Consider the following 202472-nt stretch of genomic DNA (forward strand, 5'->3'; position numbering starts at 1 on the left):
CACGGATCGCTGCCAAACATACTCACCCATGGGCGATTCGGGTAGACTGTTTTCCAAGATGGGTAGTCTGGGCTAGTTTGCTGGGCAAACCACGTCTCCCAACATGGTCTCAGTACATATGTACTAAGTAGTACATAGTTGCAGATGCACTTTTTCTTATGGGGTAAATGACAAACGCGCAGGGCGTTAGTCAATTGTTTTTTTTTTTTTTAATATTGTCTGCTTGGAGTTTTTCCGGAAGTCGCGATAAAACGTGGTTTTCTACGCGGATATGTGGAATAAGATCCCTAAAATTGTAAATTAAATGAGAACCCATGAAATAAATTTGTTTAAATTATCTTACTTAATTTTTAATACAAGACGGAATGTTGAAATTTTCTAGACACAAACAAAATGTAAATATGTACTTATAATTAAATATTTTTACACTTATTTACACTTTTTAAAATTTGAACTTGGCGCGGTAAAAAAATGGCCGCCATAATGGTTTATCAAAAACAACTTTTTCAAACGTAATTTTTGGGGTTAAATAGCATCTTAAAAGTAAACGTTTAGAATAACTTGTTCCTGGAATCACCAGGAACAAAAATATTATAATGATTTCCTGTTTTGACGAAGATTAAGCATCAAACAATCAATGCAAAGTTTCGTCTTTTTCACACACCCCCTCCCCTTTCTAAAATCATGAAATTCTTTAATAATTATTTATGAAGAAACTAAACAGTTAAAATTGACAAATTTTGCATCAATCGATAGCTCTTATCAAGAGCTATCTAATTCTATGAAATTTATGTTAAATTTTCAGAAAAGGAAAGAGTTTAAGTGTAACATCTATTTTTTTATTTTTATCGGTTGCGTCCATTAGAACCTTAGATCGAAAAACAACAAAAACACATTTTGCGCTTAAAATTTTTTCGATTTGAAAATATTGATTACAATTACCTAAAAATGGATAGCCCTTACCAAGGGCTATCGATTTATATTATATTTATATTATTTATGTATTAAATCAGCGAATATCATAATTAATTTTGCTGACAAATAATTAAAAAATTGTTTCTCTTATATTCCTTTATTTCAATTACTATAACTATTGTACATACATATAATAGTAATATATATATTATAATTGTATGTATAAATATATAAATATAATTGTACGTATGTATAAATATATATGTATAATTTGTAATATACTGTATATATGTGTATTTATTATATTGTAGTATTTATGTACATTATCATAATATTGTAAATATAAATTTATATAAACCTAATTCATGTTATTCGCTTCGAAAAAAATTAAGACATGCGCTACACGCATTTTTGTTTAACTAGTTTAACTTTAACGGTTTAACCATTAAAGCAACCAAATCAAAGCCCTAGAGGCGACAACACACACTTTCCCCATAAAGAAAACTGTAGGCGCGATTATGTACTAAGTAGTACATATTGCCTCGCGACCAGCCTGACGTCTCCCCACAGCCATCTTGGAACAGAGCGACTTGAATGGCGCCCAAGTTAAATTAAATTGCCCTTGTTAACGTAATTTTAGCTCTAAGCACGTAACGGGAGACTATCGTGGCACAAACTTGTCTAAAAACTTCAATGAGACCGTTGCATCAGCGCAATGGCAAGTTGAGGGTATAGTTATTGGTTGAGATTTGTATATGTTAACAAAAGCTCGCTATAATATTGAATTAGAACGTATTGCAAACGATTCCCTTCGAAACTAAATTATTTGCTGCCATGACTTCGTGAATGAAAACCTCTTCGTGGCCATAAGCAAATCTTGGGTAATGGTCACGAAATATGTCGTGGCAAAAGGTGGATTTTTAATTACCGCCACGATGAGAAATAACCTGTAGGCTATCGTGGTAAGAGGCAAATATTTGTCATTGTCACGAAAGATGTCGTGGTAATAGCCAGCCTTTGTCGTCAAGCAACGACATCTTTCGTTGCAATATATTTAACTTTTCGAAAAACTGCAATTAAATGCCAGATGTCCTCAGAGTCCTGACCACAGACCGAGCCGTTGTGCTCGGTATCTTACACCTCAGGGTGTAGAAGAAAGGGAAGGATTTGACAAGTTAGGGTACCAGATAGGCAACAAGGGCTAGACAGTATCCCTCTTGCTTCTTATTATCTAGAAGGCTATGCCGTAATACAGGTATCCCTAAGGCAAAACATTGTTTTGTTTAATATTTATGTGAAGCTTGCCGATTCTTCTATTCATGCTGGTTGTTTTCAAAGCCAAAGAACCATTGACTTATACCACTAAACTTTAATAGGGCGTGTGACATCAAAGTAGTAATATTTCCCAATTTCAGATAAGCTTTGACATTTTTTGCTGGCCTCCAATTTGCGTCTCCATCCATGGGCTCTAGAAGGTAAATAATTGTTTACTCAATAAAATTTTTTAAATAGCAACAACTTGAAATATGTTAATAGAATCTCTAAAACCTGCAATACTTATGTGTTATTTATATAAAATTGGGTAGTTGCAAATGGTTTAATGGAAAGTTGACTTTCTAGGTGGTTTCATCCTAATGTATCAGGAATTGATGCAGAGCTACTGCTCTTGAAAAGAAGAGTTGATGGTAGTTTTTTAGCACGCCCCAGTAAGAGCAATCCAGGAGATTTTACCCTCTCTGTTAGGTAACATTAATATATATTGATTTTCCATAAGGCTTTTCATTTTATTTTTATTTTTAAAGGAGAAATGGTGAGGTTACTCACATAAAAATTCAAAATACCGGAGACTTCTATGATCTGTATGGGGGTGAAAAATTTGCAACTTTGTCTGAACTGGTGCAATTTTATATGGAAAATCCTGGACAGTTACGTGAGAAAAATGGTGAAGCCATAGAACTAAAGTTTCCTGTCCATTGTTCTGACCCTACTACTGAACGGTAATTTATGGTGTGGGAGAACAGAGATGTTCATGATGCCATTGTATGTTCAACTGTCAGTTGCTGACTTAAGTAACATTTCTCTTTTCCCAGTTTGTCTTTCAGGTGGTTCCATGGACATCTTTCTGGTAAAGAAGCAGAAAAAATTCTTCTTGAAAAAGGAAAAAATGGAAGTTTTTTGGTACGTGAATCACAGAGTAAACCTGGAGATTATGTTTTATCTGTAAGGACTGAAGACAAAGTAACACATGTTATGATAAGATATCAGGTTATTTTACACTAATTAAATGATATTTGTAAAATTTTGCCAATGCCTTTAATGATTATCAGGAGCAAAAGTATGATGTTGGTGGTGGGGAAAAATTTGATTCTCTTTCTGAACTAATTGAACACTATAAAAAAAATCCCATGGTTGAAACTACTGGAACAGTGGTCCATCTGAAACAACCATACAATGCAACAAGAATTCATGCCAGTGGAATAGAAAGTCGAGTTAAAGAATTGCAGGTAAAATGCAATGCAAAATAAATTTGCTTACGTTTAAATTTTATTTTTCACTATTCTATCTGTAGAAGGAGCATAGTGTGAGTACAGGAAAAGGAGGATTTTGGGAAGAATTTGAAAGCTTACAACAACAAGAATGTAAACATCTTTATAGCCGTAAAGAGGGCCAAAAACCAGAAAATCGGAATAAAAATCGATATAAAAATATTTTACCATGTAAACTCTTTTATTTAATCACAATTGGAACAAAATTTACATACCTTAATTTTATTCCTAGTTGATCACACCCGTGTTCTTCTTAAAGATGTGGATGCGAGTATAGCTGGTGCCGACTATATAAATGCCAACCACATACGGGTAAATAGACGCGTTAGTAACTTTACCGCAGCTTACTATGATGTTTCAGTATCTCACAAAAATTTAAAATACATTGTTTTCTAACACGTGTCTCGCAGCCAGAAGACGATGGAAATGGAGACCAGTTCCCACAATACATTGCTACCCAAGGCTGTCTGCCACACACAGTCAACGATTTCTGGCATATGGTGAGATTCATGTCAACAAAGACACCAATATAGTTAAACTTTCTGTTATATCATTAATATTTCGACATTTCAGGTTTGGCAGGAAAATAGTCGCGTAATTGTTATGACAACGAAAGAAATCGAGAGAGGAAAGGTAGAAACGCAAATATCCTTTCACTTGGTTATTTTTATTAGGTTTATTCATTTTTCTCCGTGTGATATACTAGTCGAAATGTGCACGTTACTGGCCAGAGGAAAATCAAACAAAAGAGTATGGTAAAATTGTTTTAAAGTGTCTTGGCGATTCGCTTTGTGCTGATTATACTCTTCGAGAGTTCTTAGCAACAAAGGATAACGAAGAGAGGTTGATACATCAGTATCATTTTCAGGTAAACTTTATATTGGAATTTCCGCCTGCATTCATTTAGAACTATTCTTTGGCTCAAAGGCATGGCCTGATCATGGAGTGCCAGGAGATCCTGGATGCGTGTTAAGTTTTCTTCAGGATGTGAATACAAAGCAGAAGTCAGTTGCGAATGCAGGTCCAGTAATAGTGCATTGTAGTGCGGGAATTGGTCGGACTGGAACATTCATAGTAATTGATATGATCATCGGCCAAATAGAAAGACGAGGTATCTTGAAATAAAACAGTGCGAGAAGACAACCAAAAGATTTAACTGCAACAACTTCTTGTATAGGATTGGATTGTGAAATTGACATTCAGCGCATGATTCAAACTATTCGTGCCCAACGATCCGGTATGGTGCAAACTGAAGCGCAGTACAAATTTGTCTATATGGCAGTTCAGCACTATATAGAAACTTTATCGCAACGCATGCAAGCGCAGCAGGTAAATGAGTGGACCCGTTATGCTTATTAGATAATCGGGATATGATAAAAAAAAATCATTGATTATTTAGAAAAGCCTACAAGCTGGCAGAGAGTATACTAACATTCGTTATTCAACCGAAGGCGGTTTGACTCCTGCTGCTTGTACCCAATCTCAATCTTTGGAGTCACCAACGGGCAAGGGTTTGTCAAAATCAACCCTTTCGCTCGCCAGTGTGTCCACTCCTTTGTTAAATTCTTTTCCTGTCACATTATCTAAGTCGGAGAAACCTCCAAAGGAAACAAAAGGGGTGGCCAATAGAACTGTAGCTGAACATCCGATACCGATGTAAGCTAGATTGCCATTTACTAATAATGTTTAAAAACACATTTGTATGTATTATTTTTTTTAAGGCCTCCGAAAGATTTCCCAAAAATGCTTTACGAAAACGTCCCTCTGAACGAGCGAAAAGGAGCTGGAAACCAAGGACCGCCACTTTTCCCCCCACCACCTACCCCACCAAGAAAAATGTAAACCGCAAAAAAAAGGCTTCTCATCAGGGTGCAGACGTGAATTGGTGTGGAATTGACCAAATTTGGGATGTCGGGAGAAAACAGTTATCCTGTAACCACGTTGGCGACCTGCAGTCGAATAAGATCTTCGTTGATTCAACAGACAATTTTGCTTCTTTTTTCCGACATTCCTATATTATGTTTGCATTCCTTCGATTTCTTGCTTTATTTTTGCCTCTTTCGTTCGTGGCTTTATTTCCAACATTGGCAAAATATTCATGCCTTTCGATTCGCTTAAGTCACACCATACTTAATCGTTGATGTAAAATGACTGCTGTATTTATCGGTCTCACTAAAATTCTCTTGCAAAACCCTACCTTTACAATATAAGCTATAAATCAGTTGAAACTGAGCCGATTCGTTGGTACTGTTGCTCTTAGTTCCCATTTCTAAAATACATTGTGCTATATATGCCCAGAGAGCTACCAAAAAGCCTCAAATCGCCTAGGAAAGATACGCGAGCAGGTGGGTTAACAGGGATGCTGACGGTAGAATTCGTCACTAAATAGAACCCTATGCAGTAGGGTTCGCTAGCAACACCGCACCGCCTTGATTCCCCCATATGTAACCACGAATGAAGGTAGTATCCCATAAGACCAAGCAAAAGCAGGCATTGAAAATGGATTGCTTCGCTGACTAAGACCAAATTATACAATTTGCAATTCTATCATTTCAGATTATCAGTTCTCCCTTTCATTCGACCAGGTTTTATGTTTAATGTTTGGTCATTAATTTGATGTAGTTCGGCGAAATCTTCTAACGAATATCTTTTCATCGACAAAAAATGATCTAATCATAACTTAATTCTTTATCAAGTCTTTATTGTTGGTAACGTTAATGGCATTTATTGGCAAAGACTGTTCAACAAAAGCTAGAATTATTCCCTGATTTTGTCCAAAACTTGGAAAATAAATTGTGTTTGACACACACGGTGGTGACGTTGCCAATAATAAAACTGGTCAAAGGGAGATTTGTTCTATAAAATTTTAGTCGTGTAAAAAGTTTTTTCACAAGGTAATTCAGTTAAGAAAATGATTAAAATACGATACAATTCTTAGTGTCATCATAGGATTTCCAGTTGAATTTTACCACTATTCCCTGATTTATATGGCGTTATCCGCGTTAACAACAGCTGAATGAATTTCGCATGAAATAGTTTTCTCGGAGAGTTTGCAGATTGAAGCGTAACATTTTTCATCTGGCTCATTTTAGATGTCAATATCTACAAAACTTCAGATAAATTAGAGCCAGAAGATTTGTCGTAACACCGTTCAAGTAAGTGGTACGACGTCAGACTGCGCACGTACCGTACGTAGATTTCTCGGCTGGCTCATGTAGGAGCGGCCTTGCACGCGTATTACAGAAGAACCCGGCTCTTATACACGCAGATTGCTTTTTATGATTCTTTTCACATACCTCGATAAGCTTGTTTCCCCCTCTCTATTCTACCCATTTTTTTTCATACTGATTCATTTATGGAATTCAAAAAGTTGTTGGTGATAAACAGGAACGAAGGGAAGACGTTCGTGATGAAACAAAAGCTAATCAGTTAATTACTATCTTCGAATGTAAATAGAGAAAATAAAACAACGAGAACGCAACGAGAACAGAATTTATTTTGTTTTACAGTTCATTTGTGTTTGTGTAGTTCTGAAGTTTTTTCACGATGAATTCGTGTATTATTTATTGTTTCAATAAAATGTTTTATGACATGAAATCTGTTGTTTTAATGTTACTTAAAATTTTCTTAGCTTTGAAATAGAAGTCAAGAATAATTGTTTTTAAAATTTTTGGTTAAGTAAACACAGTAAAACCAATGCAAGGTCAAGCTTCTTGGCCGAAATCCTTTTAAAGTAAACATACATAATAAACAGCGAAAAAACCCAAAAAATTAAATAAAGACATAAGACAATAAAAAAATTTCGGTTTATGAAATGGAGTTCAAGTTAAAATGAAACAGAACTTAAGAGGTCTATCCAATATACGTCACTATTGTTTTTAGTTTCCCACAATTCTAATTTTCTACTGCTTCTAATCCCTGAAACAATAGAAAAAAAATAAGTTAACATAAAACTTTAATCTAAAAACTCAACACTTTTCCTTCTGTAGGGGAGACTGGGGTGATTTGGGACACCTTTTGTTTTTGTTCCATAACTCCTTCACAAATTGCTTGATTTTATTTTTGACTGGATTTATATTTTTGCTGTACCTTTCTTTACCTCCGTGTTTTTTTTCCGAATTTTATAATAAATAATTTACGTTTTACAGATTTTTAAAGTTTTGAAAAATTTGAGGGAGGAGCCTATGGTGTTGGGTGAATTGGGACACCAGGGTGGGTGATGTGGGACACCCTAAGTTTATACTCATAAAATACATTAAAAAAATTGTAATAAATCAGTAGGATACTACTAAATATACTCTTTTTTTTTAAAGAAGTAAGTTAGTTAGAAATGTAACTTTTTTACTAATTAATGCAACGCTGTTTTTGTAGCTCCGCCTTTAACTCCACCCACTACTGTTCAATTTCAGGCACATTTGCTGTCCCAACCAGCCCCAAAAAAAAGTCTTTTGGTAAAAATACAATTTCCCCTCAAAATAATGGTCCTAAAATTAAATTTTTTTTTGCAAACGATAGAGAAATGAATAGACTACCTGTTTGTATGTATAAAATATTAACTACTTGTAGTATTGTGAAGAAAAACACTAAATCGCGGCGAAAAATTTAAGGAAAAAAATACCGTTTTTTTAATTTTCTACATAACTTTTGTATTTTTTCACATATTCGTTTAAAACTTTTACCCTAAATAGGAAACACAAATACTAATAACATATATTTTTTTTTAAATTTTAAATCAATTACTTCTATTTTTCCTCTAGCTGTCCCACTTCACCCACTGTCCCGGCTCACCCCAGTCTCCCCTACAATGTATTGTTATCCTACTTATCCAATATTATCTTTTCACAAATACACTTGACATAAAATTTAATTTTGACGTTTGATGTTTTGATATACGGATAAAACCGTCTGCTATGCCGTGTAGGAATACCCGGATATGTGGTTTGCAGAAAGCATAGCTGTCAAAGTAAACCTCATCGTAAGCCCCCTAGCGCCAAATCAACAAAAAAATCTATATATACATTACCCACCAAACGGGATAGAGTCTTTTGGGCTAGTTGGCAAAAGGACTCTAGGGTTTACGACACTTGGACAACTGGTACACGACGAAAGGACATCTGCCAATCGACGTTCGGACTACTGGTACCCGACGTTTGGGCGCAACAATAAATTGTTGCTGAGCCCAACGAGCGCTACACTTTCCGACAAGAGGACTCCCGTGCCATCGACATTAGGACTTAAGACCTTTTTTTTACTTGATGGTTGGGACTGTAAACGTCAAACGGACTCGCACGTAAACGTCAAATGGACTCCCGATCTACCGACAAATGGACTCTCGATACAGGTAAACATTAATTTCTTTTATTTCGTTCACCTATAGTATTGCCAAGTAGGTAGGTATTTATTAATGTAATTACTATAGTGATGTTTTTGTATGATGTAACGTTTTGTGAATTGTAATATCTGTATTATAGAAAAAAAGTATTAATAAAACTATAAGAGTTTATGTGCTCATGCCCGAGTAAACCAATCAAGTTTTTATTATTTAAATTTACTAATCCTTTCTATTATTCAAGGCACTAAGGTTTCTATTGGTGTAGTAATAGAAACCATATATTATGTTATTGAATCGTCATCCAAGACATTGTATGATATGGGAGTATGATATAGTATATGTATGATATATAGAGAGTATGATATATAGTATGATATGTATTGTATGATATAGTGTCGGTTATTAAGAAACATGGAAATAGAGGAAAAAGTAAGACCAAGGAAGAATTCTGTGAATTATATTAAGTAATTATGAACATATCCTTTTTTCATTTGCAGCACGAACTCATAATTCCATTATTGACTCAAAGTCAACAGCCACACTTGTCTCGAGGTCCCAATGTTCATATCCAGGGAAAGGTAATGCTAACAGCAATCCTTCAAATAATTTTACAAAATTGATGAATACATAATATTTCTATTAAAAGCATACAATACATTCTTTAAAACCGTATGGTGGTATCACTGGTCTAAGTGTTTGTAGTTTCTTTTCTGTTGCAATGGGAGATGATACGGCAAATCAAGTACCTTTTCGTCTGAACCTCTCTGTCTACGCCATATGTGGCATTAACTTTTAACTTACCCCACTCGTGCCCAGTTGCAGCTTTCATTACAACACTATCTTGTTCTACATAGGATTTCAAGTGCTCGAGACATTCTTCCGATTTCACGTAATTTTGTATTTATTTGTAAATAACACCTTGGTCAAACGCCATGGCCAAAAAGTAAATACACAATTGCAAGTGGCGCTAAAGTAATATAGTTTTATTAATACTCTTTTTTTCTATAATACAAGCATTACAATTCATAAAACGATACATCATAAAAACACATCACTAGTAATTACATTAATAAATACCTACCTACTTGGCAATACTATAGGTGAAAGAAATAAAAGAAATTAATGTTTACCTGTACCGAGAGTCCGTTTGTCGGTAGATCGGGAGTCCGTTGACGTTTACAGTCCCAACCATCAAGTAAAAAAAAAGGTCTCAAGTCCTAATGTCGATGGCACGGGAGTCCTCTTGTTGGAAAGTGTAGCGCTCGTTGGATTCAGCAACAATTTATTGTTGCGCCCAAACGTCGGGGACCAGTAGTTCAAACGTCGGGTTCCAGATGTCCGAGTGTCGGAAACCTGCAATCAAAAGTCGGAAACCCTGGAGTCCTTTTTGTAACTCACCCAAAAGAGTACATGCCCCACCAAACGATTAGGTACACCTCTCTTTTTTCAATGCATTCTTATGGCGCTAAGTGTCTCGGGAAAACTTAAATCTTTTTTACGGTTAGAGCTAGATTTTTTTTCTTTTTTTCTCTATCAGGAAAAATGACGCTTTACAGGTTTCACACACACGAAAAAATTGTAGGAGTTACACTAATGGTGATAACGTATCGTCCACTTGATTAGATACATCCCCTTTTCCCCCATAAACGCCATGTTAAAACCGGCGTTTTCTAAAATCTAAATAAAGAATTTCAAAAATAGGTAAAATTTAAATTTTGTGCCAAGAGATGCGCCATTCAATATTGTATTGAAAAATAATGTATGTTTTGTAATTTGTCAAAGTAAAAATACCCTTCCCTATACCTCAAAGTATGCACACTAAAATTTTTTGACGAAAAAATTATGTTTTGTGCTTGTGTCACCAGGGGAGCTGGGTATCAGTACTGACGCACTCTCGTATTTTTATTGAAAATATAAAAACATCATTCATATTCCGCATTAGAAAAATGGACTTGAACTATATTTGATGCAGAAATCTAGAACAAAATATTAATCGGCTTTTTAAAAAAAAATTACTTTGTAAGAAAAAACTGGGTAGGCATCTTGCAAAATTTACAGTTTAATCAATCGTCTTCTGGGTAAAATATTGAACAAATATTAAAACAATTGTTCCAATTGTTTTAACATTGTTTTTCTCCCAACGAAAACTTATTAGTTATCACCCGCATTCCGCAATTCAAGTAAATTCGAAAGTACTTGAGTTTTCATACCCAGTGACTCTGATGGCACAAAAACAAGTTATGATTTTTCCACAAAAAATTTTAGTTTTAACTTCTTGGGGATAGGAAGTATTTTTTTACTTAGTCAGATTATTAAAAATACTATAGATTTCAATAGAATAAAGAATGGCAAGTCATTTGGCAAAAAAAAATAAATACTAGCATGGTTTGAAGTATTTTAATCTGATTTTTAAAAACATCGATTCTTACATGGCGCTTATGGGGGGAAACGGGATGGACTAATCAAGTAAACGATACTTTATCGCCGTAAATGTAACTCTACAATGTTTTCGTGTTTGCAAAACTTGTAGAGGGTCATTTCTCCTGATAGAGGAAAAAAGAAACAAAAAGTTAGCTCTATCAATTAAAAAGATATTTAAGTTTTCCCAAGACACGTAGCGCCATTAGAATGCATTGAAAATACCGTGGTGTACCTAATCGTTTGGTAGGTACTGTATATTGTCGCGTTGGCGCCAACAGCGCCAAGATGGAGATCCCACCCCAATTATGGCCGTCCTTCGGAGCACCACCCTCGTCGTGGGAAATAAACGGAGCGATCTTGCACTTCTGTGTGAATTAATTAGTTTTTGCAGTTAGTTAGCAGTTAGTGGCAGTTGTGTTATTATACCTCTTCGTGAAATACACATTATTTTAATCTGAAGCACGACTTCTCTATCTCTGGAACAAGATCCGCACCCATGACATGATGGAGATGCAGGGTAACATTTGTTAGGTTCTTTTCGTATGGGTCTTTGTGACTTTTTGAATAAGGGACTTGGAGGCGGCTGGGTGGTGCCCAGGAGGTTGGTGGTGACTGGCCGGCTAGAAAGTGCCTTAAATTGTTTTAAATCCTTAAGTGAAGGAAGTGATAAGTAAGTAGACGACTTCTCCAGAGTTTTACCTCTCGCTACAGCACCGACTCTTGTGATGGCCCAGCGTGCTGAAATTAAAGAAAACGGTAGGCCTCACGCTCGCGCACCTGCACAGTCAGGATGATGAGCCGCTCAACGTGCACAGGCCCATCCATTGCACTATCGTGCAGCCTCAGTCTTCCGCGGAAGACCAGACGACGATGGCCCTACTAGCGCTCTGCCGTCACAGGGACATCCTTATGATATCCTTCGCATCCGAGCTGGATATCCTTTTAGACGTCCGACGGATATCACAGGGATTTCCTAATGTCCCCTCTTAGGGACATCGCAACAAGGATGTCCAATGGATATCAATCTTCTGACGTCCCTTGTCGGTTCACATATGGATGTCCTCGAAATGTCCATGTACAGACATCCCTGTAACGTCTTTACGAAGCAAAATAAGGATATCGCGCGTACTTTTATGGACATTAATCGGACTTAGCAAGGACCTTCAAATATTATTAATTAAATGAATAATTAATAAATGTAATGAAAAAATTGTTTATTCAGTTATTTTTTCGCCGCATTGAAGACATACAATCAATGTTACTCCAGTTTGATGGTAACTGAAAGCAAAGTACAAACAACTACCTGTGAACACTAAATCACGGTGTCATCCGTCTTCTTAGTTTCATGATTTAATTTAAAATTTAAAAAGCATATAGCATGCAAGCACTGTATAAATTCTGCAGTGTTCCAATGCCTTAAAAGAAGAGTGGTCTCAGCGTACTAGAATACCTATAAAGAAGGAAAGGATTACTAACTTGTTTACCTTTCAATGAATGAACATATTTCTCCAAACCAGGAGATGCAGAAGCAAAGTTGTCAAGACAGAGACCGAGTAATTTTACCCAAGAATGCTGTGCACAGAACTGAACTTGCTGACTAACAAGCAGTGAATCCACAAAACTATAAAAAATGAAAAATGAATGTCCATTACCAGACATTATCAACAAATAATTGCACTTGAAATTTTTAATTTACATTTGGCATTTACTTCTCAGACATTAAAGAATGACTTCAAATATTTAACAATAACAAGGTAATACTATGTACGTAGCAGCGAACTAAAACTAAGCACTTAACGAAAACGAGAGCAGAAAACAGTGGACACGGTGTATTGCGGTGCCTCGATAGCAATGTCCCCAATGACTGTTTTCATTGTAGCCTACCCGATGAAAACAGAATATCTTACGACATTGCCTTGATGAATCAGAAAATATTTTCAGCTAAATAATATAACTTTAATATGAAGTTTCTATGTATAATTGAAGAAGTATTTATCTGTTGATTTTACGTAGTGATGGCAACGCAAGGCTAATCACGTCATTTGACAGACAATTTTATGACAGATCAGTAGCATTGCAAGTCCTATATAAGCTTATTAGAATTCTATCATGACTGATTGTCCTGTAACATTCCGTGTAGAAAAACCGCGTGCTCAATCTTTACCTTGGGTTCGTAAAAAACTGTTTCTAAGAAAACGACAAAGTCGAAGGAGAATCAACATCTCCATTGCAAAGTTCAATAGAAGAAACGAGATGAAAAATGATGTCATTAATGAAGACGTAGAACTGAACAGGTTAGTATATTATAGGATGTGTCTGTTGAATTCCCATTAATGTATCTCTAGTTGCAGTGCTGTTGAGCCACTTCCCGTTGCCACAAATCCATCAATCCTATAAACTTTCTTTGTCCCATAGATGGTACAAACACTTAATGTTACTGCACGTTGGCGTAAAACTATTAGTAAATAGTAATACGTGTAAAATTAATGCACCATACGCAGAGAAAATGTTAAAACAATACGTGATCGCAAGTGCCAAGCTTTATGGTGCCAAGTTTGTAACCTTCAACGTGCACAGCCTCATTCATATCGCAAACGATGCACTAAAACACGGCTGTCTTGAAGACTAGCGCTTTCCCCTTTGAGAACAAGCTTCAGAAAATAAAAAATTTATCGAGGAAAAGTGGAAGACCTTTGCAACAAATTGTGCGACGCTTAGATGAGATTAACAGGTCAAATTTGAAAAGAGATCGTTTGCATCCTAGTAACGGATCCCAGTTAATAGGGGTGTATGTCTCAGGTCCATTGTTACCTCATCACCAATTTACATCCGTGGAACAGTATAAAAAATTAATTTCAAAAATTCGCTGTTGACGACATCTACTCCTGATAATTGCTTTTTCGTGATAGAAGGGCAATACCAAATTTTTGTCATAGAAAATTTTGTAAAATGTCATGGGCAAGTCTATGTATTGGGGAAAAGGTATTTGAGCTAAATGATATTTACATATACCCATTTCCGTTATCGACCATACACGAACATTTGGCATCTCAGTTGTTGCCTGTCTTCGAAGCATTCCGCTTGATTGACGTTTTTTGGAAAGTCGTTCTATACCAACTAACATTTCTAAGAACGGATTCTTCTTTGTATGCCCCCTCTTGAATCACAATGTTTTTTAATTGTATCGTGATTGCCGGCTATGACTGAATAATAAACTGCCTTAATGATGCATTATAAGCCCCTTTCCATTATTAGTCTCTATATAAGAAAACACACGCCCGGTTTTTGACGTCCTTTGGATGTGGACATTCTTATTTTTCCGGTACGTCCCCGTTTGGACATCCGCTGTATATCCCATTGTGGGACCACTACCCGAAAGACAATTTCATCTCCTTGTCGGATATCTCTGAGATGTCCAGCTAAGGATGTTCGAACGACGTACCATTAGTTACGTCCTCAGGATGCCTCAATGGCGTCGAAAGACGACGGACCTAAATCGATATACCGACGTCTCTATGATATCCCCAAGACAAAGTGTGTTAGTAGGGTGCCGCCGAATTGATGGAAGGTTTCGAGGCTACCGCCTGGATGGGGTTCCGCAGAGAAAGCGGAATACTTTGGATTATTGCTAGAAGACACAGCAAAGGATTGGCTAGCTTGTCAAATAGGACCGGTAGTCTGGGACGGCGTTGCTGCGGACGAAGCCGTGCCTGAGATGGAGGTCGAACCTGGGATAAGGGGTCTGTGAACGAGATTTTTAGAAACATTTCGATCGAGGGATTTTGAGCGCTGGCAAAAAGCTGGCTGCGTCACCGAAAGCAAAAGGCTACGGAGGCAGTCGTTGGGTATTTCTACGACGTGCTCAAATCAGTGCCGTAGGTTGAACCATATGATGCCGGAAGCGAAGAAAATAGATGTTGCGTGGGCTTAATTCGAATTTTTGGAGCACTCTAAGTTTATACTAGAGCATATGAGGATTCGGAGAAATAGAATGGGCAGTTAATTTTATGGGGCAAGCGAAAGATCCTATTCCAGCCCGGCGAGTCACGTATGCTGACTCCGAGGAAAGGCGAGGCCTGGTAAGACAGAGCTTTCATAATAGCGACGATTACGAAATGTTAGATCATACGGCGCTAAACAGCTGCGCCTGGGAGGAGGAAGGGGGAAACCTAAGCCTTCTCGTACAGGGATGGAAGGCCAATCTGCCACAGATGTGAACGGTCCGGTTATCTTGCCCGTTTTTGTGGGGCCAATTCGGGTAATACAAGTCCAAGATTACTAACTCTTCGACGACAAGAAAGGCACGACGAAAGGAGACCAAATGGACGTGAGAACATGAGGCGAGACGAAAACCAAGATGGTGGAAGAAATATTAGTCAGGAACGCTCGCGTTATAACAGGGACGATAGCAGGGAAAATCGTAGCTGGAGAAATGGATTTAGACCTCCAATGAACCGAGATGAGGATCAAATGGCGGTGGCGTTGATATCACTCGAAGAAAAGGGGAAAACGAATGGCGGGCACGAGGAGGCTAAAAATGGAGAAGAAGGAAACGGCTATGGGATGGAATCACTCGGAGAAAAGGGGAAAAGAATCGCATGCTCGAGGAGAATAAAAATAGAGAAGGAGAAAATGCACCGATCTATTTGACCTACTCTCCGCGGCTCATATTCGAAGAATATGAACCGCGAATAACTGTCAAGGCAGTTATTGATAACGGAGCCGTAATTTCAGTTGCTTCGCCCAGCTTACCAGATAAGCCAAAAGCACCTTTGGTGGAATGGGATGAACCGGCAATCATCATGGTACACCACCTCTTGATGCCATTCATCAGGAAATTGAACATCAGGGTCATAAAGCCAGTGGGAAATTCATTCTCTTAGAAATGAAGGGAATAACTGCTGTTTGGGAACAATTTCCTAAGCCAGTTTGAGGATCGGTGGTTCAATATGTGAAGACAAGGGCAGTGGCATCCCTAGGCGAATTGCCAGTGAATGCAATCAACGAGCAGACAATCACCCCGCCGAAGTTGGTAGCAGAGATAGGAAGAATGCTTCCACCGAGAAGCTTCGTTCTAGTGGAAGTAAAGCCTACCGCTCAAGAGAAAAAATATATGGATTGTAGAATGTTCGGACAATTTAGCACGAGTCAAAGGCATTACTACGGGAAAGGTACTTGTGTCCAGTGATTCCCCACTGAGCCGAGTGTTCGTCACGAATTTAACGTACCACAGAGCCTATCTCCGAGAAGGAACCGTTTTGGGGCAAGTGGAAGAAATAGAACCAGCGATTGTGACAATAGACGAAGAAGAGAGAAAGGGAATAAAGGACGAGGACGTGGAAAATCTGGCTGTTTTGGCACTCAATCAAGGAAAGTTTACTCCATCCAGCGTCACCACTATTCCTAGGGAGACATTCAGGGCTAGGATTCCCAAAAACTTATCACCTCCAAAAACAGAGAAATTGATTGACCTGTTGGTAGAATTTCACTCATGTTTCGCGTTGGCCGATAGTTAGCTGAGAGTTTGTCGTGTGGCAAAGCATCGAATCGACACGGGTGACACGCCACCAGTTCACCAACCTCCGCACAAGAGCGCATGGAAAGAATGATCCATTGTACAGCGCAGGTCGACGAGATGCTGAAGAATGGTGTCATCGAGCCTTCCACCAGCCCTTGGGCATATCTAGTTGTCTTAGTGAAGAAGAAAGATGAAAATTGGAGGTTCTGCGTTGATTATGGGAAGCTAAATCTCGTCTCCGTGCAAGATATTTACCTACTACTGCGAATTGAGGAAACTCTAGCCAGGATGGGAAACACCTGTATTTTCTCAACAATGGATTTAGAAAGCGGATACTGGCAAGGCCTATGGACGAAACTGATAAAGTCAAGATAGCTTTCATCACGCCGGACAGGCTATACCAATTTTTAGTAATGGCGTTTGGCTTAGCATCCGCTCCTGGGGCAGTGAATGATGGACCTTGTACTAGCTGGACTTCTATAGACCATATGCCTCATCTACTTAAACGACATAATCATCTATGCGTGAAACGCGAGTGAACACCTAGCAAGACGCTGGCAAGTGCTATGTGCATTACACAAAGCGGCAATGAAAATCAAATAGATGAATGTCAATTTGCAGCCAAAGAAGTGAAAGCTTTAGAAGAAGTCATTAGCGGAGAAGGCATACGCCCTGACCCAGAAAAACTGAAGGCAATAGAAAAATTTCCGTCACCGTGCTAATTGCATAAACCCACTGAACAACTGAAATGTGTTAGAAGTTTTATAGGGCTTTGCTCCTACTACAGGCGGTTTATTGCGCAATTCGCACATGTGGCTAAACCTTCAACGGACATGTTCGAACAGGGTGCATGCTTCGTATGTGAAAGATCTCAATAAGAGAGCTTCAAATTGTTGAAACAAGCGCTAATTAGGGCTGCTACGTTAGCGTGTCCTGGTTTTTCAAAGCCTTTCGAGATCCATCCTGACGCATGTGACTACGGTCTTGGAGCAGTGTTATTACAACGGATGGACAACGTGGAAAGACCCCTCGCCTACACAAGTCGTCTCCTGGCGAAAGGTGAAAACAATTATCCCGCACCGAAAAAGAATGGTTTTCGATGGCCTGGGCAATCAAGAAATTTAGAAGCTACATTTGGGGAATGGAGACCGTGGTTGTGACTAAACATCACGCGCTTTGTTGGCTGTTAAGTAAAAACGATCTGGCAGGGCCTTTGGCTCGTTGGAGTCTGCAATTACAAGAATTTTTACTAAGAATCGTACAGCGCAACAGAAGACTGCATACAGATGCAGACGCATTATCGCGTTATCCAGTCAACATGGTAACAGAGACAAATGATGCTCAACCTGCATATTGGCCGCTTTAAGCATCGATCATGATAACAAAGAAGAATTGTATCGCGCCCAGCAAGAGGAATGGGATCAGGTGTTTGTTGCAATCAACAGCGGAAAACTCCTGAAGCAGTATCGAATTAAAGATCGTTTACGATGGACGACTTTTAAAACTGTGTGTACACCAATCGTTCAAAGAAGCGGTTACGCGCTCTTGTCATCATGACCTCACGGCGGGACATCAAGTATTGAGACGCATCAGTGAAAGTTCCAGCTCGTTACTATTGGTGGATATTGGACGAAGATGTCAGTAAGTTCGTTCGCAGTTGCCGAGAATGTCAATCTCTTAAACGAGCGTACCAGCGACCAGCCGGTACATCTAAGTAATAAGAGCAGAGTTCCCACTATCAAAAACGGAGAACAAGCACGTTGTCGTGGCAATGGATTATGTGACAAAATGGGCAGAGACGAGAGCGCTTTCTACCGGTGACGCTAATGAAGTGGCCGATTTTTTAGTAAAAAAGCGTGCTGTTCCGACATGGCGCACCGCGCCAGCTAACCACGGGTAGAGGTCGCTGTTTTACAGCAGAACTCACTCAACATGTGCTGAAGGCAATGGAGGCTAACCATCGCATGACCACGGCCTATCGTCCGCAACCGAACGGCCTAACGGAACGGCTTAATCACACGCTGTCGGACATGCTCTCGATGTATGTCAGCTCAGATCATCGGGACTGGGATGAGTCGCTACCGTACGTGATCGTTCGAATACAATCACTACTCGCATACAATAAGCAGCTAAGAGACCACCCGAAAGACACCATTTTACTTGGCGTATGGGAGAGAAGCTGTTCTCCCCATGGACGCTATGTTAGGCGTGGATCCTAACCCTATGGCGCCGAAGGACAAGGATCCGAGTGGGCAATTAAACGACTCCAACAGGTACGATTGGTAATGCAAGAGCGTACAGCCCTTATACAACAGGGCCAAAAGGCGCAATACGACAAGAAAAGAAGAGAAGCACCAGTCTACCTGCCTGGAGACGAAGTTCTTGTGTACAAACCTATTCGATAGTTCGGAAGATCTGAGAAACTTTTGCATCGATGGCATGGTACATACAAAGTAGTACGCCAGACCACCCCAAGCAACTACGAAATAGGCTGAGGACGCTCGCGCTAGACGAAGATAGTGCATATCGAGCGTAAGAAATCATTCATGGATGTCGTTGTGAATCCACCACCGTCCAAGCCAGACAGCGAGGATGTACCCTCGGAGCCACCACAATCTAACTTACGTGATGCTTCGCCACCTAAGCCGGAAGAGTCCATGACCCCGGAAACAGACGATTGTCAACAGAGTCAACAAAGTAATGTATGCGTAGGGACTCCGCCAGCTGGAGAGGCGGTACCCTGAAACGGAAATGCCATCAGCAATTCCAGATGGAACAGGGTTAAGACAATCAGGTCGAGGAAGGATACCGAAGAAGCAATTCATGCTAGCGCTACCATTTTTCTTCCTGTTTTTGACGCTATACGCGCCAGTGAAGATATCAACAAAAGAAATCGTGGCCTACCATGAGGTAATCTTTAAACCAGAAAAAGAAGTAGCCTTCTCAGACTCAAAATGGATAGTAATAGTCTCCGATTTCACCTTCGACACTCTGGAAAAGGTAATTAAACAACTGTACTTCATATTGGAAGTGCGAATGGGTACATTAATTTACCGGAACGACGCCATAGAAAACAAATTTAAGGAACACTTTCGGCAGCAGGTGAATAATCGCACGCAGGTAGAAATGGAAATTTGCGTGAAAGCCATCGACAACTTAATGAGTTGAATGTAGCTGTCGGAATAAAGGATCCTAGGAGAAAAAGAGCAATAGCTGAAGGTGGAGAAAAAATCCTAAATTGGTTGTTTGGAGTAGCCACTCAAGAAGACCTAGAACATGTGAATGTGAGAGTGAACAAATTATCCACAGAAAACAAGTCAATTGTACATGCTATAGAAGTTCACGTATCGCTAATTAATGAAACAGTGTGGGAAACTCAGGATGTACCAAAGCCATCGGAGAGTTGCGGGTCGCTTTTAACCACGTTTAAGCCGAAGCTTGGAAAGTCAGCCAACAAGTTGGAAATTTCCAGCGAGAAATGGAACGACAAGCGTTAGCCACCGAGAAAATCGATAGTATCTTTCGGCCCGTTCTGAAGTCCATCTCCTCGATAGACGAGTCAGTGGTAAATTTCGCCGTTGGATTAGCGACAATGGCGACAGAAAGACTCCCAGCTACGCTTTTTCCACCTAAGCAAGTAGAGATATTGTTAAAATAAGTTTAAAACACTTTGCCAACGGGTTGGACGACATAAGTATTGTACAACCAAATTGTCAAAGTGGGATGGGCAGCAGACGGCGTATTTGGGGAATCGACGCTGGGGATTCTCAGCCATAATTACTGTCAGGGGCACCATAATTACGATATCTTGTCCAAGTAATCGACGAACGTCGAATACGATAATCAAGCGGGAATCATTTGACATTTTCAATTATGGATTTTCAAGTCAACCTCAAGGAAAATATCCGCCATTCGTCAAACAATAGAACACTCCCTTCTATTGCCGAATTAGAGGAAGCACGACAAGTGTTACAAGAGGGTAAGGCACTTGATATCACAAATATGCCAGCGCGTTATATGACGGCCTGGGACAATGCCACGTTATTATCTCATCGCACTATGACGCAAGCACGGATATCCCTGATGGCACAACACTTACGCTTCATAGAAGAAGAAGAGCAAGCAGGAAAAGGTGTAGAACGTCTCGGGACAATCGGTTACTCCTACGAATGGGTCGCCATACTGCTAGCTGTATGTCCCTGGGCTACGCCGTGGGCCACGATAATGTCGCCCTCTATGATTTCCTCACCATACCTATATTCCATAAACACATCACCACACTGCCTCTATCCCAAATTCCACTGTAAACCAACCTCCCTCATTTTCCCCTAATGACACTGAGTGACACGATTAACACGCAGACCACCCCCCTCCCCTTTACCCCTTAAGATGCTCTGGGTAAAAACGGATAAGATCCCAACACCCATAATGCTCAAAAGAACTACTCCCCTAGCCACCTTTACGCGAACACACCCCTACACCGCCATGTCATTTTTAACGCTTCCGCTTGAGTTAAAATCACCCATTCTTCGTGTAACTCCTCCCCCCTCCAACAAATCAGTTACCACCCAAACCCCCTCCCACCGTTTAGGATGTTTAGAATAAAAATGGATACAAACAGTCGTAAGCGAACGTACGCCACAGTAGCTCCATCGGCCGTTCTCCTCTCCTGTCTTTACAGTCACTTCACCGCTTTCCCGTTCCGCACCCTCACTCCACAGCAGCATTGCCATGTTCCTTCTGTAACTTCCCCATTGCAACCATTACCCCCAACTACTGTTCTCCACATATAAGCTAGGATGTTTTATATACGACTACATACAGCCACCTATGGCTAAATACAATATGAGCCCTATATATGGTCACAGCACTTTGTGTATTAACTCGAATAGACTAATACAACAAGTGGTGACAATCATTAACACGATCTTCGCACTAGAACCAACAAAGGATAAAACAGAAAGAATTTACCCAAGCTTTGGGAAACACAATGAAGACATCTAGGGAAACCAATGGAACTCAACTAAGATGAGTTTGTAACTATTTGATATCCTTCTGTGAAATACTCCCCTTCCGGCTGACGCATCCGCGTACCCAACTGTACTAATTTTAACTTGGGTAACGGCAAGAAGGTCACCCATGTTACCGTGAACTACTAACATCTATAAAACTACAGAAATGAAAACTGGTAAACAATCATTTGATCCGTGAAGGCTGGTAAAACTAAATAAAAATCGGGTTGAAACCTTCGACCTGCACAGTTCGTTTTCATTCTTGGGGCGATACCGTTCTCCGAAGTTGTTCACGTTTTCAGGTGTTTCACCGAACCACCCGCGTTTTGACGTGGCCGTCGTGCGTTTTGCTAAGATTTCTTTCGCAATCGCGTTGACCGGTACCGTCGTCTAAACCGTTGGATCAGGAGCTCTTCAAAAGCTTTCTTGTCGAAGCTAAAGAAACCGATGCCTGTTTAGGCTTTACGCCATCTGCTGGACAAGTTTGGAAGCTTGGAGATTTTTATTACAGGTTTGGTTCCTTTTTGCTATTCAGCAGTTCTTTTTTCATTTTCCTTTTATTTTTGCTTTTATCTAGTACATATCACAGGTATGAAAAGTATCGCGATTATTATTCGCAACCCTACGCGAGGCTTTTGTGGTGGCTCAAGTCGGGCGAAGATGTTTATCATCCGACTCCACGACGCTACGGCTTCTTCTCGGATTTTCTACTCTCTTCGATTGAGGCAAAGATGGAAACTCGTCTTGTCTGTCTGAAAGTTCTTTCCGACTCTTGGCTTCACTTGTATTGTATTGGGGGCAACATGACAACGTCGTGCCCTCCTTTACACTATGATTGAGCCACAGACAATTAACTGCCACTTGACCAGGGAGATTTCAATGGTAACAGACCTGTTGGAAAACAATACTACAAATGTAAAAACTACATCTATATCTTCATCTTACCCCAGTTAACGAATTACATGAACTTGCCAAATGTTTTATCGCCTATATCTCAACCAAAGAATTGCCGACGAAATTTTTTTCGCTGTTTGAAAATAGTTCTGCATTTAAAGGCAACTCACACGTTTGAGGAGTGCGCTCACAACGTATCATGTAGATAATTTTAAGGAGATAGACTTTTGCTTTGCTAAATCGAATTATGCATTATTATACAATGGGACACTTCCCAAACAGTGAAACATGTTTTACCAAATTCATCTCTAACAGAACGCGAAGATGAGATGGCATTGGGATTTCAAAAATACAAATAGGGTAAGTTATAATAATGCACCATTGCTCCTTAGAGATTGGAAAATAATTTGTTTTCCAGATAAAAATGGTGCAGCAATCCTGAAACAGAAAAGTAAAAAAGAATCCCAAAGTAAGCGATGCGAACAAATGTTCTGTTGCATAATGGAGAAATGGAACAGTAATTATACCTGCCCCAGTGAAGAAGATTTGGAAGAGTTACTCAGAATGTCACTAAGAATACAATGCATCAGTTATTACAGAGACTAGACCAGTAAAGAAATGTCATCTGAACTTGGGAAGTCTTCCATGTTTGAAACATAATCATGCATTGAATTCAATAATTTAAATTTCTTTTTTTTTTAGTTTTTCAAGGGCGGGATTCTTGTGGAGGTAATTGCTTTCTGTACGAAGAGTGGAAAATTGATGAAACACGTGCAAAGTACCGTGTTAGATGGCAAATCTATTACGGTCATTGAAATTAGTAAGTTGAAAATACCTTAAATATACCAAATATAAATGATAAAAATATTTCGCTTCTTATTAGGGTATATTTTCCAAAATGGTTTATGTAGTGTCCGTGCAGCAAAACATCATTGGACGAGTAAACGAAAAATAAAGTAGGGACATGATAGAATGTACCGACTGAGGAATGGATGTTCCCAGAGTAAACCTACTTTCGCATAAAGCCAACAACTGGTATTTAAATTTGTATTGATAATTTTTTATTATACTAATTTATTTTTTTTCTAGCTTTGATGAAAGCCGATTTCCGGTTAATTCTATCAAGACATGTTCGCACCAGAAAATCTCCTTAGTCCCAGAAGAATCAGAGAATCCCACACCTGTATTTTTAATGGATTTCGTTCCTGTCCGCTCCCTTCCCCTGCGGATCCTACTAAAATTTCTTTTCGGCGTTATTTGCCGTCTCCAAATAAGAGAAGATTCTGAAATGATATATCACTATATAGAAGACTGTGTAGAAGAACGTACAAATCTTTAGTAAAAATCCTAAACGAAAACCCCGCAACAAGTAACAAGTTTATATTGATACGCTCAGTTTTTCACACTAGCCTTTAACTTGTCGATGGACGTTCACTAAAAGTGAGGATGATTGCTCTGCTGACTCCTACGACACACGAGTTAGTCAGTACAGTAGCGGTCCACAAAGTGGGAGGCCTGCAAAGTGGGAATTCCTGCAAAGTGGGAAGGGGCGGTGCTTGCACGGAAATGAACCCTCAGGGTCTGCCTAACGCCAAAAAAGCGCGGTAGGTTTGAAACTACGCAATGTTTGAAACAATTCTGATGTTTCATGCCGCCGGAGCTTGTTTAGATAACTTAACAACTATAACAATTTCTGGTTAAAAAATGTTTCTAGAAATACATGAAATATTTTGGAGAAAATATCCCTATTTTACGAATTTATTCAGTTTGTTTTAGTCGCAGTAGTGGTACAACAGCGTTTTGTCTGCTTCTTTCGAGAACAGCAACTTACTGTGATTCCACTATTCGTGACTATCCTACAAACTGTTTACTTAAAAGAATTCTTTATATTTTCTTTTAAAATAATTTAACTTTTATAAATCTGCTACAGAAGTTTAAAATAGCTACTATTCATAATGTATTTCGCATTCAATTATACTAAAGCTTACGTAAAAAATAAATAATAAAAATTAAAAGCTGTAGCCAATATGTACAATCTACTGAATTGGTTCCGCAACTCATCTTTGGAGATGCGTACATTTGGATAGTCCTCGCTGAGCCTGGCCGGGTTGCCTAACCTCATCCATGTACTTATATGGGAACCCGCAAAGTGGGACAAACCCGCAAAGTGGGAAGGGTGTACCCTTGCACAGCATGTCCCACTTTGTGGACCGCTGCTGTAGCAAAAGTCTCCACTGTTGGTGATCAACCAGGCTACACTCTCACACCAAACAGTGTCCACAACCGACTACACTTAAGGCAAGTACTACACTACATGGAGAAAGTACGCTAAACTACACACAAACTACGTTAAACAATATTCCCAAAGGTAATACAAAACCAAGGTTGAAGACAAAAGGAACGGCAAGCTAGGTTATAATACTAACAAATAGTCACCTAGGGTTAGCAATTTATACCAGTGTTAAAAGCGATGTTTTACGACTTTCAGCATGCAATCATTCACATTATTGGAGTTTAAGTCATCCTCATTGCTGTTATATTAACTAGGAATCTGACCGGTAGATGGCGATAGCAGTAAAACTGAAAGAAAAAGGGCAATTTTTTTTTGGGGGGGGAGGGGTTAACGAATTGCCATAAAAATACAATTTCCAGCGAGTAATACAATAAACAGCAAGTTTCGCAACTGGTTATTAATTTTCATAACGGACCATCAACAGCTGACGGTTCGTTATGAAAATTAATAAAAACGCGAAACTCGCTGTTTAACGAGTACTTTCTTCAAAGATTAATTGCTAGTGACTGGGAAGAGCTGGGAATTTTCCTACGAAATGTTGTGAAAGTCACTTAACTTTTAAAGTCCCTTATTTGGTCATCAGCGACACCTTACGGGCGAAAGAATGTTCCAATATCCAACTGCCTATCTAAAAATCCCTCCTTTTTCTTGTGTCGATGTCCCAGGGTTACGTCGCGGGCAACGATATGGTGCGCACTCTAAGATTTCCTCACCTTCCCTATATTCCATAAGCATATCACCACTGCCTGTATCCCAAATTCCACGGTAAACCAACCCCTCTCATGTTCCCATAATGACACTGCATGGCACGATTAGCACACAGACCGCTCTCCTTACCTTCACCCTTTAAGATGCACTGGATACAAATGGATAAGATCACAGCATCCATAAACAGCGAGATTCACAACGGATTATTAATTATGATAAGGAGCCATCAACAAAGCGAAAGTCGCCGCTTATCGAATAGTGTCTTCGAAGACTCTGTCATTGCTAGTGACTGCGAAGAGTTGGGAATTTGGCTATTAAATGTTTCAAGCCGCGTGACTTTTAAAGCCCGTCACTTTGAGATCAGCAAAACCATGCGTGCGAAAGAATGGTCCTCTATCCAACTGCTGTTCCAAAAATTCTTTCTTTTTCGTGTGTCGATGTCCCAGGGTTACGCTGCCGACAACGATATGTGCCTCCTCTATTACTTCCTCACCTTCCCTATATTCCAAAAACACATCACCACACGGTCTGTATCCCAAATTCCACTGTAAACCCACCCCCCTCACGTTCCCGTAATAACACTGCGTGGCACGATTAACACGCAGACCACTCCCCTCCCTTTTACCCCTTAAGATGCTACGGATAAAAACGGACAAGATCCCAACACCCATAATACCCGGAACTTTCCCCTAGCCACCTTTACGCAAACACACCGCTACACCGCCATGTCATTCTTAACGCTCCCGCTTGAGTTAAAATAACCAATTCTTCGTGTAACCCACCCCCAACAAATCAACGACCACCCAAACCCCCCCTCCCACCGTTTAAGATGTTCAGAATAAAGATGGATACAAACAGCGTACGCGAACGTATGCCACAGTAGCTCCATCGGCCGTTCTCCTCTCCCGATTCTATGGCCACTTCCCCGCTTTCCCCTTCCTCACCCTCAGTCCACAGCAGTAATGCCATGTCCCTCTGTAACTTCCCCATTGCGACCGTTACCCCCAACCGCTGTTCTCCCCATATAATTTAGGATGTTTTAGATACGACTAGATACAGTCATCTATGGCTAAATAGCATATGAGCCCTATGTATTTTGTGTCCTTCATCGTTTTCTACTCTCGAGCTAATTCAAGGGAAATGGGACATTATTCAAAGCGTACGTGGATGCTTTGAAAAGCAATTCATGCGATGCAATGACGAACTATCACGTTGTTTGTTTTGTGCAGAACATCCGGCGTAATCCAGGTATTCGTTTGTTATTTGACAATCCACACGTTTAACTAGTGCGTTCAGAACGTATCGTGGGGATATATTTGTTAAAATGATCATGCAATTTCTCCTTCTATGCAAACCTACTTTTCTAAACGAAAAGGTTCCCCGTTTTCGCTTCCCTGTTTTGTGTGTGTTCAACAATTAATACAAACTACTTTCTACCCGGAGTTAAAACGGCCACTCATAATTATTAACTCACAATAATATTCATATACATAAATATGAAGAAATATGATGAATTCCGCATAAATTAATCGTTGCAAGAAGTAAAACATTCACTGAGATTACATTTCGAACTGTGTAGGCAATGACTTGCAAAATATTTATCCTTTCGATGCACTACACTAAAATGACTAAAAATTTTGCTAACATTTTTTGTAACAAATATACAATTTCCAGCGAGTAATACAATAAACAGCGAGTTTCGCAACTGGGTTATTAATTTTCATACGAACCATCACCAGTTGACGGTTCGTTATGAAAATTAATCAAAACGCGAAACTCGATGTTTAACGAATACTACTAGTAACTTTGGGCCCGTCCAGGGCCGGGGTATAGGTGGCGCTAGCGTAATTAACGCTATTATTAGGAAAATCGACCACGCCTATTTTTCACCTGTCTAATTTTAATTCTTATTACAAATGAGGAGTTCCCCTTTCTTGCCCGCCCACCCCCTCCCTGTTTCTGCCCGTCCATCACCTGACTTTTCTGCCGCCCAAAAACCCAGCTGAAGTTACCCGTCGACCTCCTCTCTGCCCGTTAAACCACTCTTTGCCCGTCAAACCTCTCTTTGCCCGTTGGCCCCCTCTCGGCCCGTCAACCCACACACTGCCCGTCAACTCACATTGTGCCCGCAAAAATGCCTGCTAGGGGACATCTTCCTTTTTTTTTTGCATTTGCCCACCTTTTCCTCACAGTCTCGGCCCGTCAAAACCCCTGCTATAGTTGTCCGACCGTTTTTGCCTCTGCCCGCTAAGAAGCCTGCTGTTATTGTCCGTCGACCATCTCACTGCCCGTAGGCTCCCTAACTGCCCGTCGACCCACTCGCTGCCGGTCGACCCACTCGCTGCCGGTCAACCCACTCGCTGCCGGTCAACCCACTCGCTGCCCGTCGACCCACTCGCTGCCCTTCGGCCCCCTCTTTGCCCGTCGACCCTTTCACTGCCCGTCGACCCACTCATCTGCCCGTCGGCCCACGCGCTTACCGTCGGCCCACTCGCTGCCCATCGAACCACCGCTGCCCCTCAGCCCCCTTGCTGCCCGTCGATCCCCTCTCTGCCCGTCACCCCACTCGCTGCCCGCCAAAACGACTGCTATAGTGGCCCATTGACTTTTTCATTTGCTTTTGCCCGTCTTTCCCTCGCAATCCCAGCCCAGAAAACGCCCGCTGTAGTTGCCGTCCAACCACTTTTTCCCTCTGCCCGTCTTTTCTCGAATAGTCTTTGCCCGTCAACCCCCTTTGCCCACCAAAAAAACCTGCTGTAGTTGCCCGTCGACTTACCTACTATAGCGCCCACTCGTTTTAAGCCAAGCCCCTAGACTAAAAAATTACATTTATCCGACCTATTGTACAGTCTCTGCCCCTCAAAAGGCCCGTTTAGTTGCCTGTCCACTCACTTTTTGCCTCTGCCCGTCAACCCACTTTGCTCGCCAAGAACTCGCCGTTGTTGCCCAACGACCCTCCTCTCTGCCCGCCAAAACGCCTGCCGTAGTGGCCAATAAAAATAATAAAAAAACTAATAAACTAAATAAAAAAAAATTAGAATTTAATTAGAATAATAATAATAAGACGCCCTGCCTATCAGCTTACGTGCCGTTGCCCACCCGTTTAAGCTAACTCCGTATACTGGAAAATTGCGTAATTCCGCAATTCCACCCGCAGTTTAGTCTTCCACAACCCCATCCCACCAATCCACTGTAGCAGAGGCTGATTTGGCGCCAGCCAATCAAAACAAAAGCACAATGTGACAGACACAGTCCTTTTCCTTGTTTTTTTATATAGTATCAACGTTGGGCCCGTCCCCGGGGTATAGGTGGCGCTAGCGCATTTTTTTTGTTACTTGTTAAGAAGACGGAAGGTGCTGGCGCGACATATGTCAAAAGTTTTTTTTTTAAATTCAGCTTCGCACCAATACATTTCGGTTCAGAGCCTTGTCTTATAGGATAATCAGGCTCGAGGGCTAATGCTATGAATGGTTATTTTATATTTCTCAACGCTTTATGCAATAAGAAAAAGCATTTTCACGGTTGAGCGCCGTCGGGAACTTCCCCCTAGGCCAGGCCGTTGCTCCTTTTTAGTCCGTAGACGGAGGCGGAAGTTAGTTCCTCGTTTTAATCATGAAGATAAAATTATCTGATGATAACTTTACGAAAGAGCTTCTTTGAACACAATGTTTTGTGTAAAAACTCTTTCGTCTTTCAGCATTTTCCCTTGCTTTGGTCCTACCGTCCATAGGACCTTTACTCCTGGGCGAGAAGTAGCGCGGGAAAATGCAACATATAATTGTCCATGGCTGAAGACAGGTTCAGGAAGAAGGATACCAACCTTATCGAACGTCTGTCCTTGTGACTTGTTGATGGTAATTGCGAAAGCCAAAAGCACAGGAAATTGGTTCCTGATTAGCTTGAAGGGAAGATCACAATCACTCGGTGACATATTCATTCGTGGGATGAAGACATTGTGGCCCTTATTTTTCCCAGCTGCTATTGTTGCATGAATGAGGTTGTCCCTAAGACTTTTGATGATCAAGCGTGTTCCATTGCAGAGCCCTTGACGCGAGTCGATGTTCTTAAGAAGAATGATGATGGCACCGACTTTCAGTTCCAAAACGTGAGGAGGTATCCCTGACACCTTTAGGGTGTCAAGAAACTCCGTCGGGAAGTTTGCAATTTCTTCTGGGTCTTCCGATTCAATCGAGTTCATGCTGGCATATCTCCGTCGCTGGCCTGGCATCTGTCTGATGATGTAATTGTTGATTTTCAAGCAGTCATCATTTTTTGGGCATAAAATAGCGCGAGTGGTAATTTGCTCTTCTACTTGCGGAAGCAATAGATTTTCGGGATCACCAAAAACATGATTAATCAGTGACTCTTCTGAATGGCCATCAAGAAGGAAGTCCTGTGGTATCTCTATCGCATCCGGTCCCAGACTTGCCGTTCTTGAATGAGTTGAATTTCCAAGATGGATGAGCCAAATGGATGAGGCAAACTGGACACGGTGTCGGCCGCGGTTCTCATATTTCGACTCAAACGAAGCTTTAAAATGTCACTCCAAGTCCTGCTGCTTTTAATGGTCGATTCAACAATTTTCACCCTGTTACCGTGTTTAATGACAGGAAGGCACTGACGAAAATCTCCTCCCAACAACAGCACCTTACCACCAAAAGCGACTGAACTTTTCGTGATCTTTCGGAAAAGTTTATCAATGGCGTCCAACGCATGTACGGTCATCATAGTGACCTCGTCAATGATGATGAGACTGGCTTTCCTGATGTTGTTTGCTTCAACATGGTGCTCTTCTATTTTCGACGTTGTTGTTTCCGTAATTGGGGGATAGATTTTGAAGCGGGAATGGTAAGTACTCCCATTAATCAGTAAAATCGAAGCGATTCCGGTAGAAGCGACAGCAATCACCGATTTTCTTTGTCCTTCAAGCACATTAATGAGAGCGTTGTAGAGAAACGTTTTCCCGGTACCACCAGGTCCATCCAAAAAGAACTGATGGTTTGCAGATGAACGACCGTGATCATTCACTGACGCCATGACACGGTCGAAGATCGCTTGCTGTTCCATGTTCAGCTGGGCAACCATTAGTTCTCCTAGTCTCCTCTTCTGAGCACGCACTTCATCCGCACCTTCATCTGCTTCATCTTCAATCAGCCGCTGAATCATTTGAAAATCAGGGACAGGCAATTGGAATTCTTCAAGATTATGACCACTCTGCCTTAACATATCTTGAATACATTTGAGCGCTAGGTTTTTTGCAATTTCATCTTCATGGCCTCGTCTAGTAAAGTCTTCCGTGAGATGTTGCAGGTTGTTGTTGAAAAGTAACTGAGCGTTGGTTGGAGAGCAATGAACGCAAATGTTTACGAACAATTGCCTTAATTGGATGGGCATTTCAAATTCAACTGCTTCCGCCATTACTCGTTCCCAAACGCTATCATCAGCCATTAGATTTCTTGCTATAGCAGCTTCTTTGAATGTTGAATGAAGAATCCCGTCGACCGTCCTCAAATATTCGAAGCTGGTTGCACCAGGAACGTTTATAAGTAGCAAACGAAGACTGTGTCTTTCGACTTGCTTGACGGAAACAGAATAAATACGTCCAATAACGTTGATCCTCTTTTTTCTCGGTTTCCATTTCCTTGCGGTCTTGTCAAACCAAAAATGATGAGGAATTTCGCGATAAAGGTAAGATCTAGATGGTGGATGAGCAGAATTTAATTTGAACCAAGCCGTCAATGTAGTTAATTGTGAGGCAGAATTGATCACAGCCTGCTCTTCCATTCCTGGATGAAAAAAAACGATTGTTCTTGAGGAAGGTGAATAGCAAGGCGAATAACAGCGTGTGAACGGTAGGAAAGCGGATACTTAAAAATCCTCCAAGTGGCTTCAGGGGCACTGACATATCTTGTGTCCAAGAACGTTGTTATTTCATCCCAAACAATACGGTATTGACCTTATTGATTTTCTCCTCTGCTTATCTGTATGTTTGCGCAATCATGTCCTTTGTATATGTACTTGAAAATATACTTTATGCTGGTTATGGAAGCGCAAAACTCCAAATTAATGTGCGAGTTGAATTTCAGTGAAAGGTAAGGGTTGTAAGGTACGACCCAGCTGTTATCCACTCGGTGACGGCTGCTGTTGTTGTTGAGCGAGTAGCTACGACCGTTATTTCTCCTTCGATAAGTTGGATATCCATTTCCGTTGATGACCGTTACTTCCGCAAATGGTTTTGGAAACGATTTGGTGCATATATCACCATCCATGCAAGGAGAATTGCGATTAATATATTTTCCGCATAGGCCGTGAATCATGTTGCTCATTACAATCTTGTGAAGTATCGGGTTCGCTTCTGGATCAGGAATTTCAGCACATATCGTCTTGTCTATATCTTCTTCAGTTGTTGGAACGTCATTCTCATCTACCCACATCAGTAGATGGACATGTGGAAGACCACGCTTTTGGAATTCGATGACATGAATCCTCGCAACAATAATCCCCACAATTTGATGTTCTTGAATATCCTTTATTAATTCTTTCAGTTTAAGATGATAAACTCTTGAAACAATTTCAGGACTATTCGATGGAATTTGGTAAGCTTGGATATTTTCTGTGACCTTTGGCCATTTCGGGTTGCAGGTAAAAGTAAGGAAAAAGGTGGGCTTTCCAAATTTTCCACAAATAGCCATCGCGTCTTGGTACCCCTATTTCATGGCCCTTGGACTTCCAATGAAAGATGATGGTAAGATGACTGATGTCCCGACTGTCATGTTCTCTCTTTCCGCTCGAGTATTCAAATAGTCCATAAGTCCATTGTACTGCGCGACGTGTAGATCTGCCTGATGTGTCTGAAGATACTTCACTCGGTTAGCTTCAACTTTAACGTACGAATCAACTATCCACTGCTGAGTGAGTGGACCGCCGTATAAGGCTGCGTTGAAGTATCCACGAATGGACATTCTGCTGCTATAGAATTCGCATTGTGTGATTCTTGACCGATGACTAACTTTTCTCACTACAGGTGCATCAGGGTCTATATCAAGGGCATCTTCCGGTTCCAGTTCCGGTTCTGCAGCGTCTGGTACAGGATTTTCTGGAGTATCGCATAGATCTTGAGCTTCACAATCCATCATATCATCTTCTTGTGAGCAATTGCCTTCATTATTTTGATAGTTATCTGAAATAGCTGGATTGGTGTGAATCATGTTTCAGCCATTGTCTCCATTAGGAAAGAGTAATGGATATGTCATGGGATCGCACATTGGTTTTTGAGTGTCGATTCGAATGAACCGATTTCCTCTTCGTGGAATCAAGAGGTGGCCGCGTATATCCCTATTTTCGGGTGGAGCCCCATCAATGCTTTTGAAAACCACTGCTATTTCTTCTCCGGTGGGGCTGTTGTAATGCCTCTCATCCTGTGTCCTACGATCATTGCGGATAATCATTCCAATTTCCAAGGATCTTCTACCCTCTATTTCGGCAAGAAGATCCTCCTCGGCTGCCATTTGACTCATATTCTTATACATGGAAGCATAGGGATTACATTGACGAAGAAGAGAATCCAACTGTTCCATAAGAAAACGGTCACAGCGAACGTTGGCAGGATTACTGGCCCGAAATTCGTTTGCTTGAGAAGAATCAATGAAATACAGTTGGGCGTATTTTGGAGCACTGTCTTCGTGTTGGTATTCAACTGATGTTGTATCGTGATATATTTGTCCGTGAATTCGAAAGCAATAAGGGCCGCGACCTGGTGGACTGTCGATTTGTGCTCCCATGGATGCGAAGGCAAGAGCGTTGTTGTAATTTCTTATCATTTTCAAGAAATGAGGAGATTTCGGATGGCTGTTGGTGAAGAGATGGTAAAGCAATTCAGGACATTCTCTAGGTGGAGGAAGAATTACCTTCCCTTTTGAACAGCAAATGCGGAATTTTCGTTCAGACATTTTCTCCCCTTTGAAATGTCTTGCGCCACAGTAATGACAAACCTCGTCCATTTGCCCACAGTGATGAAAGGGAACCAATTCTTCGTTGTGTAATGGTTTCTGAGCGGCTTGGTGTGTTTTAGTTACTCTATTACGACGATTTTGCGCAAGATATTCCAATCGATGTTGTCGCTCCTCTTCTGTTTCTACAATAACAATTTCTGCGTGGTGTTCAGCCTCATTTGCTTGTTGTAGATCCAGAATTTCTTCGTTATATTCCTCTCTTTCTAAGGAAATCTGCTCCATCATTGCTCTAGTCTCTTCTTGAAGTTGTTCTATTTTTCCATCATTTTCAACCCTTCCGTAACTAATAATTTGCTGTCTGTTAACTTCTGGTCTTTCATCTGCTTCATCTGTTGTTTGGTTGCAGCGAACATTCTGATGTTGCAATCTATCTTTCATGCGCGAAACACTTGCCTTTTCTGGAGTTTGGATTTCACGGGCTTTTCTTTGACGTACAGCATGTGCTTCTAGAGCCGTTTGCTGTTCTACAGGATCAAGTCTTTGTTTTTTTGCTTTAATCCGTTCTCGATTTTCCAGCAATCTCTTCTCTCTGACTTCAGGCGATTCAGCTGCCCTTTTTTCACGCATTTTAAGATTCTTGGCTGCTTTTTGTTCTTCAGTGAGGGGAGGGCATTTTGGAGGCATTTTCAAACGCAAGTATAACCAAACGCACTTAACTCTAACAGCTTAAAATTTACTAACTTAAACTCTAACACAGAAACCACGTCAGAACTGAAAACACGGGAAAACAAAACCTTAAACACTTTCTTATCGACCTGAAAAACACTGCAAAGAATTACGTAAACCAAGGCTTATTAAACATAAGACAACACCGCAAAAAATAACACAAAACACTTGAACACCCCTGAAGAAACGCAAGAATTACATAAAGAAAATGCAATACACCTTAATCAGCTAACTTAATGAAGGTAATAGCTAAGAAAATAAACTCTCCGTCGATTTTACCCTTTGACGCGATAGATGGGGAAGGGAAAATATATAAGAATACTCACTTACTTGGTAAATTTAGATCCAGATCCTTCGCAGTAGTGTTGAAGCTCCCGTTAATACACAGGACGGCCAATGACTCTGCAAACACACACACAAAAAAAAATTCTCGTGTGTGTGTGTTGCTTTACCTAAAGTATTTTAGTCAACGCAATTGGTCATTAAAGCTTACAACGTTAAAATTAGTATGATTTTATTAACATTGAATTATATATTCAACTTCTTAATAGGACGTTAATGACAAATACAATACTAACCCGAAATTTACATATAAATAAACCATTAACATGTGACTGACTAAATAAAAAAAATTTCCATTAACATTTTAATGAAATAGTGAAGAACAAATTAAAAAAACTTAAGATTCTAAAAGGAACGGTGAGAAACAATTCTTAAACGATATACCTTGTTTATAGAATGTTCAATGACAAATAAAATATTAAATCCAAATTTATTTATATATACATTAATAGCATCTTACTTTGTAAATAACAAATAACTGGAATAAATTTAGATAAATTAACATCCACTAAAATTGGCTAGCTTGACTTTAAAAAGGAACGTACAGAATTTGAAAACGCTTTAGAATGTTTATAGAATGTACCAGGATAAATTAATAAAATAACCAAAAAAATATATATATATACTTAAATAAAGGAAACTTTTAAATAATATAGACTTAGATAACATTTTATAAATAGGTTTTTAATTGAAGTTTTAAAATTTCATTTAAAAAAGGAATAGATTTACCAAAAATATACATATGTGTACAAATAAAGTAAAATTTGTAAATAACCTATGACTTTAATAAAATTTTAAGAAATAAGCAATGAAATGAAATGTAAAAAACTTGATTTTAGAAAGGCACGATCAGATAAAAATGTTTCACCTTATATTTAAAATGTTAATAGGTAATAAACTTACCAAAAATATATATATGTACATAAATAGTACCAACTTTGTAAATACCACATTACTTTGATAAAGTTAAAAGAAATTAAGAAATGAATAATCTTTTAAAAATTTGATTTGAAAAAGGAAACGGTGAGTTAAAAAATTGAAACGTTATACCTTGTAAATAGAATGTTTCAAGTTCAATATAAAACTTGACTATAACATATGTATAGGTATATAAATAAAATTAATTTTGTATACAGTATATGAATTTGATAACAATTTATAAAGAAGTATTGAAATAAAAATTTAAAAACTCAAACTGAAAAAGGGAACGGAGATAAGATTTGGAAACGTTACATATTTAAAACAAAGAGTTTCTAGGTAAATAATAAACTTATCAAACATATATATTGATGTGCATAAAATAAAACGAACTTTGAAAATAATAAATGTCTATGACTACTATAATACTATAACATTTTAATAAATAACTAAAAATTTAAAGAATATAATTTGAAAAGGAACGGTGCAAAAAAAAAGTGAAAAAATACCTTGCGAATAGATTCATTATCAATATTAAACTTAGCAAAAATATATATATGCTCATAAATAAACTTAACTTTGTAAATAACATATGACTATAATACCATTTAAATAAATAAGTATTGAACTTAATATTTAAAAATCTTAATTTGAAAAATGTAACGGTAAGAGGAAAATATTTAATATGTAATACCTTCATCATCAATTAAAACATTCATTATCAATATTAAACTTAGCAAAAATATATATATACTCATAAATAAACTTAACTTTGTAAATAATATATGACTATGGTACCATTTCAATAAATAAGTATTGAACTTAATATTTAAAAATCTTAATTTGGAAAATGTAACGGTAAGAGGAAAAAATTTAATATGTAATACCTTGTAGATAGAATGTTTCGAAGTCAATAATATTTAAAAAAAAAAAGTATATATAACATAAATCAAATATAGTGTGTAAATAATATATAGCTTTGCTAACATTTATAGAAATTAGAATGAATGAAAATTTAAAATTCTGAAAAAAAGGAACGAAGATGAAAATTGAAAACGTTAAACACATTGAAAATAAAATATGTTAACATAAATAAGATACTATATATATATATATATATGCATAGATAAATTAAACTTGGTAAATAATATAAAGCTATGGTAATATTTGCACCTTGCACATATTACAGTAACCATAAATATATGTGTGTAAATAAATAAAATATACCTTTAATAAATATTACATCAAATAGGATTTAAAATAGAAATAACATCTAACTATATCAATAACATAAAACTTTACAAACATTAAAAAGGACTTGTAAAACAGGAACAGTTAGGGCAATATGTAAGACTATTTGTTCTACCTAAAATTAATTATTACCGTCTTATATATATGAGGGAGGACAGAGGAAACTTGTTGAAGTTGATTGCTGAGAAGTTCACGTGCAGAAAGTAATTTTTAATCAAATGAAATAGTATTTCCAAGGGCAAAGCCAGTTTGAATGAGCACACAAAGCCAGGTCAGTGGGAATACAAAGCAAGTTAAAAAAAAAACCGTTACTATTGCGCAATATTCATTCCATTACGACATCTAGGTGAAAGTTTCTAAGATAAAGAATAGCAGTAGCCCATTCAAACTTAAAATCGTCTACTATGGCCAGCGGTATGTCTACTTATTTCTTAAAAATTTAAATGATAATAATTTTAACGTTTTAGAATTAGAAATTATTATGGAAATTGAAGAATCTGTTGAGCTCTCCATGTCTCAACATATAATCGTAACAGAAGAGGAAACAATGGAGGAGGACAAAAAAGAAAAAAAAAATGGAGAAAAAGAAAAAAAAACTGCAAGAACTACAACAAAAATTCAATGCGCTAAAGAAGAATGCTTTTCTAGCCAAAGTTGCAGTTAATTTGTAAGTATTGTATTCCATATTATATATCCATTTATTATTATGTATATTAGAAATGGTATCGTGTAGTCAAAATTTTTGAAAGCACAGTCTTTCCTAAAATTTTTTGCAGTTTGCCATTCAGTATTGATATAAGGCAGATGGAGGAAATTTAAAACAAATTTTCCTTTCTATTCCCCTTTTATCAATAACATGAATGAAACCTGTTAAAAATTTACAAAAGTTTGCACTTTGACAAATTTGAAGTAACCGTTCCCATTTTATAGCAATTGAAGCTGTAACTAAATGGATACTTACATTTCTGCAGCTCAGTTGTTTTAATTTACAATTAATATCTTTATCTTTATAGGGCGGAGAGAAATCATCTAACTGCGCACAACTTGATGGTCGACGCACGAAAAGCCCTTGCAAAAGCCAAGAAGGAAATGGCTCAAAATAAATATTAATTTGGAATAATACAAAAATTTAATGTAATAACCACCATAAAAAATAAACCAGTAATCAAAATTAAAATTCATATATTTATTATTCACATCATAACACACTATAATAAGGTTCATATGTAGGCGGGTAATATTTTAAGTTTCGGCAACACGCGTAGCTGAGAAATTACACAAACCAATTTTTTCTTCAATTTCCGCACCCGCAGTTTATTGTTCCAAATCCCACCAATTCACTGCAGCAGACGGTGGTTTTGGCGCCAGCCAATCACATTCCACCGTTCACTATAGCAGACGACGGTTTTGACGCCAGCCAATCAAAACAAAAGCACAAAGTCACATACACAGGCTCCTCCTCTTTTCCTTGTTTTTTTATATAGTATAGACTAGTAACGTTGGGCCCGTCCAGGGCCGGGGTATAGGTGGCGCTAGCGTATCCTTACGCTATTTCTAAGAAAATGATTCCACTCCATTTTTTCGCCCGTCTAGTTTTAATTTTTTTGGCAATCAAGGGTTCCCCTGTCTTACCCGCCAACCCACTCATTGATTCTGCCCGTCCACCCCCTCACTTTCTCTGCCCGTCAACCCACTTTGCCCACCAAGAAATTCGCTGTTGTTGCCCGTCGACCCACTCTCTGTCCGTCGGCCCACTCTCGGCCAGTCGACCCAATCTCGGCCCGTCGGCCCCTCACTGCCCGTCAGCTCCCTTTCTGCCCGTCGACCCACTTGCTGGCCGTCGGCCCCCTCACTGCCCATCAGCTCCCTCACTGCCCGTTGGCCCCATCTCTTCCAATCGCCCACTCGCGTGGGCCCCTTCTCTGCCCGTCGAATCACTCGCTGCCCGTGGGCCCCTTCTCTGCCCGTCGACTCACTCGCTGCCCGTTGGCCCACTCGCTGCCCGCCAAAACGACTGCTATAGTTGCCCATTCACCTTTTCATTTGCTTTTGCCCGTCTTTCCCTCACAGTCTCAGCCAGGAAAACGCCCGATGTAGTTGCCCGTCCACCCATATTTTCCCTCTGCCTATCTTTTCTTGAATAGCCTCTGCCCGTCAACCCCCTTTGCCCACCAAAAAACCCGCTGTAGTTGCTTGTCTTCCACCGTACAGTCTCTGCCCGTCGGATTACCTATTGTAGCGCCCACCGGTTTTAAACCAATACTAAAAAATTGCATTTATCCGTCCTAGTAACGTTGGGCCCGTCCAGGGCCGGGGTATAGGTGGCGCTAGCGTATCCTTACGCTGTTTCCGAGAAAATTATTCCACTCCATTTTTTCGCCGTCTACTTTTAATTTTTTTCGCAATCAAGGGTTCCCCTGTCTTACCCGCCAACCCATTCATTGATTTTCCCCGTCCCCCCCCCCCCCTCACTTTCGCTGCCCGTCAAGATACCAGCTGAAGTTACCCGTCGACCCCCTCTCTGTCCGTCAAACCACTCTCTGCCCGTCAACCCACTCTCTGCCCGTTAACCCTCTCTCTGCCCGTCAACTCACTATCTGCCCGCCAAAACGCCTGCTTTAGAGGCCCACCTACATTTTTTTCCATTTGCCCCACCCGTTTTAAACCTAGCCCGTAGACTAAAAAATTGCATTTATCCGTCCTATTGTACAGTCTCTGCCCGTCAAAAGACCCGCTTTAGTTGCCTCTCCACTTACTTCTTGCCTTTGTCCTTCAACCCACTTTGCTCGCCAAGAAACCCGCCGTTGTTGCCCGTCGACCCCCTCTCTGCCCGCCAATGGCCAATAAAAATAATAAATAAAACTAATAAAATTAATAAAATTAGAATAATTATAATAAAACGCCCTGCCCGTCACTCTTTGGCCGTCGACCCCCTCTCTGCCCATCAACCCACATTTTGCCCGTCAACTCACATTGTGCCCGCGAAAATGCCTGCTGGGGATATCTACTTTTTTTCCCCACCCTTTCGTCACAGTCTTGACCCGTCAAAACCCCCGCTATAGTTGTCCACCCACTCATTTTTTGCTTCTGCCCCTCTAAGAAGCCCGCTGTTATTGCCCGTCGACCCTCTAACTGCCCGTCGGCCCTCTAACTGCCCGCCGACCCACTCGCTGCCGGTCGACTCACTCGCTGCCCGTCGACCCCCTCGCTGCCCGTCGGCCCCCTCTTTGCCCGTCGACCCTCTCACTGCCCGTTGGCCCATTCCCTGCCCGTCGACCCACTCATCTGCCCGTCGGCCCACGCACTTCCCGTCGACCCACTCGCTGCCCATCAAACCACTCGTTGCCCCTCAGCCCACTCGTTGCCCGTCGATCCCCTCTCTGCCCGTCACCCCACTCGCTGCCCGCCAAAACGCCTGCTGTAGTGGCCCATTGACTTTTTCATTTGCTTTTGCCCGTTTTTCCCTCGCAGTCCCAGCCCAGAAAACGCCCGCTGTAGTTGCCGTCCAACCACTTTTTCCTTCTGCCCGTCTTTTCTCGAATAGTCCATCCCCGTCAACCCCCTTTGCCCACCAAAAAAACCTGCTGTGGTTGCCCGTCGACTTACGTACTGTAGCGCCCACTCGTTTTAAGCTAAGCTCGTAGACTAAAAAATTGCATTTATCCGACCTATTGTACAGTCTCTGCCCCTCAAAAGGCCCGTTTAGTTGCGTGTCCACTCACTTTTTGCCTCTGCCCGTCAACCCACTTTGCTCGCCAAGAACTCGCCGTTGTTGCCCAACGACCCTCCTCTCTGCCCGCCAAAACGCCTGCCGTAGTGGCCAATAAAAATAATAAATAAAACTAATAAAATTAAATAAAATTAATTAAAAATTAATTAGAATAATAATAATAAAATGCCCTGCCCGTCAGCATACGTGCCGTTTACGCAAAGCCCGTAGATTGAAAAATTGCCTAAATCCGCAACTCCACCCGCAGTTTAGTTTTCCAAATCCCCATTCCACCAATTCACTGTAGCAGACGGCGGTTTTGGCGCCAGCTAACCACAGCAGCCGGCGGCGGTTTTGGCGTCAGCCAATCACAACAAAAGCACAATGTGACAGACACAGGCTCCTCCCCCTATTTCCTTGTTTTTTTATAGAGTATAGATCCTCAAAGACTCTGTGATTGCCAGTGACTGCGAAGAGTTGGGAATTTTGCTTTTAAATGTTTCAAGTCACGTGACTTTTAAAGCCCCTGATTTTGACATCAGCGACACCTTACGTGCGAAAGAATGTTGTATCGTGCGATACACGTTTCGGGTTTAAATGTTCAGGGATCTCTATTTATCGTAAAAGCTCGTAATTGGAAACAAGAAACGAACTGGCTTTAACAGTATACTTTTGTTTGTGGTAATCCTGTACTCGCTGAAGGACTGTAACACGCCTGTGTATCCGAAAACCGTGTTCAGTGATCTTTATTTATCGTTAAAATAAGCGAGGTCGTATTTGGAAATAAGAAACGAGCTGGCTTTAACAACTTTTCTTTGTCGTAATCCTGTACACTCTGAAGGACCGTAACACGCTTGCCTATCAGAAAACGTTAGAAGCCTCGATATCCAGTCACGTTGTTTACTTTCCGATATTTACTTCCAATTTCAAGCGAAAATCACGTAAAAACTATTGATGAAAGAACAACAACAGCAGGTCAACAAGGTAATAAAGCCTGTTTGTATGATTAACAAAAAGTTTATTTTTGAAGTAGTTTATAAATTCATACAACGTGAAATCATGTAAAATGACAGGTCTTTTCAAAGTTGATGTTTATCTGGCCCAGCTTGATAAGAGTAAATGGCATTTTCTGATGTATGAAAGACAAAAATCTATGCAGTAAGTATTATTCATTGTATGAGGCATTGTAAGTATTATTCATTTATTCATGAATTACTTCGTCAAATGGTGGTCTTTATCTATAATATTGTTAATGGCTCTAATGTCAATGTAAATTGTGTATTTTTTGCTAGGCAATCGTCCACAACAATGTTTAAGACTAGGTGAAAATTGTTCAAGATGAAATTGTAGTTGATGATAAATTTTTTACATTGGGACCAATGATAGCAATTCACACACTTGAGACATTAGGGCAGTGTACTTATGAAGTTGATGTGCCTCTAGATCCTGATTCGCTCGATTGCAAACATATTATCGCGTCGGAAATATTCGATTCGTCACCGCGGTAGCGACAACAGCGCTAGGATGGAAATCCTGCCCCAGTTATGGCCGTCCTTTGGAACACCACCCTCGTCGCCGGATATAAAAGAGGCGACTTGGCACACCTGTTTGGCTTTTTAATTAATTGGTTAGGGCAGTTAGTTAGCAGTGGTGTCATTAAACCTTCTGGTGAAATACACATTATCTTTTAATCTGAAGCACAACGTCTCTATCTTGGTACAAGATCCATGGCCGTGACATGGTGGAGATGCAGGGTAACACCTGTTAGGCTGAGTAAGGTAAACGCAATTGTTGTTCTTTTCGCACGGGTCTTGGGAAGTTTTTGAATAAGGGATTTGGAGGCAGGTGCTGTTTAGGGGTCCTTGGGAAGTGTGACCGGCCGGCAAGAAAGAGCCTTAAATTGCCGTGGTACAGAACCACAGACCTGGCCGATTTCCTTGATTCGCTGTTAGTTTGAGACCTGTCCGAGTAAGTTATGGAAAGCGCGTAGTACAAGCCCGACAGGCCTACCATTGGGTGGGAGAGAGAGACGTAGCTCGGTGCATGAGTACGGATCCGCCTAGGCAAAGCAGGCGTTTACGAGGGTTAGCCGCGTCCCCGATAAGCAAGGAAGGACAACGCAACGTTGGTCTTGACGGAAGTCAGGCGGAATCTATAAAGAGAGTTACAGAAGTAGGGGCACAGACTACCCAAGTGATCGGCCATACCTTTCCGAGAAGAGGAATCGTATCACTGAACCCGATCGGAAAGTCGAACGCGAGGACAAGTTCCTCAGAAGTAGGGGCACAGACTACCCAAGCGATCGGCCATACCTTTCCGAGAAGAGGAATCGTATCACTGAACCCGATCGGAAAGTCGAACGCGAGGACAAGTTCCTCAGAAGTAGGGGCACAGACTGCCCAAGCGATCGGCCATACCTTTCCGAGAAGAGGAATCGTATCACTGAACCCGATCGGAAAGTCGAACGCGAGGACAAATTCATCAGATGTTGGGGCACAGACTGCCCAAGCGATCGGCCATACCTTTCCGAGAAGAGGAATCGTATCACTGAACCCGATCGGAAAGTCGAGCGCGAGGAGGCACCCGCCAAGTCCCGATCAGGAAGCAAGATCGAGAGATAGTGGTGTAGGAGAACAAACGTGTATTGATCCGAGGGAGCAACGGAAGATAGCCGAAAAGCAAGGAAACTTTTAACGAGTGCTCAAGGGAAGGAAGAGATAAGGGGTTAAACGATTTTTCTGGAGCTTCACCGCTCGTTGTAGCACCAACGCTTGAAATGGCCCAGCGTGCTGAAATTAGAGGAAACGATGGACCTCCCGCCAGTGTACCTGCACAGGCAGGAGGAGCCGCTCAGCGTGCACCGGCTCATCCATCGCAGTATCGTGAAGTACCAGTTTTCCGCGGAGGACCAGACGACGACGCCGCTGAATGGATAGAACGTTTCGAGAGGACCGCCAATTTTAATGGATGGGGTCCCGCTGAGAAAGCGGAATACTTTGGATTATTCTTAGAAGGCACAGCAAAAGATTGGCTAGCTTGTCAAATCGGACAGGTGGTCTGGGACGACGTTGCTCCGTGTGAAGCCGCGCCTGAGAGGGAGGCCGAAACCAGGATAAGGGGCCTACGAACCCGATTTTTAGAAACATTTCGATCGGATGATTTCGACCGTTATCATAAAGCTAGGCTACGTAATCGGAAGCAGGAAGCTTCGGAAACAGTCGTAGGTTATTTCTATGACGTGCTCAATCAGTGCCGTAGGTTGAACCCTATGATGCCTGAAGCGAAGAAAATAGATTATCTTTTGCGTGGGCTTAATCAGCCTTTGAAGCGAGAAATGACAATTAAACAGCCCCGGACGACAGATGAATTTTTGAGGGCACTCAAAATTTATACTAGGGCGTATGAGGATTCAGAGAAGCCGAATCAGGCAGTTAATTTTATGGGACAAGCGAAGGATCCTATTCCAGCCAGGCGAGTCACATATGCTGACTACGAAGAAAGGCGAACTCCGTTGAAACAAGAAGCCTACGAGTCCGACGCAAAGCGAGACAGCACGCGCCCAGGGTCGCATGACGAGTTAAAAAATTTAATACGCGATATGGCAGCTCGGATAGAAGAGCTGAAACGAGGCACTAAACAATTATGCCTGGGAGGGGGAGGGGAGAAACCTTCTCGAACAGTAGACGGAAAACCAATCTGCTACCGATGTGGACGCTCCGGTCATATTGCTCGTTTTTGCGAGACCAACTCGGGTAATACGAGACCACGATCACCAACACCCGATCGGGGAGGAAGGGAGGACGAAAGGGGACCAAACGGACGTGATGGAAGCCGGCGAGAACGTGAGGACATGAGAAGAGACTGAATAGCGTGGTTGGAAAAGGACGCTAACTGGCCACGCCATCTCTTGGCTCGCCGGTGAGTATTGATACTACGAGCGCTAGATGGCGTGGCGGCGGCCCCAACTTTTATTCATGGAAAATGCTTTTATTTACTTTATTCCCCCTGATAAATGAAGTCAATGTCGTGTAATTCCTCTAACCCTGTAATCCCTCTACCCCGTAACACAAATATTAGATTTTAGACTTCTATTTTCCTGGCACACGAGCGCGATCGGGACGAGTCGCGACTTAAGGAGGGGGATGTCGCGTCGGAAATATTCGATTCGTCACCGCGGTAGCGACAACAGCGCTAGGATGGAAATCCTGCCCCAGTTATGGCCGTCCTTTGGAGCACCACCCTCGTCGTCGGATATAAAAGGGGCGACTTGGCACACCTGTTTGGCTTTTTGATTAATTGGTTAGGGCAGTTAGTTAGCAGTGGTGTCATTAAACCTTCTGGTGAAATACACATTATCTTTTAATCTGAAGCACAATGTCTCTATCTTGGTACAAGATCCATGGCCGTGACAATATTCTGCCTTCCTGCTAAGGAGTACTATTTGGTTTTAGATCCTTTTCAAAAAGAAGCAATTCTTTGTTTGCAGAATTCCAGTCAGTATTGGTATCGGCCGACATTTCAGCAGGTCAAATTGTTGTTTCAGAGTAGATTATCATTTGCATTTCAATTTCACTAACATTTGGAACTTGTCATGTTTTCTTTGCTTAGATATGCCATTGCAATGTAAAAATATGAGAAACAATGTGTTATTTATACAACTCCCATCAAAGCCCTGAGTAATCGGAAGTACCGAGAATTTTCAGAAGAATTTAAAGATGTAGGACTGATGACAGGAGATGTCACCATCAACCCCCACTGCTTCATGCTTGGTTATGGCAAATGAGGTTTGTTTTTCGTTTTGCATGTGTATTAGACCAATATAAAGAGGACACCTATCTTTCCGTAGATTTTGAGGAGTATGCTGTACCGTGGCTCAGAAGTTGTACGTGTAGGGGCTTGGGTTATTTTCGATGAAATTCTCTACATGAGAGCCAAGGAGCGTGGTGTCGTCTGGGAAGAAACAATTACTTCACTGCTGGACAATGTCTTTTTCGCCTTACTTTCGGCTACGATTCCCAATGCACGCCAGTGTGCTGAATGGATTTGCCATTTGTACAATCAACCATGCCATGTGGTGTACGCTGATTATTGCCCTGTCCCGCTCCAACACTACGTTTTCGCTGGCAGAGAAGGCGAAAAGTTTATGAATGAGTTGATTTCGTTTTATTTGATATCATTCAATAAATTGTTACCTATAATTGCGTGTAGGATCAATTTTGCAAAGATACTTCAACGAAGCAATGGTGGTGTAACATAATGTTGGACATGCCGCATTTGGCGATAAGCGTAGTCGATGAGGTAGCCTTAAAGATAGCAAAATTGGCTCAAGATAATGATGATGGAGAAGAATTTTTCCCCCGTGGTTGTCTTTGGCTTTAGCAACAAAGAAGGCGAATTTTACATACTACAAATGGCTAAGTTGGATTTCAATTGGAAAGAAGAAAAGAAGTTCGTGGGCAAGTTTTCTAAGATGCCATGGAGGTCTTATCGGAAGAGGATAGCAAACTGCCACGTAACCAAGGCAGAGCAAGGACTACCTTTTCTGAAACGCGGAATCGGCATTCGTCACAGAGGTAATACATTTGACTATCATTATGTATCATCAATCTAATGAAATTTTGTTGAGAAAGGTCTGCTACCAATGTTGAAAGAGGCCGTAGAAATCCTATTCTCTAAGGGACTTATCCAGGCTCTTTTCGCTACTGAAACGTTTGTCATGAGCCACAACATGCCTGCTCGTATAGTGTTTTTCACAAATGCACGCAAGTTCGACAGCAAAGGAAATTGAAGGGTAAAACCTTTTCCATTTTCTAGATAGTTTGCAACGTTTTTTAAACTGGTATTTTCCCACTAAATTTCTTCCGGAGAATACATTCAGATGTCGGGTCGTGTTGGTGGTCGTGGTCTCGATGAGAAAGGTATTGTCATTCTGATGATCGACGAAAACATGAGCCCAGCTGTTGGTCGCATTTTGGTTAAAGGCTAGGGAGACCTTCTTAACTCGGCGTTCCATCTTATCTATAATATGACTCTTAACTTGCTACGCGTCAAGGAAATCACAATACAATATAGCCATTCCTTCGCTACCTAACTCAGCTCGAATAAGTATACTTTTTAGTCCAGACTACGTGCTGGAAGTTCGTGTTTCCAGTTTTAGCAGTGTGCTGCCATCCCACACTTAGTCGTAAGTAAGTTTTTTTTTTTTTTTTTTTTTTAACATTTTTTATGATAAATGATTTTTTTTCTTCATGCAGATGTCAGACAGAAAAAAAATCTGAAGAAATTCTTAGTTCCGCAAGAAAAGAATGTATGCTTCATCCTATTACACTATTCGACAGCAACTTGCTTACCTGAATGATGGAACTCGTTAGTACATAGTAAAACATGGTCCACATGAGTAATATTGTTCAACCTGTTTCCATAATACGATTTCAACATTATTAGGTACTTTTATTAGATAAAAACAAGGGAAATGATTTTGATATGGGCATTATTGTCGACTACAAAAAAGAAAATTTAGTGGAAAGAGCGATGACAGTACAGCGGAAGACCTTGATGCATCATACATTGTCAGCGTCCTGATGTAAATCTTCAAAGCCACTACAGAAAGTAAGGTAGTGTCAGCAGCGAAGCCTTGCGGACCCAAAGAAAATGGAGAGATGGGAGTGATCCCCTGTTTCCTTAATGTTATCACTAAGATAAGCTCAGTCCGTCTCTACTTTAACGAAGACCTTCGTCCGCTCGACAACCGTGTATATAGTGTTCAAAAGGATACAGGTTTCAGCGTTAACTTATGTTCATGCAAATTTTTTGAGTAGCCTAGATTCACGGTATTGAAATATAGGACGTTCATAGGCGCTTCCCAAACGGCGTTCAACTAGTGGACCGGTCAAGGACAGTCCACCAAATCCATCGCGATACGAAAGTTGAGTCCATTTGTCAACTCGACCACAATAAGCAAAGGGTATTATAATAAGTAAGTTGAAGTAATATGGATTACAATCTTTTCTTCAAAAACAATAGTTGGTGGCCCAATTAAAACACGCAAAAGATGAACTGCAGAAGCCAAATTGCTTTTGCAAATGACCAAGCTTAAACGTCGCAAGCGAGTCCTGCGTCGTCTCGGTTATTGCACTGCAGCTGACGTTATTGAACTCAAATGTCGTGTGGCTTGTAAATTCTCCAGCGGCGATAAGCTCTTGCTTACTGAAATGATTTTCAAGGGCATATTAAACGCACTTGAAGTAACCCAGACGGCTGCTTACTGAATTGTTTTGTCTGCGATGAAAAATCAAATAAAATGCCAAACTGTGGCATAAATTCATGGTAAATTTACAAATACACGTGATATACAGTAGTTCTTACAAATGTGTGCCAATGCATGATTGTGTTCAGAAATTACGGTGTTGTACGAACAAAAATTTAAATCGCTTCATCCACTTTATGTGATAAAGAATAAAAACAAATGGATTTGGTAACGGCATTATAGCTGTATTTAACATTTCATTTATAAACCACATTCGTATGGACCGACTAGTTAATGCATCAATGCACGGCAGGGAAATACTCAATTTGGAACGAGGACAGCAAATAATAAAACAAGATCTAATTCTTCCGTCATCGAGCTTGACGGACAGCGCAATTTCACGATTAATAAAACTTCGGCGGCTTAGTGTAATAGCTGGAAGTGGCGTATGTTGTTGTGTAATAAGCTGTAGTCTCGGTGTAGTAACTGGGAGCGGCGTAAGTGGTAGTGTAGTACTCTGGCGCTTTCGTTGTGTAGTAGCTGGGGGCTTCAGTCTGGTAGTAGCTTGAAGGTGCGTAGTACTTCATTGCCTCGGAGTAGTAGCTGGGAGTAGCATATGTTGTTGTGTAATACACCGGCGCCTCTATGTAATAGCTCGGTACGGAGTAGTATCTCGGTGCCTCCGAATAGTAAGTAGGAGCAGCATATGTTGTGGTAAAATACTCGCGCACCTTTGTAGTGTAGTAAGTGGGGGCTGCATGTGTAGTGCTGTAGTAGGATGCCGTGGTGTAGTATTCGGGCGCATTTGTCGTGTAGTACTTGTGGGGCTCGGTGTAGTAGGTAGGGGCAGCATATGTTGTCGTGTAATACTCGGCCTTCCTTGTCTAGTACTCAGGAGCCTTGGAGGTGTAGTAGGATGCCGGAGTGCTGTAGTACCCGTATGAAGACGTACTCATCGGCCCACCCATGGCCTGTCCAGCCATCAAAGAAACGACCAACAACAGCATTGCGACATAGTTAACCACAAATTAAAAAAGAATGCAGTTTCATGAGAAATTCAAATAAAAGAGCATTATCAAAATGATTCAGTTAGTTTCCGTAAAATACACGGGTTATTGAACTAGCCTTCTTTTCCCCACATTTACAAAACATAAATCCAGCAAACATAGAAAAAACTCGTCAGTTACCCCTATAGAATTTAATTGTCGTCTATAAAATCAGCTTGAAAATACGATTCAAAAATTCTTGTGATGACAATGACTTTGAAATTTTTTCGAAAAAACTAGACTTTACCAAAATATTTACCCATGACGTGAAAGTTAATTTGGTAGTGAACAGCTGAATAACACGAGTTTCTGTACTACAGTTGCTGAACGATGAGTCCACTCGATTGATTCTAACTTCGCTTTGTCCTTGTTTTATATGTATTTGTTTCTCCCTAATGCACGTCACTAGCCTATGGCATTGATAAATGGCAAGTGCAATATTATTCTTACCCCACCTTTATGACGTGTTCGCGTACCCTTTTGACATTCTCTTCCCTTTTGGCCGTTGGCAATTGCGTTTAAAGTCGCGCATTTGTTGTCTCATATTTGCATTCGAAATGTTATGATGGTTAAAAAAAAAGGAAAAAAAAATGTATCCCTTCATACTATTGCAATGTCAAGCTCTAACTGGAACGTTGGGAGTGACAATATTTGTCGGAAATAAACAATAAGGATCCCACATTAGTTCCTCTTTCAACGGGCAATTGATTGAAATGATAGAATGATATCGGACAATTTTTAATGTTAGGATTAAATATTAATCTAGATATTGAAATCTAATTGTAAATTGAACTCGATTATTAATATTTGCGATCTCATCTCCTATAATCGTTAGCGGATGCATTAACTTATTAGTGTTAACACCGGCCGCCACGAGCTATGAGGATTCTTGCATATCATTAAAGGCGTTCTCTTCGTGCGGGCGTGACAATGAATCCATACCCCATACCCTTGTGCGGTATAGCATCTCGGGGCCTCCGAGTAGTAACTTGGAGCTGCATACATGATCGTGTAGCATTCAGGTGCCTTGGTGCTGTAATACTTGTGAGAATCGGTGTAGTAAGTGGAGGCTGCATATGTTGTGGTATAGTACTCGGGCGCTTTTGTGATGTAGTATGTAGGGGCTGTATACCTCGTGGTGTTATATGTAGGAGCCTTTGCGGTGTAGTATGTAGGGACATCATACGTCGTGGTGTAGTGCGGCGCAGTAGTGGTCGTATGGTAAAATCACTACCGATCCAGACGATGAACCCCTCGTCACACCTAAGGTTTTTCTTTTAAATCACCATGGTTTTCCTTTACCTGTAATATAGCAACAGCAACGGTAGGAATAAGAGCAGGATTACCGAGTTCGGGCAAGATGTTGAACGGCTTTTCTGCGTTTGTAGAATTCCTGGACAATCGTCCTAGGCGTCGTGCTACCATGGTTAATCTCGATCAACCGTAGAACGAAAACTCCATCGCAACCCAAATAATGGATGGTAAAAGAAGGGCAATCGCTTCGCTGGTTGTCATCTTCTTCGTCGTTATTCATGCTGGGCAGTAAATAATGTTCAACGAATTCTGTGCGAATAGAAACCAAGCAGTTCTTGTAGCACCAAACTGCCAAACTCAGTCAACAAATTTTCTTATACGTAACCAAGTTTTTCAGCATTCCCTAATTTCTCACTGGTAACACAAAAGTAACGCTAAGATTAAGCTAAGACAGCAACTTAAGCTAAGACTGGTCGAGCCCCTGTCTGCTCATCAAACCACTCTCTGCTCGTCAACCTACTCACTGCCCATCAATCCACTCTCTGCCCGTAAAACCACTCTCGGTTTTGTGGCTGACACTTGCTTCTCTGGTTTCGTGGACCCTAATCGCAATATCCAATGGCTAATAAAAATTTCATCTATGTTGTTATTTTTTCTTTTAACGCATTTATTTATTTATCTCAGTTGTTTCTGATGTACAACGGAATATCAAATATGAGATATTCCATACAAAGATTTTTACATTAACTGTTCGCGCCGAACTACGTCCTCCTTACAAAATGTGTGTGCAACACAATCTGGCATAGTAAATTGAGCTTATGTCCTACAAAATATGAAGTACCTGTACCCTTATACATATTGACATCCTTTTTCCTTTCCATTAAAAATCCAATCAAAAATCCACCGCTTAACTAAAATTTATAATACAAATTTTAATAGTTCAAAAGAATAAAAAAAAAAAAATACGTGGAAATACTTTTCGTGCAGATGGCTTATTATTTACTAGCTTCAACTAACCTGCGCTATACCTAAATACAAAATACTGGCAAAAAAAATTTTGCCGTACGAGAAATGTTTCCTATCGTTTTCCAACTTTCTTTCATGATTCTATTTGATCATTTCCGATGTTTGCATCGGTTATCTTCGATCCAAGTTTCTTATCTATTACTATTGGACCATTCAAATCGGAATGCACACATTTGGTCGACAACACGTTCTTGTAAAGCCATCTAACATAAAGTTTGATTTTTATTATTGGATATATGGATGAAATGGCCTAGGATTTATCATCGGAGCAGCAATTGCCGGTGCCTTTGGTAGTTGGTTTGCGGTAGTTCATTCACAGCGAACGTCGATTACTCAGGATATTTGAATAAGACCTGACAAGGCATGTAACAACCTCAGTTGAGACCTAGTACACTGAGGACTTGTTTTGTTTAAACTGAAGCCGGATTTTCAGGCACAATGTATTGAACCCACTAAAAATTTCCTTCGCCATGTTTTAAGCCGTTAAAAACCCTTGCTGCTACAACAAATGGTTTTGATATTATATCATTTCAAAAATAGCCGAACAAATTTTAAAAAGTTGTGGATTTTCAAGCACACAATCCGTCGTTGTTTGAAGTCGGAGCTGGACAGGCAGATCCAGCGGCTCCTTGAGCGTAAACTGGGGAATTTACATAATTTCCAGTCGGTCCATAGTTACAGACATAGAGCCTATTGTAGGGAAAATCTTCTCCAAAAGTCTGACCACATCAAAGACAGGGTCAACGTCAAAGTCAAATTGCTTAAGAAGAAAAAATGTCTTACAGCAGTCGATTGATAGTAAGCCACTCCACAGCCTACGGTATAAGTAGTAGCCCATACAACTTGAGTGTAATGGCCAATAACAGCAGGTGGACTTGATCTGTATCATCAGATTTTATGAAAATTAACGCTCCTACAGTAGAAAATACGCGACTTGGTAAAATTTTCTTACGGAAAGCTTGTAACATAAGCAGGTGTCATGGCCAAAACTTCATCGTACCAAGACGTAACAGCTGCAGGCCAATTAGATGAGTCTAACGAGTCGGAAGAAGCCCCAGAAATGTAAATATTCTGACCCACTCGGAATCGAGCTATTGGTATATAAAATCCATGTCAAATACCGAAAATAAATAGACTGATCACTGGACAGAGTATAGTGTAATATAAAAATTTGACTTACGGACGTTACGGCACTTGTCGTGGTGAAACACGCACTGCTGGGCGTGTGTTTGCGCCATTACGGCCAACTCCTCATCCCAGATCTTAACAAAATACAGACATTTAAAATACCATAACATTCCAAAGGGATTTACAGTATGTTTTTACGGTGAAAAAAAAAAGGAGTTTTTTCGTACCAATTGCCTCATGTTAGACGCCGATGGCTGAGGACCTGGAATTCCGCTAGTCTCGAGACCCTTGGCAACTTTGCGCCGGTAATCATTATGCATCTGTAAAATGATGTCGATTTCTTCAGCGTTGACACTCGATTTTGTTGGATACGATGGTAAACAAGCTGCTCCCCAGGTTGAATTCTATTTGTAACAAAATGAATATCGTGAATTCATTATCATTGTCTTTGAATATGTTTAAGAGTATACCGAATATTTGCATAGGGTATTTTCGCTAGGTACGCTGCACGTAGCAATGTTGCAGTATTCATTTTGAGCTATGGGGCTCAATGTCGTGGCGGTTGGCTTCAAAGTCGACAAGGTATTGGTGCAACTACACACCGTAGTTGGCTGCAACGTCATCTGGGCCTCCTTTTCATACAAAAGTGATTAATTAAGCACCAGAATAGTTAAAAACAAATTTGAATATAAGCAAAAATGTCCTGGTAGTTTTTTTTTTTCATGAAAATTACTTACTCCGCAAGCGGATAGGGTGACCGTGATCACCAAGGATACAGCGAAAAATTTCATTTCGACGAGAGTGGAACAAGCAAACAATGCTCTGTGTATATAAGCTGTTTCATACCTCGTTATTTATACATTTCTTTTTTCCGGATTGTAAGCGTATCACAAAATTTGGAACGCAAGTGTTTAATTCGAAGCGGATCCAGCTGCATTTACTGCGCGAAGTTGTTGACTGAAATAAAGTTTGCGCTCCAATTAAAACTAGGGTACCTCAGAATACGAAAAACAAAGAAGTGTAATAAACATACTCGGGTGTCGTGTTCGTCTGTAAAATAAAACGGATCTTATGAAAATCTAGGGCGTCCGAGTCGGGGGTTGATGAACGCAACTAGGACACCACATGTTGTCACTTATGTGTCGAATAAATCCATTGCGTATGACATTTTTTTCGTCGTAGATCTCGATGAAAAGATTGTGAAACGCACCAGGCATATGTTGTTCCCTTTCTTCTCTGTAATAAATAAAGACAAGCGGCAAAAAGTTCTGTGTTAAGTTAGAATATTAATAACGAGCGACAGTATGACACTGACTAAGACATTTTGGAGTGTGATAAAAAAGAAGTGAGTACTGGCTATCTCAACGTGAAGAAGCTCCTAGAAAAGAAGCTCCTCGTGTTAAAGAGAGCAGTTGCGTTTGTTTGGGGAAAGATAACAATAATTGTTTATTCATTTGATGCATGTTATGACGGTCTAATTGCTTTAGTATGTGATTTAGCGCTTTAAGATTTGTAAGTTCTAACAGCTAAACCCAATAGGTGGACTAAATTTAATAGTTGTAGTAGGCCATGCAACTGGTCTGTAGTAATGGGCAAGAAGATGGCGGTTTGTACCAAGTCTCATAAAGTTGTGATAAGACATAACTAGTCAACTTGCAAAATCATGCATATATTCTGAATCAGCACAACAATTCCAATTTCAATTCAAATACCTACCTTTGTTGAGCTAGAGGTATATCTCTACCTTTGTTCCTTCTTCCTACTAGAGCTCAGTCCAATTCTGAGACTACTAGCGGAAGCTACTGGCGCGACATACGATTTGTTTTGTTTTTTTCAGTTTCGTGTCAGTGTCTTCTGACAGAAAGCCTATCTCAGGTTTTGCTTAATAAGAAATCGTATCCTGTGAACTTATCTCAACCCTTCTGTTTGCAGTTTTTGATACTTTGAAAAATGTTTCTGATATTCACGCATCTCCTATCCGGTGCCGATTGATGATCTTTAAATTACCAAGTTGCACTAAAATAAACAGCAGCTACGTCACTTGCCCTTAAACATCGGAACACAAGACGGCGGGGTTGTTTTTTCAAGGCTTCCTTTCGGTATTCCGTGTTCTTTCGTGATGTTTTTCCTCATCGACTCGCATACGTATGTGCCTTCTCTCCCGTTTTATTTTCAATATTAGCCTTAGCCATTACACCATGGTAGGTTACAAGAACGTGACAATTTTTTTTTTGCCTTCTCTCCCCTCCCGCCTCCTCTTTATACATGTTGATATCAGATCAAACTTATCTCTTGTTAACCAATCACTAATTGATTAACGGTTTAATCTAAGGTTTGTGTAATTAATTGCAATTGTTTTTTTTCCTACTTACTTTTCGTCTTCACCATCCATTGCTTGAGTTTCGTGCTTTAGCTTCGTATCGATGATGCCGAATGTAATTTTTTGGCTGACAGTTTTGAACGGATAGGAAAAACAGGTATCTATTTTGAAAGGATAGTGAACAGAGGTATTTTACGTTTCTCTTTCATTCCAAGTGCCTTGGAAATAAAGAACGTATTTTAACCTACCTTGTTTTTCATTGATTCAAAATATTAATTGTACGTAATTTTTCAAATTCCTGGTATATCCGCAGAAATGGATAAATTTTACACTTGTTTGTAGTAGAAACGACGACAAAAGGTCGAATATCAAATTTATTGATCGCTCAATGCTTGTCTTAATCTATCATTTCTTCATCTCTGCAAGCAGAGTGCAGCAGTTTACGGCGGATTTCTGGTGTCAACGTATGGTGCTTGTGAACAGTGTTTAGCTGAAGGAGCGCCTGTTTCTGTTCGCTACTAAGATCCGCTTTTTATCGCTGACAAAACGTCAACAGCGATTGATGCCACAAAACGGGCATTTTCCTGGAATGGAGCTGAAATCTGTAACAAAAAACATTTCAAAACGTTAACTAAAGAGTTTTATCGAATCTGCATTCGACCATAAAAACTCACTTGACGAAATGGTGAACAGCTGCATCAACTACGCGATACGGCACAGCGTATTTTTTGTCGAAAAAGATCCGCAGAAAAATTGAATTTGATCCCATGTAGACATTTCAGCTAGCTTCCATATGGCTGCAGCAAAGTGTAAGACAGGGATGGAGCATTGCGAAATGACGGAGCCCACAATGAAAGCTTCTCGTAAGGTGCAGCTGCCACTCCGGGGTAGCTTATTAGAAAGGTAAAGACAAAATAATAGTTCGAAATTTTGCTTGTATGACCTCACAGAGTGGCAGAATAAATCAGTAAAAAAACGCCACAGGTTTAAAAAGAGCTTTCCGCAGAGCTTGATAAAGATGAAATAAGTCAACATTATCATAATAAATCCATGAACTAGTAACGAACTTCAACGCTAGACAACCAAACAGAAATACCGAATTTGTTCCCAGTTCTGCAAAGGATGGATGAGTTTGATCACTTTTGATAGATTTCCACTACGATAGCGTTGTAAAATTGATGCTACACTGCGGTAAAAGGATTTTACACGTAGATCACGCTAGAAATTTGACACCTACGAATGAAAACATTCAAATGTTTAGCTTTTGTCATTGATACATGAATAACACTAACTACTACTTTCTATTTCAGAAAACTGAATTTGGATCTCAGTCTGTTTTCTGTTATTTTTCCATGATAATGTTAGTCAGATAAAGCCACCCAAAGTGAAGTGAGGCCAAGCCTTGTCTTTAAAGGCTGAAGTGGTGCAAAGAAAATTTTGTCGGAATAGCGCCAACCCTGCTTGTCTATAGCAAGCGGCAAGAGCCTATGCCGAAAGATCATGCTGTAAACAAAAGCTTTTTAACGTAGTGGTTCGGTTCTATCCCACACTACGTTAGTTGAAACCTTTTGTTATTTTACCTCAGTGGAATGTTTTGAATTTGCTAAATCCAAAAACACCATTGCATGTTTGAAAGCAGATTTGGAGAAAATGTTTGTTGCTGTAATGTTAATTCCTGCAAAAGCTTTTGAAGTTTGCAGGTATGTTTTTGTATTATGCTCAGTATTCTAAGGTATCTGTCTGATGATCTATTTAATCAGTTTACCCCAACAACTCGAGAGGTTTTTCCTCAGTGTACCTTACACCAACAGTTAAATTGGCACTTCAGTGATCTGCCTACTTACATCATCACAACTCCTTTGATGGTGGGAATTTTTCACAAGAAAAAGTTGTAATACAATGGAATTGTCAGAGGTATGTCTAAGCATATGAGTATTTTGAAAATATGATATAACATCTGTTGCTTTTTTCTAGATGGAAAGATGAGTTAGGAAAAGCCAAGTGCTTTTTATGATTTATATGGTTTTCCTTTGAGCTATCCAGAAAGACTTCTTTGAAGTGAACAAGCTTAAGTTGTTGATATTGGATGACTACCATAATGTTATGAATGACGAAGCTTTGAAAACAATATTGGCTTTATATGAAAAGCCAGCAAATAGTCTACATCCAGAATCCTGAGAGTAACTGCATCAGTTGTCAATAACATATGCAAGCCAATGGAACTATCTCATTTGATATCTATTCTGGAAAACAAATTGCAGTCAGCTATTTCCACTTCAAACAATGTTTAATCGGAATTACGGTGAGGAACCATTAGCATTAAAATTATGATTTCTTCAAGTCGCCCAACGCAGTAGTGTGAAATATCCTTAAAGTCCGAAGCCACTCGTTTCGAGCTAGAAATTATGGATAGCGTTCAGCAGTTGAACAATTATCGTCGAGACAGTCGGTACAATTCAACAGAATACTATGAGCAAAACTACCTTAAAGAAATTCCCGATTCCTGGCTTGAACCTGTGATCTACTTGAGAGTATATCCAAATCATTCAAAATTTTGGTAAAAGATATAGCATATCTTAATTAATAATTGTGGGTTACTGTTAGTGGTTGTAGTTATTGGTAATATTGTTTTGTTTGTGTAGCAGGTTTTGATTTTCTTTCTTTGTCTTTATTGATTTTCTTTATAGAAAGAATGTACCCTTATCTCGGTTGCAACTCACAACTATTTCGTTATCTTAGGTCCTTGGGGGAGCAGACCGTGCTGCTCTGGTGTACCTCATTCATTTAGAAAAATTTAAAACCAAAGCAGCTTATGAAAGACACTGTCTTCTTCTGTGCTTAGTCTTCACAGTTTTACTTGAAATGCGGTTGGCTTTCTAATGGTAGTGATATCAAAGTAATTTTCATTCTTTATATTCCATTTTGTAGGTCACTGTGCGAAGAAAAATTTCAGTGATACTCCGAATATGAACGTAGAATAGTTTAGCCACCCTAAAGTTCTTCGCCTTTTGGACGTACTCTGCATTTATCCACCGCCAATAACTTCAAAATTGCCCGGAAACAACGATCCATCAGAGCAAACCGATTCCGCCGTATTAGTTCATGCTGACGATCTCGCTGATCAAGTTCAAAAATTGCCCACGGAAACATTACAGCCCGTAGAGTTACCTGAGAATGGCCCGTCCTTTGTGCGTCGGTCAACAACTCAGTCGGGTCACATAAATCGTCGCAGTCGTCCCGATTTCCCTGCACGTCATCACCAAATTCGAGAAGCCGCTTATCAGCTATGTCGAATGATTTTCACTGAGAGGCGTACCACAACCAAATTACTTTATCATCTTGTAAAGGTTATCAAAAGATGATGTTACATTATCATTGTTGGATTAAATATTTTAATTTATTGTTGTCTAGGATGTAAGTCGATGCGACCCTCAGTTAGCGCATCTAAGCCCTCACTATATTGTTCATCGGGTTGAAGACATGACCGTTAAGAAAATAGAACGTGAAGATCGGAAGCAAGAAGACGTTATGAAACGGTTTAGTAGTCGTGATTGTAATATTCTCGTAGCCATGAGCGTTTTCGAGGATAGTATTGACATTCCAGCGTGCAACCTGGTTATGCGGAACGATTTGCCACAAATTTACTGGGCGTATGTTCATTCAAAGGCTCGAGCGCGCGCTAAAAAATACCATTATATTCTGATGGTCGAGAAGGATAGATAGATAGATAGGATAGAAGGATAGATGAATTTCTGGTGAATCTCGCTCACTTCCATGCCATTGAACAAATTCTGCCAAGCAAAAGTGGCTATCACAACTCTTTCGCCGAGTTCGTCAATCACAGTGAAGATGTGCTCAATAATATTGGGAAACCGTACACTTCTGGTGACGCTTCAAAATATTATGCGTCTTTACAAATCGCCATCATTAACAGGTATAACGCAAACAGGTTTAAAATGAAAACGACTGTAATTTTCAGAAAGATAATATTTGTAGATATTGCGCAAAGTTGCCCAGTGATTGTTTCACGCGGCTTATTTCTATTTGGAAAATATGAACAGTAAAGCGAGAATACGTTGCCTCATTTGTATGGGACAAGTGGTCCGAAATATTTCAGACAAGTAATGCAGCAGAGAAAATATGCTCGGATGTAGCTTATATTTGCTCATTACAACTACCAATAAAATTCTCCTTTGCGGCAAACTGTATCAGGTCTTCCCATGCCGTCAAAAGTTACAGCAAACGATTGCAGTGCCGGAAGCGTGTCGGTTATTGCACCAGCAAAAAAGCTGGACGATAACTTTAATCCCACTTAAAAGGAAAATCGTTGACTGGAGGAGGAGGAATATAACGCCGATTTGGAAGATAAAATTGTTTCCAACAATGTGCCACGTCCGGGCACTACAAAAAATCACCAAATCGAAGACAGTAGCGTAGCAATATCGCCTTCAACGCCGCAGAAACGAAAAAGTAAGGAAGAGAAAAAGAGCACGGGAGTTTCTTTATTGGATATCGCCTAAACAGATGCAGGATCTAGCCTGAAGAATCGCAATTCTTTTAATCCAATAAAACTAGTAAGTGCCCATAGTGTATTTTTATATTAATAAGGGGAGAATAGCAGTGTTCTGTCGAATAAAACTTTCAAATAAAATTTCGAATAGAATAACGCAAAAAATCGAATATTTTATTCGTTATTCGTCGAATAAAAATGTCCTTATTCGTATTCGTTATTCTTATTCGTTGTAATTTCGTATTTTGTCATTTCGAATACAATTTCGAATAAGTAATTTTCTTGTAGGACAGGCAGTCTTGTTTTGATTGCTGTCCTGTTTTTTTCTGAAGGTAGGCTAAATGCCACTTTTATTCGATATTTGATTCGAAAATTTACTCGTTATTCGTTATTCGAAAATTATTCGTATTCGCGAATAAAACGTCCATTTTATTCGTTATTCTTATTCGTATTCGTTTACTTGGCTTATCCGTATTCGTTTACAAACGAATCAAGTTTTTTCTTATTCGACAGAACACTGGAGAATAGCCGAAGGTTTCCACATTTGTGTGGGCTGACATCTAGCGGCGAGACTGAGCTTGTTTCAGCATGTTCCACTCAGCATTATGGAATTGATCGCAGTCTTTACGTCGTAGTCTGCGTTTATGTGTGATTGTTATGCAATGGTTCTAAAAACTTGACGATTATTTTGTAAACTTCTGAAATGGCAGCCCGTATAGCAGCTTCCGCAACTGTACGCGCAGTTAAAGCAAGAAAACCATTTCCTACTCGTGCTGCCCTTGTTCTTGTAAGTATGTTTTCAAACATGAAGTGGTCAACATAACATTCCATTGTTCCATGTGTACATAATTCCTAATGCATTAAAAAGGATACTCTTCTTAAATCATATTTTTATGCCTATTTTGGGTGGTGATATACTCAGACTCCTAGTGCAGTTAAGCGAGTCAAGCAACTTACCGAAGGCAAAGATGATCATGTGAGTTTTCATTTTATACTGTTAGATACACATTTTATTGTTGGTTTTTTTTTATCCAGGTTGGATTAAGGATAGGTGTGAAGCAGAGAGGTTGCAATGGATTTAGTTACACTTTAGATTTTGCAGCAAAAAAAGACAAACTTGATGAAGAAGTACTTCAAGATGGTAATATATAGCTTCTTACAAGCAAGCAAAATAAACATTATGTATTATTGCACTTCTAGGAGTTCGGATTTTTGTTGATATGAAAGCCCAACTTCATTTGTTAGGAACAGAAATGGATTTTGTTGAAAATGAACTCTCATCAGAATTTGTATTCAATAATCCAAACATAAAAGGGACATGTGGATGTGGAGAAAGTTTCTCTGTGTGATAAAAATGAACAGTAGAACCTTAATTGACTGTACATATTTAAAGGGTTAGTACATACATAGATAATAACAGCAATACATAGTCAAATACCAGAGCTTTTTAAATTTAATATACTGATCCGACAGCAAACACTAATGCGTATGTGATGTGAGAATCTTTCAGAAAAGCAAGTACAACGCCATTCTTAACGAGAGGAAGATTCTGCATATTCGTGAAGGCCATAACGTTCGAGATATTGCTGGGACGACATACTCATTTCTACTGATTTTGAAGTTTTAAATTTATAATCTGAAGTCTTGTTTTCAACGGGCTTCGATTGTCCAAGATATTTCTCAGCCAAACGCTCCATTTCCACACTTTGATCCGTTTCCTTACGTGCATCCCAGGCATAGCTGAGTTTGGCGTTCGAACGAGGATAATAGACTGGGTTACGTGGAGTACTAAAATGACAAGACAGAACAACTTTAGCATAACACCCATTAAAAAAAAAATAAGAATAATCTATTACTTTAATGCAAATGGATTGATGAAACTGATTCCGAGTTCTTGCACGCGTTGCATCGTTACTTTACGAGTAGGGTTTTCCGGGAACATGTCGTGGAACACATGCCTTTCTGGTGTTCTATTCTCAACATTCATATCTGGAGCTTTTTCCATGAGTGGTTTTCTGCCATTAGTAATGTTGGCTTGTGCCAATAGCTTTTGAACATGTTCCATAACATTCTCACATGATTCAGTACTTTCATCTGATTGTTCAGAAACAGATTCTTGATATTCTTGCATGTTGACCACAAAGGATTGCTGGGGACTTGGTGGTTGTTCCACAATTGTCTCAAGTTGGAGATCTCTGAAAGTTAATGTTATCTCTGTACGATCCTGTTGTTGACGTGCAGTGGGAGAATCACTATGGGAGTGGGGGAAAAATCGGGCAGATGGATGACACTTGGGACTTTGAATGTCAAAATATGATGATGTTTGGGTGGCACCATTAGCTCTTGGCTTATCTCCTAATTGGTCTTGTAATCTTTCTTGATATTGAAGAAGCTGTTTGACTTGTTTCTGGAGGAGATCAAGTTGCCTATTCTGATCTTGAATGAGTTCTTTGATATCTGGGTCAACAGATGGAGACATGACAATACCAGTGGCATTTGGTGGTGGTGTTTTACAACCACATGGTGGTGTATTTTTTGCCCAACTGTAGAATTTTAATTGAAAATGCATTTAAGTTTTGATAATATTTGTTGAATTTTACCTTGCAGTCTTTTTGAGAACTGAAAGTGGAGTCAGTTGAGGAATAAAACCTGGGCTTTTGACAGGTGAGGTTTGAGTAATGGTACCTCGGGGTTGGAGGGATTCTTTAAAGTTGGTTAATACATCTCCGGAGTACAATGATGGTTCAGACACTTGGGGTGGAATTTCCAAACCCTGAAACTTTGAAAACAAAACAGCAATCAGCTTTATGTATTACAGATATTATCTAGAATTTCTTATTTACCCTATTAATTAAGAAAGGCCTTGGTAATCTAGGCTCGTTAATACTCATGCTTGAGTCACCTAGCTCGTTATCAGATGTAAACATCTTTAATATAGACACTCTAGTCAGCTAAAAATAAATATAAATCCAACTAACTGAACCAGATATTAATTATTTTAAGTTTCTTCACTGTATGTTCTTTTTTCTGTTCTAAACTAACTGCACTAATCTGGTAGTTTGGAATGAAAGAAAAATGGAATTTTTGGGTGTAAATTTAAATTCTCAACGGCTGACAGAAGGACAGAATACAAACGCGAGAGAATTCAAATGCGCCGAATATTAATTCCTAGTACAAAAGAAAGCCACCAGGTGGCAAAACAGCTGGTCTTCCTACTGAACTCATTAAAGTGCTCTTCTCGATGAATCGTGATTCCAGCTTGGAACTACCTCTAAAACCGGTAAGAAAAGTTCATCGCTGATGAAATATAAATAGATAATGTATTCAAGAACTTCAGTTGTGAATCAGAGTGTATAGTTGTATCGGATTATGGGTGTTCGTTTTCGTCTGCAGTGCTCGATAGTGCGCAAGCTCAGTGAAAGAAGAATGGCGGCCATTTGCCAGAGGGTGATAAATTCTGATTGTTGGGGACCTTTGAACGTTAGCGCCAAAGCAGTTGAAATTTGAAATCTTGTTCCTCAAACTATTGCATTTCTTTATCATGAATAGGGGTATTAGTAAAATGAAGCTTAACAAATTAAACAATCATTGGATGAAGGCGGCATGACTAAAAGCCATCCAACTTTTTGTGTGCACCATTTGTCCACCCGTACAAACGAACACATCTGGCAACTTGCTTGCTATTTCTGTATCGGCCCCGTTTCTATATATAAACGCATTCGGCCGCCTCTAAATTTCTTACACGTATGCCGTAAACGTCTTGCCCTTTTAAACATTACATCATCGTCAACAAAATCAAGTCCCCCCATTTAAAATGATTAAATACGGTAAGTAGTGTTTGTGTCTATCAGTAAATCGTGAATAAATCAGATGGTGTTTGAAATGAAATGCCAGACAAATATTTAGAAAGGGTATGCCTGTATCCCCTTGTCAGATTGACGACTCCGCTCATCGGGTTCAAGCAGATGACTGATGTAAATTTTGTTTAAATCAAGTTTTCCCATCAAAAGAACTCTGGGAAATGGAACTTTACTTGTGAACAGCTTTCATGCAAACATAGGTTTCTACTCGTCATTGATTTGAATAGAACACAGCCATAAAAACCGGTTTTATATGATTACAGAAGTTGCTTATTTAAATTTCCCATCTTTTCTGCACAAGGGACGAAAGCGAAAATTGCCTGTCGCGTAATTTGGCCCTCTAGCGAAAGTTATAACAGAGTAGGGTGGAAGAACGAATGGAAAGCCCTTGTTTGAGAGCACGATAGGACGCTATCGAAGCCCGGACCGTGAGTAGCAAAGATGGCCGATGAGGGAGGGGTTGGTAGCTTGGCGATCGATCGAGGCCCGTTCACTGTCGAGTGAGGGGTGGAGGCGGGTGGACGAATTAAAGGGAACGAAAAGAGAGAGAGAGAGAGAGAGAGAGAGAGAGAGACGGAATAACGTACGAGTCGGAAAGGAGTTTCGCCGAGTTTCATGTTTAACAGGGTACGACGAGTGTCAGAGGTTTGTTCGATAGCTTCTTGTAAAGTTCAATTAGCGCCGATGAAAATTCATCACACCCGTTTGCGAAGGTAAAAAAGATGTGCGATCAAACTCGACTATCTCATCCGCTAACGAACAGCACATTGGCCAAGATTTTCACCGTCGGTCCCAGCCGTGGGTTCGTGCGCTTGTTTTTTTTTTTTTTGTTTTGCCTTTTTTCCCTTTGCCTCTGGTGCGCAAGTGTATACCGTAACGCCATCTCGTCCCGCGTTTAGTCTGGCCTATACTATACCATGTGCAAGATCAAGAAAGGTTTTTTTTTTTTAATTCTGCTTTATGTTGTTATTTTTCGTTTCTTTGGGGGGAGGGGGAGGATGGCAAAAGGGTGAGCGGGAGGGGAACCGCTGTTGGTTGGTTGGTTGCATCGATAGTCGGACAGAAGAGAATCTCTTTGACGTTGGGGGTGAGGGAAAGTAAGGAGTGGAGGAGGGAGTTGGTGAAACTAACGCAGTCTCACTGGCGTCGTCGAGAGACTCACGCAGGTGCGAGCTCGTCGGCGGCGGACGCAGACGTAGTGGACCGAGTTGCGCTCGGACAAAAGCCGTGTCGTTTGCGCCGTCAACTCTATTCGATTACAGGTTTCCTCCTCTTTGCTTCTTCTGCTTCTTTGGTGCCATTTCGGCCTCCTTGTCGCACGTGTTTCGTTAGTTTACCCTCCCGTCCTCCTTCCCCCCTCCCCAAAAAGAAAAAGAAAATTGTCATTATGTCAAACGTTAAGATTCATTGGACTCTGCTGCCGAGCAGGGCCACTCACTTATTTCAATCGCATTCAGTGAAACATGTAAGTCTTAAGGAGTGTAAGGTAGGAAAGTCCGTCAGGGTGTTTTCATTTTTGTCACTCCTCTTCACTTGTTACCGTTCGTCGTTTGTTTCGTACAATCCTTCGTTCGATGATCGCATCGATGCGTTCAATACGCCAGTCAACCCAACGAGAGGGGAAGAAAGGAAAAAGAAAACGTTAGCGTCGTGTTTATCGATCCAGCGAAGGGACCCGTCCCGGGCACGTCACGAGTACGCTCCGCGCCAAGCCCGACTTCTGACAGCGCCATCCCTTTAAGCTCTTGAACGATTTGCCTCGGGGGTGGGGTGTGGGGGGTTAGTTCGCATTTCCATCAGGAACCATATGATAGCTCCAGGGCACTTGTCCCTTTAAAAAAAAAGCATTTTTTTTTTTTTTTGTTGTCTCCTTTTTGTCCCGATCCGTGCAAGAGTGGGGTGGTAAATGGGGAGGGAGAAAGGCCGCCGATGAAAAGCAGGAGGTGTTTGGTTGCGCCATTGTATACGTCCTCGTTTCCAAGGCGACCGTATTGATATTTTCCTCCTCCTACACGGAACGGGTGCGGGTGGGTGAGTTGCGAGGGTAGAGAAAGGGGGTCGCCCTTCTACTTTCCATAAGTTTTGTCATCATTTTTTTTTTCGGGTCGAAGAAGAGTTTTTACAGGGCTACAACCTATCCTTTGAATAATTGTATTTTTTTATTGATAAAGGAAGGGGAGCAGGGGGGAGGGAGGAAGAGATCCTATCGACCTAAAAAAAAAAAGAAATTCCACATCGTCGATGTACAAGTCAGTTCTAAGTTTGGAGATTGTTTGTTTTGTTTGCTCCGTGTTGACAGTTAATCCGTTTGAGCCGAAAGATCGTCCTCACTGGCCAAATAGATCATCTTCTTCGTTGTTTTATCCAGCGCCATTGGAGCATAACACACATTTTTTTCTTAGTAGACAAAACTGAAACATTTGTTTGGATGCTCGACTCCGTGTTTATTTAGGTTTTTTTTTTGTTTTGTTTTTTTCGTGTATTCTCTTTAGTTTTACCAAGTGATTTGCGCCCATCATCTTCCTTCTGGATCAACAAGACGTCCGTGTGTGTCATCGACAACATACTGGCCATAGCCAATTGAACCGCCTAGATGGTGGTGAAAATGGCTACCAGTAACGGCGGAAGCCTGGCCGTACTGGCCGGCTCGGAAGCCGGAAACGGGAGTAGTAGTGCCGCAGATGTCGACGGAACAGACACGGCCGTCGAGGCGTGTTCTGGCGGGCGCATTGAAGACGATATCGCCGATCATTCAGACGACGAACAAGGTGCCGATGCGGCCTCAGATGATTCAGATTCCATGGACTTTGACGATGATGACGACGATGACGGTTCCGATCTTATGTCGAATACAACACTTGGCGACGACATCACCGCACAACTAGCCGCCGCAGGTAACAATTTTCTCATTTTCCGTATGATTTTTTGGGGATTTGTACGATGATTCTATTGTTTGTTTTTTTCCGAACGGTCAGGCCCTGTTGGAATGGCGGCAGCCGCGGCAATCAACTCGTCGAAAAAGAGGAAGCGCCCACACTCTTTCGAGACGAATCCCTCCATTCGCCGACGGCAACAGACGAGACTACTCCGAAAACTCCGCCAGACGATTGACGAATATGCCACTCGAGTCGGACAGCAAGCCATAGTCCTGATTGCCACACCAGGAAAGCCGCAGAACAATTTTCGCGTCTTTGGTGCCAAACCGTTAGAGGACGTCATCAAAAATGTTAAATCTACCGTCCTCCAAGTAAATTCTCATCCCGCAGACAAAGTCATCTCTCTCCGTGTAATCGTTTTACTGCAATCTGTGAATTGATTCCCACCTTCAGGATCTGGAAACGGCTTTGGCACATCATGCTCCACCTCCAGCTCAAGACGATCCGTCGCTTTACGAGCTACCTCCCCTAGTCATCGATGGCATCCCCACACCAGTCGAGAAAATGACGCAAGCCCAACTGCGAGCTTTTATTCCACTGATGCTCAAGTTTTCCACCGGTAAGTGTCTTTCTTTTAATTTTCAGTTTCTAGACGTCAACGTTCGGCTAAGGAACATTCGTTATAGGCAGAGGAAAGCCGGGCTGGGGAAAGGAATCCACCCGGCCACCTTGGTGGCCAGGAGAGGTACCTTGGGCAAATGTCCGGATGGATGCTCGCCCCGAAGACGATAAACAAAGAGTAGGATCATTTTTTCTTTTGTTCGCAAATTTGGCAAATGTTAAAATTTGATTCATTTGTTTTGGGGTTCGTGTACAGGTGTCATGGACGCACGCGTTGAGGCAAATTGTCATCAATTGTTACAAATACCATGGACGGGAAGATCTACTACCCGCCTTCTCTGAAGATGCAACGGAAGAAACTAGTCGCCCTGCCAAAGTGATAAAAACAGAATCAGAAGCTGAGCAACAAGCCGAACGGAGCGCTGATGTTGCTGTTGTTCAACCACAACAGCAGCAAGAGCAACAGCAGCATCAGCAACAACATCCACCAGCTCCACCACCTTCGTCTCAGCCAGCTCAACATCAGCAGCAGCAGCAGCAGCAACAACAACAACAACAACAACAACAACAACAACAGCAGCAGCAGCAATCTGTACAGCAGTTGGTGCAGACGAATTCGGCACCCAGTGCCCAGTATGCGCCGACCGTCGTTCAAACGATTAGCAATCCCGACGGGACAGTGTCCATCATACAGGTTGGTTTGACTCTGAAGATCACATCGCCTACCGATAATTGCTCAGTTGATTATGCGTTATTTATTTTATTTTTTTCGGTTGCTTCCGAATTTTTCGCGTTGTGAATTAGTTAGAATCATTCCGTGTGGGTATTTATTATTTACTATTTACTCTCTTAGTAATTATTATTATTATTTAATTTTTTTTTTATCCTTTTATTTATTTATTTATTTTTTCTTCTGTTATTGTTTTGGATAACTTTCATGTTTGTTTTTCTCGTTATGTTCATGCATTTAGTGGCAATGCTGATTATGTTCTCTTTTATGTTTCCAGTTTACCATCAGTAATGATTATGACGTTTATCTGGCCGTTTGGTTGTGGCATGGCGACTTGGGTCGTTCTATCGTTTATCAGTTTGAACTTGTTCTTATTGTTAGATACAGAACATTGGCAAGTGCGATTGGCCTTTGTTGATTGGTTGGTTTCTCAACTTTTATCATCATTTCTATAACGAAACTTTGCCAAGCGTTAATAGATCTGACACGAAACTCACTGATAATTCCATTCGATTATTTCATGCAGGTCGATCCTCATTCATTCACTAATTCATTCTTCCAGGTTGATCCCAATAATCCCATCATCACATTACCTGATGGCACAACGGCCCAGGTGGTTGCCGCCCAAGGAGTGGCTACCGTCAATCAGTGCGAGGATGATGATACTGCTGGTCAGGATCAGCAGCAGCAACAGCAACAACAAACTGACCGTAATCATCATCTCATGAACCCTAAACCCATGATTTGGCAGTTTGTACCCACTTCGCAAATAACGGGAGTCACATCTTCGGATGGCGTGACGACGCTCACCAATTCCGCCGATGGCACCACTGTCACCACCGTCGACTTGACAGCCGTCACCGAATCTACGATTGGTCAGGAAGGCCAACACCATATTCTTCTCACCGGTGAAGACGGCCAAAGTAAGAGCCTCATTCTTATTTTGATTTATTTAGTTTTTGTTTTCTCTTGCGTTAATGACATTTTTGCGTCTTGTATTTCGTAGCGTATCCAGTCAGTGTCTCAGGAATGATCACCGTTCCCGCCATGTATCAGGCTATGGTTGCCAACATCGCACAGATGGGTCAATCAGATGCTTCTGTTCAGGTATACTGATTGCAGCAGAATCGAAAAAAAAAAAAATCTTATTCCCCGCCATCCCTTTTGTCGTTTCTTGTGATTTCTTTTTTTTTTTTTTTTTTTTTTTTTTTATTGTCACCAGTGAAAAGGAATGATATCAGCATGTTATTATTTTTTTTACTATCGTTTATTTTTTATTGGTGTTTTAATTTAATTTTTTTTTCTTTCTTTATTTTTTTGCTTGTGTGTATGTCATTTTTTATTTTGAATTTTCTTTTCATGGGGCGCAGGGGCGCCGTGAGCCGCCACGTCTTTTGGTAAAACACGACGATTCCTGAGCAGCTTTGGTCGCCCGGGCGTGTTTGTCGTTTTGTTTCATCTAATGAAACAAAACAAAAACGAAAACAAAAAATTAGTAATAATATTCTAAACGAAGGAAACACGTCGAAAATTGGTCGAATGAATAACCCAATATGAATTTGATTCGATATTTGTCTCACATTTTTCCTTTTTGCACGTGTGTTCAAAATGGTCTGTTTGTATCGTATATTGATGTGCTCCTTTGTTTTGTTGTCTGTTTTATTTAAGTTTTGTTAATTGGGCTTCGACGCCCTGTGGTAAATCAGTCACAGCTTGGCGGCCACAACGACCAAGGTTATACTAGTCTAGTCACATCAACGCGGGGAAACCGAGCCGAGCAAGTCACAGCAAAGCTAATGCAATCTTTCGCGAACAAGCCGATTCGCCGTAGGCCATAACTTATATTTATCCTTAAACGAAAAAGAAAGAAAAAAAAACAAAGATGCAATTTTTGCAATGATTGTAGAACATGCAAATCTCCTGTTCGTGTGAGTGGCAAAGCGTTTTTTTTTTCGTTAAAGCGATTTGCAAATCGTTAAGTCATGGAAGTGTGACTTACAATGAGAGCTTTAAATCCATGTTTCTAACCCCTCTTGAAAAGAACAGCTTCCTAAAAGCTGGTTCTTGACTTATGGAGGTCTACGTACGTCGCGTTCTCTTCAAATACTTCACAATTTAAAAAATGTAAACATTCGATCGTCAATGTTCTGTATAGCAATTATGGATCGTAATAGTGGCCATAGAGTACTTGTTCCTTTCAACGTTACCCTTTTAATTTGTCTCCTTGTTCAGAAAACATTTGAAGACAATGACCGTATTTATTATTTATGTGATGCTAATGGCACTCCCCCTCGGCGCCAGTCCTACAATTCGAAGTTTTAATTTAATTTTTGGGTTCATTTTTTTTCTATTCTCATTTTGGAATGTCTTTTTTTGTTTGTTTGTTCTGATTTTTTTTTCTGTTAAAATCTTCGTTTTTTTTTCTCGAGAATTCTACTTCTTTTCCTTTTGTGCTGCCCCTTTTGTTACATCGTTGCAAATACATCTTGGTGTATTTTTGTTCTCGAATCGGCCATGAATTTGATTTATTGTTCTATGCCTTTGCCATGCATTTTCGAACCCACCCGATTCCAACGCGAAACATCAGTAGGTGGAGTCGTTTCTCGATCTATCGTTGGGGATTTTTTTTTAGAAGTGATCCTGATGTAGAACACTCATAGGAGCAAAGGGGTTGGATGGCGTCCGTGAACGCTCCCTAGTCCGCTGGCATTGCCATCCGTTAAGCGTGGTGTTTATTTTTAATCGCGGTATTTGCTCATTGTTATTGATCAGGTGTTGGGACCGTTAATATCGAAATCAGATTCTAATGGAGGAGATGATGGAGCCTTGGTGTCGGCAACATCAACAGCAGGGACAACAACCGGGGGAATGAACGTTGGAGGATTGGCCGTCACTCCCGTGTTGGCTCTGGGGCCTAACGGAACGCAGCAACACATTCTGCAGGTAATTGATGTTAATCAAACTCCTCGTACATCCACGATGTGGCTAACGGGCGACGGACGAAAGGTGACGGCCGCGCCCATGGTGACTTCACAGCTCCTAGGCGAAGTCGATTCCTCCATATTGGCATCAGCCATGCAACAAGTGACGTCTGGCGACGTCGTCGATCTACAAGAAACGTCGCCCTCTTCCAATTCCGATTAGAAGGCACCTTTCCAAAAGCACTCTCACCCGTTTTTTTTTTGTTTTAAATCTTACTGCTGACCATGTATAGACCATTCACTTCTTGATATTGTATTATCGTTATCGTTTCATCTGTTTACGTAACTGGTGCATGTGTATGTATGTCTTGAACTATTCGATTCTTATTAAACATTGGCCGGTGAGCTATCGCTTCTCATTTCCATAGCGAACAAAAAGAAACAAAAAACAAAAAAAAGAAAATACTGAGTTTAATATTTAGAATTTCTATAGTTCATGTTTTGCGGTGGTTAGCTTTTGCCGGATGTGGGTTAACGATTAGGTTTAGGGATGGATAGTGACGTCGTCAGCGAGGAAAACAAATTCCAATTTCGTCATGTGTGAATGTTTGTTTGATTTGATTGACCGGAGATTGCTATCATTATTGTATGCAAAATAATTAGGCTCCTAAATCTCTTTGCTAACCTACTTAAAAGAGCTCAATTTGGGCGTGAAATCTTCCTCCCAAAAAAAAAAATTGACATACGAAGGTATTGTTTTCTAACCTGTAAATAATAGGCTATACTGTATTCGAATTCGATTCCCTTCCCCCTCCCCCTCCCCGGACGTTATAGTCACGATCTCTATCCATCTCTCTGTTGGTTTTATCGGCCATTTTTTGCCCATGTTGTGTTTTTATCTGTGTGTATACGGTTCGTGCTAATTTCACTTTATGCTCTTGCCTACATTCTATTTCGCTATATTTGGCTGGCATTCCTTTCGGTTTGCCGCCGATTTTTTGTTGTATCGAACAATCATCTTCCCCATCACCGAGCACCTATCAGCATACACCGTCAGTGTAATACAAGTTGTTCATTAACATTTTAGCCAGCATCATTTAATTGCTTTTATAGCCTAATTTCTTTATATTTCTATAGGCCTGCGTTCGGTTGGATTCCTGTATTATTGGCTAAAAAAGACGACCACTTAAAATTAGTCACCCTGTTAATGCCTTTCAGTGAGGTTTTATTGGTTTGCAACATTAGGACATGAAGGGGATTGCAATACCTAATGAGGATTCAAAATGAAGTGTACGAAATTCATTATCGCTCATTCATTTTGACAACTTTCGGATAGCGTTATTGAAATTCAAGGCCGTACTCAGTCAAATGTTGGGGAATGAAACAACTGAAGCTGAAATTTGTAGATTTAAGACTACTTCGCGGAAAGAGATAATGGGTTGAAATCGTCAAGTAATGTCAAAATCCAAATGTCGACGGTCCCAAAGAAGAAGGTAAAACATTTCCTTTTATCTTCTTGGCACTCACGATGAATTATTAGTTGCATAGTTGCGAGGTCTAGTCCTTTAGGACTAATTAAATTTTTGCTCAGCTTAATCAGCAAAATACGATCATCAGCACCAGTTTGTGTTTTCCAAATTCTACCTCTCACGTTGGATTTATCATCATTCAATTAATTTTAGATCAAATCAATGGGTATTTGAAAACCAATTCATTTATTAATGTAAAATGTCGGGATTAACATTTTGATATGGTAGTGACAAGTGAGAAAAATTTTGTCGCTCTTTTGCTATGCTGTCGTCCTCGGTTGAAACGTCCAATATTGTTTGGTTTAATTTATTTTTTGAGTACTTTTAATGTTTATAATTTTTATACCACATTGACGTACGCTAGGCTCCACCCCCCCCCCCCCCCCCAAGAAGTTTCTACCACGAAAAAGGAAATCCACTTCTTTATCGGACTGACAAGTTTGTTGATCGATATGTAAACTCAGCATCGATCGACAGATTATTTTCGTTTTGCAATGTATTATCACAACGTTGTTAAAAACTTAAATTATTGTGAAGTTAAGTCCGCAGAGAAGGTACTGTTTATACATTAAGGTTCGCAAATTCTGCAGGAAACGACTACAAACAAGAAATACGAAATGGCCGTCCAGGCAATCACAGCCGATGCCCGAGATGTAGCTGTCTGGAGTGAAATCTGCGAGAGGCAGTAAGTACCTATCAAAATATGTCATAATTAACTCTTTAATAATAGTGCTCTGTTACGCTATCTCAGGGCTAGGTCAGCTGCATTTGAATTAGCGCGACACATTCATGCCCATTTTAGCAGTGAAGCTCAACTGATTGCAGATTCAGCTCTAATATCCCTTTACCAAGATTGTGCTCAACGGTTTGTGGACCTCTTTGTTCGAAGCTATGATGTGGAACTAAAAAAGTTATCTGGCATAGTGGTGAATTCATGTGACTTTGTCAAATATGGGAAAACCAATGGGATCACACATTTCCCAAGTTCGGCTTCCAATTTGAGACCAGGCAGTGTTCCGAGAACTGTGCAAGACTGTAGTGATTATTCTGATACCGAAAGAGATATTTCCTCGACCTCTTACCCTTCTGTCAAACCTAGACAAACAGGGCCAAAGCCGTTCTTCAGACGTTTTTCTTTAAAAGGTTTTCGGAAAGGCAAAGGATTGTTCCACAAGCAACATTCAGATGAAGTTGAACTCTCAGGCTCAGCAGTTGCTAGTCATACTCCTTCCTCATCTAAGCCTGAGCATCCTGGCCTTTTCTTACGTGGCAAAATTCGCATGTCAAAGTTAGTGGTAGAGTCCTTGTTTGAAGGCACGGTCAACTATTTGACAAGTGAAAGCCTTGATGGTACTCCAAAATGGGAACGTTGCCGTCTTTGCTTGGTGAAAACCGTTGGTGGCTATATGTTGGAGTTTTTCTCTCCCCCCAAAGCCAGTCAACCAAAATGTGGAGTGTTTTGTTTCTTGATAACTGAGGCAAGAGAAACAACAGCGCTTGAAATGCCAGATAAAGAGAACACTTTTGTTCTAAAGGTAGTAACAACAATTAGAAATTTTTACATATAAATGAAATGTCAGTTAATCTTGAAGACCTTCATATCCATTTCATTTAGGCTGCCAATAATCTCGAGTATGTCATTGAAGCTGCATCCAGTGAGGACATGCATAAATGGTTGCATTCGATACGCTTATCTGGAGCACGTTGCATAAACACAACTAATGGGTAATGATAAATTCGTCATCAGCTAAGCACATAATATCCTAACGTAGCGTTGGTGAGCAACTTTAAGGTCATCAACCGAAAGTACATCAGTGCACCGAGGAGAAATCGAGTCAAACGGTAATCCAAATGAAAATTCATCGGTGTCCGTCAGTGCAATTCAACCCACCGATTTCATTGGTTCACGAACCCTATCCCTGAGGGGATCTCGTTCGCTGCTACCCGTTTCACCCAGTCTTGAGGATCTTGAGTTAGGCAGTAGTCGACATGATCAGGAACACGGTAACTTATTTCGCTTATATCATTATGGATGTTAAGCAATCTAAATGATTGTTGATGAAACTAAATGGTACTACTAATGACTTAAAATCAGATTATGTTCTAGACTTGTATGGAACGTTGAGGCACTATCCTTGGTTTCACGGAACGCTAAGTCGTTCTGATGCCGCTGGATTAGTTCTCCAGGAAGGAGCAGTGGGACATGGGGTTTTCCTTGTCCGCCAAAGTGAAACGCGTAAAGGCGAATTCGTACTCACTTTCAATTTCCAAGGCCGTGCCAAAGTAAATTGCAGTTGATTATACTGACTGTCATCCGCAATTGCTAATCATTTTCTTACCTCTGTTACAGCATCTACGACTTACAATTAGCAGTGAGGGACAGTGTCGAGTCCAACATCTTTGGTTTCAGTCCGTTTTTGACATGTTGGAGCATTTCCGTTCGCATCCGATCCCTCTTGAATCGGGAGGCTCCTCTGATGTTACGCTTACTCAGTATGTAGTGGCCGAATCCGCCTTTCAGGTAATTTGCTTTCCCATTCTATCATTGTCAATGATTGTCAACATTAAGCTGTTCAAATAGGCAATGACTGTATCGTCGTCTACCCGCAATGGGCTGAGCAACTTAGATAGGAGAGTTGCAACGCCGCCTCTAATTCGAGAGGTGCGTCCAACATAAAATAATTTTAATTAGTTGACTGACCATTATTAAGCGAGATGTTGACGTAATCTCGTTTTCATAGGTAATTATGAGAGGAGAATCGGTCCGTCGACGCATTGAGTCAATGGAGCAGCTACCCTCTTTAAATCATCAAAATAACGGAGGAAATTCGGGATCCAGCCGTGCAATCGAGAACGCCTATAGTTTCACATAGAAATGTTCGGCAAAAAAAAAACCCAAAAAAAAAGAAAACAAAAAAAAAAATTAACGAATTATGCGTCGCCTCAGCGCCTCCAGTCATAAGACAAATTTGTCTCTTTACGTTTCTGTTGATCATTTCGTGCATCTGCATTGATTGTCTTCCCTATTTGAAGGTTTGGAAATTACAAAATCTTCGTCCGATTTACAATCAGCTGCTCGTCTTGGCGAAAAACCCAGGGTTTTATCGACCGTTTGTTAGGTTTCTTGTCCATCAGCATGTGCGGATCCCAAAAATCTTTCCCTCCGGTTATTTTTTCCAATCCCAGCTTCTTCCCACGCTGCCTGGTAGGTCACATGTCTAAATACAAAGTTAAATAATGGCCATCAATCGGTTTGATGCTGTATTGCCACGAACAAGCAGCACTGCTCAGGCATAGTCAATTTAATTTCACGAAATATAAGCCTCCATCATCCGGAGTAATAATGTAGGAAGAAAGCTGCAGCATAGCTCAATTCTAAATGTCTATGTAAATTCAACAAACGTTTGATTACCAGCCGTCTTCTGCTTTAGTTTGTAATTGTTTATACAGACACTTTCTCTATATTATTTTCACTCGCTTTACGATGAAGAGGGGTATCTTTTATTGGCCATTGACGGGCTAGACGAAGACATAGACATTTTATTCGTGGCGCGGTCAAGAATCACAATCGGTAGGGAGAAGGGGAACCAATACTTTCATTGGGAGTTTGGTATCCTCACGGTTACGTATGATGTTTTCTCAAATGGTCAACGGCTGCAGTATACCAGGAAGTCGAGACTAAAATAAATTTTAAAGAAATGTATTTAAAGCACCCGCAGATTGTTGGGTCCATATTGGGTGACATATTCCAAGGGAAGTGGTACAGTACGTAAGTTCATATGGCAATGCAAAAGTTATGTAAGAAACCCTTGATGATCTTCGCCACCGTTAACATTTGTGTCATCGGAACGGCGCCTGTTGGAGACACACAAGTCGAAAACTTCTTGGCTTTTATATGCCTGCACCCAAAACTGATAAATATAGTGCGACTCCATAGTTCGTTAGACTACTACTACGTTGCAAGGAGCTCGTGACATGTGAAACAATATCGGCTTAAAATATGTAATTAGTCGCTTTGCAATTGTAAATGTTGTCAAAATGAGCTTTACTTAACTTTAACATTTTGTATTTAAACTGAGAGAACACAATACAATACAAAGTGAAAGAGAAATTACGGCTTTATTTAACTTACTAAATAATTGTAGAGAGAATCAAAGAATTTAGGGAGGATTCGGGGAGAACTAGAGAGATATGGTTTTTATACCATCATTACGAAATTTACGCGCATTCTCTAGGGTAGCATGAATTCTCGGGCTAAATGTTACACAATATTTTTGTTAAATTATCCGCGCGCGTTACAGCATTTTTCGCGGAAAGCTGTACCATGCGCAATTACAACGTCAAATGTAGCGTCACTTAGAAGAGATAACATTTCGCCATCGACAGGCTTCTTTAAGACAGGCGACCCGACTGTATTAATTTCTTTTTGTAGTCACGCTGGCAACAGCATCACTTGACGAACCTTTATAGTGCTCTGATTCAGGATTTCTAAAGCACTTTCGTGCGATGTGTCCTGATTTCTTGCAGTAGAAACAATGTGGTTTACCACTTAACGTGCGTCCTTTGGGTCTGAATGGCCCTCTTGGTTTTACTTGCTCGTTTTTCCCCTTTGTAATCAATTTCTCACAAGTATCTTGAATTAATTCGCGCATCATCTTCATAAAATCTGCTTGCTGAGGATGGAGTGTCCCTACCCGCGGCTTAGCCTTAAGATATGGGTGTGGCAAAAAAAAAATTCACCTGAATTTTTTTACCTTACTATTTCTCCCACCTTTGCACCCCATATCCTAAGGCTAAGCAGCGGGTAGGGACACTCCATGCGTGCGATTTTAGGTGTGATCCAATATTTTATGTCTATGATTTATTTCATAGAATCCTGAATGGATTTTACATAAAAAAATTGGAGATAAAGAGCATTCCTTTATCTTTCGAATGGAAAAAAACCGATAATTTTGCGTCCAATATTTCTATACGAAAAAAATTCCGGCGTGAGACACCGTAGGGCCTATCCTACGCGTGTTAAAACAGCAAAATTGGACGGGGGTGTTCCAATTCTTCTGGTGGGTACTGTCTAACGTCTAGATTTTATCATAAGAGATAATGGCGCCATTTTGAATAGTAACACTCTCCAAATTCTTTTTAACACTAAAAAAAGCAGTGTTATCCGGCGCAGCTATCTTTGTAATGAATATATAGCATTCATAATAGACAAAACCTACTTTACAAGTGCTGCTTAGCCTACCTCCCAAAACACCCTGTCGCCTCGTTCATAAAAATATTTATAAAACAGCTCTACGTTTTTGTGAATCTATGATACAACTGGGAAAACCTTTTTTGGCTGTCCATCAGTTACATTTAAACGAATCAAAGCCCACCTGGACCGCCAACCATTCAATTTCATATTACTCAAAGACCATTACCCCTAACATCTATTGACGACAGGTAACAGGTGACGGTAAGAGCTCAAGCCCACAAAGCTCTTCAGATGTCCGTATGATAAAGAAATTCAACGGATGAGGCACCGCTGCCGCAAAGTCCAATGAAAATAGGTCGTCACAATCGCATCTGATGATTTCCTTACTGAGGGTTGGCTGTGGCTTCTGCCATGCTAAGAACACACGTTTTCAACCTGTACACATATCGAAGCCATTTCTCCTATTTATGCCTTTCAATTTTCGTTTTTTTTTTCTCAAGAAGCTTGAAAAACAATAATTGTCAACATTAATTCAACATTAATTTTTTAAATAACACAATTGGAATATTTGTATTCGAAACGTGACTTACAGTAAAAAAACAATCACATTCCGATATTCATAACATCCATGCGTGAGGCAAAAGGGACAGTGATTTGCTTCAAATATAACATTTTCGTGCTACATCATGAACGAAATTGTTGCGAGTACTTAGAAGATATTTATATTATAATAATTAGATTCCTGAAATACAATAACAGAAACAAATTATCCCATTTTACAGAGAGGATAAATAATAACTAGGTCTTTATTCAAAATGGTTATATTTGCTTGTTGGATTCTAGCGGCCTATTTTAACTACTCAAGCACTGTTACAATTGAACTTTTTGAGATGCTTTTTTTTTCACGTCTTACATCGTATTCAATATTACACAATCCCATAAGCAAAAAAAATTTTGTATCCGAAATTATTAACTACCAAATTACATATCTCTTGTATGCCAAATTCGGCCCCTTTTTTCCGGAGAAATTAAGTTAATAAAATAATTATCGAGCCGGTCAACTCTTCCAATTTTCCCACCCTCACTACTCTCTAGTCTAAAATTGTGGGCGGCAAGTAGCATCTAGCAGTATTATGTAGTAGCATTGAATTATTTTTTTATCTTTGGAAGCGACGAGTTTACAGCCACTAATAAAACTGTTTGTCGCTACTTACAACGTATTTACAAATCTCTAGCTACTTTAAAACAATCATGTGTTATTAGCAATATCTTGGTGGTCTTGCGAAGTCGGCGGTGATTCAACTCTAGTCGGCTCTGCGTGACAGTGGACGCAATGAAGGCATATAGCGCAGTGGCCTATCTTTTTTGCCAGTACAGATCTGAGCTTCAGTGCTGGGCCGAGTTTCATGTTCATGCTTGTAATTAGGTGTTCTTCGGTTAACAAGGGAAGAATACTACCATCGATTGATTGGTCTTCAAATTCCTAAAAACAGAAATTCGAAAAAGTTAACACATTTTTTTTTTCAAGTATTCTAAGTTTTTGTTATCAGTTTTATGAGCAGAATGGAGATAATGGTGAAATGGTATCTTGTGTGCATGGATTAGAAGATAAGAGAAACTGCTTGCGTTCGTTTGATATTGACACGTTGTTTAATGCAAACATAAATAATAATGTTGCAGTATTTTTCCTCAATTGAAAAAAAATTTCATTTGTTGTCAATCTGTTTTTCGATTTTAATGCCAGATCTCAAATTTAAAAAAATCATGGCACGCGACCTCCGCCGTTCTGTTTTTTAAATTTTTTCGCATTTATCACCATGCGATTTTTCTTCTATGTGATCATCGAGATCATAGGAAATGTAGAGCGCATAAACCGGATAAAGCATCCAAAAGATGGGCAAACCAGTACTCAATAATCTAAAGCATCGAAAATCATGTGCTAACCTGGGCGTATTCACAGCAGAGATCGATGCTTTTGATGAAATCCACCACGTGACTGATTGACCACTCACGGACTTCTGCTGCGGTCGCGTTACAAGAATGGGCGGAACAGCCCAAGCTACGGTTTGAGGGAAGTTGTGCTACTGCTATTTTGTTCTGAATGGGTACTTTTTTTTCTCCGTAAGCATTAATGGTGTCTGATGCGAAGCGTGATGATGGTGACTTCCTGCCAATAGAAGAGAACTGTCTCCCGGGAACGTTATTCAAGTCCATAGCAGGCGACCTAGATGAAGAACGTTGGGACAATTGACTACGGCTCAGTGATTCGAGTTGTGAATCCCTGTTTGGCCGCTTGGCCATAGAAGCGCTGAGATCCAATGGAATGTGAGACGCCACTGCAACCGTTTCAGCTGGCCGTTTCAACGAGGCTATGCCAGTTCGTGTTGCCGTGTCGCCAACGTATGGATCTATACGCGGCGAACCACGAGCAGCAGCCGAACGGACAATGCTGAGCAGCGCTTGAGTTGAACTCATGTCCATGGCAGGGCCCGAATGGAAGCCAGGTGGCAGTGCTTGACGAATATTGTTGTCTTGACCCAATCCATATAAAGGCAGCATTGGAATTGCAGGAAATTCTTTCCTTTCTTTCTTGCCGGGTTCTCCCACTGCAGATGTCATTTCGTAGTGTTTACTAGCAGCAAGCGCATGAGACGTGAACGTACTCAACGGAAGGTTAAAGAGGGAGAAGGGAGCTGACTGTAAGGATGCTTCGCCTGGAATCAAGTCCTTATACGATGCACGCGAATCTAATAGCGAAATGAAACTGTTGGTTTCCTGCGATCGGTAGTCATTGGGATTTGAATTGTTGTATTTCGCTGCCAAACTGCGCATGAAATCGCTGCAGTTCCGCGACATTTCCAGTCCTTTCGACATGGATTTATTGTTGGGTGCGTTGTAGTTGGGCGGGCTGAATCGTTCCACTGTGGAGTAACACGAGTCACTTGCCGTTTCTCCAGCTGGCGGTGTAGCGGGTCGAAAGGAGCCAGAAATGGGACTGTATGGTGAAACGGTTGGCGAAGAACCTGTTCCAGCCTCTGCGCCGGGACTGCAACGTTCGTGTTTTACACTGACAGACGAACCATTCTTGCGTACAATTTTCTTCCGGCGAGCTTTGTTTGGCAACGGAGCTTTAACGCCCGTGTCAGGAATGCCATTTTCTTTCTTCGGTCGACTATCTGAAACAAGAAGAGAGACGTTATTGGACGCCGGAATGAGATGAGTCTTTCCTACAGTTGATATTAATGCATGTAATCGCAAGGCAGCTGAACAACAGAAGAGAGTAAAGAGTACATCAAAGTAGGCCAACTATCGAAATGTATTACAAGAAGAACCCCTGTTTCCGTAATAAAAAAAAAATGTACATTCTTTGACCGAGTTCTGGTTTGACCGTCTAGTCCTAAGATAAACACAGTCCAAGGCAATCAGAGTTGGTTGATCACTGAAACATGAACATTTTTAAGTTTGTGGGTGTATCATAAATATCTTCCACGGATTTTTTTATTACTCTGCTGATCTTTTATCCGGCATTATCCACTAGCATATTACGCGGAGAAAATTTTAAAAAAGCGGAAGGAATCAATGTGGCGGGAACTGACAAAGGACTTGCGGCGTGGTGGTCAAATTTGTATAGAAACAATAAGCAATGTCCGGTGGCAGCACGACCGAATTGCTTCATTTTTTTTTAAATTACGACATTCAAGACGCACAGAACGTCACAAATTTTGCTTTAAGATTGAACTGTCAAGTTCAGCGGTACAAACTGGCAGTTGAAAATGTAAGCCGTGTCAAATTTGACGAACAAAACATAAAAAAATTAAATTAAATAGGTAGGAACTTACTGTAACACCATTTCGGCCATACGACAGGGCTGTCAGTTTCCAGATTCGCCATTTTTCTATGGAACCTTGAGGTAATTCACGGTAGTAGCCCCTCACGAAGTGATGCCGTAATGATTCGGTGAGATTCTTTCAAATTTGTGTTTGTTTTCAAATTCGATTTTCGAATTTCCGAAAATGATGACTTTGAATAAGTACACAAGCTGGCAACAAACCAGAAAACAGAGTAGCTCTCAAGGGAGATTCTCGTACTTCGTCAAGGTCTAAAAGCACTGTCCAGTTTCCCTCGGCTTGATGAGTTCAATTCCTTTTTTTTTTAATCCTTTCCCTTCAAGCAAAGCTTCCTCGACATGAAAAAACTCGCTACGTTTACAGAACGCAAAGCGACGCACCGGTGGGTTTGCTTTATGCAACTTGACTGACCAAGCGATAAGTCGTGACTGTAGTCGGCCAAGCAGGGAATATTTTTCTTACTTCTTCCTTCAGGCTGTAGCAGGTGCGGTTCAACGCCAGTTCTACTGGCCAGACTGACATGCTCTGAAAGGCACCACGAAAGAAAAAAAAAATACACCGATTGTATCAGCAGCTGACCATATGGCTTGGATATGACGGCTATTAACACAGCTTCTTTGATCGCAGCTAACGACGCGATTGCGAGCCTGGTATCAAGGACAAAAATCTAGCTGCGTTCGATGCTGAGGAAGAAAACGAATAGGAAAACCATCAGACTGTGGGATGCAGCAAACGGACGGTGGGAGTGAGGTCGCCAAGGAAGTGCTCTTTCCGTTTTAGACTTTAACTTTTTACCACGAGAGAAATAACACCTTACCTGTAAGGTGGTTGGCGAGCAACTACATTCAGCAAGATTCCGATATCAAGAAACAACCCCCAGCTACTTACGGCTTAAACAATGACGGAGCCCACTGTTCCCTTCAGGCAATTCAGACTTATTCCTGCCATATGGAGGAGCAGGCGGCAATCTAGTGATCTACTGACAAGTATGCGTGATCTTTCGTTCGCATGAAACAGCGAGTGTGTTATAGTTTAACTCAAATAGACTTGAGAAAGCATTTTTTCTTTTTTTTTTTTTTTTTTATTGTCGTTCATTTGCAACTCATTACCTACTATTAAATGCTGTAGCTCTTTGGTCAGTTCGCTCTTTTAAAAATGCCTCAATTTTTTCTTTGGATGTCAAGTTAGGCCTACATACCAGTGCGGCAGACAATGCGCGATGCTATTACTTCTGTTCCCAATCGCAGGCCCATCAGGTTGAAAGCCCTGCGACAGGACGACAATAACATGAAAGCGGACAACCAATTTTTTTTTTTTTTTTACTTCTGCACAAGGATTACTTCTGAAGTGAAAACGGCCCCACGCGAAATGGCTTTTAATGCAGAGATGGATCAAATAGTTCATAGTTTTTTAAAACCAGAAGAATAGCTTCAGTGTTTATTCACGCCAAGGTTTTGTTTTTTTCCCTATTGTGGAAAACAGGAAGCAGGCTGACAAAGGCGCAAGTCACACAAGTTATTCGCCGGTGTTGGTCATCAGCGTCGGTTTTGTATTATTATGTGCAGTACGTCAGGGAAGTTCTGTTGAAACCACAAACTTTTTACTATTTTTCTAAGGTACAAATATACCCAAATGATTGGTTCTTGAAGCCTCCATGGGTCGCACTTAGGTGCTACCGTCCCATTTCCTCTGGCTACTTCACTTGTAGAGGGCAGAAAACTCGACAGGAAACGGAAACGGGAGTCAACTTCTTACACAGTAGTATGTGAAATATTCGGTTTGCCTCCTTTCGTTTTCCACCTATACCATTTTTATTTTCGTTTTAGGGCAAATATGTCGGGCCGACGCTATTCTATGCACAAGGCACACACACACACACAACACACTACAGCCTGTGGTGGGAAGATAGAGACCGTAGACGTCGGTCGGAAGTGGAAATGTCAACCTCTCTATTTAACCTCTCTTCCTGTCTGTGTGGTGCATCAGCTCACACCCGCGCAATAGCCCACAGGTAGACCCATAACACGCGTATAATTTCTTTTCTACAACAAAAAAAACTAAGAATCAATGGAAGGCAGTTGAAAAACGATTGGTTTCATACTCGTAAAATTCTGTTGAATCGCCATTCAATCAAATACGTGAATATGCAAATTCATGTCTGTATATTTACACAATGGGCTCGTTTCTAATCTAGCACAAAGTCCATTTTCTAATGGAAAAAGAATTTTATCGCCGAACCTTGTAAATGAGAACGAAACAATTGTGGAATCGATGATGTAATTCCATCGTTCGATCGAACGCTTGGTAGAACTTTGAGACAGTCTGCTGTATGGCACGGCATTTGAATGGTTCGAAAGTTCCCATCAAAAGCGAAAGAAAAATGGTAAAATGGTCCGATGGTTTGGTCGTGTGATATCCTTAGTGACCATTCGCACACTTAATGGTCGTGGAAGTTGTTGTTCAGAATGAAAGCGGCGACTCGACAAGAAATGGGAAGAAACAAAATGGGAACAATATAGAGAAAACATTCTTGTTCATAAAGGCAAATTTATTGAAAACTGGAATGTAAAAATGAAAAAAAAAGACACACATATATATGTATATAAAAGGAAGGAGGAAAAAAGAAGAGCAGTGACCTATTTGGGAAAAGGGAAACGACGATTGTAACTTCACAAGAAAAGCAGCGGAAGTGGCCGAGCACTCCAAACAGCTGGGACTAACCGCCTAATCAGCCGGCCATTCTATCATTTCAACTGGGAACAGCCTTGAGTAGCGTAGCCAACCAACTAGCGCTATCTCACCTGTATACGCTTAATCTCTTTTCCAGCAACGTGTTCCATTCAGCTTTGCGTCACCCTTTTACCTGTCCACGTATCGGAGCCATTTCTCTCTCTCTCTCTCTCTCTCTCAATTCTCGCTTTTCTCTCTAACTTAAATTAAGGGGTATTTCCTCTTTAGCCGACAGTGGTCGAAGGACGGTGAGAGGATGCAGTCACAACCTGTAAGAAAAGCTGCATGAAAAGAAAATTTTCGGTGGGAAGAGAGAGGGGGGTGTGAGAAATGCAAGGTACTATGTCCAATAACTATGGGGGAAAAAGGAAGTTGGTCGACCGAACCTCGTTCACGACCCTTCATAATCGTACATTTTCTGTAACGATTGGCTTCCGTTTTCCATGCCCTAGGTAGGCGGCGCACCAACGCTCCAACGGAAACGATCCGCCATTTTGTCTCATGAACCAGTTGCGGCAGTATCCTCTCTCTTGGAAATTCGACCTGCAATCTCGGTTCAGGCAAGCAGTCCGCCTTCATTTTTGTTAAAACAATTGCGTATAGTATTTGTGTTTCTTTGCCAATGAATGCCAGCTACGTTCTAGGCGTTTACCTATCAAATCCTCTTCAAGATATTCTGGTTCTCTGCGCGTCAAAAATTAAGCAGATTCGGGCGAGGTTAACAATAATAAGCCATAACAATGCATATGCCTGCACGTCACTCTCTGTAATATTTAATTAAAAAACAAAATGTTGTCAACAATAAGGCTTTAATTCAAAAATTTTAAAAGGAAATTGCCCGTGATAGGCGATTCGTTTTAAATAAACCGAACCATCTCTAGGATTATAGCCATTCGTTTAGTACTATTCCTTTATTATTACTTGTTTCTTTTTTGTTTCAAATCGCATGCATGGCAAAGTCCCAGTTAGTCACTACTGTACTTGGAAACTTGCACTGCTGGTCCCGTTTTTGCAGCACTACCCCTATACTAGCCTACTCACTTATGAGACTATGGCGATCCAGCTGATGGTCATTTTCAGTCGGAGGATTGTTGTCTGTGTGCTTTTCCGTGAAACACAAGAATTTATATACCTGTAGAAAGTCTACTAAAAAAAAAAAAAAAATATTACTCCCTTAGCCGTGTAAAACCACTGATAATCCGAACTCAGAATTATTTTTGAATGTACTAATGTTGTATCTAGGGCCCATTATAAGACCTGTTGCGAAATTTTAAACGACTGCTATCGGTAGCTATACCAAAAACCGGCAAATAATTCATTAGCAGCTACTAACGCCCTAACTATACGGAATGCGACATTTCTTTCGGTATAAAATAATATTAGCTCGAAATAATTTTGGCGATTCAGAGTGTCAAATGATTACAAAACTTTCTCGGGGAATTTGAAAAACTGATGATTATGAAGGATCAAAGGAAGATACGTGTTCAATTTGTAGTTTTCGTCTTGTTTTGCAACCACATAGGTTAGTACTAAATCATCTAGTCATTTCAAAGCCCCGCCTGCTACCCCAGTAACTATATGACCGTAAATAAAACGTTATTGAACTAGGTAGTAGATAAGCCTAGTTGATAGTCATTGCCACCATGCGTCGTTTAGTTGGCAACGTGTAATTAATTAACCATCTTTATCAATGTGAATTAGTCGATATCAATAATACTGAAGTATTGTTTAATCCAATCTATGAAAACTAGTGGGGATCAACATGTAGCCTAGAAACCGAATAATGTCCATGGCATCTAATTTACTTGAATAGAAACTGTTGGACACTTACCGGTAAGTTCAAAATTTATGCTTAACATTTTGCTAAAATCTTACAAATTTTGAGTAAGATTCAAACTCAAAACAATAATCCTACAGCGGTTGTGGCATCCCCTTAAATTTTCTGTCTTCACCTAACCCAATTCTAAAATCTGTGAATCCATGAAAACAAACTGAATAGCTTCAAAAATTGGCTTCAGATTATTTGTGACCACAGCAAATGATCTGTGATTATAAACACAAATAAACAGAAAACATCAAAATAATATTGTAATAACTGGTAAACACTTTTCAAGCAGCCAATTTAGCCAAACTTTATGTTATATTTTTTCCTGGTGCTGTTTTTTAGATTCTGGACAAAACAAACTAGTTGGAATTGGATATAGGATATTGTAAAGAGATGGATTGGAATAGTATATTTAAACAGTGTCTTTTTATCTTGGACAAATTGAGTATTGAAAAATAAAATTAACAACCACACTGCACTCAACCAGAACAATTTTACAGAAGAATGGCAATCGCAGTAGTTATACGCATTATAAATTGATAACTTGACTACGTGGAAGTTATCTCCACGCTAGAAAAATGCGATGGAATTAGATGCTTTAAGTTCCAAAGGGGTTCCAATGATGTGACAGCTTGAAAGACTAGGCTCTCTACTTATATTTAAAAAGGCAAATACCCTGCCAAGGAATTTCAAGCTCATAAAGTTTCCGCTTTTGGTAACTCAAATTGAATCAGAGTATTTCCAAAATACAGTGCTAACGACACAGGCCTACCCGCATTTTCGTTTGCTTGACTGCTATTTTTGGCTATTTCTCCCGGGTTGAAGCTGGCCAATGGAAAGTCTGTTCGCAGAGGAAGCCCACATATCAGACGCAAAAGCGGTAGATCAAAAAGCAGGATTTTCGTGCGTAATGCGCCACACGAAAATCGGCTTATGTCCTGATGAAAAAATGTTGTAACAAGATGTGCAGTAGTTCGTCATCACGTTGAACGCAACAGACAAGTTGCTTATGCAATTTGTTTTCATGCATAGCCTACTCGAAAAGTAAAGCCTGGAACTTTGAAGTTAAAAAGTAAAGGTCCTTTATAAACAAGAGGGTCTCTAACTGGGATGGATGTCAGCGCCACCAGACTTTAGTATTGGAACTACAAGGTACTACGACACTCTGCCTAGGTTGAAGGAGTCTAATTTAAGTAAAATTTCTCTTATGTCTGCGCTGTACTTAAGGGAAGCTATCTCTACATGATATGCCGTATTTCATGTCAGCTGTTTATAGTGATGGCAACTTTAACAGATAACAACGGACATGCTAACCAATACGGTAATATAAATGTTGACAGAATGAAGTTCGATACAGTTCATTACAATAAGGCTAGTGAATAGCGTTTTATTGTCTTCTCCCAACGCACTCTTATTTTATAAGTTTTTTAAGGCATTTTTCTTATTAACAGAGCTTCGCGTTTTAATAAAAAGTGCCAAAGTCGGCGGCAAAATTTCAATGCGTCAAGGTTGTTACTTTTACTGTCAGAAGGGGGCACTTGGTAAATACCATCGAGTAAAATGAAAAGAGCTAGGGGTTGCTTCACTGCTAAAGTGCGGAAAGGACAGTGAACGTTCAGGCTTTACCTATCGAGTAGGCCATGGTTTATGCAAGGAGAATCGGATTATAGGTACTTTACTACCAACTCTCCCATGATGTATATATTAACTACTATTTTGGGGCCTAGATGGTGTTGTATTCTCAGTGTGGCCCGCAGTTTCTAGTGGAAATTATTATAGATCCGCCATTCTTCGTGTTTTTCTAACCGGAATTACCGATCCTCGATTCTCCCTACCACTTTCTAACTCGACGTAATAGTTACCTTCTTTTTTGGTAAGTAAGTTGTATGGGTTTGCGCGTTCTTACCATCATCAACCAAATTGTTTGTTTACCTGTCTGAGGAACCCAAAGACGTGCTTGAATTGTTTTGAGGAGGGTCGCCATTTTTGCCTAGATTTGTGTTACTCGAAATTTTCTGGTGATATTAAATCGTTAGATCCTAGCCGATTCATTCGCAGCTTACACATCAATTTTTCTCCAATTTTTCAACTTTGGTCTTTGTTACGTCGTCGGAACAGTTGTGTTGCCACAGATTGAGTGACAAGCCTTTCAGGTGACTGACTTCAATACAAATCCCTGCCAGATGTATAATTCCCTTATTACCCAAAACAAAATCAAAGTCATATAACATTGTCATCATACAAGTGCCACCAATAGGAATTTTAACTATGAACTTAATTTCAGTCTATTGACAGTTTCTGTGTTTTCGTAATTCAGTGATAGACAGGAAAAATCTTTTTCTTTAGTTTCGTTAAATCATGACTGAGGGAGAGTGTTATGTGTGATGCCTGAACACTGTGTAAAGTGTCCTAAACGAATTTTCATCTACAGTGTGTCATGGGAACTGGAGTGATGCTGTGAACTTCAATGTATTCACCTTAATAGAGGCTGTGACTCATCATCAGCCGAACTATGCCTACTGTGCCAAGGTAATATTACGTAGCTTTTGCCATATATTATGCTTAGCCAAATTCTTGTGTATAAATAACATCTGCTTTCTGACCATTGTTTCATGACTCTTGAAATCCAATCACATCTCGTTCTAACACATTATTTTGCCAGTTCAGTTCAGTAATGTTTAGTACAAATACTCAATACAGGGCAGGCAGTTTAAAGGATCCAGAGGTAGCCGACCTCTTCGATCATGACGACCCGGACCGGATTTTTGAAGACCTTCGAGAAATTGGACATGGAAGTTTCGGTGCCGTGTACTACGCCCGTCATGCCTTCACCAAGGAGATTGTGGCCATTAAAAAAATGTCCTATATGGGGAAGCAATGCCATGAAAAGTGGCAGGATATCCTTAAAGAAATCCGTTTCCTTCGACAATTGCGCCACCCTAACACGATCGAATATAAGGGATGCTACCTCAGAGAACATACGGCATGGGTCAGTATTTTTAGTCAGAATAATCAAACATTAAAATCTCAATATACTAATGCTATTTTTCTTGTACACAGCTGGTCATGGAATACTGTCTTGGCTCAGCTTCCGATATAATCGAAGTACATAAACGGCCATTACGTGAAGAGGAGATTGCGGGCATATGTGACGGAGTTTTACGTGGTCTAGACTACCTACACACAATGAATCGAATTCATCGTGACGTTAAAGCTGGCAATATTCTCCTGACTGAAATTGGGACTGTTAAGCTAGGTAGCCAATTCATTGATTCCGAAAAGTATACCGTCGATGTAGATGTAATGAATGTTGGATTCCATAGCTGATTTCGGATCGGCAAGTTTACATTGTCCAGCCAATAGTTTTGTCGGAACTCCATATTGGATGGCGCCAGAAGTTATCCTTGCAATGGACGAAGGACAATACGATGGCAAAGTGGATGTCTGGTCATTGGGAATCACTTGCGTTGAATTAGGTACGTCTTTCCACATTTAATTTCATCATATTACTTTCAATAATTTTAGAGTCAAAATTTACCTTTTACAACATGAATTCTCGTTTCTGTTTTTAGCTGAGAGGAAACCTCCCTATTTCAATATGAACGCCATGAGTGCCCTGTATCATATAGCGCAGAATGATAGCCCTTCGCTAAATTCTTCGACTTGGTCGGAAGTGTTTCGTCACTTTGTAGATTCATGTTTACAAAAGAATCCATCTGATCGTCCCACTGCTGGTCGACTTCTACATGTTCGTATAGTTACCAATTGCCCAGAAATTTTGAACTGGTAATTAACCTTCTTCATTATTATACAATAGCATCAATTTATTACACGTCCAAGACCTGGGACTGTAATAATTGATTTGATACATCGCACTAAAGCTGCTGTTCGTGATCTGGACAATTTAAACTACCGTAAAATGAAGAAAATCTTGATGGTTGATTCTTGTGAAACGGAAAGCAATACTGGTGATGCAGAAGGTGGTCGATCGCGCATACTTCTCATCATCTTTGTAGATACGAATACTAACGAAATTTGCCTTCTTTAGGCGAAGAAGAACAAGGCGGTGATAGTAGTAAAAGTAATTCAATAACGTCCGAACAGAGTATTCAATCAACCGGCATCAGCGCTAGTTCACAAAGTAGCTCTACGAGCAGCATTCCGCCACGCGCAGCGGATCCGGAAAACAGCTCGATATATCCCATGTCGGTTCGAAATCGAACAAAGGTAAAGTTTTCGCTGCGAAAAATTTGTTTCTTGTCAATTTCATTAAAATTATTAATTTTGCAAGCATTCTTTTTGTCCAATGAGCTTCAATATTTATTTTGTTTGTATGTTTTTTTTTTTAATTTTGTGTGATTATTACCCCCAAAAAAAAGTCGCTGCACGCCAACAACTTGTCGGGTGGGAGCGACGGTCTATCACTTAGCACCAACGCAACCAACAGCCTGAATACCAATCACTTCGCTACCATTAGAACTACGTCGATCGTTTCTAAACAGCAAAAAGAGCACATGCAAGAAGAAATGCACGAGCAAATGTCTGGCTACAAACGCATGCGCCGAGAACACCAGAGTGCTCTGATCAAGGTAGTAAAGCAATATTTACTTTGTTTCATTTTATTTGATTTTTGTTATTTGTGTTAACTATGATTCGAACTCGCACCATTCATTTCCATTGTCTATTTAACAGCTGGAAGAGAGGTGTAGAGTAGAAATGGAGGGTCACAAGCAAATGTTGGACAAAGAATACGAAACGTTATTAACATCATTCCGCAAGGAACTGGAAAAGCTTCATGTGAAACATCAACAAGAACTCGAACGCAAGGTAGAAAATCACTTAAAGCTCTCTTGGTGTTACCACAATTAACTGTACATTTCCCCAACTTGAAGCTGAAGCAAAATTTATCCGGCGAGAAAAAGCTGACCAAAGAAATCAACGCGCGACATTTGCTCGAGCGGAAAAATTTTGAAATTCAAGTGCGTCGCGAATACAAGCAAACTAAAGAAAGGTGGAAGCAGGAACTCAGCAGCGATGAGAGCACAACCAAACGCCAACGAGATGCATCTCTACAGTATGATTGTTTTTGTAGAGAGAAAAATTAATGAAGCTCTTGTGTTCTAATCGACAATAATTGTCTCAAGGAATTACAAAGATTCATTGAAGGCAATCGAGGCACGTGAAGAAGAGCGTTTGACAAAAAGTCAGAAAGACTACTTGGAGTTAGAGGTTCGCAGGTTACGACGTGCTAAACTGTTGTCTTACCACCGACTGGAGCGAGAGCTTCTATGCGAGGAGCTAAACAGGAGGCAAGCACAGTTGGAAACGGCGCACGCTATGCTGCTTCGCCATCACGAGCTAACGCAAGAGCTCGAGTATCGACAGCAGCGAGCTGTTCACATGCTGAGAGAGGAGCAACTTCGGCGGCAACATCAGACCGAACTTTCAAACCAGCATGAATACACTCAGCGAGCTGAGCGCGAATTGCGAAAAAAACACGCAGTCGAGCTAAAACAACAACCTAAAAGTCTGAAGCAAAAAGAAATTTTAATCCGTAAACAGTTTCGTGAAACGGTAAAGATTCAGACACGTCAGTACAAGGCACTCAAAGCTCAAGTATTGGCATCAACGCCACGAGACCAGCAAAAAAGTGTCATTAAAAAACTCAAGGAAGATCAACGGCGTAAATTGGCTCTGCTTGGTGAACAATACGAACAAAGTATCGCTGAAATGCTTCAAAAACAGTCGGTATGTATGTCTCTCTGCTTTTGGTTTTTGGTTAATCTGCCATTTTGCCCAGTAGCCCCTATATGGCTTCAGAGCATTTGAGGAAGCATCAGTTAACTGTAAAAACGATAGGAAAACAAAAAAACCGTTTTTAAGAACTCATGTTAGACTTTTGCGATCGCAAATCGGTCCCAAGGTTTGCCAATCCCTTAGCCAATGTAGAATTATAAAAGCGTGTTTCAATAGAAAAGAAAGGGAGGTGATGGGTTAAGAGAATCAGTAGCAGCCCATGAAACTAGCGAAATTATTGCATTTTCAGCAACTTCTAGTGACGAGAAGGCACATGGTACTATCATAGCGCTTTTTCATTTTAGATTATACGCAGTCACCTTACAGTGAAATTTAGGTAATCTCTTTTTAATGGTACTCATTCCCACTAAGGAAAACTTGTCAAACAGCCAATGTGATGTCGCAACTAGTAAGTTGTATTAGAAAATTTGTTTGCGTCTTACAACAACGTAGACTAGATTTCCATTGGCTGCCAAAGCCCATCTCGCTGTCCATGTAAACTTACAGCAAGCGCTCATAACAATATATGTTGCCGCAATATTATCGCCCTTACATCGGCTTAATCAGAAATTTGCCCTTTTTCCAATGTCAAACCCATGTTGCATTGGCAGTGATATAGATACAGCATCTTTCTTTGTATGGTATTTTAGCTTTCTGTGGGAATAGGATGAATTTTCACTGAATAAAATAGAGAAATCTGGTAATGTTCTACTTTGAGGTATTAAAGCTCATTGTTGCCTAGTCCGATTTACCGGGTACTGTTTGGCCGCACGATTCGGACGCGGGCTAATTTCCATTCTTAGATCGGCCACATAGTTTAAGACAATCTTTCTTTGCTATCCGCAAATGAAATTCCATTTTACAGAATGTAACGTCTATTGTCTCAGGGAGACAAGGTAGATTTGCTTGTACAACTAATAAAAATCCTTACTGCAAATTGTACTTGCCAATTAAATGTTTCTCTCTAGATGCTAATCGTCCTTTGCTTTTGCATCATCTAGATACGCCTAGACGAATCGCAAGAAGTGGAAGCCCAAGTAATGCGGGACAAGTTGCAACGAGAGTTGGAAATTCTTATGGCTTACCAGTCAAAAAGTAAAATGACAGCAGAAGCACAGCGCAACAGAGAGCGAGCAGAGCTGGAGGAGAGGGTTTCAGTACGCCGAGCTCTTCTTGAACAGAAGGTAAGCACATTCATATAGAAAGAAAAAAAAAAAAATTTCCCCACGTCTTATGTGGACGAACAAAAATCTAATGCATCTGATTTCCCCTATCTCGTAGCAGTTTATTAGCTTTGAAACTGCTCCAGTTTAGTATGTTAATAATAATAATTTTCAAAATACCGCTAGATGGAAGAAGAAACGCGAGAATTCTTACGTGAACGCTCCGACCGGATCCGTCTGCTTCACGAAAATCAGGCCAAAGAATTAGAACGTTTTGACGACGAATCCGTGAGACTCGGCTTCAGGTTTTCACATTTTCTTTTCTTGTTTTTGGTCTTACGTTTACGACTCTTTTTTCTAATGTGAATGAAATGACTATTATGCAGTGCACTAGCCATTGCTGAACCTCCCCGCGAAACGTATGGAGATGAAGACTCTGACAGTATCACGGGAAGTACGCTTAGCCTGAATCGTCCAGGTAAACGCATTCGCTATTGCATTAATCGCCATTTGTTTCTAATCATTGATTTGAATTCAAAGCGGTACCGAACCACCACGGTACAAATCACTCAGCGGCAACCACCTCAGCATCGTCATCTCCATCACCATCTTCCTCGTTCACTCCGTCAGCCAATTCGGTTTCTTCCAACTTTGCCTACACCGGACGTCCATGAATTGTGTGGCAATCCACTTAGGTGTTACCCGACCTCTCACCCTTGTATAGTATTTACTTTCAGCACCTCCGCACGCCATCATAGAAGTGGCATAGGAATGATGGTCGAATCGATCCCCAGCATTAAAAGCAGGACACGAGCATGCACGCTTGCCTCCCAACAGATTGATTGATATATAGCCAATAGGTTATGGAGAGGTGAAAGGAGGTGGTGGGCAATTAGTCAACACCCTCTTCCGAATCCATCTCGGGTGAACCTGCTTTTTTTTTATTTGTAATTATCCGTATGTTCAACAGGCCATAAATCCGCATGATCCTTGAAAAACAAGACAAAGAAATAGTAACCACAATTACAAAGAAAATGTATAAAAAGACAAAAAAAAAAAAGAACAAACAAAAAGGAAAAGAAATTTAAGAAGAAAAAAACAGAAGTATATACATCAGAAGATAGACTGCTATCCATCTTGACAGTAGACCCCCATTCTCTTTCGGTTTCATCGTCCGAGACTAGTATGGTCAGGCCGATATGGTAAAGCCTCTCCAATTAGCTTATGCATCATTGCTTTTCCACCTGAAAACTTTTTGTTGCCCTAAGGCAAAATCTGTTGAGGCCCTGGATTTTTTTTTTCTTTTTCACTCCCTTTTTCATTGGGGAGGATTCATGCAAGTGGGTATGCTAGACATTAATTTGACTCGTGGTACATATCACATTCGAACTTCACCCGTACTGTTCACGAATCTAATGACACGTTTCCCTGCTTTGTAGCAATTTGCCTGTAAAAACTTTGTTTTGGAAGTCCAGTAGCAAAAAAGCGTCGCGACCTATGACTAGTTGGCCACGAGTCCTGCTACTGCAACAAACAACAAAAGAAGGCGGTCTCGTGCATATTAGATCAAAAGTGATGTTTCTTTCTACCCTAATCGTATTGCATTTGATTATCGCATAGTTGACTTCGTCATAAACATGCCAATACTTTACCTTTTCCTTTTCGTTGAAATCCGAAACATCCAAATTACATAGGACGATTGAATTTAGCATCTTTGAATTTCTCCCTGTTATTCAGGGTACTCCCAAACAGCCAGAGCTAACTATTAGTCATCCGTTGATGCTTAAGTTAACTTGATCCATTTCTCTAATTCATTTTGCTTTTTTTCTAACTATAGCAATTAATTTGTCCAGTTGATAGAATGCGTGATTCCGTGTATATATATCTTGTCGGCGAACAAAAGAAAGTTTCGGACACGTTACACGCTTGCAACTGGGGAAAATATTGGGATGAAAGTGGCCTAGCAAAAGAAAAAGAAAATCTCGATCTGTGAGCACGTTTTACATCAAAATGAGCGAATTGTATTTCAACAAAGGGAAAATCTTAAAACATCTCCAACGCCCTTTGTGGAAAAGTTCTTCCTTATGCCAACGTTTTCCCACGACTGTGTAATAACCACCTCGCCCCTAGCAATTGCTCTTCAGTGCTTTTCGTTTAAAAAGTTGCCTACTTCTTCGACGTCTTTGATGACTTTGAATATCGGCTCACATAACGTGCAAATTGTTCACCTCAAAAATAGGGTCAAGAGGCGACAAGAGTGTAGAATTTCTCGTCAATGAAATATTTGGACAATTGTATGAGTTTTCCCTTTTCCGACGTATTCCGTGTATTTTTTTTTCTTTCTTTTTTATTATCATTATTTTCGTTCTATGCCCGACTCCTTATCTCTGCCACGATTTCTCTCCTGGAATTGTTCCACTTTTAGATTTGTTTTTTTCTTTATTTTAATCCTTTGCCAGAGGAGGGCGGAGCTATTTTTGGGTTATCTCTCCCGACCTATAGGGCATCCAATACCTAAGTTCTACATAGACCCTCTTGATCCTGTCTGTTACAACAAACGCAAAGGATGAGTGTTACCGGAACATATTCGAATACAATACACTCGTCAAATTTTATTTGGAAGCTTTTCGTTTAGTGCGTCAGAGTGCAAATCAAATAAGATTTACATGTCTGGAATGGTCGGCAGAAAGTAATGGGTAATAACACGTCATATGGCTCTCATTTTTCAATGGCGTTGTTTGTTTGAAAATATTATATTGGTTGGCGATCCAACTGTAATGTTGTCATAATAATTTTTACTGTTTTTTTTTAGCAGAAGTGTATTAATATGAACACGATATATGCATGTATATGTAAATGATGATATGCAACATGTGATTTTGCATATCATGCCCTATGCAGAATCACTCTAATTTTCAATTAAAAACTGCAAATTTTTACTTCAAGAAAATTTCCGCTTCCCCTTTTTAATCTTCATTGCTTTTGCTGAGTTTTAATTCGCTTGACCGCCAATCCGATTTTTGTTCGAGAGAAGAATGTTAAAATTCTAGAGCTCAAATCGGATTTCAAAATAGTGCATCTGTATCGTTAATCGTAATCAGCTTCAGCACTTTACTTGGTGCACTGACCTGGTGGGTAAAAATATGCTGCTAACGGTGTTCCAGTAATGTAGTTTGTTATGATGATTCTTCTCGCACGTCCCAACCCTTGCAGCATTGTATCTCGTATCCAATCCCTAACCCGTCGTTATTGTAGAGATGTTACTAAGATCACTATTTTTTTACCTTTGCAGTTTTGGCACCTCTGCAATCCTTATTGCTTTACCTATACACCTACCCCTCCTATCCCGAACGAATCTGTTCTCCCCTCTGACGCTCTTCCCTTATATCTCTATCACTACTAAACATATACAGCGCCAGTTAACAGTTAGCAAGTCAACGTGGTCAGTGCATCTCTTTATTCTACGCTCTCCCATTTGATCGGTTCCTTTTATTAATCAATTAACGTTAGTGATTACAATTGGATACAATTGTTCTCTAGCTTCGCCTCATCAGTCTTCGTCTTGGCTCGGAACAATCCTTGAAACCATTATTTTTTCATTGTGTTGAACATGATATTGTTTGATGTAACCGATTTAAATGATTAATTTTACCACATATTCATTTTTAAATTTTTTTATTATACCGAATCGTTTTCCCAGCTAATGTCTCCAGGCATCCATTCCTGCCTTTATTTCAATCCTAATCAAAATTAACCCTGTTCTGACAGACTACCCGCATTCTTCCAAAGACAAAACAACCTCCGCAACACTCTCCCCTACATAAACAAGACGATAGAATCACCAAAGCTGCGTTTTGTGCAGATTGATACTCTAATCGTCTCGGTTTGTCCCCCATAACGTGAAAAATGTAGGGAGTAGAGAAGACGACGGCGGTAAAACGCAAGTTATACCGCTTCATTCCACTGCCATACATTTTTAATGGTTACAGAGAACACTAGTTGAAGAGAGAGCATCACTATGGATGCCTTGCTTTTTGGAAAACGGTACGTCTGAACGGAGCAATTTGATTATTTCTGAAATTTGAAACAAGAATGTAGCCAGGATTGCATTAGCCAGGAACAAAGCAAAATCATTCAATGAGAAAAGAGTCGGATTTTTTTGGAAAAAAAAAGATATTATTTTGGAGTCACATTTTCATCCTACTTTCGCAGGTCTTGACGCTTTTTAAGAAGATTTTGGGCCCTTTCTTTGAGATTATTAGCTTTTTGACTCAATGACTTTTCAGCATTTTGCATCAGCTTAATAACAGCGTTGTTTTGCGAGACTTTAGGCTTACGAAATTCACTCTTCTTTAGCCATCGTTTGAACTTAGACTCTTTCTTCTTCTTGGTAATATCCGTGTCCTTTTGTGTGATGTCCGTACTGCCCATCTCGTCAATCTTCTCTGCTCCAACGATGCTACCGCCTTCCGTTGCGCCTTCCCGTAAAGCAGTGAGGGCCTCAGAGAGCGCGTCCGCTTGCTCTTCAGCCGCCTGTATTGCTGTACGGTTGGCCTGGATTACAGCCTCGTTCTTTTCTGTAGCTAGCCGGTATTGCATCATCAGATCTTGTATAGTTCTTTGAGCCTCTTCTTCCGCCTGTTGCATCACTGCAATCGTCGTCGTAAAGTTCTGGTTTTCAGCCTCAAGAACTTGTAGTTTTGTTTGTAATTCCTGCATTTCTGCACATGGTTGGTGGCTAACATCGACATCGGATTCCGATTGGGATGATGGGCGTCGAGCAGAACTTTCTGGGATGCTTAAATCTGTCTGCGTTTCCAGTAGTCCGTTGGTTCTGACTAAGTCTGGTGTATGTTGGTCAAAAAGGGAGGCAGCTTTGCAGCTGTTCATCATCCTCTCGCTTTCTGTGCGCAGACCTTCAAGCTCTTTACGGAGTTCGATGGTCTCGTGTTCTTTCGCAGCGGTCGTTTCACGCAAATTGTTCAGGACCTTATTAGCTATCTCAAGGTCAGTCTTTACCAGGCTATTTTTCTCTAACAATCGGTGATTTTCTGTCTGTAGCCGACCTAATTTCTTCTTTAAGTCTTCGTTGCTTTCGGTCAGTTTTAGCTCGCTTGATCGCCAATCAGATTTTCGTTTACGAACGGAGGCGTTCAGCCTTTCCATGTCGATTTTGATTTCTTCGTTTTGTTTGCCTAGTTGATCACAGAGCGTTTTGACTTCTGCAAGCTCATGGCGTAGTTCGTCATCCGCAAGTGTCTTCTCATGCATGATCTTACTGGCTAACTCTAAATCAGATTTTAGCGAAGCTATAGTTGAGAGGTGTTCTTCAACCAAAGATCTCTCTTGATCTGCAGCTCGTTCGGCCGCTTGCTTTGCATCCAGGATCTTGCGATTTTTTGAATACAAAGAATTCAGCCTTGTTTTCAAATTCTCCTTGTCATCCATCAGCTTTAACTCCGTTTCCCGCAAAGAAGCAACCTGTTGTTTAAGACTTTCATTTTCCTCGCGGACGGAAGATTCTTCTTGTTGCTTACTTTTCAAATCGTATAACTCGGCCTTCACCTCATCCAGATGATATAGTTTTATGCTGAGTGTTTCGATCGCTAAATCTAGAGTTGATTTGAGCGATCGGTTATCGTCAGTGAGGCGCTTAAGTTCGGCGGTTTTTAAGTCAAGATCGTTCTGGTATTCTCCTTGCAAAGCCACCAGTTTCGTCGTTAAATCTACATTCTCCTTAATTAGGTCAAATTTAACTGATTCACAATCCGATTGCCATTTCATGGCAGTCGCGCGCAAAGATAATCGATTCTCTGTTGCTCTATTATTGACAAGAGGTGAACATTTCAATGTGCTATGATCACTTTGTTGCGCATCAGGTTGTTGGTTTCGTTGCTGGTAAATACCAACTGGCGTGCTTTGGAGAACCTCATTAGTGGTTTGCAGGTTAGAATCAAGAATTTGCGTTTCAGTTTGTTCAAATAGTGAAAGCTTACAAAGAAGGTTCTTATTTTCGCTCTCCGCGGCCTCTAAGCTTCTTTGCAGGTCACTAATCTCATTCTGAAGCTGTGTTTCGATGAGTTGACGTTGCTGTTCCTGCTCAAATACACTAGTCCGCATTGAAGCTACTTCTTGTTTGAGTTCTTCATTTTCGTACTGCATCTCCTCCAGGCTCGTTACGATGAAACTTAATTGTTGAAATTTTTGCTGGAAATTGAAAATCTCTTTACGCATTTCTCCGTGTTCTTCTTCGAGCATTTCAACATAGTTTTCGATTCCGTTATCGGTCGCCATGGAATGATGGAGTTTCATGTTTTCAGGATTGTTACATGAAGGAGGACAATCTGAAACAGGTTGGCTTTCTGGTTGAGAGACTATGGATATTTCCTGGTTGTGTCCGGGTAACCCTTCTCGTTCTGGTACTTGGGTTATTGTGGTTACACATCCCGATTCGTTTTCTGGTGTGTGATCTAGGTAGCATTGGTTGATCCCGCAATACATGAAAGCATGCAACATCCAAAAAAGAAATCCGACAACTCCAGCAATTACGTCGCACATTTTTGAATTAGTAACTGTAAACTGAAATGAATATCGATAAACAGAATAACCTAAGCGCCTGTTTATGCTTTTAGGAAAATTTTGGTAAACTCTCACCTCAACTAAGGGCTTATTTTTCGTACTTAGTTAATATTTGTACTGTTTGTAACATATCGTGATTGTTATAAAAGGATTCTCAATATTTTTACAATCATAGTTCCTTAAAATTTATACATTCATTAAACTTAAAATTGTAAATGTCGATGTAATAATGGAAATAATTTTGTAGAGAATTTGTATACTTTTGCATAGGGATTGCACGAATAAGGATGAACATGAATAAGGAAGGCAGGCATACTATCAGCTGCGATGCAGAATCGTGGTGAGCTCCACAGATGGCGTTGCGGCAGGTTGGCTGGGACATGCAAATGTTGAAAAATATAATAATATGGGATTTTCACATTTTTCCCAGCGTACTACAAATAAAAAATTACGTATGGTAAAGACGTATATAAATATTTATATAAATTAAAAATTACAATTTGAAGTTTAAATTAATCAAAATTAAATTATTAAATCAATCTTGACGATCTCTAAACTATCAACAAAATCGTAAAATTTATCGAACATTTTCCAGATTCAGTGAGAGACAAGTATCTTTTTCTTTAATTTCGTCAAACCATGAATGAGGAGAGTGGTATGATCAATGCCAGAACACTGTGTAGAGTGTCCTAAAAGAATTTTCATCTATAGTGTGTCATGGGAACTGGAGTGATGCTGTGAACTTCAATGTATTCTCTGTAATAGAGGCTGTGACTCATCAACAGCCGAACTATGCCTACTGTGCCAAGGTAATATTACACAGCTTTGCCGTACATTATTGTGTATAAATAACATCCACTTGCTGACCATCGTTTTGTAACTCTTGAAATCCAGACACATCTCTTTTTAATAAATATTTCCCAGTTCAGTTAAGTAACGTTTAGTACAAATACTCAATATAGGGCAGGCAGTTTGAAGAATCCAGAGGTAGCAGACATCTTTGACCATGACAAAACTGCCAGAAGTTTTCTTTTAAGTCCTTATTAAAGAGTGGCATCACATCCACCACTATGTCAAGACTGGTAATATTCTTCTGACTGAAATTGGAATTGGACTCTTGTCTTCAAAAGATTCCATCTGACAGAACCACTACTGGGCAGCTTATACATGTGTGTGTATAATTACCAATTGACCAGAACTTTTGAACTGGTAATTAACATTCTTCATTATAATACAAGCATCAAGTTATTACACGTCCAATTCCTGGGACTGTAATAATTGATTTGATACATCGCACTAAAGCTGCTGTTTGCGATCTGGACAATTTAAAGTACCGTAAAAATGAAGAAAATCTTGATGGTTGATTCTTGTGAAACGGAAAGCAATACTGGTGATGCAGAAGGTGGTCGATCGCGCATACTTCTCATCATCTTTGTAGATACGAATACTAACGAAATTTGCCTTCTTTAGGCGAAGAAGAACAAGGCGGTGACGGTAGTAAAAGTAATTTAATAACGTCCGAACAAAATACTCAATTAGCCGGCATTAGCGCTAGTTCACAAAGTAGCTCTGCGAGCAGCATTTCGCCACGCACAGCGAATCCAGAAAACAGCTCGATATATCCCATGTCAGTTCGAAATCGAACAAAGGTAAAGCGTTCGTTGCGAAAAATAATTTAAAAAAAAATCAATTTCAGTAAAATTATTCATTTTGCAAGGATTCGTTTGTTCCATGAGCTTCAATATTTGTTTTGTTTGTATGTTTTTTTTTTTATTCTGTGTGATTATTACGCAAAAAAAAGTCGTTGCACGCTAGCAACTTGTCGGTGGGAGCGACGGTCTATCACTTAGCACCAACGCAACCAACAGCCCGAATACCAATCACTTCGCTGCCATTAGAACTACGTCAATCGTTTTTAAACAGCAAAAAGAGCATATCCAAGAAAAAATGTATGAGCAAATGTCTGGCTACAAACACATGCCGAGAACACCAGAGTGCTCTTATCAAGGTATAAAAGCAGTATTTACTTTGTTTCATTTTATTTTATTTTTATTATTTGTAGTAACTATAATGCCATCTCTCCCCATTCATTTTCATTGTCTATTTAACAGCTGGAAGATAGATATAAAGTAGAAATGGAGGGTCATAAGCAAATGTTGGACAAAGAGTACGAAACGTTATTAACATGATTCCGCAAGGAACTGGAAAAGCTTCATGTGAAACGTCAACAAGAACTTGAACGCAAGGTAGGAAATCACACAAAGCCATCTTGACGTTACCGCAATTAACTGTACATTTCTCCAACTGGAAGCTGAAGCAGAATTTATCTGACAAAAAAAGCTGACCAAAAAATCAACGCGTGACATTTGCTCGGGCGGAATAATTTTGAAATTCAGGTGCGTCGTGAATACAAGCAAACTAAAGAAAGGTGGAAGCAGGAACTCAGCAGCGACAAAAGCACAAAAAGAACGCCAACGAGATGCATCTCTACGGTATGATTTTTTTCATTGGGGGAAAAATTAATGGAGCTCTTGTGTGCTAATCAACAATTATTGTCTCTAGGAATTACAAAGATTCCTTGAAGGCAATCGAAGCGCGTGAGGAAGAACGATTGACGAAGAGTCAGAAGGACTATTTGGAATTAGAGGTGCGCAGGTTACGGCGTGCAAAACTCTTGTCATATCATCGACCGGAACGTGAGCTGTTGTTTGAAGAGCTCAATAGGAGGCAAGCTCAATTGGAGACGGCCCACGCCATGTTGCTTCGCCACCATGGGCTGGAGTATCGGCAGCAACGTGCAGTTCACATGCTGCGTGAGGAAGAGCTTAGGCGGCAGCATTAGGCGGAATTGTCCGATCAACACGAGTACACCCAGCGTGCAGAGCGCGAATAGCTGCTGCCAATGCTCTCAAGCGTTGTTTGTTATTCTTTTACTGGTAGATTGATCTGTTCGATGCTAGAAACTCGCACTAACTCGGCTTTTTTCCCGAAAAGAGCTTTGGAATTTTTGACGTCCCGCAAATGAAAACCACCAGCGTTCGTAAGAGTTCTCGCTATTGGGTGAAATGATAAATGGGTTGCTACGTTTACAATTGTCAAATAAGTATGGCCGTGATATTTGAACAATTCTGCTCAGGTACAAGCATGCCACTGTGCATTACGGACGTTTTTGTTGCGATCTGTTGATCTGCGTAGATACGTAACTCGTTGTCAATCGGCAGTATTTGTTCCAACTAGGGTTCGCATCATAACCTTTTGCCCGTTTTTTTCGAAAGGTTTTAGATTTGATTTAAGTTGTGTCTTGTACGAAGTATCGTACAAGTATCGGGCGTCGAAAAGAAAATGTTACCATTGGATGTCCCTTTCGGCATTCGAACGGTACAAACAAAAATTATGTTTTTACAAATTTTTAATTCTATTTTGCATTAAATATTTTAAGAATACACATGTATAGGCCCTACATTTTGCTTACATCGGTTCACTTTGAATTTCTATTGTAAATTTCTGATGGCGAAAAATACATTGAACCATAGAAAATCATTCAGATTATTGTTAATTTTCACTATGACAACGCAGACCAAGCTGTATGGCCGATGCCTGCGCCTTATCTGGCACAACTGTTATAGTGACAGTTTTTCAGTTACTTTTAAAAGCTGTTCTTGAAATAAAGATTTGAAATATTCTGATGGAAGTGTAACCCTCGATTTTGCCTTAAGAGGGGCGAAGGGTTTTGCAAAACCGGGTATTTCTGTTTTCCCCTGTTTTTTTTTCTGTGCCTGTCATGTTGAATATCGCTGACTTAAAATTTTTGGGAGATACTTCAGTTTTGGGCGTGCAATGCAGCAATGCATGCAGTGCAACTTGATGGATGAATATATTATCGTACCTTAGCCAACATCAGCATATTGCTAGAAGTGCCTGAAAACGTTACAGAGACAAATTAAGCAAATATCAGGTTCACATCATTTTCAAATTCGAGCAACTTGACTAGTTCTCTGTGGCATATAAAAACAAATAATGACGACTCATCTGGGATGCCTCTGGTATCGTTCATTCGAATTAATTTGTTTCTTCACAATGATGTAAGTGAACTGTACTGTACTTACCTAACTTTTCAGTCTCTTTTTTCAGCCACTATACATTCTTCTTAAAAGTGAACTTGTAGTGGATACAGTTGTTGAACGGTTTTTGTTTCTACGGGACGTTGCTGTTGTAACACGTTTTTCTTAAAAGTAAGTTATCTTGGTTTGCGAAAGCAACTATAGAGCATCGCAAAGTACTCTGCATTTTCTTTAGACAACCACACGGGTTAGTTAGGTGGCATTGATCGCAATAATAAAACCAGGAATTGATAAATCGTTAGCGAAGGATCTCACGTATCTAACATATACATGCTGGATGAATGGAGAAGGTTGTGTATATTCGTTGTTATTACATTTTTGCTTTACAGACAATAGTAAAATTTATTTAACCCATACATTTCTGGTATGCTTTCCAAGTATTGATTCTGTACAACTGTAATTTGTTGCTATATGCTGTTAATCAGACACGTTATCAAAACAGTGTGGCTCTAAGCTTAGGCAAATTTTTCATTAAACACTTATTTTCACATTCGTTGCAGTGAATCTTTAATTCGTCAATCTTCTTATAAATTTTATGTGCATTTCGTGTTAAACCCACACTTTGCGGCGTCGGGCTGCCGGTCGTTCCTCAGTGGAGTTGTTTTGGCGATCTGCAAAAATTTTAATATAAGTATGTGGCCATCGGCTGAAAATGGCAAAACAAAATTTTAAATATCCATATATATAGTTTACTTCGATGGCAAAGTTTCCCATGCCAGCCTTCATGACATAGGCAGCGGTTGAGTCCGACGCAGGTTCCGTGTCGACAGGGTCGCTGACAGAGGTGCCGCTGTGATAGACGTCCTGGTGGGGTCACTTCGCAGTGGTCGCCTTTGAAACCCGGAGAACAGCGGCATTTGTTGACGCCCTTGCACCGGCCTCCGTTCAGGCACGGGATCACACACTTGGCTGTCAAACATGTATCCGTACACAGGCAACGCTACAATGATCATAACTACTCACGCCGCTCATAATACAACCACCCATAATTTCTTGGAGTTCCCAACAGAACTTAGTTCTTTTATATCTACTGAAATTTTTTTTTCTTTTTTCTCCGCAAACAAGAGCGTACAAACACAATGCCCCGACAAGTAATTCAAGCCGTCAAAACTTGGCTCGATATTTTTGGCCGAACGGTAGAAAAAACCATGAAAAATTTTACGTGTTGCCAACTGATTCACTAGTAAATTGAATGCTCATTAATTTTCATGAATTTGTGTTCATGAACAGTTTGTAAAAAAAAACTAATATTTTCGGTGGGAGAAACTTAATGCCCATAACAAGCGAATCGGTATAGTAATATAAATAGTGGATAAAAGTAAGACGATGTAGTTAAGAGTTAGGTGCTTGGAGCCGTCTGTTCGGTCGAGGATTTAAATCTCCATTAGATGTGTAAAGCGACGGGTTGTGACATCGTCAAATCCAGTGAGGCTTCAAAAATTTATTGTTCCAACGAGGAAGTTGAACAACAAAGGAGAAGCAATTTTTTAAAAATGCGCTGGATTGCAGTACGTATCCAAAAGAAACAATAGAAAAATTTTGCTCTTAAATTTTGTTAAAATAGCTTACGTCCGGCAACACCGCAATAGCAGACTGCCTAAAAACTGCCTGTTCGGTCGTGTTGTGAATTGTGATAAGACGGTAAACTACGAGTTTAGTTTTATTTCTAAGTCGCTGTAGCAGGTAAATTATTGCTTCCGCTTATAGTTTTATTTTTGTAATTTTACTTTTAAAATCCACTTTACCGATTTACTTGTTATGCATAATTTTTCCCTACCAAAAACACAAAACTTCAGTTTTGGAATAAGCTGTGCTGTTATACAATCAATAGAAGAAATAATTTTATAAATAAGACAAACATGAATAATAAGTTAAAGCAGTAAATCAAATGGCAACAACTAAAGTTTCAATAAAATGGTTGCATAATTTAATAAAAATAAATGGATGGAATATACATACTGAATTCACAGCGGAGGCCATAGAATCCTTTTGGACATTCACAGGTATCCTTTTGAATACATTTTCCGCCATTGAGGCATTTTTCTTTGCAGATGCCTGTTTATAAAAAGAATAAAAAGGACTTTAGTTCTGACTAGATCACAATGAAAATATTCCTATATGTTCCTGTTCTGTACTAATTTTTTGTTTTTTTTATAGAAAACTGTAAAATTTACTGTTCGTTATTTTGCATTGGAATGGCTTATCGCACAAATCTGATCACCTTGTGCTTCCGCCAGTATTCTACATCTGCCAAAAGATCACCAAAGGAATTAAGAGACAAATCTATACGAGACCGATTCCTAAGAGTGGATCATGCCGGTGAGGTGGGCGCTGACCGTATTTATGCGGGCCAAATGGCAGTTCTCGGTATTATTACGCATATCTCGCATAGGCATTGTTGATTGTATACAAAACTTTGAAGCTAGAGAATTTTTTTAGGGAAAACGAACGTAGCAAACGTAATCCAGCATATGTGGGATCAAGAGAAGGAGCACAAGAAAAAATTCGACGAACTGCTTCCTAGATACCGCACTAGGCCCACTGTGTTGTTACCCATATGGAATGTTGCCGGATTCGTGTTAGGAGCGGGTACTTGATTTTACATCTCATTCGTTTTTCCCTTCCCGGCAAAATAAGCCTTACCCCCCTTAGGTACTGCTTTATTGGGTCCAAAAATGGCCATGGCCTGCACGGTAGCTGTGGAAACAGTCATCACGGATCACTACAACGATCAGATCCGAGAACTCATGAACAACCCAGAGGTAAACGGAGAGTTGCTGGAAATCATTAGCAAATTTCGAGACGAAGAAATGGAGCATCACGATACAGCCATCTTGCATGAAGCCGAGAAAGCCCCGCTGTATCAGGCGGTCTCACAAATAGTGAAAATAGGCTGCAAAGGGGCCATATGGTTATCAAACAAAATTTAATGTCGTGCTATCCTATCTTTCAAAGAGCTCGGTTCTGGCATTTTAGCGAATCAGTATGTTTTAATGTATTGTATAAACCGTCTAAATAACAAATATAGAATACATTCAAACTGACCTCCTTCGCAGTGTAGCCCTTGAAATCCAGATGGACAGCTGCAAATTACCGGCGATGTGCAGCTTCCGCCGTTCATGCACTGTGGGTAACAAAGGGCTGTGCGACAATGTTGACCCATGTAGCCTTCCAAGCATTGGCAAATTTTCTCGTGATTGCACCACCCTCCGTTGGCACATTTTTTGTCACATTCTGGATCCGGACCTACTTTTACGCGTCATAGAACTAATTAATTCTCATTGCCATAGAATGCTATTTTTTTTTGTTTTCTTTTTTGTTTTTGATTTTTTTTTCCCTTATTCCAGTTTAACCTTTGCTTATACAACACTATTCAATGACATAGGCTAAGAACGACGCTCACGATGCGTTATTATTAGAATAAATTTGTCTTTTTCTAAATTAATTTTCTTGGGAGTGTAGAATGAGAAGAAAAAAACTATTGAGGTTTAAAAAGCAAGTGTTCTAAAAAAAAAAAAAAAAAAAAAAGGCGGATGCAAGTCAGCAAGGGATGGCCAGGTAAGGAAAGCGGGTAAAGCATGTCTCACCGTGACGCAAGCCGGTGAAGGCAAGGCGGGGACGGCTGCTGGCGGATGCAGTAGAAGAGGAAGCAGCGAGTCCGGTCTGACCGTGAGTCACCAATAACGGATCTGGAACCGAAGACAGCAGAGGAGGCCAAGCGGATGCGGATGAGGTGGAAGCGTGCGGGGACGGGACCAGGTGGTGTTGGTGTGGGACACCAGCGGGACGGATCGCACCCCCGCCGCCGCTGACCTGATTCACTGCGTTAGCGTATGTTTCACATTACCCGATCATTTCTAGTTTTTCTCTTCTTCATTTATTGGTTTTTAAAAAATTAAACTACAATGCAAAGTAAGTTTTTTAAAATTCATTCTTATTCTTATTTTGGGGTTTACGAAATAGCAAAGAACCTAGTTACCAAACAAGCCAACCACATCAACTGCCCAACCCTCGTACTGCATATTATTGTTTTAAATTATAGAGGCATTACCAACCGAAATGAAAGTCAAAAAGGGAAAATGACTTAAACGGATCACTGAGACTTAATTATCTGAACTACGGTTACAGTGGCCTTCCTGACAAATAACGAAGTAAATGACAAAGTTACCGATCCAATTAAAAACCACGAGGAAATCCGAGGCGTAAAGGGTGGAGTGATCATACAAAGCTCTATTATTTCAAGTTTAGGATATAGAAGCGGGCACTTGAAATGAAAACCAAGTGCCAAGACAGCAATCGACGTTTGAGTTCGTTGACGGCCATACAAAAACAAGCGTGCTATGCAAAGTATTAGCGGTGGAAACTACACAATTCTCCAAAAGCAGGCCGAAGACATCGTACTATATTTTTAAGTAATAACCAAAAAACTATTTTCTGACCAGGCCAAATTTGTGGTCAAACCCTACAGTAGGCCTAAATGCCGCTTCGTGCCCTAGTTAATTGTTATTGCTCTTTCGCGTACTTGCGTTTATCATCTCAACAGCAAGTTTTTAAAGGAATTAAGAAGAAGAAAAAGATTTAAAAAAAAATAAAAAATAAAGTATAATGACTGTTCCACTTACCGCGTTCGGCGCATTCTTTGCGAAGCCTTAAGCGTAGCGGAGTACCTGGAAGCGGTTTTCCTTTGTGGGACTCAATCAGCAAGCCGATGCTAAAGGAGGCTACACCACTCGAATTACCCGAGCAGGGTAACAGGACGCTGAACACTATCATTAAACCGTGAAATGAAGGCATTCAACAGATAAGCGTAAAAGAGGGATAAAATCAAAATACCAAAAAGGCGTGAAACTTTCTACTGTTTCAGCGCCTCATTGAAAGCACGCGTCCGTCTACAAAAAGATGATGGCCATGTTTTTGCTGAGGGTTTCTTACCTTTGGGCTTGCGGGGAACGCGGCCTCGTATTTCAACCGAAATGGTGGGCGATTGCAAAATGTCTTCGTTGAAAGATTGTAGACGATCGAAATGATAGTAGTACTTTTTGTTCTCGCCCGACTTCCAAGTGAAATTCACATAGCCCACCTGGTTTGACACAAAGAAGGACTTCATTAACTACCTCGTACGGCAAAGAAGTAATCTTTTAATGGCAAAACATCTAGTAAAGTTTGACCAAAATGTCCACTCAAGCGCAGCTTTTTAACGCAAACTCTTTGTCGCCATTTCTCCCTAGGCTGGAAGAATGCTAGTGAAACATTTCGACACTTGCTGACGACTCCAGTTCAGCCGAAAAAATCGACAAAATAGCGCTACATTCTGATGACCAAAATTGGCTTTTGGGTATTTATTGTTTAGTGTCAGAAGCTGGCTGCTGACGCGATAAAAGAAATCGCCATTAAAGAAACGAAGAGCGAGAGAAGCCGAGAATGGAAGACCTGCTGTGACAGTTAGTATATGGGACTCGTCATTCCAAAAGAGGCGAGAAGATGAGACAAATGGATGGCTGGTCGTGCCAGCCATCAAGACAAAGGGCTGCAACCAAATTGTTGGTAGTGAACGAAACGTTCGGCATGCACGATCGCGGCAGTGGTTCGTCTACTCCCGTCGTCATCGCCTTTTTGTTTCAAGAAGGTCATCGTTTTGGTTGTCCATTAGTCCGACTAAAGTCAGTCAGATTCTTTTATTTTTCCTTCTCTCGTCGGCTGTCGTTAGATAGCTTGATGAATAGCGTGACCGTCATTCGAAGCAGTCCGACTTCCCTGATTTCTTTTCTCTGTGTATCCTTACATGCACATTTTTAGTCTGAATTCTTACGTGAAATGTTGTTGCTTTTGTTTCTGTTTTTTTCTCGAAAATGGTCAAAAGCTATCCGTCCTCCCTTGCGCAAGCGAGTTAGTCTGATTCGAGCGTAACAGATAAATAAAACAGGCGCCGGCCACTTGCCGTCCGCACGTACCAAGATAAAAGAGCTCTACGCATACATAAAAAAACCCATTCGAGCAATAAAGCAGCAACTATCTGGCAATTCGAGGGAGACTGTTAATCACTCGTACCAAAAATTCGAACGATAGGCGATAAATGACTGTCTATTGATTGTTTTCTGCTAACTAGCGAACAAGTAGCCGACGAAAAATTATGTAAGCTATAGCTTGAAACTTACCTCCGATGGGATTATGGGCAGATATTTCTCGAAGTTGGGATCCAAAATGTACGACAAGACTCGGCCATCTGCAGCTATGTATATCTCCATGGGAAAACCTGGGTGATTCAATATAAAATAATCCTTGTTATTAGGCTACAATTGCTTCTTTGTACGATATACATGAACTTTAAAAAAAATAGTAGTCATATTATCATAGTAACATACGCCATGTGTCATCAAAATCTATCGTTTAACGATTTTTGAAAGTCGGTGGGACTCTTGGCCATATTCCAAGGCCGCTATAAATTAGGTGACCTTGAAAGAACTTAATCGGTAGGTCGTCATTGTGTTGATGATCATCGACTATCACCAACACAGCCTCGATTGCTCCTCGTGCGGCCACCGACAAGGCCGTGATTGGCTCTTTCGGTGAAAGACTGAAAGATGTTGCAAGAGTGAGAGCATTTTTTGGCAAACGTCGAGAAGAAGACGTTTATTTTTAGCTTTAACGCGTTTTCTTGCGCTGCGGTCGTTAATACGTTACGACGCAGTTGGGCAAACTGGAGACTTAATCAACAAATACGATAAAGCTTGGTATTTAACTACTGATAGATAGCTACATCTGCAAAAATAAGGATATGGTGTTTTCTCGAAATATGTAATAATTTTCACGAACAAAAAAAATGTTTAACAGTCGAGTTTAAATTGCACAAATAAGAAAAACTCTATTGGAATTGGGCAACGGTAACCAGTCATGCATAGCAACTGAAACGAATTAAATTGTTTTTTGATGAATCTTTGTTTGTTGAGTTCTTCTTAGAACGATTTCTGCAGATTCGAGGGTCGGATTTTTTAAATATCGTTTTTCTGCAAAGGGCATCGAAACCCCATGCACCTTTATGATTGTCAGGATTGCAAAACTTGGAAATGCCATGTTAAAGGTTAACTACAAGAGGAAACGACTTCGACGAAACCACCCAGAAAAGCAGCGCTTTAAAGGGCATTCACATCATATTGGCTAGTCGATGGGAATCCAGTTAAATACCGCCAGCGAAAATGCTGATGGCGATCAAAGGGCATGTTTATTATTGCATTTTCGATTGGTAATCATGACCGTCCTTGCTAGTTTAAGCTATGCTTCTGTCACCTTGTAATCGTGTGGTAGTTCCACTTGGAAAGCGGTAAAAATCGACTTCAAATTTCGTTAGAAAAACCGCTGACAAAGCCTTTAAACAATTTTATTTTTTACTTCTGGGAAAATGTGGGGGAAAGGGGAATCGTCCCATGCGCAAATTTCTTCGAAAAACAAAAAAATGAAATGAAATACGAAAGGGAGTCGATAGCCTTCCTCAAGATTAAGTTGACAGTACAATAAGAGGCAGCACACCATGACTGTTGTCTAGACATTTCGCCAATGATTGGAATTGCAAGTCATATACCGTGCTGTGAGATAACAATACAAATAAGTTAAGTGCGTGTTTCCACTAAGGTTTTATACAGCGGAAGCAGTGTACGCGCGTAAGATTTTGCATCGCCCTCGCAACGCTAGTCTGTAACACGCTATGTCGTATGCACGAAGTCGTGAATGTCGCACGAATAGACGGAACGGCTAACAAGTTCCTTCCTGTCAAAAAAGGGCATGTTCTATCTGATGTTTCTGTTTCTCTCACCCTCCTTGTCTTTTCTTCTTCCTCCTCATCGTAGTTTTGTTATGATACCGTTGCTCATTCTTCTTGTATCTTATGCTTTATCTCTTTTCCATCAGCCAAGCAATTTGCTCTCGCCCAGCTTCAACACCGCCACCACACCTCTTTTCCCTTTCATCTTTATCTTATTCTTTTTCTACGTTCTTTCCTCCTCTTGTCCTTCTTCGTTTCTTTCCCTAATCTTTTACCTGCTTTTGTCTCTTTTTTATCATTTTTTTTTAATGCGCTTTTTCTTGTTCGTTAGATCTGACGTTACACAGTGTTGTTTTGGGTGACTGGGCGGGTAGGATAGACGATGCCGTCCTTCCCCACACTCTTAGAGTATAACTAAATGGTGCCAAGGAACTAAAAGAGGAGACAACAATGGAAAAACAAAGTAACAAAAGAGAACTTATTACCTGAAAACATTTTGACTTGTTGCTGATCGATCCAGAGTGACAAATCATCTTTGTGTTGTTGTTGGCGATTGCGCCGTTCCATTCGCCCTCCCCGTTTCGTTGGCCGGTTTTTGTTGTTGCCGTTGTGATGAGCAGAATGATTGCTAGCGATGGTGTTGGTTGTTGCGTAGGTCTTGACTGTCGAGTGACGCAACCGCACGGATGGAGTGGTGACTGGCGTTGACGCACTGCAAATCGGTCGTCGCATCCCGTCCAGCAGGTCACCACCGACGGCCAGGAGTAAAAGGCCGGTGGCGACGATTGTAATGATGGATACTTGCGGAGGTGACGTGACGTGAGTCATTGCACGCTCTACCCTTACTAGCAATGGTAGTAGCGCTCGTCTGGCTGCTCTTACGTCAAGCTAACATCTGTCATCGCCGTCTATTTGCATAAGAGAAATATGAGCAACATCACCCCTGGTTTTGAAAACAGGGCTAAAAAATACCAGTAGCGCTTCTGTTTAATTTTTACAGAGATCAGTAATAAACAAACGTCTATCAAGCTTAGGGTAGATCACGCTTAACTAATAATAATATACGTACGTAAGTAAAGAAATTATTCAAATCGTAGAGCCAGCATTAACGGCATTGGAGGGTGACATTCATCGAAACCTCTAGGACGTAGAGAGATACTGTATGCAATTTGCTGGGGCATCTGCTGAGTTTTGTTATGTCAAATCATGTTTTGTTATGCCAATAGACAAACTTTTACGCTTTATTTAAGGGCATTTTTCGGGAATCGCAAGGCTGTATGTTGTGTTCTAGAGTCGTGGGCGTCATTGGAGAGTCATGGGTGCCAAAAACTGTTGTGAGATTTCGGATTGCTAACCTCGAACAAAAACGAAAAATAGCATCCTCCGGCGCCATCAGCATAACTTCCAAGTATATTGAAGATGCTTAAAACCGTTCCGATTCTATCGTTTTATTTAATTACAATACCCATATCGAACTTTCAATTTTAAAAAGGGACGAGACTGAACATGAACGATGTGAAATGTAAGAAATATATCAACCGCTATTTTGCACTCTTTTTTGTCCCTTCACGCTAGAAGCTCAAGAAATCTGTAGCGAATTCAACTATGAGACTATAAATTCGGGGGGGAAAGGAAACGAAAAGAATAGCACAGTGTGAAGACGACAGAGTTGTCGAACCGAAAAGTGGCAGTGCTAGGAGGTGCGCCGGGTAGAGTGTTGAATGTTGGCCTCTGGTGAGCGGCTTGATTTATTCCACGAAAGCCATCGTCATTGCCGCCAGGCTTTAACACCGGCTCAAGCGGGCGCCCTCTTCTTATTTATTTTTATTTAGTTTTTCTTTCTCTTTTTTTTTTTCATTCCACACGGTAAAGTGGTTCTTTCAGCTTTTGTTCGTTCCTTGTTCTTTGGCTTTGTCTTTTCTTTCCTTTTTCCCTTGACCATATTCGCATTGTCCTTCTTCCGAATAATTAACCCGATACAGCTAGAGGGTATAAATAACGAGAAAAAAAAAAAGACAAACCGACATCTATTAGGTTTTCGATCGAGAGCCCTTAGGATGGGCCCTTTAACATCATCAGTCTGAAATTCTTCGACCAAGATGCGTGCACCTCGACCAGTTGGCAACCTGAGAGCAATAAGACTGAGAAAGTGGACTTTTGACCTTGTACTATACGGGCTTTAATGCTGCACAGATCCGCTGCCAACAGTTGACACGCCCTAATCGCTCCTGACGACGAGGAAAAAGACTTGAAAAAAGAAAAAAATATTGAAAATCTGGAGAGATCGGATAACCGAGGAATTCGACCATTGAATGTTCAATTTTTAGAACGTTTCCGCAGAATTGAATTCCATCTTTCGATAAAATCGTACATCACGTGCAACATGTAAACTCTGTGGTCGGTAAGTGTGTGCCACAAAAAGGAAGGATAATGACAGTAGGATGGGCTCAAAAAAACCTGAAAAAGACATTAGGAATTCGAGAAAGATGAGGACTTGCAGTGAGAACAAGAGTAAAACGAGACGAACAAAAGGAATAGGGAAAGAGAGAGAGAGATAAAAGGAGAGGGAACGAGAGAGAGAGAGAAAGATAATAGTGACAGGTTGTTTCCACCTCTTCCCCTCCTTCATCTTTCAAGCAACCTACTAGTAATTTTGATTGGGACACACACTAAAGGGGCTTTTGACGACATACACTTTGTCTTGCTAAACAGCTTGCATTAAACGAAAAACCAGACTGGCAAACTTGCCATTCAAACGAACAAATTGTGCTTAATACCTGTTGCGTTCATGAAGGACAGGAATGTTGACGCCTTTCAATGGGGAAAAACCAAACGTCAGTGCTGGACTCGGATGGTCGTCGACGGGTTGATGGCTCTAATGAAAGTTCTATTCAATTCGAATGTTGTAGGCTGGTACCGATTCGTTCGACCTGTTCGGGTCTAGCGACACTGGAAAACTGTGCTGTTTGCGTCTGCTGAGGTACGAACGGAACCACAAACCTCAACAAGGCAGAAGACACTACTTGTTTAACTGATGCACAAGACTTGTCGTGCGCTTTTTCTTTTGAGAATCCTCCTCGCCACTTCAACAGATTCCGTGGTGCGCTACGGTACAAGTCTGGTAAGAAAAAAAGAAAAAGGAGATACAAGGGGGGAGGAAGGAGGAGGAGGTGAGTAAAGGAGAGGAGGAGCTTTCTCCTCACCCGCCTCTGACCGTGCCACGGCAAAGGGCAAAACCGCATTTATAGGTAGCAGTCAAACGGACGGTAAAAAAAAAAAAAAGAAGGCCACATCAGGCACGAGATCTATTATCTACTAACAGCTGCCGAAAATTGTTTTACCAATTGGGGAATCATGCAAGTACAGCATTACAATACACACACACACAAAACCGTTGTTGATTTTGTCCGTTTTAAAGCTTCAAAGCTTTCAAAGCAAGATCGTTCGATATTGCCGTAGCGTATGTCTGTTTTGTTGTACGGCATTAATGACGAGTAAATCAACTTGACGGCGCCAGTAAAATTTTGAGTAATCATTTTCTCTTGGCTTATTGTCGTAAGGTGGTGACATTGTCGTACTATTTTTGATTAGTCAATGTTACCCGAATTGACACTTATACGCAATATGTAACTACTTAACGAGGTCTGCGTTAACTCTAATTTTGCTCCCAATTGCTCCTTCGTCACTTCTCTCGTTGGACCAGAGAACGCTCATGAACAGATGATTTTCCATTCCTTATACGTAAATGCAACTACATTCATGCGAGTTTTGAGCTTGAAAATCGTTCTTTAAATTCTCAAGGGAAAAACAACAAAAACAAAACCTCCCTAAAAAGAAGCTGGTAAAGGAAAAGATGAAAGACTACATAGACATGGATCATCTCCTTTTTCTACAGGCGATGATGCTTAACTGTGCGGACGGCTGCTGATGGGCTGATCCCCCACCTTTTGCCTCTTTCATCGGCTTTTCACCATCGCTGAATTTTTGTTATGTCATTGGCGTTTTAGAAGCAATCGTTCACGCAAGCTTTCAGCGCCATCAATAGCTAAATACGCTGGCCATATTTTGTTCTTTTCAACGAAGGCACACGTGGCGCAGACTGAAGCACGATTGACATTACAAGATGCCAATTTCTCGTTTCGTCAAAATGCGAAGTTGCTTATGAGAACTTAATTTAAAACGCAGTTGAGAAGAGAATGGCAGTCAATATACCTGAATTTCAATATCAAGAATTTCGTTTCTTTTTTTTTTTAAGATTTTGAAGATTATTCAAGTGAAAAAGGCAAGTTGGACGATCAATAAATATTCCAACTTAAAACTTCGTTTACATGAAGGAAAGAAAAGTAAAATAAGCAAACTGGCGCTGCCGAAAATAGATGCTAGAAATCCCTAGCTTATGGATTACTTGTAATGGAAAAAATGTGGGTGTAATAACACACAAGATGGTGAGATCTTTATCATTTCAACGTTGGTACAATTTGCAGGAAAAAGTCAACGACGTATTATTCTAGGGTCGTCAACTCATCTTACGTATTCAGATGTTCCAGCTTTGAGTTGTTATGCGGACAATTTTCGATCAAAAACTGCCTATTTTTGACCACAATGATGCCGACGAAATTTCCATCGAATTCGATGAACATTTTTGCTTCAAGCAATTTTGTTAGGATTTAGGGTAACGGCTTCAACAAATTGATCTGATTAGTGCCTTTGTATGTTATAGTCGCCGATGTTACACACGGCGAGCATTCATGCCCTCATCTGCGTACAACAACTTATGGTTTACAATTGTCGGTGAAATCTAACGAGTGATAATCAGCACCACATTACAACGGAAGCTGGAATTCATCAAATCAAGCGAAAAATCATCTACAGCAACAAAGGCGACTGAACTGTTATTGAAATGGTAATTTTTTGAGCTACAAGAAACCATAATCCACTATCAAAGAACGCGTAAATGTAATGATACTGCAGGAATACGAAGGTAAAGTAACGATACATAATGAAGCATTCCACTTTTTAAAAAGCTGGGAGGTAACTTTTTACACCGCAATCCCACCTCACATAATCAAAGAAATATGAATTTTCGATGTCATCCCGAACATTAATTTTGATCCCTTAAATGGAATGTGGAAAATATATCATTTCCGAAATGCAAAAGAGCAATCGATAATCCATTTTCTATAATGCGCAACATCACAAGTGTTTGGAGAAATCACCGAAGCATTTCCGAAACATCCCCTGTTGGCTCCCTACCGAGAAGCCAGTATGTTTTCAGCCAACCTTTTCCTGCAATTCGATGTATTGACAATCGTTCTGCTGAAACCAATATTTTATTAACCATACCTTTGATGTAAATGATGCCGCGCTCCTTCATAATGAAGCCTCCCATCCTCGACAGTGCTACATGGCACTCGGAGCTAATTTGAATTTGCGAAGGCTCCCCGGTTGTACTCAGTCGAGATGTCACGTTCACCGTATCTCCGAAAAGGCAAAAGCGTGGTTTATCTAATCCAATAACTCCTGCTGCTACAGGACCTACAATTACCAAAGGTTAGGACATTTTTCCGAATTCTTTCTTAACACGCTGTTACCTAAATGCATCCCTATACGAAGCAGGATTGCAAGATGCGGAATGTGAGGAACTTTGTACGCTCGAATGGAATTGAGAAGATTAAGAGCCAACAAGGCAGCTTCTACCGTGTGGTGATTTTTCCGTGGGAAGAGTCCTGACGCCTATAACCGAAAAATTGTGTGAAACTGTCGTGAAACGGATCTGTAGATGACAGGGAAAAAGATAAATTGATTTACCACAAAATATGTGTCTTTGACGGTTTCCACTTTGTAAACGTGATACCCTTGAACGACGGAATCGAAAATGTTATAGATATCATCTAATAACCGTATATGCTATTCAAACACGAGAGAAAATGAAAGTGATCAGTAAGTAATAACACAGAAATGTACGAAGCTAGAACGTGGAGAATCACCTCATGTGGCGAGCTTATCTCAGAAATTTGAAGAAAGTTACCAATATTCGTAAAAAGAAGAGTCACTGATTCAAAAACTTGTGGTTTAACGCGTAAACCTTTCACTAACTGATTAGCTGCATGACTTCAAGGGTGACTCGTTAGTAATGAAAATAAAAACCAATAAACAATAAAAGCAAGACATTACCTGGGAATAATGCTTGAAAGTAATTTGGCTTTTTTCTCTTTTTCCTTCTTTAGATCAACTAGTTCATGATCCGTGTCATATGCCATTTGAGAACACCTGCAAGTGGGTTGATGGATTTGGGAATGTGCAACATTAGAATGAAGATTATACTAAAAACACAGAATAAATTTACGTTTCATTTTTCAGTACTGAAAGTTGGCAAAACACGAAATCGGCATTGGGACGCAAACTAGGCACTTCCGACCAACAGTCTTCCAAGCAACGCCGGATAAATGAAGGACAGCCGTATTCCAAGTTGGAATCATCCTTCACACGTGATTATATAAAAAATGAAAATGGTGTCATGGGTTGCGAAAGTGCAAGACATAAGCTTTTCCCCTCTTTAAAATTAAAAAAAAATTTACCTTGATTTGTGGACGAAAATATTCTACGTGTCCAACGGTATTTAAATTAGGTCCTTGCTGGATTCTATCCAATATTAAACTAACATCAATTGTGGTTGTTGAGTTCACATTGAAGGGCCCTTGCCGGTGAATGATTTCATGAAGAATTACAGCAAAGGCGTACATATCCGCTTCGCAAGAGGCACCACAATCTTGATTTCGCAATATTTCCGGAGCCAGCCATAACCTGTCTTACATATTTGGGGTTAAATGAAGACAAGCTCTATGTATGTATTTAAAATTTTGCGCATTTACCGATTAAAGTTGAAGACGATTCACTTTGCGTAAGCTCTCGTAACTGGTTAATTCCAAAATCAGATATTTTAAGTCGTAAGTAGGAATTAAGGAGACAGTTCGATGATTTCAATCGTCCGTGGCATTTTATGGAACTGTAGTGAATGTAAGTAACACCACAAATAAGATCTTGGATCAAAGAGGTAATCACAGGCTTTCGAAATGAAATGTTCACACTTGAGAGTAATTCCTACAATACAGAATAATAAAAAAGTTATTATTTCTAAAATGAAGCTAGGACAAAATATGTAATTTGGACCTGAAGGGTTCCTAATTGGCAATAAGGAGTCACCAGATATAGTTTTTGGTCTTTTAATAGTGCACCAACTAAAGGATTTATGTTAGTATGATGCAACTTTTGCAACAAACTTAGTTCTTTCTGAAGTCTTGGTGGTAGCTGTAGCTGTTTGTAATTGAACAATGTAATTGACTTGATCCACATCCTTGAACAACTGTTATTATGACTATATATGCTATTACAGTCAAATTGTTGTGCATCAGACTATAAAGAGTATAAAAATTTATTCTCATTTAAACAGTACATACCTAGAATTACTTACATCAGAAAATTTACTCCAATGGAGCCCGAAGAAGTCTTTTTGATCAAGGATTGAAGTTTCTGGTTTAACATCATTTGCCTCCTAACCATAAAATTGACATAACATTAGTTTCTCTCCTCACAACAAATATCAGAAATTTCAATTCATTGTGTTTTAGGCACACTTACCACTCTCCGAAAGCACATAACTAGAACAAATAAGCTTGCTACACAAATCAAAACAGGGCCAATCAACCAAATCCCTAAAAAAGATGATAACAGATGACCACCGTCGATCGTCATAACACTTGTTCTTGGTCGTTATTTGAACTGTTTGTCTGAAACGGGCCCTCACATCCAAACCCAACGTACGTCCACATATTACAAAAAAAAAAACTAAAAACGCGGCATATTATTTGATGCTTTGCTATATTTTGATAGTCAGCAATTACTGTAAGGGACAGGGCTCTACACTATAAAAAGACTACTAAAATTTTGGGACAGATCAGAATCTTAACGCGCGACATGGGTAATCATGCTGTTTCATGTTCTTTGTTTACTTTATGTTTTTGTTTTTCAAAGAACGAAGGCTAAATATATTTCCACGGTAGGCTGTCGTGCCAAGACGGTCAGAACTGTCATTTACCACGACATCTTTCGTGGCAAGAAAAAAGTATTTGTCTATTAACGTGAGAGCTGGTTCTCTCCCTTCGTGGCGGTAAGGCGGTAAACTCAAGTATATTTATTGCCTCGATATATTTCGTGGCAATTAGCCAAGATTTGCCAATAATTGCCACGAAAAGATTTCGTCCTCTTCTGCCACTGCAACAGTTGATTCAGCTATAACTGATTAATTATTGCCACGAAGGGAATCGTTTGCAATCCATTCTAATTCAACATTATAATGTTTTCATTGGATTTTCTTTTTCTTTCTTTACAACATATCAAAAGTTGCATTTTTGAAATCTGACGTATTTCAAAATAATTGTTGTATGCGTACAATGTGCGGTTACATCTGTTTGTATCTTTTCATTAAAAAAAACTTAATCGAATTAGTTGTGTCGATCTGCCATTGTAATAGCAATGCACCTTAAGAAATTATAACGATCTTTTCTCAAGAATTGTGTAGATCACTAGGAGTCGAACATAGATCTTTTAAATCTTCGAACGTCTATCTCGATTCGAATTTGAACACGATAGCCCGCATGTTGCTTGCTTGTTGTGTTGCATGTTGCTTACATTCCCAAAAAGCTTGGCGCCTTTGCGATAAAATGCACATAATTTTTTTAAGAAATATTGAAATCTAAAAGACAAAATACTACCTACTATTACATGACATGATGACAGATGGCGTTTATAGCCGGCCAGTTTTCGACTATTTTCTGCCATGATTGGTGCAGTCGGCCTTTATTAAGAAAATGTTCTGTCCTGTGGCTTTGAATATTACTGTAGCCAAAAAATATCCAGAATTAGGAACGTTACTATATGTAAATGCTACGGTAGATTCTAGACACTGGTTAACACCAAGTCACTGCAAATAATGAATGGAGCGTGGAAAAATTGGCCAATAAATATCAATCGGTTCTCCATAATTTTTTCCACTGTTTTCAACTTGGTTCCGGAAATACTATATTTGCGTTAGTTGCAGGATGTGTGTATGCTAGACAGTCATCATAGAATGAAATGCCTCCTGGCGGCAAATTCTGGCATGCATTTGTATTGGCGAAGATCTAAGAGCAGGGTAATGTTGAGACCTGTAGTCTAGTTACGGGGGTGTTTCTTTATGGTCACTTTTGTTAGTTGTCCTACCGAAGTTCGTTAAAAGTACCAAATTACAAATGCCGTCTGATGAACGGAAACCTCTTGTTAGCCATGATTATGGGGGAGATCTGGCTGCTAATATTGCGCAAGGTAAGTTTACTACAAAATCTTCGAGGAACCCAAGGGCTAAGGCAATGATTTCATCTCCGAAAATGTTATCTTGTCTATGAGTCACAATGGTGTCAGTATACACCTGGCGGCTTCTTGGTGTCCTTTTTTTGAAATATGATTGTTCACACATCATCTAGCAGTGCTTTTATTTACCAGAAGTTGATGAAGTTTCCCCACCCTATGGATCCACAAATGACACAAGCTCATGGACAACAGGAGCAGCACAGTTAAATGGAAACCCTATGGTTACTTGTAGAGTGTGCCAAGCTCTCATTGACATCTCTGGTAAAAAAGATCAGCATGTTGTTAAGTGCGCTGAATGTCATGAAGCAACAGTAAGTTTGATTTAAAACTTCTTATTAAATATGATTGTTGTACCCAAACATTGGGCAATGAATTATTTTTGTCATACCATCAGCCTATTAGGAATGCACCACCAGGAAAAAAATATGTACGCTGTCCTTGCAACTGCCTCTTAATATGCAAAGCCACATCTCAAAGGATTGCCTGCCCAAGACCAAGTTGCAAGAGGATCATCAATCTGACACCAAACCCAACTAACCCTTCAGTCCCATCTGTTCCTGGAATGTGCCGTGTCACATGTGCCCATTGCCATGATACATTTTTGGCTGTACCATTTAAAATTTGCCATTTAATGTTTTATATACTTATATACATACTCTTCTGTTCCAGTTCAACACTCTGACAAATGCTTTAGCTCGATGCCCGCATTGCAGAAGAGTGTAAGTATTATTACCAACTAGTGGGCTTTAGGTTGCTTGTGGTAAAATATGGTTTTAAGTTTTGGCTGCTATACATATTCTGTTTTTAAAAATTGGGTTAACTGAGCTCAAACAATCTGATTTGTGTTGATGAAAATGGTAGCATTCACACTATCTTTATTAGTACCTTCAACAATAACATTTTTTACATATGATTCTCTTATGCATTTGTACCTTTTATATGCATATTTATTTAAAGGCTTCCTTTAAAAATTACAGGTCATCTGTTGGGCCGGATTTCGCCAGGAAGAGGGCAACTATTTTCTTGGTTTTAAGCATGGTTTTTATCGCCGTTGGTGTCGGAGTAACGGTTCGTAACTTAAAATTACTCATCAGGATTGTGTAATCAAGTTTAACTTTCTTTGATAGTGGGGTACTTATCAAATAGCAGCTTCCAAAGGAGGAATGTACGTGGTATACGTGGGTAAGTTTTTCGCTCCTTAAAAAAAAATAAAATAAAATAAAACATACGTAAAGATCTGATTGACATCTTTCTTCTCTTACAGGAGCTTTTCTGATTGCCTTGATCTTATTTATTCGGAGCATCTACTATTGGACGATGAAAGTCAGCGTGATAGAAGGACCCATGTAATCAGCTCGGTTTCCTTCAGATTAGTTTTGCTATTGCGTTTATCTACCTTTTTTCTTGTATCTTGCTTTTCATATTAATGTAGAAATATGTTTACTCATGATGATAGTTAAGTGGCATATGCACATCCCCTAAACGGAGAACGGTACAGGCAAACAAATTGTGAACGTTTTACCTTAAGATTTAAAGGACATTCCACGTTTGCATTGCTGTTTTCGTTCAATTAAGCGTCTCCACTACTGTACTCTTCCAAAATTTCTCCTTAACGGAACTTGATTATTCATCGCCCTCCATCCCAACGTCTTTTTTACGAAGCGATCGGTCGAAAAATATTTGCTTTTCTACTCGGAACTCCTGAGGTATCTATTATAACAGTCACATTATGATAGAAACGATATTGATCTATGAAACAGGCCTTATGTAATTTAGCGGGCCAGAGTTAAAACTGAGTAAAACTTATTGGCTTCCGTGTAAACAGGCGGTTCATTTAACTCCTAAACCGTGTAGCAGTTCTCCTTGAAACCTAAAATGTCATCATTCGCTCATTCGAATGTACCCCATTCAGTGATTTTGGTTTATTCTAGTTATCTAAAGAATTTATTGATGTGCGTAAACTCCCTGCGGTAGTTCCGGACAGTAGGAGTGATGGAAGGCTTAAACGTTTCCATCAACCACTGTTCCATGATCGGTTAAACTATATGTTGTTTTGAATAAATACGCATAGATTCTTACCATCTGTTCTCCTCTTCGAGCAACTTATTAATAGTTACTTGTTAAGATTGCATAATCCATTGTGGATAAATGTAAACGGGAAGTATTCGGCGTAAACTTGTTCTGTCGATTCTGAGAAAGTTAACCTCAAACATACAAGCGCATGTATATACAGTAGTGTATATCCAGGTCACCTAAAACATTCGTCGACTGCCCAACTTCAGACATCCCGGCAATTGGTAGGCTTTCCACGGAAGACTTCAAGTTAATCAGAAGCCTTAATTTAGACAAAATGACGGCATGCTGCAGCTTATATGGTATCACAAGCTGATATCACCACCCCACTGATAATCACTCAAACGTTGGTGGAAATTAAGAGAATAGGAAATATGAACACTTTGAAAAAATGAAAAATATGCGAAGCCGTAAAGGAGACAAATACCTCCACTATACGTGTCTTTAACTGGGACATTGGTTGACACTTCGCGCAGCCCCTTTTATTTATCATAATTCGTCGTCTTTTAGTCGAATGTATGTCTTTGCGCGTAGACTACTTCAGTTTTTATGAATTACTCTAGCACACCAACGGACCTACACAACAAGAAAGTAAAAGGCTTTGACATAGTTTAATTCTTTTCCTTCATCTTTGCCGCAGTGCAGTGTAGCAGTAGAATATTTCTGGAATAAAACTAGTACCAAAAGATGAATAAAATGTGGTTTAAAAATTGAAAGTGCAAGGTTATCTAAAGTTGTACGTATTTTCTTTGCAACCGAAACACTATATGACGTAATACACGGATCATAAACAGATTGCGGCAGCAGAATGAAAATTCAGAGCAGGGGGCCTGGATGTATTGACAATCATGTTCCATGACTTCCATTGTTCAGCAGATTTTTATCATAACTGAATTATCTAGCCTGAAAGCAAAATGCCAGAACGAAGAGGAAATACGTAAAACCAGTAGCGTGTAATAAACTGAAGTAGGACAGCAGCTAAACACTGATTATTAGCCATACCCGAGTTACGTGTCATTCCTCCTTCGTGTCATGCCTATTTCTGTTTTGGATACTCTTTTGGTATTTGGGAGTTCGATTTGGAGACAGACGGTCGATTAGCTTGCGGCAGTCTGTCCGCTGGCATTGCAGCCGAAGGAATTGCCTGCAGCTTTGGTTCCGCAGTTGACCATACAAACGGGGAAAAACTTTGAAGAAATCGGCAGAAGTCTTAGCTATATTGCAGCGCGGAATAGTTACGGTGAGTTGTTACTTGGTTTTGAAAATTATTCATTCCAAATAAGGCATTAGTTAGTTCTACTTAATCGTAAACGTGCGTTATTTTTTATTTATAGCTCAATGTTTGCTTAATTTACAGCACACAACATGGGGGTTCTATGTGTAGTTCTCAGGAGAGCAGTTCTTAATTTGAGTCAGTTTTGATTGTTGACGTCAATGTTGTACACGGTTTAATGCTTGCGTGGCTTCATGTACGTATTCTGAGTTATAGTAGAAAAATGGGTAACAAAATTGCCTCGCAATAGCTTTTCTTCTCGACAGTATTTTTTTATTTAAAAATAAATAGGTACATGATAAAGCCCAGTGTAATTAGCCAAAGCTCATTTTGCTGGATTGCCATTCATAAATCGCCCTTTCGTATCAAAATTCTAGCTTTTACAAGCAACGGTTCGCAGTTGGTGAAAAAAAAAGTAAAGGAAAATGCAGACGAGAGGGCAGTGTGGGTTTTCGCTGTAGTTGTGGTATTCCGCACAGTTCCCTACCTACTCCTGTGCCAAACGAGCTCCCACCGCTGCAAAGGGAATTCTCTTTTTCGTTTACGCTGTGTAGTTGCTTAAAGATTTAGCGGCATTTGGTTTTGTTTATGTGGAGTTTGAAAAACGAGGTCCGAAAAATTAAACTATGATGGGCGAATTATATCTTCTGTTTTTTCTATTGATAATTGAAGCCAAAAGACATCAGACGTAACGGCCATGGCAGAGGGTAACTCGTCACAGACGGGGAAATTTTGTAGCCGCATTCCTCGGTTACAACGATCTGTATCCTTCCATGGTAAGGAATATAAATCCACCACAAGTAATGAGGCAACGGAGGAGGAGTTGACAGAAGCTCTAGACGATCTCCGCTCTTTGAGCAGCGTTTCCAGTGTTGCGTCGTGTGCAGTGTCCAGTAGGTCATATGGGAGAGCTGTCGAATCTGCCTTCGAAATTCAGAAAACAAATTCTCCAAGATTTACGTTGCACTGCTCTACCCCACCAAATAATGGATTCCCGGGGGAATATTTAACACCTACCCAAAGGGCCAACAGAACCATTCGACAGCTCAAGTAACCCAGGCAGAGAATTGGCCGTTTTGCTGGCAGCCTTTTCTTCAACATGTACCATTTTTTTTTAGGTCATTACTGAAGGAATCGAAGACCGACAGCAATTACAAAGATTTCGAGATACAACGCCTGACACGCGAACTTGTGCTTTTACGTTTGGAACATGCTCAGTGCGGAAAAGACACAGTCAGAGGGGAAAAGGAACCTGATAATTCTTTACCCTTGGCGGCGCCATCTCTAGCCGATTCAGGTCATTTCGATGATTTGTCGTACCAAGCAAACCAGTTAAAGGATTCTTTAGTAGAAAAAGAAGTTGATTCGCTAGCCACCGGTAGTTGGATCATGGAGAGAAGCCGGATTGCAAATTTTCATACAGAAAAAATGGACGATTTGCTAAGGCGGCATGCCCACGAGGTAATTAAGAATTTTCATTCCCCCCAAAAAATGCTTTAACCCTTCAGTCATTTTAGATACAGCAAGTGAGAAGTCGATTTACAGATCGGCTTGAGGCAGCTTTAACCCAACTCAGTGATTCTAATACGCGTTACGCAAACCTGTTAACCAGCCATGATTTAAGTCGACAAGAGCTAGAGCAAAACACGAAGGAACAACTTCGATTGCGTCAGAAAATCGAATCACTTGAGCAAAAACTTGCGCAGCTTCAGATAGATATGGAAGATCGCGAAACGATGGTACTTTAAATGCCGGAAAAATTAGTGCAGATACCAACCATTCACTAACTTATTGGATTGTTTAGGAATATGAAACGCGAGAAAAGGAATTATCTCAAATGGAAAACCTCTCTGCAGAGTTGGCATGCAAAAATCAAATAATCTTGGATCTCCAGTCGACATTGGAACGTTTATCCGCTGCAGCTGACGAAGCTCGAACCGGGACCCAGAATCTACAAGCCGTAGCGTCGACATTAGAGCAGCAACAGGTAATTGCCAATCACTAAAAATAGGTTTTCATTGATCCTGGAGTAATCTCAAGTGAGGACTGACAAGTGACTTTCGGCAGGTTATTTTTAATTCATCAAGGGCTTGGATATCGGGAAACGAAGCTATTACTCTCTGGCTCTGCCTTCACAAGCAAACCCGAAGGGTGGTTTAACGAGCTTCCAGTGTCTGCTACCACCAGGTTATCCCCTGTAAACTGATTCTCTGCTTGCTTTTTCCCCTATTGTCTTTCCCTTTAAAGAGAGCTAGGCTTTGTTTACAAAATTTCGTCAAATAAGGAACCTGCCGAAAGTCCTTATCTGTTTTGTTTTTATGTAACCAGTACCACACCCTACTCGTACATATACTCCCCCTTAAATCAATTAATTTAAGTTTTGCCAATTAGCTCTTGTGTGAGCCGTTCGCTTAATTATGACTTTTCACTTAGTTTCTGAATTCAATCTTTGTTTGCAGGTGGAACTAGGAAGCTCTAGTTCGCAAAATTGCGCGATTGTGAACGACAAACCCAGGATAAACAATGCCAACCATCCGTCTCCAGATCCTTCCGTCATGCTAAAATTTCTGCGTTCTGCAATATTTTATTTATTAACAGACAGTGAAAACGGAGCTGAACATCTGCGAGCCATTCAAAGTATTCTGGAATTCAGTACGGAAGAACGTTGTGCGGTAGAACGTATGGGAAGGCTTGGGTATTTGTAAAATTCTAAATGACTAACCACGGGTATCATTAAAAGACTGCGGTATACCTGATTCACTAACATAAGCTGCGAAAGTATAAATTAAATCTATTAGACAACAATAAAGTTTCTTTAAATTTGGTGCTTTTAGACTTTCTCTTTCAGCTTTTAGTAATTTAACAATAAACCTGGCGGAATATTAAATTAATATTATGTCAAAAATTTCAACAGTTATCCAGATGACTATGGTAAAACTGCTTATTTTGATAGCTTTGGAGCTGATTACCATAGCCTACACGGGGGAAAGCGGGGAAAACTAACGATGCAAGATATTTTACCTCCACTGCATATGTAAAGCAAATAGGCAACTCCTGCCTCCCTTTTTAGTCATTGAAAAGTACCAGCGGCTGCTGAGACAAATAGTTAAAATTTTACCATTTGGAAGCATGCTGTTTGTATGAATTTTACAATTTATAGAGGAAGTAATCGACGTGTAACCTAGGTGATTTGCGAACGCACTCGCGCGCTGCCGAACTGTGCCTTCCCCGTCGAATATTTCTTATGGGACACAAAGGTTGTCTTCGTAAATAATTCGCAGTACAGAAGCCTACAACAAGATTATAGCAACAATTTCATTTTTTTAAATGCCAATGAATAAGCTTAATTTTAATCATATTTGATAGTAAGTATGTACGTATTGGTTAGGTTTCTAATGTTCACGGCGTTTTAAGGGCCAAAGATTATTATGCCAATAGATCAACGAACTAAAGAAAGAATAAATCTTTAAATATTCTGTTTACTCGTTTATTTAGTTTTTACGATTTTTAGCCCTTTTTTGTTGGCGCCTATAGCAACACGCGCAAACAGAGGTTTGAAAAGAGAGTAAAACACATCATTATACTTTTTCATTCGAGCAATTGTATCCGTACAAAACCAATGTAATGCGACAAACTGATATGCTGGAATCATGTACTCATATGGTAACGTATCGTTAGAAACAGAAATTCTCTATTATGTTCTTTGAAAACAACACAAATGTTAAGAAAACGAATAACAGTGGTGCTAGTGTTCTCAATTACAAAAGTACGAGTAAAAAAAAAAGGTTCTTTCTTTCAAGATAGATCACGTGCTTAGACACTAATGACACATACTCCTACAGCAGAAGACCACGAACCATCCTGTTGACAGTTCGACCATTTTCTTCCCTGTAATTTCCTACCGGGTTGGCAGGAAAATTGGACTGTAGCGCCAATTTCGTACGTCGAATTATCGGGAGTTATATAACCATAGGAAGGTATTCCAGGATGGCTACAAAGCATTTGACCTAAATCGCGCAGTTTTTGTTTGAATAATGGTATTTTTCCCCATACATAAGCGTGCGAAAACTTACACAGAGGAGCTGGGTGAGACCAAATTCCATTTTCCATACAAGTGATTTCAGCTTGTCCCAATAGTTGGAAATTACGATTGCAAGCAAATTTCACAATATCTCCGACGAAATGGCTACTACCACTGTCTTTAATTCTAAGCAATAATATTGTTGTGTTAGTTTGGGTACTGATACGTGTTTGTTATGAATTTTAAATACCGGCCATTTAACGGGGGAAGTAGCTCAGGACATTCAACAACTTCAAAAACATTATTATTGTTATTATAATTTTTTTAATGCGGTTTGATTTATGTTTGATTGACGTGCGAAAAGTACAATTACCTTGGCACGAAGGAGGAGCTGGATACCATTCCATATTTTGCTGACAAGTCGCATTATTCAGTCCAATAAGTTGGTAACCAGGTGGACAAGAAAACTTAACCTGTCAAACAAAATTTAGTAGTATACCAATAGTAGAAAAGCAAAGAATGTTTACCATCGCCTTATACCCCACTCCGTTAAGAAAATCAAATTCTAAACGAGGATCAGCACCATCCATATCGTAGGGGCACTGAATTAATTCGCAAACGGGCAGTCTATTCTCCGACCATAACCCTATTTTTAGAATAAAGTGATAATCGTTTAAAATCATTTTTAACACATTTTTGTACCAGAAGTTAAGCATTCGCTGAAATTGGACCCTATCAACTGGTATCCTTCTAAACAGAAAAAAGTAATTCTTTGTCCAGCATAGTTCCCTTCGATTACGGCATGTAGCGGCGATTCAATCACAGGAGGTGTGGGGCATTGGATTGCTAAAAAAAAAGGTAAACAAAGAACAGTTAGATTACAGCGTGCCATTACGTAAATCTAACGAAAGAAATCTTTTCGTCAAAACAGGACACTATAATAAATCCAAATGTGAGGCGAAATACGTCAAAATGTGAAACAAGAGCTAGTCATCCTGCCATTTCCTTCAGAGTTGTTTAAGGCAAAATCGTTCTTTGTAATAAAATGACATTAAATTGCTTACTTTGAACAACGATGCGTATACTATTGTTATGCCCACGCGGAGTAGTACACGTGTATTCACCTTCGTCGCGCGCTTGAATGGAGAATATTGAAATCCGGAACCCTGTTCACCATAGATTCACTAGTTAGGTGGAAAATGTAATCTAAAATTTGCTGAAACTCATAGGCCTACTTACGCCACAGCCTTTCTTCACGAGATATTGCCCAACCTAAACAACGTTTTGATGATGAACCATTTATTTAACTATGATTGAATAGAACGAGAGGTCAGAAGAAATTTAGGTAAGTAGGACGCTCAGTTAGAAATTAATGGTGTGAATTGTCAAGACAATTAAAGGAAGTCAAACCGAACGGATGGCTCCTGTTGACGTTATTGGATTTTTTCCAAGTCCACTGAGGATTTCCCAATTTTCTGTAAAATATACAGTCAAGATGTACGACACTTCCTGGACGAACAACCCTTCCAATAAGAACAAGGATGATAATTAATTTGTAAAACAAAGAAATACCATTTCTTACAGTTCTCCTGCGGCGTTCTCCCCAGCAGATCCCGTTGGAACATTCGTTTTTATTGTTGGCGGATGATCATCTATAATATTCAAATTAAAATGTGGTAATCAAACAGAAAACTACTAAGGATTTTGTACATGTGTAACTTAGTTTTTTAACTGAACGACAATCAGAATCAAAGAGGGCGATCCTTTGAGAACGCAATAAAATCGAATGGCAAGAGCTTTTAAATTTTAGTAAATTTGTGCCCCTCTCAATCGAGGAATTCGAAACTTTACCATAAACCCGCACAGATACATTAAAGTCAATGAAAATCCAAATTATTTTTCGACGATATTCTGTAGTGCAAAATCGGTCCCTGTTTCTCATTCTTCGCTTTTCTTTTTAGATTTCTAACCATTTTGTAGAACCTAATGGAATGCTTTAAAGGGTGCAAGACGAATCTGGTCAATCAAATTTTACGCCATCTGCTGTAGAAACATTTATTTCTTCGAAGGGTATAGCATTATACCTACGAATCCTTTATGTTATCTGGGAACTATGTGCACTAATTTATTATAATAAAAAAGAAACCATTTACCAATAAATGCGGAAAGGCCATCGGAAGGTGTCGTTGGTAGACCTACATAGATCAATGTAAATAAGTCATTAAAATTGAATAGATTTTTCTTTTTTTTTTACATGTGGGTAGCTTATCACTCCATTTCCCATGGTAGCACTGGATTGAGACTGCGCCCAATAATTTCATTTTGCCAAGCACGGGACATCGGGCTACGAGAGTTGTACCGTGGGGAATGACGGCGTTTGCCTGTTTGGTCAAAAGATTTCAATTGCAGAAATTTTAAATGCGAAGACTGGAATATTAAATTACGCATTGAGTTTTTTAACTTGGTTCTACTGATATTGAAATCAGTAAGTTTTGGAACGTCTACATTTATCGCCCTATTACTCTATTGGTAATATTGCATTTTATGCAAGTTTTGTGCTTACCGGTAAAGGACTGTGATGTCCATAATATGAAAGAATAAGATTTTTTTCGTCGGGAATATGTAGACGGCAATTTTTCAAAAGTGGTTGGTACCAGTCATATTTTTCTAATAAATAAAAAACGTAAGACAATTTAACGCTAAACAACGAAAGAACTAGCCTACTTTACTTCTAAATGACATCCTGCCAATATAAAACCTTACGGGTACTGTTTGAATTATTTATTTATTATTTTTTTTTTTTGCTTTGTGCTTTTCGGCGTCATATCTTAGCAGGCTATAAGTAAGCGTTCACCGAACCGTACTGTACGTACATATTACAGAGAGGATGGAGGGGACTCCTGGAGATTCACTCGGGGAAGGCCACTTGTTTTTACCCGAAATGTATCACTCATTGTTTAGCAGCAGCTATACAGACCGAGAGGTTGGCAAACCTCTGGCAAAGTGTACGGGATGCAAACATTTTACCTTTGATCCACAATAATTTTTGCCCAAAATTTTTAATTTGGCTTTATAATCACACATGTTGTTGCTTAGAATCAAAATGATTCTTGACAGGGTGTACAAAATTTAAATCAGTTGGCAACCCTCGCAAAACGCAGGCAGCTAATGAAATAGAAAATGTCAGGAATGTCACTCGATGCTTTAAATAATGTTAAACTAGACTGCAATCCATAGGTTATACGCAGAAAATTATGCGCATCTATACGCAGAAATCATAAAGGTATACACTTATGTGTTTGTAATTGGTCCAAATATTAAATGCGTGCAACGACATGCAAGGTATGGAAATTACTTCCATAACCGTGAAGGGGTCTCTACAAGGCGAAAGACTCACCCTGCAATTCGAAGTCAGGATGGGCTAAAGCTGCCGCTGTAAAAAACTTTTCAATTGGTGAAGTTTTTAATTCCAAGTTATTTAAGCCCTCGCCATTACTTGTTGTAGTGAACAGTACGCCATAGACTTCATTTCGTCCGGTCAAAAATATCGGTACCAACACAACGTTTACCCACCACCACATAATATTTGAAAATGAAGTCGTGCACTACACAACAAGACGGCTTTGCCTTACGAAATGAAGTATTCTAATAGCTGAAAATGTACTTTGATTAAATCGCAGCTGAAGGTAGCAGAATAGTACAAAACGTTTTTTGCCCTCTTGCCAGTAACGCCACGTCCTTTAGACTGGTTCATCGGTCAATAATCTTCTCTGCTGAACAAGCAAGGCAGAAAAAAGGCAGAGAGGAAGGGATTATAACTTCGATCGATGCTTCGTGCAGTGATGCCTTTGTCATGTCGATGATTTTGTTCGTAACTTTTCTGCTCTTAGTAGTATACCATCCAAGCCAACATTATAGAGAGAAATGGGCGTTGCGGGACGTCGGATTTGCCTCGAAGAACAAGGCAACAAAATTATTGTATGATTATTAGCATGATATAACCATTTTCGCCCATTAGTTTAGTGTTAAAAGCTGGCTATGGCTGTTTTCAAAGCAACGATTTTATCCAAGTCGGAATATATCTTCTTTGTTATTGTTGTTCTAAATCATTCGAATACGTTGCACAGACAAAGAGGATAATATCTTTACTCATAGATTATTGAAGGTGTTTAAAAAGAGCTGCGCAATGCCCTTTATGAAGCTCACATAAGCAGTTTAGCACAATCACGGAGGCTCCGGCGGAAATTGACTCCAATATGAAGCGGAAAGACATTGCACTATAAAGACCCACCCCCACAGTTGTAATTTGATTCCATTGAATATTTTTAAGCAGTTCGGATGTATTTAGATTTTTTTTTATCGATCCATGTGAAATAAAGCAGTAATTGTGAGTGCTCGTCCGCACAGTCTATCTATAATAAATACCTAATTGGCCTTGATAAAGCAGACTATATTCGAAGCAGACGTCCCTAACGCGTGACAGCTGAAAGATAGAACTTGCAAATTGACTGAGTCAACAAACAAGTAACCTGGGGAGTAGGGTAGTGTTGTGTTATAAAAATATTTGTCGCTCTATTTGTTTAAGTGTCTTAGTGAAAGAATTTAGTCTAAAATACCTAGATTGATTCAGTGAAAATAATGAATATAGAGCTCCTTCAAGAGGAGGCGATGGCCTCTGCCGCTGTATCCCTATCAGCTATGTTACAGCGTCCGGATCAACTTGAAAAAGTAAAAAAGAATCAATGTTCTGCAGTAATGGCAGTTTATTGTAGCAAAAAATTGAACTGTGAATTTTGACTAAATAATTTTTCCCTGATGTAGGTGGAACAATACAGACAACGAGTAACACGAAAGAAAACATCTGTTGAAGCAATGTTAAAGACTGCTGTGCAAAGTCAGCTTGATGGTGTAATTAGTGGACTCCAGCAATTGCAGTCAGCTTTGGTTGACATCGTTGATATTCGTCAAAGGTAATGTCATCATGATATAATTTTGAATAATATAATAATGGAGTAATTGTGGCATTTTGTTTCAGATTACATGAAATTGAGGAGTGCGTTGTAGCTATCCCACCACTCTGTGATAGCGTGAAAAATGTTAGAGAAGAACATGTTATTTATTCACAATATGCTGTTGCAATGGAAAATTTAAAACATATTTTTACTGTTCCAGAAAGGTAAATCTTGAAATTTTTAACTCTTACAGTAGTGTCCCTATTATGTGAAAGTCCCTAGGTTTGAAAGTCTGAATCTTGTACAAATTTTCTCCTTCTTCTATGTAAAATGTTTCTATACTAGGAAGGTACCATTGACCTCGTGTAGGATCTTAATTCTAAACTTTACTACTTAAAAAGTGGTTAACAGACACCATAACCATAACTAATTTACTGTGCCCCCACCTACCTGCTGATCACCTAACAAACCCTGATAAACTTTTGGCTTTTCGGTAGTCACCTAAAACTTATTGTACCAAAGATAAATAGGCCTGATAAAAATTTTATAAGCAAATTATTATAAGTTATTTGTAAAATATTATGTGTTTCTACTTAGTGTTGACAAAACTCGACAATGGATTTCAGAGGGTAAACTTCTTCATGCACATCAGAGCCTTACGGATCTTGAAAATTCGCGGGACGATTTGCTCTACGAACTCCACAGATTACCGAACCACTCATTGCAAGACAAACAAATGCTCAAGGTCTCGATATTTTTGTTTCTAAAAAAAAGCGTATTTGCCCAGATCCAACGGTGACTGCTAGCTCATTGAACAATTAGCAGTTTTGTAGTGCATTTTCGTTTTTCATAGACGGTATCAATCAAGGCAATCATTTTCACCATGCCCTCTGCTAAGATGTGCCGTTAAATTTGAGTTACAACAGAACTATCATCGATTAGATAGTAATATGTTACAACTAGATTGAAAACGGAAAAAAAAATTAAAATCAATTAAACTCCTAATCCTCACTGGATATTCACATACTGAGTAAATGCCTATGCTACTATAGATACCCACAATGTGCTTCTAAGACATAATTTCTCGATTTTAACTCATTTCTTTTTCTTTTTTTTTAAATCTCATCAGGCATATTTTTCTGGTGTGCAACAGTTGTCGGAACAGTTGGGGAAGCAGCTGTGGTTACTTTTAGGTAGATCTTTAAATACGGTTCGGAAGGAGCCCCAGGTGATTGTAACAGCCGTTCGGATTATTGAACGTGAGGAACGTGCGGACGCCTATGCGATTCAACGTCAGAAACAAAGCGGATTCTTACCGCCTGGTAGACCAAAAAAATGGAAAGGTAATTCGTTTTGTCAATCAATTTACCGTGCTTTTCACTATCTGCAATTATCTAAATTCTCACAGAACGCGCTTTGGAAGTTCTGAGCGATGCGGTAATTGAACGAATAGAGGGTAATCAATTCGAAGAAAGAGCTGACAACAAAATGTGGCTAGTACGCCACTTGGAAGTGACGCGTTTATTGATCATCGAAGACTTACGTGTCGTGAAAACTCTTTGTGCCCCTTGTTTCCCTCCTCATTGGGATATCGTAAATCAGTTTTTCCAAAAGTATCACTCAAGCTTATCCAAGCACCTTGAGGAAGTCATAGCTGCTGGACTTGTTGCCAATGAGTTTGTCACACTTTTGTCTTGGGTGCTTCAAACGTACCCAGGTTCTGAGTTACTGCGACATGCAGATATTAACATCGATCCTAGTTCACTGGGCCCACTTTTAAACGATGATACAATCGAAAAACTTTTTCAGGTAGAACCTAAACGTTTCTTTGTATTTCTAACGATGAAGGCTTAACATTTGTGCATTTATTTAGGCTTATATAAGTAATATGGCTTCCAATTACAATGATTGGATGCAAAAAACTGTTGATGCAGAGGCCAGGGATTGGAGGCGACCCATAGTTCCTGAATCAGACGGCGACGGTCATTATCACACGGAGTCTATCGTCATAATCTTTCAAGTAAAATTTTTTAAATTACTTCATGAAATCATTGGATGTAAAGATTTGACATCCCGTTCTATGGCATTTCCCCCCTCAGATGGTAGAACAAAACCTTAGCGTGTCGCGCACCATTAGTGACGGACTAATGACGCGAGCATTAATTTTGGGATTGGAGCAAATCACACAATACGGAGAAATGTACAGAGAAGCGATAAATCTTTTCAAGAACAAACATTTTGAAGATAGAAGCCAAGTATGTTTCCGTAAACCCCTGTGGCCTCTCTATCAAATGCCTTCATAGTTGTTTCATTTCAGGTGCCTTATTTTACACACTACATGATTGCGATAATCAACAATTGTTTGCATGCGATGGAACTGGCCCAGGAAATGAAAACTAGATATGGAAGTAGGTGTGATCAGAGCGGGTCCTCGGCAGTTTTGAATAAATTTGAAAATCTAGCAGTAACTTACGAGGTATTTCATTTACTTGTGAAACTTTTTTTTTTTTTTATACAAGCCCAAAAAGAATTGAGAATATGATTTTAAATCAGGGTCTTAGGAACGAGGCTGCTGGTATTCTTCTGGATGAAGCTTTTCTTGATCTTGAACCGCACTTCCAGGATTTGCTGACTCGCAAATGGGTCGTGTCCACCGTTCCAGTTGATACAATCTGTGCAACTTTGGAAGACTACTTTCAAGTACGAGTGTTTTTGGCTTATCTTGCACCGACATTCAATTGTTCTGATGTTGTACAATTAACAGTCTAACAATTTTCTGAATATTCAGGACTATATGCATCTGAAGCCACGAAATTTCGAATACGTCATCCGACAAGCTGAAATCTGCATCACACGTAAATACATAACTTCTATTTTTCAAAAGAAGCTATCGCTGAAAGAAGAACGGCGAGAAGTGGCAGAAAAAATCATTCAGGAAGCCGGGCAAATTGAAGCTCTTTTAGCTCCTGCCTTACTTAATCGTAATTCTCCATCGGATGCCTCTAAAGCCACTGAAGATGCGTCAAAGGCAATATCTGCTCTAGCGGAAGTGATCAAATGTGATTCTGAGATCATAACGCTAGAGCTCATTAACTTTATTAAAAAATATCCTGATGTTTCCCAAGACCAACTGACATACCTACTGAGTCTAAGAGGAGACTTTGGAAGACTAGAAGCGCGTCAGAGGGTGACAGACTTGTTGTCAAGTAGTTCAAAGGGCGAGGTCGCTAGGAGTACGATATTTTCTCTAATTATTGTTCCAAGTTCAATATTTTCATAAACGTTACTTTATTTGTCTTCAAATCCCAATACAATGGACTCGTCCATTATACTATTATTCGAAATAATAAAAATCTGGTTTACTCGAAGTTTATTTGGTTTCTATTCATTAATTGCTAATGCCAAACTAGTTATCACAATACGCACACAATAATTTTACTGCAATTAGCTAACAAGGTGATTGATGCCATGAGTTTTGTTAATTTAATGTTAATTAATTAGCTTTAGTTAAGGACTTGAGGTTAGTCAGAAGCATTATGTTAAGGTTTCACGATCTGCGGAGAACAGTAAAATCTCCTGTTCAATCAATCGTCTCTAGTGTACGTTGTCAACACTAGATGGCCTACAATTTCCACACAACAAACAGCTGTTTGCAACAGATAGATGCAGAGCTAGCTATTGTTAATCAAATCGTTTCGCGACAGAAAAACATTGCACTTGGCGTTAAGTCGGGCATCGCATACAGGATGCTTACAGTTTGACGACGTGGTGGTGGTAGCTGTCATAGCTATCGTACATATTAGGTAAGTCCAAAAATTCCTTTCACTTGGGACTTGCTTCGTTGTCAAAGTCAATGACAGCTGTTATTTCCTTCATGTGACGACGTCTTGATTGGCACCTGTCACATGGTTTTGAATAGTTAAAAAAAAAACGCAATTCTACGCCGAATTTTGGCATGAGATTTGAACAATTTGAGGTGTTCGGGGTTCCGCCTCTTATTTCGTAACGTTTTCTCTGCATCGGCTCAATGTCTATACCTTGATTTTGTGCCTCGGATAGAGATGACAAAAATTTTATCTAAAGGTCTCCATAGGAACTCGGTTATCGTATATTGTATACCGTAACCATAAAGGTGAGTCGGCCACCTTAGATAAAACTGAAAGGTTATTGAAATTCTAAATTCCTACATCTTTTGAAATAAAGGGGAAGTACTTTAGCCAGGTCGCAAACAGAACGTACAGTAGTTGAGTACCGGTTCAACATTTTTTATGATAAGCGTAATATATTATCGAGGAGGAGTAACATAATTGTCATAAATTTATTTTAGACGAAGAAAAAAGGTAGAGGAGAGGGAGGGAGAATGGGGTTCTAGAGAAAAAGCGGGCAGATTATTACAAAATTCCAACTATCACAACAAGACATTTTAATCACTAGCAAATAGAGTGTAAACGACAATCTTCAAAGTAAATTAATATAGGTACATCCGTATAGAGTTGTGCAGATGAGCTCAACGTTACTTCTTAATTATTCTCTTAGAAACTCGCGTAACCCAACTTCTTCCATCTTCTGTTTTAAATTCAATTGGTATTTTGTAGGGAATTTAAAAAAATCGAAATAGTCTAGCATGAGAAAAAGAGACACAAAAACAAGGAAAAAAAAATAACAATGACTAGGTTTTTTTTTCATAGTATTTCATTTGTTATTTTTTCTTTTGTTTTCATTATACATTCATATTTTTTCTTCGATCAGTCAGATCCGGTTTTATGTTTTCGTTGGAGCCCTGATGGCATCCTCGTGAAAGTCAAATCCCAACTTGCGCACCAATTACGGCACAAATTTGAAAGCATACGACCTTAAGCGCACGCAGCTACACCTGAATTTTCTATAAGGTTATCCAGATTGAGTGCTTGCATTCTCCTTGAAAACGACAACGCATTCAACCGATACATTCTGAATGTGTATTTATTGTTTTTTTGCAACGAAAGTCGTGCTCGAAATTCATGCGTCGGAAACGGGTCCGCCTATTGGTCCAAATTACTGATTTAAACGTTTATTACGTGATATCGAAAATGCTAAAATTGGGATGGGCCAAAGCCACAAATTTAGAAAGTGCGGAAATAAACTTTGGATGAAGTGCCTCGTTTTATTATTGTTTTTGGTATTACTGTTTATTCTGAGTGGTCATAAAAAAAACTTCCGGGTTACCTTGTTCTTCACCAACCAGATGTAGAAACCCGATTTCGAAGTACCTGTAATTTTGGGCGTATAACTACGATATTGAAAGATCCAAGGTCTCGAAAACCGTACACTTTCTCTCAACCGTTCTTTGCATTCCCACATGTCTGTCGGGTATATATGCAACGGCGAGTGGTCACTAGAAATTATTGCGGGTCTGCGTCGCGGGAGCCAGTTGATAACGAACAGCGGACCCGCTAGGTTGTTTCATCCCGTCTCTTGCTGTTTTGTTGTTGTTTTTTTTTATCCTGATAGTTGCTTAGAAGACTCTCGTGGACTACTCTTTCAGTGGAAAGTCTCCTGCTTTGCAGCTCGTATCCTATCACTCTTAGCAATACGTAAGAAAGTTATCGGGTAGGTTGTGCAGAGCCAAGTATGCCAAGTGAAAGGCAAAACCATTACCGAGAGCCGATCTTTTTATAATGATACTCCCTATTTCTTTGAAGTTTACTTTCTATTTTTACCTCATTTCTTTATTTTAACAGCGGCGGTTGGGTTGAATTGTTATGTGAACAGAAATTTAACTTTATTTGTGACAACTCAATTATCTTTCACTTTTTTAATTGCCGTAGCAAGGGAAAAAAATGGATGTAGCCCAACTGGAACAAAAACTGAAAGAACATGGACAAGAACACCTGCTGCAGTTCTGGCCGAGTTTGAATGAAGAGGAGCGACAGCAATTGTTCCATCAGCTTAATGAGTATAAACGCCTCTATTCATGGAATAGATTGTATAAACTAATTTTAAATTTTTTGTGAAATGCAGTATTAACATGGAAGAAGTAATCGAATTCTTTCGCCATACGATTGCGTCAGCCAACGAGGAAGAAGAAAAACTAGACGAACATCTGCAGCCAATTCCACCTGAATTACATGGTGCAGTGACGCGGACTAGCCCCGAACTTTTACGACATTACGAACACCTTGGTAATCATTGATAAACGTTTATATGCATTCTTCATCAGACACTTTCCTATTGTTATGCATATGTTATTTTTCTCTTTCCCATTTTGCTGCAGCCATGGAACAAATTGGCCAAGGTCGCGTTGCTGCTCTGCTTCTTGCCGGTGGACAAGGGACACGTTTAGGTGTAGATTACCCTAAAGGTATGTTCAATGTCGGCTGTCCATCTGGGAAAACACTCTACCAATTACAAGCTGAAAGACTATTGCGGCTGCAGCAATTAACCGAAGAGCGGACCGGCCTGAAAGGAGCTATTCCCTGGTATTTAATGACTGTGTTATGAACAATGGGAACATTCACTGTGCCTGAAGCTGCAATTATTTTAATTGGTGTTTATCGTTTTTAGGTACATAATGACAAGTGAGCATACAAAGGAGCCGACCCTAGAATTCTTTCGCCGTCACGACTACTTTGGATTAAAAGAAGAGAATCTAGTTGTGTTCGAGCAAGGAATGCTACCTTGTTTTACATTGGACGGCAAGATCATCCTGGAAACAAAGTCGCGCATCGCCAAAGCTCCCGGTCGGTGACTTGAAACATTTCAAGCTAGTCGTACGTTATCTCTGATCAAACAAGGAAAAATGAATGCGTTTTTTGTTCTCTCTTGTGATAAGATGGCAATGGAGGGCTATACAGAGCCTTGCGTGATCGCCGAATCCTTGATGACATGGAAAGGCGACAAATTCAATACCTCCATGTTTACTGTGTCGACAACATTTTGGTCAAGATGGCTGATCCTACTTTCATTGGATTTTGCCTAAGCAAAGGCGCGGACTGCGCTGCCAAAGTGGTCGAAAAAGCCTTTCCCACCGAAGCTGTCGGTGTCGTATGCAAAGTTCATGGACATTATAAAGTAATGTAGAAATAATTTTCTTTTTTCTGACCCATTTCGTGTGAATGGCTTTCTAATTGTTTTTTCTTGTGCGTGTTTTGGTGGATCTAGGTAGTTGAATACAGTGAAATCACTCTACCTACGGCTCAGAAACGGAACGCTGATGGGCGGCTTACATTCAGTGCTGGAAATATTTGCAATCATTTCTTCACAACGCAATTCCTTCGCAAGGTTATTAGGTTGGTTTTGAAATCCTTGATATTTTTATTTATAATCAAAGGATGAATCATAACTGGTTCCGATATTTTTCAAGTGGCCAAGAGGGAATGCTACAGCACCATATTGCTAAAAAGAAAATTGCATATGTCGATTCAACTGGCAAGATTTGCAAGCCGGATAAACCCAACGGGATAAAAATGGAAAAATTTGTTTTTGACGTGTTTCAATTTGCAACGTAAGCATCTAATTTCCCAGATTTTTTCAAATCTTCTTTTTTATTGTAACTGCAATTGATTTGCAGGAATTTTGTCGTGTGGGAAGTATTGCGAGAGGATGAATTTAGTCCTCTGAAAAACAGCGATCAAAGCGGTGACAAGGATACCCCAACTACGGCCCGATTAGCGCTTTACTCGCTCCATCAACGCCAAGTTTTAGCAGCTGGTGGTATTTTCGTTGACGACGAAGGCATGCGATTGCCACTGATTCCCAGGTACGAATCTAAATGATAGCGCGTCAAAGCATGCATTTTTAAGCATTTGCTAGAAGTGATGTAGTCATGACAATCTATCTAACGTTGTACGTTGTCCTTATTTTCTTTTTTTTTGTGGATTGTTTTGCACGTTCATTCAACTAATTTTTTTGTTTTATTAGTTAGAATAGCATGTCATTGTTTTAAACTCTTTAAGTGCTTGATTGCATAGTGTAAGCATGCTTTTCTTTACCAAGTTGTCCTTTTTTAAACGCGTAAAACGCATTCATTATTTTTGGCTTGACCTGTTCGCATGCTACAAACAGCGCCATACCCGCTGTCCCAGGCCAAGAAACAATATCCAAAAACGAGACAAACAACAATGAAATGTAAGTGTTTCTGCTTGAAAATAGTAAACAGTTATACTGCTCGCTATTCTCTACAGCACGAATAATATTTCTGTATGATGTCCTTTATTTTTAGGGAGATATTAACTTCCGTTTGTTTGTTTATTTCTCACTAGCCAAAAAACATGTTCTAGACGGGAAGAACCACTGATTTGCGAGATATCACCGCTGGTTTCGTACAATGGCGAAGGTCTGGAAGCGCTGGTAAAGGGCAAGAAATTTCGACCACCATTGCTCTTATCCAGCCCATCCGAGTCCAATGGCATCAAATATTAAATTTTACGTCGCATTAGCATTTCAAGAGCGCTCATAGATATCATCAAAATTATGCTCGACATTGGATTTTTTTTTCTGAGTTATGTTTGAGCAATCAGGTTTATTCTGTGCACACTGTACATCTATCAACTTCCAGTTGGCTCGCCTTAACTAACAGATCGACCGGGACCAAACCATTAGCAATTAAAGTGTTTTCACAATTCAAGAATCACCAGCAGTCTTGTCCGACCAGTCGATTTCGGTTATTGTATGGATGCCAGTAAGCATGAAAACCAATAAATTGTATTTTTTTGGCTTAGTTAGGATTTAAATGGAGCATTGTTCAAAATTTCAAAATAACCTTTAAAAAAATTATTGTTTCGATTTTTATGCTTTTTTTCTTTTTAAAATTCATTTGGCAAACATTCGTAATTTAAAAGACAAAGATGATCATCGCCTTCAAACCAAATTCGCCAAATACGAATTCTTGGTTACTCACGCTACAACATTAAACTAAGTTGGAATTTAAAAAGTTTTGTCTTTTATTCGGAAACGGGAACACATGTCATAAGAAATTTCCGCGTAATCTGGAGCAGTAGCGACGGTAGAGTGCGGAATTTTTGTGGTATATTCGTATATTTAGGGCTCGGCCCCGATCGTCTATGATCGGTGCAAACCGCGGTTTTTCATTTAAAAATCGTCAAACCGTCGGTTCGGTTTGGCCATTTTTGACTGCGGTTTGGTTTTCGGTTTGCAACTGGGCAAAACCGGTATGAACCGCCATTAAATATTTTTCTTTGAAATTTTGCTGAAATTCCAAATCAAGTAATTATCACTAATTGTTTTAAGCGTAATGGCGGTCAGCAACTTGTTATGAATCAAATTTCCGATCACACTTGAAGGCATCGCGATCGAAAATTGGTCGATCTTCCCGCCATCTAGCGACAAAATCTGTTACTGATTTTTTGTTCAATGCAAACCGTAAATCGGCGGTGCAAACCGTAAATCGGCGGTGCAAACCGTAAATCGGCGGTGCAAACCGTAAAACCGCGTTGCAAACCGTGTTAAACCGCAGTTTACACCGCGGGTACAAACTGCGGGTACAAGCCGTCAAACCGCGGTGCAATCTGTTTGAAAAAAACGGCAAACCGAACCGCACCGGTTTGTCCTTTTAAAAAAAAAACCGCGCGGGTCGGCCAAAATCGTGCCCGATCGTTGCGGGGCCGAGCCCTACGTACAGTATCCTCCAGAAAAAAGAGGCACCCCCCTGGTCGCTGAAAATAAAATAATATATTACTAGCGCTAGATGGCATTTAATTTTTGCAACATATAAACAAAAAAAGCATGCGTTTTTTTTGTTTGTTTGTTTTGACGGCAAAATTCCAGACGGTTTGCCGATTTCCGATGTTTTTTTGTAATTTTGCTTCGAGCAAAATAAAAAAAACGAAAATTTGAGAAGTCTGGAGAAAGGCACACATTGTCTGAATCGTAACCTTTTCCCAACCTCACTTTTTTTTCAAAATTTTCCTTTGTCGTATTTCTACCCTCAGGAAATATTAGGAAAACTTATTGGCTAAAGGCGATTTTAGAATGCAGACAATATTATTTTAGGTTTTTTTCAATGAATCTAAATTAGAATTAAACAGGAGTTTTCCATCCAATTTAAGTTCAAATCTATCGATTACAAAAAAAAACGAAATACTAAATCTTATTTCGTTCGCACTTAACTTAAATAATAGTCTTCTTAAAAATTTTTGTTCTAATTTAGATTCATTTAAAAAAAAAACCGCGCGTGGTCGGCCAAAATCGTGCCCGATCGTCGCTGGAATTTTGGCCGCATGCTTTTTTTGTTTATATGTTGCAAAAATTAAATGCCATCTAGCGCTAGTAATATATTATTTTATTTTCAGCGACCAGGGGGGTGCCTCTTTTTTCTGGAGGATACTGTATATTGTTCTATTTGGAAAAGCTGCGTTGCTTGCAGTGTCCGCTTGGTGGCCAGTGTTACCCATTGGCGGATTCTTCTGCCAGTACTCATCCGTCATCATTTTTATAGATATTATTTACTAATTTTTGAAAATTAATCGAATGTAAACGATGAACTAGAATTTTAAAAATGTGATACTTCAATTTTAACAATCATGTAGAACAAGATTGAAAGTAATGTGTTACAAGGGGATATGTGAATGGGTCACACCGACTTCCCGCCACATTTGAACGAAACGTTAGGTTTAAGTAAACTGAGCTAATATCAGAAAAACAAGTTCTGACATCTGAAAGGATCTATACTACATCAGAAGCTCATTCACTTCTAAAATTGCTGAGGCAAACATCCAGAGCAAGAACCCGAGCCAGATTACACGACAACGCAAACATCTGAAAAATTCAAAAACTCAAATTCAAAGATCTTTCAGCAAATCCACTATGGCTAAAAACCAGTTTCAACTTCTCCAAGGTTCCAGCATTTTTGAAAAAGACAATATATTCAAACGTAGTGCAAACATCCATGTATTACTCGCTGTAATGCAACTTGCAACGTTTGGCGCCATTCGCCTACTATACGACTACGTACTTGACGACATAGGAAGGACGAACTTTGATGCCACGGCCAAATATTGCTATTCAATCCCGCCGATGATATCGGTGGTACCGTTTCTCGTATATTATTGGGGACAAGTAGTAACCAGAATAATAGAAATGAGAAAATTTATTCCGACGACTGAAGGCCTACCAGATTTATTGAAAAGAACTTTAAAAAAAGATATCCCTCAACGCAAGGAAATGTGTGCAGCAGTTGCTCGCCTAATTTTTTTGATGTGGTTCCAATATTGTCGCGATTTGGGCCATTGTCAACAGCATGATATGGATTTGACCTACGTTCTAGATGAATTAGGTCTGTCTGACGTACAAGAGCAAGTTCCAAAGAAATTGCCCGAGTTTAAGTCCCCAGCAATAGATGCCTACAACCGAATAAATGACATCATAGATTACGCGAAAAGCGCTTCCCTTTTCACTACCGAGAAAGACGCTAACAGGTTTCAAGATGCCTTATATAACCTGAAGAAAAGCTGTGAACTAGCATTGAAATATTCAAAGGAAACAATTATTCCAGAAGACCTGTTTTCGGGTTGTAATTATTTTATCCAAACGTTTCTTTGGCTATCAGTTTTAGGGTATCGTAGTAAATCCTTAAACTGTTACGTACCGTCCCCCAACTGGATAACTTATTGTGTGTTTTCTCTCATTTTTAACATCAAACGCACGAATTCGGATTGGTTTTATTTGGTTAGATTTGACATTAAAACATCTTTTCTGAATGAAAAACGAAAGTTTGAAGAAATTTTGAATATTTCCTTACGGCGTTAGATTGTTTTGGTGGCAGGAAAAACAGGACAGCATTACGTGTTTTAGTTTCACTGAAAATGATCTTTTAGGAATGAAAGATCATAAAGTTAGGAAACACGAATCAAAATTTCATCCAGAATTCTGATTTTCTTTTTCTGATGCTGTTTGCTTTTCCTGTACTACCAACCACTCGGAACCCGTATTGACATTCAACAAGAAACGAACCGGAATTAATCATCAGAACAGTCCAATCACCACAAGAAGAAGGAACACTAAGCATGACCAGGAAATAGAAAGGCAGTCAGCTTCACCGTTTACTGATAGTCGTCCTTCATGTAAGAATAACGGAAACATGCAAATCGTTCATTCTACGGTAACCGACAACGGAATCGACGTTGAAATGCTCGACGAGTGACGATGCTGATCTGCAAAGAACTAAAAGACTACGTAAAGAATATACCAACACAACTTTTCGTGAATTATAACCAAACAATCTAATTAATCCGTTTAGACGATTTACACTGATGTCCCTAAGATGCAAGGAATCCGAAGCAATGCTCTGCCTTTAACAAGTGGTCTCTTTAATTTGTAAAGATGTATGGAAGTGTAAAGTCGAAGCGATATGGTCTGAAGATTTTTCGCCGTCGTCTTCTCTACTCCCTACCTTTTGACCGTTACGGGGGCCACGTCGAGGCGAATCGAGTATCAAGCTGCGCAAAACGCAATTTTGATGACTCGAACGTCTCGTTAATGTTGAGAAGAGTGTTGCAGAGGTTGTTCTGTTTGTTGAAGAATGCCAGTATTTTGTATATGAACGGGTTAAATTTTGATTATGGCTGAGATAGTGACAAAAAATGGAGGCTTTTGTTGAAAAAATGAAAGAATAAAATAATTGATACGGAAAATAAACGCGTATAAAACTTAAAATTCAGATATCGTCCTACTTTTAATTGGTAATCTAAAGAGCACATTTTCTTCAGTTAAGAAAAAATCAACTTCATTATATCTGAGTACAGGTGTGCCATATAATCCACTGTTATAGAAGTCAAATAAAAAGTAGAGAAGAGTGGGGCCAATTAAAAAAACGGGGCAATTGAAATAAAAAACCTAGCTCTCGATGTAAAAGAGATATTGCTTTGGAAATAAATGTATAGTAGGAATGGTGGCCATTAATTTTTAGAAAATATATCGAATTGACTATTCTTGCAGCATTTTTAAATATAAAAAAATATAGAATATTTAGATAAAATTGAAAAAAACGAGTTATGGTACAGTGATTAAAATATTATTGCAAGGGATCACACTCCTTTACAAGCATCGTGACCGAGGATGCTCATGCGAAGGGCTTAAACTCGCAGACCGACAGGTCTTACTATGAGGTTCAATCCAGATTTTAGATAATACAAAGAGGGAGATCAGTTCAGCACGAGTTCCGAAAATGCACGACTGCATAAGAGGACGCGCCAAACCCATACAGCGCTTTATGGATTTACCGGCTTCCACCAGCTTTCACGCATTTCGGGGTGGAGTACTTCGGACCGCTTACAGTATCGGTAGGGAGATAAGTCGAGAAGAGGTATGTTTGCCTGTTTACCTGTCTGGTGATTCAGGCAATGCACTCTAAACGCAGAATAGTTCCTGATGAAGTTCCGCAGATTTGTCAGCAGTAGAGGAAATCCGAATAACAGTTTTAGTGATTATGGGACAAATGAGGTGGACGGCGAAACGCGTGATTAGGGAGGCCCTAGTAAACATTGAGCGAAAAGGAAAGATTTTCGGTAAGTTGGTCGACTAGAAGGTAAAATGGTTTTTCAATTCACCTTCAACCCCACATTCGGTGGTGTACGGGAAAGACTAGTCCGGTTAGAAAAGACAAAGACGGCCCTAAAAGTAGTTCTGGGCACACAGGCAGTGCGACATGAGGTACTAAATTTGACGCTGAGAGAAGTAGATTCCATGTTGAACGCCTGTCTGCTGACGCACTTACGATGGCCCCCAGCAAACGGGGACCCCTTAACTCTCAATCGGCTTCTACTCAGTCGACCACATCTTCACACTACGCCACTACTGTTCGACGACACACGCGGACTATCGCGTCGCAGGTGGCTTAGACTTCAAAAATCATCACAGCAGTTTTGGCTATTTTGGGAAATAAAATATTCCTGTAAGAAATTTAACAGTATGTGCTGTACGGACTAGTTTTCACCTGACGATTTCGAACCATATTTGTCTAGTTTGAAAATCTTTGGGGGAGAGGTTCCTGGTATTTTGGAATCGGAATAACTGCTAAGTCCCCTGGCTAGTGATCCGAATTCGATTCTCCGGAGTTCTGGCTCCTCCCGCTGATAGCGTTCGCGCACTGCTGAGGGGTTGCGACTACGATCCTCTGAACCGCTACGTTCACGATTCAGCGAACTGCTGCGGTGCTCCAAGTCCCGCTCCATGCTCCCTCTCCCTTCCTGTTGGATAGCTACGTAGGTTGCGACGACGAAGAGTAGCTGACCACAAGCCAGAATCTGAACAAGACAACATGTTGTCACTTTGAAAGCTGGATAAGGTCTGAAGGGGCGTTAGTTTCTACGGCGTGATGTTACCTTTTCTTTCTTTCTTTTGTACTTTGGAAAATCATCTGAAACACATGGGCAACACCGCATAGATCCAGGTCAAGCCACTTGTGCAACAATTTCTATTTCATCGCAGGTTGCTAAAACGTATTCATGTTGAAAAATAATTACCAATTCTTATCGTACCCATCGTTTTAGGGACCGCTAATACGAAGTCAATTCATTTCATTAGAGACTTTGCTTTTTCTCAACTGGTATACATCTTTGTGCTGTAATTGTCGCATATTTTTTTATCCAAAATGTGAATTTTGGGGAGCTCTTAGTGTTACAAAATTTATGTACTGAAATTATTTCATAACAGCAGCTATGGTACACGCTGAGGTTGCAATGCATAGGCAAAAAATTTGACAAAAAGTCCCGATCGTAACAGTGTCCCAGTTTCACCTAAAATTACAAATTACATTTAGAATTAGATTTCAAGTTTTATATTGTATATTTTTTAATGATGTACACTTCCCAACATTTATCAATTGCCATTTTTCCATGGTTTTCTAGAATTAAAATTTTCATTGGAAAAACTTTATCTCCAGGTGTTTTAAATCGATTTTATGTAAAAAAAAAAAAATGCTTCTGTAACTGGAAGGGATAAAGGGGAAATTTCAAAACAAATTATACTACACAAAAAATTACAATTTGAACCCTTAAAATAATTATTTATTTTTCAATGCGAAACGTCCTTTCGATTCACATTGTTACGTTAGCAATTTTATTCTGCAATATAGCTGGAATGCAATGGCAATCATCACTTACGAACAGAAGGTAACCGAATAAGACGTTATCAGGAGAGTTACGAGAACGAGGGCTTCACGTTTTCATTAGGTGATCAATCTGCAAAAACAAATCGACTTTGGTATTTGGGTCAAAACATCTTTTTTTATGTTGCATTTTTACTTGGGCTTTGTACATCTCCTTGACATCAACCAAATCTAACCGCAGTTCTTCGTTTTCTTCAATTTTTTCTCCATACATCTAAGAACAAGAAAAAAATTATATCGATATTATCAATTGTCGACGTCAGAACTGTTGTCGCCAGGAGCATTTATTTTGCGTCCTTAGGCTGTTCCAAGTTGATCAGTTACATTAATAGGTAACTTTAAAACAAAAATTCAACAAATCTTCTGGACCCTAGCATAAATTTTCAGTATGTAACGTTCAACATCCCCTACAACTGTTTTCCCATAGTTTTAGTTCATACAAGCTCTTTACCTGTAATAAGGCATTGTATTTTGTTTTCAGGTCTTCGTACTCTTGATGAAGCGTTTCCAATAGGCTCAGACGGCGACCTAGCTCCTGGTTCGAGTTGATCATTTCCGTTAGTTCTTTTGCAAGCGAATCTCGAGATTTCTCTTGGCTTTGTAGCTCTTGCTGCAATTGAGTTACTTCCCCTAGATCGCCGCAAAACAGATTAGTATCACATAATAGTTGAAAAATACATTCATACTAAACTATACCGTCACGTGTTTTCAACTGCGCTTGCAAACTTTCAAACACCGCAGTGTAAGAGCCCGCTCGCATAGTATCATACAATGTTGATTTTGGCACAGGAGTGACCACTCCGCCGTCAAATAACTCGTCCTTCAACAATTAAAGTTCATTATTCATAACATTTGAAAAAGGCAAAGGCGAAAAACTATACCGCAGGGTTCCACGGATTACTGGAATGCGATTCAGTAAACGAACCAGATAACGACAGCTTCCCTAAACTTGGAGTGGGACTACTGCTTCGAGATACCACGTCTGTCGTTGAAGTTAATTTTCTGCCAATACTACCAGGATTCTGCAAATCTGCCGGGAAAACTCGGTATTCCAATTCTTTTTCCTGCAATCGAATCTTTCGAAGCAAATGTATGCAAGTTCAGGCAAAATTAATTATGAATTTGTTTCATTAAATATAAGTTCACTATTTACCAGAAGATGTGATGTTTTCTTCCTTTCTTCCTCTAAAGCTATGGTCTGCTTTTCATAATCGTTTTCTAAAACTGCTATCTTGTTTCGTAATAATGTAAGTTCTTCGACAAGCTGATTCTTCATCACCTCCATACTGACATTATCTCTATATAAAAAAAAAAACGAAAAATATTATTATGATCAGAAGAAAAAGGGATAATGTAAAAAAAAAAAAAAATTGTAAAGAAAGTAGTCAAACGGTATCAATGATTATGAACAGCCAATATAAAAAAACAAACAATTTATTTACTTTTTTCTTGCCTGCTCCAGACTGAGACAATGGTTTTTCTCGTATTGCAGTTCAAGTAATAATTTTTGGTTCTCTTCTTTGGCGCCTTTGCACTTTTCTGCCAAATCGTTTATCTGATCTTGCATCGCGATATATGTCTCATTATCAGCAGTTCCCTTCTGACTAGCTGAAAGAAGTTGGCTTTCTAGAAGAGCTATTTGGGGGAAGAAGGTAGATTACGCGAACGAAATAGTTTGCTTTGTTAGTTTCTTCATTTTCTTTTATGACTTCATATATTGTTATAATGCCTTACCAAGTTTCTCCTGAAATATTTTTTCCGATTTCTCCTCTGCCAAGCGTTGGGAAGATAAAGCATGTTGCAGAGAATCAATTTGTCGCAGTAAAGGCCTCGTTGCAGTTGTTAAGGCCTTTTCGTACATCAAAACAGATTTAAAATTTATAAATAAATAAAAATAAATATATAAAAATATAAACTAACTGATCTAATATGAACTGGAAAACGAATGACGGTACCTGAGACAGTTCATCGCTACGTGATTCAGCTTCTTGTAGTCTGTGCATTAACCGTGAAACCTCGGCCTGTATCCGCTCCCGTTCTCTGCAGAAACCAATAAAATAATTATGTTGCTTGTTTTAAGATTTTTTTTTAAGGTGATATATACCTTGATCGATCGCAATCGACCTCAGCAAGGGAGTGAACGAGTTCTTGGCAACGCATGGTGAGCGCTTGTTTTTCTTCCTCAAACATGCGACTAGAAGTTTCATATTCTAGCTGCAGACTTTGACGAAGGGCTACTTCAGCGCTAAGACTGCGCTCAGTTTCAGCAGAATTTTGTATAGCAGCCACGGCTCTTTCTTCGATCAGTTTTTGTTCGACCTCAGCCAAGGCAGCTTTCAGAGAATCAACTTCCGCCAGCTTTTCGCGCATCATTACTTTGTTAGCAAGAAGCTCCTTTTCCAATTGACTGTGAACAATTGTAGATTGTCTAACCTGCATCATTCGTGGTCAATAAAAAAACAGTCTGCATTTGTAGTACGAAGGGCATGTTAACTTACAGCTTCTATTTGGTTCTTCTCAAGTTCTTCCTTGGCTGACAAATTTCTATTCAGACGTTCAACTTCATTTTTTAAATCTTCATTTTGATCTCTGTAGAATTTGAAATACTAGATCAGTATGCAGTTCAAACGCTAACAGAGGTGAATGAAATGTAGTTACTTTAACTGCTTGCAACGAATTTCGTCTTCCTTTTCTTGGGCTCGCAATTTCTTAATAATATTCGATTGCTGGAGATGTTGTTTAGATAACTTTTCGCCTTCAAGCCTTAATTGCTGAATTGTTTCGTTCTTTTCGTTTAGATCGTCTGTTAAGTTGGTGTATGTCTCATGATTTATTTGAACTTTTTCGAGTTTCTTGACTAGTGATTCTCGTTCAGCTAGCACTTGTTGATAACGTTTTTCAATTGAAGACAACCGTATAGCGAACTCGTCTGTTTGTCGGCGAATGGTTTCATTTAGTGTAATTCGTTCTTTTTCACCGTTAGCCAATTGCGATTTGGTCCGTTCAACTTCATCTGACAACGCATAAAATTTCCTTTGAAACTCCTGCAGTTGATTATCTCTAGCCTGTAATGTTGTTCAACAAAAAAAAAAATAATGGGAAAATGATGAATGCGAAAAAATTTTTTTTTAGAAATTAACTCACCTCGATTATCTGATTTAAATGAATAAGATTGCATTTTTCATTGTGGGGTTCCAAATCTTGCCCCACGGAAGTCACGCTATCATCACTAGAACCTGCGGACGGCTTCCGACTATGAGTTTTTGACTCGTTGCTTCTCGAACGCATTGGCGGCAGGATTTGCCTTATGCCCGCTTGGGGACTTGCCACGATTTCAATGTCTGATGAAGCAGTTGTTTCAATTTCGTCTCCCGAGACGGATGCCGAAGTTTCTGTTTTCATCGAATCTTTCATCGCTTCTAAAGGAAATCTTTAAAAGGTTTTAATCCTTTCGCATTGAAAACTTCTGACGACTTGGAACCAACCTGATAGCACTGCTGACACTGGTCTGGTTTCTATAACGTGGTGATTAGAAATTTCTTCTCTTGCATCGCTTTTGGTATCACTCCGCCAATCCATGTCGATAGAATCATTTTCGGGGCTGATGACAGTAACAGAACTTGACACTGACACGGTAGAGCTATGGTAGCTTTCCGTTACGTTCCAATCTTCTAAACTATCGGTCGCTAGCACGTGATCAGGCTGGATCAGTATGAAATGTGAACATTCGTTAATATTCATGAGAGTTTTGTAAAAGCAAAATGCAAGACGTTGAATGATAAGCATCATATGATTTGTTGGTATAATTAGTATGCTGAATGAATTATCTCAATAGTTAATTTTTTTTTCATTGTGCATGTATTTGAATTTCTTACCAAGTTGGAATTTTGCTTCCCGAAGTCCTCAGCCAAAGTGGATGATCCACCAATATCACCAAAATCTTTGGTTGCAGTTAAGGAATTTGGAGAAAGTGTTGGTTGAAGTACACTGGACTCCACAGCATGAAAAATTACTGCTTGAGAACCATGATAACCATTAATATAGCTATCTCAGCTGAGAATGTTTAACACATTCAGTGATTTAATAATAATATCAATTACATTGTTTATTTGTTTCAGCTTCAGTGCTTGAGTTGGGTTCAGCAACAACAACATTTTCCGTCACTATTATGGTTTCATCAGGTGGATCATTTCCCTCTTTCACCAGGTTAAAGGATTCAAGAAAGTGTCCAAGAATTTCTTTGATGAGGATTGGAAATTAGCTTGTTATTTAATTTCATTCATTACAGATTTCTATCAAAATACCATTATCAATCGGTTCGTTTGATTGTTGGTGGTTGGATGCATCTGAATCTCTTATATCTAGGGCTTTGTCAATGGTTTTTTGAGCTTCTTTCAACGCACTTTTTGCAAGGTTCGCAATGCTAGCAGTATTAAGCCAGCTCATTCTTTTTTTCCTCTTCTATGATGGCCACGTCAGCAAAATCTCCCTATTCTGTAAACGATGCGCAAATATTTGTAAATTAAGAATAACGTCTCATAAAAAGGTACTTGTTGTGACTAACATGTTGGAAAGTTTTGGAATCACTTGTTTCATGGCAAAAAGAAACACTAGAATACAATTCACTTCACCATTAAAACAACCATAACAAATAACAAATGAAAATACAAATTTCTAGCAGACAAGTGTTGGTACACAATAGCTATTGCAGTTAACTCTAGCCAACTATTACCATGGCCTGCTTAACTCATGGGGGGTCTTAGGGCCATACCCAAGCGGATGAACTTTTTCTGGCTACGAGCTAGAACACCTAGCGTTTACCTACAGAAATACTCTTTGGGCCCAAAACAAAAAGTTCAAAACACACGTACATTCAAAATCAATATGAAATTTTGCAAATAGCTATATACGTATATTTGATCCTGTTTGAACGTACACAAATCCAATTCTGCTTGCTTATTTTTTGGGGGTTTTGGGTAACATTGTGTACTTTTTATGACACGAAAGGGAATAGGGAAAAATCGAAAGGTATGATTGGATATTCGAACTTCCGATGTAGAAAATTGCTGCCAACCATGTTTATACTGGTTTATGTTGGTTCTGATATTGATTTTTCTTCGTATTAAAAAAAAAATTGATACAATGGGAATTCTATCACCAGGTCGCGCCACTTTCTGGCCAGAAAGAATGGCTAGAAGTTTCAATAATTGGAGAATATGGAGCCTGACGATTGGCCAGAAATTTAGCAGGCCGTATTGTCCTTACTTTCCAAAGCTTTTTCAAATTATATCGACTTAATATATTTATTGAAATTATATATTGGCATATGAAAATTTAAAAAAATAATAATTGTAAAGTAATTTTTGTTTCGTTATAACAGCATCTTTAAATGCTTTTCTAATTTGTATTCTAGGCAACATCCTAGTAAATACCAAATCCGATGTTGCCGTTACACTGTGTTTCATTCGAGAGAAATCGTTGAATAGAGTTTCTTCTCTTCGTTGGGCCCTATTGGTAAAGAAACATGGTAAGGAGCTCGGTTCATCGGTTATTATCTTTCCCATCTTATGTTCTCCGTTAATATATTGCAAGCAATTGATCTGTATGTACTGTTGGACGATTTTACCAAAAAGTGATTGTTGTGTTCTATTATCAGGGTATCGACATCAACCACAAACATGACCGTAAAGTCGTTCGACGTGAACCCAGGTCTGAAGATGTCTATGTTCGACTTTTGGTGAAGGTACGTAATTCTAAGTTCCAGAAAATGTCGAAAGAGTTGCTGCTAATGTGTGTCATTTATAGTTGTACAGGTTTTTGGCTAGACGAACTAAGGCCAAGTTCAATCGTATTATTCTGAAACGATTGTTCATGTCTAAAATCAACCGACCCCCTCTGTCAGTGTCGCGTTTGTCCAGGCACATGAAGAAAGCTGGAAGGGAAGGAAAGATTGCTGTTGTTGTTGGAACCTTGACAGATGATCCCAGGATCTTCAAAATCCCAAAGCTCACAGTACATTCTTTTCCATTTATGTGTGGCATCTAACTTAAATCTCCTTATTTCTAGGTTTGTGCATTACGTGCAACTGAGAGAGCTAGAGCCCGTATCCTGAAAGCCGGTGGCCATGTCTTGACTTTTGACCAGTTGGCTTTGAGAGCACCAACAGGCAAAAACACTGTTCTGATTCAAGGAAAACGTAAAGCTAGGGAAGCCAACAAACACTTCGGACCTGCTCCAGGTGTTCCTGGATCACATACCAAGCCATTGGTTCGTTCTAAGGGACGAAAATTCGAACGTGCTCGTGGTCGCAGGTCATCTTGTGGTTACAAAAAGTAAAATCACGCTACTTCTTAAGGTTTTTGTATTGGTTATCAAAAATTAATACAATCTTGTAACCTATTGACGGGAGATTTAGCGTTATCATTTCGAACATTGCGTTGTATTTCAATGATGGATGAACACTTACATGCCACTTCATCAAGTGGGAAAATAATACACGTTACACGACAGGAGACCGTAAGTCTGCTATTTAACAGGTTGGGTTAAGAAAAGTAACGTGAAGTGTAATGGGTCAATAACTTGTCAAAACACGAGGCGACTTATAAAACTGAAGACTACAACTCGAGTGGTTCTGCATACAGCGGTTGTCTGAAATCATCTACACAGCACAAGTCGTGTAAGCAGCGTCCTTGGGATTTCATTCCTAACTGCTGCGGTGATACGAGATAAATATATCGCAAGTATATTAAGGAGAAATTCAGGCGAAACGAGTAAACACTACATTGCTTTAAATCGACAATTACAAAGAAGTCCTTTATATCGGAGCTGAACTTTCAGTTTACTACGATGAAGAATCCAGAGAAACGAAGTGAAGGTATCGTCCAGCACTCAATAAAAAGAAAAAGACATGGATGCGATAGCAAGAAAGTTGCATGTTCTCTTTCCCAGCCATAATGCATCGATTACTTGAATATGGGAGATGCCCACCAACATTAGACGCGTTTGTTATATCTTACTGACATATGCAACCAAAAGTTTTGCTTGTCTACTTTTCACTTTCTTCTTCTGTGTCGAGTTTAATTTTCTTCTCGTTCCCATCAACACACGATCCTGTGTTGCCGAGTCCAGCATTGACCGGTGCCGGACTTGACGATGCGGGAGGGTAGGTTCGTTTAATACTACTGGGCTGCAGACTGGCTAACGATTCGCTACCATTGGAATTGCTAGTGCTAACAAACGATGAATATGTCGTCACAAAAGGTACAATGACTGAGGCCTGTGTACCTCCCAGGTAACTACTCTCCGATCCGCCATTTGCTGTCGGTCCTACAAAGAACAAAACACGTTTTCTTTTATACGAATATTCGCTTAAGGGGAAAACAAGTGTATGAAAATTCCTGGTGTAAAATGTTTGAATTTCCATTATTGGCGCATAAGAAATCATTTATGAAAAAAAAAAAAAGCACTAGGTAAAGCCTGGGAGAATGTCTTTACAAACCAAAACAACCGATACCTTAATTTATAAATAGAACGAAAACAAGAACAACATCGACAGTTTCTAGCGGAAATGGAAACGGTTATAGCTACGATCAGCATTACATCCAGAATTAAACTGATTAAACCTACCATGTGCGAGTTGAGTAGGCTGCAAAACCACCACATGAGTTGGGTGATTCGATTGGACAACGACTCCACTTCCTTGGTGTAATGAAAACGGCGAATTGGGTCGGCTGCTACTCTTTATTTCCAGATGTTGTGCCACTCCTTGGCTATTGACAACGTCTCCGTATGGCTCGGACACTGTCGCATAAAAGTGACATAACTATTTTAGCTTGTTTCTTTTTCAATGAAGACATTATTTACTTGGTCCGGGGGATCCCTCTCGAGAAAGACAATCAGGCGTTGCCAAGCCAGAGACAGACATGTTTGGCATCCCACCGTGAGTAGGGGAAGCTGGGGCACTTCTGGAAAGCAAAATAAAAAACAAATTAGTTTTGTGCGGACTAACTGACGTCCAAGTTTAAGTGGTAATATAACGAGTTCTCACCTTGCATAGGGTGTCCTAAAACAAGGAACCCCTCGCTGCCTTCGTCTACGGAAAGCTTGCTCTACCAACTTCGATTCACTAGTAGGGTCTATTCTCCAAAAAGAACCTTTGCCTGGCTCTTCTTGACTTCGTGGCACTTTCAAGAAGTAACGATTCAACGAAAGATTGTGACGGATGGAATTCTAATTGTGATTAATGAAAGAAACGGAGTAACACAAAAAACAGTAATTCGCTTTGATGAACACAAAAGTCCCTAACCTGCCATCCTTTGTCAGCGGTCCGGTAATAAGGATAGTTCTTCGTGATGTACGAATAGATACCACTAAGCGTCAGTTGCTTGTCGGGAGCCGTGCAAATAGCTTGCACAATCAGCTGGGCGTAGGAGTAAGGAGGTTTGCTGTCATCTTTTGCGTCGTTGCCGCCTTCGGCTCCAGGACTATGATCTTGTGGTAAATCTTGGCCTGAGCCTGTACTGTAACCGGTTGCTGCTCCATGCCCGTGCGATGATGAAGGATTCAACTCATGGTGGAAATGCGAGAATCCGCCAAAATGGCTACGGCCTAATCCATGGGTCCCTTCTCTAGGGCTCACAGGACATGAATTGGCAGCACTAATTGTTCCTGTTGGTGATGGTAGAGGACTTGAGGCTTCTGCTTCTTCCTCTCCAATGGGTATATTGATTCTCAGTGGAGGTAAATGAGACTGTTGTTGAGTTGATGGTCCCCTTCTCTTCAATGGAGATGGGGGAGCTACATAGAAAAATTAATAAATAGTATTTCTAAAATAATTAGCTGGTTAATATCACAACCATCAGTTTTACCAAGTTGTGTTGTTGGTGTAGACCCAGATGACAAATTTGCATTGCTTGAGAACTGATTGCCAAGATTGGGTGGTGGTCCAGTTTCATCAACAAGGGATTGAAACATTAGTCTTATGTTTGTGCTGGGAAAACGAAACACACACCTGAAAAAGATTTTAATTATTTTAAGAAATTAAATTAAATTTGCATTAAGAAACTTGCATTTTTGGAAGTTGCAGTGGTGCAGCTCCTTTTCTTTGAAACACACCATCAACAAACACACCATTTTTACCATTACAGACCATGTAAAAGAATGGGTGTTCAAAATAGACTTCTAAATGGCGCCTCGATATGAATGATGAGTGTCCCATGTTAACATCCACTTGTCCTCTAGATGAATTCCTCCCAATCACCAGTCGTTTTTGTCGAACCAAAAATTCAAACTCTCTCCCTTCAATTCTTGCAATCACAACTGGTCCTCGGTTCTCACCTCCATGATTCCAATGATGAGCTATGAAAACAAATATGTACAACATAAATAATGTAAATGTAGGACTTTGAATTTTGAACAGGCAACAGTTAGGATGTTCGAGAAGTTTGTTTACAAAATTTGTAACTTGGGTTAACAAAACAAACAAATGTTAATAAAGTACAGCAATACACTAGAAAATTTACCTGAACCAGGACTCGTTGGGGCCGTTTTCAACGACAGTAAAGCATAAGCTTCACTTTCTCTATCTCTATCCCTTTCAGTGATGTGGGCCGCAACGTGGTCATGAGAGTGGCTGGAGGCCGCCATCACAAGCGAGTCTTGTGTGTATACACACGCGTCACAAACAAGTTACACAACCACCAATACGGCGATAATATATACCGCTTCTTGTGTCTAACAACGACGAAAAACAAATCTCAAAGAAAAAAGGGCTGCGACATTAAAAATTTCCGGGCAAATTAGAGAATTGCTTGACAAAAAGCACGGAACTGCAAAAAAAAACAAACTTATTATAAAGCTCAAAAAGAAGGAGGAAGGGGAGCTTGACGCTCGTAGCGCCATCTGGACGCGAAACGAATGAATTGCTGCGACTAAAATTCATTTTTAAAAATCCTTTTTCTAAAAACACAGGTAAGAATTTCCTAAAGAAATCTATGGAAAATAGCATTTCTTGTGATTTTGATGCACTTTGTACTATTACAACTTTTCAGTAATATTGGTTTGTTATGAAAAGGTTATTTGTCCTCAAAATCAACAATTTGTCTCATAGATCTAAACTGCTTTTACACGAGAACGGTTTTACACTTTTCTTGTTTACATTACGAGTGAAACGCATTGGTAAAAGGTTGGGATTTACGTGCGGGATAAAAATAAGAGAACATGATCGCGCCAGAGTACCTAGCCGAATCTTTAACTAGCAAAAAATAAATTGTGAACAGCCAGCAAAAGCCATGAAGGACGAAATAACTTGTCAACAATGAGAAATCTAAGAGCGTGAACCACAAAAATCACCACAGTGAAAAATATTTTTTTACGAATTTCCATATTGTGAAAAATATAACAATACATGACTGTCTTTTCTAAGTCAATTTTGTGCCAAAAGACATAAACTTGCTCTGTTTGTCCACAGTTGGTTCAAGATGTCCATTAAACGTTCCGAAATTCCTTCGAGAAGTCCGTACCCGTTAAGATAGGAAAAAAACGGGAAAAAAAACGTTTAGAAGGATATTAATATTATAAAGGATGTACCATTATATATTATGAAAAAAAGAAACTATGGCTCGAAATTTATTATTTTTGGAAACCATCTATCGCATTTTGTGTACTTTTCACTCGCAGTGCCTGTGCTATCTTTCAGAATTTCGATCTGATAGCTACATTACACCACTTGTTCCATTCACCGCTAGGCGCAGCATAGCTTTGACAGATAGTTTTTGAAATAGCCAAGCGAGATAACTTTTTTAATAGCACGTTAGTTTAGTGGTTTAATTCTGGAACTTGAACCGTAACTTGATTTCGTTCGTTTGTTATCATTAGTAATTCTAAAATTCTTTATAAAAACAATTTTAAAACACAATTGATATGGAACAGAATCTATTTATGATGAAATAAACAAAACAAAAACAAAACCAATTTTGAACCAAATTTTGACTCTAAAACATGGATGACGTTTTCCCGTGTTTTGCTCCTCTGAAACTGAACGACTTATTTAAGGATACAATGCCCCGTAAAGGTAATCGTGTCATTGCCGCGAAAACGAAAACAACCATCACCTTCTTCTTCTATCGCCCTCTTACAACAGTTGTAAATATGGTAGAGAATGCTGGCCAGCACTTTTAACGAATATAAAGTGGTATAACGTTATTCCTTTGCTCATGCAAACAAACTTGCCGGAAGAAGACAATTAGAATAGAAAGTAAATGGCATAATGTAACTCGCGACAATGAACAACTCCGTGTGCGGGTTCACCATTCAATTCCGTCGGAGTACAACACGGAAAAAACGTCGTTACATGTTTTAGGATTTTTACGTCCCAAATAGATATGAATATTCCACTGACAGAACAGTGATGCCAAGAATAAAACGAAAATCATTCACTTTCGCTAAACAACGGAAATAAATTCAAGTTACATATCTGCAAAGTTGAATTCAACTACGTAGCTAGGGAAGCGAATGTAGTTTAAAGTCTATTTCTGTCCATCCTTCGAACAATGGCTCTGCTGCAAACGCGTAATCTTTCTTTGCTGACTCTGCGAGACGTTGACACTCCCTTTCCTGCTTCTCCTTTTCTAATCCAGCGAGAAGCTATTACTCACTGCCACCTGTGCCAGAGTGTTATATATTTCCTCATCGTTCAAATTCTCGTCGTCCTTCTCCGTTAAGTCGTGATTTGGGTACACGGGGCAAAGAATATTGAATAACAAGTCGTTCATAGCGCTTCGAGGTGGTTGAGTTAGCCAGGGTGGATCATCCCGATATCGAGGATTGAAACGCACATATCCCTGTTCTACAAATGGCGGCTTCAGATACAGGCTCTTGCGTCGGAGGTGGTACGTACGAGACAGGCGGCCAGCAAGGTAGTGGGGGTACAAAAATTTGCAGGCGGTGGTCGGCCTCAATAAGCGTCGATGTCAAAATTACAGAATCTTCTTACATTGGGTCGTAACGGACATAAGAGGCAGATTCCTACACGTTGGGCACGTCGATGATCCCCTCACTGTTTAGGTCATTTTCGTAACGAGCTTGTGGTGGAGGTGGTACATACGAAAGAGTTGGCCTGTAAGGCGGTGGAGGTACAAAGTCTGGACGTGGTAGTCGGTTCCAATAAGCGTCGATGCCTGAATTACCGTCTCCTTGTGGCATTGGGCCGTAACGGACATAAGAGCCTGATTCGTCGTCCGATTCCACCACATTCCGCCCATCGAGCGTAACATACTTGTTCACCTGGCTTTCCGGACGACCTGGTGGTGGAGTTGTTGGAACGTACAGGGTCTTACCATCGGGTGGTAAAGGTGGTAAAGATTTAAGCTGGGACTCAAAGTCGGGTGCCATTGGTGCTCTGACGATGCTTGGGTTTTCGTAACTAAACTTTCTTCTAGTTCAAATCCGATAACCAGTGTTGCCCATGAAACAATTTCAGAAGAGGACTTCATTTTGAATAGATATTTTCTTACTTTCGAAGAGTCGTAGAAAAAACTTTGAATTTTTCACCGTTTTTTCCTTTGCTTATAAGGAAACCAAGCAAGAACCACCAGCTAAGTGTTTCAAATTTAGTGTGATTTTATTTAATTTTCAAATTTTCAGTCAAACATAATCATGTTTAGTTCTGCCTTTCCGCAAGCTTAGTTCAAAACAATATTTAATTTGTATAATTTTCGGCATTCCTCGTGAAATAATGATAAGAATGACGACCAGCTGGACGGGACAATATAGCTTGCACGTACACAATTTCATCCTTGTTAAACGCCATCTAGCGGTATTCTAACACCGCTACGTACAAGTTTCTATTGCGCTTAATGTAACAAAAGTTTTCCAACGATTCAAACTGTTTTCTGTTCTATGTTAAATGAAAAAAAAAGTTTGTAATTTTCAATGTGATGGTGCCCATTTCAGAAACAACCACAGAGTAGTATTTACAACTGCGTCGGCCCGTGCGCAACTGAAACATTGGGCCTTTAACACGATTTCTCATTTCTCTTTGTTGTTCTGGGCACCATTTCCTTCGTTACGCATGAAATCGAGTTTAGTTTTATTCATATTCGAAAATCAAATGATTCTATTGGAGGCATTGACTGAAAGAGTTTCTTTCATGGCTATACTATGGCAAGTTTTTAGTGCCATACCATGGTGTACAATAAGGATGGTGAAAGAACTCTTCGTTATAACGGCCTATCTCGGCTGAAGGCTAATAGGGGTCTAGGTTAGATATTGTCAGAGACGCCTAGTGGCCGATATTGAAGTAAAAGGTAAAGGCTGCACCTGCTTGAAAAATTTTCTAAGTCCAAACAAGGGGACGTGTCCCATTATCCCATTACCTCTTAGCTATCAAATTACCGTTATAACTTTTCTTTTATTATATTATCGTATTTGACATTTAGTTTGTTTAGAATAAATTTAATGATCAATTCTTTTGTTTAAAAGTAGCCCGTTGTAATGAATTAAATTTATATAGCAATAGGAAAGGAGAATAAAGAAAGATCTAGACTGGGTTCGAACTCGAGACTCCCGTACTGTAATCGAGTGTTATATCCATTAGACCACAGAATTTGTAATACCGTTCTTATCGCGACACTAGTAAATATGAGGGTGGCGTTGGCTATATCTAACCTCAATTAGGCCACACCCACCTCCTATGAAACAGGCTTCATTCGAGATAGGCCTTAAAATGGAGAGTTGTTTCACCATCCTTGTACACCATGGCCATACTATGGCAAGGCGTCCGGGCAACCCCTAATTTTTGAGCTGCCTCGCTCTGGTTGACGCGGTAAGCACTTGACCGTCGCCCGATTGGTTTTTGTTACGGGGCAGGGAGGGAACCCGATTATAGCATTCGCTTGAGAAGCTGAGGACAGACCACTGATTACATCCAATAGGAGCCGATCGTTAACTACGATTCTGCAGGGCCGTTGCTCAAGAAGAACTTCACACGTGCACCCCTAGATGGCGCTATGTACCCTTCCGTGGTAATTTCGAAATAGTATTCAACATATATGGACTATAAGTTCCTTGACCGTAAGTACCGTAAGACTTTCAACAAAGAAAACTAGCCGGTCGTCAACTCGAGACACTTCCGAGCTATCGACAAAGTCTACACGTGGTCTGCAGTGAAATTCGTGATTCTAAAGTTAGTAAAATTTTTATGTAATAATGATTCGCATCCCAATAATAAGTAAGCTTGTAAAAAATGTTAATGTTTTCGTAAGATACCGGTATTGTTTAGCTGTAAAGGCAAATGTAGACGAGATGCAGTAAGTGACGTCATTTCGCCATTTCCAACGTCCACGTCTTGCCGATAAATTTTTCTTAATTAAAATTTTTGCTAAAAATCACATTAGAAGGGGATCTGTGCTATACTTTTGCTTCCAAGGATATTAAAGTGTTATCTTTGATCTGTTTTGCAACATTTAATAATATGTTCTAATGGAATTAACTGCCCACAGGTAATCAGTAGAAATGCCTTCCGACTCAAAAAAGAAAAGAGATGCGAAAAGGAAGGAAGGGGCCAAATCCAGTGCATCCAATGGAACCAGTGCATCTGGCAACTTAAAAAATGGCAATAACATCGAACTGACTGCTGAAGGTATAATGCTTACTGGCAAAAAAAAGTATTCTGAGATAGCACTTGGCATTAGACATGTAAATTGTATTAAATTAACTTAAGTATTGCATATTCTTAATAGATGTGGCATGAAATAGCTTGTAAATTTCATAATAGAAATATATTGTCATAGTTGCTAAATAGTAAAACGTTTTTACTTAATATCTTTTCCACTACGCAGAAGCCCTGTGCAAAAAGTTAGAAGAAGATGCCAGAATTGCTGCCGAAGCAAGGGCAGTTACAGGAGTTCTAGGGTAATCGGAACAGAGATTTTTTCACAATTTTCCTTTAGCTTATCTATTTTTATTTGTCTTTTAGTGTTCATCCCAAGAGCCGGGATATTAAGATTGACAATTTATCAATCACTTTTTACGGATTTGAGCTGTTACAAGACACGACCTTAGAATTGAATTGTGGCCGACGTTATGGACTTATAGGTTTAAATGGAAGTGGAAAATCTGCTCTTCTCGCTACACTGGGAAACCGAGAAGTTCCTATTCCGGAGCATATAGATATTTACCATCTCACACGTGAAATTCCAGCCTCGGATAAAACAGCGCTACAGTGTGTTGTGGAAGTAGATGAAGAACGAACACATCTTGAACACCTTGCAGAGCAATTGGTAAATGCAGGAGATGATGAGTCTCAAGATCAACTAATGGATATTTACGAGCGTCTTGATGAAATGAGCGCTGATACAGCCGAAATGCGTGCGGCAAGCATCCTTAATGGTTTGGGATTTACCAAAGAAATGCAACAAAAGAAAGCAAAAGATTTCTCTGGTGGATGGCGTATGCGGATTGCGTTGGCACGTACACTTTACGTTAAGCCACACTTGCTTCTGCTGGATGAGCCAACCAATCACTTGGACTTGGATGCTTGTGTATGGCTGGAAGAAGAACTTAAAAACTACAAGCATATATTAGTAATCGTGTCTCATTCGCAAGATTTCATGAATGGAGTCTGCACGAACGTAATAATTTAAACAAATGGAAATCAATTTCTATCTCATTTTACTGACGTTTCTATTTTTCAACAGATTATCCATTTGACTCAAAATAAATTGAAGAACTACTCAGGAAACTATGACACCTTTGTTAGGACTAGAGCTGAATTACAAGAAAATCAGATGAAACAATATAAATGGGAGCAAGATCAAATGGCTCACATGAAGGTGAGAACAGTTCTAGGAATCGTAACAGTTCATTATTTTTCAATTGTCGTTTGCTTGATGTAGGACTATATTGCTCGTTTTGGCCACGGAAGTGCTAAGCTTGCACGGCAAGCTCAAAGTAAAGAAAAGACATTAGCTAAAATGGTAGCTGGTGGTTTGACTGAAAAAGTTGTTAGTGACAAAACTGTGTCGTTTCATTTTCCGTCGTGCGGCCCTATTCCGCCTCCAGTTATCATGGTTCAAAACGTCAGCTTTCGCTACAGCGATAATACACCCTGGATCTATCGGAACCTGGAGTTTGGAATCGACCTTGACACTCGTCTTGCTTTGGTTAGCTATATTTTTATATTTGTACATATTCGATCCAGTAGATATGTACAATTTTTTTGTTTATTTCTATTGTTTTTTTTGTTTGTTTTTTTTAACCTAAAGTTAAGTAGTGATACAACGCTAATAATATAAATAATAATTGTAGGTTGGGCCGAATGGTGCAGGGAAGTCCACTCTTCTTAAGTTGATATTTGGTGATTTGGTTCCAACGGAGGGAATGATCCGGACCAATAGCCATTTGAAAATTGCACGTTACCACCAGCATCTGCACGAAATGTTGGACTTGGATCTATCACCCCTAGAATACATGATGAAATGTTTTCCGGAAGTGAAAGAAAAGGAAGAAATGAGAAGGATTGTTGGTCGATATGGTCTCACAGGCAAGCAACAGGTTTGCCCTATTCGTCAGCTAAGCGACGGACAACGATGTCGAGTTGTATTTGCTTGGCTTGCCTGGCAAGTGCCTCATCTTCTTCTACTTGACGAGCCTACTAACCACTTGGATATGGAGACGATCGATGCGTTGGCTGATGCCATCAAGGACTTCGAAGGTGGTTTGGTTCTTGTTTCTCACGACTTTCGGCTGATTAACCAAGTCGCCAAAGAAATCTGGATATGCGAACATGGAACTGTTACCAAATGGAAGGGTGACATTTTGTCGTATAAAGAACATCTTAGGCGCAAAGTGTTGAAAGCCAATTTAGCAAACGCTAAACTAGGAAAATAATTTTAATTTTATCGAAACTAATTTTTCGAAAATTGCTTTGAATAAATTAAGTCCAATGATAACGTTGTAAGCGTCAATTGGCACATTGGACTGATTTTGTTTTGTATCTACTACAATTTTCTTGTCCATTTCGTTTTTATCTTTTTCGATTTTTTTTTCGTCTTATGAAGTTATCAAAGAATTGGATGCCACGTGAAAGAAATACGTTTCACTAATAATGGAAGTGGGGTAGAAATATCTAAGTACGGACCGCGCGTGAATGTCACACTTAATCAAATGCGTCGAAAATAAAATTGACTGCAAAAAAAAAATGAAATAATTGTCCAAAAGTGCAGTCATCTACAATAGCATTTCACCGTTTAACAAATGCTATTCTGAAAAATCAAGAATGTGATGCATGACACCTTTCACCCATACAATCACGGTAAAAATTATTTTACATAATTCTATTATCTGCGATATTAGTCCACTTCTTATCCAATCTGGTCACACAACGCCCTTACTTATACTTTTCGAGTTGAAAACAGTTAACTATAGAATTTAGGCTCACCGATGGTTACTTGGGAGAAAATGAATCGAGTAACGTTTTACGGAACATGTTTTAACACATAAAATATCTTTTGACTTGCAGTTGGACTACACAATAACAGTCATCAACTCCAATAAATCCCCCTTACTCATTTTCTTACAACTGCATGGTTCTCATTCCATCTCCACCAATGTTATTCCTTCTTCCACGGTGTCTCCGGGACGGCAGTTTACCGACTTTATCTTTCCGGTGGCTGTAGCAGTTAACTTATTTTGCATTTTCATAGCCTCTGTGGGAGTAAAAAAAAACAAAACAAATAAAAATATAGATATAAAATATAACATTCATATCGACAACGATCGGATGTTAGCCAGGAAACACATGCAACTAGTTTAATTCAGTTAGGTACGTACCGATCACCAAAACTTCTTGTCCTTCACTAACGCTATCCCCAACTTTAACATTCACGCTCCGTACGACTCCGGGCATCGGTGATAGTACAGCTTTGCTTACGTCCACCTGGTAATCACGGTAAATTTAGAAATTCTTGTTGAAAAATTTCCTCAATAAAATTTCAAATAACAATACCTTTGGCTTCTCCAGCATGTGCGACACATAGCCTTCGGTTTTTTTGGTCAAAATACTTACTGCAAATGGTGTGCCCTTAAATCTAAGAGAAAAAAAAAGAATTACGCGTGTTTACAAGCTCAGGTTGGTTTAAAATTACCTAATGCGAAAATCTCCATTCGAATTTTTCGAGATAAGCTGAACTACGTGATTTTCATCATCCACTGTTACTTTAATCACAGGGGAAGCAAGATTAAGGGTGTTTCGTATGCGGTATGTCTTTCCTTCGATGGTCGCCTGATCACACGTCGATAGATAATCGAAGCAATTGTTCTCTAAATATTAGTTTGCTTTAAAAAAGTATTACTTATAAAGCTTACCTTATAATAACCATCATCACCCAATTCTACTTCGCAAGGGGATTTGTTTCCTGCGACGTTAACTGATAAGACCCACTTCTCAACATTTTTTTTCAGCATGCAATTATCATTTCTCTCATTGGCAAATGCTTGTAAGCGCAGTTCGTTAGTAGCCCACATGCATGCTGCTATGCTTATTAAATGCTGTCTTTCCAACAACTGGAGTTGTTTCCCCTGGAAGCCGTTCGGATAGACCTATTTTTAAAGAAATAATAAAAAATAATAATCATAAGAACTATATGCTACCTCATATGATCCGGACGAGTATAAATATAACAATGTTAATGTCCACCTTCCCTATTGCGAGAACAGGAGTGGGTTTATAGAATGGACAAAGCTGTTTTACCTCGGGAAGATACTTGGTGTTTATGTCTCCGCGGACAAATCGTGATTCATCTAAGATGTCCCGTAATAAAGGAATATTGTGGGTAACACCTGATGGGAAGAACACGAAAATAGAAGAAAATTATGAAGTGTAATTTTGCTCAACCGAGCAGGAAAACCTAGCAAAATTCAGCAAATATTCAGTAGTATAATATATGGACCTTGGACGCAATACAACCAAATACATATGGACATTAATTTACAGCTAAAGGGGTAATATCGTTAGCTTTTGAAAAGAGTAACACTATAAATACCTCTGATAACATAGGAATCGAGGGCTTCGATTGAGGTTTTCAGAGCTTCATCGCGTGTAGGACCATGACATGCAAGCTTGCATATCATTGGATCGTAATAGATGCTTATTTCGCTACCCTCTTCGACTCCACTATCACAGCGGACATTCGGGATAAACGTTGGTTCTATATACTGATCTAGACGTCCAATAGAAGGCAATCCAAAATTTTTGAAGGGATCCTCTGCATAAACCCGACACTCGATCGCCCATCCCTTTAGGGGAACATCTGATTGCTTGAGATTGAGACGGTGGCCTTGCCAGAAACACAAATAAAGATAATAACAATAGTTGCTGGTGAAAGAATTATAGAAGAACGTAGTGTTTATACCTTTTGCAACACGTATCATTTGATGTACGAGATCAATTCCAGTTATCATTTCTGTAATAGGGTGCTCTACTTGCAATCGAGTATTCATTTCAAGAAAATAGAAATTCTTTTTAGAGTCGACTAAAAATTCAACAGTTCCCGCGGAGGAATAGCCGATTTTCTTTGCCAAAGATACAGCTTGTTGCCCCATTGCTATCCGTGTAGCTGGGTCTATGAAGGTGCTAAAGTATAAGGTAAATGTTAGAATGGCCAAACTTATGGTCTGAAGAATTAATTCGCTATATGGTATCACCTAGGGGCTTCTTCAATAACTTTCTGATTGCGGCGCTGTATGCTGCATTCTCTTTCATTCAAATAAATTACATTCCCTAGTTTATCTCCAAGTATCTGTTTTAAGAAAAAGTAAATGCTAATTAAAAAATAACAATAATAAATATAAAATTTTGTTTTTGATGAGTTAGAATGATTAATATAACAATATTAGCAAGACTAAAAATTAATTACTTACTTGAATTTCTATATGTCTGGGGTTATCAACGAATTTTTCAACCAACATTCTGTCATCACCAAATGAGCTAATTTTTTTTTTTTCCAATAATACAATCAAATCTTTGTACATACATACACGTATAAAAATATTATTACCTTGCCGCCTCTTGTTTGGATAAACGAAATCCTTCCCTGTGAATTGAAATTTTTTTATTTTGAGACCTAAAATCTCATTCAGTTGAGGAATTGTTCACCTGGCTTCGGTATCATTCCATGCTATGCGCATGCCCTTCCCTCCACCTCCCGCAGAAGCCTTGATCATAACAGGATAACCAATATTCCGCGAAATTTCAAGGCAGTGTTCTTCATCTTTAACAACTCCATCAAATCCTGAGCGAGAACAAACAGCTCAATTTTTTATCAGGGGGTCTTCCTTAAAGAAATTTACCAGGAATGACATGAACTCCAGCCTCTTTTGCTACCCTTTTTGACTCAATCTTGTCTCCCATGCCTGATATGGCATGTGCTGATGGACCTATAAAACTGATGCCTTCTTTTTCCTTAAAAAAGGGAAAAAAGTAAGAAGAAGAACAGCAATGAGGTATTACTGGCATTTTACCAGAAAACAAATTTGAAACAAAAACACATGACCAAATAAATTATGAACTTACCAGAATAGTCACAAATTCAGCATTTTCTGATAAAAATCCATATCCTGGGTGGACAGCTTGAGATCCAGTTTGCCTAATAACATTCAAAATTTTCTCCATATTTAAGTAAGATTCCCTGGTTGCTGGAGGTCCAATGCACACAGCTTCATCAGCCATTTTAACATGAAGCTAATGACAAAATAAGTCAGTATTGAGAACGAAAATGCACATAAACTCCACAGTTCAAACAATACTTAACCGCATTTGAATCAACTGTTGAGTGCACAGCTACAGTTTTGATGCCCATCAACTTAGCTGTTCGCATGACTCTGCAGGCTATTTCTCCACGATTTGCAATCAGAATCTTTTCAAACGTTGGTTCGGCTTTATCAATAGGGTCTGTTGTGTAAAACGACGACAATGATCTTCTGCCACATTCATTTTTAAGGGAATGATTAAAACTCCTGTGAATCTAACGTACATGAAAAAATTCATTTTAGTTTGAAAGAATGGTATTTGTTTCAGAACCTTTTGGGCAGCTAATTGTGTAAGTTTTGCACCTCAACAACACGCCATGCTTACCTTGATAAGGAATTGAAACCCCACGCCATACTTTAAGTTGATCATTTCGTGATTCAGGGAAAGTAAGTTCTGCAAAAATGGTTGCACTTACCAGAAGCAAAACAGACTTCGTCTGCTAGCTTCAAACCCAATTGAAATACCCGTACTGAAATCACTGAACCACTGACCCATTTGGGGACCCTTGGTATTTCGTGTACGCATACCATATCCCAGCATAGCGTGGAAAACATTGTGGAATAGCAAAACTTGTCCGTTAGTGAAGGTAATGGACCTCAAAGCCCTTCTCTACGGTTCACTAGTACCACCACTTGTTAATACCATGTTGAACCCCCTTTTAACTTTCTCGCAACACTTTTTGAAATACCCTCTCTCGCGGTTAGGGTGCCAATCGCGTTATATTAGCTCCACATGGATCCACCATGCCGTTTGTCTATAGTATTCTTTTCTGACGTTCAAGAAATTTTGGCAGGAAATAGAATATATGAAGAAACAAATGCGGGAGTAAATGGTTGAAATTAATTTTTTTTCGCGATTTCTTTCCCTTAGCCATGCGGCTATAATGAGAGTACGGTAAAGATTTATAGCCGAAGCCCTTATGAATATTTGAGTTACAACATTCGTGATTTGAATCTTAAAACACTTTGGGCTCCAGTGGATTATTTTCAGGAACATTAAAGCTAGTCCATTATCTCAAGGCTTACTTTTCATGTATCAATGCATCTTCGAACTAATATAGATTTGTATTGGATCATATCAGATGTGAATAAAAAAATTTATTGTAGATCAACTGCATTAACCTCTAGACAAACGCATCGATTCAGACGGCTATGGAACTGTCCGTTGTTTGGACAGAAAATTTATTATCAGCACTGATAAGGGAGTTTTTTTTATAGCATGTTACGCGAATAATTAATGTTGGTCACGTCCATGGGCGATCACCCAATAATCTTTGGGTGTTAAAAAACGAGGCTTTTGTTTAAATTATGCGATTGCCAGATTTACTGGGTTTTTTCATGACCACACTTCCACTCTTATTTTTCTGTACTTTGATACCTTTACCTGAATTTCGTAGTGCTCATGGGAGAATTGGACGGAGTTCTTTCATATCAGGCAGATTCGATACAACGCCGGCATAGCCCCATGAAAAAAGTGTTCAAGCATAAAGCTTTTTCAATTCTTGGTTTTCTCCTAACGCTTTTTTGACATTTACTTTATACAAGATATTTGAGAAGTTATATAAAAGCAGTTGTACAATAAAAAAAAAAAGGAAATCTTTCTTTAGACTAAATTTTCTCTAACAAGTCATCTTATATGCCTTCCAACGTTGAAAAAAAAAATGATGATTCAAATTAGTAGTGCTCTGTCGGATAAGGAAAAAAGTGAATTGTTCCGAAAACAGATTAAATAAATATTATTATAACAAGAGCACCGAATACTTGCGGCGTTTGATAAACATTTTTGCATTGTAATACGTATGATAACTAATTCAATTTTGAATGAAATGACAAAAATTTTATAATAAAATTTAGTAATAATAAAGAATCCATCTTTCTTTATTCTTACTTTGAGGTTTTGCTCGAAAAATTTTATGCAATAGAACACTGCTAACTAGTCATGTAGGTATCTAGGCCAATTTAAGAACTTTACCCTATTACCTATTAGTTTTAGCAAGGTATACAAGTTAAAAAGTTTACTCTGTAATAGCTACGCGTTGGTCTTAATATGAAGGACATGGTATTTCCCGCAATTTACCGGGCTAATTGCAGTAAGTAGCTCCTCCTACTAGGGGCGGGCCAAAGCCATTCCATGGAGTTTTCCACCGTATACCGCGGCAAAGCGTACGCGTAGAGGATTTACCATAGACCCATCTGAACTTAGGTGTGGTCAATAAAAGAAACCTGATGCGATTTCCAACGAGCTAATTTTTTGTTATCGAAGAAATTGGAGAGTGGTGCTTAGAAGCTTTGTTTTATTGATTTATCTTGCTCTGCTTGATTTCAGTTCGACGGCTTTGTTTGATTGTTTGTGGATTTGGTTCAGAACATTGCTAAGGAGTAGTCCCAAAACAAACAGGTGTGGCCATCACTTAAAGCTTTTATCATTCTTCACTCATACTTCTTGGTAAAAATCATCATTACATTCTTATTTAGGTTATCATGCCTGAAGCTGCAGCTAATTTGGAGGACTCAAACACAAAAGAGAACATGAAATCTAAAGAAGGAAATGAAAAGAAAATGAAGAAATCAGCAACGTCCAATGGACTTGGTTCATTTACAAGGGGGAAGCTGGTTTTGGCCAGAGTTAATATGCTTGATGGAACAGTAACTGACCTAAGCATTGAAGTAAGTATTTGTAACTACTCAGCGAAGGGTATGATACACATGTTACACCTCCAGTCCTATTTCATGGCATAGTGTAAAATCGCTATAAGTTTATATTTCCTGGTTTTTTACCATAACCTCATTGCAAGTGGTGATACAGCTAGGTGCTCTGCTATTTTCTACTAAAACGAGTATGATCATCTCAATAACAAACATACTTGTCCAGAGCCATCAGTAGTTATTGTGGCAAGATTTTTAAGCCAGTATGTAGGATTACGAAGATATTAGATCGCTGTGACATGGTCTAAAGTTCCAAGCAACCATTGTTTAAACATGAGCTCTTTCTTTTGCTTTTTAAAACTCCCGAATTCATCTAGAAAATCTACAAATAGCTTTCATTCTATTAGAAATGAAGATTTGCATCAAGTAAACTCATTTTTTAAATTTCGAAGATTTTTTCTAATATATTTAGTTAGGGTTAAAATATTACCTGGAAGTGAATGGAAGGATCAACGGTGCGAGGGAATAAGTTAATTTCGTTAATTTATCTCAGACTACTTGTTTCACACTTTTTCATAGAGTTGTTCATGCCGGCAAGCATGAACACTAACTACCGGGGGAAAATAACGCTCTTGTAGTTATAAATGCCATGCATCCGAGCAACAACGTCTTTAAGCTATATACCAAAAGCTTTAATATGAATCATAATTTGTACCCCAAAGACAATGAAACTTTTAGAAAACAATGTTTTCAGTGTGATGATTGAAGGGAATTCCAGTGCATCTAAGTTCTGTTGCATACATCTAGCTGGTCCTTCTTAATCAGAATTTTTCCATATATATTTTTTCTTGTTGTTGTTTTTAACCATCTTTATTTCCACCTTTAGAAAGGCGCTAGAGGACAAGAACTTCTTGATCGTGTATGTGAGCAAGTGGATTTGGTCGAAAAAGACTATTATGGTTTGGTATATCTTGACCAAGACAGTAATAGAAACTGGTTGGCAGCTGACAAAAAAATCTCAAAACAACTGAAAAGTATGTTTTTCTTTTTGTTTTTCATCATAGAAATTTATTTAAAAAGCCATTTATACTTTATTATGTGTTAATCAGGCCATCCTTGGGAATTCAATTTCGAAGTGAAATTTTACCCTCCCGATCCTTCCCAGCTTCAGGAAGATATAACTCGATACCAGCTATGTCTTCAAGTTAGAAATGATATTCTGTCGGGAAAGTAAGCGTTTGTGAGCGAAAGATAAGAAAAAATAAGATAATAGCTATACTATCTTAGTGAAACATGGATTATTTTTCTTTTATTATTATTTACAGACTACCGTGCTCGTTTGTCACACATGCTTTGTTGGGATCTTACCTCGTACAATCAGAGCTTGGCGATTACGACCCCACTGAACATGGCACTGGCTCGGAGTATGTCCGTGAGTTACGTCTAGCTCCCAATCAAACGCCCGAGCTTGAGGAGAAGGTTAGCGAACTTCATCGGACGCACAAGGGGCAGACACCAGAAGAAGCCGAATTACATTATTTGGAAAATGCCAAGAAATTGGCCATGTACGGGGTAGATCTTCACCAAGCTCGAGATTCGGAAGGAGTTGATATTCTGTTAGGTGTATGTGCATCGGGATTACTTGTCTATAAAGATAGGTAATTTATAAGTTACGAACTAGTTCAAACCAGCCAATTTAATGATTTCTGCAACTCCATTATGTTCCTAGGCTTCGCATCAATCGATTTGCTTGGCCGAAAATTTTGAAGATATCTTACCGACGCAATGGATTTTATATCAAAATTCGTCCTGGCGAATTTGAACAGTACGAATCTACTATTGGTTTTAAATTGTCCAATCACCGGGCATCTAAAAGACTGTGGAAAGTCTGTGTTGAACATCACACCTTTTTCAGGTTAAATTAAGCGTTGCTTATTCTTGTACTAAAAGCTGACAGAAACTTTGGAATTTCTAGACTCATGACGCCAGAACCTCCACAGAAAATTGGACTTTTCCCCCGTTTGGGTTCCAAATTTCGCTATTCTGGTCGAACTCAGTATCAAACTCGACAGGCATCGGCATTAATTGACCGTCCTGCCCCTCAGTTTGAACGTACTCTAAGTAAACGGCAACCTGGATCGAGGAGCGTTGATGGTAATAAGTTGGTTTAGAATTCTGTTTCTTCCGGTTTTCTGATCTCTCTTTGCACGACATGCACACATAGCTGGATTAGGGAACAGCACTGTGGTAGACAGACCGCAACGAGAAGTCAAACGAACAACCATGGCCTCTGCTCCACCCCCGCCTACTACTAAGGTTATAACTGTTTAATTTGCCTTATTCTTTCGCCGTTGTCAAATTTCGAGTTTTCTGTTTTGGAAAATCTCTATCGTGTTTTTGAATATTTTACAGCCCCTCATGGCTGAAGGCCCAGCTGAAGGAGAATGGGAAGAGGATGCCGGTCTGGGTGCGGCCGCGGCCGAACGACGAAGAGAAAAGGCTTTGGAACGTGAAAAAGCCAAGGAAAAGGAGGAAAAAGCAACGCAACAAAAGGTAAGAAACCATTCATCTGATCAGTACATTTTAAGAACTAAGTATAAAGCTTGTTCGATTTCGAACGATTCTGATTGAGCGAAGGGAAAAGAAGGAACACGTTATAACGCGTTGATGAATAAATCACTGAGTGCGACGTGACTAGTCCTTTAGTTTTGAACATGCAAAGCTAAAGGGGATCTTTACGTTAAAGGAGGAACGATTAGTACGACCTCTTCCTGTTGTCCCCAATGGTGTACCAGACAGAAATACTGTTTCGCGCCAATCTTCCAATCAATCGGCGGTCAACTTGATTCTTCCTCTTAGTGCATCTTCGCTGGAAAGGTCTCAAGCGCTAGTACAAGGTTGGGGAATTGTCACAACGATCAATTCTTTCTAATCAATCGCTCGAAAATGTTTGAAACGGTGACTTAGGAAACGACCGGGTTCGATTTGGACCTAATAAAGCGAACGAAGCTTTGGTAATGAAGGCAGGTGTCAATTCTTCCGATGGCGTCCACTCGGACGTAAGCTCGACTGGCTATGCAAGTAGTCGCGCATTCAGCGTTGAATACAGCCCAGAATTAAACCGCCTCGTGGATGAGTTGTACATGCTGCCCGAAACGCAGCCGGTGGAGCCGACGAAGCCAAACAGCAAAGCTGTACAGAATCAGCCTCTTTGGTCGTCCGTTCAACCCGCTCCTTTTGCTATGATGTATAGGGAAGAGACCAGGAGAAGATCATCCAGCTCGAGATCCTCTGTTGCTGCTGGTATACCAGGCGAGAAACAAAGGATCCCTAGTGCGCTACCAACTGAAACGTACGCCAGAAGTCGAATGGGTCGTCCAACATCGTACTTTTATTCGACACCTGGCACTCTTTTGTCCGATACAAATCCGAGTTCTAAGTACACAAAGAGCCTTTCAGCAAGTCAAAGTGTGTCTAAATCGACAGACGAGGTACCCATTGTCGTATGGGCTTTCCGTGTCGTCCATTGTCGTCAGATGTAAGCTTCATGAAATTGAATCTTGTCCTGTCCTCGTTTACCTGTTTGCGTTTTGCTGGTTACTCGTCGCCAAAATGCTTCAAGTATTGCCGTTTTTCATGGTTTTGGGGTGATTTGCAGCCATTTATTGATCGACGTGAGGTGTTGGCAAATGTGGAGGGTGTTCGGTCCCTTTTTGTTTTGTCTAGTTTGTGTGTGTGTGTCAAATGTATGTTTCATTTTGTAATTTATTATTGTGTTTTAATAGAAACCGGTGGGTGGAGTTGCGGTGATGCCACTGGGCACTGATCTGCTATCGAAGTTTCGCAAAGATAAAACAAAAGAAGAGGGAACAACACACCAACCAGTTGCAGATGTAAGCACGAACATTTATTTTTTAATTTCATTTTTTTTTTCATTATCCACCGTTAGTTTTGTTCCAATATCAGTTTGCGTGCTTGACAATTGCTAATTAATGTAGATCCCTAAGTAATTTGAGTAATTTTTCAGTTTCTTCATCCTAAAAATAACCTGCATTGCATTTTTTTCTCGTAGAGCTTGATTGTCACGATTGCCGTTCTGTTTTATTTATTTATTATTTTTTTTAAGAATGAATTTAACAAATGAGAATGTTTTATAAGTTTGACTGATAATTTTTTAAAACATTATTTTCGCTAAAAACTGTCGAACAGACTGTTGCATTTTTGTGTCCCTTATGGTGTAACCTTTGCATGTTTGTATTACGTCGTTAATTTGAATCCGTAGCAACGCGAAGTGTTGGTCAAAACGACCAGCCGTAGGATCGGCAGTGACGAAGAATCCGGCGTTTCCGCATCAGAAGGATTGCCAACGACTACTACGTCCCCTGGTTTCACTCGCTCTTACACGTATAATGCCACTGAAGACTCCGGCACGAAGCGACGGTTTGAACCGCAGAGCCTTGGTTTTCGGTATGATGGCCAACCTTCTGTGGGTGCTCAACAACCCAATAGTCCGACTGGTACTCAATTTTGTTTTCATGTATAGTCATTATTTTTCGCTAATAGCATCTTCTTCTTTTATAGGTAGTAGCAGTTCAGGGAAGAAAAACGTCGGACTGGCTTTTAGTTACGTTGCAGGAGACGAGGAAAAGTTAGCTGACGCAAGCCGTATATTGAAAAACACGTCCCCGCGAGGTGACAACTTGTCAAGATCGTATGACAAAACAGAGAAAGACACCAAACAGGGCCATATTGACTATGTCGAGTCGGCCTACTTGAAGGACAAGGATACCGAGCAGCTCTCGGCTTACGGTATGTTTTTGTATCACGCATGAGACAGAGAGAGATAATTAACATTTTGTTCAATAGACGAAGGTCGTTTGCCAAAAATCGGCAATCAAAGGGAAGATCGAACCACCAAAACTGCTGACTCCGGCAGTGATGGTGATAATTCGAGCTTAGAAGAATCTGTTGAAGAACACAAGCAGCCACAAACGGAAGAAATTATGAATGCTGAATTAGCTGCTAGGGTAAATCTCTTTCGTGTATTCCTCATGGAGAACACATTTTCAATAACAATTATCTATATTTGATCATTTGTTTGTAGGAAAGAGCACAGAAAGCAGCTTTCCTTGGCGGAACTAGCGCAGCATTATCTGCAACTCAAGCCCCGAAAATCGTGAAAACTACAACAAAACAAACTCTCGTTCAGAACGCCGACGGATTACGACACAACAAGGAAGAAAAAGTCGAAGATTTGACTCCAGGCGGTTCCGGGGCCGTCACCGTTGTATCTTCAGTCAATAAAGTATTACCGTTCTGTTAGCACTAAAATGATAATTTTTTTTTTTTTACCTAGGTGACTACGGTCCTTTAGTAATTAGCATTGTTATTTTTTTGCGCACGTTAGAATTTACTGCATGAATGCACCCTTGCTTTTTTCGTGTTGCTGCATTCGTTATATATCCGTATATTTTTTAAAATTTAGTTACGTTTATTTATAATTAATTTTTTTTCAAATAGTATTTAGACCCGCATGTATTTACGTATTCTATATTGTGTTGTTTTTGTTTTTTTAAAGGCTGATTTACCTGACGAACTTTCCTCTGGAAGTCATGCACATAATGTCCCACATGTTAAAGCAACCCAGGTTACGACACGGACAGCGTTGACCAAAGAAGACAAAGAGACCAATTCCACCACTTCGCAAATTGAAGAAAAGACTTTTACTGCAACCACCATGACAACTGGTCATCGCCAAGAACAACGTGTAGTAACGCAAGAAGTGCGGACGGCTACCATTCTGACCAGCGCTGAACCGAATCAGGTACGAATTCCACATATTTTTTGCATTTTCTCGTCTTGTTCGGGATTCTTCATTATTTTCCCTACTGGAAAAGGTAATTTAGAAACAGAAAATTGTGGAGTAACCCAAACCCCACTCCCATCAAGCTTCTCCACGAATCAATTCATGCTTTCACTGCCTGATTGATTTTTAACTAAAAAATTGAATTGTACCTTCCTTAAGCATTTGTTATCGTGTAGATTAGTCCCATTGCATCTTGCCCTGATTTAGTTGATCCTAGTACATCCACCTTTCTTTGTTTCGCAATTTACGGCAAAATTGAAAGCTAACACCTGATTGTATTGAACATTCTGGTTAACCGTCTCCAGATAACCGCACGCCGCATGAGTGTTCATAGCACGAGTTCAGAAGATTCTGGTACAGCAGTTGACGGTGACCAGGTTTGATTCTGTCCATTTAACATTTATTAAGTGGCATTCCTTCTGTAGTATTTTCATCTTGCCCTTTTTCGTGTTTCAGGAGCCACCGATTGTTAAAACAGAGACGGTCAAGTACGATCCGTCGTCCTTTTCTCCTGTTGCTGCACCGAAGACAAGCTCATCTTACCCTTTCGTTCCTACCGAAACACGTACTATGGGTAGCGCAGGCCACGTTAGCCACGATGAAGAAGACACCAAAGGCTCGTCAGTTGTGACAACGTTGATGGAACAACAAGGAGAAGTAATCACCACTCAAAACATAACTTCAAAGACACGCACCGTGGAGACAGTCACGGTAAGAATAGACGCCTTTTCGCACGATCAGAGATAAAATTTTTATGGTATCTATGTTTTTCTCCACTGTATAGTATAAAAAAGAACATGACGGTTTGGTTGAAACTCGGGTCGAGCAAAAGATCACCATTCAGAGCGACGGGGATCCGATTGATCATGATCGGGCTCTAGCAGAAGCAATCCAGGTGCGTGGTAGATAATATTTAATTAAAAACAATAACAACTATGTAATTATTGATCAATCTTATTTTAGGAGGCCACTGCTATGAACCCGGATATGACTGTAGAAAAGATAGAAATTCAACAACAAGCACTACCACAGTAGATTCGGTTCGCACACGACGTTGTGCTGCTTCTTTTCAATCCTCGTATCGAATAGACCATTTTTTTATTATTATTATTATTTTATGGAAATTAATCACATTATACCTACCAATAAAGCTTGAGGGTTACTTCGCACTGAAATATTTTGTGGGTAATCTGTTTTCACAACTAATTTTATGTAAATGTTAGGGTGGGTGGTTGTTTCCTCGCAAGAGTATTTTAGAAAGCAGAAAAGATATCGATCGACCAAATAAATTTAGAACAAGGTCATACCCAACTTTTATTTGATTGCCAACGTCTGAACCCCCAATGATACAGTCGTTTCAGTTGTCATCGGTTTCTAATTTTCATCGATGTAACCACCCATTCATTCATTTTGTAAGTTTCAATTAAAAATACTACGGCTACAAGTTTCAATATCATTTTGCTTGTCCAGATTGTGGTTCTCTTTGGAGACAAGGGAATGCTGAAACATATTTGTATTCATCACCTAAGACATTGCAGTTCATGACTTTGGGCAGGCATTCTGAACGCAAAACAGCTTATAGAATTTGAATTCATTTCACGCGCCTTGTTTTCCACTTTCATTTATTTACTTCATATGTAATAACTAATCCAAAACATCTTTCTCCTTCAATGACGTTTTTCATTTACACCGTAAAACCACGAATCTGTCAACACCGAAGCAATCCTTACGCACACTGAAACCAGCATAGCTGCCACAGTCTTGAGAAATTAACTGAATCATTTTCGTTTGTCTTGGATCAATTTCGAGAACAATAAACGCGCCCCCTCTGAAAAAAAATTTGGATGGCATGAATTCTAAAAGCATGTTTCACAAATACAGACAGTTGCATACCTAAGCCATTTTGGCGAGTTGCGAATAATTGTTTCGATTAGCCGAGTTCCATCAGGCCCGCCATCCAAGGCTAGGTGGTCTTCATATCTGAGATTAAAGAATTCAAATTGCTATGAGAACCTTGTTTTGCGTAAATAGCATATCTACCGAAAAACTTCAGGTTGCAGACCGGAGATTTCGGCCGTGGGAATGTAAGGTGGATTTGACACAAGAATGTCAAATTTTTGGGAATCAGCAGGGCTGAATACATGTATTACACCATCGTCTTCTAATTTTGCAATAGAAAACGAGGCACGATCTGCAAGTCCCAACAGTTCGGAATTCAATCGAGATAGGGAGACGGCTAGTGAACACCCAATCATTGTAGGACTTATCAATGGTGGTTATAGATTTCAATCGTACCTGCGGGGTTTGCGTCTATCGCTGTGCAGCGCAACTTATGAATGATGGCAAAGAACCAGTAATGAAATTTAAATGTTGTTTAACATATATGTATACATTTTATACCTTGTCATGCTTACTGAGCAATGCAAGACTGATGGCACCAGAACCACAGCCTATTTCGAAACAAGACGGATCACGAAGACTTCCCTCTTCAGGCGTTAGGTGCTGAACCAATTCAGACGCGATTGTAACAAGATCTTCTGTTTCAGGCCTAGGTATAAAAACAGATGGGGAATGGGACATCTTCATTGTTAACCCACAAAAATCCCACTCTCCAATGACATATTGTACAGGCATTCTTTTAAGCCTTAGTTCAGTGTTCACTAGTAGCCTATGGTATTCATCATCTGTTAAGATCTGGTTTCTCATTGTATCAAGACGACTCACCTAATGCCGGAAAAAAAAAGTATACGTATATGTAATCATTCAAGAGTGCGGCAAAAACAATGCCAATATTTTTCTTTTTTAGAGCAACACAGCTTTACTAAATTTGTGTTCTTTGTTATGGTTTTACATATCCAATATCTACTAGTATAGAACAGAACTAATCCCATTTAGACTTCACAAATATTGCTATGATTTAGCAATATACAATAATAACTGTTTGAAAAAATAAATAAAATTCTTTTAGTGTTATTGAACAGGCCATATATGTTACATTTCTTAGTCCAAGGATACTGCATATGATGTGTTTAATTGAGCTCTCAGCTTCTGGAACTTGGTTTTCATCAAACTTCTTTGTCCAGCATTGAATCAAATGCTTCACAGCCTTTTCCGATGTGTGCCTATAAATGGAGTAGTTTCTGAGTGCTCACATTTTTTTTTAGTGAATGCATCTTTTATACCTATTCAAAGCACTGGTATGTATCCGCGAGAGCATCGCTCGATACCAAAGAATCATTCTACTTTAAATGAGATGTTTCCAACACTTTAATTTACTAAGGCAACAGAAAACTAGACTCGTCCGTTTTCAAGATTTGTCTCACTTATACCGACACACAAACATAGGTACAACATCAGCGAGTTCACTTGGCTAGCCCCACCGTATTAAGGCCTCCTCTACGGTTAAGGCGAGTACGATTCAACATTTTCAATGACTGCGAGATGTTTCCCGGCCAGAGAACGAGCCAATAAGAAGATAATCTGGTCTCAATCGTCACGACAGTAGAGTACGATGTTTTAAACAACTCGATCTCGTTCAGCTGCCATGGCGCTACCAGTGAAAGTACACTGTCAACATAGTGGGAAAAAGCAGACGGAGTATCTAGGCGTTGCCGTCATTTAAACCTTTATTTATTTCCATAATCACTCGCTATTTTTTTTGTGTTTATCAGAAATCGTGTACATGTATTACCTTTAAAATTTTTGGTTTATTTTAAGGATTACCGTTAACTAATGAATGTACGTTTTCATAATTATAGTTGGGTGTTAAATTTCTAGAGAAGAATCGGAGTAAAAGTCGGGGTAAATACAGTAGAAAACGTTGTAATCGGGCACGTAACCGGGTTTTGCCAATTGCAACCCTTTGTATTTTTTTATATCCCCGGTTCAACATGGTCTCACTACATATGTACTAAGTAGTACATAGTTGCAGATGCACTTTTTCTTATGGAGTAAATGATAAACGCGCAGGGCGTTAGTCAATTTTTTTTTTTTTTCTAATATTGTCTGCTTGGAGCTTTTCCACGCAGAAGTCGCGATAAAACGTGGTTTTCCATGCGGAATGTGGAAAAAGACACCTAAAATTGTAAATTAAATGAGAACCCATGAAATAAATTTATTTAAATTATCTTAGTTAATTTTTAATATAAGACGGAATGCTGAAATTTTCTAGACACAAACAAAATGTAAATATGTACTTATAATTAAAATTTTTTACACTTATTTACACTTTTTAAAATTTGAACTTGGCGCGGTAAAAAAATGGCCGCCATAATGGTTTATCAAAAGCCACTTTTTCAAACGTAATTTTTGGGGTTAAATAGCATCTTAAAAGTAAACGTTTAGAATAACTTGTTCCTGGAATCACCAGGAACAAAAATATTATAATGGTTTCCTGTTTTGACGAAGATTAAGCGTCAAACAATCAATGCAAAGTTTCGTCTTTTTCACACATCCCCTCCCCTTTCTAAAATCATGAAATCCTTTAATAATTATTTATGAAGAAAATAAACAGTCAAAATTGACAAATTTTTGCATCAATCGATAGCTCTTACCAAGAGCTATCTAATTCTATGAAATTTATGTTAAATTTTCAGAAAAGGAAAAAGTTTAAGTGTAACATATTTTTTTGTTTTTATCAGTTGCGTTCATTAGAATCTTGGATCGAAAAACAACAAAAACACATTTTGCCTTTAAGATTTTTTCCCTTTGAAAATGTTGACAACAATTACACAAAAAATAGATAGCCCTTACCAAGGGCTATTTACTATAATTAATCAACTATTTATTGTAATTTATTTAACTGACAAATAATAAAAAAATTGTTTCTTTTATATTCTTTTATTTCAATTGCCACACCAATTGTATACATATTCATTATATAAGCAGAAAATATGTATAATGTATATTATATTATTGTATGTATTATAGTATTGTATATATATATAATAGTATCGTACATATATAAATATCTATATATAATTGTAACATATATATTAGTATTTATATTGTACATATTAACTCATTGGAAAAATTTACATCAACCGAATTCATTTTATTCGCTTCGAAAAAATCTAAAAGACATGCGCTACACGCATTATTGTTTAACTGGTTTAACTTTAGTGGTTTAACCACTAAAGCAACCAAATCAAGGCCCTAATGGCGGCAACGCACACTTTCTCCATATAGAAAACTGTAGGCGCGATTATGTACTAAGTAGTAGACTACATATTGCCTCGCGACCAGCCTGACTCCGAAACCCTAAAGAACCGCACTGAAATCCAACTGATCGGACTATTGTCCTATTGAAGCGGGCACGAATCCTACCCATAGTATTACGCGAAATTCAAATAATTATTATCGGGAGTGCTTGAAGCTCAACACGCATAATTTAGATATATTTTTGCAAAACGTAAAAAAAAAACTAATAAAACTAAAAACAAAACAAAAATTAAATGAAAAAAAAATGTTTCGAAGTTTTGTTCTCCACCCATGTACTTTACCCAATATAGACATAAAGAAGAAAAAAAGGAAATCTAGCAGTTTTTATCCCTGTTATTCGTAGGAAAAGCAGATGGCACGAGAATAGATAGTGCTCTGATTTTTAGTTTCATCTGCTTGCACTAGAATCCAAAATTGTGTACTTAAGAATGGCTTCAGTTTGGAAGAGCCCTCTATATGTTACCACAAGATAATCCAACTGAAGAGCTTAAAATAAAACTTTTATTGTTTTACCGGCACACTAATTAATACTGTTTGTTTGCCTTTGTTCCATTTTCGAGGAGCATGACTGTACACACTTCGAAGACCTGATTCAACATGTAGGGGAAAACCCTGCGCGGATGTCGTACGTCAAATACCGCCCTCTGTGGAAGTTCAGAAAGAAACTTCCGACAGCAAAATAAATGCACTTTACTCATTACACGATGACATGCAACTGTTGAAAGATATCAGTTGCAGAAAATCAAGGATTTTGCGTAGAAAATAGTCCTCTGATTCATTATTAAACGTTGCTGTGGACGGAGATGATACTTCAAACATCAACAACGTGAAATAAACAAACAATAATTTCCGAAATTTTGCCAACCCAGCAAAGGTTTAGCCTTTGAATTCTCTCGATTGTTTTTTTTACCTCGAACACGTTTTTCTGGGTCGGTTTCGAACTGATGAAAAGGGTCACATTGTACCGCATTGTTTTGCTAACAAACTTCATGGGTTAGAATAGTTGCAGTGGATGGTGTGTAGATTGGGCGAGTGGACTTTCAGTCGGATGTTGACGATTCCTTCTCGCGATCGTTTAGGTTCGTAATAACATTCTCGGTGACTTCTGGCCTAAAGGAATTTCTTTTAGGATTGGCAACTCACTTCTTTATAAAAAAATGCCGATCTATCAACAATTATTTTGTGAATGAATCCTGTGTCGCTGGTGGGTAAGTACATCAGAAACTATCGCAGAAACTGTTTTCTTTCAGAGTTTTCAAAAGTCTGATGTTAAGCAACTTTTGTATCAGTAGTTTAAAAGTTAACGAAAACCATATATCTTAAAGGGTCAAAATTTCAGCCTAGACCACATTTTCGAAATTTTTTTTTGCTATCCCAACCCTGGATTTTGGGTTTGTTTGTTTGTTTAACTGAAGGGGAAAATACGTAATAACTGCCAAAAAATAGATATGATAGCTTGCAGAAAACAATGAAAACATAATTAAACATACCAAATATAGTTTTTTCTAAAAATAAACAATTATTGAAGAAAAGATTTTTTGCACGTTTACTCTGCATTGTCCTTAAAAACAAGACCTACCTGCTCCTTTACACCCAATGAGTCACTTGTTCACGTCTACCGAGAATTGATCACGACTTGTACGTATTTTCTGGAAAACGGATCGGAATAAGAATATTGTTTTTGGAATACTCTTTTTTTTCTAAAAACAGCTCTTGCGCACGCCTACGTCACAGGTCATGAAAGATAATCATGATTTCATGTAAGCAAGGGCTATTTTCCCATGTTTTGCAAGATTTTCACTTGTCAATTTAGTGGCAAATGGCAGAATTTTGTACTACATCGCATGGCTTAGAACGATACCACCAGGACTGGTGCTCTCAACTTTGATTGGTTCCCTGAATTAGTATTACACTAGTAACTTTGGGCCCGTCCAGAGCCGGGGAATAGGTGGCGCTAGCGTATTTTAACGCTATTTTTCAGAAAATCGATTCATGCCATTTTTTCTCGCGTCTACTTTAAATTTTTTTTCGCGTCTACTTTAAATTTTTTTTCGCAATCGGGTTTCCCTGTTTTGCCCGCCGACCCACTCATTGTTTTTGCCCGTCCACCCCCTCACTTTCTCTGCCCGTCAAGATACCAGCTGAAGTTGCCCGTCGACCCCCTCCCTGTCCGTCAAACCACCCTCTGCCCGTCAACCCACTCTCTGGCCGTTAACCCACTGCCCGTTAACCCGCACCTGCGTCAAAAGTAAAAAATCAGTGAAATTCAACCCTCGTTGATGAAAATTCTTTATTTGTCACTCTTGAGCAAATACCGTTACCAGAATGCAAAAATATGCTCTAGACCCACTTTAGGCCTTTGTACAGTGGTTTAAACATGGCATCATACGACCGGGTGACGCAAATAGACTGCAGGTTTGGTGTAGAGAGATGGTGGGGGGCATTGGAACGCAAAAATGAATTTTGCTTCTCCTTAGTTCAAGGATACCAAATTCGAACCCAAAAAAAAGTACACAATTTTGCAGTTTATCATCCCAATCTACTAGCTGATGTTGTTTTGCATGGTTACAAGAACTGTTTTTCGTTCTCAGAAACTTGTAGAGCCTTTAACACGAAGACATTTTTAGAAAATCTTATAATTCCCTTCTGATCCAATTTTTTAAAGCAGCTTTTGTAACAGCAGGAGATGGAATTTTTGTCAGGCCAAATAATTGTTTTTTCGCTAAAAATTTTGCAAATTAAGTCAAAATTTAGAATCTCATATATTTTGGTATGAGGTTACCAATCCCCGTCGAAAATTAATTCGTCATATTTCTAGTGGTTTAATAAATTAAGTGGATCAAGATCTCCAACGCTATGCTCGTAAACGAGCACCTTAAAAATAGTTTAGGGCCTAAAATATCAAAGGGCATATCATTAGATAGGAGCGAATTCCAACCAGGTCCCAACGTAATGATTCACGATGACTAATCTAAAAATGTGTCGTTTTGATTCCGTAATATGGAGGTTATATACGGATGTGATCACTAGGAATAAATGCGTGGAGGAGTCCAGAGATGACGTATAACTCAACCGATCGGACACCATAGCTGAAATGTGTAGAAAGGAGAGTAATTAAAGGCGAATTGAAAAACTGCAACGTGCGATAAATATTACAGGACATCGCTGATAATAAACCTATGGGTATCATTGTAGCCTAAGCCGTAAATATAAGCCTGTATATACAATACACAAAAAGGAGATTAATTATTAGAACAAAAAACCGACATAGTAACAAGATCAATAGTTGGCAGTTTGTGGTAAGCGTTCTGTGAATTGTTGTCAGTTTTCCGGGTCGAATCAGGACGTTCTTTCGTACACATTCAGCAATGAAGCTGAGCAATTTACCATGTTTATGTCCAGTGTTAGCAAACGTGACATTTCTGCTGCGCTGTAGGTCACCTCGAGATGTTGGCCGAATGGCCTTGTCTAAGCAAAGTAGACAACTTTGAACAAAAAACCTTAAGTTGTACAACGCTTGTAGATACTAATTAATTCTAACAAAGCAAAAGACGTGGTAACTTCCCACATTGTTTTCGTCGATTTGAGTGCGGGCGTTACAGGTTACAGCTTTACTAGCGAAACATAGGTTATATGCTTCTAAAGCAGCTGGCAAGTCGAGATTATTGCACTGGTACGGCTGATCTGATCAACAGCTTCGCCGGACGTAAAAAAAGAAATGACCCTGCATGCTGAATTCAGGAATCACGCCAAGAGTTGTCCCGGCTTGGCGATGGATGGATGGATTGCCCGGATGGTAACATCGCTGGGTAGAGAGCTGAAAAAATCGGTAAATGGAAGCATCCTTATCTACACGGACTAATGTATTATTTATAAATTGACGATGAGGTATCAGACGACCCTGCGGCCGAGAGCCAAACTCTACAACAGCCAACAATTTTGCCTCTGCCTGTAGCTCCCTCCCGCCCTCCCTCCTCCTTTTTTTTCACCAGTTTTCACTTTAATTTTGTTGGGCTTTTTTTAGGCTTTTTTTTTTCAATGTTTTTTTGTTTGTTTTTTTTGTGTGCGTTTTTCCTTTTTTGTATTTGAACGTACTGTATAGGAAACTTGTTTGGGATTCTATGTAGTGGAGCGACAGGCGGTCCTGACGGAGTGGATGGAAGAAAGACGCAGCGCTGGGCCAAGAGGAGCAAAACCCAATCAAGACCGAAATAACAACAAGTGGAGAGGTATGGGGCTCATACACTTATCCAGGGAGAAGAAGAGGATGGGTAAGAGTTGGAGAAAAAAAAGCTGGAAAAGCAAAGGAGAGAAGAACAGGGCGTATGGTTTCGTTGTCTTTATACTCGTCGAATGGAATGGCGCTAGGCTGCTAGGGATTTTCTCCGGCCAACCGCACTGTTTCCTTGCTAACACAAACAGACAGCAGTTGTGTTGGCGACCAGGCCAACTAGAATAGTACCACAATAAGCAACCGCTGCGAGTCGCTGATCGGCCGTTCCTGGCTGGAATCAAAGATGGCGTCGGCTTTAAGATACGACGTCGGAGAGCGACCGAAAGTCACTGGTCGGCAGGTCCGGGCCGGTGCTTGTTCACATCACGCAAGCTCTCTCGTCTCCTGGTACCGTGGATTCTCTTACCTGCACCTGAGAATATATATCGTCAGTCTACTAGCAGCGCAACACCTAGTCTGACCCTAGGCTCAGCTGGTTCAACACCGAGTGAGCAGTGGCGTCAGAGAACAACTCCACTTCGACTAACTGGACGTCGGCCGCTGGTTAGCTCAATCCCGTAACAGTTGCCCGTTCCCTCTTCAAGGCGATTCCTTGAGAAGTTCTTTGCTACCGCTCCCCTGTCCTGCTCCTCCCCTCCACCAGTCCCCACTTGCCTATTCTAGGAGGGAACTGGAAAGCTGCGAATTTTGGCTTTGTCCACACAGTGGTGTAGGTCCGCTGCTGTAGTCACGCCGCTCCCGATACCAAGTGGTGAGTGTTCCGTTGCAGTGTGTGCTCGTCGACCAACGACAACGCTGTGGCTCGATAATTAGTCCGTTCGAGCTACTGCTGGATACATACTCTTTACTCAGGGTATTATAGGCCAACGTCGTGCTACCGATCACCTTTCATCATTGGGTAAAACCGATTAAAAGCATTTTTTAATTTTTTTATCCTACTACTCTGAGCGACGAGATTTCATCAAAAACTGATTAGACAGCAATTTTTGTTTTGCGTTCGCCTAAAACTCTTTACTCTTGTAATCTTCTTTCGATTTTTTTGTTTAAAACTGCTCGTGTGTCGCTCTTGGCAGATTCCGTTATTTTTTTTCTTCGTTTTATTCGAACGAAAATCAGTCGTAAAAAATGAGAAAGGGAAAGTCAAACTGAAAAAGCAAAACAAAAAAACGTAAATGATTTGCAAATGTGTGATTTTCTTTCTGCCCACAAAAGGACTCGCCCAAAGCCTCCAGCTGATTGGCGAGTAGAAAATAAACTTATACAACGCTGTTCAAAGAATAAAGTATGGGGCCGATTAGCGTGGGTCAAGAAATTTCTGGGGAAAAAGGGCTGAGATATTTCAATTTTGACTCGATGCCAGCCTGGTCTTGCCACACTACATCAGGTGCCAGTGCCTCCGCCAGTGCCCAGCTTCCTCTGCTGAAAATATATCGCCCCTCCCCCGGCTGTTCTTGCTGTGCCAACCGCCCTTTTAAAGCCAATTACCCAAAATACCGCATGCTCGACGTTCGACACCATCTTCTTATTGGAATAAGGGAAGAGCGCCATGGCTATCTGATGGATAAATGCTTTAGCACAAATCCATCTGATGCAACAGCACAGATCGAAGGTTTTCGTTCCAGCTCTCATGTAACGTTACGTATTTGCAGCTTTTTGTTTTGCAAATAGTTTACAATTCGAAACTTGTTAGGAAATAGTTACGTTGCCTCTTCGCCACGTCGATAACAAGTGTGAGTTCCACAGTTAAAATATTCGTCAACGACAATACGTTGAGTTTTAATGAGATTCGAGTGATATTCAGAAACCGAGTAAAAATAACAATTGCAGACAAGAAGTCGAATGTTCAAATTTTGGCACGTGAGTTCCATGTCTAAAATTGAAATCGAGCGAAAATAAATCGCCCGCCGCAAACGGAGAATCAGTCATAGTTGGTGTCACGGAAAGCACGTGACGAAGCATTCTCCAATCAATTTCGTCCACGAAATCCCCCTCCCCCCTTACCAAAGAAATCCCCGTCCCTCTTCCTTCTTTTCGTTTGCGTGCCCATCTGACTTCATTTGTTTTACGTGTTTCCATGGCCGTAGTAGTCTTTGCATAGAACATGTCACTATAATCATTGAATTGTGTACGACTACCAAGGAGTACTTGTACGTCTAATTAGTTTTTCTACTCAATCACCGCATTTGATCCTTTTCATAAGTGCAATTTATCTTTTGATACTATTTCAAATAGTGTGAAACTGTCGACCAGTGGCTTGGACCAATTGAATTTTCACAGCTGGTACTCACATGGTTTTCCCTTTAGACATAGACTTTTCAAAGTAGATCGCCATACACGTCCTCACATAGAGAACACATTTTTTTTTTAGAAGGATTTAATCGTTATTGTCTTAAAGTATGTTTATCTAATACTTCTGGTTTGAAAGAACTGTAATCCATAGTGTGCTGCATGTCCTTTGGTTCTTAGCCTAGTGTGTTCTGTTAAAAAAAAAAAAAAAAAAATTGTGTAACCTTCTTAAACAGTAATCACCTAAACTATTGTTACATACAACCCTAACTTAATACCTTGCCTATTGTAACTTTCTACAGCATTCAGCCTTTTAATATAAATATTTGTTTATTCATTCCAGATATTGTGGCCAACTTGACAGTACTGTGTTACTACAGTAATATTTCACCATGGATGATGCATTTACTAAGCCCTGGGAGGATGTGGCAGAGTACTTCAGGGTTGACCCTGAAAGAGGCCTTGCGATGGAGCAAGTCAGGAGTAATCAGGAAAAATATGGCCCTAATGGTTAGTATTAGATATTAAAATATGCACTGATTGTGCACCAACAAACTCAAATGGGGGTTTCGATATTGGTTATAATGCTTAATGTGAGCACTTTTAGCAGTTGTATGTGCATATTCTGGCATAAGTGGAAATTTCTTTGTGTTACAGGGGATGGACTGAAAAAGTACATGCTGATAATGGCAAAAAGAAATGTAATAAAGTTATGTTCTCTCACAGTAAAAAGCCAGATAGTTGTCTCTACAAATGCTAGGGCTCCTCCTACTAAACTATGTTTAGCTTCTGTATAGTTGGGAAATCTCCCCATTGCGATATTTAGAGATGACCTAAGTTGAGCTTCTGAGAGTGTTAAAAATAGCAAAGCAATGCAGCCTGGTCACTGAAGCCCAGCACCAGGCCTTGCCTGGCTGTTTATCTTGTCTCCCCCCCTTTTCATTGCCAACTTTCTTGCATTCCACTTTATCTTGCTTTGCTCCTTATGCCTTAGACCACCATGCCATGATAGTCAGTTTTTAGTGTAAAAAAACATAAATTTGTGCTGCTTCATAAGTTATACATATTAATTCCTAAGAATAAGCAACTCCAGCCACAGCCTACCAGGCTTTTACCTTTGTGCTTTCAACAAAAATGTGTGCCTATAAAGTTAAATTAATCAGTACCTCATTTCTTTTTCAGAACTCCCGGTCGAGGAAGGCAAATCCCTACTTCAACTGATTTTAGATCAATTCGACGACCTTTTAGTTAAAATTCTATTGATGGCCGCTATTATCTCGTTTGTAAGTTGAAAGATAACTGAGTATGGTTTATTTACTATATCCTACTACAAATTTTTCTCCTTTGTATGTGTACAGGTTCTGGCATTGTTTGAAGAACACGAAGACGAGCTTGACCAGTTGACTGCTTTCGTGGAACCTTTTGTTATTCTTCTGATTCTAATTGCCAATGCAATTGTCGGTGTCTGGCAGGTGCGATGAAGCCCCCTTCCCCCTCCCTAAAAACAAAAACAAAAAAACTTGTCACGATTTTTGCAATACGTATTTGATTAACATTTATTTACGTGGTCGTTTCTTAGGAACGTAATGCCGAATCTGCAATTGAAGCTTTGAAAGAATATGAACCCGAAATGGGAAAAGTTATCCGATCGGACAAAGCTGGTGTTCAGAAAATCCGCGCCCGGGAGATCGTTCCTGGAGATATCGTGGAAGTTTCTGGTAAGATGTATATTCAATAGAATATTTTACACGTGCTATTAATTAAACTGTTTTCTTTCGCGCAGTTGGTGACAAAATTCCTGCTGATATCCGTATTATCAAGGTTCTGTCGACCACCATCCGTATTGATCAGTCTATTTTGACTGGTGAATCGGTTTCGGTAATCAAGCACACTGAACCTGTGCCAGATCCCAGGTCTGTCAATCAGGACAAAAAGAACATCCTTTTCTCTGGCACTAACGTTGCCGCTGGTAAAGCTCGCGGTATTGTTATTGGCACTGGGTTGAACACTGCCATCGGCAAGATTCGTACGGAAATGTCTGAAACCGAAGAAATCAAGACCCCCCTTCAACAAAAGCTGGATGAATTTGGAGAACAATTGTCTAAGGTCATCTCCGTCATTTGTGTCGCTGTTTGGGCTATCAATATCGGCCACTTCAATGATCCGGCTCATGGTGGATCATGGATCAAGGGCGCCATCTATTATTTCAAGATTGCCGTTGCTTTGGCTGTGGCTGCTATCCCTGAAGGTCTTCCTGCCGTTATTACCACTTGCTTGGCTTTGGGTACGCGTCGTATGGCCAAGAAAAATGCCATTGTGCGATCGTTGCCCTCCGTGGAAACTCTTGGTTGCACCTCTGTCATCTGCTCCGATAAGACCGGCACACTGACCACCAACCAGATGTCTGTCAGCCGTATGTTTGTAATTGACAAAATGGAAGAGGATGGAAATCCTCTGTTGCACGAGTTTGAGATCTCTGGCTCAACCTACGAGCCTATTGGTGAGGTTAGCATGGACAGCAAGAAGATCCGCCCTGGCGATTACGAGACTTTGCACGAAATAACCACTATCTGCATGATGTGCAACGACTCCTCAATCGATTTCAACGAGCACAAGCAAGCATTCGAAAAGGTTGGCGAGGCCACTGAAACCGCACTCATCACCTTGGGTGAAAAACTTAACCCCTACAACATCAGCAAAGTTGGAATGGACCGCCGTAACGCAGCTATTGTAGTCCGCCAAGATATGGACACCAAGTGGAAGAAAGACTTCACCATGGAGTTCTCCCGAGACCGTAAATCCATGTCTTCTTACTGCGTTCCCCTGAAGAGCACCCGCCTAGGAAATGGACCCAAAATGTTTTGCAAAGGAGCGCCCGAAGGTGTCTTGGATCGCTGTAGCCACGTTCGTGTTGGAGCACAAAAGGTGCCAATGACTCCGGCTATTTACAACAAAATTATGGAAGTCACTCGACAATACGGTACCGGCCGTGACACTCTGCGTTGCCTTGCTTTGGCTACCTTGGATAACCCACCCAAGGTTGCCGACATGGACATTTCTGACTCTACCAAGTTCGCCACTTACGAAAACAATATGACCTTTGTTGGTGTTGTCGGCATGTTGGATCCCCCACGCAAGGAAGTCTTCGACTCTATCGCACGCTGTCGTGAGGTAGGAAGAACGAACTGTGATATGCATGTTCTAATTTATTTGATTTTTATTCCATTTGTCTGTCTCTGATTGATGACAGGCTGGTATTCGTGTTATCGTCATTACTGGTGACAACAAAGCTACTGCTGAAGCCATCTGCCGCCGTATTGGTGTCTTTACTGAGGAAGAGAGCACTGAAGGCATGTCCTTCTCTGGTCGAGAATTCGATGACCTGTCCACCGACGAACAGCGTAAAGCTGTCGCCCGAGCCCGTCTCTTCTCCCGTGTCGAACCTGCTCACAAGTCAAAGATCGTCGAGTACCTTCAAAGCATGGATGAGATCTCTGCCATGACTGGTGACGGTGTCAACGATGCTCCTGCCTTGAAAAAAGCTGAAATCGGTATTGCCATGGGTTCCGGCACTGCCGTCGCCAAGTCTGCTTCCGAAATGGTTTTGGCTGATGACAACTTCTCAACCATTGTCGCCGCCGTGGAAGAGGGTCGTGCCATCTACAACAACATGAAGCAGTTTATCCGCTATCTCATTTCCTCCAACATCGGAGAAGTGGGTTTAGCCTTTAAACATTCGTTTCATCAATGAGTTTTTTTCATGTTTTTATATATATATTTACAAAAAAAACCAATAGGTTGTCAGTATCTTCTTGACTGCCGCTCTTGGTTTGCCCGAAGCTTTGATTCCTGTCCAGCTCTTGTGGGTCAACTTGGTTACTGATGGTCTGCCTGCTACTGCCTTGGGTTTCAACCCTCCTGATTTGGACATCATGAACAAGCCACCTCGCCGTGCTTCTGAAGGTCTCATCACCGGCTGGCTCTTCTTCCGTTACATGGCTGTCGGTACCTACGTCGGCGCCGGCACCGTTGGTGCCGCTGCTTGGTGGTACATGCTTAGCCCCGTCGGACCACATCTATCCTACTACCAGTTGAGCCATCACTTGCAGTGCACTCCTGACAATGAAGCATTCAAGGTGAAATATCACGATCCTTTTATCATATTGCAAACTTTCATCATGTTTTCTTGTTTTTATTTTACGTCATTTTATGTTTGCCTTATTCAGGGAATTGATTGTGCCATCTTCCATGACCCCCATCCCATGACTATGGCTCTTTCGGTCTTGGTCACCATTGAGATGTTGAATGCCTTGAACAGCTTGTCTGAAAACCAGTCAATGCTGGTCATGCCACCTTGGTCCAACATTTGGCTCATTTCGGCCATTGCCCTTTCGATGACGCTCCACTTCATGATTCTCTACGTGGAGATTTTGTCGACTGTCTTTCAGATTTGCCCACTAACTTTGGAGGAGTGGATTGCCGTTTTGAAAATATCCCTGCCAGTCGTTCTGCTCGACGAGGTGCTCAAGTTCTTCGCCCGCAAATACAGCGACGGTGAGAATCCCTTAACACATTGCCAATGGATAGTTTTGTCCTGGGCCCTTTATGCAGGTCTCTTGTATCAATTCCCGCTTTGATTGGGCGTATCATCCCACATCAGCAGAGATCAATCTACCACGAAGGATTCGCATTTCTCATTCCACACTTCTGTCCTCTTTCCCACCAACCGCTCCGATTCCATTTGGCTTTTTTCGAAATTTAGACATTAATTTACGATAAGCCTATTCCAATTCTTAAGAGTATGCAAAATGGTCACACGGCTACGGCCTCATATGATTAGATTTATTTTAGGTATTATTACTACTTTTTTTAAATAAAAATTTCCTCGTCTTTCCTTGTGAATTCGTGTGAATCCCGCGAGACTTCGTTATGGTCCTTTCCATTTTCCTGCTATTTCTCTTCTACCATGTCCCTACAATTCAGGTAAGGTAGCATAAAACAAAGCATGTGCACTTTTAATAAGCCCCTTTTCCTGATTGTAAACCTAATTTTTCGGATGGGCGTTCGAATCGGCTCCAACAATGTCACTTCAGTTATTGGTACAGGTAGAAGCTGTTTGGCTCTACTCGTAACATACATTCAAATGCCTGAGTGACTTGTTGGATTGCTTTCCTCTTCAGAGTTGAACTGCGACTGCCAGACGATTACCCTATCTTTCCCCGTGTGTCAAGCCATTAACCAAAATTTAATGCCTCGTTACGTGGGGCGTGTCCGTGCTCTCGCGTGCTCGCCACGCCTGTATGTATGTGTAAGTGTGGGCGCGTGCGTGTGTAGTCTGATGCAGGATTCGTTCATTGAATGAACTCTCTCGTAGCTTAGTCTTTGCCTTGATTCTGATTTTCTTTTTTTCTCATACTCTGGTTTCATATACCGTTTCAGACAATAACGTGAAAATATTGAAAACTAATGCGTTGACTTGTGATGCATTCTTGTACATTCGACCGAACTTTGGAAAAGGAATACAACTGAAGAATGGAACCCTCAGTTGGAAAATCGACAACGTGTGCAACTGTGCATGGTGGATGCAAATACCAATCCATTTTTTTTCACACGTGTTCGTTTTGTATAACCTTTTAACCGACAACTTTATAGCTTAACCACAGATGCCTCAGAACACATAACCCGAATTCTACTGAGTAAGACTTACTGTTGCCATCTGGATTTTGGTAAGTTTTTGAGTGTGATATAACGTTGTCGTGTGGTATTAAAACATTTGCAATTCTAGTTTTAAGTGATGTGTGTTGTGCTCCCTAATTGTGTTCTTTGCATTTATTCCCTCTTTTTTTTATCTTTATTTATTTAACTTCAGTTATTGGGTGTTAAACGAAGCCAACCGTCGGAAGCCTTTCGCACATTCTTCTGATTTCCTGAGAATTCACCCATCCACCCTTCAACTTCTCCTGCATCTCAAACTGGACATTTGTCTCAAAAATATATCCCATTACTTAGAAATTTTTCCCCCACAAACTCTACCCTTGACTCCTATCTTAGCTGTCCCTCCTTTTGCTCCACAATGGTGTTTTCCCCATTTTTTCTCCTGCCGAAACGTATGGATTTGTAAAGTTTACAACTGCGTCACGTGTGTGACCTGTGAGTATTGAAACCGAGAGTTATAGCACGAGGCATGCGGAACAGGTTCCTTGAAGTATTCACAAACTTATGCCTTGACGACTTAACGCACAATGAGTAGTTTTATGTCAACGCTAGAAAACATAATTTTTACATGCAGCCTGCAATATGGAATCTACTTGTATCGTCAGCTTAAAAGATCCTAACTTTTCAACGGCGGCTTTATGTTCAGTGGAGTCCGGGCTTGTCTTGGTTAGAGGCAGGTCCTTGGTCGCTCTTTTTTGTTGTGTAAGAAGCGTAGTGGCTGTTCAGCGGTGCGAAGTCAGCCCGTGAACACGTTATACATCTGTTTTTAGTATATTTGGCACCATCACATGAAAACAGGCTTAAGTGGCACTTGAAGATGTTACTGACAATCGTCAGTACCGCTACTCGTATTAACAACGTCATCGCCATGAAAATATGTTATTCACCTTCGTGCAATCTGATAGCATTCACTGCTGCTGCTATTCTAGTGGAACGGTTTTGTTTGATTACAGGAAGACTAGAAGGTATATACTAATCACTGTCTATTTGGACTTGTCTTTTTTCTTGCAGCTCCGGTCAAGAAGGATTAAAAATCATCAGATCCAGAGACGGGCTGCTCGAGTGACTTCACCCTTCGTGCGGCAACTGGAGTGTACCTTTTTCGCTCACCTGTTACCGCACCGTTACGTGTGACTCCCTTTTTCTTTCTTTCTCGTTCTTGCTTTCCCATTTTGGATTTTCTTTGCTCTACTACAAGTTTTCTTCGGTTGGGTGAAGTATGGAAGGGCCCTGCAAGCAAAATACTAGAGTTGGTTGTGCCTACCTTTCTTATTTGTTTTTGTTCTCGTTACAGCGCCTTTTCTTATTCAACATCAGGTCATCACCGTTTGACAGAAATCCCATATAATCTTTGATCCTTTTATTTACACATTGTGTAGTGCCTTGCGCATTTGAAAGAAACTTCCGTGTAGTCGAGATGAAACGCCAAAACAATCAACATAAGTAGTATGGTATTGAAAGAAGCATTCGAATTTTTCAGATCTTACCATGTCAAAGTCGTGCGTCTTTTTCTTCACGTCCTACTCCTCTGTTCTGTAACCTGTTTTTAATCAAGCTGTCACCAGGTCGTTTATAATACTTTTTGTGTGCAGTTGACTCTTCCCCTCTGTTCCCAATTTAAGTAAAGTCATGTGGCCTCTTCTGCTCTTTAGTCAAACTTCAATAAAAAAAAATACAGAATATTATTAAGAAAAGATCGACTACCGATGTGGTAGTTGGCCGTCAACACCTCAAACTCCAGTTCGGGCGATGTCGAGGCAAGCGCTTTTCTGAAGCGCCAATATTTCTAATTCACCCAATATTTTTAATGTCTCCACCCCCAACTCTATGAAAGTTGAAGAAATAAAAAATGGTGCAACCAAGATATGGATTCATTTATTCTTTGCCTGAACACATGTCCACCACAAATTAAAACTTACTAGGACATTAAGCATCAAAATATCGATAAATCAATGCATTTGTGGCGTCGCCTGTTTGTACACAGATTTAACTAGTAAACAATCAAACATTTTGCAGAGTTTTAGGTTGAGTCTTAATGATCAGTAATCTTTCCTTCCACTATTCAAATCCTGTGGTATCTGGAGTACAATTGTCTTCAGATTTGTTCTCAGGATCATCTTCCGGCTTGTTTTTGGGGTGATCTTCAGGCTCATCTGCCGTATCTGGTGTATCAGAACTGCTGCTTGTTTCTTGCTGTGATGACCTACTAGCATCTGTTTTATGTTTCTTCCCTGTAGCTTTCATAAGCTGTTTCTTTTTTAGTCGCTTGGCTCTTTTCTTTGCGGTTCTTTCCTCTGCTTGTCTTTGATTGTTTTCCAGTTTTTGTCTGAAATCTTCATCTTTTTTATCCTACAACAAATTTGAACAAGGCTGATGGGATATAATTCAAAATCTATAACATAATGCAATCTACCTTTTCAGACATGATTTGAATATTTTTTTGTCTTGCATATTCTCTTCTACGAATGTGACGATAGACATGAAATTCCCCACTTCCAGCACCAGCACTTGAGCCCATTACATTTCTTACAAAGTCTGGAGGATCTGATACAGCTTTTTTTTCTTTTGGCCTTTCTGGTAATTGTACTGGCTTCTCCTATGAACAGATCATGCGTCAATACTTAACACCTTTATGTTCTCTCGGTAAAAACTAATAGCGCATTAAATGTTCGTCTTAAAGGGAGAAGTCAATGATATTAACACATCTTACAGGATTTCTCATGAGACGATCGAGTTTCATTCTTTGATAATCGTACGTGTTTTTTACAACAACAACCTCTTTCGGCTCGCGCACTTTCTTTTTTTTTTCGGTTGATTCTGCCATTACACTACAATAGAATCACTGTATGTAGTAAAAACGGGACTTTAAAACAAATGACAAGTCTATAAATGTCAAACACCGTTTTTAATTAAAGCTGTTGAGTGACTACCATCCCTTGCCCTGGTAACATTTACCACTATTTAAAACAACTTGGTATCTGTGGCCTAGGCCAATGGTTTTTCAAAGCCTCTTCTAGCCAACATGGTCTCCGCGAATTGACTGCTTGACCGAGACTAGGGCTCGGCCCCGCGACGATCGGGCACGATTTTGGCCGACCCGCGCGGTTTTTTTTTTTAAAGGACAAACCGGTGCGGTTCGGTTTGCCAATTTTTCCAAACCGATTGAACCGCGGTTTGACACGAAATTTGTATCCCTTTACGGTTTTGCAGGGTTTGCACTATGAATTTCCAGTTTGCATAGGACAATACATCAGTAACAGAGTTTGCCGCTAGATGGCGGAAAGATCGAACCAATTTTCGATCGCGATACTTACAAGTCTGATTGGAAATTTTATTTCAAACAAGTTTCAGACCGCCATTACGTTCATAGCAATTAGTGATAATTACTTGATTTGTAATTTTAGCAAAATTTCAAAAAAAAATTTTTAATAGCGGTTCAAACCGGTTTGGCCCAGTTGCAAACCGAAAACCGAACCGCAGTCAAAAATGGCTAAACCGAACCGACGGTTTGACCATAGATAAAGACGACTGGTTCGTCATGTCCATAAGACAAATAGCATGGGCTGCTGACGCAAAAATTTAGGGTACCCTTCCTACGATTTTTTGGATCCTTACTCTGATTATACTGCCATCTAGTGGAGGTTTTGATCACTACTGAAGGTGTAAATAGCTTTCCATTAACCGCCATTGTTCGTGCCAGCTTGTGGCGTCCTGAAGCTAGGTTTGGCTTGAAAATGTCGTTCCCTAAAGAAAATAAGAATAGGATAGGTTTGTACAGTTTGATTTACGGAGTAATCTGTTATAATGTTGAAGGACCAAAGTAAATAATAATTTAGTTTAAAGGTTACGATATGACAGACAGCTTTGGTAAATGGAAAAAAGGGAAACAAGAACTTGAAACTGTCATCTAACCAAAATTTGAAGAAAATTGAGCCAAAAAACCAAGAGCCAGATAAAAAGCGAGGACCCATTGACATCGTCACTCGTAAAAAGCAACTCTTCTGAAGATATTTTCATTTCTAGCTTATTTACCAATATTGCAACTCGGGGTGTTTCTTCAGCTCAAGATCTCGATAGTAACAAAGTTGGTGTTGACCACAATAGTTTTACCCAAAAAATTTACACGAGGAACCATGCTTCTAATCCTGAAAGAACTGCAATATCGTCTAGCAGCTAAACTCTCATAATTCACAGGTATGTGTAAATCTTTATATTTAAGGAAGACCAGCCAGCCAGCTTATATCATCTATTTTCAGGGAGAAAATGAAACCCTAACTTGAGCGGAAGTTAGATAAATTGAAGAAGAGATACTAAAAAGGAAAAATAAAAAGGTGACGTCCAAAATAGCAAAACTTTCAACAACCAGAAAAAGTAAAAATTTTGGAAGGCAAAAGTAAAGTTGAGAAGGCAAGAAGCATTGTAGAGAAACAGGCATTGGAAGGTTCTCTTCAAAGAGCTGAAGGTTTAAGGTAAACTTTCAGTTTGACAAAAAAATTTTAAGATCTTCAAAAATTTTTACCTTTCTGTATTACAATAGGTAAAAGACGATGTGAATTGCTTGCTAAATCAATTAAAAAACGCGATAAAATCAAATCACAAAGTAAAAATAAGTGGACCAATGCATTGAAGAACAGAAAAGGAGAAAAGCTAACATTAAGAAACATGAAAAGAAAGAACCTAAACTAATGAAATAAGGCCAATTTATCATATTAATGAGCGATACTGACTCTTGGATGAGTTAACTCGTGTTCTATTATGTCCAAAACGTGTTATAGTTTTGTATTAAAATACACTGGCATGATTCCCATGTTCGTGGAAAATTTTAAGTAACAAATCTTTGATTCATTTAAAAAGATTTAATGGCTTAATCATAAACATTAACCACAGACACATCACATTAATCAACTTAACATTAATCTCAGACTCAAAAAAAAGGTCTTTTATGGTGGAAAATGATCAAAATTGATTTTTCATTATTAGCACCTTTGTTAGCATCAAGACATAAGATTTTAATATTATTCCTATAAACATTATTTATCAAATGTTAATAATAATGAGCTGGCCTACATGTAAACATATATAGTTTTCAACACCCGCCAAAAGTCCCTCAACCCTATTTCTATTGGCGTTCAAAGTTCTTTCCTTTGTCCGCGAGAGGCACTGTAACTAGAGTAAGCATTTCTTTCTGCGCCAACATGGTCTCCGGAATTGACTATGGTTTGACGATTTTTAAATGAAAAACCGCGGTTTGCCCCGATCAACGACGATCGGGGCCGAGCCCTAACCGAGACTAGGGCTCCGCCCCGCGACGATCGAGCACGATTTTTGCCGACCCTCGCGGATGTTTTTTTCAGGCTGGTCGCGAGGCAATATGTACTACTTAGTACATAATCGCGCCTGCAGTTTTCTTTATGGGGAAAGTGTATGTTTTCACCCCTAGGGCTTTGATTTGGTTGCTTTAATGGCTAAACCGTTAAAGTTAAACCAGTTAAACAAAAATGCGTGTAGCGCATGTCTTAATTTTTTCAAAGCGAATATTATGAATTAGGTTTATATAAATTTATATTTATAATACTATGATAATGTTCATAAATGTTACAATATAATAAATACACATATATACAGTATATTACAATTATATATATATATTTATACATACGTACAATTATATTTATATATTTATACATACATACAATTACAATATATATATTACTATTATATATATGTACAATAGTTATGGTAATTGAAATAAACGAATATAAGAGAAACAATTTTTTTATTACTTGTTAGCAAAATTAATTATGATATTCGCTGATTTAATATATAAATAATATAAATATAATATAAATCGATAGCCCTTGGTAAGGGCTATCCATTTTTAGATAATTGTAATCAATATTTTCAAATCGAAAAAATCTTAAACGCAAAATGCGTTTTTGTTGTTTTTCGATCTAAGGTTCTAATGGACGCAACCGATAAAACAAAAAAATTGATGTTACACTTGAACTTTTTCGTTTTCCGAAAATTTAACATAAGTTTTATAGAATTAGATAGCTCTTGATAAGAGCTATCGATTGATGCAAAATTTGTCAATTTTAACTGTTTATTTTCTTCATAAATAATTATTAAAGGATTTCATGATTTTAGAAAGGGGAGGGGGTGTGTGAAAAAGACGAAACTTTGCATTGATTGTTTGATGCTTAATCTTCGTCAAAACAGGAAACCATTATAATATTTTTGTTCCTGGTGATTGAGGAACAAGTTGTTCTAAACGTTTACTTTTAAGATGCTATATTTAACCCCAAAAATTACGTTTGAAAAAGTGGTTTTTGATAAACCATTATGGCGGCCATTTTTTTACCGCGCCAAGTTCAAATTTTAAAAAGTGTATATAAGTGTAAAAAATTTTAATTATACATATTTACATTTTGTTTGTGTCTAGAAAATTTCAGCATTCCGTCTTATATTAAAAATTAACTAGATAATTTAAATAAATTTATTTCATGGGTTCTCATTTAATTTACAATTTTAGGTGTCTTTTTTCACATTCCGCATGGAAAACCACGTTTTATCGCGACTTCCGCGTGGAAAAGCTCCAAGCAGACAATATTAAAAAAAAACAATTGACTAACGCCCTGCGCGTTTATCATTTACCCCATAAGAAAAAGTGCATCTGCAACTATGTACTACTTAGTACATATGTAGTGAGACCATGTTGGTTTTTTTTTAAAGGACAAACCAGTGCGGTTCAGTTTGCCGTTTTTTCCAAACAGATTGAACCGCGGTTTCAAGGTTTTTACCCGCAGTTTGTACCCGCGGTGTAAACTGCAGTTTACACCGCGTATCTTAATTGGAAAGCATAACTTTTCCTAAATAATGGAGATACATTATCTAGCTATGTTTTTATAAAATCGGAATTAATTTATATTAATATTTTTATATGCAAATTTAAAGCTTAATGGCTAAAGTAGCGTTTCATATTTACGACCTTGAAGCCGTCCATTATTGCCGCCCGTCGGTATTGCCTGGGTCTACCTGACCAAAATTGGCCAATAGGAAAAAAGTGTAATGTTACTCCAGCAGACGAAATTTAAATGTCAAAGCCGGTGTGTAGGGCTTGGCCCCGAACGTCTTTGATCGGGGCAAACCGCGGTTTTTCATTTAAAAATCGTCAAACCGTCGGTTCGGTTTGGTCATTTTTTACTGCGGTTCGGTTTTCGGTTTGCAGCTGGGCAAAACCGGTTTGAACCGCCATTAAATTTTTTTTTTAATTTTGCTGAAATTCCAAATCAAGTAATTATCACTAATTGTGAGCGTAATGGCGATCGGCAACTTGTTGTAAATCAAATTTCCGATCAGACTTGTAGGCATCGCGATCGAAAATTGGTCGATCCTTCCGCCATCTAGCGACAAAATCTGTTACTGATGTTATTGTCCTATGTAAACCGCAAATCCGCGGTGCAAACCGTAAAACCGCGGTGCAAACAGTAAAACCGCGATACAAACCGTCAAACCGCGGTTCAATCGGTTTGAAAAAACGGCAAACCGAACCGCACCGATTTGTCCTTTTAAAAAAAAAACCGCGGGGGTCGGCAAAATCGTGCACGATCGTCGCGGAGCCGAGCCCTACCGGTGTGTGAGCGATTTCGCGCAAGGAAAAAAAGCGCTTTGGTTAGAAGAGGCTTCGTAAAACCATTGGCTTAAGCCAACTGTTTGGCTCAATGCAAGAGCCAAACGGATGGCCTAGGAGACGGAGACCAAGTTGGATCAGAGTCATAGAAACCTGGTTGCTCCACGCTGTGTTGCCATAAGGGTCTGCGGCGACTTGTGGTTGAAATTTCACTGATTTTTTGGGAGGAGCTGGGCAATGGAAAAGAAAAAAAACGGCGAAATTTTTTATCTTTTTTACAACTACCGCTATCTACCAGTCAGATTCCTATTTAATTTTCTAAATACAACTTTACGCATTCTAGCCATATAAGTCTATAATTTTTAAAATTAATAACTTTATTTTATTAAAAGATAACTACAATAATTATTTTGTTATACTCTACTGACTTAACTTAATTATTATTACTATTAACTATTAACTTTCCAATTTGTACTGCAGCAAATATAACGAATGTAATTGTAATAACAATTAGAATGATTGCGTGTTTTAGGTATAAATAATATGTTTGAGTAATATAAAGTTGTTATTGTGTATTATTTTAACTCCGCAACAACCAACAACGACTTTATATTACTGAAACGTATT

At 39.6% G+C, this 202472-nt stretch overlaps 30 protein-coding genes, 4 long non-coding RNA genes and 3 pseudogenes across 62 annotated transcripts; 18 read left to right on the forward strand and 19 right to left on the reverse strand.

The window, feature by feature from the left end:
* Positions 1-2219: 2219 nt before the first annotated feature.
* On the forward strand, positions 2220-5693 carry LOC130694751 (tyrosine-protein phosphatase non-receptor type 11-like). Of its 2 annotated transcripts, none has more exons than XM_057517834.2 (14): positions 2220-2390; positions 2536-2658; positions 2718-2912; positions 3006-3180; positions 3243-3419; positions 3485-3632; positions 3694-3785; positions 3872-3961; positions 4035-4094; positions 4168-4329; positions 4389-4572; positions 4639-4790; positions 4861-5117; positions 5183-5693. In XM_057517834.2, the coding sequence occupies exons 1-14, from the start codon at positions 2377-2379 to the stop codon at positions 5301-5303; spliced, it is 1950 nt and encodes a 649-aa protein (XP_057373817.1). In that variant the 5' UTR covers positions 2220-2376; the 3' UTR covers positions 5304-5693. The 2 variants fall into 2 exon arrangements, with proteins under 2 accessions (XP_057373817.1, XP_057373825.1); XM_057517842.2 differs by having other exon boundaries at positions 2223-2390; positions 3694-3773.
* Positions 5694-29279: 23586 nt separating this feature from the next.
* Positions 29280-29837, reverse strand: LOC130696078 (ATP-dependent DNA helicase PIF1-like). Its single transcript, XM_057519158.1, has one exon. It carries the CDS (start codon positions 29835-29837, stop codon positions 29280-29282), a length of 558 nt encoding a protein of 185 aa, XP_057375141.1.
* A 206-nt stretch (positions 29838-30043) lies between these two features.
* On the reverse strand, positions 30044-31423 carry LOC130696087 (uncharacterized). Its single transcript, XM_057519164.1, has one exon. The coding sequence runs from the start codon at positions 31421-31423 to the stop codon at positions 30044-30046; it is 1380 nt and encodes a 459-aa protein (XP_057375147.1).
* Positions 31424-31596: 173 nt separating this feature from the next.
* LOC132088565 (uncharacterized) lies at positions 31597-32331 on the reverse strand. The gene has a single exon (XM_059497510.1). It carries the CDS (start codon positions 32329-32331, stop codon positions 31597-31599), a length of 735 nt encoding a protein of 244 aa, XP_059353493.1.
* A 519-nt stretch (positions 32332-32850) lies between these two features.
* Positions 32851-34275, reverse strand: LOC130696096 (uncharacterized). Its single transcript, XM_057519177.1, has one exon. The coding sequence runs from the start codon at positions 34273-34275 to the stop codon at positions 32851-32853; it is 1425 nt and encodes a 474-aa protein (XP_057375160.1).
* A 10889-nt stretch (positions 34276-45164) lies between these two features.
* Positions 45165-45794, forward strand: LOC130696106 (exosome RNA helicase MTR4-like; annotated as a pseudogene).
* A 2213-nt stretch (positions 45795-48007) lies between these two features.
* LOC132088570 (uncharacterized) lies at positions 48008-49165 on the reverse strand. The gene is made up of 2 exons (XR_009422053.1): positions 49089-49165; positions 48008-48754 (listed from the first exon to the last, which is right to left on the reverse strand). It is a non-coding gene; the product is annotated as an uncharacterized LOC132088570 (long non-coding RNA).
* Positions 49166-51563: 2398 nt separating this feature from the next.
* On the reverse strand, positions 51564-53048 carry LOC130694978 (venom allergen 3 homolog). Its single transcript, XM_057518100.2, has 7 exons — positions 52975-53048; positions 52708-52869; positions 52465-52641; positions 52290-52371; positions 52062-52200; positions 51893-51989; positions 51564-51828 (listed from the first exon to the last, which is right to left on the reverse strand). Exons 1-7 carry the CDS (start codon positions 53026-53028, stop codon positions 51679-51681), a joined length of 861 nt encoding a protein of 286 aa, XP_057374083.1. The 5' UTR covers positions 53029-53048; the 3' UTR covers positions 51564-51678.
* Positions 53049-54907: 1859 nt separating this feature from the next.
* LOC130696115 (bystin-like) lies at positions 54908-56059 on the reverse strand (annotated as a pseudogene).
* A 91-nt stretch (positions 56060-56150) lies between these two features.
* Positions 56151-59146, forward strand: LOC130694842 (endoribonuclease Dcr-1-like; annotated as a pseudogene).
* A 535-nt stretch (positions 59147-59681) lies between these two features.
* LOC130695095 (iron-sulfur cluster assembly 1 homolog, mitochondrial-like) lies at positions 59682-60507 on the forward strand. The gene is made up of 4 exons (XM_057518219.1): positions 59682-59854; positions 59990-60043; positions 60103-60208; positions 60268-60507. The coding sequence occupies exons 1-4, from the start codon at positions 59771-59773 to the stop codon at positions 60414-60416; spliced, it is 393 nt and encodes a 130-aa protein (XP_057374202.1). The 5' UTR covers positions 59682-59770; the 3' UTR covers positions 60417-60507.
* LOC130694938 (uncharacterized) lies at positions 60338-62153 on the reverse strand. 2 transcript variants are annotated; one of them, XM_057518080.2, is made up of 4 exons: positions 61911-62153; positions 61668-61846; positions 60924-61610; positions 60338-60855 (listed from the first exon to the last, which is right to left on the reverse strand). In XM_057518080.2, exons 1-4 carry the CDS (start codon positions 61992-61994, stop codon positions 60600-60602), a joined length of 1206 nt encoding a protein of 401 aa, XP_057374063.1. In that variant the 5' UTR covers positions 61995-62153; the 3' UTR covers positions 60338-60599. The 2 variants fall into 2 exon arrangements, with proteins under 2 accessions (XP_057374063.1, XP_057374071.1); XM_057518088.2 differs by having other exon boundaries at positions 61668-61840; positions 61911-62138.
* Positions 62154-64046: 1893 nt separating this feature from the next.
* LOC130694587 (DNA-binding protein Ewg-like) lies at positions 64047-73333 on the forward strand. Its single transcript, XM_059497520.1, has 12 exons — positions 64047-64189; positions 65420-65821; positions 65903-66168; positions 66251-66422; positions 66490-66602; positions 66681-67118; positions 67717-68077; positions 68161-68261; positions 69927-70238; positions 72234-72289; positions 72356-73139; positions 73220-73333. The coding sequence occupies exons 2-12, from the start codon at positions 65521-65523 to the stop codon at positions 73331-73333; spliced, it is 3018 nt and encodes a 1005-aa protein (XP_059353503.1). The 5' UTR covers positions 64047-64189; positions 65420-65520.
* A 329-nt stretch (positions 73334-73662) lies between these two features.
* On the forward strand, positions 73663-74477 carry LOC132088566 (SH2B adapter protein 1-like). Its single transcript, XM_059497513.1, has 4 exons — positions 73663-73887; positions 73955-74125; positions 74186-74266; positions 74346-74477. Exons 1-4 carry the CDS (start codon positions 73663-73665, stop codon positions 74475-74477), a joined length of 609 nt encoding a protein of 202 aa, XP_059353496.1.
* A 2947-nt stretch (positions 74478-77424) lies between these two features.
* Positions 77425-81465, reverse strand: LOC130694882 (uncharacterized). The gene is made up of 3 exons (XM_057517992.2): positions 80638-81465; positions 78743-79974; positions 77425-78281 (listed from the first exon to the last, which is right to left on the reverse strand). The coding sequence occupies exons 1-3, from the start codon at positions 80687-80689 to the stop codon at positions 78048-78050; spliced, it is 1518 nt and encodes a 505-aa protein (XP_057373975.1). The 5' UTR covers positions 80690-81465; the 3' UTR covers positions 77425-78047.
* Positions 81466-86934: 5469 nt separating this feature from the next.
* On the forward strand, positions 86935-94775 carry LOC130694695 (serine/threonine-protein kinase Tao-like). Of its 2 annotated transcripts, XM_057517797.2 has the most exons (16): positions 86935-87074; positions 87633-87730; positions 87902-88190; positions 88262-88457; positions 88525-88677; positions 88774-88949; positions 89019-89181; positions 89250-89428; positions 89581-89790; positions 89894-90028; positions 90094-90275; positions 90346-90949; positions 91999-92181; positions 92347-92465; positions 92547-92638; positions 92701-94775. In XM_057517797.2, exons 2-16 carry the CDS (start codon positions 87714-87716, stop codon positions 92832-92834), a joined length of 2832 nt encoding a protein of 943 aa, XP_057373780.1. In that variant the 5' UTR covers positions 86935-87074; positions 87633-87713; the 3' UTR covers positions 92835-94775. The 2 variants fall into 2 exon arrangements, with proteins under 2 accessions (XP_057373780.1, XP_059353502.1); XM_059497519.1 differs by lacking the exons at positions 86935-87074; positions 87633-87730 and having other exon boundaries at positions 87876-88190.
* A 1585-nt stretch (positions 94776-96360) lies between these two features.
* Positions 96361-98516, reverse strand: LOC130696128 (uncharacterized). Its single transcript, XM_057519199.2, has one exon. The coding sequence runs from the start codon at positions 98470-98472 to the stop codon at positions 96361-96363; it is 2112 nt and encodes a 703-aa protein (XP_057375182.2). The 5' UTR covers positions 98473-98516.
* Positions 98517-99135: 619 nt separating this feature from the next.
* On the forward strand, positions 99136-101442 carry LOC130695157 (uncharacterized). Of its 6 annotated transcripts, none has more exons than XR_009422051.1 (9): positions 99136-99196; positions 99335-99548; positions 99702-99908; positions 99978-100141; positions 100210-100388; positions 100541-100747; positions 100851-100985; positions 101051-101231; positions 101302-101442. It is a non-coding gene; the product is annotated as an uncharacterized LOC130695157 (long non-coding RNA). The 6 variants fall into 6 exon arrangements; XR_009002287.2 differs by lacking the exon at positions 99136-99196 and having other exon boundaries at positions 99282-99548; positions 99702-99821; positions 99884-99908; XR_009422052.1 differs by lacking the exon at positions 99136-99196 and having other exon boundaries at positions 99279-99548; positions 100457-100747.
* Positions 101443-103157: 1715 nt separating this feature from the next.
* On the reverse strand, positions 103158-113727 carry LOC130694926 (protein shifted-like). 5 transcript variants are annotated; one of them, XM_059497521.1, is made up of 10 exons: positions 113394-113727; positions 111102-111524; positions 109016-109113; positions 107793-107940; positions 107483-107626; positions 106448-106681; positions 105906-106109; positions 104820-104915; positions 103554-103769; positions 103158-103471 (listed from the first exon to the last, which is right to left on the reverse strand). In XM_059497521.1, the coding sequence occupies exons 2-10, from the start codon at positions 111442-111444 to the stop codon at positions 103410-103412; spliced, it is 1545 nt and encodes a 514-aa protein (XP_059353504.1). In that variant the 5' UTR covers positions 111445-111524; positions 113394-113727; the 3' UTR covers positions 103158-103409. The 5 variants fall into 5 exon arrangements, with proteins under 5 accessions (XP_059353504.1, XP_059353506.1, XP_059353505.1 ...); XM_059497523.1 differs by having other exon boundaries at positions 103554-103800; XM_059497522.1 differs by having other exon boundaries at positions 105906-106106; positions 113394-113726.
* Positions 104465-105911, forward strand: LOC130695001 (5-demethoxyubiquinone hydroxylase, mitochondrial-like). Of its 2 annotated transcripts, XM_057518125.1 has the most exons (5): positions 104465-104543; positions 104801-104863; positions 105018-105227; positions 105300-105449; positions 105513-105911. In XM_057518125.1, the coding sequence occupies exons 3-5, from the start codon at positions 105056-105058 to the stop codon at positions 105788-105790; spliced, it is 600 nt and encodes a 199-aa protein (XP_057374108.1). In that variant the 5' UTR covers positions 104465-104543; positions 104801-104863; positions 105018-105055; the 3' UTR covers positions 105791-105911. The 2 variants fall into 2 exon arrangements, with proteins under 2 accessions (XP_057374108.1, XP_057374104.1); XM_057518121.2 differs by lacking the exon at positions 104465-104543 and having other exon boundaries at positions 104726-104863.
* A 1826-nt stretch (positions 113728-115553) lies between the features above and the next one.
* LOC130694851 (receptor-type guanylate cyclase Gyc76C-like) lies at positions 115554-118647 on the reverse strand. Its single transcript, XM_057517957.2, has 12 exons — positions 118255-118647; positions 118088-118168; positions 117787-118029; positions 117489-117717; positions 117195-117424; positions 116963-117096; positions 116791-116886; positions 116604-116727; positions 116425-116523; positions 116208-116349; positions 115960-116151; positions 115554-115902 (listed from the first exon to the last, which is right to left on the reverse strand). Exons 1-12 carry the CDS (start codon positions 118366-118368, stop codon positions 115829-115831), a joined length of 1758 nt encoding a protein of 585 aa, XP_057373940.1. The 5' UTR covers positions 118369-118647; the 3' UTR covers positions 115554-115828.
* Positions 118648-119781: 1134 nt separating this feature from the next.
* On the forward strand, positions 119782-122099 carry LOC130695112 (type 2 phosphatidylinositol 4,5-bisphosphate 4-phosphatase-like). The gene is made up of 7 exons (XM_057518243.2): positions 119782-119976; positions 120154-120332; positions 120416-120625; positions 120691-120740; positions 120999-121089; positions 121149-121203; positions 121286-122099. The coding sequence occupies exons 1-7, from the start codon at positions 119904-119906 to the stop codon at positions 121369-121371; spliced, it is 744 nt and encodes a 247-aa protein (XP_057374226.1). The 5' UTR covers positions 119782-119903; the 3' UTR covers positions 121372-122099.
* Positions 122100-123101: 1002 nt separating this feature from the next.
* Positions 123102-126190, forward strand: LOC130694899 (protein quick-to-court-like). Of its 3 annotated transcripts, none has more exons than XM_057518033.1 (7): positions 123102-123334; positions 124040-124417; positions 124486-124828; positions 124885-125106; positions 125172-125354; positions 125435-125564; positions 125827-125966. In XM_057518033.1, exons 2-6 carry the CDS (start codon positions 124065-124067, stop codon positions 125525-125527), a joined length of 1194 nt encoding a protein of 397 aa, XP_057374016.1. In that variant the 5' UTR covers positions 123102-123334; positions 124040-124064; the 3' UTR covers positions 125528-125564; positions 125827-125966. The 3 variants fall into 3 exon arrangements, with proteins under 3 accessions (XP_057374016.1, XP_057374007.1, XP_057373998.1); XM_057518024.1 differs by having other exon boundaries at positions 125435-125554; XM_057518015.2 differs by lacking the exon at positions 125435-125564 and having other exon boundaries at positions 125827-126190.
* Positions 126191-126890: 700 nt separating this feature from the next.
* Positions 126891-131153, reverse strand: LOC130694893 (locomotion-related protein Hikaru genki-like). Its single transcript, XM_057518003.2, has 14 exons — positions 130786-131153; positions 129952-130055; positions 129643-129769; positions 129542-129583; positions 128971-129040; positions 128799-128911; positions 128628-128660; positions 128453-128554; positions 128091-128234; positions 127916-128034; positions 127762-127861; positions 127639-127678; positions 127441-127574; positions 126891-127374 (listed from the first exon to the last, which is right to left on the reverse strand). Exons 1-14 carry the CDS (start codon positions 130967-130969, stop codon positions 127181-127183), a joined length of 1506 nt encoding a protein of 501 aa, XP_057373986.1. The 5' UTR covers positions 130970-131153; the 3' UTR covers positions 126891-127180.
* Positions 131154-131916: 763 nt separating this feature from the next.
* On the forward strand, positions 131917-135708 carry LOC130694730 (exocyst complex component 3-like). Its single transcript, XM_057517813.2, has 11 exons — positions 131917-132116; positions 132210-132358; positions 132424-132564; positions 132938-133085; positions 133470-133683; positions 133749-134149; positions 134214-134360; positions 134440-134595; positions 134658-134816; positions 134894-135040; positions 135129-135708. Exons 1-11 carry the CDS (start codon positions 132027-132029, stop codon positions 135618-135620), a joined length of 2244 nt encoding a protein of 747 aa, XP_057373796.1. The 5' UTR covers positions 131917-132026; the 3' UTR covers positions 135621-135708.
* Positions 135709-135985: 277 nt separating this feature from the next.
* LOC130694788 (UDP-N-acetylhexosamine pyrophosphorylase-like) lies at positions 135986-141038 on the forward strand. Of its 5 annotated transcripts, none has more exons than XM_057517915.2 (11): positions 135986-136143; positions 138148-138275; positions 138341-138501; positions 138594-138798; positions 138884-139059; positions 139152-139390; positions 139481-139608; positions 139683-139823; positions 139890-140078; positions 140384-140446; positions 140581-141038. In XM_057517915.2, exons 2-11 carry the CDS (start codon positions 138160-138162, stop codon positions 140738-140740), a joined length of 1578 nt encoding a protein of 525 aa, XP_057373898.1. In that variant the 5' UTR covers positions 135986-136143; positions 138148-138159; the 3' UTR covers positions 140741-141038. The 5 variants fall into 5 exon arrangements, with proteins under 5 accessions (XP_057373898.1, XP_057373885.1, XP_057373890.1 ...); XM_057517907.2 differs by lacking the exon at positions 135986-136143 and adding an exon at positions 137727-137929; XM_057517922.2 differs by lacking the exon at positions 135986-136143 and adding an exon at positions 137727-137913.
* A 6064-nt stretch (positions 141039-147102) lies between these two features.
* On the reverse strand, positions 147103-152145 carry LOC130694655 (TATA element modulatory factor-like). 2 transcript variants are annotated; one of them, XM_057517756.2, is made up of 18 exons: positions 152008-152145; positions 151748-151937; positions 151544-151681; positions 151319-151455; positions 150929-151145; positions 150588-150859; positions 150102-150508; positions 149942-150032; positions 149548-149876; positions 149399-149483; positions 149178-149292; positions 148886-149078; positions 148597-148741; positions 148325-148519; positions 148140-148263; positions 147895-148073; positions 147580-147657; positions 147103-147516 (listed from the first exon to the last, which is right to left on the reverse strand). In XM_057517756.2, exons 2-18 carry the CDS (start codon positions 151887-151889, stop codon positions 147493-147495), a joined length of 2871 nt encoding a protein of 956 aa, XP_057373739.1. In that variant the 5' UTR covers positions 151890-151937; positions 152008-152145; the 3' UTR covers positions 147103-147492. The 2 variants fall into 2 exon arrangements, with proteins under 2 accessions (XP_057373739.1, XP_057373729.1); XM_057517746.1 differs by having other exon boundaries at positions 150588-150862.
* A 732-nt stretch (positions 152146-152877) lies between these two features.
* LOC130695078 (large ribosomal subunit protein eL18-like) lies at positions 152878-153842 on the forward strand. The gene is made up of 4 exons (XM_057518195.2): positions 152878-152970; positions 153100-153186; positions 153249-153455; positions 153510-153842. The coding sequence occupies exons 1-4, from the start codon at positions 152968-152970 to the stop codon at positions 153777-153779; spliced, it is 567 nt and encodes a 188-aa protein (XP_057374178.1). The 5' UTR covers positions 152878-152967; the 3' UTR covers positions 153780-153842.
* An 18-nt stretch (positions 153843-153860) lies between these two features.
* LOC130694821 (forkhead box protein K2-like) lies at positions 153861-157332 on the reverse strand. The gene is made up of 8 exons (XM_057517929.2): positions 156965-157332; positions 156512-156800; positions 156311-156453; positions 155749-156239; positions 155491-155672; positions 155307-155407; positions 155070-155243; positions 153861-154769 (listed from the first exon to the last, which is right to left on the reverse strand). The coding sequence occupies exons 1-8, from the start codon at positions 157086-157088 to the stop codon at positions 154489-154491; spliced, it is 1785 nt and encodes a 594-aa protein (XP_057373912.1). The 5' UTR covers positions 157089-157332; the 3' UTR covers positions 153861-154488.
* A 4168-nt stretch (positions 157333-161500) lies between these two features.
* On the forward strand, positions 161501-164461 carry LOC130694772 (ATP-binding cassette sub-family F member 2-like). Its single transcript, XM_057517869.2, has 7 exons — positions 161501-161625; positions 161942-162081; positions 162281-162353; positions 162418-163072; positions 163139-163273; positions 163337-163603; positions 163749-164461. The coding sequence occupies exons 2-7, from the start codon at positions 161955-161957 to the stop codon at positions 164328-164330; spliced, it is 1839 nt and encodes a 612-aa protein (XP_057373852.1). The 5' UTR covers positions 161501-161625; positions 161942-161954; the 3' UTR covers positions 164331-164461.
* A 468-nt stretch (positions 164462-164929) lies between these two features.
* LOC130694740 (propionyl-CoA carboxylase alpha chain, mitochondrial-like) lies at positions 164930-168733 on the reverse strand. Its single transcript, XM_057517825.1, has 16 exons — positions 168574-168733; positions 168251-168463; positions 168013-168180; positions 167790-167901; positions 167596-167731; positions 167498-167533; positions 167361-167427; positions 167145-167239; positions 166853-167073; positions 166484-166777; positions 166192-166280; positions 165807-166040; positions 165587-165723; positions 165448-165529; positions 165273-165378; positions 164930-165148 (listed from the first exon to the last, which is right to left on the reverse strand). Exons 1-16 carry the CDS (start codon positions 168616-168618, stop codon positions 165033-165035), a joined length of 2151 nt encoding a protein of 716 aa, XP_057373808.1. The 5' UTR covers positions 168619-168733; the 3' UTR covers positions 164930-165032.
* A 1677-nt stretch (positions 168734-170410) lies between these two features.
* LOC130694565 (protein 4.1 homolog) lies at positions 170411-178216 on the forward strand. 3 transcript variants are annotated; one of them, XM_057517642.2, is made up of 21 exons: positions 170411-170646; positions 170724-170915; positions 171781-171928; positions 172004-172124; positions 172220-172552; positions 172624-172809; positions 172870-173048; positions 173119-173210; positions 173307-173447; positions 173641-173791; positions 173862-174385; positions 174680-174787; positions 175177-175411; positions 175476-175703; positions 175761-175921; positions 175999-176199; positions 176473-176718; positions 177066-177137; positions 177217-177471; positions 177545-177655; positions 177724-178216. In XM_057517642.2, the coding sequence occupies exons 2-21, from the start codon at positions 170730-170732 to the stop codon at positions 177793-177795; spliced, it is 3750 nt and encodes a 1249-aa protein (XP_057373625.1). In that variant the 5' UTR covers positions 170411-170646; positions 170724-170729; the 3' UTR covers positions 177796-178216. The 3 variants fall into 3 exon arrangements, with proteins under 3 accessions (XP_057373625.1, XP_057373633.1, XP_057373641.1); XM_057517650.2 differs by lacking the exon at positions 177066-177137; XM_057517658.2 differs by lacking the exons at positions 173641-173791; positions 173862-174385 and having other exon boundaries at positions 170412-170646.
* Positions 178217-178365: 149 nt separating this feature from the next.
* On the reverse strand, positions 178366-180317 carry LOC130694961 (MTRF1L release factor glutamine methyltransferase-like). Of its 2 annotated transcripts, none has more exons than XM_057518098.2 (7): positions 179943-180317; positions 179756-179882; positions 179175-179210; positions 179056-179089; positions 178801-178996; positions 178654-178740; positions 178366-178588 (listed from the first exon to the last, which is right to left on the reverse strand). In XM_057518098.2, the coding sequence occupies exons 1-7, from the start codon at positions 179996-179998 to the stop codon at positions 178441-178443; spliced, it is 684 nt and encodes a 227-aa protein (XP_057374081.1). In that variant the 5' UTR covers positions 179999-180317; the 3' UTR covers positions 178366-178440. The 2 variants fall into 2 exon arrangements, with proteins under 2 accessions (XP_057374081.1, XP_057374080.1); XM_057518097.2 differs by having other exon boundaries at positions 179161-179484.
* A 3973-nt stretch (positions 180318-184290) lies between these two features.
* On the reverse strand, positions 184291-186400 carry LOC130695203 (uncharacterized). The gene is made up of 3 exons (XR_009002306.2): positions 185368-186400; positions 185137-185195; positions 184291-185069 (listed from the first exon to the last, which is right to left on the reverse strand). It is a non-coding gene; the product is annotated as an uncharacterized LOC130695203 (long non-coding RNA).
* A 162-nt stretch (positions 186401-186562) lies between these two features.
* On the forward strand, positions 186563-195533 carry LOC130694640 (calcium-transporting ATPase sarcoplasmic/endoplasmic reticulum type-like). Of its 4 annotated transcripts, XR_009002100.2 has the most exons (11): positions 186565-186757; positions 188844-189010; positions 189683-189783; positions 189859-189972; positions 190080-190218; positions 190284-191671; positions 191751-192215; positions 192298-192636; positions 192727-193054; positions 194370-194650; positions 195227-195533. XR_009002100.2 is itself a non-coding variant. In XM_057517730.2 (10 exons), exons 2-10 carry the CDS (start codon positions 188893-188895, stop codon positions 195244-195246), a joined length of 3012 nt encoding a protein of 1003 aa, XP_057373713.1. In that variant the 5' UTR covers positions 186565-186757; positions 188844-188892; the 3' UTR covers positions 195247-195531. The 4 variants fall into 4 exon arrangements, 3 of the variants coding, with proteins under 3 accessions (XP_057373705.1, XP_057373713.1, XP_059353501.1); XM_057517730.2 differs by lacking the exon at positions 194370-194650 and having other exon boundaries at positions 195227-195531; XM_057517722.2 differs by lacking the exons at positions 194370-194650; positions 195227-195533 and having other exon boundaries at positions 186563-186757; positions 192727-194044.
* Positions 195534-196074: 541 nt separating this feature from the next.
* On the reverse strand, positions 196075-197197 carry LOC130695058 (PRKR-interacting protein 1 homolog). Its single transcript, XM_057518178.2, has 3 exons — positions 196926-197197; positions 196629-196811; positions 196075-196564 (listed from the first exon to the last, which is right to left on the reverse strand). Exons 1-3 carry the CDS (start codon positions 197037-197039, stop codon positions 196274-196276), a joined length of 588 nt encoding a protein of 195 aa, XP_057374161.1. The 5' UTR covers positions 197040-197197; the 3' UTR covers positions 196075-196273.
* A 694-nt stretch (positions 197198-197891) lies between these two features.
* On the forward strand, positions 197892-199022 carry LOC130695183 (uncharacterized). Of its 3 annotated transcripts, none has more exons than XR_009002304.1 (4): positions 197892-197983; positions 198059-198409; positions 198472-198684; positions 198753-199022. It is a non-coding gene; the product is annotated as an uncharacterized LOC130695183 (long non-coding RNA). The 3 variants fall into 3 exon arrangements; XR_009002303.1 differs by having other exon boundaries at positions 197897-197983; positions 198052-198409; XR_009002302.1 differs by having other exon boundaries at positions 197904-198409.
* The last annotated feature ends 3450 nt before the right edge of the window (positions 199023-202472 follow it).

The sequence above is a fragment of the Daphnia carinata genome, chromosome 1, assembly GCF_022539665.2.
Source record: "Daphnia carinata strain CSIRO-1 chromosome 1, CSIRO_AGI_Dcar_HiC_V3, whole genome shotgun sequence".
NCBI classification, from domain to species: domain Eukaryota; kingdom Metazoa; phylum Arthropoda; class Branchiopoda; order Diplostraca; family Daphniidae; genus Daphnia; species Daphnia carinata.

Bases quoted from the DNA above. Each gene is read 5' to 3' on its own strand.
- LOC130695058 (XM_057518178.2), bottom strand. From the start codon at position 197,039: ATGGCAGAATCAACCGAAAAAAAAAAGAAAGTGCGCGAGCCGAAAGAG. The intron at 196,812-196,925 runs GTAAGATGTGTT...ATCTGTTCATAG, and splicing joins ATCGTCTCATGAGAAATCCT to GAGAAGCCAGTACAATTACC. The intron at 196,565-196,628 runs GTAGATTGCATT...AATTTGTTGTAG, and splicing joins TTCAAATCATGTCTGAAAAG to GATAAAAAAGATGAAGATTT.
- LOC130695078 (XM_057518195.2), top strand. The intron at 153,187-153,248 runs GTACGTAATTCT...TGTCATTTATAG, and splicing joins ATGTTCGACTTTTGGTGAAG to TTGTACAGGTTTTTGGCTAG. The intron at 153,456-153,509 runs GTACATTCTTTT...CCTTATTTCTAG, and splicing joins TCAAAATCCCAAAGCTCACA to GTTTGTGCATTACGTGCAAC.
- LOC130694640 (XM_057517722.2), top strand. From the start codon at position 188,893: ATGGATGATGCATTTACTAAGCCCTGGGAGGATGTGGCAGAGTACTTC. The intron at 189,011-189,682 runs GTTAGTATTAGA...TTTCTTTTTCAG, and splicing joins GGAAAAATATGGCCCTAATG to AACTCCCGGTCGAGGAAGGC. The intron at 189,784-189,858 runs GTAAGTTGAAAG...GTATGTGTACAG, and splicing joins TGGCCGCTATTATCTCGTTT to GTTCTGGCATTGTTTGAAGA.
- LOC130695112 (XM_057518243.2), top strand. From the start codon at position 119,904: ATGCCGTCTGATGAACGGAAACCTCTTGTTAGCCATGATTATGGGGGA. The intron at 120,626-120,690 runs GCTGTACCATTT...CTTCTGTTCCAG, and splicing joins ATTGCCATGATACATTTTTG to TTCAACACTCTGACAAATGC. The intron at 120,741-120,998 runs GTAAGTATTATT...TAAAAATTACAG, and splicing joins TGCCCGCATTGCAGAAGAGT to GTCATCTGTTGGGCCGGATT.
- LOC130694740 (XM_057517825.1), bottom strand. From the start codon at position 168,618: ATGATCAACTTAAAGTATGGCGTGGGGTTTCAATTCCTTATCAAG. The intron at 166,281-166,483 runs GTATTTATAGTG...TCTTCCCATCAG, and splicing joins CGATTCCTATGTTATCAGAG to GTGTTACCCACAATATTCCT. The intron at 165,149-165,272 runs GTACGTACCTAA...TTACTCCCACAG, and splicing joins ACAAGAAGTTTTGGTGATCG to AGGCTATGAAAATGCAAAAT.
- LOC132088565 (XM_059497510.1), bottom strand. From the start codon at position 32,331: ATGGCTATTTGTGGAAAATTTGGAAAGCCCACCTTTTTCCTTACTTTT.
- LOC130694565 (XM_057517642.2), top strand. From the start codon at position 170,730: ATGCCTGAAGCTGCAGCTAATTTGGAGGACTCAAACACAAAAGAGAAC. The intron at 170,916-171,780 runs GTAAGTATTTGT...TTCCACCTTTAG, and splicing joins TAACTGACCTAAGCATTGAA to AAAGGCGCTAGAGGACAAGA. The intron at 173,792-173,861 runs GTTGGGGAATTG...ACGGTGACTTAG, and splicing joins GTCTCAAGCGCTAGTACAAG to GAAACGACCGGGTTCGATTT.
- LOC130694788 (XM_057517915.2), top strand. From the start codon at position 138,160: ATGGATGTAGCCCAACTGGAACAAAAACTGAAAGAACATGGACAAGAA. The intron at 138,276-138,340 runs GTATAAACGCCT...TGTGAAATGCAG, and splicing joins TTGTTCCATCAGCTTAATGA to TATTAACATGGAAGAAGTAA. The intron at 138,799-138,883 runs GTATTTAATGAC...TATCGTTTTTAG, and splicing joins CTGAAAGGAGCTATTCCCTG to GTACATAATGACAAGTGAGC.
- LOC130694772 (XM_057517869.2), top strand. From the start codon at position 161,955: ATGCCTTCCGACTCAAAAAAGAAAAGAGATGCGAAAAGGAAGGAAGGG. The intron at 162,082-162,280 runs GTATAATGCTTA...TCCACTACGCAG, and splicing joins CATCGAACTGACTGCTGAAG to AAGCCCTGTGCAAAAAGTTA. The intron at 163,604-163,748 runs GTTAGCTATATT...TAATAATTGTAG, and splicing joins TTGACACTCGTCTTGCTTTG to GTTGGGCCGAATGGTGCAGG.
- LOC130694899 (XM_057518015.2), top strand. From the start codon at position 124,065: ATGGCAGAGGGTAACTCGTCACAGACGGGGAAATTTTGTAGCCGCATT. The intron at 124,418-124,485 runs GTAACCCAGGCA...ATTTTTTTTTAG, and splicing joins AGAACCATTCGACAGCTCAA to GTCATTACTGAAGGAATCGA. The intron at 125,355-125,826 runs GTAATTGCCAAT...CTTTGTTTGCAG, and splicing joins CGACATTAGAGCAGCAACAG to GTGGAACTAGGAAGCTCTAG.
- LOC130694655 (XM_057517746.1), bottom strand. From the start codon at position 151,889: ATGAGCTGGCTTAATACTGCTAGCATTGCGAACCTTGCAAAAAGTGCG. The intron at 150,863-150,928 runs GTTGGTTCCAAG...GATTTCCTTTAG, and splicing joins AGTGTCAGCAGTGCTATCAG to AAGCGATGAAAGATTCGATG. The intron at 147,517-147,579 runs GTAAAAATGCAA...TTGTTTTTGCAG, and splicing joins AGGAGATGTACAAAGCCCAA to ATTGATCACCTAATGAAAAC.
- LOC130694851 (XM_057517957.2), bottom strand. From the start codon at position 118,368: ATGACGATCGACGGTGGTCATCTGTTATCATCTTTTTTAGGGATTTGG. The intron at 118,030-118,087 runs GTAAGTAATTCT...TACTCTTTATAG, and splicing joins ATTGGAGTAAATTTTCTGAT to TCTGATGCACAACAATTTGA. The intron at 116,887-116,962 runs GTAAATTTATTC...ACCCACTTGCAG, and splicing joins TCAGTACTGAAAAATGAAAC to GTGTTCTCAAATGGCATATG.
- LOC130695095 (XM_057518219.1), top strand. From the start codon at position 59,771: ATGGCAGCCCGTATAGCAGCTTCCGCAACTGTACGCGCAGTTAAAGCA. The intron at 59,855-59,989 runs GTAAGTATGTTT...TGATATACTCAG, and splicing joins CTCGTGCTGCCCTTGTTCTT to ACTCCTAGTGCAGTTAAGCG. The intron at 60,044-60,102 runs GTGAGTTTTCAT...TTTTTTATCCAG, and splicing joins CCGAAGGCAAAGATGATCAT to GTTGGATTAAGGATAGGTGT.
- LOC130694978 (XM_057518100.2), bottom strand. From the start codon at position 53,028: ATGAAATTTTTCGCTGTATCCTTGGTGATCACGGTCACCCTATCCGCT. The intron at 52,642-52,707 runs GTATACTCTTAA...TGTTACAAATAG, and splicing joins ATACCCTATGCAAATATTCG to AATTCAACCTGGGGAGCAGC. The intron at 51,990-52,061 runs GTAAGAAAATTT...CTGATGATACAG, and splicing joins GCTTATGTTACAAGCTTTCC to ATCAAGTCCACCTGCTGTTA.
- LOC130694926 (XM_059497521.1), bottom strand. From the start codon at position 111,444: ATGACTCACGTCACGTCACCTCCGCAAGTATCCATCATTACAATCGTC. The intron at 106,682-107,482 runs GTAAGTGGAACA...ACGCTAACGCAG, and splicing joins CAAAGAATGCGCCGAACGCG to TGAATCAGGTCAGCGGCGGC. The intron at 106,110-106,447 runs GTGAGACATGCT...GACGCGTAAAAG, and splicing joins CTTCACCGGCTTGCGTCACG to TAGGTCCGGATCCAGAATGT.
- LOC130696087 (XM_057519164.1), bottom strand. From the start codon at position 31,423: ATGGAAGAGCAGGCTGTGATCAATTCTGCCTCACAATTAACTACATTG.
- LOC130694821 (XM_057517929.2), bottom strand. From the start codon at position 157,088: ATGGCGGCCTCCAGCCACTCTCATGACCACGTTGCGGCCCACATCACT. The intron at 156,240-156,310 runs GTAAAACTGATG...TTTTCTATGTAG, and splicing joins TACACCAACAACACAACTTG to CTCCCCCATCTCCATTGAAG. The intron at 155,408-155,490 runs GTGAGAACTCGT...TTTGCTTTCCAG, and splicing joins TTTAGGACACCCTATGCAAG to AAGTGCCCCAGCTTCCCCTA.
- LOC130694882 (XM_057517992.2), bottom strand. From the start codon at position 80,689: ATGGCGAATCTGGAAACTGACAGCCCTGTCGTATGGCCGAAATGGTGT. The intron at 79,975-80,637 runs GTAAGTTCCTAC...TTCTTGTTTCAG, and splicing joins ATGGCCGAAATGGTGTTACA to ATAGTCGACCGAAGAAAGAA. The intron at 78,282-78,742 runs GTTAGCACATGA...TTCTGTTTTTAG, and splicing joins TCTGCTGTGAATACGCCCAG to GAATTTGAAGACCAATCAAT.
- LOC130694893 (XM_057518003.2), bottom strand. From the start codon at position 130,969: ATGTGGTGGTGGGTAAACGTTGTGTTGGTACCGATATTTTTGACCGGA. The intron at 128,661-128,798 runs GTTTGACTTCCT...AACGTTGTTTAG, and splicing joins CAACAGGAGCCATCCGTTCG to GTTGGGCAATATCTCGTGAA. The intron at 127,375-127,440 runs GTAAGTTTTCGC...TGCGCGATTTAG, and splicing joins GTCTCACCCAGCTCCTCTGT to GTCAAATGCTTTGTAGCCAT.
- LOC132088566 (XM_059497513.1), top strand. From the start codon at position 73,663: ATGAAACTAAATGGTACTACTAATGACTTAAAATCAGATTATGTTCTA. The intron at 73,888-73,954 runs GTAAATTGCAGT...CCTCTGTTACAG, and splicing joins ATTTCCAAGGCCGTGCCAAA to CATCTACGACTTACAATTAG. The intron at 74,126-74,185 runs GTAATTTGCTTT...CTGTTCAAATAG, and splicing joins TGGCCGAATCCGCCTTTCAG to GCAATGACTGTATCGTCGTC.
- LOC130694751 (XM_057517834.2), top strand. The intron at 3,633-3,693 runs GTAAACTCTTTT...TTTTATTCCTAG, and splicing joins ATATAAAAATATTTTACCAT to TTGATCACACCCGTGTTCTT. The intron at 4,330-4,388 runs GTAAACTTTATA...TTTGGCTCAAAG, and splicing joins TACATCAGTATCATTTTCAG to GCATGGCCTGATCATGGAGT.
- LOC130696078 (XM_057519158.1), bottom strand. From the start codon at position 29,837: ATGAACTCGATTGAATCGGAAGACCCAGAAGAAATTGCAAACTTCCCG.
- LOC130694730 (XM_057517813.2), top strand. From the start codon at position 132,027: ATGAATATAGAGCTCCTTCAAGAGGAGGCGATGGCCTCTGCCGCTGTA. The intron at 132,359-132,423 runs GTAATGTCATCA...ATTTTGTTTCAG, and splicing joins ATCGTTGATATTCGTCAAAG to ATTACATGAAATTGAGGAGT. The intron at 134,361-134,439 runs GTAAAATTTTTT...TTCCCCCCTCAG, and splicing joins CTATCGTCATAATCTTTCAA to ATGGTAGAACAAAACCTTAG.
- LOC130696096 (XM_057519177.1), bottom strand. From the start codon at position 34,275: ATGCCTCCAAAATGCCCTCCCCTCACTGAAGAACAAAAAGCAGCCAAG.
- LOC130695001 (XM_057518121.2), top strand. From the start codon at position 104,749: ATGGCAACAACTAAAGTTTCAATAAAATGGTTGCATAATTTAATAAAA. The intron at 104,864-105,017 runs GTATCCTTTTGA...TTTTTTTTATAG, and splicing joins ATCCTTTTGGACATTCACAG to AAAACTGTAAAATTTACTGT. The intron at 105,228-105,299 runs GTATTATTACGC...GAATTTTTTTAG, and splicing joins GGGCCAAATGGCAGTTCTCG to GGAAAACGAACGTAGCAAAC.
- LOC130694961 (XM_057518097.2), bottom strand. From the start codon at position 179,998: ATGATTCTTTGGTATCGAGCGATGCTCTCGCGGATACATACCAGTGCT. The intron at 179,485-179,755 runs GTAACATATATG...TTCCGGCATTAG, and splicing joins GTATCCTTGGACTAAGAAAT to GTGAGTCGTCTTGATACAAT. The intron at 178,589-178,653 runs GTATGCAACTGT...ATTTTTTTTCAG, and splicing joins AACTCGCCAAAATGGCTTAG to AGGGGGCGCGTTTATTGTTC.
- LOC130694938 (XM_057518080.2), bottom strand. From the start codon at position 61,994: ATGTTTACATCTGATAACGAGCTAGGTGACTCAAGCATGAGTATTAAC. The intron at 61,847-61,910 runs GTAAATAAGAAA...TTGTTTTCAAAG, and splicing joins GGCCTTTCTTAATTAATAGG to TTTCAGGGTTTGGAAATTCC. The intron at 61,611-61,667 runs GTAAAATTCAAC...AAAATTCTACAG, and splicing joins GTTCTCAAAAAGACTGCAAG to TTGGGCAAAAAATACACCAC.
- LOC130696128 (XM_057519199.2), bottom strand. From the start codon at position 98,472: ATGAAACTCCATCATTCCATGGCGACCGATAACGGAATCGAAAACTAT.
- LOC130694587 (XM_059497520.1), top strand. From the start codon at position 65,521: ATGGTGGTGAAAATGGCTACCAGTAACGGCGGAAGCCTGGCCGTACTG. The intron at 65,822-65,902 runs GTAACAATTTTC...CCGAACGGTCAG, and splicing joins CGCACAACTAGCCGCCGCAG to GCCCTGTTGGAATGGCGGCA. The intron at 66,423-66,489 runs GTAAGTGTCTTT...CATTCGTTATAG, and splicing joins GATGCTCAAGTTTTCCACCG to GCAGAGGAAAGCCGGGCTGG.
- LOC130694695 (XM_059497519.1), top strand. From the start codon at position 87,876: ATGTTTAGTACAAATACTCAATACAGGGCAGGCAGTTTAAAGGATCCA. The intron at 90,276-90,345 runs GTATGATTGTTT...AATTGTCTCAAG, and splicing joins CAACGAGATGCATCTCTACA to GAATTACAAAGATTCATTGA. The intron at 92,639-92,700 runs GTAAACGCATTC...TTGAATTCAAAG, and splicing joins GCTTAGCCTGAATCGTCCAG to CGGTACCGAACCACCACGGT.